Raw genomic sequence first — 288358 nt, forward strand, 5'->3', positions numbered from 1 at the left:
TACTCTAAGATTATTGTGACGATATCAGTGTTAAAGGCACATGCGCGCAATCCGACAACATTCCTAATTTAACACTAATTCGCTCATGGTTAAATGGGCAGATCCATTTCCTGATACTTATTGAGAAAAAAAATTATGCAAATATGCTGGCTACAAATTTCCCCTATCTACTCACCATCTTCCCATTCAGTACCAATTTGTAATGCCGGCTGGGTGGTGCAGTTTTTCTAATGACACGGATGAAGCTGAATGTGATTTATTCCTGTTGATGGGAGGAGATGCACAAGGCGTGTCAGTCTGTTCTGGCATCAGCGCCCAGAAAAGAAAAAAAAAAGGCATCCAAAATCTGAGCCCTATGGTGCTGCCAGCATCTGTGGATGCATGCGCATTCACACGTCCTTGCCTTCCTTGAGTCTGTATGTTACACTGATTTCTATTACATTTGATAGAAGGTGATAGAAAGATGAGGGGAAATCCCCAAACCGGAGCAATTCTTTCATTTCTCATTCCCTTGAGGTTTTAGTCGTGTAGTCTTGTCTGACTCAGTGGTTCTCAACATGGTATGAAAATAATTTTTCCATCAGTTGAAAAATATCCTGCAATATTAAATAAAATTGCACATGTGCAGATGGGGAATGCTTAGCAAATATAGCATATTAAGTCACCTGTGTGAGACAACCTCAATTCAATTCTTTCCAACAGTCCAGCAGCTGGTCTTCTCATCTCCCAGATGTTGTTTAAAAAACAACAACAACAACAACAACAATGGCCCTGCTCCAACTTTTTTGAGATATGTTACTGCCATCAAAATCAACATGAGCCAATGTTTTTCTTAACATGATAATTTTCTCCACGTTAAACATAATACTGTGAATAAAATGCAAGTTTATAAGATTTGCAAGTCAGTTCATTCTGTTTTAATTGGCATTTTGGGCAGTGAGAGTGGGAACTAGATTTATTTTATTTTGCAAAGGAATCCCTGCCCTAAAACGTTTGATGAGCCCTGGTCTTAGCATGCAAAATGTAAAATGAGAATCCACCCTTACATGAAGCTCAGGCATAACTGAACCTCCTTTTTGATTTTTGTTCTTATTTAACTAGACAGCATTTAATATATTGGACTTTTATAAGGCAACTGGAGAAACGGGTGTTAAGAATGACTGACCAAAGGTAATATAGAGATATGAATTAATCTGTGATACTAGTGAAACAGCTGTGTCAACCATCTATGTGCATGCAACATTGTTTTCTAATTGTTCTGACTTACTGTTATTATTCAGTTAGAATACGTAGTACAGGACGTTACATTCAAAGTGGGCATGATGTAACGTGATTACACCTCAGTTATAACAGACACACACAAACACACTGGTCAAATATCGTAATGAGCTGTCTTTCCTCTTTAAGCTGAGATGTAACCGCAGCTGTGTAACTCAAATACAAATGTCACAGATAACGTTCCTGCAGTGAATGTGGGTTTATCCGTCTGTGTGTGGCTCAGTCAGCCTGGAGCCTTGCCTCTCTTTTTCTTTCTTTCCTTTTGTCCTCAAAGCTGATAGAAGCTTGGAGCACCGCCACAGCAATATGGTACTCCGAAATGCATATTCTCATTTTCCAGAAAAGATTTGGATGCACTAAAAAATAAACAAAAAAAGAAAAGAAAAGTCCTCTCCCTCCTCCCTCTCTGGGTGTCAGCAGCTTGCCTCCACCCTCGCGCTCTGGTCCCTGGGATTTGCTGCCATTTTTTTTTTCTGTCGTGCTTCCAACATCCTCACACGCCAGTGTCAGTGAGTGTGATTACTGTGGAATGTAGGTTATTGTGGCGCAGGCTGGCGGCGTTAACAGGATTTGGAAGGGGAACGTGTCGGGGGAGCATGAGGATGTCTAGACAAGTTGTGACTAGGCAGCGTGAGAAACAGTGTGACAGGTATTATGCAGTTTACCCATTCAGCAATGACAGTTTAGATGTAATGATAGCTTTTTCAGAAACACCGCGGAAGCTTCTCTTTGCTACCCGTCAGTGAAGGTCAGAGGTCAAAGTGGCCCATGGCGCACTTAATCAGGGCAGGTGGTTGCCGACATGGGAGACTGAGCCTCCAATTAAAGCGAGGTCTTTTTTTTTTTTTGCTGCACTGTCACCAAAACTACAGAAACTGAAATAGCATATTGTTACAGCATTCCTCGCTAGGAAATTACCACACTAAGGCTGTTACAGTTTTAATTTCAGTCACTGCAGCACAATTACCAGTAATTAAATCTTATTGTTATCCTCTTTCAGTGTGAGAATGCAGCTCAGTTATCCAAAAGCTATGTTATATTTCCCGTGTCTGCAGCTGACAAAAGAAGAAGTCTGCAGATTTCAAAGAAAACATTAACCGTTTAACACTAAATTCTTAAATTGAAATTTTATTGTCCTAAAACTGGGCCAGACTATAAAATCGCTGGTAATTAGGGATCTTTGTTTTCAGAATGAAGCAACCTGAGGCATTCAAATTTTTGGCGGCATGAGAGTTTGCGCTTGAGATATTAAGACGTAACCACTTTTAGAGCACACACTACAAAGTAACAGAGCTCTTTGATAGGCTAATATTAAAGTGTGCATGTACAGCTCATCTTATACTCTCTATGCCAATACCATGGGAGGTGCCATTTAAAAAGCATATTTCACGTAAATAAAAATTCCCTTCACATTATAACTATTTAATCCCGATTTGCTCTTGAAAGACTTTGAGGTATTAATAGCCTCCAGTTTATCAGGGCACATAAAATCCAGACAGCAGTGAATCCACCGAGGAACATTTTCTGGCATGAAGTAATTCTGGGTCCTATTCTTGAGGATAGACAGTCAATTATATCGACTCTAATAACAGCAGAATGTGAAAACTTGAACAGCCTGTTGGTTTAGAAACTTGCTGAGATGTAAACAGACCCCAGCTGAATACCAAAATAAAATTATTTGCCCATTAAACAACAAAGATCTCATTTGCACCGAGGAGTACACCATCAACCAAGGACATAATCCTAATATATATAGGAGGGGACAGCCACACTCTTCGACTCCAAAATATTCTGAGATAATAAAAATCTATTTTCAAAAATCGAAAGCGAGGATAGAAACATTATTCACTTCCTGTCATGGTATGCAATGGTAAATGGTAAATAGCCTGTATTTGTATAGCGCTTTACTGGTCCCTAAGGACCCCAAAGCGCTTTACACATCCAGTCATCCACCCATTCACACACACATTCACACACTGGTGATGGCAAGCTACATTGTAGCCACAGCCACCTTGGGGCGCACTGACAGAGGCGAGGCTGTCGAACACTGGCACCACCGGGCCCTCTGACCACCACCAGTAGGCAAACTGTGGGGATGTTCCATGTCCTCGCTTCCTAGTGTCCGTGAACCCCGTGCTCGCTGCCCTCTTGTTTCCGCACTCTTCCTGGGGAATCTCAGAACACTTTCCATGTGGCAAGCTCACACTCACTGAATGACTAGCTGGGAAACTGATGCGAAGTCTCACGCCATGATCCAGCATTGATGGGAGCTCAGCCACACTGCTAAGTAGCTTCCCCAACGAACCTTGATCAGCTGCAGGTGTGTGATTATGCCTCCATAGCAGGAACAACCCTCCAGGCCTGGTGTCCCAGGAAAACCAGGACGGACGGACGGACACACGCACACATGCACTCACGCGCACACACACACACACACACACACACACACACACACACACACTGCTACTTTGGCCAGAAGAAGAGATCCACTTAAACAGGCCTCAGTTTTAGCTTTACCAGAGTTTAAGAACAGTAAAAAGTCGCACTTTGGGAAAAACAAAGCATCATGTCAGGAGTCATCACTGATAAACACTGACATAATGATCATAATGATCATTCCAACAAAATCTCCCAGGAAATACCAGAAAATGTCACAGCTGAGTAATGAACGAAAAGTCCCCGAGGTCATGTGAAAATTCCAGTTCATGAAATTTCTTGTTTTTGTACGTAACATACAGGAAATGCTTCTCCCTAAGCAGAATGACCCTGGGTCCCAAGACCTGGGTCCTTGACATAACACCCTCCCCCCCCCCCCCCCTCCCCCCTCTGAGGGCCGGCTCCTGATGCAAAAAAAGACCAACTAATCCAATAACAAAGTTCAACAACCCAGGGTGGATAGTGTGGGGTCCAGGACCGAGGGCCAGAAACCAATTTTCTCAAGCTAACGAAAAGAATCTCAGTTCAACATTTCAGATGCCTGGCCGCGCTTCCAGCAGTGGTAACAAAACAGATCAAGCGGTTGACCCGGTGGGTGGCAACAATAACAAATCACCTCAGGTGGCCTGCCCCGGGTCCGGCAGCAGCGAGACAGTTCTGGTGGCCCACACACACACACACACACACACACACACACACACACACACACACACACACACACACACACACACACACACACACACAAGAACAAAGGGACAGCAGCACACACACATGACCATCCAAAATAAACAAGTCCATAGCCTGCTCATGAACCCTGGGTCCCCAGACCCAGGTCCCTAATGAAAGTTAAGCTTCATTAATGTTGCCACCAGTTGTTGATGTTGAGAAAGTTAACACCATACTTCAGCCAGAGCAGGCATGAAAAAAATTGTTTTGATGGGTTTTTTTTCCTTTAAGTAAATGATATTTTCTCTTAAAGGTGTACGACAGCCATTTCTACTGTCAGTTCAGGTGAAATAGTGTTATTCAATCCATCTCCAACACAGAGCTGTCATAGTAAAGTTACCTGGAAAGTTAATAACCTGGAGATTCAGCCAGCAACTAAGAACAGGCTTATTGTAAATGTAATGTTTTCACTCTGTTTTATCTCTGAGAAATCCCACGTGTAGCCTGAATGACGTTTCAGTCATTTACTGTATGTTGCCATGCATGTATAATTTATGTAACTTGCAGAGGTCCTATAGAAGACCTATGACACTCACACTTACTGTTGACCCACTTTGACTCTGTGGTTACAGCCTTGGTACGGTATTGGCTAATTAACAGTTTATTGCTCAGAGACTCTAATGAAGAGCGAGTGACCTGACAAACCCTCATTAAACCTAAACAACACACTGGAAGTACAAAAACACACATTCCTTGAGGAGTGCGTGAACTACCAAAAAGGTGGACTTCTAGTGATAACTCCGTGTGTTCAGCCCTCAGTAATATTCAGTCTTATTACATCACAGATATTAAGACCTTGAAGAATCCCCAGTCCACCCTTGAAAACGACATTATAAATAGCTCTGGCTGTCAAATCAAATCAAAATCTGACGTAAATCAGCGGCGGCCGATTCCTGCTTCTTTGTTGCTCTAATTAAGCAAACACAAATGATTCGGCATGCCTCATTAAATAAACACAAAATTTTAAAAATCGTGTTTACATTTTATTTGATAATTCCTTTTTATTTCTCTAATGACAGCCTAATAGGATTTACCATTCACATTCTTGCATGTGCAACTGTTTTGTGTACCTTTATTTTTATTCTCAGCAACTGGACAGATTAATTAGGTGAAGTCTAATTGACGGAGCGCTGAGTGACAGTGTGGAGGGAGTGCTGTGCCACTTACAGCTATTTATAATGGATCAGAGAGGAGGTACTGGCTATAAACACTAAACGAAAATGACTGACAGACAGATACTACAGGACCCAGTGGGACACTGACATCAGAGAGAGGTAGAGAGAGGTCGATGGCAGGAGGGTGGAAGGGTTGAGAAAGGGGCAGAATGATAAGCTGCTGTAACGCATAAATCTTGAAAAATTTCTGTGGGATTTTTTTTCTTTTCCCCCGGAGGTTTCCTTCTGCCCACACTGGCTATTATCTGTGAAATAGCTAAGCTAACATTTTTAAACATGAATGTGGATATTGATATTCAAGAAAGTGTAACCACTGCAAGAAATACAGCTGCAACAAGTGAGAAAGAGTGAGATGGAGAAGAAGAAAAGAAGGGGGGTGAAGTCCACATAATGGAGATTTAATAAAGAATGTTCATTTTGAGTGTATCATTGTCAACAATGGTACCACTTCATAACAGCCTATGATTTATGGTGTAACTTCACAGCATTTACCATGTAATTCTTATGAAACAAGGGTGTAATTTTCAAATCAATTCAATATATAAATTTTATTTATATAGCTTGAAATCACAACAGCAGTTGCCCCAAGGCGCTTTATAATCTATGGTAAAGACCCTACAATAATACAGAGAAACCCCAACCATCAAATGATTGTCTTTGAGTAAGTGCTTGGAGACAGTGGGAAAGAAAAACTCCCTTTTAACAGGAAGAAACCTCCTGCAGAACCAGGCTCAGGCTCTGCCGTGAGCAGATGGGGGTGAGGGAAAGAAGAGGTTAATAATAACTCATGATGCAGAGTGGTGTGTAAGCATAAACTTACACATACTTAAGGAGAAAAACATACGACTAATAATACTACTCAAAATACTTTAGGGATATTTTAAAAGAAAGCAGACATCAACTGTAATATGTGAGCATTCTTTTTGTACCTTAAAGACATTTTAAGGAAATGTTTCTCCTTCTTAGCTTGTAATTACACATTGTTGTTGTTAAGGCTATTGTGCTGCATTAGTGTGACTTTTATGTCTTAAATTGTCAATACGCATTATTTATTAGGGCTGAGAACTGGAGCACCACGAGTGTCCAAATGAATTAAATAACTACATCATTACATAATGAATTAAACGTGTCATTCAAATTTTAAAATATCTAATTGGAAATAAGTGAGTATAGAGAATTAATTAAATATCAGTTCATTTCATTTTAAACATTTAATACATTATAAATTTGCCATTTCAATTAATTACTTAATGGTGTATTTATTTAAATAATTTGGCACTTGTGGCAACTTGTGGCCCTCCACAGTGAGACAAATCCATTATTTTATTTACAGGTGCATTTATTTCATTTGTGTTCAAAGCTCTTTAGAATTAAATTAAAAAGTTCCATGACTTAAAAACTTCTCCTATAAAACTATCAGTTATTGTTTCATTTTTCTAACTGCACCTAAAATTGACATTTTATTAGAAATGATCATTTTAGGTGCTACAAATTGCGCCTTAAATTTTAGACACAGTACTGTGCAAACGTTTTAGGCAGGTGAGGAAAAAATGCTGTAAGCAAAAACTGGAAGAGTTAATCATTTATTTTTTTCAGTCAACAAAATGCAGTGAATGACCAAAAGAGAAATATAAATCAAATCAATATTTGGTGTGTAACTACCCTTTGCCTTCAAAACAGCATCAATTCTTCTTGGTACACTTGCACACATTTTTTTGAAGGAACTCGGCTGGTTGGTTGTTCCAAACATCTGTAGGAGAACTGACCACAGACCTTCTGTGGATGTAGGCTTCCTCACAGCCTTCTGTCTCTACATGTAATCCCAGACACACTCGATGATGTTGAGATCAGTGCTCTGTGGGGCCATACCATCACTTCCAGTACTTCTTCCTTACGGTGAAGATAGTTCTTAATGACTTTGGCTGTGTGTTTGGGGTCGTTGTCCTGCTGCAGAATACATTTGAGGCCAATAAACAATCATTTATATTTCTGAAAGCATTCTTTGTTTACAGCATTTTTTCCTCACCTGCCTAAAATTTTGCACAATACTGTATTTACATGTGAAATGGAGGGAAATTACACCATAACTTGTCGGCTGCATTATGTATTATGTATGTATGTATTATGTATTATGATTACAGGTACAACTTGACAACAAAAAGAAGCCTACTCACTCAGGTCATGCAATTACATAAACCTATCCAACTATCTGAAAGTCTGAGAAAAAACGCTATATTTTTTAATATAAATGGACCAAATGCATCTAGATAAGTGGGGCAGATTCCTGTTTTAGACCGGTCTGCCATTATAGAGTGAGCAGGACGAGGCTGACAAGGTGTTGCTCAACACATGAATATTTTTCTTTTCCTTTTTCCATTTCCCCTAGATTTCTTTTTCACAGGTACAGTTCAATGGGTGAAAAGTGCTAGCTATTTATGTCTGAAAAGGATGTATTCTTTACTTTTCATTCATTTTTTTGGTTTGTATGTCAGTGGAGAAAAATATTGAAGCTGTCATTTCTACAACTGCTAATTTTTTACATGTCAGTTCAAAGTGATGGCACTGACACTAAAACAACACACAGACACACACAAATAGCAAAAAAACAAACAGAAAACAGGGATGCATTGCAGACACATGCTTTACAGCGCTGTTTGTTCTGGTTGTTCAGGACCATGGAAAGCTGCCTGCTGCACGACACTGGCAGTACCCTAAAAAAATGAACTCTCTGGCTCTGGCTTGTTAATATCATGAGTCAGTGTGCAGCCTTTAATAGCACACCACTCGTCATGGAGTCAGAATTAAGCAGAACTAATTCAAATGAGAAAATCTTATTCCCGGGTTAGTTGAGGTAATGTGGGTCAGGAACAGCTGGGTGCTGCCGCAGATCAACTCTGCTGCCGTCTGCTCTGCAACCCATTAATAGCTGCATTAATGCACACATGAACTGAATATCTAACAGTATTCTCTAAACAGGAAAGTAACGTGTCTTTCACGCAGTTTCATCTGATTGTTTGATGGGTTTGAAATGGCCTGATGTTTTGTTAACTCCTACAAAACAAAAGGCTGCTGACAGAAACTATTTTATGCTGAAAAAAGCGCAAGTGTGCAATGAGAGACGTGCTATGAACCCACATTCAAATTGAATCAGTAGAGGCAGAGAGCAGGCGTTCATTTGCGTTTCAAAAATCGCTCTGCTTGGGGGGAAGCAGTGCTGCATTTCCTGTATGTTACGCACAACAACAAGAAATTTCATGAACTGGAATTTTCACATGACTTCGGGGACTTTTCTTTCATTACTCAGCTGTAACATTTTCCCGCATTTCCTGGGAGATTTTGTTGGAATGATCATTATGAAAGCTTTGCGGTTTTGTTTTGTTTTTTTCCTCCACCCATACATGGGCTGGGAAAGTGACATCCAACACTTAAAATACTGTATCTCTAAACAGCTTAGAGACGCAGCTGGTGGGATGTTACTGCTTATCAGTGATGACTCCTGACATGATGTTTTGTTTTTCCAAAGTGCGACTTTTTACTGCTCTTAAACTCTGGTAAAGCTATAACTGAGGACTGTTTACGTGGATCTCTTCTTCTGGCCAAAGTAGAGCAGTGTGTGTGTGTGTGTGTGTGTGTGTGTGTGTGTGTGTGTGTGTGTGTGTGTGTGTGTGTGTGTGTGTGTGTGTGTGTGTGTGTGTGTGTGCGAGCGATGCAAGTAGGCTGGTCTCCATGTGGTGATGGATCAATAACCGTCTGACTCCTCATGGGAAGTCTCCTCGCTGCCTCGAGCCTCCAGGCAGAGGCCAGCGTTCTTTCTGTCGGTGTGGGTTTCCATGGGAACAGCCAGTGAAACTGTGCGCGCACTGTGCATGTGTGTGAGGATGCACAGATTGGAGAATTACTGCTCTTGTGTGCATGCGTGCATGCATATGGGTGTGTGTGTGTGTGTGTGTGTGTGTGTGTGTGTGTGTGTGTGTGTGTGTGTGTGTGACTGAAACAGAGAAAGAAAGAGAGACAGGAAAGATGAAAAGGTGAGCACGGAGGTCAGGAGAGATGACAAAAAAAGAAAGCTAAAAAAAGAGGAAACACGAGTACAGAAAAACATGAGCCCAGACTCACACACGCAGTCATGCATAGACACGCACAAAGAGAGAGACAGATAAGCATCAGACAGGAACAAAAAAAAGAAAGGGACAGTCTTAAGGTCGTCTGGCGTCCTCATTGCTTTTTTTCCCGCTCGCATACACTCTGATTGCCTGCTGCCCTCGGCCTTTTGCTTTTCCGTCGATCCATTCCACAGAGAGAGTATGAAGGGGGGGTTGTGAATGTGGTGGGGCAGGCCATAGGCTGTTTATACCCCCCCCCCCCTCAAAAACCCTACGAGATCCTGAGGAGGCCAGCAGGTGGCCACTGGCCGGCTGCTCATCTGTCCAGTTTGGAAGTGATGCAGTAGTGATGCATATTTAACACAGGGTGGAGGTGACAGAGGTGGCACAGTGTGTGTGTGTGTGTGTGTGTGTGTGTGTGTGTGTGTGTGTGTGTGTGTGTGTGTGTGTGTGTGAGAGAGAGAGAGAGAGAGAGAGAGAAAGAGAGAGAGACAGAGGGAGTGCGAGGTGAACAGGTCCTGCTATTATTCAGACAGGCAGTCAATGACAGAAGAGCCACTTGCTGGAAAAGCCCCCCTCTAACATCCTTCACACACACACACACACACACACACACACACACACACACACACACACACACACACACACACTTTACATGGCATATGGCAGCAGCTGCCCAGTGTGTGTTGCGATTGTGTGAATTAGAAGCAGAGTCGAGCACATGAATAATGAGCCTCGTCTCTTTTCGGGGACGCGCCTCTCATAATGAAAAGAAGAAAGAATGATGGGAAGGAAAGAGGTGAAAGCCTCCCGTGGAGCTTCTCCTGTGATCCATAACTGTGATTTACCAGCTGGCTACTCGTTTCTCTCTGTTCTCAGTTCATCTTTTCTCATTCTCTGCCTTGTTCCCATTCAGTTTAAATGAGCTCACTTTACTCAGTGTGGATGTAGTATCAGGTGTCCTCTCAGCCAGAAGCAATTAGGTTGCAAAACTCGTTGTCATTGCAAAAGCGGTCATCTTTTTTAACTGCTCCATAACCTTGTCAAACTAATGTTTTGTCCACTAGTTCCCAGTGTAGGCACTTATCTGCACTGGGAAAAGTAACTCTTCATATTCGTAATTACTTGCCTGTATAACAAATTAGTTTTGTCCTCTAAAAAAAATTACTCACAGTCTTATTAGATTTCTACAGAGGTGTACACTGCATATGGCACTCCTCCACACGCTGTCTGTTCAGTGATGCATTACCTGAACTGGGACTTACCTTAACATGAATCTGCTATAATAGTGTTTAATATTAATTTAATGAAGCCACCCTACAGCACACAACTTATTTTAAGTATAATCAATAATAAAAGTTTGTATTATTTAAGGCAGCACGGTGGCACGGTGGTTAGCACTGTTGCCGCACAGCAAGAAGGTCCTGAGTTCAATTCCACCATCAGGCTGGGGTCTTTCTGTGTGGAGTTTGCATGTTCTCCCCGTGTTTGCGTGGGTTCTCTCCGGGTACTCCGGCTTCCTCCCACCGTCCAAAGACATGCAGCTTGTGGGGATAGGTTAATTGGATAATCCAAATTGCCACTAGGTGTGAATGTGTGAATGAATGTGAGTGTGAATGGTTGTCTGTCCCTGTGTGTTGGCCCTGCGACAGCCTGGCGACCTGTCCAGGGTGTACCCTGCCTCTCGCCCTATAACAGCTGGGATAGGCTCCAGCCCCCCCCGCAACCCTGAAAAGGATAAGCGGAAGTGAATGGATGGATGGATGTATTATTTAAATGAAAAATCCAGTTTTTGTAATAGCTCTGCTTTGTTATCGCCCCTTTCTAACATTGCTCAATCATTTGGCAAGATCAGAGTTAAAATACAAAAGAACGCATCTATGATTGTGAGGGTTACTGTTAATATTCCATTTATAAATTCCCAGTTTCTTCTGTAATTGGCTGTAAAAATCGAACATGATCAGATGCTCCGACATCCTTTATGTTTAAATTAGCTACCATGCTAATCCATGCTAATTAAACTCCAGGCACTAGCTAACTGCTAGCTAACATTATGTCAATTTCTCTCATGTATGTTGCTATTATTTTGATGGTATGGTGTATATTCTGATATAAAACACCCTGAAATGACTTGATGGGTATGAGAGGAAAAAAATAGTTTTAATCAAACAGTTCAAGTAATAGATTTTCCACAGGCAGCATATCTCTGCAACAGACTGTGTGGTGCACCAAAGTAATAAAAAACAGTAAGGAATATCTAAAAAGCCAGACATTTTATTGTTGCTGCAGAAAAAAAACACTGAATGTACTAACAGGTGATGAGACTAAAGAAAGCTGCTCAGTTGCTGGATGTGTGAGTAGTAGTACCTTAATGTAAGTCATTCATTTGACTATGACAAACTACATTCAGGCTTAGCTGTCGCAATATTGTTTTCTGTTCCTTTTCTGCTTGTCAGAATTAATTTATTGCAGCTACTGCAACTGCATAAGTTAATTTTCTATTTCTGATTATGTGCTGTTTTTTCTCTATTTTTTTCCGAGTTTTTTTCTCGTATATGAATTTTTATTCATTTTACATATGTCATAGGTTTACACCACACTTCCTGCCTTACCTGGTCCTTTCCTCGCTTCACCCTCTCTCTGTAATTTTAATTTTCAGACATGCTTCCTTTGTTCCCATTTTCATCCTCTGTCTCTCACTCTCGCTCTTTCTTTATTACCTCTGGCGTCCAATTGGCCGCCATTGTACTGGCTCCAACCAAAAATGATGTCATTAATTATTCTGGTAGAGATTATGTGATTAAGTGTGTGTTTGTGCGCCTGTGCCTGCGCCCTTGCCTGCAACCGAATGTGTGAGTGTGTATGTGTGTTGTATCTGGCTAACAAGTTATTGGATTTAAATGAGGGTGGAGAGTCTGCATGTACGGGCATGTATGAACAATGTAACTGCTGAAAAGACGCTGAGTAAATAAAAAAATAAAGACTCAAAAAGCACTGGCATCCAAAGATCAAACCTCCAGACCACCAGCTGAGATCTTTTAGAGGGGAAAAAACAACACTACAAGAACAACAAGCACACACTCACAGAATTTCTATACACTTGTATTCAGGTCATAAAGTTTTGTTCATGAAAAGAGAGATAAGGAGAAATCTAAGGGAGTATAAGAGGAGAGGACAGAAAGACATGAAACATTGAAGTGGGGAAGAAAAGTAAGTGGAATGACAGGAGAAATGAATGCAGATTGAGGGTGTGAGGTTGAGAACACATGGCTGAACAGATAAACAAATGTGTTTCAGGACCCCGTCAGTGTCAGAGGAAGACTGTGATTCATCATCCCGTGTGTGAGAGACAGAGAGGAGGGGAGGGGACGGAAAGGAGGGTTTATAGGCCAGCTGTGTGTAGTCTTTTAGTCAGTCGGTGACCTAAATCACAGAATAAAAAGAGAGAGAGGGAATAATAGGAGACTGGGTGAGAGGGAGAGTGAGAAGAGGACAGGTTATGGATACATCAATATGGGAAAGAGGTAACTTAACAGGGAGTGAATCAAATGAAAGAAGGAGGGGAAAAAGGGATATGACATACAGGTTTTTTTAAAAAGGTGTGTTGACAGAGAAGGAAGGAAGATTTGGATGGGGGGGTGAGAATGAGAGAAGAGAGTGAGAGAGAGATGACATTTATGCGGCTGAAATTATGCAGTGTAGATATAAATATCTGGGCTTGTTATTCATTCTTTGCCTCTTTTACATTTCCAGAGCACAAAAAACTTTCTAACCAGCTCACAACACAAACACACAACTGCTCCCTGCAGCCAAAGCTCTCTGTTTCTGTCAACGCAGCATCACAACATAATATGCATAAAGAAAGAACAAATATTTAAAGCATGCCAGGCTGTAAATTGAAGCCATACAGAGAGATAATTAGTTACATTAGGATAGTAAAGTGCCCTTGACACAAAATGCCATATTAACTATTTATCACCGCGTTGCAAATTAAAGAAATTCATCTTTTTAAATAAATAAATTGCTGGGATAGTGTTGGGGCTCATTATACAGAAGCATTTGTACACATACACAACCTACACAGATGAAAAGAGACAGAATCAGTGTTTTTCTCCATGTAAATAGCGCCATGGTCGAATAATTATATTTGTGATTCAGAGCAGGGAAGCTAAGAGGAATCAGAAACAAGGGCAGAATCCATTAGCATCACTTTGAGGCTTCGTATCTTCTCGTTGCCCCACAAGCTCAATACAGCATCAGTGCCTATAGGCGCCAGTTCTCTAAGGCGATAATTCAGCTTGGGCCACGCAGAGATTTTGCTCTGATGATAGTAGAAAAAAAGAAAATGTGAATTACGTTTGTTTGACTGAGATGTACTCACACACTTGAAAGCTGGTTGGTTGTTGAGATCAGAAGTTGTCAGCTTTAATGGACTTTTAATAGCTGAATACAAGGTTATTGTATTTATATGTAGACTGTATAATTGAATTCAAAATCCTGCTCCTCACATTTAAGGTCTTAAATAATCAGCCCCATCTTATATTAATGACCTTATAATACAATATCACCCAATTAGAGCACTTCGTAGAACAGGAGGGAGAGCCTTCAGTTTTCAGGCCCCTCTTCTGTGAAACCAGCTTCCAGTTTGGATTTGGGAGACAGACACTATCTCTAAGAGTAAGATTAAGCTTAAAACTTTTCTTTTTGAAAGCATATAGTTAGGGCTGGATCAAGTAACTGAATCCTCCCTTAGTTATGCTGCAATAGACGTAGACTGCTGTGAGACTCCCATGATGCATTAAGTATTTCTTCTTCAGTCACCTTTCTCACTCACTATGTGTTAATAGACCTCTCTGCATTAAATCGTACCTGTTATTAATCTCTGTCTATCTTCCACAGCATATCTTTTATCCTGTCTTCCTTCTCTCACCCCAACCGGTCGCAGCAGATGGCCCCGCCCCTCCCCGAGCCTGGTTCTGCCAGAGGTTTCTTCCTGTTTTCTTTCCCACTCTCGTCAAAGTGCTTGCTCATAGGGGGTCATATGATTGTTGGGTTTTTCTCTGTATGTTTTATTTTAGGGTCTACCTTACCACATAAAGGATATACAGGAAATATACATGAAGTGGACTTGATCCATTAAATTCTGATATTTGCCAACTTACTTAATTTTATTTTATTGTTGGTCCCCTGCACTAAATTTAGCTATGGTAGGTTCACTTTCCAATAAACGAAAAGTGTTGTTGCATTAAAAAAAAAAAAATAAAAATAAAAATATAATAATAATAATAATAATAATAATAATAATAATAATAAAGTGAGAAACATTACTTTTATTAATGTAGTTTTTGAAAGAAGTAAGCTGCAAAATGGGGTTGTGTAAATAAAAAATAGGAATTTTTACATTATTTTCTTATTTTTGCTTTTAAGGATCATTTCTCATGTAAATTTGGTGATAGTGGACAATCAGTGAGTGTTTTATATAATTTCTCTCAAAGGAAAAAAAGTGTTCATGGTCACACGTGAGAGATGGCAGGGTGTTCTGCTTTTCATGCAGAAAAAGAGATTACAGACAACAACCTTAGTCATTCTCCACACCCACGTGTGCTGCTTTCTGCCATATTTCCAGCTGAGCATTCAGGCGCAGTCCAACGGTTTGGGGAGCAGACCAAAATCTGAGGAACCTTCTTCCCTGTTTCTGCGCTCAGGTTGGAAGAGCTTGTGAAGTCTGTGACATGTAAGGCTTCGTGTTATTAAAGTTTGATATTCATATAAAGTGTTATTAGCTTTTTCAGACAGGTCAGATGATGCAAACTTATGTCATCAGATAGATTTCAGTGCCAAGTGAGGACATGGGCAGCTTGTGTAATGTGTTAACTGGAATTAGTCCAAAACAGCCTGTAAACACAGATGGATTTTTAACAGTTCGAGCCAAATCAAATTTTCATTTAATGGCTTCACTCGTGTGATTACTCAAAGGTGAGGGGGTTCGATTGTTATAATAAAGCCTCTTTAAAACAAATGAAATCATTTGTAATTAAATGTTTTCAACAGGATCACATACAGCAGTGGCACACCTCACTTAATATTCAGCAGTAATTTGACCTCCAGGCAGTGGATGACATTTTATTGTCTAAAAAGGAGAGCAGCAGAGATCTTTTAACTTTTTCTCTTTCAAGCTAAAATCCAATAAATATTCATACTGAGACTGTTTTAAATATTTCAAATTTAAACCCCTTTTTAACCAGTACAGGTCTTTACTTTCTTTGTTCTTGCTTTTTGCACAGGTTTTAGTAATGACAGATAATGAGATGTAAAACCAACAGATTCATGTCATATTTATTTTTCCTTTCATTTCATGATGCATCAAATCTTTTGAACACATGGTCCATTTTGAGCTTATGTGGCCTAGACAAATACAACTACCCTTCTGCCAGTGTACAGAGGTTTAACTAAACATTCAAAACCCGAGATATTTTATTTTATAAAAAAAATGAAGTGTTATCTATTACCACAACTCTTTGGGCTTAAATTTTAAGAAGTGTGTAAAATTACAGAAATCTATAGCTTAATTACTTTGGTGTAGCATTAATGAGGAGGTCTTTATCAGCACAAAAACCTGTAAAACTTATGAATTACAATTAAAAAGTCCCAAATTTCTGTTCTCCTTTGCCGGCCCATTCTGGCCCCCAGGCCTTGTGTTTTACAGTGTTGCTATATATACACCCTTCAGTATTGGTGGTGCCTTTACAGATGTAAAGTTCCTAATTCCATAGGCACTAATGCACCTCCATACCTCCAAACTTTTGAGCTGAGCACTGATAACAAGCTGGATGGTTCCTCTCCTCTTTCGTCCAGATGAACGCAATGTTCATGTTTTCCAAAAAGGAATTTCCAATTTCCATTGGCCCAGAGAAGATGATGGTGTTTCTGGATTATGTTCAAACGTTGCTTCTTGTTTGTATAATAACCTGTATTTTTCGCTGTGATGGCAAACTGTGTTCACAGGCAGTGATTTCTGAGAGCGTTCCTGAGCCCATGCACTGATTTCCATGATTGAATCATGCCTGTTTTTTTAATGGAGTGCTCCCCGAGGGCCTGAACATCACAGGCATCCACTATTGATTTCACACCTTGTCCCTTGTGCAAAGAGATTTCTCCTGATTCTCAGACTTTTAGATGGAGATGAGAGATTTAAGGTGCTGGCGATTTTACATTGTGGAAGAATTTCAGAATAATGTTTCTCAATTTGCAGATGCAGGTTTTTGCTGCCCATCTTTACTTCTCAGAGGCTCAGAAATTAACCAAATTTTTAGCTGTAAAATGTTTCCCCTGTTCCCCTGTTTTTTTTTTTAGCATCACCTCCTTTCCCAGACTTTTTTCACTCCTGACCTAATTGTTTTGAGACATGTTGCTGCCAGCTAATTCAAAATGACCTAACAGTTTTCATGACATAGTAAAATGTCTCAGTTTTAACATGTGTTTTGTTTGTTTTTTTCTCTGTGATCTATTATGAATAAAATGAGGCTTTATGATATTTGCAAACATTTTTTGGTTTTATTTAACAAAGTGTCCCCATTTTGGGGGAATTGCACATCTTACCTGCAAATGCAGACTGAAGTTACCTTCCTGTCACATACTAATAATTATTGAAATAGATGCGTTTTTGTTTTTTTTTAAATCAACTTTCATCTTTTCCTATCAATAGTCTAAGCTTGACTAAAGCGGTGTCAGTATTCTCTCTGTTCTCACTGTTGGTTGATCAAGCCTGAAGTCCAATGATTCCACAAGAAACAGGGGAAGCGAGTCTTTGGAAGGAACCTGACATTTTTCCATGAAACTGGTTCCAATCTGTGAGTAGGTGGCAGGCCTCATATCCCACTGAGCAAGCGTGACATTCAGGAACCCAGACTGGTTGTAAATTAGTTACACATGGTTACAGGGACAGCGCTGTATGATGGACAGAGCAAGAGCTCTCTACAAGGAATCTATGTTTGCAAAGATTATGCATATGACAGTAATGCAATGACACTGTGCAAACAGTTTTTTTCTGAAACTAGAAAATAAAACACCTTCAGAGGATTATCTATTCAGTAGTTCATTAGTAATTACCTCTTTTATTAAATTCCAAATAAATGTAAGTCAAGAATGTATAAAAACTAAAGCTGAAATGCTTCTTCAATAAATTATATATTTTGGCTGAAAATTAACAATCAATAGTTACAACTGTATTAGAAATATAATATATACCTATTATAATCTACAACAGCAATATATAACCATTAGTTATTTTATTTCATTTCGTTTTATTTTATTCTCTGTTCCATCTCCTCCCTTTAAAGCACACAAAATAGATATGGTTTCTGCATTTCACTGGTCATTTATGGAACAATAGTCCACAAAAGCTTTCTTAAGACTGTTCTGATTTTCTCTCAATTTATTTAAAACTGCAGATCACAGGAAATCCTCTCTCTAACACATATCCCCTTTTGGATTGGTGGATAATTTCCTTACTGCTTTACTCGCTCCTGATTTCACCCAGCATTGCTTCACATCCCTCCTGCACTCAGAGAGAGAGAGAGACACTCACAGAGAGAGAGAGACACTCACATCAGACAACCAAACTGGTAATCAACCTCTAAACTAGATCTGTAATCTGAGTCTAAGTACCACTCATCACTGGATTCCATTCAATTTCAATTTGTTTCAGTCTGGACTTGAGTCAAATATCATACATATTCAGATAAGCTTAGCTTTGTGCAGCCCTGGCTCTGTTTCCATCACCCAGGCTGTCTGTTTGGCATCAGCCGAGTCGGTCTGCAGCCAGAGCTCAGATGGAAATCACACAAAATTGGATCAATAGTGAATCCAAGAGGGAGAGCTGTGTCTTATTACATCACAGTATTGGAAAGTTAGGCTCTTGATTACCTGCAACAGGATTACAGTCGTGCACAGGGGAAAGAGCTAACTACACTTTTAGCAATTTATTTTTGCTCTCATGGTTAGATACAGAGCAGTAGGTGGTATTGCACCGGACTGGATTCGATCACTATTTACTCCAGCTGCAGGAATATGTATTTTTAGCTGTAAAGAATTGGGAAGTTACTCCTCATGAGTAATAGGATTACAACATTTAAGGTTACAAAAATAGTTGAATACATGATCTTTGTATTTTTTTTTTCCAATACTGCTCTCGCTGCCTTTAAACTTGGTGTAACATCAGTGAGTCTAAGTTGTGCTTTGTCAGCAGTGATGATTTATGGAAATGTTATCATCAAAGGGTCTATGCTGGCCCTGTGCTGACTTTCATGTATCTGCCAATTTTTTGGCCACCGAGCAGCAACTGCTAATCACATATGCTTGGAAAGCCAAAATGGATGCTGATATGGAGAAGAGCCTGTGTGAAAAAAACAAAGGCTCTTATACACAGACACGCACATATGATTGAATGTAAAAGCTGTACGATGTCAGCACATAGAATATACACACTAAATCAAGGTGAGCTTGTGGTGGTGAAGCCCAACTCACTTGGCTAAGCAGGTGACGCATGTTTCAGAAGGCTGCAGATCTGATGTTGTTTCTGTGGTTTTTTATGTCTAATAAATTTGGAAAATAGACTGTGGTCACCTAGATTTATATAAGATGTTATATAGTGAATAAAGAAACTACTCAGCCACTCTATCCAATCCTTTTTGTCCATTTCAGATTTCTTTATAGAACTGTGATTTGTTGCAATGTCTTAGAAAAACACAGAAAAACACAGAAAACACATCTCTCTCTATATATATATTTGACACGTCATTTGCAACAGTTTAAATATCAGAGATCACTTTTGGGCCCAGTTCTGCCCTGGGCCATTTACTGAATGTCATTCTGTCTGCTAATAAAGACTAAAAGGGGGGGGGGTGTCTAAATTAGTGGGATAAACCATGACTTAAATCACACAACCTTGCTTTATCAGCTTTTGATGTTTTCCATGTGAAATATTTATCTTTAAAGTTTTATGGTCCTTTAAATGCCCTCTAATAGCTTACCTTCACAGCTCAGTGAGAAGTCTCTTTCTCCAAAGACAAGCTGCCATTCAGCAGAGCACTTATGAACCACCAATTCAGCATTAGCGGCTTCCAATTTTGAAAATAAAAGACACAGTAATAGACATCCCATTATACTTTTTTACAGTAGACCACTTACATATAGAATATTCCAATCATTCACTTGACAGTATAATTGAAGCCAATAGCAGTGTTCTTATTATGGCAGAACAGCAGCCCCCCCCCATAGGGATATACAAGGAATAAACTTCACTTTTTAACATGATCACTGGATGAGTGGGCATGGTTAGGCCTTGAGACATGCATTAGAGCAGAACAGAAACGAGTATTCAACAAGAGTTGGGGAACGGCTCATCATGTATTCTTTATAGGTATCCCTAGACTGCAAGGCATCACAGTGCATTTACATTTCCACATTTACATTTTAGCCCCATTACCACACACAGCAACTTAAGATAAGTGTATTCAACAGGACTTTGGTGAGACTCCAAAGATTGCTGTGTTACTGTAAAACCTTTCAGAGAAATAATTGAGGTTTTCATGCAAAAAGGGAGCTTTGCTCAAAAAAAGAAAAAATACGGGTGTAAAGTGGACTCATTTACCTGGAATTTACCATCTATCATCTCAGTGTCAGAGTTAAAGAGCCTTACCACCTCTCTGGTTATCTCCATAACAGAGGGTTGTCTTGGTAACAATATCCTTGCCATCATTTGGTCCAGCAATTCAGCACAATTTTAGTTCATTCAACCAAATAATGACAACTCAAATGGCATATGACAATCCATTTTGATCAGCTATTTCTTGAGCAAGGATGAACGTCTTGCTTCCTTGCAGTGCACTCATCTGCTTTTACGCTACGGCTGTCACAGAGTCATAGTTGACTGTCTGCAGCTTACAGACTACTTCTGTTTTAGAGGTTTCCGACAGTCCTTGTCTTACTCTTTTCTTAGCAGGAGGAGTTATTGAAAGAGCAGTCTTATGGTCACATTATAAAAGTCCAGTGTTTTTTTCCTGACATTTTGAGTTTGCATTGTCTTTTTTTTTTTTTTAAGCTGAAAAGTGTAACAGGTATTACAATTAAATAATATGAGATACGCATTAAATTATTGTCTCGACAACTTTGGACTAGTATCAGAAAGTTCTAGGTAAGACTATGGAGCCTTGAAAGGATCAGCAGAGAAGGAACCACACAATTATAGATAAGATGTGATTTGAATAGAAACTGTATTGAAAGTTGTAAATTTTACAAACCCTGCCTCTCTAAAGCCGGCGTCCTACAGTGCACAAACGCACATTAAAGGGCTCAAAAATAAAATCAAAACCAAACATCCTCTTTAAGGAAATTCTCCAAAGAGTTTCAATTAAAGAGCTCCTTGTGTGTGTTTCTGTCCACTGGTTCTAACACTACCCGGGTAGATTTTTAAAGTGTTAGTCTTATCTGTGTCAAGGAATGTAGTTATAGTCCTGAGGTTCGCTGAAGATGGATCCCACTGCTGGCCACACTCTGGTCCGTCTACAGTCACTCTCTTGGGATTGGCTCGCCACTGAACCCACAGGGTTGTAGTTGATACTAGAAAGTAATATTAAATAAATTATAACAACATCTTATCAAGCTTAAACGTGCTGCTGTTGTTTAGCGCCACGATAAACAAACGAGACGGGACTTAGGACAGCAAAGCCGATCAGCTGATCATTGATCAGTTTCATGATTGAAGTAGCAACAGGAGATGGAGGGAGAGAGAATGAGAGAAGAAGAGGCAGCTGCAGCGTAAATTTTTGCTGAAGTTCGGGACAATTCGCGTTTCTTTACACCTAAATACGGAACTTTAAAGTTCGACCTCATCGGCTGTAATTGGTCCTGCCCAGAGTCGATCATGACCAATTGGCCAATCCACCACCTTTCATTGTTTATACCGTTACAAAAAAACAAACAAACAAAAAGACGTCGGCCCATAAAAACGAAAAATCACCATTGGCCCACTGGGCAAATGCCCGGTATGCCCGATGGCCAGTCCAGCTATGGCTGGCACGTATCCTTGTGTTTTAGGAAGGTGATTTGAGGAGGTCCAATGATCATCTGAACACAGTTGCTGTGCAAGGCAACACCTGTGAGTGCATCTATGTTCACGAATCAGTGAAGGACAGATATCCTTGACATGGGTGATTTCTGTGTGTGTACATGTTTAGACATCTTTGAGAGGACAGAAAATTAGCATGCTACTATTTTTGCGGGGACCAACTGTCACTTATGGGGACAAAATGCCCGTCTCCAGGAGTTTGAAAGCATTTTGAGACCCAAAATGTGGTTTTGTGTCAGGGTTGTAATTAGGTTATGGTTAGGGTAAGCAGCTAGTGAAAGGCATTATGCCAATTACATGTCCTGGCTGAGATATGAAAACGTGTGTGTGTGTGTGTGTGTGTGTGTGTGTGTGTGTGTGTGTGTGTGTGTGTGTGTGTGTGTCACAGAGATTTACCAATGATACAAATGTTAACATTGTTTAAATCATACGGGCTTAACTGATTACTTGTACTATCCTGCTGCTGATTTTTCTACATGGCCTACATACACGTAGCCAGCGGTCAGCTGTCCTATAAATAACTGCAGAAACTAGGTGACTGTAGAGAATCTGCGCGTGTTTTTTCCAGTAAAGAGCCCCGTGTGCCTCACTGCTTGCTATAAGTGGCTGAACATATGACAAAGTGTTTACAGTTTGATTCACACTTAAGAGACAGCTCTGTGTAAATGGCTGCGTATGATCTGTGGCAGGTGTAATCAGATCCCTGTGCCCCAGTCCAAAAGAGGAAATTACTCTATGCCCTCAATAAATCTTCAGACATTAGTTGGGCTGCAATAGAAGCCAGAGGAAGGTGTGTGGAGACCGTTTTACATGCGTCAATGATAACAGTGTCCATTAGACCTGAAACCTTTTGTTGATTGGTTGATTAGTGAAGCCAGAAATGATTTACACAGTAAAATACAGCAAACGGCGAGCAGCTCCATCTGCAGATTTGCTGTTTTTGTGTTGCGTGTACTGACAAACCATTTTAATCTGTTTTCCTGTGAAGAGGATTTACAGGACTATCTGATGTTAAACTAAAAAAAAATATCACCAGATGATAACAGTGTTTGTATGCTCAAGTGTGTGTGAGAGAAAAGAGGGCAGAAGTCCATTAAATAAAACAAGGCGCGTTCAAGCTGAGTCCATGCTGAACCTGCCAGTCAAATTGTCAGGACATCAAATCTAGCACCGACTTGCCTCCACCCTGCTGTTAGAGTTGCTCTCCTGCTGTTCCTGAGTGATGTGGCCAAGACTTGAGGAAGTCCTGTCCTAACAAAACACAGTACACATTTACAAGAGGTCTCACTGACTCTGTGACTCCGGATCTTCATTTTTCATTCACCTGTCGAAATGATATCTACACCTGATTTGATTTTATTAGGTCAACACAAAGGAAATGGGTTTTTGCTGTTCTGTTGTTATTTATTACTCACACTATTTTCCCCTCTGGTTGCATCTAATAAGAAACGAGAAATGCCGTTTACATGGCAAGTTTGGGGAGAAATTGGGTTCACAGGCATGCATGCACAAGGTTTCTGGACTGATTGTTTGTGCTCTGATCTCAGGAGTTAGTTTAAATAAATAAAAAATCGATTCTTTGTGGTTAATTGAACTGTAATTATTCAATAGAGCTGATAAAAATGTAAATGAACCAGGGATCTCTTCAACTTCCCTGGTAAAATCTGGTTTAAACTTTAATGAGATTTTCTTGTACAATTCACTTTCACTGGTAAATGGCCTGTACTTGAATAGCGCTTTACTAGTCCCTAAGGACCCCAAAGTGCTTTACACATCCAGTCATCCACCCATTCACACACTGGTGATGGCAAGCTGCATTGTAGCCACAGCCGCCCTGGGGCGCACTGACAGAGGCGAGGCTGCCGAACACTGGCGCCACCGGGCCCTCTGACCACCACCAGTAGGCAACGGGTGAAGTGTCTTGCCCAAGGACACAACGACCGAGACTGTCCAAGCCAGGGCTCGAACCGGCAACCTTCCGATTACAAGGCGACCACCCAACTCTTCCGCCACGATCGCCCCCACTGCATCGACAATAAATCTAAACCAGCTGTTGCTATGCTCACACTGGAGAAAACAGTGGTTGAGACCACACTGTGACCAAAATTATTGCAATTGCAATGGTTTCTTCAAAGATGGGGTCTGGTGACTGTGATGACTCACAGTTGCCACTTTTAAAAGGACTTTGTTAAGACAGTGATAGCAATATGTAATGGCAATAAGAGGGAAAGGGTCTGTTGTCTCTGTACAGTTCACTCGGGTCAAGTTGGCAATTACATGTAATCTGTTTGTGACAATATAGTGATTAACTGTGATAAACTGCTAATCTGTTGTCATCTCTATACACAGAAACTGATATTAACTACTGACAGTCCGAGTTCATGGCTTTGCAGCAGAAATGCAAAAATTCCACAACAAACTAACACCAAAGTAACGCAGGCACCCTCTGCTTGCTTTGTATAGCAATATAACCAAAGTTCAATACATCATCAGTGCAGACTGACTCTGACTGATTGCAACATGTCTGCATTTATAAATTAATGACATTATTTGTTAAACCTTTAATCAGTCAGTCCACAACGGCAACAAAAATTTCAGTGCAGCCACTGATTATTTCTCAAGTTACAAAGAGGTTTCTGTTCGATTTTTTTTACTGACTAATGTGATACAATATTACTATTTTAACCAAAACTGCTATTTAAATTAAATATTTTACCAAAAATTATTTTTAGCAAACTGAACTGCACCATAGTACAGCCATAACCTTTAATTACTTAACCTTTGAATCTTTCGCACTCTCAATTAATCCAAATACCCTTAAACACTTCACCAATAACGATAATCATCTTACTCAGTATGTGTGTAAATAAAGTCTACTTTCTTACCTGGCTGGATCTTATTAATTATGCTGGACACAGTAACTCTGTCCTATTGAGAGCAGTCTGAAAGTGGATACTGGAGTGAAGTCTGTGTGCATGTGTGTGAGTGTGTAGAAGCCTAGTGAGAACTGTTGTATCGCACTGTTTCAGGCCAGGTTTCTGAAGCCTTCCATGCATTCACACACGCACACACAAAAACAAACTGCAGAGCACTTTAAGCTCGATGGGACTTCATTACATACTCGTGCACACCCCTCGACTCCCCACTGTTAGTTCCCAAATTGCTAAAGCTGGATATACTCTTTGATAGAGTTAGTGTGCGTGTTGTATGTGAGGGAATAGGAGCTGGAAAACCGTGTTCATTAGCATACATGCGTGCCAGTGAGCACGCGTTAGCTGGCAGGAAGCTTAGATGTTCAGTTCTAGAGACACATCATAATCAAAGGAACTGAAGAGACAAATTGAAGATGAGTTGGGACACTGAGAAAAAAAATAGGCTAAATGCAATTTCATAGCTTAATGGCATGTAATTCTAGGCTAAATGGTATTTCAAAGTCAAGGACGTCCAATAAAAGTAGTGAATTTTTAAATAAGTTGCCCCAAATTTCCCTGAAATGACCTCTTCTGTTTTTTGTTTTTTTAACTGAGTCACTGATTTCAGTGATGCTTCTCCTTGTTGTTTAGAATCAGACTTCATGTTTTCATGTGCCCAGCTTCTCTAAATGAGCTCCTTGGTGTGGAAAACAGATGTCTGTAGTTTTGCATTGGCACTTGGAAGCTTCTGCATCTGAGTGTGTGGAGTAAACTCAGTAGAAATATTAAAAGCATTACTTACAATCCAGACAGCTGTGTAGCTTACTGTGTTTTTCCTTTAGTGAGTTAGTTAGTCTGCTTCTTTCTGACTAACCGCAGATAAGGCTTGAAAAAAAGGAGGGGGGTGGGGGAGAGATGGGGAGGGCTGTTCAGGGTTGTCCATTCTGACGGACTGAGATACAAAGGAAAAACACAGTTTCTTATCTTGGAACAAGTCACAAACTCACTTTTTTTTCTTACCACACACAAAAATAATCAAAACAAATTCAAACCTGTAGTGTTACTGAGCAAAACCTTATTTACTCGTCTTAGCATAGCAGTCAAAAAATGCTATGCTGTTGGATTATCATTATAATCATTATAATCCAACAGCAGTGATAAGTAAAGCTCACTGAGCATGGATAAGCAAAGGTCAAACGTGCAATCATCTGAAATTTGTCCTGAAGCAAGACACTGAATCACCTGTAGGCCTAATCCCCATGTAGATATTTTATCAGAACATCTGCTAAACTACCACAGAAAGAAGAAAAAAAACAATACATGTTCTTGGTGTGTCGTCGTGTTTGTGTTTCCTCTTCGTTGGTAAAGAAATGTTTACTGAGGAAGATTCTCAGATGCTGGATTAGAGACTAAGATGGACAATGAATGCTACGTGACCAGTACTCTGACCTAATGTGTGTGTATGGGTGCATCCATGTTCGTGTAGCTAAACTTTGATGGGTTCGCTTATCTGTCACAGTGAACAGGTCTGGGTACAGAGGGGAGATATTGAGCCATTAAGTGGAGATGAGAGACGAGGAAGAGGGGTAGAGAGAAAGGAAGGGAGGAAGGGCAGGCGGGGAGATTGGGTCATAGACAGGTCGAGTCTGGTCTGACAGCTGGTTGTATCAAGAGTTTATCAGATTAAATCTGACCATCTCCGCTGTGGGAGGGAGGGATCCAGTTAACTGATGCCCTAAACACACAGACACCATGGTCGACACATTTTACGCTTTATACTGTGAGCTGTCCAATTGTTTAAAAAAACAAAGAGAGAGATATTTATCACATGATAAAGAGCTGAAATTACAGAAGAAAATAAGTTCCTGTCCTAGTAAATTAACAAAGGAAAGTGTGTTGCAGTCGCTCCACTGATGGGGTAAATTGTGATAAATTAAAAGTTAAGAACTGCTCAGAATTTTGTGCAGAAGAAGCTAGACGCAGCAGCGACATTAAAACTCTTTGTTGTCTCCGTCCTGCGTGATGAGATTAGTGTAGCACGTAATATCATAGTGTCAGGATATTAAAGTAAGTAAAAACGCAGACAGGTCCACTCAGGTGTACTTTTAAAGTCAAGATAACCTACATTTTGAGCATGTGGTTCTCTCACTGGTTGATTGAACATCGATACACGAACTCAGCATCATTTATTCTGCACACACAACTCCATCTCCATACTAGCACTGACGTGTGCCCTGCATGTCGTGAAGGCTAAAAAGGAGACAAATCTGTCCTGCGCCAAGTATTTCCTATTGAGGATGGCAGCTATGGATGATGATGTCACACAGGTCAGACTCTAACCCAGTTAACAGCTTTAGATGGCACAGCTGCTCTATAAACACCCCATTACACCACCACTCTCCTGGTGGTGTAATGGGGTGGGGGATATTTTCTTGTTGCACTTTGGGCCCACTTGTACATTCATTGAAACACCACAGCCTACCTGAATATTGTTTGCTGATCACGTCCATCTGTTTATGCCCATGGTGTTGCTTCCAGCAGGATAGCACACCGTGGCACAAAGCTCACACTAGTTTCTTGAACGTGAAAATGTTCACTGTACTCAAATGGCCTCCACATTCACTGGATCTCAGCCCAATGGAGCACCTTTGGGATGTGGTGGAACAGGATATTCACATCATGGAAGTGTAGCCAACAAATCTGCAGCAGCTTTGTGATGTTATCAAGTCAAAATGGACCAAAAACTCAGAACAATGTTTTCCAACAACTTGCTGAAGGCATTAAAAGAGGGTCCAACCCAGTGCTAGCAAGGTGTGGCCAAAATGTGAACGTTGGGTTCTTTTAGTATCTTTACTCAACTTATTTCAGTTCAGCTCAAATTAACGTTATTTAGATTGCACAAATGCACCAGAATCTCTCCAAAATAATTTTATGTGGTAATGCATAAAGACCCTCAGCAGTCTTCTACGACTTATCACTTGGAGAAACTTGGGTGAAAAAACGAAATTTTAATAGGAACCAATCCAGCAGAATCAGCGAGCTGAGGTGAGGGCAGAAAAAGGAATTTAATTATCATCTATTCATATTTTTAAATGAATCTCTGAGAACATGTTGAATATCAGATATTTGCTTCAGTACAACAAACTTGTTATGTTTAATGAGAAATTAACAGGAATTGTAGAAAAGTCAGGCGACTACTCAAAATGCAACCTGTCCTCCTGCCTTCGTTGGATTCTGGTCTATATTTATGACTATCAAGCGGAAATTGCTTTTATGATGGAGTTCTGCTCCATATGATTGCTAGACATCAGAGCCAAATGGCCTCTCTGGAAAGCCCTCACTGTTTAAATCTGAGGGTCAGACCTTTTTCTTTTACCAAAGTAAAAGTAATATTTCTTTTTCCAAGCACTTTACTCTTATCTGTGTAAATATGACAGCACAGCTCTGTGGGGTATTCTGCAAATCTTATGAAGTGGATTTTTCCGTTGACCCTCTTTAAACCTATAATGAATGCATGACAGGCTATTCCTTTGCCTATTGATGCCTTTAATGGAACAAACTACTGCAGAATAATTTCTCCCAAGGGCCAGTCATCGCTACCAGTGCTGGCACCCAGCCCCTGTCATGAGCCATAGCCCTAGGCAAGCAGCCACAGTTCATAGCAATTTGGTATAGCCAGAATGCTAATTTGTATGATTTAATTTAATTCAATTCTCAATTTATTCAATTACTGAAGAACAAAGTCCCTGCCTCTACAACCCTGTCTCCCCTCCTCCATTCTTGACATGACCCCCCACCCCTCCCCACAACAACCACCAATCTCATGCCTGTCGCTCACACCGCTGCTGCTGCACTTGACATGCACATTTGCGACTGTTTTGGAAATTGACTGGAGGGGCCGAGGTTCAGAAAGCGCTCCACATGTTGAATCCTGTCGAGTGCTGAGTCTCTGCTGTGGAAAGATTTAGCCACACCAGCACCCACAGGGATCTCTACAGCTTCCCATCAGTCCCTCTGTCATCCTTCTACCAAATCAGTTTAAGTGCAGAGCTGTTTCCGCTGATTCTGTGTGTGCTAGGCCTCAAATTTGTCCTTTTGAAAGGGTTATTAGGGCATGCAGGAGGTCTGTGTGTTACGCAGCACTCCTCGAACTCAGTGCTCCAGCGCTTTGCTGCCAGCCTGCAGCAAAATCAAAAGCTGCACACATGACAGTACGTCAAATGTATAACAGTTAAATATTTAAAATAGGAACACATTCATACAGATTCATAACTGAGAGAGTTAATTAGGGTGATTATCTTTCTGACACAAATGATTATTTAGAGTGGGCACTTTTTACAATATGGCAGTCAATAATTAACATGTGCTGATCTCTCATCCACTGCCCTTCTGTTGTACTGAACTCATCACCTCACCGAATGTGCACTGCTTCATGGTTTAAATCCCGAAACAAAGGCAGAGTAAATACCTGAAAATCCGTGAGAACTCCCCATCAATTTAAAGGTAACACTGCTCCTATAAAACAATCCAAAAGTACAAAAGATCAAGAACCAGTCATAATGTAAACCACTGTAAAAGTTAGGGAGTTCTTTTCACATTAATAATATTTGATGGATGGAAATATAAAAGTACAAGAAAAGAGTTTCAATCTCCTAAATCTTCATTTTGTTCATTTTCATGGTTTTATTCATTTTTGTCTTTGGCTCAAGGTGGAAAACAATTTATCATGTGAGGTGTGTGGTCCGGCCAAACCCAGTAGCAGTTGACCACCTGCCTGACTAACTGCACCAAGCTACCCACAACCCCCCCTCCCATCTCTCTCTCTAAGCTTTCCTGCTGAGTCAATAAGGAACTCTTTGGCTTACAGAGGATGGAGGCACTCAAAATAGAGCGCCTTAGCTTCTACGCCAAAAAAGATATGAGCTGCGTTCAGTCTCGAGGAGTGCATTAAATCTGTCGACGTGAATGTTTCACAAACCTTGACGAGGCGGGCGGCGCTCCCAACTGCGTGTCTCCTCGTGGGAGCAGAGGGGAGATAAATCTGCTGCCTGTTGGCTGCAGGTTGAGATCAGAGTGCGTGCACTTTAGTACACGCAGTTCTTTCTTTTATCTTGTGTCTCACTTGCTGCCGTGTGCACAGTACTGGATACACATGCACGGGAAACGGAGGATGTAGTTAAAGCACTTACAGCAGCACGGTTTGATCTTGGGATGGGTTCTGAGAGGTCTGCAGCCAAATTTGCCTTGTGAAATCTCATTATTAAAGCCAGGCCCATCATGAGACGTCATTAACGAGTACTGGTCCTCTAGCCTTCTAAATGGAGCGTAGAGAAGAAATGCGATATGCTAAACGCCACAGCAGCATTAAAAGCGAGGGGCAGAGCCCAGCGGTAGGGCCAGAGGGGAATTAGGATTGGACCACGGTCTCCCTCTGTTAATCTACCTGCTGGTTTTCTTCAATACTTTCATCCATCTTCTCTCTCTTTCGTTTTTCCTTCTTCCCAAACTTTTTCCAAACACTTCCCATCATACCACCCGTCCTCTCTTCTTTCCCTCCTTTTTTGGAAATCTGCTTCCTCTGTGTATTTGATTATCCACCCACTTACACTTGCTCTCTCACTCTTCCCTTTTTTATCTTCTACTTCCCTGCCAGCTTTTACATTCTGTCTTGCAACAGAGTTTCTCTCCTCATTTCCATGTTTCCCCCCATGTCTTATTCTTATTTAATCCCTCACTCCCGTCACCCTCAGTCCATTTCCAGCTCGTGCATTTCCTCTATCCCACCTTCTGTTTATCCCTCTTTTTTTCCCTCCCTCTTTCCCACCTCTTTATTCTCAGGGGCGTCCCTGACCCCATTCATTCATCTCTCTTCAAGACAGTGGATCCGCTTTCAGCGATTACGCTACATGCCCCACTCTCTCAACCCATCGCTGTGTTTTCCAACCACTTTTCACACACACACACACACACACATACACGCACACACAATTCCCATTCCCTTTCTCTCTACTTTCTCTTTTGTCTCGCTCCAACCTATTGCCCGAGGGGAGTGATTGACAAGCAAGCGGGGGTCTTGTAAAGGGGAGTTTCTGATTGGTGGCAAGGGAGATGAAAAGGATAAAGGCTCCTGGACCTGCCCCGTCTACACTGCAAAAAACAAAAAAAGTATTAATTGTGACTCATCTTGTGCTCAGTATGAAGGTGTTCCAACAAGCTTCTCTGGCTCACTGGAGTTTTAGCTGTCTGTGTTTGTTCAGGGAAGAACCATCCAAAATTTAGATGGAACCAAAAACCCAAAACGATAAAAAAAGGAGGGAGGCCGGCAAAAGTAAATGTAATATTTAAATGGCTTGGCACTCTCACTCTTACCCAGCGAAGTGTGCGCCAAGCTTGAAAAGATTTATGCTCTGTATGCCTCCCACCGCTTGTTAAATTACACACATTTTAACGCAAGAAGCTCAATTCATGTTGTAGCAGGACTTTTGATTTATACCATCTTCAATGCAACTCGACTGAACTGTGATGCACTCCCAACAAAAGGATCTTAAAAAGAAGGGTTGTTTGTGCTCTTTTAAGACAGATGTAGCTAATTAAAACTAATGATGTAACAGAATAAGGAAATCACCCTAAAACTGGAGGGTTTGTGGGTATACAATAACAGATGTTGAAATCGGAAAGCCAGCAATTTCTCCTGCCTTGAGAGCTGAGCGCAATAAAATGAACAATGCACATTCAGCTGCTTCTCTGGCTTTTCTTCCCATTTTGCTAGAGACACCTCACAAAATGTGTAATTTATGATTTCTCAAAACGAATCAACAGTAGTCCTTTTGACACAAAAAATGTATATGAAGTACATGTTACGCATATTATGCAGTGAAACTATATTCTCAGTTAACACTGATGGAAGTGACTAACATCATCTTCTAGGTTTTCTGTGTGTGTGTGTGTGTGTGTCTACCTTGGTTCAGTTAAAACTGTCTGAACACCGCCACCACCTGGTCAAAATGGTGTACGACAGTTTAATTACTTAATCTTCATAACTTAATGCCAGTTTGACCTATGTTGACTGTTAGGGGATATGGGGTGTGTGTGAGGTCGCGACCAAAAACAGAGTGTGCATGCAACATAAACGTAGTTTATGGTATATCCATGTATGTATAAAACAAATTTAATATCTTTAATGCATAATAAGAAATAACATAAGAAATAAAAGAAGAAAAATGCAGTTGAGTGCAGCCATCTTTAATAGAATCAGTGCATAAATATGCAACAAGAGCAAGCAAAGAGGTCTGGAAACAGCTGTGTTGTTGCACTTGCTAAGCACAGAACAGACCTCGGGAGCAGATGATTCTGCTGACGTCTTCATCCAATGACTCATACAAGTGCAAATACACACAGCAGCCCTAAACATACTCCCTTTGAGACTTAAACCCACCTGTCCCCCACTGCATGAGCCAGAGAAGTGTGTGTGTGTGTGTGTGTGTGTGTGTGTGTGTGTGTGTGTGTGTGTGTGTGTGTGTGTGTGTGTGTGTGTGTGTGTGTGTGTGTGTGTGTGTGTGTGTGTGTGTTGGTATTTGCATGGATGCAACATGACAGGGAAAATAACAATTGAGCAAAACTATTAAATGTAGTTTAGTATACATTTTTGCATAACAGCAAAGCGTGCAGAATATAAGCATAAAAAAGTTTTGTATCATTTCTATCATAGATCTATTGGATGGATAAAAAAATCCATTTTCATTTGAGCTGCAAGTCTTGCGGGCTTGAATCCTGATCAGGTTCACACTTTTGGAAATCAAACTCAATTCCAAGTCCTAAATCCACTTTTACTAAATCACACGAGGCTCGCTGAAGAAGTGCCGAATACACTGATAGCGTTTTGTGTTTAAACCAAATTCAACCTAAACTTGAACGTTTTTACGCCTACATTGGAAAAGTTTCATGATTGTAAAATATTTTACACAGCTACATAGGACAAAATGTGTTGTAAGCATGTGGGATGCATGTTAAATGCAGAGCACATCAAATGCTGAATGTGAAATCTTTCATATTCTCATTTTATTTTTGTGGCATCGATCAGTTAAAAAACAAATGATCTGACAGGACTGTCTCAGCCGCTGTGCTGAATCGCCTCCTCAGTTAAAAACAAGAGGTTTCAATTGCATGAATGGCAGCATATTCCTCAAAATCCTGAACATATTATTTGCCATTAACGGTGCCTTCACAGATGTCATATGAGTCAATCTGAGGTCTTTGTAATCAGCCCTGAAGAAAATCTATCTTCCTACATTCACTGGAAACCTGAGTGTGATCCTTACACATTAACAAAATACTTTCAAATTACCAAGAGGACCTTTAAAAAGTCACCCATGCTTTCACCCCATCATATTTGCATTACTGTAATTCCCTCTACTCCTACAGGTCTCAGCCAAAGTCCATCTCCCTCCTTTGCGTAAAGATCCCAACTGCTCAGTATTAGCGTTCGGCCTTGTCTCGTACTTGTAGCAGTTTTCCTGGACTGTCTAAATTCACACTTTTCTGGGAATTTTCCCAGACAAGTGTAATACAGCGGCTACGTGCTTGCTGCTGACTGTGACTGAACTATGTCATCTATGACAGATAGCGCTGACAACGGCTCATTACAGGAGTTTACAGACAGTTTATGGAAAGTAGGAAGCACATCATTAAATTGCTCCGTTGGCTCGCATTTATTGGCAGGCGCTCATCATTTATGGCTGCAAATATCACGCGTTTATAGCAACTTTTTTGTGGATGAGATCGTGTACTCTGTGAGGCTTTAAATGGCTCAGCACCTCAGAATGATAAACGCTGTGGCTTTTTGTGAAAGTCACTCAGTTGTTTTGTGCTGTGCCTCGACAGGAAGACGCATCGCCACTGCGAGGGCTTTGACCATCACTCGCTGTCCCTATACTGTCTTGGGAGTAATAGTGGAAAAAGCTGACAGTAACAGGAGGTAGAAGATATCTTGTCACTGGAAAAATCCATAAACCAAGTAAATGATTTTTACCCTTAAGAAACAGCGTTCTGCCTGTAAAGCTACTTATAAAAAGATGTGAATATAACCTCGACGCCCGAAAATCAGCTATCCAGAATAATTTGCAGACCCTTAATAATAATGATTCAACAAATTACGTGTTAAAGCCGGAAAATTTGTTTGTTTTTTTAAATCATTAACTCATTCGATTTTAAGTTCCAGCAATATGTTGCAAATAACACTGGGAACGAAACATATTTATAGCTTCTTTTAACAACATGTTAGCTTTCAACTCAATATCCAAAAGGTTGTAAACTGATGAAATTAATTTTAAGTTTATCTGATCATTATAATTATTTCGTTAATCTGTTGTTAAGATGAGATGATCAGGAATCATTTATGTGGTGGAATTTTTGTATTAATGCTCACTTATCTCCATGGAATTTCCCATAATTGACCGCATGGGCTCTTATCTAAGCTACACGCTAATTGCTGACCTAAGCCAATAGTGAAATTCTCCACTAATGGCATTATCATTAATGCGCTAAACCGATTTGTCGGTGCTCCCTCCATTAATTAAAACAAGACCAATTATCCAAGCCATCACCATCACTTCTTTTTACAGATATTTATTTTAATCATGCAGCTATTATATCTACTAACTCACATCCCCCACTCTTTGTTTCACTGTGAAAGCATGTTTTTTAAAAAAAACAAAAAACAAAAATACAACAGATGCAGTCATTAATAATCTATTGCTCCCACACGTGTAAGCACCACAGCTTTTAAAGTCATGACTACATTTAACAGTGAGAAGGAAAACTAATAGCAAGAGTGTGCAGTGTGCATGCACATGTGTGTGAGTAGACAAACAAATTATTTTGGGTGAGGCATTTCCAGCCAAGCAACAGTTTAATTGAGTTGCAGGCCAGCGTGCAATTGCACAGAAAATCGGATGTGACCTTCAAATTTCCTGATTCGAGTCCACATAGAGGCCATGTGATGACCGCTCCTGCAGCCACTAGATAGTCCCTAACCCCGTGTAGTTATTTCAGTTTTCATAGCCTGAGCTGGCGAAAGTGCACGCACTCTTTACGTAAGTAGAAGCACAGATACTTGTCTTACAGATGGCGGCATGTTTTAGGTCATTGTCATGCTGGAAGACCCATCCCATCCGTAACCCATCTCCAGTGTTCTGGCTGTGGGAAGGAGGCTCTTGTCCAATGTTTGCCACATGGGCACAGAACCAATCTGTGGGAGCCAAAATTCAAGCTGGGTGGGATCTAATACATCTTTCACTCAATGACATTTTTTTCCCATAGATTTTTGGTTCATATTCTGTCTCTCTGCATTAAAAATGAAACTACCATAACAATTAGAGTCTGTTTATTTCTTTCAAACTCACACATCCATTGCACATTTCTCCAACTGTATCGTGTTTCATAAAGTCACAATCACACATCTGCATCTGTATAGAATTAAAAATGACTGAATGCTCCAGTTTTTCAAACCAGTTTACTGAGCAAAACAAGGATGAGAGTTGTGTGTCATTTACAGTACACAGGTATACAGCTATACATCGACAGCAGAGATATATAAGAAGGCGCGGGGTTAAAGTCGCAAGGTATCAACAAAGCACGGGCCTTATAAAATATCAAGATGGTGTCTTATTTTTCCTGGAGCACTGCAGACTCAATAACTATTTCATAAAAGCAAGTAAAACCATAAGTTTGGCTTGAGTCAGAGTTAACGAACGCTTTTCTTCTATAAATGAGGAAATAAATGATCAGCAAAAGGGAGAGGGGGTCTACACAAGGGAAAAAGACAAATTACACATGACACTAGCGGGGTTGTATCAGTGAAGGATCACTGTTAGCAGCATACAGTGAAGTGTACATATCTGTGCAGTGAGCGAGTTATTGTTGAATCCAAGGGCAGCGGGGAGCAGAGCACGAGAGGATTTATGTATAAAACATCAGTATCAGTATCACCATCTGTCAGACACTGAAGCTCAAGACAAACATACAGTGAGAGAGTCTGTCATGCTTATTTTTAAGTCTGCAGAAGGGGAAAAACACACAAACTGCGGGTGCACAGATGTGTGTAGGCGAGAGTTTGGCAGCGTTATTTACATTCAGATGGACAAATACACTTACGGGGCAGAGGTGCAGAGATTTTCATTAGAGGGGAATTAGTAGGAGCTCGGCTGTAAATAATGCATGCAGCAAATGCAAAGCAAGGTCTCCAGATGGAATTTCACTTGGTATGATCAAAAGGTTCAACAGATGAAGTTAGTGTTTGACTGCATTCCTGACAATTCTGCAGTCATCTTTATAGCTGTCTGGTTTGCAGTCAACAAGACTTCGTGTCAATTTTTTTATGGGGAAAAATATTGTCAAAGTCCTTGGACTATTTGTGCGACTACACTGTATAATATAGCCCTGAATAAAATAACAAACAGGGCCTATAAGGAGGGAGTCGGCATAAAAGACGGAGAACAGAATGAAGGATGGGTGACCGAGGTCAGGTGTTAGGGCCTGAGGCAGCAAACATGGCAGCAAGAGAAAAATAAAGCTAATGTAAGTCAGCATCGTTCTGTTTAGACATGGTTGCAGTGCAGTAGTGTAGAGTGTAGGAGGAAAACATGACAGTCTCTCTGCAGATCCTCTGCTTTAATACTGTGGTAATTACAGCAGCAGCTAACAGGACAGCTACTAAAATAAAAACAACACATTGTAAACGTCTCATTCCCTTTTCTAAAGAAAATAAACTAACGGAAAAAGTTTGCTTTTTTAAATCATACATTTACAGGGTCAAACAACATTTCATGCAGTGAAAAGTAAATCTGTCAGATATTTGTGATCAATAACACTGGACTGTACTATCATAGAATTAAAAAAAAAAATGCTATGGCACATTTGTTGGTCACAAACAATAAAAACTGAACGATCAATGTTAGATCCTTATCATTTCACTCCCAAAATTTACAAATAGCATTTTTGGCATAAAAGTCATACATATTGTTATCATGCCATTTCATGCATGTCCTAAGATTGTGACACGATGCATTACGTTTGTCCATAACTGTCCGAAACAGCTGTTTCATAGTAACATCTGTGATTTGTCAAGCAGGATAATAATCATGTGAACACAGTGATTAAGACTCAGATGAAGAATATATATTCTGTACATTTCTCTCTATTTTTTATGACAATAAATATTTCTAAGTGTTGATAAATACAAGGTGGTAGATTTCCATGAATGGGGGCATTTAACATTTGGAGAAGACTCATAAAAGTTGATTTTCTTCCTTTAGGCAGTGACTAAACAGTTACATGTGTTCTAAAGAGGATTTAACTGTTGTTGGTGACAGTGAGTAGATGGGTAATAAGTAATAAGGCAAGTCTTAATACAGATCAGTTGAGACAAACACCTTAATTATAACTTGGCACCAAATATAAATTAAAGCTACTGGCTAGTTCAGATTTGGGGATTGTTATGTGAAAAGGACAAATACATTTAATTTATGGTTAGCAAATTCAAAAGGGCATACCAGCTCTGCCAATCTAATTTAGATCCTGACGCCTGCTGTGCTTAAGGGAAAGACATTTTCTCCATCATGTAGTAACAAAGCCAAAATTAAAAGAAACATTCTGACATTATGGGAAATGTGCTTACTTGCTTTCTCGTTGAGAGTTAAAATAAACAACAAACAAACAAACAAAAAAACCCCAACAGACTAATATCACCAGTAGCTTACTCGTGTCTCCAGGCAACTGGAGGTTTCCAGGAAACCATCCAACCCCTTCCAAATACTGAGTTTAATGCCAAGTTTTTGTACTGAAACAAACAGGTTATAATGTTCCAATTAGAACACTTTAAAAATTCATAGTGGACTTTGTTATCTTGATTTAGAGCCAGGCTCGCTCTTTTCTCACTTGTTGCGTTAAGATAATTAGCTAACTAACTAGCTGAGGAAAGCTAACTAGCTGTAGTATCTTCCAATTTCTATACATCCAAAGGGTGCCAAGCAATATGTCTTGCGTAGCATATTATGTATATCATAGTGTAGTATACTATATACCTTAAGTACTTGTTTAGTGTAGTGTAGTGTGTATTGTAAAGTGAATTTAACTGGCTAAGTCTTAAATCAAAAACGGCAAGTTATGCATTTTATGTTAAAGAACATGAACTGCTAGCAGCTATATTTTGCAATCTTCTGACCGCACATATATTGCCAAAATTTCTAATAGTAAACATGACACTGTAACAGGCATATACTCCAAGAAACAGCAAACCATGTCCATCAGAAAAAAAGCTGCCGCTGCTGGCTAGCTAGCAATTGGCATGCCATCACTGTAAATGACTGCTGGTTAGTGGCATCGCCCCTTTTTCTATGTACAGAAGACTGACACAACTGAAATGCTGACAGGTAATTATGCAGCACTTCTGTAGCTGTATTTGTAAGTGTGTGAAGAGATAGTACAAAAGCACACAGCTTGAGACAAGGAAGAATTTCTCATCAGTCAGTAAGAAAGCAAATAAGCAGCAACCCAAATGTCAAAATATTTCTTTTACAGCATACAAGCAGCTTAAATTGTCCAAGAAAATCTTTCAGCCCAGAAAAAAAAACCAGAACAGGATCCACTTTATATAATGTAGTTACACTATTCATTGAAATAACCAGACAGTTAGAATATGTCACAATACACTGACAGGGAAATGCAGAAGCGGGACAGTGGGCAAGTGAAATGTCATAATTTGTTTTAATATTGCCAAAAAAGGTATCAGCTAGACACACACAATACACATGGATGTGGTGTGTGCGTAGGGAAGGCAGGGAGGTAGAGCCAACAGTGAAGGGTGGGTGAATTATGTCGGGGCTATAGTTGCCTGATGGGGGGAAGGTTAAGGGTGTCCAGAGCGCTGTGGTAGAGCTCTCTCAATGCTCTCAGCAGATACAAACGACAAAACATTTGGTTGAAGAGATGAGGCAGTGGCTCCTGCAAGCAAGACAGACAAGAAGAAAGACTGAGAATATAGCAAGGGTATGTGAGGGAGTGAAAATACAGAGGAACAAAAATAACAATAAAACAACTGCTGGCTTCAAAATAAACTTCAGTTCTTTTCTGTCTGTTACAGATGTGGTCAGAGGTGGCTCATCATGGGCATGAATATCATGGTAATTTCAGGCTTTCTTTGACGTGTTCTTTTTCCAGAGTGTAATGAATGCACAGCATAGATCTTTAATGACTTAAAAGAAAACAGGAACAGGGTACATAAGTTTGAATTTATCTTGGATTTTCTCTAATCCTCCACACAATTACAGAAAATTAATTATTCCACCCTGGAAAAAGACCAGTTAAAAAAAAAAATCATTAAAAGCCTCAAAGTACTAGGATGTTCATGCATTAACGCAGTGGTTCCCAAAATTTTTTTGCTAGGCCCCTCTTTGTTTTACAACAAACATTTTCGCCCCCCCACCCCACGCACACTCACGCACGCACGCATGCACAAACACATCCTCCAACTACACCCACCCATATTTTGCTCCATTGCAGTTTATTTCACACCTCAGACATTTAGTAAACAATTAAGCAAATACAAGTAATCTGCAATAAATTACAGGTAGTAAGAAAATAAACTACTAACTCTTTTACGCTACGTCCACACCTACACGGTTATTTTTGAAAACGCAGCTGTTTCGTCCACACGTAAACGGCGTTTCGAATCACCGAAAATGGAGATTTTTTAAAACTCCTTTTTTGCGCTTCTGTGTGGACGAGGAATACAGAGTTCGTCACGCAACGTCAAAGGTATGTGCCTTTTTTCATGTCAGGCTGTGCACCACGTTATTGTTTACATGAGATGAAATGCAAAATAGCAGATAGAGACAAAATACTGTTAATCTGACCATCTGCAGATTTTACACGCTTACATATACACACACAGTTACTGTCCCTCCGTTTAGAAAGGCAGAGGCGTCACGGTGGGATTATTTTATGTGTAGTTGTTTTTTCCTGTGTAATAATATTCAACATTGCTATCAATACATTTTTCAAAAAAAATTGCTCTCTGTGCAAAATGGGTTTAAAAACATGAACAACTGTGGGATACTGTTTGTCCGTGATTTGAACCGGGGAAACAAATTTTGGCAGGATCAGCCTGATATTATTTGTATCCCGCTGTAACCTTACTGTATAAAGAGCTAACATCTCCAAAATGTCACCCCTAGTTAGTCATTACAACAAGTGTTTGTGAACTAAAAATCAAGAAAATTGTTTGTCCGTGATTTGAACAGCCCAGCTGCTCCCAACAAAGGGAAAACCAATTCTGCAGGGAAGACCTACCTCGGCACTTGTGCAGGTGAAGCCAAAGGGAAGATATGCTTCACTATATTTTCTAGTTTTTGGCTTAGAATGAAGTTGGTTTGGAAACATATTCAGCTATTCAGCTTCATCTCCTGCTTTGCAGACCTTCCCACGCTTTGGGAAGGTCTGCATTAACGAATGAGTCTATGCAATCTTCTGACCACAACTATATTTAAATGTAGTGTATAAGAAGAAAGGGAACACACAAACACACAAGAAAAATCACATAAACGCATAAGCAAATAGATTTTGCAGCATTCACACATAATCAGAAAACCCTACTGTAAGCATATTTGCTGTGGTAATATATAATTCAGAAAATGATTAAGTGTATGTATACAGACAAATATAAAATCTACTTCTTGTGGGACAATATGTATAATATAATCCAGTTAATTTGTACACAGTCCCCTCTGTAAGTACACACATACATATATGAGTACATCCTTACCCCCAGTACGTGGACCCGGTTGTAGTAGGAGCTAAAGTCTTTACTGAGCGACACGAGAAATTTACAGATCTGAGGAACACAAACATGTGTATGAGTTATATAAACATCTGCAACAGCGGACGTATCCACCTTTTCTGTTATTGCTCTTACCTGTTCAGTTTTTATGTTCACTCTGGCTCCACCCCCTTCGCTATCCAGAGCCTGTCCCGATTGTTCAAGCAGCTCCGAGAATGGAATGAGGTAATTGAACAGGAGAAGCCATTCACCCTGTCAGTTAAAACACAGTCACATGGTAGCGCTGTAGGATTAACACTGCATTACTAAAATTTAGAAGTTACAGTTTCTAATATAATTAAAATTAAGAAATATAATCAAATTGTAGAGAACAGCATATCATAGAAGACACTAAAGTGGCACCTCTTCTTTCAGAGCAGAGAAGTCCAGCTGGGAGTCCTCTGGGATTTCTGGGTAAAGACCTGCAGATAAAGAGTCAGGAAAACTAAATGTAGAAACATTGTGATAGATTTTACATTACATGTTCAACATTATAGACATATTGATTGAACCCAAGAGACCAAGCAATAAGCCAAGTATCCCTTCATTTAGCTGTGGATGAAAGCTTTCATTCTTTTGGACCCTGCATATCAAGGACTGTGCACTTATTTAGGTTTATTCTCATCTTTTAGAAATAACTCTCCCAGTCATCACAGGCATTTACTCTTCATCTAAAACTCATATTACCTTTGGTGTACCACAAGGATCAGTTTTAGGCCACATATAAAATTCTGTTTAAAATGATGGCACTTCAAATCATCCAATGTCAGCATCCTTATTCCCTGCTAGTTTGTTTTTAACCTTTATTCAACCAGGAAGCCAAACTCTTGAGATGGGCCCAGAACCACTGTGTTGCCAAGGTGTCACCCCTTAGAACAGCTGACCCACCTTCTTCTTCAGCAACACACCTGAAAATCATCATTGTTGTTCCCTTTTTTCAAACCACATCTTAACATGGAGTTCACATGCAGAATAGAAACAATTCCAGCACAATTTGATCCAGCTCAAAGCTTAGCCCTACCTAAGCTTTGAGCTGGATTTTCCAGATTTATCAGATGACATCACTCATATCTTGGTTTCTCATGGATTTTAAGATCTGATTGACACACGTGTGTAAAGCACTTTTTTGTCTGACTTGCTTTTTTTTCTTTGCTATTATTCTTTATGATTGTTTTTGTTCTGTTTTGTTCTGGCTTCTTAATATTCATAACAACATTTTGTGTTTTGCATGTCCTTGGATACCACCCTAAAGCAGCTAACCTTGCTTTCTTATAACTGTGACAGAAATAAAATGCTCCACATGCAACATTATCCACCCACTGAGCAATATCGATTTCTGATTTATTTATGCAACAAAACATCACAGTCCCGCTGAACTATAAATAAAACTCGTTCTGGCTTTTAATAAGTCTCTCTTTCTCTTCAGACTGGGTGAGGTTAAAGGAAGACTGCAATCATTGGCCACAATGATCTGAATTACGGGAACATTTATTTACAGAAAAGCACAGCTCTCACCTTTCTCCACTCCTCTCTCGTAGCTGTCGAACAGAGTGTGCAATCGGGCGCAGTTATACATCACAAACACTCCTCCTCTGGGCCCCTTGGTCGACACACCGCCTTCCCTCTTGACGTCCAGCGTCACCTAAACATATGGCTGTCAGTCAGTCTGACTTAGCGCGTTAGAGCATGGCTGCTTGAAAGGGAACAGTGCTGTACTGATGACTCACAGGACTAGTGTGGACAGTCGACAGCAGCTCGAATCTGACTGTAGCAGAGGTCATGACCTTGATGATGTCCTCCCACGTCTGACCTTCAAGAGGAGGAAGCACTTGTCTTCAGTTAATTCAGTTTACTTACAGTCTATATGCACAATGAGAATGCGCATAAACACACACACCTTCTACTTGATCTCCATACTTCATCTCGGAGGCCTCTTTCATCTGACCTCTTCTCAACCTGGAGGAGAGAAGGAAGAATAGAAGGCTCATTAATACAGGGAACCGAGCTAAAAATACACCACAATTACACGCAGACGAAGAAAAACATCAACAGCGTCTTATTCATCACATCTGCAACGTTACGGTGCAGGGAAGATGATGGTAAGAGTGTTATTGGTGAAAACAAACACATCTGGTGGGGATCTGGGCAGGGTGTGTGGAGGAGTAACAGAAATGACATGAGTATGTCACAAAAAGGACGAGAGAGGACAAAGGATAAAAAAAAAAAAAAAAAAAGAGGCAGCACAGACAGAGGAACTGATGTGTCTTACTGCAAGTACTGTGCAGCAGTCAGGTGTGAACCAGGAGTCTTCACAGGCCCACAAACAAGATGCCTCTGCAGAAACAGAAAGCAGAACAGGTAAAAATAGGAACCCTTCATCACTGCAGTGTGTGTGTGTGTGTGTGTGTGCAGCTACCTGTGTGTGTTTGGCTCCGCTGGCTCTCCACAGCATTGCTATCTGCTGCTGGCGGAACTCATCTTGACAGGAAGTCACATGTAACGCTGTTACCATGGCTGCCTATGAAAGAGGCAGTGACAAAATTAAAATCAGTGCTTTGTCTGCCCGTTTTATTTTGTTTTTTATTAATAATTTTATATTAAAAACAAAGACATGGAGTGTGTTTGTCTCACTGTGCAGTCAGCTGTGGATAGGTCCAGTTGTGCCAATTGGGAAACGCCGTCTCTGTTAACTAAAACAGGACAACAGTCTGTCAGCTGTTATTATACAATATACCCTGGACACAGTCTGTTTGACCTGCTCCCCTGCTCCCCTCAGTCCATTCGCACCAGAACCTCTCGCCATAAGAACAGTTTCTTCCCCTCTGCTGTTGGACACATGAACAATAACCGTATGACTGTTCCCACCACTAACACATGACCCTACGCTGTGTTCACTGCATCATTCCATGTTTGGCACTGATCACCACCTGCACTCATGTATATATCATGTATATATCTATCTATCTACTTAGCACTTTTAATTCTTATTCTCATTTTTATTTTCATGTCTATTTAAGCTTAATTTATAACAGTATTTATAACAGTATGTTTGCACTGAAGCACCGCAGCAATTTCCTAATGTTGTAAACCCGCTCAACATTTGGCAATAAAACTCTTTCTGATTCTGATTCTGATATGAAATCTCTGTTATCTCACTCATCTTTTATCTAAGCTAAGCTGCATCAATGCAGTTTTATTACTTTGGGAACTAAGCTTGCTGGCTTTCTTGGAATAAGTAGGTACCCCTCAGACACACACACACACACAGGAGAAAGTTGGCTTAGCTTAACGTAAACATAAAACAGTCTTCTAAGCTCACTAATTAAACGGGAATGTTATAATTATGAGTGCCGCAAGTTATTCTTGGCCAGGTGAGAAGCTTGCCGGAGCCTCCTGGCAACCAAACTGGAAACATGAAGTTTGAGGTCACTGGCTCAGCAAGAAGCAATTCTGGCACAAATCCTTAGATAAAAATAAAACAGAGCTTGATTTATTTGAGTGGACTGCAATTAGCTTCAGTAAAGAGAAAACTGCCAGTTTCATTTTAATTTTTTTTTTTGGACAAGCAGGAAGATGAGATATAGAGATTTCTAGACCTTGACACAAAAAGCAACAACTGATGAAAAATATTTGTCCTAGATTTGGATAAACTGATCATTCTTCATGATGAGGTGTAAATGAAGGCCTGTGGTAAGCAAGGGAACAATGGGGGAAAGCACTCAGACTCACCCGTGCAGGTGCCAAGGCTGGGGTCGTATCCCGGCAGCCCCTCCTCTTGAAAAACTTGCTTCAGGTTGATCCTGAGTGCTCCTTCGTTCTCTCCCTCCTCTGCTTTCCTCCCTCCCCCTCCGCTAGCTCTCCTGCCTCTCTCCATTTCCCTCTCTCTGTATTGAGACTTCTCTAGCGAGTCCTGAATCTTCTCCTCCCGCTCTTCATTCGTCCAATTACCCGGGGCTGTCGGCCAATCGATTCCCAGAGCTCGGAGGAAACTGATGATGTCGCTGTCTTCAGGAAGTGTTGGGCAGAAGGACACGGCATATCTAAGACAGGGAAAGGGATTAATTAACAGTTGCATCCATTGATGGTTAATTGATTAGTCTATAGATTATCAAGAAGCCAATGGTAAAATCTTTCAAATGTCCACTAATGCAAAAAAGAGAAAAATCAGCTAATTGTCACATTTGGGAAGCAGAAAACAGTTAATTTAGGGAATTTTCCAGTGTTATGATGACTGTGTTATTAATTCATTTTGAATGAGAGAAAAATTAAAACCAAGAGGACTTTAAAAGCCCGACATTTCTGTCAAGGTTTACAAGGTCCAGGTCCATTAAACCAGACTCACCCCTGTCTTCTCAGCAGTGCCCCCATGTGGTCAGCCAGAAGAACAGTCCTCAGCTGGCCTAAACTCATTGTGTCAGGACTGGGTGTGTTGGACTTAGGGTGCAGTGCGGGGCAGTTGAGCACCACACAGCCCTGCCTCTGACTCAAGGGCTTCAGGTACTCTGCAGCTCCACCCGCCAGAACGGCCCTGAATGTGGCAGCCCGATCCACCCGTACCCTTAGACCTTCACCCATCACCTCCCCACCAGCCACAGGGAGAACCCCACTACCACGAAGGGACAGCACTCTGGACATCACTGCTGGAGGGACCTGGGAGGATGTAAAAATAGATATAGGATGTCACATACAAGCAATAAGAAAAGTATAATGTATGAAGGGCGTTTTTATTGTTTTTATAAGTATTAATGGTTGTCTGATACATGACACATTCACGCAGTTATAATCACACAATCCTCCCCTAGCATTAGCATTGTATTAAAGAATATTTGCAAAGAGGTTTGCAACTTGGGGGGTATTTTATGACTCTGACCTCTAATTTGAGTCTAATGTCATGCAATCCTTCTTCATTCAGCTTAGACAGATATCAAAAATCAATTAATTCAAAATCCTGCTGACAGGCACCAGTCCTTGCAATCATTCTTTGGCTACCTGTTAGCTTTAAAAATTAATTTTAACATTTTATTCCTGGACTTTAAACCCCTACATAGTCTGTCCCCTGCCTATATCTATGAGATGTTATTTTAAATGAGTATGGCTGCTGCCCACTAACAAAGCATATTCTTGTTAGTAGTCTGTAAAGCTTGTTTAGTCACTAAAGATCGAGGCTTTGCAGTCCAGGTCTCACAACTTTGGATTTCCCTGCCTGAGCATCTCATCCAGGCTAATTTTGTAACCTCTTTTAAATCTCTTAAAGCACATGTTTATCATCCGCTTTCTATAACTGCTAATGCGGAATCTTTTTCATTTTTAAGACCCAAATGTGTATAAATGTTTGTTTTTCCTTAATCTTTTCAATTTTTAATTGTTTTTAAATTCCCACTGTAGTCATGCTTAACTCCAACTTCTCATATTTGTTGCTTTTATTATTGCTAAGCACTTTGTAACATTGTTTTGAAAAGTGCTTCATGTTTTATTTGTTCTACACACATTTTTGCAAATAAAAAAAAATGCACACCATTCTCAGTATGTCTCAGTGGAAATACCTCGGTGTTTATATCAACGAGGACCTTAATTGGAACACACATACGGACTTCCTCATCAGCAAAGGCAGACAGCGCCTCTATCATCTGAGGCGTTTAAAGAGGTTTAAGATCTCCAAGAACATCCAGAGGAGATTCTACACCGGGGTCATTGAGAGCATCCTGTGTAATAACATCACGGTGTGGTACGGGAACTGCACAGTACAGCAACAGAAAGCCCTGCAGAGGGTCGTGCGCACAGCTGAACGCACTATGGGAACATCTTTACCAACACTGCAGGACATCTACGCTGAAAGGTGCAGATCCCGGGCCATCAGGATCACTAACAACTCCAGCCATCCCACTTACAAACTGTTCAGGCCACTGAGGTCAGGGAAACGCCTCTGTAGCCTGAAAACAAGAACTGAAAGGTTCAGGAGGAGTTTTTACCCACAAACAGTGAGACTCCTCAATCAAAACACAAATCGGACAACATGATGGACAATTCCATACACAGTATATAATTTTCTTTTGAGTTTTATCCTTATTTTTATTTGTATTTTATCATTTACATCTGTATTTATGTAAATACGTACACTATAGCTCTTAACTATTACAGCGTAATATTTTGCACGATATTATACATTTTTATACTTTTATATAGATTTTTTTTTTATTATAAGTTTAGTAAGATGCACAGTCGGGGGGGGGAGTACTTGTGTTGTACTAGTTATAACTACATGTGACAAATAAATAAAGAATTGAATTGAATTGAAAAAAACATTAGATAATGGAGTCTGCTTTAGAAATCAATGCCAGTGCATCTCTACACTGTAAACAAAACGAGTGCATTGTGGAACATAACACATGCACAAGGATATAAACAAATATGTACTAATGTGTTTCTTTTTTAATCTTTGCATTGTCATATTTTATGGCTGAAGAGAACAAGCTTTAAACGGGGTCTTTTTGTGCTCTGTGTAACGCAAGTTGCAGCACAGCCAGCTTGGCCTTTCTGTCTATCTGACCTATATTGTATGTGTCAGTCATGGGTTAATAATTACTGCTGGCTGTTAGTGCCTGGTCGATGATGATGTTGGAGCAAAGTCAGCAACCTGATCAATCCACGGTACCAGGCCCTCTTAGTATCATTCAGATGTACCTACTGTTTTGTGAATTTAGGTGTTATTTATGACACCGTGTGGCATTCACGGGCAGTCGGAATCACCTGAGCACTTTAAAGCAGACAGTTCGGTCCCTCGCTCCTATTGGTCGAGTCACGTTCGAAACAGCTGAAAACACCTTTATTCGTTTTTAATATCACTGTATTACTGCGCGAAACGAACTAGCACTAACATAAACACACTAGTGCCGAGGAACTACACCGCTTAGCGGAAGAATAAAATGAAGAGCTGTTTATCTGAACTTCAATGTGTTTAAGCAGCGGTATTCCCGCTGTCTGGTGACAGCGTCCGGTTTGACTAGATTTAAGAAGCGTGTTCAGAAAGCGCATTGAGCGGCTTAGATACTATTTAGCGCTATGTTGAAATAACATAAAACAGCATGGAGTCACGCAGAGGCTAATATATCCAACAGGTATCAGTCAAACCAACCTGTCCGTCGGCGTACAGCGTGTTAAGCATCGTGGTCGGCGACAAGAAGTCCCTGTTTCGTAGATTTTTAGCGCTGCTCTCCTTAAACCAAAGCTTCTCTGGTTCAGGGAATACCCTGTCACCGTTTACACGGCTGGAACCGTGGACATCTTCACGCTTCCCCCGCAGCGCGGAGCTCAGAGCACGGACTGTAGGGGTGATGCGAAGGGGCGAGAGCTCCTCGATGTTCTCCATCATCACCACCACCACAGCACAAACAGGTGAGCTTTCTACCAGTCAGCTCATTCACCCTCTCCTCATATCTTGTGTCAAGGCGTCGTCCCGCTGCTCGCGTTGAGACGGGCGAAGATGAGCCTGATTTTGGGTTACGCTAGCCGCACGGTTGCTCGCTGGTTGATGTCAGATGTTGCGCTGCATTGCCTGTTTTCTCTGCGGAACTAGTGAAATGTAATTTGTGTTTTCCTACGACATACATTCGCGTGTCGGACCAGCATGGCGCCATCCAGTGTTAGGTGAAATAACTGCAGTAGTTGTGCCCCAAAATTTGTGCATACTGCTCTCTGTACTGAGACTCTGGAATTTTGTTAGGGTTTGAGCTCGCCACCTCTTATCCAGTGAGGGAGAAAGGTCAATCATAAGGTGAGCCCACAACTCAAAAGTTGACCCTGGTCTTAGAAACCCAACATCATGAAATCCTTCCATCAGGGGTGAAGTTTAGTTAGATCATTTTCTTATTGCTTACTTTTTTTTTTTTTTGCTAATACAACCATAAACAGCTTTGTGTGTAGAAACTAAACATGCAGCAATTTTCACATTGATCATCTAAGCAAATGTTTTTTTTAAAGATTGTAAATAAAGTTATGGGTAGCACAAAGGAAGGTCCTTACAGCAGTTCAAAGACATGCAGTTAGTGCGGTTAGGTGAACTGGTGATTCTAAATTAGCCGTAGGTGTAAATGTGAGTATGAATGGTTGTCAACCTAGCAGAGCAGCTTTTCAGTTATTAAATACAAAGCTGAGTGCAGAGAGAACCACAAACAAGTAGCAGCTGAAGACAGCTGCAGCAAAAGCCTGGCAGAATATCTCAAAGGAAAAAACACAGCATTCGGTGATGTTCGTGGGTTCCAGGCATCAGGCAGTTACTGACTGCAAAGGAATTTCATCCAAGTATTAAAAAAGTAACCCTTATATTTAAAAGTTTGTAATTTTGCCCAAGTAATGTTTGATCATTTTGATAGGTGTATAGAGGCAAAATTATCAAAAATAGTCTCTGTCAAACAAATTATGGACCTAAAGACATGGAGATCCCATTATCTCTATGATTTAAAGAGACGAACTGCAGAAAATGTGTCATTGTCCCATTAATGACACGCTGCATTTTGAACAAAGAAAAGGCAAACAACAATGATGAAGCTAGTGTCAGTGACGGTCACCTAGCTTGGAGAAAAGTCCTCCTGCAACTGCACACAGGTGCTGGAGGACATCCATCTGCAGAGGTCAATGGACCATAACAGGAAAATGCCTTATAATGTCAGCTCACAACCGTGACTGAAATAATCAGTTGATGAAACTACAAGAAAAATCATGAGATCTTGGAGTGCTACCTAGTTCCCTGCACTTTCTGCCTCATCAGACCACCGACTGTCTGACAGCTGTCAAGTGTCTCAGTCCACATTTCTTCTTATTATAAACTACTAAGGTGATATTCAAGGAACTTTAATTGTCTGAGCTGCTGTTGAGGCAGATAATGCACTGCACATTACGCTTGGAAATTTGATTTCACTCCAGAAATGACAGACAAAATGGATTTAGTAAATGTGAGCAACAAACACGACTTCGTGTTACATGGCTTAACACCTCTCGTGTGAACATGCAGCAACCTTCGGTTCACAGGAAAGAGATGAGTCAGTATAGCGCTGACGTCTGGATGTCCTGATGGTGTGCAGTTAGACGTGCAAAGTCTTGTTTTCCTGTGTCCTACAAACAAAATGAAGCTTAATGGTTTAGTGTTTGGCTAGCACTCTGGCTGCATTAATCACACTGAACTGAAATAAGGTAAAAAAAAAAAGTGTCTTCTGTTTATCCCGGCTCCCTTAAGTGCTGCTGGTCAGATAAATATGGCAAACACTTTATAGTTCTTGATGTTCTAAAGCTGCAGCAGAGAGCTTCGACACTCTCATCTGATACAGGCAACTCTAACATTTAAAGTTTGTTCAAACAAAAGAAGACTTTTTAAATGTAAAGTAGGGAAATGAGCCCATCTTCTATTAACCTCTGGCTACATTAGCCGTAGGCTCAGGGACAAAGACTGCCCTCTGTAGGATGAGTATAGCTAAGAAAAAACTACTGACTTGAATCACACACTTGGTTAGTTTAACCCTCACTGTCACTCATAACTGACCGAGAGCTCATAACTAATCTGAGAAATGAAGGGATCATTTCAGGAAAAGACTCCGTTCCCTTATCCTGAAGGTTTGTTATTTTGAAGGAATGATTTGGAACCGGGCAGTGCAGAGCGACTGCAGAAGCTGTGCTGTAATACTGCTCCCGCCTTGATTTTATTTATTTATTTTTTTGGGGGGGGGGGGCTGTCAAGTTATCTGGTTCTGCATTTGCATGATGTCCAAGCCTGTTGTCCTATATTTACTTTTTTGCCTTGGGGCAGTACCTGATCTGTTAACCGATTGGTTCACAAAGGTTCATCTACAGTACAGTGGATTACACAATACAACCCTTCACTTTATCACGAACCTGTTTTAGCCCAAGCATTGCTGTAACATAAGACTTGCCTTAAAAGCACATTAAATAACATGCCTAAACTTAAAATGCAACTATTTACACCAAGTAGGTGTGCCATGTGTTACCATACACCTGCAGACAGACCTGCTCTGATTGGATGATATATGTGCTCATCATTGTTAGGTTTTATTGAACCTTTCCAGTGTTGTTTAGACGGAGAGTTAGACTTTGACTTCTTTCATTCAGAGTCAGAGCACAATCAGAATACATATCATAAACAATATGTGATACTGGGATGTCCTTTGCTTAGCAACATAAAATCCATTAGGCGAACATGTTATAGTTAAATAAAAGTAAATTAAACTAGATGTGAAGAAATATTTTAGTTTGTGTGTTGTTGTGTGTAATATTTTTTAAATGACTTTTGAGAGCAATTAAAACTAACTGAAGCAATTTTGTGCACTACAATAATTAAATAAAGTAAAGCTGTGAAGAAAATATCCCTAGTTTTAGTATCTGTTAGTTTAGTATAAAAATAAAGTATTAAAACTTGAGTCATGAGGTGTTGAGAGACTGTTGGAGACTCTGAATGTCTACAATACTATGACACAATTTGAGTGAACCGCTTTCCAAAAGTTGTTTTTATTCTAATACCTGTACTAAGTTTCCTAACTCTAGCCTCTGACACATGCCCTCCATACAATAATAATTAGACTTAAACCAAGAGGGAAACTAATTAAACCGAAACTAAAACAAACCTTTTTTTTTAACGATAAAAACAAACATGAAATAAGGAAGCACCCTCTGCAAACTAAACATAAATTAAAGAACAATAATAGAATCCAGTAAATACGAATAAGACTACATATCTGTGATAACTTGGCTAGAAGGTGAGATTTGTAAATGACTATTTGTTTTCGCAATTTTTGGCTGTTTATCGGTGTTTTTAGTGTGTTTACTAGGGTTGAGAGTGACTGGCGTGACGTGGATGACGGTATCAGGAGTTTAAAAGGGGGGATGAGGGGGTGGGAGACAAATAATCCTCTATTTGCACGTCGTCTTCCGGCGGAGCTGTATGACGCACGGGGTGCAAAGATTAAATAAATAAATAAATGCATCTTTTTAAAACGGTGTTTGTGTGATTTTTGTTTGTTTGTTTTTGTTTTTTAGTAAGTTGAGACGTGTTGTTGGGGTAATTGAACGCAACCCCAGGATGCACAACTGGCAGGAGAACGAAATCCGAAGACTGCTAAGGATCCGCAACTTGATCGCGGGCACGGCGAGAACTCCGCGGTTTACCGGCGGATAAACAGCTGCTGGCGGAGAGGGTCGTCCGCGGGTCACTGTACCACGAGCAGAAGACCCGCTGCGGGACCGAGCGCGTCGTCTAGCTGATACGTAGACAGCGACGTGATCTTCGAAATGCCCAGGGGGGGGGAACCCGGTGAAGCGCCATCCCCAGCACCTACACCCGCCACGCCCACCTCCGCACCGAAGTGCAGTCAGGGACGAAGTGGACGACAGAGGGCTCAACAAGCACCTGGGCCCAGCGGAGGTGGATGACGACGAGGACCAGTACAGCCCACCAGAACACGTGCACACAATCAGCCCCGTGAGTTTGATTCTGTTGCAAGTTTGCAGGGGCGGTGCTAGATGCTATCAATCAAGCGCTGGTATCGGTATCAGATCGATTCTAGTGCAACAGGGTCAATACTTAGTTTCTGTCCTCGAAGTTCAGTACTTCTAAACCGAATTGTTAATTTTTATTTTTTAAGAATGGGGGGAAAAAAACTTTAAATTGCACTCTAAAAAATGTCGGAACCATTCTGTTGAATGTCTTTATTTGTAGCCTTGAGCACACTGAAACAACAAGCTTGTTTGACGTTTGAACTTCTATGGAGACCAGTGCATTTAGATTCCAGTAAAAATCACTAAAATAGTATAAATAGTATGTGAATTGGTCGTGAGGTGCAGATATCACATAGACTGGTTTAAACACACTACTGCACAGGAGGTTTTGGTCCAGTTACACTTTACTCTGTTTATATTCTCTATACAGGTCTGGCTCCACAGAGTAGCTCAAGCCTTTTACAGCAGGTAGTGAGGTCTGTGGGAGCTACATCATTTTTTCTGTGCACATTGAAAACCTACAACAAAGCCCAAGCGTTCATGGCTATTCTTCAGTTTTCAAATTATCAGCAAAGACCATGCAGAGGTGTTTATTATTATCCCATATACTTTTGATGTTGGGGTTTAGTGGAAAGGACTTTCTGAAATTGATCGGCATGCCCTTGGATGTTCTTAGTATTTAGGTGTAGGTGGGCTTCATTGTTGCACACACATTGTCTTTGAACACAAATTTTCACAGTTGGATCCACTCTGTCAGATAAGCTAGCTTTTAAAAGAATGCCATCAGATTCCTGCATGCATTTAAACTGACCTCTGGCCAGTATTTGGGTCTCCAGTTCTTTATCTAATCTGTAGGAAATCTGCATAAGGATCAGTATCACTTATTCAATATTCTGTCCTTATCAGGAGGCTGTTTTATTGCTGGAGTTTGTTCTATTCACCAGAGTAGATTTGAAGGGATGGTCAACTGTAAGACCGGTGGCCATAGTTTCACTTTGAGCAGACAGATGAAAGGGTGTCACTGTCTTCTAATTGCATGCTGCAATGTCTTTGTTTTACAGCACACGGTGATGGAGGAAGTCTCCACATCAGTGTTGGCGACGGATGCCCAGATCAGAGAGATGGACGCCTGTTTGCAGAGGTTAAAGGAGCATGAGAGGGAAATGAAGAACAGTCTCATGAGCCAGTTCATAGCCATGAATGAAAGAATAGGACGTGACACCTCAAACTTGTGAAAGACTACTGTCCAAGTTTCCTTTGCCTTTGGCTCCTTCAGGCTGCTGACTGACTCGTTCTTGTGTGAATGGCACTTGTTCACCACTTGTCCAGTGCCTCAGCCCAAATTAACCTCAACTCTGTTCAGTTGTAGCTACTACTGATCCAGGTCATGTTCACACTTTTGTTTTCTGTGAATTGATTTCAGTCGTTAGTTAACCAGTACATATTTTTAGATGCATACTGTAATTCAATTTTATCGTACTAGCAAAGTAAACGTAGAAAATGAATAGCTGGTCTTTCTGGTTCTGCCTTTGCTTTTTGATAACACAGCCTACTGTGGAAGACTAAATAGAGTGGCTTTCTTTGTGTCAAAGAGTGCTGTGTGTTTTCTTTTCTTTTAAATTTCCCTGAGCGCTCTCACCTTCTGTGTAGCTGTGTGTAACTCAGATTTTCATCTTGTCTACAAATGACTAAGCAAGAATGAAAATGCAGTAGGCATGTTTGGCTTTTCTGAAAAATTCTTTTCTATAGAAATGCGGGTGGTTTGATCTACATTCCTCTTCACTCTCAGTGCTTTTGAACCTTTTAAGCTTCACCATCATGCTTCTGGGATCTGAGTTGTGTGAGTCTGAAAATCTGCATTTGGTGGATTAATACCTGCAGCGTGAACAGAAAATAAAAGATAGCTGAGTTAGTCTAGTGTCTGACACGCGGGTGGGTGTATTCCTCCACCATCCAGGCCAGACATGTTTGAGTGAACACTGAAATGTAACACAAAGTAGGAGTGCGCTCAGCTCCAGATCTTAAACATGTATCGCGTGCCCGGTCTTGACAAATATGAAAACAAACAGAATACAGGCACCAGATGGGAAACATTCATTTTTCTTACCAAATATTGAAAGCATATTTTGGCTGAGACATCATCAGGATAGTCTGATGTATAATAAGATGAAATAATATTTTAGAATATAGTATAATAATTGTATAGAAATATGAGGTGAGGTCCAATCAACAAAGAGGACACACCGGCACGATAGAGAGCAGGCTAACCACCCAGATGAGAAAACTGCCATGAAAGAACAAAACAAAAAACATCACGTCATCATCCACAGTTAAATACTACAATAAGTTATAGCAGAATAAAAGTCTAACAGACTTGTATGAAGCTTTATCCCAATATGTTTGTCTTTATTTTGAACCGACCAAAACAGAATCTCTTATGAAGCCAAATATGTGCTCTGCTTGTTGAAAGGTTTCACCCTCTTTCACAGGGTCGGTGATGGCAGGTGTGGACTCAACACGGAACCTGCTGCTCAGTCATTTCCTGCGATCTTGTGGAACTGTCGAATTACAGGTACTCCTCTGTAGGTGATGCTGTTTGGTGTAATTGAGGGCAGTTTTTTCCTCACTCTTATAGATTAAGCAGCCTTATGGATATTAAGAAGAACACGTGTACATATTGTGTGCTGGTTTGTGGAAACAGTGGGCCACACTCATTTGTAAAAGCAGAACAAATTGCAGCTGCTGCTTTGTGATGTGTTTGGAGGAAATGGTAAAAGCTTGTAATGTGATTTGACATTTACAGGACAACATGGGTTGTCACGAGCTTTCTGAGAAAGCATTGTTGTCATACATACACCAGGTAGTAGTACCAAGAGGACGAGAAAAACCACTGTTATTTACTGTACATATGTACCACTGAAACCGTCGGTGGTAGAGCGCATCATAAGCAACGTGCCACAATGGGCACTGCAAGAAAAATAATAACTTTAACTGTCAGTTTAAAGTTTGAGGTTTATTAGAAATACCTGTTTAGCAATACAATTAGTTTTTAAAAAAAAACAACAACTACACACATTTTAAATATTGAAAGTAAAAAAATAATTTTCAGCTGCCTCCTCAGTTGCTGTTTCAGGTGTCATTCTTGGCTGACACGAAATTCCCGGTTGCGTTTCCTGCTCACAGCAATCCGGGAGAAAACGTGTCATTGAGGAAAAACACCTCTGCATTAATCAGTCGAACCACTTTTGCAGACCGGCGACAGAGTGTCACATGACCTTACAGGCGTTAGTTTCACTTTCTTCACTGATTCAACAGAAACAAAACCACAGGTCTGCCCTGCGTGGGCCGTGATGGTGAACAGCGAGACAGTAGCTGTTATCAAAATGGGTTTTCTCAGTGACTCAGCTGGGTATTTTTACCCCAGATGCTTTTATAGCGTTCTTCACTGCCACTGGTGTTTTGCTTTTACTGTTTAAACATGGTTTTTGTTCTTCGTGTGAGAGTTTTGAACTGACGTGACATGAATTCTGTCTTAAAAACATTTCAAGGTGACCTGCAGTGTTGAAGCGTAATGTCTGATGTGTGGAAGGAAGGAGGATGCCCCACCGGGCTGATGGGTCGGGGGATGTCTTGTGCGCCGTGGGATGGAAACGGACCCCATAACCAGCTGGGGCTCAGAATCACAGCTGCATTATGGGTTCCGTTACAATCCCACCCACAAACAGAGGGTTTCAGCAGGGCTGGCCTCAGGTCAACACGGCTAAAATAAAAAGAAAAAAAAGAACAAGTTAGAAACAGAAAGTAGGTGAATTTACATGATATGTTTGAGAGCAGTAATCAAACTCAGACGACCTGAAACGGAAAAACATGAGTGAGCTTTTTGATGCATTACTTCATGTTTGTTTTGCACTGACAAATGAGTAAGGCGCTTTTTAGTGATTTGAAATTGAGAATTGTGGCTTGTTTCCATTGTTGGGCTGCGCGAGCAGCTGAGGGTTTAGATGATTCAGTGGCAGTCGCAACACTAACTTCCGCTGGCTCGTTTTGTTCTGGTTTTTGGGCGCTGACACGACCTGATCTCAGACCTGCAGTGGTTCACAGTGGATCTGAATGGAAATTGTGTAACCTCCACCCTGATGTACTTTAAGTTATTTGGCTGAAATGTGAACAATTTAAAGAAAAAAAAGATGTATTTCATCAATGAACAAGTGAAAACCCACTTTGTGATACATTTCTTTTTTTTTTTTTCTTTTTTTTTTTTTTTTGATAAAGTTTGATCATTTTCAGCCATTTATTCCGACTCTCTAACTGCTGGTTTATGCTTCTGCAGAAGCAGACATTTAAGCCTATAAGGCGATCAGAGTCCAGTGTTCTTTATGCTGTAACATAAAAACAACCATTAAAATCACCCAGCCACTCAGGTCTAACTCGGTGATTTAAAAGTCCCACACAGATTCAGACCGATGCAAGGAGATTTAGTTTATCACTCCAAACACGACACACCTCCCAGTCACACAGCAGCTTGGCTCATTACAGTAGCTTAAAAAAAAATTACAGGCTCACCATTAAATTTGTAATAAAATGGACAAAGATGTTAGCGAGAGTTATGGGATACAAACTGCTTTTTACAGAAAACTCTTATTAACCAAAACTGGTTTCTGGAACTGATAATAGATGCTTTTGTAAAGTCTTCTGTTCTTTTAAGTTAGATAATTTACTGTGTTGCTGTCTGATTGAACGCTCTTAAACCAGAGTGCGTCTTAAAGAAATACTCCCCTTAAAGGTTTGGTCTGCTTGAGGGGGAAAGGTAGCAGAACAACTGTACGGCTTTCCTGAGAGGCAGGAGTCAGAAGAGGAAAAAGTCGTTTTTGTTTTGACCCAAATAAAGCATATATGTTAAAAAAACAACGTGAGGTTCAGCTTGTCAGCTTTAAATCCATATCCATATATCCAGATATTGAAAATAGACCCATCACTTACTGTAACTACAGTCATAAATAGGACTATATAGGTATTCTAGCTTGAAAAACCAGTTTTGTGTTACCAGTTGTCAGAAAGAAAAAGAAAGCAAACAACAGAGGGGGCGCGGGAGGTCAGTCTGACAAGGAAGAGCTGATAGAAACGATAAAAAGGAAGAAGAGAGCAGACGAGAAAACTTTAAGGAAGAGATTTCCATCGTGGGACTCTTCCTGTGAAGCCTGAAATATGCCTCACTCTGCCCTGTAATTAACAGCTAATCCAGGAAAACAAAAGACGAAGTCACTGAAAGAAAGATGCCTCGCAAAGGAGACAAAACAGCAGCAGCTCAAAGATACTTTCAGTTTGTCTTGTCGGCTTAAACCCCTGATTTAAACCTGACGACTTTGTAGCTCTTCTACAGTGTGTGGGAGAATTAAACAAACCCATCCGTTGCAATCAATTTAAAAAAAAAAAAAAAAGCAAACTGTGTGTGGGAGGAATGTGAGGAAAGAGTTAAAGTTAAACTGAATAAGGAGAGAGAGAGGTGGAGCCATTCAGAAGCCAAGCAAGAGAATGAAAGCAAAGTGAGTGTACACAAGGAGCTGTCAGACACACGGCTCATCATTAGATTCAGTGTTGCTGAAATTTAAAAAGCTTTTACCTAAATGTCGAGCGGCTCACCTGCGCGTCTGAGTGCTGCGTCGTCCTCTGCAGTCCCGTCTGCCAACAGCTCTGGGACTCCAAACTTCCTCTTTAAATACTCCACAGATTCATTTCACTTTCACTTCTCCTGAGGGCAAAACTCCTCCTTTCCTTCCTTTATCCACTCCCACTGCCCCAACTCGCCTCTCGCCCTCCGCACAGAGACGGCAGCTGGTTTTCTTTATTTAAAATGCATTCTAGGCAAACAAAAAACACCCACAATTGGTGTAAAAGTTCACTTTTATGTGCCTTTTCTGTTTAAAATTGTTGTACAGTAAGCACAACCTCAGTGTATTTAAACTTTAACTGATTCAAATGCTTTCATTTATCATGAAACAGCCATATGTTTTATACAATGTTTTATTGTCTGTAGTACATATAAGTGACACACGATCAGTTTTTATGACTTAAATACATTTATTTTCATTTTCATTCTCCTGTAGTGACTGTAAATTAACATATTTTTATATTTTATAAAGGATCAGATTATTCAGATTAAAAAATACAAGTTTAAGTGCATGTAGGTTTTAGTAGCTGATGTAATTTTTAAAAAGTCAGATTCATATCTTTCAAACAAATTAACTTTCTTTTCAGTGAAAACACTTCTATGGTGCTTAAAAAAAATAAAACTGGAAAAATCTGGATTATCCAGGACCAGAAGATATTCTACTTTTTACCTTTTTTTTTTTTTAATGCTGTGAGCCTACACAAGAAACGTTATTCTCTTTCACTTTGTTTTGGTGGATGGTTAAATCTCCACAACTTAAACCTACTCAGTCCTGTTTGGGTTAACAAATAGGGCATAAGAGTGTCGTAAATAAGTAAAGGTGCAAAGTTCTCATGAACTGTTGTTGTAGATCAGGTTTTAACACCACGCACAGATAATCAAACATCATTTGTAAAATAATTATTGGACTCCGTTTTTTTTTTTGTTTTTTTTTCAAATTTTATACAATAAAACAACATCTGATTGAAATTATACTCAATTGTTTCCACTGCAAGAGAATGCAGTGTGTATTATATTATATATCATTTTCACACTGAAAGTAGGGTAAGGAAATGAATCAGTCACTTTAAAAAAACCCAGTCATAATTAGAATATGAAACACAATATATGAGAGATATAGTTCTTTATGTGACTCATTTCCTTACCTTACTTAAATGATATATAGTTTAACCAGTATGTAACCATTAAACATGTCAACTGTATACCCATTTGTTTATTCCAAAGACTACATAAAATGCATTATTAGTTTTCTACAGCTATGAGTAGCCGTAGTAATGACTTAATACTCATAATAGTAGTGACAACAAAGGTGGTGTTAATTGTAACTATTAAAATGGGCTAAAATCAGTTAATTTGGAAAGTTTAATATTGCATTGTAATATCGTAACCATTGTTTTATCTGTGTATGGTTTGGGTATGTCTCACAATGTCGGTAGAATGCTGCTGAAAAGGATGTAACATGAACATACAAATAAGCTTAACCCTTTCAAACGTGTTCTCATCTGAAGGTTTCTTGTAACCAGAGTGAGCCTTTGTACCCGACGACGGTCACTCAGCATTAAAGGAGGCATTGTGGGAGTTATATCGCCTATTTTTACAATTATTTTGGAACAAATGAAAACCTTAAACAAAAAACAAAAAAAAAAACAGCCTCTGCCATAACCACTGCACCCTTACCAGAAGTAGTAGGAGAAGTCACAGAAGTGACTTGAAGTACAAATGGTGGCTTTATTTCACAGATCGGGGTTCGGTTTCACATGTAAAACCTTCATCTATCCATTGTACTAATTGAGGCATGTAAACTGACTCTTTCCTGTGTGTTAATTACAAACGTCTGCGTGCGACATGATGGATGAACCGAGGGCAGGTGTGACCAACAGAGTGTGACCGGACAACTCCCATCAGACAGTCTGCGTTTCAGCCTGGAAAGTCCGGGAGATTCAGAGGAATACCTGATGCTCTCTGGAGACCTTCAGCAGATAGGAAGATGTGGAGGTAGGCGGAGAAAGGGTGGTGGCTTTCTATGTGATGGTGGAAACCACGGTCCTCGAAGCAAGATTGGACTAAGTGGCAACAAACAGAGCTTCTCTGGAAACTCTAGGTGGGCAGATCCATCCAAATGTTAACACTATACCCGCACAGATGGAAAAGAGTATTGATCTGATACTAAGTTCACTGAATTGTGTTAAACTATTTTATTAAAAGGATTTAGTGGTCATTAAAATGTGTTCAGAATTTGCAAATTGAGGATTTCTTAAATTATGACACACTGCTCTCCCCTAAATAAGCTGTGTTTACAGGTTGAAGTATCAGTACCTGTGTTTATATCGGCAATACTGGCCCTGTATTTGATAGGTATCAGATTGATACCAGAATTTGCAGAATCACACAGGACTACTGGAAACCAAAATAAATGTCATGATGCTTTGGTGTGTGTGTGTGTGTGTGTGTGTGTGTGTGTGTGTGTGTGTGTGTGTGTGTGTGTGTGTGTGTGTGTGTGTGTGTGTGTGTTCTCCTTAACTTTACAGCATGTACAGATTGATTAATATTCTCTGTCCCGATGCAAACTGCAAAGAATTACTTTGAAAGGCTTTTAACTGTTTGATACATTAAGTTTTGAAGTTGGATGTTTAGTTCCAGTTCTTCAGTGCAACCTACTCAGGTCAGCTAAGTATATAAATGTACAAATTTTAAACAATTCTTCAAATCAGATTGAAAAAGAATATTTCGTATAGACCCCTTTGACCTCTTTATCAAACATAAAATTAGAAATTAATCTAAAACAAGCCTGTTTTTAAAGTCTGACTTAAATGGAGTAAATTGAGTGGATGATGATATAAAGTGTGTAGAAACTGGCACACAGATGGCCGTCAGCTCTCGCTACTAACGAAGTTGAAATGAATGGGTCTGCTTCACTGCTTCCCTACATTAGATGAACAGAAACTAAATGGTCGGTTTAGAACAGACAGTTTCTCATCTACAAGCTGCAGCACATCCTTTTCTTTTCTCTTCCCTCAGGTAACATGAGAACATGCAGGGCACAAGTTACTAGATAAGGATTCTTTAAAGTTTTAGAAAAGTTGTTCAATTAAACAAAAACAGACCACAGCCACTTATGAAAAACATGCTTTATTACTGGACATTTTTCATCTTGAAATGGACACAGCAGGGTTCAAATACTTTGAAACAACATGAAAAGCACTGGATATTTTCATGACACAATCACCCGTGCACTTATTGAAATGCTTTAATTCAGTCCTTCACATTTAAAACAGACTATGCATAGATGACACCGGCAGGAAGACTAATGGATCACTGGAAGAGTGGAGTTTGAGAGAGGTTGATCTTTACAGACTACTCTAATGAGAAGTGTGGGTGTGCGTCAAATACAGCTATCAGATGATCTGGCAAGTAGTGTTTTTGCATAATGTCTGTTGGAAGGATTCTCCATCAGAAGACAAGCTTCTCCTTAAAAGAGACGTTTCTCGTAACTGTGGGAGAAAGAGTATGAGAAGAAAAGATCACACGACTTATCCACGATACTCCCTGAGGTTTCCTGTTAAGACAGACACAGCAGTAGCCTGATTACAGGCGCTAAAGAGGAAGTTTAACTGAAGGCTTGTGTGGTTGTGGTAAGACATGAAACTAGGAAATTTGAAGACCATGAAATATGAAACTGAGGAAAACCCATGTCTGTGTGCGTGTGTACCTGTGCAAGCTGTGGACTCCGCCTTCTTTCTGAGCTGATGTTGTTCTCTTTTCAAATTTCAGGTCTCCAGAGTACATCATGGCTCTGGAGAAGGAAAAAAGAAAACAGCTGTTAGATGACAGCAGAAATGGTGAGAAATTAAGTACAATATAAAACTTAAGGAAATAAAAATAAAGCTGGACATCAAATTTCTGTGAAATACAAGATAATGGCCAAGCTATAGAACTTGTAATACACCTGACTGTACTTGGTCAGCCACATCACACTAATGTGATTTACAAAATGTGTCAAGTACATCAGATTCAAACTTCGTAATGAATTCCTTTCCCCCCCCTATAACTGTCAATGTATTTGTCGTCAAAAACATTTCTGCAAAAAAAAAAAAAAAAAAAAAAAAAAAATTTGTTGAGCACCACTTTGGTCCCCGATCTTCCCCCACACTCTCTCCCAGCTGCCCTGTCTACTCCCTGCTGTGCTATCTGATAAAAGCAACCAAAAAAAAAAGTTCAAAAACCTTTCTGTATGATGTACAAATGAAAGTGTTTATTTAGACAGTAAAATTCATACTGCATATCGATCATGATTTATGCTTCAAATATCACTGGACATTTAATCACTTTTTTTATTGGCTTGCTTCTGAGTATTTAAACATTCATTTTTCTTCTCGTGTGGCTGTTTGAGTTCTCTCAGAGTGCAGCGTTAACTCTGACAGGTTTGTGTTTTTACCTGAGTTGGGTTAGGCTTTTAGCTCCGATGTCCTGGCAGGAGTGCTGAATGCCAGCGAGCAGGTAAGGAACAAACTTGTGGATGGAGCCTTTGTCCTGCACAGCTCCGGAAACACCCTGAGCGACTTTAATCTTATCGTTCTCACTGGGAGGGGAGAGGAGGGAGAAAGGAGTGAGTAGTGTGGAGAGAACCCCTTGTTAGGCAACCTACTGCTCACTGATAGCATATCAACTTCAACAGCCTGTTTAGACCAGTTTGTTCAGTGAACATCTTTGTAAGCTCGTTAGAGGTTGTCTATTAGATGAAGGTTTTTTTTTTTTTTGTTTTTTTTTTTAAAGTGAAATGCCAGCGCCATACTTTTCTAGCAGGCTCATCATTCTTTACCACCACATAGCAGTACAACAGCTGTGTTCTGCAAACCACTGAAAATGAAATGAGGAAGTGTTGTCTGCTGGGGAAAACTGGCAAAGAAAGGCCCAACAACGTGACAGGCAGACTGGCTGTGTAAGGTGGACAGCCCCTTGTTGTATTACTGATACCTGAAGTATCTGGTCTGGGACCCCAGGTTTTTGTCCATGGCGTCCAGGGAGCCCATGCCACGGTATTTCTTCAGCCTGATGCCATCAGAGAAGAAATATTCACCAGGAGCTTCACTAGTAGCAGCCAGCAGAGAACCCATCATCACTGGACACACAGAAAAAGAAAGTTACTGAAACATTTAACTCTATCATATATATAAAAAAAAAGTCAAAGATAAAATTGTGCCGAGATTACAACAATGAGGTGATTGATTTTTTTAAATTTGCTCTTTCCACAGTCAGACTTTACCTTCTCACTAACTGTAGGGTGCAGTTAGTATTAGAGATAGACCGAGCCGATATTACGTATCGGTCCGTTACTGACCTAAATTACTGGATCGGATATCGGAGAGAAATAAAAAACGTAATCCGATCCGAAGTATCACAAAATCACCTCACAAAACGCGCTACTTGGCGTAACCCAGCTCGGCGCATCGGAGCAGTATGTGTCACGTGACAGAGCGGCTGTTGTCTGCGAGACCTGTCGGCGGTCTGGTGGAGTATTTGGAGCCTCGCTACATGCTTCCTAACCGCGGCATTTCATCTCGGCCAAAACTATCCCAGAGAAGTAAAGCAAGTGTGTAAGTTCATGCCTAAATGTTTGCATAGTATTTCCACGTTAAGCTTAACAACTGATATATTGAGCCACAGCTGGACTGGCGATCGGAGTTCCATACTGAGGTGAAAAGGAAGCGATTTGTCCCGTACTTCAGCTAGAATTAAAAAATCAACACTACTTCTCTCATTCACTTCCCCTCCCTCCCCTGTTATTACTTCAAGCATGAAAATGATCAATGATCAGCTGATCGGCTTTTCTGCCACAAGTCCACTCTTTCTCGTTTGTTTATCGCCCACTTTGTGCTAGAAAGAGGAGACCGGCGGATAAACAACAGCAGCACGTTTAAGCGTGATAAGCTGCTGTTAGAATGTATTTAATATTACTTTCTAGTGTCAGCTGAGGTTTTGGTGGAGCCACGGCTGTAAAAGCTGCTGGTCACGATATCGGTTTGGATATGTGGTGAGAGGGAAACATGAAGATGGAACTAGGAGATGTTCTTACTAAATCATCAGAGCTGAGCAGGGTGATGGAGAAACAGGTTTACCTTTTAGGTGACATGAATGAGTTGAAGGGAAGTTATGAACTGTTTCTGAGAGACAAATAACACCAGGATCCTTTCCTACGTAGCTGACGGCTGGTAACTGTGCAGGGGCGGGTCTAGCAAAGTTTTGTCGGGGGCCAGGGGCACAAAGAATATTTTTCTTTGTTATGTCATTTAAAAACTTTGAATAAATAATTATCTGAATCTTACAACAAAAGTGGTCATCTGATTAAATGTATAGAAATCCATTATTGTATATAGTAACTAGTAAGTCTAATATACACTTTAGTAAGTTATAGTACTTTTTCCTTTGGGAAGGTACCATCTGTGCAGTCTGCAATTCTGTTGAAGAAAGATGCTGAATCTATTTAATTATTGTAGAAAAATAAGTGATTTCTGTGCATTTGTTTTACACTTGCATTAAATTAAAGTTGATTACATCGATTAAGGGGCGGGGGGTGGTTCTCTAATATTTTTTCTGGGAGTTGGCAACCCTATTAGTTAGGTAGGCAAGTACTCTTTAAAATACCAGAATAGGGAGGATGGTGTAGGTTTAAATTTATTAGATTGATCAGTGTTGCTGAACTATAACATGTTTTGGGTGGAGTGTATTTTTTGCATACAGGTATAACAGAATAGCTTCAGTCTCTTGTTTTTTTTAAAACTTGAGTATGAACTTATACAAAATGCAGCAAGATATTTATAAAAAAAAAAAAAGAAATCCGTTATTGATTACAAAATACGCTATATCGGATTCATATCGGTATCGGCAGATATCCAAATTTATGATATCCGGTATCGGACATTAAAAAGTGGTTTCGTGCCATCTCTAGTTATTATGTTGCATCTTAAAATTCTTTAATCAGTTCTTCAGTAATAAAACAAGAAGATAAAAATCAAGTTTTTCTTTCTCGTTCGACATGGCTTCAATGCATGTTCACCTGATGATCAAATCCATACCTGTGGATGCTCCAAGTGCTAGGGCCTTTGCGGTGTGGCCAACGGTCTGGATGCCGCCGTCAGCGATGACCGGAACGCCAAAACGCCTGGCATACTCTGAAACCTTATAGACAGCTGTGGCTTGGGGTCTGCCACATGCCAGCACTGTCGAGGAGAGAGGAGGAAAAAAACAGATGAAGGTGGATTAAACAGGTACAACTGAGAAAGGTGCCCTGTAAAGAACCTCTGTACTACTGTAAATACACAACTCGAGCCAGATGCACCAACTTGTCTTGACTAAGCTTGATCCTGAGGTTTCAGCTAATATGAGCCTTTTAAAAATCTTATGCAGCTTGAAACCACCAAACCAAGCACAACTCAGCTATCCACATTAATGTATTGTGAGTAAACCTAGCAGTATGCGCCATCTTGCTAATGTGTCCTTTAGCAGCAAGCTCAGGCTGATAAAACCTTATGAAAAGTAATTTTGTCATTAAAATAAAAAACAAATTGAATTCAATTCAATCTGTAAACAATGTAGGGGATTGCTTCAGTCGGTTATTTAAAAACGCAGAATGTTGTCTTCAGTGACAGAGGCTGTGTGATGATGGCCAACATTTTTACTTTACACCTGCTCTTCACTTGTTGTATGGAGAACTAGCTTTAAGCTTAAGTGGTTGAAGTTGCTTAAAAATCAGCCGATAACACCACGGTATGACATATTTAGCTAAAGAACTGGCCTCAGTTTGGAAGATTCAGCTTTTCCATCATTTAGCCATTGTTCTTTCATATGTCTGACAGTTTGAGAAGGCAAGAGGAAAGAAATCTCCACTGACTAATAATAGGACAAACTGTTCAACGTTTAGAAAAAAGAAACAAAGTGAATGAGCAGACAAACTGGGAACATGTCTGTTATGTTTGTTAAATGTGAAAATGAGGAAGTTAAATTTGTCACATCAGCAGAGAAATACCACACTGCTCTAAGAATCAAACTCTCATAATACACGCTGCCTGTAGCTGCAGAGGACTCTTCAGTGGATTTCAAAGCCATTTTTCAAAAGATCAACTACTCTAATATTAAGCAACAGAAGTAAAGTGCCAAAACACAAATATCCCAACATTCCAATTCCTTTTATTAAACCGCTGAACTCGTCATTTCCTTCCAACTCAGGACTGCAAGGTACTTACCAGCACTAATGATTCCAGTGTTTCCCCACACAGACTTTAGTTGGGTGGGCCAGCAAGGTATATTTACTGCCAACCAGGTTTTGGTTGTTCAATCTATCCGGGTTGCCGTTGTTGCAGCCCTCGATATCAATCAGCTGCATCCCGCTACAGAGGATCTCGGACTCTATCTTGGACTGCAGCTGGCGAAGAGAGTGCTTCTGCTGCAAGCTGGAGAACCACCAAAACCACAGCCTCCAGCAGGTGAACAACTAGAAAAACTGCCAAGCTCACCAAGGCTGCGGAGCGGAAGGACTCATGTCCCCAGCTTAAGACCAAGACGAGTAAAAATCTAGTGCTCAATAAAGTGGCAGTTCTTTAATCTGATTATGTGGGGAAATACTGGATCCCTATTTATTTTCTACTCTGCTTCTATTCAGTGAAAAACACAAAAACGTTTCAGAGGGAACTGTTATCATATGCAATGGCCGTACTCTAAAACAGTGAAGCTCAATAGGTTCAAGCTACAAATCTTTACTATTCTACTCTGTTTTGACTCATGAAAAGCAGGGTCAAAGCAGAAACGAACCCACAAAGCAGGTGAGTGCAGATTAATTTTCAGCCAAAAACAGTGGCAGCGACTTCTTTAACATCTTTCCCCACATTGTAGACAAAGGTGATTAATTCTTATCATTTATATCCTTAAGCAAAGTCTGTCCCAACCAGCACACAAACATGACCACAAGTGCTGAACAGAGACACCCTGTGGTAGCTAGTCACACCATCTAGTAATCCTCTGCTTTTTATTTTGTTCCAATGTTAGGAATGTGTGTTAGACATGGATGAGACGCCTAACACAATAAGCAGTGGCCTTTGAACCCAGCCACTATCTCACCAATAGTATCTTTACATTTGTGTCTCAATCTGATGGCTTCAAACAGAAATCAAAAGGTCAGGAAAGTGGGTGGAAGAAGAGCAACATTCACTCAGCATTAGGGATGGGTATCGTTTAGGTTTTATCCGATACCAGTACCAAACCGGTACTTTTGAAACTGTGCCGGTGCTTAAAGAATGGAGAACACAAAATTGGTTCAAAAACCTCTCATGTTCAGCTGGTTTTTTTTGTAAAAAAAGATAACAATGTTAGCCTTTTCTGCAGCTATAGGGGATTTATGGTATCACTCTTGGCTGGAAGTGATACCATACTTTTTCAATGGAAAAAAAAAAAACAAACTGTCCAAAGACCTCTCGTGTTTAGCTGTTTTCCACTTTTTCTTTGGTCATTTTAGCCTTTTTGGCCAGGGTGAAGGGAGAATCTGCCATCAAACAAGAAGACAGCCGCATGTAACTACGAAGGTGTTTGCTAGTTCACCTTACATGCATTAATTCAATAACGTGGTTAGTTTACACACAGACAACATGAAGCTACTCACGCAGAGAATAACGGCTGCTGCCATCATCATCCGTCATCATTTCTGCTACACTGGCAGGGCTAGGGGCCAGGACTCTTGGGGTTTTTGGGGGATGTTGCTAACTCCGGGTCCGATAACAGGCAACCCACGTGCAGTAGATGTGCACGGTGTGAGGTCTCGCAGCAAGCTATCAAAAATGGCGCATTTCTTGGCTTTTAACAAAATGCTATATGTCGCCAGGTGTTTGATCAGATTCGAGGTGTTACCTCCTTTGCACGGTATCACCTTAAAGCACTTGTTGCAGGCTGCTGAGTTTGCATCTTTTGCTGTGAAGTACAGCCAGATGTTGACCGCTTCGCCTTGGGCATTTTTAATCTGTAGCTCTGCTCTAAAAGAACGTACGTACCTGGGCCCGCCTACTGCGCTTGCAAAGATAAAATGATTGGCTAGAATCCAAAGTGTATGACATCTCAGGAAGAAGAAAAAAAGCACCGAAATAAAGCACAGAAATGTGCGCTGCTTTTCGGTCTGGTTATTACCGTTTATGTCAGAACCAGTGCCATAATGGCATCGGATACCAGTACCCATCCCTACTCAGCATAATCGACAAATTAGTGTGGACACACGAACAAGCAAAAACCCCAAAACCCCAAAGGCCAACTTCTAAAACTCTAGTACACCTACAGATGCAAAGCTGAACCCCAATTAATGCAGCAGGCTGTGGGGGTGGGTGGGGTGGGGTGGGGGTGGGGGGGGGGGAGACACACTGTGATGATGGAGCCAAACCGAGCCTAGTGCACACCAGCAGGGGAACTTACTGGAGTATCCCGTAACAGTGGTTGGGGTTTTGGGGCTGTGGAGCTTTATAGCTGGTGGTACACTGAGGGGAGCTGACACACGCACGCACGCACCAGGATGAGAAGTAGGGGAGAGAACAGGAGGCAGACAGAAAGGAAGGCAGAAGGTAAGAAGATGGCAAGATGAAGATGATAGCAAAACAGAATACAAGCAAAAGGAAATGAACAAGAAATGCCTAATGATATCACAAGAATCATAGTCAACATAGAGACAAGTGCAGTCAGAAACAAGGAACAGAGAGAGCCTCACTACAGCAGACAAACAAAACTCATAAAAGTGACAGACTGATTCAGTTATAACATTTAAACTGAGTTTAACCCTTTAAGGCCTACCATAGAACCAAGTCCGCCAGAGCTTATATTATATTTTTACATGCTGTGGAGCCATTTTTGGGAGCATTTCAAGTTGCTATACATCAATACAACCATTATAGCCCAAACTTTAATAATATGTCTGCATTAGGTGCATAGTAATTACATAAATTGCAAAAAAGTGCAATAAACTACAAAAAAATTGAAAATCGTTTGTTTTTTTAACATATATTTCTAGTTAGAGAAATTTAAGAGGCTCATCCCTCAAAACTGTAAATACAAAAAAGTTGCACAAACTAGTTTCCCACCACAGGAAATTTATTTTGAGTGTCTTCATAGTTTTATTTTTGAAATACACCAATTTTTATACACTGCAGGAAAAACGAAAATAAATATTATAGTGCAAATTTGCAAAATAACAGCATATGCATCAAAATAAACTATTTCCAGCAGTGCAATATGAGTCCTAAGCATCCCAGAAACGACACAGAAAGTCATAAACTCAAACATAACTTTTTAAAACACAAGTATAGGCTCATAAGGCCCCGATCGTAAAAAAACTACATTTCCGCAAAATGACGTCACTTCCGGTTTCGGGCAGGTCATGCGGTCATGTGATAGTTCGCGCTGATGGACGTAGGAAGTGTTACAAACAGCTGATCGGATCGGCGAAGCGTGTTTCTGGAATATCATGTTTTTGTTGCTGCAAGTGATTTTTATGCAGTTTTTGCAAAGCTATATGTGGGAGGAAACTGTGACCTAGGACAAGCTGATGGCATAAGATGTAAGTACAACTCCTCCGGTTTCATATGCAAAAAAAATTATTGCGCTAGCTTACGTGGTTGCAGAGCTACCGGGATTTAAAAATAGTTACGCAAAATGGAGCGTGCCCGCTCCGATCGGCTGTAAAGGGTTAAACAAAAAGCTTTCCTCATTTCCAAAAGGCAAACAGTCAGGATTAGAGCTGCAGCTAGCAATTATTTTATATTCTCCATATTCTATCAATCATTCAACCAATTAATCAAATAAGTAGTTGTCTCATTAACAAAAATATTTTGTAATTATTTATTTACAAAAATAAATCATTAGAAACATAGCAATATGTATGTATGTATGTATGTATGTTTAACCTTTAAGCCTCTATAGGAGCATGTGCTGTGTGCAATGAAGAAACACGAGCACATAAAAATTCTCAGATTTTCTGAGGCCCTGTGCTTTGATACTTTTTCTGCTGCAGAAAGCAGACCTTCAGATGAGTGACGTTAATAATAATAACAATAATAACAACAACTACTTATAATTCAGTGTCCAAGCTAATAATGCCAGGTCAGTGGCTGAGAGTTTTAGTGGCTTGTATATTCTTAGTGGCCTATATATATTAAGAAAAAGCTTTCATTTGTATTCATATATATATTGGTACAATTTAAGTCGTAATTTATATTTTATATTAATCTAAATCTGCAGTATAACGTCACTTTAGTCTTGAAATAAATATGCTCTAGTACACCCCATACCCCCCTTTAGACGCACCCCTGTTGTTGCAGGTATTGCTGCCATATAAAGTAGGACAGCTGCTGTCAGCCTTCTGCAAGCTGCCTTATAAACATACCAGGTTCAGTCAGTCTGCACTCGTACGCTTTTTAACTTCTGTAGCTTTACTGTAGATTTTCATTGTAGCACCGCTGTTTGTTTTACACAAAGTTTGCATTTCTTTACATTGGAGTTTCCTGATCAGCTCGTACGTTTTTGTTTTGTTTTGTTTTTTTAAATACCAATTATAGAATTTTCTTATCTAATCTAGTTTGACATATCAGGCCCAACAAAAACAAAACAAATAAAAAGGTATAAATCAATACAGTTCAAGCCATTAACATTGTGAAGCTTTTGTGGAAACCAAATTAAACAGCTTATCCAAACCAATCCCCATCCCAAAGTCTAACCTAATATTTAAAAATAAAATAAAAATAAAATAAAAATGTGATACTCAAAATTAGCCAGGTGCAAATGTTTTCAAGGAATTAAAATAAATGATAAAAGGCTGCTGCATCTATAAAACCTCACTAGCATACCCTCTGAGTCTGAATTGGATCTTTCAGCCAAAGTGATGTAGCTGGAGGGTGAAGAGCTTTCGAGGAACACTAAATTCTATGATGTGCCAACAAAAAGTCCAGTATGATTGAAGTGTAAGGCAGACGAGTTAAATCACAGAGAGGTAATACATCTGCCGCACAGGTCGAGGTTGTCAGAATATACTTTAGATAGTCTTGATTTTGACAAATACAATCTACAGGGTGGGCCATTTATATGGATACACCGTAATAACATGGAATGGTTGGTGATATTAAAGTCCACATTAGTATATGTGAGAGGCACATTAGTATATGTGAGAGGGCAAACTCCTCAAGATGGGTGGTGACCATGGTGGCCATTTAGAAGTCGGCCATCTTGGATATAACTCTCCCCCCCAAATAGGAAGAGGGCCATGTGACACCCACCCTGTATTTACTGTCTTAAACTAAGTAAGGAAGAGTCTTGCACATGAGGATGAGGTATGAATACTATCAATTACTTTTTCCAAGTAATCTTCCCCAAATTTAAGACCCAGTTCCTTTTCTCAACTGGAAGTGATCTTTTTGGTTGAGTAATTGCCCAGTGCAGTAATGAAAGTATATATTCATGAGATAAGAGCCTTACTGTGAGACTTCAACTCATATAAGTCCTCCCACAAATGCTTGGGGGGCTGACATGGAAACTCTGGGGAAGCAGAGGATGCAGTGTGTCTTATTTGAAAACAGCTGAATAAATATGAGGGCAAATTGTACAAAAGACATATCACTAAAAACTGAGAAAACTGTTGTCTTTCCAAAAAAATAAACAAATAAATAAATAAATTATAATGAAAACATTGACTCCTTTTCTTGCACATATATGAAAGGAAGAGGGGGGCTGATTATTACAGATTGGGGTCAGAGCAGAGGCAGAGACAAAATTAAGGTGGCACTGGAATTGATACCAAATTTAAAATAAATAAATAAATTTAAAAAAAAATTTCCACGGAGGCAATTACAACAGGGTTATCACAACAAGGGATTAAACTTGATATGCACTCCTAAATACTTAAAGCCAGAAAAAGTTAGACGGAAAGGTAGCTCCGTTTTGTCTAAGCTCCTGTGTATCAAGGTTTATGGGAGAAAGAGACAAAATTTTAAAGTGATTCCATAATAGCAGATAGGGGAGTCGTTGGATTTGTAACATAATAATAATAAATCATCTGCATATATAGCAATCCTGTGCACTATGCCACAGGATTGCACTACACCACTACAAAGACGTTCTGAGAGGTGGCTGAGAGAGGCTCTACTGATAAAGTGAAAAGTAAAGGTGAGAGTGGGAAAGCCTGCCGTGTAACAAGTTTTAAGTAAAAGAATCTCAGTCTTAGTACAAAAGTGATGCTAATGGGGTGATGCTGATACTCTTCACCAAATCAATAAAAAAGGAGTGTATGAAAAGCAGGCTAGATTTAGTATCATGATTAAAGAAATAAATGAAAAATAAAACAAATACAAAAAGCTAAACAAAAACTGAGGAGTACCTCTCACCCCCACCCACTAGGCCCCATTCCCCCAAAAAAACAACAACTTCAACTTTCTAACCCAAACTCCTGCTACACAGTAATAGCAGCTCCACAGAACCATAACTTAAGTACTAAATAGATGTCCCAGTGTAAATAAAACATCTCAATGAACATTAGTTTAAAACCATAATCATGTACTGCATTGTCTAACTTAGAGGACAAGTTCACAAAGGATGACTTAAAGTCCACTAGCACTGCAGCTTTATGCCCAATTTGAGTAATCAGTGCAGAAACCATAATAATTGATTGTTATTTTCTATAATAAAATGAGGCTGCAGCATAAATGTTTCACAGCCTATGATGTACAAAGATGATCAGACATCAGATAGTAGAAAGGGTCAGAACTGTCAACAACAGTTACCCCTGAATGCAACAAATTGTCAAACTAAGCAACTGGAAATGCTCACGTTTCCATCAGGAATCTCATAAAGTACACAAAAATACAGAATTAATTGTCCTTCAATACGATATACTACACAGGGTGAAAGTTTAGGTTTCCATTCTTGGTTTGGTCCGTGCTTTAGGATTCAACAAGCAAAGCAGACTTTAAGTACTGTTTATTGCTGCAGAAGAACTTTACTGCTGCCATTTTGTAGCAGAAGCTGCTACACCATACAGATCAAAGGCTTCAGACTGGTTTAGAGCCGTTTTATAAAAGGAAGCAGGAAGTGATGTGCCTGTTGTCTGTACAGTTTTGCCTTCAGTCACTCACCTTCCTGCGTGATGCAGATGGAGCCGCTGCCCATCCCCACTCTCAGTGCATCCACTCCTGCATCAATCAGATTCTTGGCCTGAGCTGCAGTCACGACTGCCACAGACCGGGTGAGACACAGAGGAGGGGAAAAAAAAAAAACAAACAGTAATTTTCACCACAAGCAACAGATCAATGAGCAGCAAATACAATCAAAGACATGAATGTTCAACACTCAAGCCCACTGGCTGTGAACAAATGTAGGATGTGTCGCTCCCCCTTTGCACGATACGCCTTTATCATGGACCATTCTGACAAGTGCATACATAGAAAACAGCATCCATTCTATAGTGAACACTTTCTTTTTAGAAAATACTTTCTCTGAATACTTTACATATGAAAATATTAGTGTGTGTAAAGTGAAGTTACCATTGCCACCGATGACCTGCAGGTTGGGGTACTTTTCTTTAATATATTTGATCATATTGATCTGGAAGATCGAGTTGCCCTGAGAGGAGTCCTGGAGGTAGAGAGATGAAACATAACATGATCTTCCCATTCAAAGACATGAAGACTCACCCAGATTGAAGATAACCCCTTAACAACAAAAAACTGTGTATTCTAAACAATAATTGGCAGGTCTACTCTGTCCTTCATCCAAGCGACTGCTTTTTCTTTTCAGATTCCATGGTTATGCACACTGTTTCATTAAGTGGTTTTAGTTAAATATTTGTCAGTGGACCAAGGCAGGTCTCTTACTTGCATGACAAAACCAAAAATTGGTCCCAGTTTAAGCCCCGTCCCCAGTTTCAACACGACTTAATTTACCCCCAAACTCTGCACCTGAAACATTCCATGCCTTTAAAAAGCACATTAGAAGTCCTTACTAGTACAACCGCATCCACTCCGCTCTGCACCAACAGGTCCAGTCGGTACTTGTCGTCATCGTGTGTGCCGATGGCTGCACCACACAGCAGCTGTTTCCGAGAATCTTTGGAAGCTAAGGGGAAGTCTCTGTTCTTCTTCAAGTCTGTGCGAGCGATGATGGATACCAGGGACCCCTCTTCATTCACTATGGGCAATTTACCTGCAGGAGGAACCAAAGGCATGAAAGCGTGCTCATGCTGTGCACTTAGAAGCAGCTTACCCTGTTCCTTGGTACATTTTTCCCCCATCATAGGGCTTCGTGATAATAGCCAAAATTATGATCACGATTATTCAGATTTTTGCGCCAAAAACTTTTATTGCACTGTAATGTAAACAGAGCACTGCTTTAACATCAACACAACAGTGTTGTGCTACATTCCAACTAATGTACAAATCATTACAGAAAAATAAAACTGATCCTCATCAACTAAAGTCATGGCATCTCTTGGAAGAAAAATAAATCATTTTATAAACTTTACACAAAAAACAGAATACTGCTGTCACTTTTACACTGCATTATATTCCTATTAAAAATCTTTGCAAAACAATAAGACGTTTATCCATCTCACCTAAAGACAAAATAGTCTCATTCTACTCACTGTACCAGCATGACATATGTGAATAAAATTTAGCAAAGAGAGCCCAACAGATACAAGATTTTTAAGAGCAATAACAATATTTCTACTCTATATTTGGCGGTTTAAAAATCCAACATTGGCTGATTTTGTTTTTCCCCTTTCAGACACATGAAACTGATTCCCATAACAATTATTATGTGTAGTTATGATCATAGTTTATCCTTACTGAGAAAATAATGACAAAGCAGTTTAACAATGGTCTTGTTTTACTGTCACTACAAGTCATGGGTTACTCATTTACACTCTGCAAAATTCTGCTTAGATCAGCTTGTTCTTAGGTGCCCCCAACAAGGACGTTACAAAGTGCCCTCTGGTGGACAAACAGTGCAACATTAACATTAACATGGCGGAAAGTTGTTTTTTAGTTTTTACAATTTCATCTATCAGCCAGCTGATATATCGGTGGAGCTCTAGCAGAACACAGTGGCTGTGAGATCCCATTTGTTCCCCCTTCCACAGTTTGTTTACAGTGCAGCTCTATCCCACATTGAGAAAATAATTGCATGAGGGGATAACATATCTTTTGTCCCCTACACTGACTAGACAATGCAGTTGTATTGGTGATTTCAGTGAGTCTTTGTAACCCGGATAGATGTGCTGATGGACTCCTCAGGTTCACCTTTTATGGATGTCTGCACTGACACTGGATAACGTGAATCATCCAGTGTTAGCTTAGACAATGCATTTTCCCCCCCCCTCTGCCTTCATGAAGTCATTTTACCACAGTTAGTAGAGCAGGACGATATGACCAAAATTATTTATCACCATATACATGTGAAAATTTGCGATAACGATATAACTGACGATATAATTGACACTAGACAAAATACTTTACAACTCCACAACTTTATTAATGCAAAAAAAAAAATCTAATAAAAAAAATCAAAAATCAAAGAATTGATTTTAAGTGTGCCGTATTTTAAAAACAAAAAACAAAACCCAAAAACAAAAAAAACCCACAGTAATAACGACAGCCCGCTAGCATGCTCTACCAAAAATAGTGCTTTGTTGTGTATCTGACGGATGAAAGCTAAACCAATTCCACACCACTGAAGTTGCAGCATTTTTACAAACCAATTCTGGTTCATCTGTTTCATTCAACGATCTGCTTTCGCCCTTCTCATTCTCCGTCGCCGCCATGCTTTTTCCGCCATGTGCGTATGAAATCAAAGGCACTGCGCATGCACGTTTTACCCATATTCTATCGCGATATTTCATTTTCTTATCATTGCCCAACATTACACCGGTATTACCATGAACGGTATGATATTGCCCAGCCCTAACAGTTAGTGAAGTGTTTTCAGGTGGTTGAAGAAGTTAGTTTGTTGCTTTGCAGATCGCACTAAATCTAAAGTATTTCCAAACAATGGATGAAGATCTGTTTAGAATAACAACCTCTTTGCCTTTTGCTGTGCCAGACTTTTGCTATTTGTTTTGACTGTTTGATATCTGTTGTTTATCTGTCTTTGTACTGTTTCTCATTCAGAGTACATCCAGGAAACTTTAAGCTGCAGCATGCAGGAAACAGCTGTGACTGGTATGTGCTGGCACACCGTCAGGCAGTGATTTAGGGACTGCTTTGTGTTCAACCAGCAGGGCACACATTCACATTAACAGTCAATCATGTTCCTGCAATTGTGGAAAGCCAAAATTATGATCAAGGACAAAATCTGATCAACTGGCCCAACTTAATCATCATATTATCAGGTCTTACACGAAACAACCTACACACCTTTCTTACTCCTCTGGAGGATTTCATTGGCTTCTTTCAGAGTCACCCCAGCGGGGGCAACCACCAGATCATCTCGCTTTGTCATCACCTGTGAGAAAAATATTACAAAGGTTTCTAAGAAAGTGTCTCTAGAGCATTTTGAGATGTAAATTTCAAGATCAAACCAATTTTTTGCATGCCCACCTCACTCAGTGGAAGGTCGTGGTCCTCCACCTTCAGAAAATCGATGTCTCTGGATGAGATGATGCCCACCAACTTGCCGCCCATTTTGCCGTTATCTGTGACAGGGATGCCACAGAACCCATGGCGTGCCTTGGCCTGGAAGACATCCCTTACTCGCTCGTTGGGGCTCATCACCACAGGATCTGTGATGAAGCCCTGCTCATATCGCTGGAGAAGGAAGGGGAGGAAGGAAATGAGGAGGGGGAAAAAACAGGATGGGGATGTGGAAAAATAAAGATTGAGCAAAAAAAAAAAAAAAAGGAGCGGTGAAAGGAACATAAAGGAATCATTGCCTATACTCTATAAGCTGGGAAGCAGACAAATACACTGCTCTACACATGCACACAAAAAAGACACGAGTTAAGAAAGATGAAAATAAACATGCATAAAAAAGACAAGAGACAGACTGAACACAGAATCACTACCTTGACTTTGCGAACTTCATTAGCCTGGAACTCTGGAGTGCAGTTGTGGTGAATGAAGCCTATACCACCTGTTAGCTGCAAGAAGAGATAACACATGCGTGTGCCTGAGGATGGCCAGATGTGATGACAGAACAATAAATGCCTTTGGTTGTTATACTCACTGCCATAGCGATGGCCATGTTGGCTTCAGTGACAGTGTCCATAGGAGAGGAGACGAAGGGGGTCTTCATGGTGATTTGTTTGGTGAGCGCCGATGTCAGGTCCTACATACACAGAAACACTCAGTTTAACCTTTCAAGCCTCACACAGTGGGGTAAGCAGAGGTGGAAATATTTAACCAGTTTCAGTTTAATGGCTGTGACATTACAACGTCACATTTTTTTGGACATTAAAACACTTGACACTATGTATCAGTTTGTTACAACATACCAGCACAAAACATGTCATGTTTTTAGACATGTTTTTAGAGTGACACAGAGTTTTTAGACTGTGTGTGTTTAGATAGTTAAATATTTGGAGCGAAGAAAGGCAACTAAACAGATTTATGAATGGCACTGACATTTCTTTCAACTTACAGGACAATCATGTCGTCTGAGGTGTTTCACCACCATCTGACTGTTTTCCAGCTGAGAGAAGTACTTCTACTTACAGCTATGCTTCAATAGTATGTGTCAGTAGGACACAACATACTGTTTTTAATCTGAGTGACTGTGGAGTAAATTTAACATGTTCTCATGGTGACAGACAATATTTTTTTTAATCTTCTGATACAAACTATTTTTGACAAAGTGGACTAAATGCTCAGTTTCAATTAAAGCCACATGAGAGATGCAAGTGACTTTTATCCTTTTTGAAATACATTATCCATTACTTACTTTTATTTTAATAGACATTTGTGCATAACTCTTGAATTATGCCCAAAAACCTGTTTTGTGGGGTCATGTTGACCGTAGGCCTCCAAACTCTAACAGTCCTAGTAAATGCTTGCTCAGTGAAATGCAAGAGCAATGCATCAGTCACCCTAAAACTAAAAGAACATAAGGAATGCTTATACAGCATATCTCAACATGCTGAGCCACCTAAAATCACCATAGAAGAAATTCCTTCGTTACAACAGTCCAGTCCAAACATGAACACACCAAAACTAGCTGAAAAAAGAAAAAAAAGAGAAAAGAAAATAGTTCAGAGCTACTGTTTAAATGTGCATTGTAAAAAGGATGCATATTAACCAAGTTACACATATATTTGGTCAGACTGTTGCTTTCTATGTCAATAACAAAAGGAAACTGCAGCTCTGACACAAATGTGGTTATGATGTTGCATGAACTAAGTCTAAGATGAACAAGACAGACTCCAAGAGCGCAAACCTCCACCAAGGCAGCTCACTCTCTAGCCAGTATTTACTTTGGGACTAGAATTGTGTGTTCTATGTATTCATTTTTCTCCTTTGTTCTTTTTCAACGTACTGGAGTGTGTAGTACAGTAAAAACAAGTGCAAAGTGCATGCTTTTGGTTTTTGCACTGTTGAAACCCATTTTAATATACTTCACCTACTTTTGAGAATAATTGTGTTTTTATGTGACTATAGTACATCTGTAACATTCATTGTACGGTTTGGTAAAATTAGTTTAACTGTTCAATAATAAAGAGCAAATTAAAAGCTTTAGATCATGAGCTTTTGCTTAAAAAAGAAAAATGTATTCAGGAATGCTGCACATGTATTCTAATTGTTTTGTATTAAAACAGTTATAACCTGTTATTGTACTCTACAAAAAAATGAATCACTGTACTCAAAAATATCCCAAGTCGACAAAATGTTGCCTGTCATTTTATGTAGCTCTAGACCTTCAGATCAATCTATTGAGCTAGAAGGAGAAGTCAAAGGACAAATGTGACATAATTTAAATCTTTATAATGTACTTGCTATATGTTAAGAATACACACCACACTTGTAAGAATCATAGTTTCTAAGTTATAAGGCTTTTTGTCAATTTTCAACCAACAAATCATTAAGACAATGACTAAGCTAATAACATGACCCCACTCTACACCTCTGCTAAGAACTCATTCGATACTTCTACAAGTTATTGTGTTTACAGAGAGAAGGACAAAAAGTAGAAGTAATAAGATAAAAAGAAGTAGAAGTAACTTAACCACCTTAGAGAAATGGTCATTTCAATCAAACACACTATCAGATTTCCTGCCCCCCCCCGACGCCTTTAACCTTGTGAGCCACGGTGCTGTATGGGTTTATGCTGGTGCAGCCTTTGGTGACATTTCTCAGAGCACAACATTCAAGAGCAATAAACACAGGCGTTTCTCTGCTACAACCTTACTTGGTCTGGTATGACCAGCAGCTCATGAAGGCTAAAGTTAGTAAACATTAGATAGGTGTGCCCCCACCTCGGTTTGCCAGTTTTGTAGTTAGTTGGTATCCCCTGAACGTCACAGTGACAGCATTTAGAAAAAGTTACAGAGTCTCTTTAAAGTGAAAACAAACTGTGCAATTTATGGAAGCACTGTGAGATAACATTAGAGATGGGAGGCACACAGCTCATAATCCTCACTCTCACCTCATATGCTCCCACCCTGAACATTATCCAGCTTGGATTAGTATAATACTACAACATCAGCTTTAACCAGATTTTGCATGTTGGCAATTATTCGTCTGTCGACTCAACTCACCACTTGATCAGCAGTGAAGTCAATGTAGCCTGGCAGAATCAGGAAGTCACTGGGGGAGAAACAAAAACAGTTAAAGTAAAAGAAAGTTTAGATCTTTTCAGCCTACAGTTCTGAAGCTTCCTTTGAGATGTCAAACACTTTAACCCCCGATGTCTGACTAAACTGGCTTCACTCCAAGAGTTAAAAGGAATAATACACTAATTGTAATTGTAAGTATTTTTTGTAAATAGTGAACATGACAGGTTAAATATTGAGCAGGTGATTTTTAAGCTCAGAAATAGTTATGGCATTTGAGAAAAGAACACATCTTATGCAACTGCAAACTGGACATAACATGAATTTCTTGGACGGGGATCATCAGTGAGTGTCATGTTCACAAGACTGCATACATGGAGCAGAGTAGAGGCAAAGAGGCCCAGAAACAGACTAAGGGTATGAAAGCATGTTAATCCATGCGACCTGAGAAAATGTGTGTCATTAAGCCACAGCACTTTATTATGCATGAACAGCATTTAAAATCGATTAAACCTGGGGTTCCAGTGGGTCAAAGGATTCGCTGATACAGCTTTATTTTCTTACCCATTTAGGAAAAAAAGAAGAAACACTAAAACACAATTTGTTTGCTTTCCTTTTATTTTGTTTGTAATATATAACAGTTTTGAAATCTTTAATTGCTTAAAAATTGTTTTAATTCATCATTGGATTTTGGATTGCTTGGTCACTGGTTGGTTGTCAGAAATAATTACATTCAGATTTTATTTTTTATTTTTGGGGGGGGGGGGGGGGGGTAGAAAAAGCTGAAAAGTTTCAGAGTCATCTTGTGGATGATTTGATAATCAGTGAATCAGATTCTTAGTTTTCCCTGCTGAGTAAAAAGCAATTTCATTAAAGAATAAACAGTTTTGTTGTGCAGAGGACTACCGGGCCGACGTTCTAAATATAGCCAGGGTCCACAGGATCCAGCTTAACAACACAGGACTGCATGAGCCAGAGCCTAAATTTAGGGCAAGTGTGTGCACCGAAGGACTGTTCACCCCTCTAATTTCCAATAGGCTTCAACTCAGATTGGTCCAGTATTATTAGCTGTGAAGGGCACCAGTGATCCTTTGACGCACAATGCCCGATTTATGAAGTGAAAACAATTAAAATTTATAGAGACTTTCAAAACCTCACTGAACAATTTTGCTGGGATTTCCCTGCTAATACATACAGCTGCACAGTTACACAGAGGCAGTGGATTCACCGTGAAACGTTCAATCCTGCGTACAAGGCAGATTTTCAAAAGGCGCGAAATTTAAACAGCGAGTTCATATGCCACTAGATTTGCTTGAAAACAAAACAAACAACGCAAAACACAGGCACACAAAACAAATTCTTGTTCTTGAAACTGACTGCATTCTGGGAAATGTAGGATCCTCTCTTTTTTGAGGGGGCGCTATCCCCGTTGAGCTAAAAGTAAGCCCTAGCAATAATGCACCTATTATACGATAATAAATGCAACAATTAAGTAACACCCTGATTTTCGCTTCATAATATTAGTAGAATGTCTTGAGAAACATGAACCACTTACGTACAAACTTAAGTAGCCCAACTTGGCCTGCTTACCAGGGATACAGGTATAGAGATAAGGTCCTTACTTGTATGTGAGTCCGTCTCCTCCGTTGAACAGCTGCTGTCCCGTCAGCCCGTCATCGGGGACGTAACCGGTTTGCCCGCTGATCAGGTAGTCCGCCATGCTGTCCAAACAGCCTTCACCAGTCCTCTTATCAGCCTTCGACTGTAAATAAATCACCCTAACAAGCTGCCGAGGTGCGCATACAGAAACACAAAAACACTCTCTCAAGCCGCACCGGCTCAGACACCGACAACTTTCCTCTTTCGCGCCGCGAGCTGCTCTCCTCCTCGTTCAGTTACCCTTCAGTGCGTCGTCAGGCTCCTCCGTGCGCCCTCTTAGCAGCCTGAGCATGTGCTAATGAAAAGAAGAGGACCAGAAAACGGCACCGTGAGAGATATTCGCTGCTTTTTCGAGCCTCTTCAACCTCAACAGACAAGTGCTCATGTTCTCTCTGCAGCTAACTCCAGCACGTGCATCACTCCCGTCTGACAGCGTTTCCGACACTGCCGTCACATCCGGAAGATCCGCCCCCTCATATATATTATTTCATTGCTGTAGAATTTAATGAAGCTCCTCTTCAGTATTCATACAAAGTTGTATTTACTCTCATACTGGTGACTTGTAGACCCTTTGAAGATAACACACAGATTTCTGACATTTTTAGGGCTCCAATGCTGCTTAAATCCAGCTGCACTGATTTCTGTTGTGTTTCTAGTTTGTTGCCTACAGGGTACACTGGGAGATGAAACATAGTATGGCAAGGTTATCCCAACAGAAAATAATTATTTCAATTCATATTATTTAAATGTAATGGTGTCTAACAAGGCTGGAGTTTACAAGTTAACGAGTGACACATTAAATGCGGTAGCGTCTTTCCCAACCTTTTTTTTTCCCGAAGGTGTTCAAACCAAAAGAGTCCCCAGGTATTCTGAGCACCTTTTAAAAGTTCCAGGTGGCAACAAGAGTTGCTAAGGAAGGACATGTTAAAATAAATGCTTAGACTACAAGTTGTAACCTATGGTGGTTACATATTTTAAATTATTACAATAGTAACAAAATGTATTCTTTAATCTGGTAAGTTTATTCGTCAAGTTGACAGCTCATACAACGAGCTTGCTGGTCAGTTAGTAGTCTATAAATGACTGGGGTTTTAAAATTAACTTGATCTCCAAATCTTCTTATCTTACTGTAAGCTGCACTGGTATAGTGGACAAAATTGATGAATTTCATAAAGCTAAATGAATCTCAGCTAATCTGAGCTCAATCATCAGCCCCACACACTGTTGTAAAGTGAAAAATGTGCCTGCTCCAAGTAAACACTTGAGGGTGCCCTCTTCCTCCTATACAAGCTATGTTACTGTGTAAATATGAAACCAGGACACATGCAAGGTCAAGCAGAGCAGTGGGGCAGTGGATATCATCTTTGCCCACTACTACACTTATCTATTTTAGGCTGTAGCAGACGCTGTGGGCCTTGCACTTAACAAGGTGCCAATCTGATAATGTCAGAGTAGGGTTTCTGCACTGTGTCAACAATGCAGTGCCCGAAAAATTACAGTGATTGTGAATATATCATTTTAATCCTGTTTATATGTATATTTATTAACAAAACGTGTATGTCTTCATTGAAAGACTCTTTCAAAACATTTTTAATTGTCAAGTTTTATGTATCAGGACAAAAATAAAATCGTTTGAGTTAAAAACAACTTCAGCAGTGTGTGAAAGAGTGCATGCTAGGATTCAGTAGCTCATAGAAGCTTTGGCAGCCATAAACTTGAAGCATTCATTCTCTTTAAGGGTTTATTAGTCTCTCTCACATTGTTGTGGAGGAATTTTGGCCTACTTTTTTTTACAGAGTTGATTCAGTTCATTGAGAGTTGGTAGCATTAGTTCATGCATATCTCTCTGTAGGTCCAGCTACAGCAGTGCAGTCAAGAGGCTTCGGATGAGGCACCTTGATTATTTTGTCAGTCAGTCTGTTGTAGATTAGCTGCTGTGCTTGTGATCAGTCATGTTACAAGATCCTGCTACATTCTCAGCTGAAGCTTTTGTTTAGCAGCATTATTTGTTTTTGTGTTAATGGACTGAATGTTTGCTGCACTTTGTATTCTCACTGATGTGTGTCTAACCTCACATCCTACACTAGAATACTTTGGTATACAGAGGAGGCAATTGTTGACTCAATGACTGCAAGGTGTCCATGTCCTGGGGACGCCAAACTCCTTCTTACCTTCTGTATTTTTCCTAATAATTAGAAGATTAGTTTACCTGAGGTTGCATTTATCAGAATTTTTTTTTTTTAAATATACCAATACAGAAAACCTTTGAACCTTAAAAAGGTTTTTGTTGTTTTTTTTGTTTTATTACCGGTATGACTGTGTTGGAAACAAAATAATGACACACTGCAGGTGTAGGAATGACCTCTGGTAAATGGACTTGTTCTTATATAGCGCTTTTCTACTCTCTGAGCGCACTCAAAGTGCTTCATACAACACGCCTCATGCACCCGTTCATCAGCATTGTTTTTTGTATGCCTAAGTGCTTTCTATCTAACATTCTCACACACATTAATACTCTGACGGATGCATCAGAGAGCAACTTAGGGTTAGGATCTTGCCCAAGATATTTGATACGAAGACTGGAGGAGCTAGGGATTGAACCACCATTAGTCGATCAAAACTTCCTGTTAGCAGATTATCCTCTACCTTCAGAGTTACAGCCATCCCCTGCTGTGTACGAGACTCCTCTAATTCACATTGACAGCACAGTGTGAGGGAAAAAAAAATTTAGATCTTAAGTCCTATATAGATCAATCATGTCACTGAAATCACTGGCAGGTGAGGTAACATTACCTGGTTGCTGTGTCACCCCAGGGTGAGATATAATAGGCAGCAAGTGACTAGGAGGTTCCTACTGTTTTGGAAGCAGGTACTAAAACGTTCCAGGCCCACAGGAGTGCTACTGTAACACAAATAACCTTGATGATAGCTATGAGGTAAAAAGGTCAGTGGACTGGATTCATCGAACTGTTGACACGTACCCCACACATCAACATTGTGGCTGACCACAAACAAGTCTTGCTTGCAGTGTACACCCTGATGGCAGTTGCCTTCTTCCAGTAAGACACCATATGCTGGCAGTGTCTATAAAAACAAAGTGTATTTATCCATTTCAGATGTTTTATTTGTTTGTTTTTAGAAATCAGAGTGCAACTTCTTGTTAAGGATGGATCATTAACTCAATCATATTTTCTCCTTTATCCATCCATCTTCTTCCGCTTTATCTGGGGCCGGGTCACGGGGGCAGCAGCCTAAGCAAAGAGGCCCAGACCTCCCTCTCCCCAGCCACCTCCTCCAGCTTATCCGGGCGAATACCAAGATGTTCCCAGGCCAGCCGAGAGATATAATCTCTCCAGCGTGTCCTGGGTCTGCCCCGGGGCCTCCTCCCGGTGGGACATGCCTGGAACACCTCACCCAGGAGGCGCCCAGGGGGCATCCTTGTCAGATGCCCGAACCACCTCAGCTGGCTCCTTTTCGATGTGGAGGAGCAGCGGCTCTACTCTGAGCCCCTCCCGGATGGCCGAACGTCTCACCCTATCTCTAAGGGAGAGGCCAGCCACCCTTCGGAGGAAGCTCATTTCCGCCGCTTGTATCCGCGATCTCGTTCTTTCGGTCACTACCCACAGCTCGTGGCCATAGGTGAGGGCAGGGACATAGATCGACCGGTAAATTGAGAGCTGCGCTTTTACACTCAGCTCCCTCTTCACCACGACGGACCGGTGCAGCGTCCGCATCAGCGCCGCATCACTCTCCTTTCATTTAGTAAAAAACTAAAATAATTAAAATTCCTTAAAATAAAAAAACAACAACAAAACAAAACAACTTGATTTTTTGTCCTTTAAACCTTTAAGTGAAATTCTGTGTGAAGTGGTGTTTGTAATTAACACACAAGAGACAGGATCCGGTTTAAAAACTCTCTCAGTAACTCTATTTCTGTATTAATGTACAACCGTTGAAAATTACAGCTTTTTTTTGGTATTTTCTTTTTTTTCAATTTTTTTTAAAACAATCTATCTATGAAGAGCCATTTTCCAGAAGAAAAGTGAACAATGTCAGCAGGGAAAGGAAAAAGAGAAAACGAGGGCAAAAGAAAGTATAGGGGGATGATGGAAAAGAAAGAGGAGAGCATGAGATGGGACGAGGAGAAAAATTAACAGTTTGTTTTCTGCAGCGGAGTGTTTGAGCGTGAGTGTGTGGGCGTGTGCATGCCATGTCAGTGGGAGGTGCTGTAGTGTGTGTAAATGGCAGAGATTACACTCACAGCTTCATAACAACTTCATGATCTGATCAGCGGAGGTGCTAATGCTAGATTTGCAATAGAAAGGGATCACGCCGGCTTGGATCTAGATTAGCTGAGCACAACTGAGCGACAGCATCAGAATGCGGAGACCAGAACGGGACCGATTCGGTAGTTTTACTTCGGCCATAACGACTCTTTGCTGGCAGCGGTTGCTGGAGCAAAAGACAAAACAGTGGAGGGAAGGTGTGTTTACTTTAAAAAAAACTAGTGACTGAATCTAAAGAAGTGAATGTTCAAACAAGTGTTTGTTAAAGAAATGAAACCTTCCCTCCAGCATGATGCAGGTTCTTGCATCATATGAGAGGGCTGTGGCACCCATCATTGAAGATATCACTCTCCAACAGTGAGAAGATGATGCACTACAAACCCCAACAACAGAACTTCTACACTCAGTGTTTTCTTCCCCCAAAAAATATCTGGAGAGGAAACTAAATTTCAGCTTCGCATGTGCAACTACCATCAAGTGGAATCTAGCCATTATGGTCGCTGTAACACCACCCATCTGCACCTTCTGCTTAAAGAAAAAAATAAATAAAAGAAACAAAATCCTCTTCCCAGCTTTTCCTCATCTCTATCAGAACACAAGCTTCTCCATTCATGGCAGTTTGACTAGAGATTATGCCACAAAAGGTCACCAGCAAGTTTTTGCAAAAAGCAGCTCTGCTCTCTTTTCATAAGGCTTCACTCTGCTTTCAGGTGCTGGTGCCAGTGTCTCTATGTTTACTGACAAATAAAAAGCAAAGCAGCTGGCAGAAGACCTCTGAGCTTTGACCTACATGATCAGATCTGAAATGCTGAAACCAGTGTAACCGCGGTAAATGTGATGCTTTGAGGCAAAAACCTGTAAACGGGGTGGGGATGATGAAGAGGTACGGCTGATACAATCGTGCCACTCTGTGGCCCTGCAGCCTTATGGAAGTGAGGGGGAGGGAAAGATGGAAGCAAACAAGTGAGTGCAGTGAAGCAAAAGGAGGGAGGGGGTAAAGTATGACTGCACCGAGGCGTGGTCATGGAAGGAAGTAAAGGTTAGGAGGCAGGGAAGGAAGAAAGTAAAGAGGAAGATGCTGGTGCTTTGCAGTCGCGATGGAGCTTCAGGTGTCGTGGAAATCCTTCAGCAGCGTGCGTCGCCTCTGCTCAGCAATGTGCATCTGATTTTCCAGATCCTGCAAAAAGAAAGAAAAAAAAGAAAGAAAGAAAAAAAAAGAAAAAGAAATCACTCACTATTATTTAAAAAAACCAATACTTTTCTGTCAATAAAAATCATATGAAACACTGAAATCCAAAACTCATCAATGAACTGAACCATCTAATGGATCTCAGTAGGATCAGTTATTCCCTTGTGTCTGAGATCCACTGTTTATCAAATTAATGAGCCATGGACTTGCCTAAAACAAAAAGTCACCTATTTTACTTGGGAATCAACTCAACAACAAATAAATACTCCACCATGCTTCATGTGCTGTCATTACTTGGATGTAATGAAACCAGCAACAGATTCCCATGGCTCATCCTGTAGTTTTCCCTGTCTTACACACCTAATGCATTTCCCCTCCCTCCCATTGTTTAGTATACTCTCTCACCCCTCTGTCACTGGCGCTGAGCTCCCCCTCGCCTCCTCTCTCGTAGCTGTCGGCTCGCTCGACCTTCCACGACAAGTTTTCTATCTCTGCTTCCAGTTGGGCCTGCTGGTACTCAAACTACAGAGGACACATGGAGGAACACAAACGTCAGGTCAAAAGAATCACTTCCCTCACCCAAAGAGAAATCTGACTGAAGTCACAATTACATTTGTTGAACAGATACAAAGTCAGTGGTAGGACAGTAAAAGGAAGGCACTGAAATCACAGCTGATATTAGATCATTTATTGAAGCTTGTTTCTCACCAGTTTCTTGCGCGGGCCCGACTCCATGTAATAGGCGTAAGGGTAGGTATACTGCAGTGTGTAGCGACACTAGGAACAAGACAACATGCAATCACAACACTGCACAGGCTTACTTGAGTTATTTTACTTTGCACACAAAAACTCAAATTTGTAAAACCTTGATTTAAAAACTTTAAGCATCACAAAGTTAAACTTTATCACCATCTGTATATACTCAACCCAAGCAGCACATATGTTGCATGTGAGGCATTTTCATAGACATGTTACAAAGCAGATTTTCACTTTGAAATCCTTTAAAAGCAGAAAGGAACCAGTTGATCAGTGCAGTGTTAAAAGTGTATTTGCACATTTACACTGATATGCCGGGAGACCACATGCTCAGTGTGTTTGTGAATTCTAGTTAATCAAAGATGTTGAGTTATTTGCAGCTCAAACTTAATTGTAACTGTGATTCAGCCCAAAGGAAATGAATAAATAGATCACGGTTGATATTTTTTTTCCCCTATGTGCATCTGCTTCCCCATTTCTGCATTTCCACCTCTGTAACTCACTACCCATGCATGCATGCAGCCACAGTACCTTTGCCAGTAGCTTTGCAGCGTTATGCAGGTACTGCCAGTCGATCCAGGTTCCCAGATTGTTCATTACTCTCTCCTGGATCTTCTCCTGAATCCTCTGGTATGTCTGAGCTTCCAACTGCAGAGATTTGTTGTGATTCTCCCACTGGTGGGAAAAAAATTAAATATTAGTTTGTTTCTAGCAGTACGACACTTTAGATGGGGTGCAGAATCTTTTAATTTCCAATGTCCCACAAAGCTTTTATACAATGTTAAGCTCCCTCTTGTCTAAAACTGCAGGTTTGTTGACAGTGTAAGAAGCTGTCAACCCAATAAAACTTCAGAGAAAATGAAATTTAAAAAAAAAAAAAAAAAAGGTTTGTATCAGAGTGTTTGGAAACAGGACATAAAAAGTCAGGTTTGTTTAACCTGGAGCCTTTCTACGGAAAAACAGCTTACCCTCTCAAAGTAGAAGAGATATTTCTTGAGGGCCTCTCTGGCCTGAGCCTGCTGGCTCTGGTTGACTATATCAGGATTTTCTTTGTAGCGACTGCACTCGTAGTATTCACTGCCATGGGTCTTCCAGTCTCCAAGACACATCCAGCAGAAGTCTTTCACAAGAGGAAAAACAAAACAGATTTATGGACTCTCCACAGCACATGTTGACTTCACAGTACACACAAGTAAAAAAAGCCATAATTATAACTTCAGTTCTTATTTCTAGTAGTCTAAAGAGGATGATGTGATAATATATTGTTATGTCAATGAATGACAGATTGATTTAACCACATTTTTGTGTAACTGATAATTGGAGTAGCTCAGAAGAAGCCGTGTCTGCTAGTCCGCCAAACCGCAGCTTCTAACGTTTTGTTTTCAAGAACATAGTAGCAAGCCGTGACTGGAAATTTCTTGGAAATGCAATCATTATCCCAGATGGATGCAAATTGCTCCACAGAATCCTCCTCTGAATCATAGAAGAGGTGTGACATTTTGAGACAGCCAACTTACCGTGTTTGCACTTGGAGCATTGCTGAAACAAAGAAAGAAAGAAAAAAAGAGGAGGAAGTCAAATTAGTGAACCAGAAACCTGAAAACACAATTTAAGATTCACTAGGACCGTGAATCAAAGCCATTCGGCAGATCACACAAGACTAATGAACACAATGCTGTCACACATACAGCTTAGAGACTTTAATAAATGAAAAGCAAACACAAATAAGTAACATCTTTCTGGAATGATTCACGCAAGTGGCAAATGATTAGAGCTGAGGACAGCAGCTCTCAGAATGTGAATGTATTTTTAGTGTTTCCTGTGTTCTGGGAAAGTGTGAATTTCAGCTCTGACTCACCATGTGATTGCACCCTCCATTCTTCTCAATGCAGATATTGCACTTAGGACACTAGAAGACAAACAGAGCTCTTAACTTCCTACTCCGAGCTGAAAATCTGCAGTGTTTATACAAATTACATTTTCAAACTGTGCAAGATTTGTGACCAACGGAGAGTTCAAAACGAAAGTAGGTGTGCAGGCGCACAAGTGTGTGCAAGCAACAGTTACAGTACATGCGCATATCAGTGTGTTTACATGCAGATGTTCTTACATCTTTAGTGTGGGCGCTGATGTAGTTTGCAGTCTCTGAGTCGTCTGCACATTTGGTCAGCCATTTCCTAATTGTTGCACAGTCTGTGGGTGCATGATACATCTGACGGCATTTGAAACTGAGGAAAAGATAACAAACAAAGACAGTGATAAGCTTCACTGATTACAGTGACATAAAAAACAGACCGAAGTTAAAACTGAGTAAAGTTCTCAGGAAAAACAATATGAACCAATTACAGTAGCGACATAATTCCACCACATAAAGTCTGAACAAGTAACAAATTCTGCAAATAATTCACCCCATAGCTTTTGGATTCATAAAATAAAGATTTTAATAATAATTTTAAAAAAAGTCACATAAGGGGAAAAACTTCGGAGGATAATTTTTAGTTAAACCTCTGTATGTGAAACAATGATCCAATTTACTAATTCATGAAAGACTGTTAGCTCTGTGCATATCTGTAAATGTGCAAGTTTTTAATGTTTTGAGCCTCGATAAAAACATATTTAAAATCAAGTTTCAGAGTTTCAGTGAAATCTGTGAGAAAATAATAGTAATCTGTCTTGTTTTTATTTTTAGCAGCATGTTATTCTACTAACTTAGCAGGATTCATAGCCAGCACAAAAAATAAATAAATAAATAAAAAATCCAAAACAACAACACCCCCCTCCCAAACAAACAAACAACAGTATAGTAATGAGACTTTTAATTAGACAGCAAAAGAAATGAATAATCTACTTTGTGTGAAATTCTTACTGTAACTTCAATGTGTCACTTACCAGAAGACTTCACTGCAGCGGCTACACTGCACTCTACGTGCCCGTGGCTCCTGCACTTTGATGACCATGGGACAGTCTGCACCTGGACACAGCTGCAATTGGAAGTGACTCTGCAGAAAGCACAAAGAGACAATTAATGAATTCACCTCCAATGTAGGCACAAGTATCTGACATAAGACAACCTTGGTAATTAATTTCAACTGATGATGTATTTCTTTATCATCTGAGGGAATGATTGCTGGAAATGACTGTCTGATTGAGATATAAGAATTGGCATTAACAAAGATACCTAGTTGGTGAGACAGACATATATACAGGAAAGAAGTCAGATTTCACGCTGTGTGTGGAACAAATTCAAATTCAAATTTTATTTGTCACGTACACAGTCATACACAGTACGATATGTAGTGAAATGCTTGGACAACTGCTCGTGACCTAAAGAAAACAAAAAAGGAAAAGGCTATGAATAAGATAGGAAATAAATATGAAAAATTAAAAAGGGTAAATTTAACTAGGAAGGAATAAAATATAAATTAAGGTTAAAAATGAAATAACTGTACAACACAAATTAGAATGAAGGGTAAATTTAACTGGGAGAATAAGATAAAATATATAAATTAAAGTTGAAAATAAAATAACTGTACAACAAAATACACAATATAGAACTATATAAGAATGTATGAAGAAATATAAATAAATATATACACAATAACAGCAGCATATACACAATAACAGCAGCGTGATTTAAGTAATGAAGTGAAACAATGTCCAGAATGTCCAGTGTGTGTAAGAACTGTATGTGTGGGTCAGTACTGTGTGGTGGTGTGATTGAGAGACCGTATCGCCTGCGGGAAGAAGCTCCTCCTCAGTCTCTCTGTGTTGGTCTTCAGGGAGCGGAATCGCTTTCCTGACCTCAACAGAGAGAACAGTCTGTTGTTGGGATGGCTGAGGTCCTTCACGATCTTCCTGGCCTTGGTCCAGCACCGCCTGCTGTAGATTGAGTGCAGGTCAGGGAGCTCGGAGCGGATGGTGCACTCAGCTGACCGCACAACCCTCTGTAGAGCTCGTCTGTCCTGCATGGTGCTGTTCCCGAACCAGGTTAAGATGTTTCCCGTCAGGATGCTCTCTATGGTGCAGGAGTAAAAGTTCCTGAGCACCTTGGAGGGCAGTTGGAAGTCTCTCAAGCGTCTGAGGTGGTAGAGACGCTGACGGGCCTTTTTCACCACGGTGTTGATGTGACAGGACCATGACAGGTCCTGCGTGATGTGAACTCCGAGGTATTTGAAGCTGTCCACTCTCTCCACTGGGCACTCGTTGATGACAGGGGTCTGGTAGTTCCTCTCCTGCTTAGTGCTGAAATCCACTATCAGCTCCTTTGTCTTACTGACGTTTAGAAGGAGGTTGTTCCTCTGGCACCAGTTCTCCAGATTCCTAATCTCCTTCAGGTAGGCCGTCTCGTTGTTATCAGAGATCAGGCCCACCACGACGGTGTCGTCAGCAAACTTGATGATGGTGGTGGAGCTGGTAGTGGCCACACAGTCATATGTGTACAAAGAGTACAGCAGGGGGCTCAGAACACACCCCTGGGGGGCTCCAGTGCTGAGAGTGGTGGAGGCTGAGACATGTCCGCCCATCCTTACTGCCTGTGGTCTGCCAGTTAGGAAGTTGGAGATCCACAGACACATAGATGAGCTGAGTCCCAGATGCTCCAGCTTGGTGGTGAGTGTGGAGGGAATTATGGTGTTAAATGCAGAGCTGTAGTCTATGAAGAGCATTTTAACATAATTCCCCCTTCTAGTGTCCAAGTGAGTGAGTGATGTGTGGAGGAGATGAGAGATGGCATCGTCTGTGGAACGATTTGGACGGTAAGCAAACTGTAGTGGGTCCAGTGTGTTTGGTAGTGAAGAAATGTTCAAAGTACTTCATCACTACTGAGGTGAGGGCTACAGGGCGATAGTCATTGAGAGAAGCAGGGTGGGGTTTCTTCGGGACAGGAACAATGATGGACTCTTTGAAGCATGTGGGGATCACCGACTGAGATAAAGAGATGTTGAATATCTCAGTGAACACAGGAGCTAGCTGGTATGCGCAGTCTCTGAGGATACGACCTGGGATGCCGTCTGGTCCTGCTGCTTTCCTGGTGTTCACTCTCTTGAAGGCTCTCCTTACTTCATGCTCGGAGATGACGAGCACGTTTCCGGTGCTGGCAGTATCTTCCTGTCTGCAGCCGTTAGCATTGTTGGAGTCCTTAGCTGCAGCCTCGAAGCGAGCATAGAAAGTGTTCAGCTCGTCTGCCAGAGTCATGGCCGCGTTCGTCATACCGGTTGTTGGTGCTTTATAGTCCGTTATTGTCCTTAGTCCCCGCCACAGGCTCCTAGAGTCACTCTGTTGGAGTTGTGACTCTAGTTTCCTCCCGTAGCGCTGCTTCGCCTCTTTCACCGCCCTCCGCACGTTATATGACGCGGCTTTGTACGGGTCCATGTCCCCCGTCGTGAGTCCCGTGTTGTAGGCAGCGGTGCGGGATCTCAGAGCGTCGCGGATGGTTTTATCCACCCACGGCTTCTGGTTGGGAAACGTTGTGATAGTCTTTGTCTCCACGGTATCATCCGCTAGTTTCCCGATGAATCCCACAACCGCTTCCGTAAACACGTTGACGTCATCGTCGGAGCTGTTTCTGAACATGCCCCAGTCTGCGTCATCGAGTGCGTCCTGTAACGCGGCCACCGATTGATCCGTCCAGCGCGCGACCTTCCTCTGAACCGGAACTTCCTGTTTCAGCCTTTGTTTGTATTTTGGCATGAGGAAGATGGCGGCGTGATCAGATTTGCCAAACGGAGGGCGGGATTGTGCCTTGTAGCCGTCCTTGACCGTAGTGTAGCAGTGGTCCAGTGTCCTTTCACCTCTGGTGGGGCAGGAGATGTGTTGATAAAAGTTCGGCGCTGCGCGTTTGAGGTTGGCGCTATTAAAGTCCCCCGTCACAATAAGCGCAGCGTCCCGGTGTTGTGTCTGGTGCTGTGTGAGTGCCTCATGCAGCTCGCATAAGGCGGTGACCGTGTCCGCTTGTGGTGGAATATAAACGGCACTTATAATGACCGATGTAAATTCCCGAGGTAGATAAAAAGGACGACACATGATGGACAGTAGTTCCAGATTTGGTGTGCAGGAGCGTGTGAGAGGAACAACGTTCGCACTGTTGCACCAGTTGTTGTTCACCATTAAACACACGCCGCCTCCCCTTGACTTCCCCGAGTCCCGTGTCCTGTCCATGCGGTGAACCGAGAAGATCTCGGCCGGCTGGATGGCGTGGTCCGGCACCGCTGGGTTCAGCCATGTCTCGGTGAAGCAGAGGAGATTGCAGTCCCGAATGTCTCTCTGGAACTTTATCCTGGCCCTGAGGTCGTCAAGCTTGTTCTCCAGTGACTGGACGTTGGCGAGCAGGATGCTAGGCAGAGGTGTGCGGTGTGCACGAGCTCTCAGCCTGTTCCTGACGCCGGCTCGCTTCCCTCTAGGCCGCCGCCGCTTCCCTTTGTTCTCCCTCAAGATCTCACTCGGCCAGCTCGGATCCGGAGTTAAAAACTTCGAATTGTGAGTACATTGTATACCAATAGAAACAAGAGTGTCACTGTCATACCTAATGTACCCAATGGTGGTGATTTTGCCGATTTAGAAACGCTGAAAACTAACTTAAAAAACAAAGACAAAGAAAAAGTGGTCGGAGCAGTCGTGACGGCAGCCGACCTCACCGGCGCCATCTTTAAATCCATTCACTGATTCACTGATTCAAACATTCACTGATTCAACATTCACTGATTCAAAGCAAACACAAATAGGCCAACTCAGTTCTCACTGCCTCTCCAGATGCTTCTCATTCACTATACATGCAGACTTTGACACAGTATCTGAGCAAACACAGAGACTGTCACAGACCTCGACATAGTCTCTGAAGAGGTAGCGTCTGTATTTGTCCTTGAGCTCCTCTCCTGGCAGCAGTGGCAGGACAAAGTCTTCTGGCATCTGCAGGGAACAGTCCTGAGCCATACACGAGATACCTGAACACACAGACACATGCACATTTATTACAGTCCTAAATCACAGACAGCGAGACAAATAAGATGTAGACAGTGACTTCTAACACCTCTGTGTGCTTAATAGTACAAATAAACCCACTCTTTAAATTTAATTACAGCCATCCAAAAGTTCCACTGCAGCCATGTTTGGCCTAAGTAAGCTGGTTTCTTGTGTTACACTGACCTACAACTAGACGGGGGTCATCTGTCACCACAGACCCTTCCTTAGTGCAGCTGACATAGAGACACTTATCAGACTGAGAAGGACTTGGTTACATGGACTGACTTTATCAGAGAGACTGTTAAAGGCAGTACAGGGACGTGCACACAAACATCCTCACACATTTCACTGCTAAAGCATTTGCACTCCCACACACATGCAGCTACAGGGAGCCTGGTAAACTATGCACTTTATCACACATAAAATGTACAAGAGCTGAACCCAAATATTGGACTATTCTGATCATTTGGATCTCAGCTTAGGTGTCTGACCTCTCTCAGTCACAGGAGCGATCGTCAGGCTTCACTTCATCTAGTTGTTGCTAACATAGGTTTGTAACTAGATTTACCAACTTTTTGTCAGAGTGTAAGGTCTTCGTCTCGTCCTGCGGCTACACTGGTTTCTCTTTTTCGTCTGCTGAGTGAGTAACAGTGAGGAGCAGCAGTAACCGCTCATGGAAAAGAAAGGTATCTGGCACAGGTCTACAGTATAATGCTCAAAAAAAACTTAGAAACGATCAATGTACACACCCACACACCCATCTGCCATCCTGCTGACACAAGCACACTCTTTCACAGACACACACTGATAAATGAGGCTTCTGCAGGAGCATGTCTGCCTGTTTAACTCCACACCAGATGGAAATCATCAAAAGGTCACATTACACCACCTTTATCTTCCAAGTCCAAAGACATTCTTTAATTTTCCACACGTGCAGAAGCACAAATAAATATGGACATCCGGGATTTGCAGTGTTTTCTGTTAGTAAACATGGTATTGCTGGGTGGCTGATGTAGCGCAAATTAAACACCACTCTGCAAACTACGCTGGTTTGGCAGTAAAGCAAGGCAGATCAGAGGCTGAAACTGTGATGAAACCCTTAGTGGACAAATACACATACCAGCGCATAAATATACAAAGTGCAGACATACAGATTCTTGAACAGACGTTTGGGAGCTCTGATCAAACAAACTGTGACTCACTCCCACTCTAATAACCGCTCTGATGACTAGAGAGATGCTTACAAACACGCTTGCTGTGTACTCACCCACTCCCGTGCCATCTTTGACCAGTACGGTGCAGTGCTGCTCCCAGCATGCTTTACAGAAGGAGTGCTGGCAGGGCAGTGCCAGCAGAGAGTCTCTCCGTACGACCTGTAGACACACACCACACTGGAGGGACTGAGGGGCCTGAAACAGAAATCGAGATTATCAGCCTGATGAACCAGAGAGCTTGTTAGTAAGCTCAAAGTTTCTGACAAGAGCAGTCAAAGGTCATTTTTATTAATATAGTGCGTTTAAAACAACAAATACACATTAAAAGACAATAAAGAAAATAAAAATACATTGAGCTAAGAAGTTTATTGTAAGTAGAAGTTATTTTTTTAAATAAAGATTTAATAAAGACAAAATTTCACGTATTAATATAAAGCCAGAGTACTCTGATCAGCTGTGTTAGTACAAGTGGATTATCTGGTGCATTACAATCACAGTTACTTTGATGCAGATATGAGTACAGAGTTGAATCAGTGACAACAAATGATTATACCCCACTCACAGTGACTGATTTGCACGTGCTGCTGGGCTGGACCAGAGCGTCTGACAAGAGCAGAGATGAGTTGGACTTATATCTGTGGAAAGCAGAGGTCAAATGAGGAACTCAACAGCACATTAAAGTTGATCAACAAAGAAGTGGATGTTAAATGCCTGAAGAGATATCAAGTCGAATGTGTTACTAAGTATCAATGAGTACTAAAAGTAACTGTAATTTAAGTTTATTAACTTTTTTGATACCGTCTGCCATAAGTTGTTAAAAAAAATGATGGGCTTAAAAAACAACAACTACAAACAAACAAACAAAACAAACATCTAGTCTGTGCAGTTTAAACAACACAAAATGAAAAAGAAAAGAGTGTCAGAGCGAACTAAAAATGTGTGCGGGGGGGGGGGGGGGGGGGCAGTTGCAGAGTGATATTACACAGGAAGATGATGAGATAAAAACAGTGAAGAAAAGAAAGTGCAAGGGCAGAAAATAAATTTGAGAAATGGATGTGAAGAACAGACAGTGTAAAAGAAATTCTGCAAAGATGAGAAGCAGTGGAGACATACCTGTCCAATATCTGTGAAACCTGCCAGTGGAAATGCACTAGGATCAGTTTTGCTACTGACGGTACAACCTGTGGGAAAAAGAAGGGACGCAGAGATGTTGAGATGTTGCTTCGATGATGTCCAATTCTAAGAAATAAAAGATTGCTTAAACGATTGGTGCGTGACTCCCTTTGTTGAAAGACTGCTACTCGAGTTCTGTGTGTAATTCTACAAATGACTCAGATCCAAGTTTGGCTGATGTTCAAAACACTGCATTATAGGTCCTGACCTACAAAGGTTTCCTCCTTAGTAAGACCTCTGCTACATAACAAGCGACTTAGTGGCAAAAGTAGACAGTTCGTTCAAAGTAGTGAATGTCGAGATTTGATGAGCTGAGCTTACGATAAAAGAAATGCCATTACAATTTTATAATAAAGAAAAGACACTCCAAGTCTTCTTAAATGTAACACTGTCTTTGTGTTTTAAACTCTTAAAGTACCCCTTAGGACTTATTCCAGCAAAGGCACTGAGACATACTTGTTTATTTCACCTAGTGCCATCAAGAAAAACACATGCCTCAGCTCTGCTAACAGGGGACTGCAGTTGTGCTGTGCAGCTGTCAAATTTGACTGTGTGGAACTGTGAGCAAAGTAACATGTTGATGGAAAACAACCTGTCGACTTAGCAATGTTACCCAAAACAGGTGACCTGAAGGGATAAAGATTTTTAAAAAAAATCTTTTACAGATTTAAAAAGATTTACAGCCCAGACCAAAAGTGCTACAAAGTTCTCCGTTCTTTATAGCATCCCACTGACAAGTATCACAGTTTGTAAATGTTTTCACTTCTTGTTTAGGGAATTTCTGCCTGTTTTTGACTGCAAACACCATCTGAATGATTCTTGCACTTTTCAGGTCTCTCCACTGATTTTTGATCTGCAACCCTGCCCCTTTTAGACTTCGAAGTATTTTTACAACAAGAGCAGTTGAAGCCATTGTCTTTTTTTTTTTTTTTTAAACACATACTAATAATTGCTTCAAGAATTTATTGAAATACGACTGAAGTAAATCCACTGCCTCTAGTTGCAACACACGCCCAAATCCATCCCTGCACTTAACAGCAGAGGAGATGTTTTCAATTAGTCGCCCTTTTTCCTACAATCAAACCTTCACTCATTGTCAAAATGTTTTACTTTACATTCCATCAGTTCAAAAGACTGGTATTGGTGATTTTTTTTTTTTTTTTATGTTTGCCTGGAACCTTCTGACAGCAAGTTTTGTGATCTAGACTTTCAAAAAGGTCTTTTGCAGTTAACCTCCTAGGACCTGGTGTCCACATATGTGAACATCACATTTTGGGTTATTTAGACCAAAATACTAAATTTTGCTCTACAAGAGCCTGACATCCACTTACGAGAACATTATACTGCCACTGTTCTATCGAAATTTAAAGTGAATGTCCTCATATGTGGATCTAATTTTTCTCAAGAACAAAAGTCATGTTAAAAAAAAAAAAAAAAAAAAAAAATCTTATAAGTCTTTGTTTTTACATTCATCGGGCCCCAATCAGCCCAAATAGCAAAAAGAAATTAAAAATGCATGCCATGAAAGATTTTGGCTGAAAACTACATCTTAATGACATTAGGAGCAGAGTAAATGGCCCCTGAAAAACGCTGTGCCATCTATTTTCACACATGAACATGTGAAACATTGTTCTAAGGTGTGTTTTCCCACGGGTAACACATACCACAAGCTAGTCTGCATCAGCTGAATTCTAACTACTGGAAACACTGCCTTTTTCTTTTTTTTCCTTTTGTTTTTAAAGCCAAGGGGGCTGCATGAGTAAAGCATGCATGAGGAAGGATGCAAGACTGCATGCCACCGCATGCCTTCCTTGACTCTTCTGCAACATTTCCTGTTTCTCTCTTATCCACCTTTCCAATAGTTTCTGCTCCAATTGAAAAATAAATAAATAATAATTTGGTTCATTAGATAAATTTACCCAACTGCAATTTTGTTGGTGATCCATGATAACTTTGTACCTGCGATTTACTGTTTCTTATGAAACTTTGTAAACAAGAAAGAATTAGATTTGTAATATTTTCAATAACATGACATATGAGGCATGACAGATGAGGGTGACCCATACTGAATTATCTAACTTTTGGGGGGGGGGGGGGAACAAAAAAAAAAAACAACCAAAACACACTTGCACCCTGCTTTTGCCTTTCAGATTTTGATTTCACACACTAAACCAATGTTTTTGAGAAGAGTGCAGCTCCACTCACCTTCAGTGCGGCAGCCACAGTGTTAACCTCCTCCATCAGCACCCGCTGGCTCTCTTTGTAGGTCAGACAGGTGAATTGGTACTCCTCTGGATCGAAGGAGTCGGCGCCTTGTTGCTCCACGTCACTGGCCACTCCGTCGTAGTATCCTGCAATATCACCCGGATCCTCCTCTTCTCCTCCATCATCCTCATCCTCCTCTTCTGAGTTCACCCCGAAGTCTTCCTCGTTGCTATCCGACGCCTGGCTATTCATGTCCACAGACATCCAGTCGACTGATTTGATAACCCGGACAGGTAGACTACCCGCCTACCTGTCGGATCCTACTCGTCCAATGAGCTGAAATGGCTTGACTGATGCGCCACCTCCTCGTTTCTCGCTGCCCTGTTTCCACTTTCTCGTGCCACTTCACTCTACGAGACACCGTGCCTTCCTGTCTGCCTGAAGCGCATACACAGCGCGTTCAGCAGCAGCGGAAGAAGCAAAAGAAGTCACACTCCCCGTCACTCATTTGGAAGGTTTGTTTGGATAATCTGAGGAGAAAAAGACTGGAGAAAAGGGGAAAAAGAGAGTTGAATAAGGAAAATGGAAAAAAAAGAAAAAAAGAAAAAAAAAGAGAGAGAGTTAGAATGAGCAATTCTAGCTTCTTAATCCAAAACAAGCCGTTTGTCCACGCCTGCCCTCTCCCTTCAAGTTTCATTTACAAACACCATTTGTGTACATGAAAGACAATAAATACATAAGTAAATCTAGAGACGATGCCTGCATTATCACATGGTAAAATACAGTGACACAACATGTGCACTAAGCCACTCAATGTTGACTTTCTTACTTTGGTGAGAGTCTCTAATGCCATTTTCTCCATTTCAACAAAGTAAACACGTACAATGAAGTGAGCACTAGGGCTGGGCAATATCATACATTTTACGGTAATGCCGGTATAATGTTAGGCAATGATAAGAAAATGAAATATCGCGATAGAATATGGGTAAAACGTGCATGCGCAGTGCCTTTGTTTTCATATGCACATGGTGGAAAAAGCATGGCGCTGACGGAGAATGAGAAGAGCGAAAGCGGATCATTGAATGAAACGGATGAACCAGAATTGGTTGTAAAAATGCTGCAACTTCAGTGGTGTGGAACTGGTTTGGATTTCGTCCGTCAGATACACAACAAAGCACATTTTTTGGTAGAGCATGCAAGCGGGCCGTCGTTATTACCGAACCTATTTTATGTGGTACCCGGCACTCAAAAATTTGTCAAAAAATGTTTTAGTACGACTTTGCTAAACTACGAAGCCGCACCGCTTGATGCGTCGTCGGAGCGTTACGGCTACCGTAGTCAGGAGGCTCACGGAGTACTATGTACTTTGCTTCAACATAATATTACCGCATTGTGTGTGTGTGTGTATAGACTCTAAGTTTTGTGGATATTATACATTAGGGGTGGGTTTTGATTATCGATTAAAATCGATTCTGGCACTGACACTTGCAGTGTGTGAATGTGTGTGTGTGAATGGGTGGATGACTGGTTGTGGAAATAGCTTTGGGGTCCTTAGCGACTAGTAAAAGTGCTATACAAATACAGGCCATTTTACCATTTGGATAACGTGATATTGATTCATTAAAATCCTGAATCGATTTTTAAATATTTTTTTTGCCCTCAGGTTAAACCTCACAAAATTTCAACAACCACCAAACAGCTAAAACAGTAAATGAGAGCAGGTACACAGACTCTGCACAACGCGGACCCGCCGACGGATCAGAATCAGTGAGATGTCGCCTTTCTCACCCGACGGCACGGACACGGTCGGGGCTGAAAGCCAACAGCTCAATGATTCTGATGTTTCGGCGGGTCCGCGCTTTGTGTTTAGGTCCTTTTTGCGCTAGATTCTGAAGCTACAGGTTTGATCTCTCTCCAAACAATATTGACTGAACCAGCAGCAAAAGAAGATCCAAACTACGCTTCACATAAACATCGTCATGAATTCCCTCTTACTTTTCCTGTTTTGCTTCCACCACGATAAAAAAATAAATTAATTAAAAAAAAAAAAAAAAAAAAAAAAAAATCACACTTCATGCAGAGCTCGTTGTCTCTCTCAGTGTACTTCACGAACAGTTTCACATCTAAAAATCTGTTTTCTGCATTATTCGCTTGCTTATTTCGCACAAGTCTACCATTGTTTATAGCGCTGTCGGACGCTGTTTTTTTCCTTTTACTTACTTCCGACAAGAAAGTCTCATTTCTGCTGTTCAATAGGCCTGCTGAACAAATTAAAAAATTTTACAATTATGCAAAATTGCAAAACGCTTAGCTGCGTCTCTAATAAAACCTCTAACTTTGCTCTGCTTCACTTCAGCAGCATCAGGTAATGTTCATATGTTGATTAATGGTTTTCTTTCATTTTTGATCTACTGCAGAATATTTTTAAGGTCATCTGCTATTAAATCCCAGGCCAGGATTTCTGTGTTTTATCCTCAGTTACTTTGACAAAGGCATCTGCTGTGATGCTCACACCTTTGATAAAGTCTCGCAAGTGTCAGCTTTCTTTTTATAGACAAAAAATATGGAAATGTACTGATGTGTGATCAGAATTATAATATTTCTGACTGTCTGAGTCACAATTTCCCCGATTCAAATCGATTCGGGACCTTGTGAATTGGAATCGAATCGATTGTAGAAATCAGTGACGATACCCAGCCCTATTATGGTTATGCTCAGGATATGTCGGCCAATTTCCACTGGAAATGCCTTTTGGTTAAACTGTCAGTGAGGAATTTGCATTTGCACTGTTAAATGTTTATATAGCTTTAATGCACATAAAAAAAACAGCTGCTTGTTTATGTGAAAATACATTGATGGGGTTTTTTCTTTGCACTAATAAATTTGTGGAGTTGTAAAGTATTTGTCTCGCATCAATTATATCACTATGGAAAATTTTCAAATATATATTGTGATAAATATTTTTACCCATATTGCCCTGCCCTAGTGAGCACGTAAATAATCTATAGTACTGTGCAAAAGCATTCAGCCACCCATCATTTCTTTATTTTTTCATTTGAAGGAGCCGGACTTTCTTGTAATTGTTTAAAGTGCTCTCGAGCAATAGTTCTCCAGGTTTTCTGAAGATCTTTCAAAGAATGTTTTGTGGGGGTTTTTTGGCTGCTTTTTCACTTATTTTCAACCCAGTCCTTGTGCTTGACTATTTCCAGAAGATTTTTCTGTTTGTTTGTTAAGTTTCTTAACACTGACCTACAAATCATTCAAGCATTAAAGAAGGCGCCTAACTCAGGATATGAACCAGTGTTGTGTCTATACATAACAGACAACTTGGCAAAAACTAATTGTACCTGCATGCACTTTGATACTAGCATCCTGTCACAAAAACACATAATTTGTTTCCTTATATAAAAAAAAATGCTAAAGATAACACAGTTTGTCAGGCATAAAAATAATATTTTACCCCAACTAGGTGATTCCCAAAATGCTATAACCCAAAAACCTGGCATAGATTGGCAAAAACATGAGGAAATTAAACAATTTGAGGACCAACGAACAAGTGGCAGGCCGAAAAAACGATTAATGGCAGATGAAAAGTATCTGATACACAGCGGAACACTGTCAGTCATGGACCAGCCTCCCCAGAGCCCGAACCTCAACATTACTGAAACAGTGGGATCATCTTGACACAAGAGAACAAAATGAAAGGCATCCAAGATCCAAAGAAGAGCTTTGAATGTCTTCAAGGAGCCTGGAGAACTATTTCTGAAGACTACTTTAAGAAATTACAACAAAGCATGGCTAAGAGAGTTCAGACTGTGTTGACAAATAAACTTGATTTCTGCAGACTACTGTAAATAAATCCCTTCTATTTTTTTATTACTACATAATTCTGTAAACAAATTACATACTGCAAAGCTAAATTAAACAAAACAAACAAACAAAACAAACATGTATTGACAGATAAACAATGATAAAAATAAAATTAAAAAAAGCCTGAGTAATAAACTCTAGTTGGGGGAAAAAAGAAAAAGGGAGGAACCATAAAATAATAGAAATCATATTTGAAAACATAAAAGCTTATAAGCTGCAGATAAGGTTGAACAGGGCTTTCACCGCTGTCAAACATCTACTACCATGATATCTTTTCTAGGAATCTCTGAGTAATACCTTGGAACATTGGCTCACAAGGTCAAAATACAATACAATGATCAGTTATCATCCTCAATGTGGTAGAAAGCAAATGTCCCATAATCTCTAGAAAATTGTGTTCTGATAAAAAGGAAATAAATAAAACACAGATTAAAATGTTTCCCCAACAAACCAATTGATTTAAAATGATTGTTACTAAATAAATAAAAGACAAAAAAAAAAAAACAATGAAAAAATGCCTGTGCCAAAGTTTAATGACAAACTGAAGTAAACTGGAATGAACTAATGAACCACATAACCTAATCACATGTCTTCTTCCTTGGGGAACACAGATGGATGAGATAGCGATACTGGGTCAAATGAATTTGACCACCATTACTTTTGACCGTTAACAATACTGACTTTCCTAGAGTGTTGTGAACTGCATCAAGCTGGCAACAGTCTTTGTGAGATGTGATTAAATACACTTTAACTGGAAGGTAGATGGTGGATTTTAGTATTAATTTGTCTTCGTTATGTGTGGATGAAATGTTGACTTCGTGATTAAAGTCATTCTGAACAGAGGACCTGGTGGTTCACACACTGAGGAGAGCCTGCAATGACTTTTTGTGAAAATTTCTCAATAACACACTTAAATGGATTCATACCTCACAACAAGTCAGGAAGACCAATTGCTAGTTTCCAAATTTGGTTCATTTACAAGAAAATGTGGTCTAATGAGAAAATTAAATCTTGTTATAGCTGACAAGCTAGAAAACAAAAAAAAAAGGAAAATGATGTTAAGATGAATGGCTGTGACTGGATTAAATCCATGGTCCCTAACTTCAAGGGTTCATAGTTCAGTTACACTTACATGACTCAGCTTCTCACATCTTTCCCAAGGATGAACTTTCCTGATGTTTCCTGATGTTTCATTAGCATCTGTTCAGTATAGCTATGCATTTACTCTCCGTTTAGCTCTGCTGAACATCATCAGCTGTTTATGTTAGTGTTTCCAAAAATGTGTGTTGCCAACAGTGAAGTTAACAAGTCCCTTCTGGTGGTCAAAGTATGCAACGATAACACTCATAACAGAGGTGAAAGGTGTTTCATCAGTCTCTTCTTTACTTTTTACATTTTCATTTATGAGTCATAAATATGCAAGCTTGTTTGCACCACTGGGCCAGGCACAGCTAAGCCATCATTTCAGGTCATATCAGAATTTCGAGTTCTGGTATGAACTGATATGAACAACTACAAATTTTGGAGCAATGCCCCAAAGTTTCATTATCAGTGCTGGAAACAAGCTTCCATATTATAAACACCAATACGCATAGATAACTCCTACCTAATTCTAGCCACTAATATTGGACCCCCAGTATATCGGCTGGGGTCTAACACAGACAGATGCTTTATATAAACTGCATTTACTTTCTAAAACCAACGCTGCACAGAACTTTACGTTTTTTAAAAATATGGGCGAGAAGCTTGCGTTTTTTTTTTTTTACTTATGGAGAAAACGTGTGTCTTCGCCGTGTAATACAAAGTAATCCCCCACTTCTGAACGGAAAATACATTGAGGATAACTAAAACAGTGACAGCACAAAGGCCCCTCTAGTAGGCTTATTTCGACATGTGATTTGATCAACAGACACGGGATCAAAGACGACTGCTGGCACCGGTGTTCAAAATGTGACTTTGTAAATAGCCACTGGACAGAAAACAAGGTTAGCCGGGAAAGCCTGCCAGTCGGCCCCGGCAGACAGACGAACGCTCGCATTCCACCCGATCCAGGATAAAAATAGGCAGCAAACTGGGTGACACACATCTTGCTAGGCTAATGTATTACAGCGACTCAGCACAGGTTTGATAACAGGTCTTGTGGGAGGATGAGGGTAGCGGAGAGTCGAGATTAAATTACGCAAATAAGCACCCGGTCATTCCTGGACTTCAGCGTTTCGGCTCAAAGCGCCTCTGAAGTTAAATCCACACAACAGCTGGCTAACTTACCGTTAGCCGGATTAGCTCCCTGGCTAGCGTACTGGTATTTCTGTTGAGCAGAGGAAGTCACGCAATTGCAAAGCCACGACTCGGACGAGTTACGACTGTTGAACACCTTCATAACACACTTGCAAAAGTTTTCAAGCAACACTTTTAATGTATTCCCCAACAAGAATTGACAACATAAGAGCTAGCCAGGTAGCCACCCCTCCTCCTCATTCCCCTCCCGCTGTGCCTCCGCCTCTCATCCACTCTAGTCCGGGGATCGAGATGTAAACAAGGGCCTCTGGAGAAGCTCGGGAGCAAAGAGGCACATTTACACAACCGCTGCGTGAATTTCCACTGTTTAAAGTCGGTGGGGTTTACCTCTTAGTGCAGAGTCAAGTCAGCCCGCGGTGACAACCAGAGGCGAGTTTGGAGTAAGGAAATCCCAAGAGCGATTTACACGCTTTTGCTTGGCTGGTAGACGGAAGATAGACCGTTACAGGGGTACTTAACAGTGACGTCACGTCCGCGTTTCTCTCGCAGCCTTGCGCGCTCTCTCTCTCTGTAAAGAAAGATGCAGCACTTCTTGTTTTGTCCGGTAGTATCCAAGCACCAAAGATCTGCCTTGTTTTGTTCCAAACATGCATCTGGTTAAATGCATGTTTTGATCAATATAATTTGACCTTCACTATGCAGAGAGATTGATTTATTGATTTCATGCTGAAAAGAGGATTAATTCTAAATTAAAATTTCTCAGGATACTGTAGCCTATGTCCACTGTATACAGTCGATGGTTTACACACATAGAAAATTCTCTCCCGGCATATTGCTCTTATAACGTGACACCTAAATCCCATCCACGTTATAAAGATTCCATAAGTAACTGTATAGTCTGGGACTGTGTTTCCTTATGCCCGTTCAGTAATCTAAAAAATAGTTACCTTTGGAAACTTCATGTTTAACAAACGCTTACAAGATTAAAGCTCTCACACAGTGCAACATACAACCTTCGTAATATATATATATATATATATATATATATATATATATATATATATATATATGTGTGTGTGTGTATATGCATGCTATTTATCCTGATCCTCGAATGTCACTTTATGAAATTTGATCGTTTCATGCCAGTAACTGATAGTCTTTGGTATCAAATGCATCCTGGCATCATAAAGCTGCATTTCTAAATTGCTCCTGCTTTTGTTTCCATTCCTCCTAAAGCTGTAACTGCAGGCAGTCTAATGCAGCTCTTCAGCTAGACTGAAACATTAGACTTACAGTTCTTCTGCTATGAAAGTATAGGAGTGATGGCTTGATAAACTATGCATTATCCTCTGCCGTGCTTCTCAGCAGTGCCTGAGAGAAGTCGAGGGCTAAGCCCCAGAGGGAAATGGTATGGTAATAGGGTGGAATTAGAAGATGGATCTTCTAATGGAGCTGATGTTCAGTGAGCTGTTACTGCTGCAACATGACACATTTTACCTCTGCAGTTTACACTGATGTTGTCTTTACTTTTAAGGAATGCCTTACAGTCTACCTAAAAACAATCATTACCTTTTCATAAGAAAATTAGAAAAATCCAAATTTGAGAGAAAAGCAAGCCAAAGTCAGGCCCTCTTCTGGCAGTCCTTTTGTAGGTAAACACAGGCAGTTCACAGTGATCAAGACTCTGTGCCTAAATACAATTGAACCTTCAAGAACATAATTAATATGGCATTAGTAACACCTTTGTTTACTCACCATTTCAAGGTGGTTAATGGGGCAATCTTGATGATCTTTAAAAGTGTCCAATTAATAAGTATAGATAGCATAATCTATAAGAAATCTACAGCATTGTTTTTATTTCAATATATTTAAACATTTATTACAAAAATAAATTTCATACAAGAACAATTGGCAACTTTTAAATGGTTTGAAGACATGTAGTACGGAAAATCTTCCAACAATTACAAAACATTGATTACAACCCTGTAATCAATGTTTTTTCATCAATTTGTCATTGTTATGTTATTATCTCACAATTTACAGTCAGGCATCTCAAAATTTCTATTTACCAACTCAAATTTAGAAGAAAATATGATCCTAAAATTTGAACTTGAAATTTTGACTTATGGATGGTATTTTCTTTCTGTCTTTTTTTCAGTGTCGGAAACAATAATATACAGCCAAAAGTTATAAAATGGTGCCTAATATGTAAAAGAAATGAGTGTAAAAGAAATACTGAATGCAAACAATGACAAAGAGAAGAGGAGATATAAGCAAACCTCCTGCTAAACAGGCAAAGAGGACACGAAGCACTAAAGATAAATCAAAAATGAAAGAACAGTTTTAGTGATTTTCAAGTTATACACTTATTAAAAACTGTCATATAGTCTGCATATACTTTGTTAGATGAGGAGTCTATATCCATAGATCAACTTAAATGTGCACAGTGGTTGGTTCCTTACAATGGCTCTGTCAGATCTTTACCCAACATGAGTATTAAAAAAAAATCAGCTGACAAAAGTAAATAAGCGGAATGACTTTCTTTGTAAAAAAAACCCCAAAACATTTAGATTGAGCCAGTAACAGAAGCTATGCTCTTATTTGGTCAGACCTGCAGGTTGGGGAAAAAACTGCTAACATGAATGTGATAAAACAGCAGCAGCTGACAGGAGCACAGATGCTGTGTGCTTATTTTTACCATTCATTATAATTTGTAGTGTTAGCACAGGAGGTATTGTGTTTAATTGCCACGCAAGTTATCCATTCATGTCAGCATAAGCTCTAAATGCCAACATTAATGTGCCCAGCAGGTTCAAACCTGTCTGTACTGGTCAAAGTTTGAAGCACTGAATATTTAAACCTGATATCAGTGCCCAATACTCACCTAATACACATGAAGATGTAAGGACACTTCCACAGTCTCCATGACAACCTATACTGTTGCTGTACATATGCATGTTTTTTTTCCCCATGTCCATGAAGTTCTCACATAAAAATCTTACAATACAGTGTACACCAAAATGGAGCTATGAACAGTGAGGCTTTATGTCGTCACCTTCTCCTCGCTTCCCGTATTTCCTTTCCTTTCCTTCCAGCGTTACTTCCAAAGGCTCCAGGGTATTTCAGTGACCCATGCAGCATCCTGCTTTGAAGTGATGTGAACATCTTCCAAACTAAATGTTGCAAGAAGTCAGTGAAAGTGCTTCTCTAACAGCATAATGGAATCAATCTTTGCTTTACAAAAACCTGAAGGTGGTCTCCAACATCACACTTTCTCAAAGGGGAATAAATGTTGCTCTTGACCCTTCTTCTCTCGTTTTGTTACTTTCTTCTTCTTCAGTCCGCTGGCATTTCCACCATCCTCCTCTGCTTGTCTGTTCTGAGGCCAGGACATTGCTAGAGTCTCGGATGCCGTCTTAGCTCCCGGACTTTCACCCTCAGCAGCCTCCTCATCTGAGGAAAACCCTTCGGCGTCACCTCCATGAGCAAGGCTCCCCAATCCCTGGTTCTTCTTGTTGTAACGCTTTTTAAGCCTTTCTCTGATCAGGAGTCCTTTGACCAGCAGAGTCCAGTTGGAGATGGCCCTCTTCTCTTTTTTCTAGATGTTGCAAGAAAAGAAAAAAAATTAAGCCTGTCACATACAGGTTTCTACTTGAAAGTAACAGCTGATACTTTGTGTTAAAGTTCCCACCTAAACTACATAATCTGGTAATCTTACAGGGTTGTAATCAATAATTGTCAAATTAGTGATATAAAAGAAAACACACCTCTTTCTCCTTCTGTTTCTGAAGCTCTTGTTCTTCCACCCACGCAGCTCTGAGGACCTCCTCGTGCTCCTCACACGCAATGTAGCCATCAGTGCTGAAACACACACAGGTGAGCAAATATCCCCTTAGCTTTGACATGTTTGTAACAAGTGCATTTATTTCATTTCTTTCTTTAGGAGTAAAAACATCCTGATTTTGATCTTTTTATTTTAAACACTGAAATGATTCAATGCAAATGCTCACAGAGAGGGATTTTACCCAAAGCCAACTAATGAGATGAAAATAAGCTCGCTGGAAACAATACAGATAAATTTGGAAAGCAACTAATTAAGCTTTCAAAAAAAACCAAAAAAACCCAAAACAAAACCCGCAGTTGTGATTGAAATTTGAAGATACTGTTATCAGTATCTGCCTTCACAACTAAAACTTGAAAACAAACACAAACTGTTTTTTAAGAAAATATCACGATTTAATGAGTCTGTCTAGGAATCAATAATGATGTGCACGGGTCAAAAAATGCATGATTTTGTTTGAAAGTCCCTCAATATTGTGAAATTCTAACTCTCGGTGCAGTTGTTCATCCTGAGATTCTCCTGTATGACCGTATCCATCTGCTTAATTGTGTTTACACCCCACCGAAGGCTCCTCAGAGTCATCTTACACAGCGTGCGAGTATCCTCCATGGAAGTCGAAACCTGTGACTGCAGGCGCTGCGTCAATGTTCAGTTTCCTGGCCACGCGGTGCAGGTTGGGCAACCTGATATGAACACAGCCCACCGGCAACATACAGGGTTTAAACAGGTAGACATTACCGTAGTCATTACGTGGGACCTGAGGAAAACATACAAAACCACAATGACACTGACGCTTTATCCTGTTGGTTCTTATGTTGCTCATAAAACTTTGTTTCGCTTAATCTTCTGAATGTGATGCTCAATCCCACACATATACATACCTTCCCATCCACGGCTATCGGCGGCTGGTACTCTTCAGTTTGCCATTCTCCAAACAGAGCCAGGTCATTCTCATCCTTCAGCTCAGACGTCATCCTGGCCTTACGGGAACGATTAGAGAAGCCCTTCACCATCTAAAAAGGAAAAGACGTGTTTATATTGTGAGTTCATAAAGTCACCAAAGCATTTCATGTTTCCATTATCTGTGTGTCTATTCAGTATGCAGCAGCCTCAGTCTGTTATGATTCCCCCTTCCTGTCACCTTGACGATGCCATTGATCCAATTGATCCAATTAATCCAATTAAGCCAAACTAGGATTTAATAGCATCAGTGCTACAAGAAGAATTCAATACATCTGCACTCAGCAGAACATCAATGACAGGAAAGGAAAGGTTTGCAAGATTTTACACCTTATATCATTTCATAATTACATCAGTCATTCTTCAAGACAAATATATCTCTAGCAATAACAGTTTATTCATGGGGTCAGGTTTAAGATCTGGGAGCAATATTGGTAGCATTCCATCAATTCCATATTATTAGTCCTTGTCCATGTATGCTTTATTCCTGTTGCCCACTTCTCATCAGTATGTCCTGGTTCCTAAATGCCTGATGTGGACCTTGTTAAGCTGGGCAATGTCTGAGCCGGTATGGCTTTGGCTCTATATCTCTCGCTCATGTTCTGAAGTAGGCTTGGGCGGGCCTAGCTAGGGGCCCTTACTGCATGCATGCCCTTATCGAGATTTGAACCCCTGGCTTATTGTCAGACCCACAATCTGGGATAAACCATGGAGCATCGGCTAATAGATCACGAAGATGGCCCCTGAGATGAGCTGCTACAAGAACACCTCCGGCAGATGAAGACAGACGGTGATGAGGAAAAGGAAGAGTAACAAGCACGGCCCATTGACAGATGGGAGGCACATCCAAGTGATTGGGACAGTGTACTGGAACATCTGTACCACATACACAACCAAAGGTGTGTGAGAATAACAGGGATAAAGTCCAGTGGGGGTTTGAGTTCCAGATTGACAAGCAGCTAGTGGTAAACCAACCTGACATAGTGGTGATTGACAAGAAGCAGAAGACCACAGTTGTGACAGATGTGGCAATCCCAGCAAGCAGGAACATCAAGAAGAAGGGGCATGGGAAAACACAGAAGTACCAGGAGCTGAAAGAACAGCTGGAGCAGATGTGGAAGGTAAAGTCCAAAGTGGTTCAAGTGGTAGCAGTACTCAGTGCAGGCTTGATCACAGGGCTGGTTCATTTAGAAAAACTGTGTTTTCATTACCAGGATAAACTCTCCTCCTCAGTCATGAAACATGCTAATGAACACCGCTCAGCTACAACTGCCTTCAGGTCAGAGTGTGACTGAGTTAAAAACAAACTGATGTAACAGAGAAACTAACCACAAAATGTCTCCTTTTGAGGAAGGGAAGAGAAGCAAACAAAAAAGAGCTTGCCTTGTATGGCTCCTCCCCTAACCGGACAGTCCTTGCTTCTTTCAGCCACGTGTCTCTGGAGTGCAGGGTGTGCACACAGTCCCTAGAGATGGATAAAGATTTAAACAGGACATGAATGACGACAGTCCTTTTTTTCCCCTCTCACACTGAAATCCCAGTTTTCCCTTGCTTTTTGGTTTAGCGATAAGACATAACTAACTAGGTTAACACAGACTGCACAGTATAAAAAGCATTATGTGCGATGGATTTCGAGGTATACTTGAACTAAAATGCATCTGTGATGAAAGTTTAACTAGTTACCGAGAGTATACTGGCTCCCCTCTGCAGTATCCCAGCACAGTGGCTGTAGGAGGATAGATGGCCTCATATTTCAGCAGGTGTCTCTTTAAGGCATACAGCGGGTGGTTCTTATACTCCGCTACAGACACTGGCAGGGGTTTGTTCAGAAGAGTTTTCTGGAGCTGGGAGAGCAGAGCAAAGAAAGAAATTGAAGTAGGTCAAGACATTGTTTCCTTTCATGCCATTCTTGCATTGTTAACGATGGGAGTAGCTGATGGGCCACAGCAATTTCTTGACTAGGAGGAAAGAATTCAATGTTAAAAATAGAGTAAAATCCCGTGTACATTGAACATTTCCTGCTAATCCATATGATGCATACAGGACATGTGATGTGGCCACTGGTTTTGGTAAGAAGAATTGTGCAGAAAAGTAAAAAAAAAAAAAAAAAAAATCGAAAAAAAAAATCGAAGTCACCTCCTTGTCTTCCTTTATGTCTTTCTCGTCCTCGGGTCCCAAGAATGGCTCAAGCGTTTCCTCCCACCAGTCATCATCCACCCGCCTCTTCCTGGATGATGTCATCCAAGTCGGGTCATACTTCTTTCCCAGGTCTTTCACAAACCCGTCCCCGTCCACAGACACCACATATGTCACCGGTGTGGTTGCATTCCGGTAGCAGAGTTGAGGAACTCCAACACCGTGATCCACATCTACGCAAACCCAGGAAGCTGTTTTCTCCAGATACACCTCTAACCACTCGTCTGCACCTGGGCCTTCTCTCTTTGCCCCACTCCTCCTTTTTGTTCCATTGCTCGTTGTTCCTTCTCCTCCTTCTTCTTCCTCTTCTTCTTCCAAGTCTCCATCCTCCTCATCTTTTACCTGTTTTTTACCTCCACTGCTTCTTCTCTTTGGAGCTGCAGTATTTCTGCTGTGTGTGCCCTTGGCCTTCCCTTTCCCTTTATTCCCCTTTTTAGATTTAACCCCACTCTCTGAATCCTCACTGTCATCCTCACTGGTGGCTTGAAACTCATCTTCGTCACTAAGCCCTCCATCCTCCTCCCCTTCGCTGTTGCTCTCTTCCTTGTAGCTGACCTTTGAGGCAACACTGCGGCGTTTTGAGTTCTTTGGTCTCTGCCCCCCTGATACTACAACTTTCTTCTCTTCCTCCTCATCCTTTTCTTTCTTCTTTGCTTTCTTTCCTCCTACATCTCCTTTGATCGTTCTCCCTCCTGCTGGTCTCTTGGTGCCAGGAGAAATCTTTGGCTCAGGGGAGTTTGTCTTGGATGATTCCTTGCTTGTGTTGCTCTTTTCTGGGGCACCAGCAGATGTTCTAGCCCCTTTGGCCTGCAGAAATGAGATATTTCCAACAGCATGTTTGTAAGAACAGAACAACCTTAAAATCAAATGGCAGACACCACTGCATATGCAATACTGCAATGAGTTGAAATACTGTATATAGAGGCATATGTAAGTGTGATAAAATTGGTGGCTGTATCCTTTTAATAAGAACCTGACACCACAGCTTAGGCTGTACCTTTTGTATTTTCACTTATATTACAGTTTATTCATTTTTTACAGGCTAAAGTATTAGGTAAAGTGTTTCAAAAGTATTTGCTCGTCTGCCTTCACATGCATATGAACTTGAGTAAAATCCCATATGATGTTTTTTCCACTCTTTCCAGCTACAACAGCTTCAACTCTTCTGGGAAGGTTTTCCACAAGGTTTAGGAGTGTTTATGGATATTTTTGACCATTTTTTCAGAAGTACATCTGTGAGGTCAGACACTGATGTTGGACGAGAACGCCTGGCTCATAATCTCCGCCCTTACTCATCTCAAAGGTTTTCTTTTGGGTTGAGGTCAGGACTCGGTGCAGGCCAGTTCCTCCACACCAAACTTGCTCATCCATGTCTTTGCTGACCTTGCTTTGCACTTATGCATTTCCATTGTTCTAGAGTCCAGTGGTGGCGTGCTTTACACCACTGCACCCGACACTTTGCATTGTACTTGGTGATATTAAGGCTTGTATGAAACCGCTTGGCTGTGGAAACTCCTTCACTGAAGCTCTCTACACAGTGTTCTTGAGCTAATCTGAAGGCCACATGAAGTTTGGAGATGTGTAGTAACTGCAACCACCGACCCAGCTCTGTGATTTTATGAGGCTTACCACTTCACAGGCGAGTTCATAGCTGGGATTAACAATCGCCTGTGGAATATTTAGTAGAAAGTACATTTCATGACTGGACTTGTTGCACAGTTGGCATCATATCACAGCACCACACTGGAATTCACTGAGCTCCTGAGAGCGACCCATTCTTCCACAAATGTTTATACAAGCAGTCTGCATGCCTAGGTGCTTGATTTTATACACCTGTGGCCATGGGAGAGACTGGAACACCTGAATTCAATGATTTGGATGTGTGAGTGAATACTTTTGGCAAAATGGTTTATTTTTTAATAGAAGGCTTTAAAAAATGTGTTCTATACATTAAACTGCAGCAGTTATCCAAACGTGACTGTTGTAATTATACCGCAGTGTCTTCTTAAAGGAAAAACAACAAACTGTCAGTACCTTGGCTGATGGGGCTTTGAAAGGAATCGGCTGCAAAGAAAGGACCAATCGGCAGAAAAGCTGCAGAGAGCGTAGGACCAAGAGAAACAGCTGCAGGAAACACAGGTGCATAATTATTTATTTTTCATTTGTACGTCGAACTAGGGGCACTGTTTTATAGAAAATGGACCGGTTTCATGCCAAACTACTAACGTGAGTCATCTCCTCGTGGTTTCTGGCTGAGAGGCTTGCCAGTCGCCTCTCGAGGAGCCTCTGGGGGTCCGGAACCTCTTCACAGGGAAGACTGGAGTTGAGGGTAAATGTTGCTCTAAACCTGGGAAAGAAGAGAGCCGGATGGATGGAAATGGAATCATAAGATATGGCGATAATTATAGAAGGCTACCAGTGACTGATGGCTTCTGAATAGTAGCTCTATTGTCCCTATTGTACAAATTTCTTAGTTTTACACATTCTAGCATTAAAATAGTTTCAGGAACTTCACATTTATAAGTACATACCATTTAAGCAGCCCAGAGAGGTAGTTTTGGTCGATGCGCTTAGCTGCCATGGTGAAGTGGGCAGGCAGCAGCGACAGAGTGATGGCCAGCAGGTCTGGTTCACTGCACAACCTGTTGCGGAACATGGCGCTGGCAATCAGGCACATGAGGTGGACCTAAGAGACCAATCAAAGGTTCGGAACGTCAGGGATGAGCTAGAGAAGCACCATGAAAGGAAAGGTAGAACTAAACAGCGTGTTTTCACCTTGTGGGTGTCTATCAGCAGGTCCTTCTTATATCGGTTCACCATTCGCCTCAGATATGTCTCAAGTTCCGCCTGCTTTTTTTGCCTGGCCAATCAGAAATCATGATTATTGGGTTAAAACAAATATACCATTAACTGCACACCCATAGATAACGCATTTTCCACAAACTAATCACATAAACACACAATTACAGGTCCCTCTCCTGACACCTGTGGAGAAAATTCATACTAATGTACATTTGAATGAAACTCCATGACCCAAAAATGTTTTCCTGAATATAATGAGAGGATCGGGAGTTTGGAGACATCAGCTAACAATGTCTGGAGCTACATTCAGATTGTTTTGATATAAACAAAATCTAATTAAACTCAGAGCATGAACACAATGAAACTTTATTTAAATTATGCTAGTGATTCCTGAGTTTTAATAATGAGGTTGATTTGTTTTGATTGACTTTTGGATGTCTTCCTGTGTTCATTTCATTTTACAGATTAACACCTCAACTGTTTAAGAAATAATATCACAAAAAAGTCTGTTTTGCAACTCTTTTTTTAAAGAGCTATTTTATTTTCAAAAGTTTAGAATTTTATGTTGAGCATGTGCATATTCTATATTCACTTACCTCTTTCTGACTTCTGGGGTCTCGATCTCAATCTCCACAGGCTCAGAGGGCAGGACGGGTTCTAGAGGCTCAAGTGGACCCAGCGGCTCAGCTAGCTCTGATTAACACACACACACACTATTCATTTCCTTTGTTTTCCATTACTCCCTGCTTAGCATAGGAATAAAAAACAAAACAAAACAAAGTGTTATTACAAATGTTACGGATTTTACACTTACCTTCCACTTCTTCCCAATCATCCTCATCTTCCTCCTCACTGTCCTCCCCTTCTTCTTCTTCTTCTTTCTCTGGTTTCTTGGTGTTCACCTTAAGCCGTGGTGGGGAGGTCACCATATCAAAGTCATCTTCGCTATCATTCTCCTCCATAATGGGTGACTCAAAGTATTTGCTGGTATTGACAGCAGAGCTGGTGTCAGATTGGGAAGACAATTTATTTCCTGCTGCTCGCTTTGAGGGCGCGCGGGGCTTAGGGATGACCTTCCTCTCTATCTTTTCCTCTTTATCTTTGATGTCCTCACCTGGTAAAACAGATTGAAAGATGTTTTGAAGCCTCTGTGCTTGACTGAGAATAAAGGAAAACACGTCAATACAAAACAGAAGTACAACCACCCTAAAAATGTATTATATTGCGAGCCAATTTTCTGAATGAAGATGTTTTTTCTTTCTTTTTTTGCTACAGAAAATTGACAAAAGTGCCTTAATTGTCTGGAGAATCATTTTTGTGCCACTGTAGGAAGTGCAACAGCATTGTTTATCTGAATGAAAACTACAGTTTATGAATGATTTACCGCAAAGCATGAAGGGAAGTGCTGATACTGGCCTATGAGTACATAAGATGGATGACCTAAATGCCTCTAACACTGAAGAATAAAGAAATCTATATGAATTTTTGATTCTTTAATCCAACGGAGGAAAAATCAACAATAAAAATGAAAAAAAAAAATAAAATTCCAGAAAAAATATTGGTTATTTTAAACCAGATGCTTGTATTAGCCTAAAATCTGAAAATTGGTTTATCACTACTATATACACCACAGAGATAATGCTCTTATTCAAATACACGTCAGAGATCACGTCTGAGAAGCTGCAGATAAACCAGCAGGATTAAGAAGTTAACACACACACTTACACCATCTATGCACAAAATATGGTTGGTGTTTTGGTATGTGGAGCACAGATGTGCATCCGGGCCAGCAGATCCACTTCAGCAACCATGCACATCCTTAAGCAGTGCACCTGGATGCTCATACAGTGCCTTTATGGTTATGGCCATAATAGCTCGATATTATGCATTGCCTCCAATAAACCGAAGCTTTGCATTGATGTGTGACATAAATTATATTTTTGTCACGTTATAACTGCACAAAAACTGCTTCTCAGAGCAGTCAGAGGGAATGGATGACAGAGGATGTGTTTTACATTTCAATTATTTTATAATATTGTGAAGTAGTATTTTTCATTTACTACAACTAATGCTGATGTTAGTCATCTGTGTGAAACTCTTCCTCAGATGAACGTGTGTAAGTTTATTCATGAACCCAGGCTCACTGTGCACAGACCGCTTAGCTAACCTCCCCTGTACTTCACTTAATTTCCTAACTATTGGGGGCTAGAGGTTCCATTTATTTAATGACAGACACACATTTTAGGCAACTCCGACTTTTCATACCAGCATTTTTTTTCTTCGCTCTTGTTTTTGCCCCGCAGCTCTTCGCTTTCAGCACCTGCTTCAGTTTCTTTGTGTCGCCCCCCGTGTTTGCGCACTCTCTCCTCCTCGCCATGCTAGCTGCCGTCAGTGGAAGAACTTTCTTTGAATAATAATATCCAGAGCTAGACGAGCAGTAGTCCTTCAGAGCTCCACATGCTGTTGTATAAGGGCGAGGAAACAGCAGTTACCCAACACTGCCATTCAGGAGTTTTCATAATACAAGAAACTGCACCCGGTTGTTGTGGAGGCCGGACCTTGACGTCATATCCGCTCTCCTGTCTTCTTCTTCTTCTTCTTCTTCTTCTTCTTCACTAAATAGATCCAATTCAGCTCCCTATAATTACAAGTTAACACCTGGATATTTATAAGTAGGCTGACACCAACATTTGTTTATAAATGGCTTTATGGTCTTATACATATATATACATATATATATATATATATATAAAATGTGGTGTTTCAGGGAGGTGTAATACCACTTTTGGGCACTAAGGGGTGGTGTTGTGCTTTCCATAAGGTTTTCAACTTCGACAAAGGTCAGCTCCACATGCTCCTGGTAGTTAGGTTTCATATTAATACTCGTTTTTAACAGCCAGTGATCTCTTTTAGGTTATATAAGGAAGCATTTAGCCAGAAGCATGTTCAGTGTGTTCAACAGAAAAACTACAGTAGAGACACAGTATCAGAAGAACCTCTAGCTACTGTACATGTTTGATGTAATTTAGTGGTAGCTAAGCATGTTTGAAAGGGCTGATGTTCAGTGTTATCAAAGAGGCTGTAACTGAGCATGCGGTGTCAGCAGTGGAAGTCAGTGGTTGTGCTGAGAATGAGAGTGAGAGGTTGAAAAATGAAAAACACTGTTATCCACTGTGTAATGCAAACCACTCTGAGCTCCACTCAATAAAAGCAGCCAAATATGATTCATGAAAACTTTTTAAATGGTCTTCCCTTGATAAATGGATTTTTTTCCCCCCACAGACCCCAGTGTGCCCGGAAGCATGTGTTGAGACGAAGCAACAACCGGAAAGAAAACAGAAAAAAGTCAGTCACGAATTTGGATTGGACTTTAATACATTGCTGAACAGATTCTGCATGATCACCAGGGACAGGAGACCATTAACAGGCCCGTTCAGCTGTCTGTCAAAATCACCTTGTTTGCAAAGAAAAAAACAATCCTTGGCAGAAAGGTAGAGAAATAAGAAGCAGAAAAGCTGGTGTCATGTCATGTGAAGCAGAAGTAAACTGTGTTATTCTAGGTATTGTGAACAGGGATTTCCTCACAGTTATTTTCTAAAACTTTACACAAGCAGATATCAGTGGTTTTTTGGGAGGTTGTGTCAACTGTGTCACTGCAAGATGCTGTTTTTTGGGGGGATTTTTTATCCCACTGGAGCCCTGAAAAGACTTAAGTGGGTAAACGACGATGCCTGAGCGCATTCTTCATCTTGTTATTTTGCACCGGGGTCTGCGTGACTTCCTTGAAACAAGTTCTGCCTCTTGATTCTGAATCAATTTGGCTCATTTCAGTTCAATTTAATTTTCATTTAGCCCCGTTGTGATCTGTATCGATCCCATTGAGGTTCTGTGGCAGATGTGTGTGTGTTTCACTTCAGAGAGCCATCTGTCAGCTGATACAGTCAGACAGCTTCAGACTGACTCACTGCAGTATGAGCCTCCTGAAACCAGGGGGCCCTTTCCATAGGTACTGCATACACCATACATATGCATACATACTGCATGCATACGCATAAATGAATGCGTGTTTATGTGTGCAGCGCGTGTGCGTCCATACTTCTGTTAGAGGCTTTGCCTTGACCATCATGTGGATGTGTGCATGCATATGTGAGCATGCAGGCTAGGCTAAGAGTGTGCTTATACATATAGTCTTTAGCATGTGGATGGGTGAGGTGACATGGCAGGAGTCCATGGTCGTGCGCGCTTTGCTCCCAGCGCAGTGCATGGCTTCCATCCCTATATGAACCATAAGTACAGTCAGATAGGAATAAAAAGCCATACAATGCACGGGGCATTGAGAAGACTGAGTTCTATGAACAAGGACACACACACACACACTGACAAACACGCATGGAGTCGGATGATAGATGGAAAGAGATTCAATTGAAACCCCCTTGAGCGAGAAAAACTCAAAAAAGGATAAGAGCAGGTGAAGGACACAGAAACCAAGAGAGAAAAACGAGCTTATAGGAGATGACTCTGCACGGCACTCCAGGTATGCTGAAGATCACACCGAGACTAATCAGAAAACAGCCTGCAAGTCAGATGGGGAGTACATGAAGCCTCGTCAAAGGCAAGTGGTGGTGAGGTGTGGCAACAGGTCTGACATCCACAATGCGAGGACACGGGCTATTTTATGCCCACGGTGTTGTCTCCACGGCAGCTGGATCTGTATTGATGATGATCAGAGCGAGCTGTCCCGGTGTATGGTGTACAAGATTTTTATAACAACAGTAGTAGTAGTAGTAGTAGTAAACGCCATGTTCGAAAGCAAAGACCTTCTTTTTGGATTCTGAGTAACCACACGGGGTCTTTGCTTTACCTTACCCTGTATGTATCCATATATATGTATATATTACAAGGACATCCGTTTCACCCCTTAAAGCTTTCCCAAAGGCAATTCATGTGAATTTGCAACACAAGTACAGGAAAGTGTTTGAAAATTCTTACAATGCATGTTCATTTGAAATTTTTTCTTTGATTAAATGAGGCAGTTACCTTCTTGTTAACTTATATAGGTTTAAAAACATAAAAATCGACATCACCTGCTAATAGATTTTGGTCGTTTGGTGTTATGTAATTGGAGCATACGTTCTCCATATGATCTCTCTTCACACGCTCTAATCTGTGCTGCTTCTTACATGTGGATTTTTTTTTTGAGTAAGTTATAAAGGGGGCAGATTTTCTTCCATTGAGCACCTGTTGTCCGCTTGGACACTTTTGGTTTTGAAGCAGCTTGGTACTTTTTAAGTCCACTTAACACAATGTATTACTTGATAGTTTTTGAATCCCCCACTTTTTCTACCACATATGGTCATTTCTGGATTATCCCCATAAACAAATGTCTGCTAGCACATGTAAGACTGAGATCTGTCTCAGTAACAGACATATTTTTACAGTGGAGTTTATGTTTTAATGCTGAAATATCTGCTGTCTGATATATCCTCCTAAGCCCCAGGAAGGATTTAGCAAAAGGATTGAGAATTTGGCAAGAAACTGTAATAAAATTAGAATCCCTCCTTCTCCCTCTTAAAAAAATCCCTACAAGTCTGGAGTAGGTATGTTATTTTTGATTTCTAAAGAAATAAAGCCCCAGAAACCATTCCTCTCGTGCCTTAAGAGGCTTCGCAACTTCAAGGAGCGGATATGAAATAAATCCAATTACCGAGCTGTCAATCAGGCCGCTAATTAGTACGACTCCAGCACACTAAGTGGTATCAAAGCTGGAAACTCAAAATAGAGGCGACAAGAGGGAGAGACACACACACAAACACAAATTCACAAAACAAGCAATTCTTAGCTGAAAACATAACTACCGCAAATAAACCCCACATCTCAGACGCTTTCTCATACAACCTCCAGACAAGCTGCTGCTATTTCTGGATCGCCACAGACGAGCAACAGCAGCTTGAGGGAGGAGGAGGAGGAGGAGAAAGGGGAAGGTGGGGGGGTAGAAGAAGATGAAGAAGCGAGCATCCGTGCATCCGAGCCGGGACCCTGCAGGTTCTTCTTCTGACTCAGTACCCGCGTTCCCTGTGTCCTCTCGGGCTGCTGCTGCTGCTGTGGCGTCTTCTGAGCTGTGATTCGAGCAAACAGTGTCCGGCTTCAAACAGGTGGGCTCCGGGGTCGCGCTTGGGCTTCTCTTCGAGGGCCTGAAGAATTGTCCAAAAGAATAGTTGTTCCCTGCTCCCGTCCTCTCGTCCTCAAAGAGATAGGGTCAGTGATGCTGCCGCTGCCACCGGTGGATATGTGGAGTTTGACCGCCCCTTTACGCATCTGTGCGTATTTTCATTCAGCGGCAGAGGCAAACAGACGGAGAGAGAGCAGGGAGAGAGAGAGTGAGAGGGGAGGGAGGGAGGTGTGGTGGAAAAGGACAGTAGTAGGAGGAGGGGGTGAGGTAACAAAAGCCCACAAGTGAGGAGGAGCTAACAAAAAAAAGAGGGATTGTGGGGGGAAAGCGAGGAGGAGGCATCATCATACCTGAACAGGAGACCTCCCTCTGTTTATGTGTGTGTGTGTGTGCGCATGTCTGTGTGTGTGAGTGTGTCTGTCTGCAACAGAGAGGGTGCGAGGGAGGGGAGGCTTATGTCGCCTCAGTGACGCGCAGTGTTAATAAAAGCCAGGCAGAGGGGCTGAATAGGGCTCTTTTCTGTCTCATTCAAATACTGCCAGAAAGCACTTTCATTCTGCTGATAAAGTAGAGTGTGTGTGTGCGCGTGCGTGTGTGCTGGAGCAAGAGAATGTGTGAATATGTGGGTTTGCATCTCCGTGTGTTTGCCCTCTCTCTCTCCCTCTACCTCTTTCACTGCCATTTACACTGCGAACAGCCAGACAAACAGACAGATGAGTGTACAGCCCAACTGACGCCTGATAAACACAAGCCCCCCAAAGTCAGACTTCACATGGAAGATATATCTCTATCTATCTATATATATCTATATATATCTATATCTATATATCTATATCTATCTATCTGTAAGGCAAAAGATGAGGGAAGAGACACATTACTGAGCAGACAGGGAGAGACCGATCAGCAAAGAAGGAGTCCTTGGCACCTGCTTTCCTTAAATTAAGTGGGAAGCGAAAGGGAAGAAAATTAGTATGTCTACAGACGAGACACATTTAGAGAATAAAAAACAAAAAAACAGGGCAATAAAGGTCAAGAAGAAACAAAAAAGAAAGAAAAAAGAACTGGGGGAACACTGTGCGGGGATAAAGTAGAAATACTTGCTCTCGACCTCTTCCCTCCTCCTCCTCCTCCTCCTGTTCTCAGGGACTCGGCTGGAGTCGCATTCCAACGCGCCGCTCTCAATCCCTGTTACTCCCGGCAACACAGTTCCTTGATCTGGTCCCACGTCATGCCGGGCAGAGGAGGAGGAGGAGGAGGAGGAAGAGGGAGTAGGACGTGAAGGTGGGTGCCTCAGAGAGGGAGGGTAAGACAGGATGGATGAGAAAATGAGTGTACGCAATGGGAGGAAGAAAAGGAGGAAGATGAAGAAAGACACAAGAGAAAAGCAAAGAGAGGAGAAGGTAAAGGAAGAAAAGAAGGAGAAGAAGGAAACAAATGAAGGGGCTGGGGGTGTTAGGGATAGTCACAGATGAAGGAAAAGGTGTGAGGAAGCAAAAGAGGTGGCAGAGGATATGAGAAGAGAACAGAAGAAAAAAAGAAGTAGAGATAAGATCAAAAATTAAAGCGAAATGGGAGCTGGTGAGAGGAGTCAGTCGGACAGGTGAGAAAAAATAGGAGCAAGTAAAAAAGAAACATTACCACCCTCCCCATGGCATTCCTTCCTAATTCTGAAATTAAAAAGGACAATCACTGTTAAGGCTCATTTGCTCCTCTTGAGGCCATTAAAGTCAGATGGGTTTGCTCTGGGCTGCCTGCTTTATTAAGGTTCAATAAACTCGTGTTAAGGAGAAGCGAAAAGTGGAGACAAGGGTAGAGTAATAAAGAAGACGGAGCGGTGACACGAGCGCACATGGCTGACGTAACATCTGGAAAGTTGTGGCGTTAGTTTTAAAATGCTTGCACCAGCAGACAGGTGGGATCCTGCCCCATCAAAATCACACGTAAAGTTCACACGGTTCAAGGCAGCTCTAATCCTTTTATTTTTTAAACTTTTTTGGACACTGTCTGGCAGAATATTGTGCTTTGGTTGAATACCCAAGACGAAAAGATGACTTAATCGCTTTTTAAACCACTTTGAAAATGTTTTGAAGCACATAGATCACAGCACAGCTGCCCGACAGCTAAAAGCGTGCTAATATATACAGTATCATTTAATAAACGAGCTCTAGAATAGGGTTTGTGGCCACTGGACGGCAGTGGAAATAAGCTGTGCGTGCAACAGTGACAGTTAATCACTTTTTAAAAATGCGGACTCGTTGCAAACAGTTGCTGGTTGCACATCCGGCAGATGGGGAGGAACATTGTCTTTCATCCATCTCATTTACCAGGAAGGCTGGTCTAAAAAATGGGAACGCTGCAGTGCAGTTTGGCAACCCTGAAAACTAAATCCACAAAAACATGACCTAAACCAAAACAAAACAACTAGCTGAAAGACACTAAAAGTTCCACAGAGCTAAAGGGGCAGTATTTAGCCCAGTTGGACACAAGCAGTCGAGTGATTATTAATGTCAACCCATGGAGGCTCTGACCCTCTCATAGCTGTGGAGCCGTAACCTGTGAAGCAGACCAGCAAGACGCCATGCTATTACAGTGACCTGAACGTAGCAGTAACACATCAAGACATGCAACAGTTCTCTGAGAAGGGTGGGAAAGACGACTGTGAGCTAGAAAGCTCTGAAGTAAACAAAGCAAGTGTCAAAGCCTGAACCAGAAATGCACACTTTTGCTAGAGCTCAAGGATACACACCAAGGATGTGTTTTGGTGGGAGTAAAGACACCTGTTGTTTCTTTTAAGGCGGCATCTTTAAAATAACAATACAGACTGCAGCGGCTTTAAAAACAGACTTCATAGAAATGCCAATTTCCACATGGCAGTCTAAGCAGCAAGGGCTTGCTCGTAGGAGTCTATGGGCTGGCTCGCCACGCGTCACAGAGAGTTAGTCTTTTTTTATGTCCAAAGACTGCCAACAATCCTTTAAGCAGGGCAGAAGAAGCAAGCAGGAAAATCACCTACAGATGAAAATGTGAAGATTGGCGGTACGTTTGACCTGCTGTGCCCCAAACACGAAAACATATAGGTCTCTTAAAAATAGCATTACATGGAAGTAAGTCTGCTTTAATGGTTAATAATCTGGCACAAAGACATGACAACATGAAAATGTCCCCAAAGATGTGCCCTGATTACACGTTAAGCAGGAATCAAAAGCAACTAATCTCATGCATTCAGGTAGACCAGTTGTTTTTGGTGGAAGTAAATACGAGATTGTGTGAAAGTGTCCATCTGCAGTGAAACACTCTGCACATAAGTAGATGTGAACCATAATGAGACCAATTTTGGGCTGCACAATGGCCACAATGGGCAGACTATTCAGCAGTAATGGCTGCTGCGTGCTTCTTCCGAGGATCCTAAAATAGTAAACCATCTATCCAACACGCCAGGAAGGGTTATAGCAAACAGGATTATTGCAAATGGTATTATTGATCCACGGGCGTGTGTGTGTGTGTGTGTGTGTGTGTGTGTGTGTGGGGGGGGGGGGGGGGGGGGTGTGTGGATTATACAAGGGGTGGACTAAGGTTAAAGGGCAACTCATCTGGCTTTTCACTCATTTATCTTTATCGTGATTACGCCACAAACAGTGACGGGTATTCAGGCATTTGCTAGGAATCGTTTCTTTTCTCAGCTTAAAAGCTTTAAAAAAAAAGAGCAGAGAAATTACAAAAGAGTAAATCCTCAGAGAAAAAGGAGCAGAGTAAAAAAAAAAAAAACCCGGGGAAGCAGGTGTGACAGGAGAATCAGATTCCTCCTGTTGACGACAACCAGTCAGCTCCAAATGTCAAATGATGTCACTATCCAGTTCTCATTTTAAACCTCAAACACTTGCATTGGTTCGTGCATCTTAAGGAGCCGTGTAAATACCAACGTTATCTCAAATAAAATGATAACTTCAGACGTATGCAGACCTGAATTGGTGAGCACGCTTTTTAAACTTCACAGCTGCTCAGAAATATTCATGCATGCTTCACCAAGAGTGTATTCTGTATCACTGAAAGGCCACAGACAGACTTCTCTCACATTTTGACCATCTTTTCAGAGCAGTAATGGACACCTTAAAGTGGCCTCTGCTTGGATTCATCACAACAAATAGCTCAGTCGCCCCTTCATAGATCAAGTGCAAATTGAAGAAACCGTCAGAGATAAGAGATGAGGGACTATAACAGTCCACTGATATTCAGGGGAGTCCATTATGATCATTTGTAGCGTCAAACAGGCAGTTTGTAGTGATAACATTTACCGTTTTGCTACGGGCTATTCACAGCATCACTAATTTAAGCTTTCACAGCTGAAGTCCTAAGGCCTGTAGTTCAGGATACCCCAGGTATCTTTTTGTTGTCTGGCTTCACTAAGCCTAATAACTGCAATGGCTCTTGGCAGTAGATATCAACTCAATGAGTCAACTCAGGTTTTCTGAAATAACTAAGAGGGAATTCATGTGAAAAAGGGCTATGTTTGCTGCATGTGACCAATCACAAACGTGCACGTCTAGCTTTAGAGCAGCATATGTCACAAATGAAATGCATAATCCAGGCCCAAAGCAAAGAAAAAAAGGTAGGAAAAAAGTCAGGAAGTAAAGCTGTCAAAAACTGCTCCGTCACTAAGATACAAGTACATGTGAATATAATTACAGCTGTGTTTCCATTAAATTCCTGTGCTTGGATGTGTTCTGATGTCACAGTTTTTCTGATGTGGTTTTAATTTCATTCATCTTGCTGCATGCATGGTAGTGTTAGCAGGTAGAGAACAAGTATACAGTACTGTGCAAAGATCCTGACCCCTCCCTCATGTGCAAAGACAAAAACAGAGTTTGTTCAATTCTAACAAGTTTTACAGTCTATAATTGGTCAACTGAAGGGCTAGATGCTTCTCTCAGGACCTGCCACTTCTTCTTTGTCCTCAAATTTTTTGAAGACACACTGCACACCACACTGAGATATTGCTCTTTATGAATCACTTTTTTGGTGCAAAAATATAATTCTATGCTTGTTAAACTGCGTTATGTTTGGCTTTTTTTAAAATAGATTCAACAAAAGAAATGAGGAAAAAATTCGACATTTTGTAATAGGCTGTTAGTAACAAAGTGCCTGAAGACACAATTTAAAACTGATTGAGCTGCCTCTTATGTGTACACATAACATTAGTTTGTGCCTTTAGTTAATTTTATAAAAAATTATTTGAAAGACCTTCATAAAGTCTGGCGAACTGTCGCTGAAGAAGAAAAGAGGGGTCACTCACGATTTTTGCAAGGAACTCTAAAAGCACAATTTTAACCATTAGGTAAGCATCATCTTATGGTATCAACAGAAACTTTTAGCAGTTGACAAAGAAAAAGAGTCTCCTCCATCTCTCATTTTTAGACGGTAAAGAAAAGTCAAAGTATTTAAACAGCCTCAAATTTTTCCTTTGTAGTCGAGGCATCTAGTGTCCTTTGTGTGTGTGTGTGTGTGTGTGTGTGTGTGTGTGTGTGTGTGTGTGTGTGTGTGTGTGTGTGTGTGTGTGTGTGTGTGTTGTGTGAGTTTCTGGGCATTATTTTGTCATAGAAACCAAGACGGAGCAGCCTTTCCACTAACAGACTGGGTTGTTAGCAACACCAGCACATAAGTCTGACTGGGGGACGGAAAAAAAAAACAGAAACAAGGAAAATCCCAGGAAGTAGGTCACAGATACACATCACAACACAAGCTGCCTAAATCTAAAGGAGACACGTGAAAATTCTGGGGTTTAGCAGCAGTGCTAACATGAGGATGCTCAAGTGAAACTGAGGATGATGCAGGACTTGGTCACAAACCAAAGTACTACCAACAAATCATAATGCTGATCAATTATATTACTGAATCAAAAGATGATTTTACATCTGCTTAAAATTTACCGAGACATTCCACTCAAAACTAAAAACCACTCACGTATGTGATGGTCAGCAACTCAACCACTTCATGGCTGATTTGCTGTCATTTCCAATCGCTTCCACTTTGTTATAATACCACTAACAGTTGACTTTGGCATATTTAGAAGTGACGAAATTGGTGGCATCCTATCATGGCACCACTCTGGAGTTCACTGAGCTCCTGAGAGTGACTCATTCTTTTTGCATGCCTAGTTGCTCGATTTGATACACCTGAGGCCACGGAAGTAATTGGAACTCCAGAATTCAAAGATTTGGATAGATGAGTGAATATTTTTGCTAATATAATGTATATTGCATGTATATGTCTCTAAACAAAAGTTGGACACACACATCCATGAAGGAAACATAAAACATAAAAAACAACTATACTAGCCTGAGGGCTGTGTTTCATTGTTAATATGCATTTGCAGATGATGCGACAAGCAGCAACAAAACATAGCTGGGCTCTACAGCTGTGATCAAACACAAAGCCATCAACTGGGGAATTTCAGAGTTTCAGTTTCTCAGCGTCTGCAAAGGAAAACACCCTCTTGTCTTACCAGAGTTGAACAATAATATTTTATGGAGTATAGATTTTTCTCGGTAAGTAGTCCTGCAAAAGTCTTCCTAGCGAGAGTCTGCTCACCTCATTAGAAGGGTGTATTTTGAAGACGCTAACTAAGATGGTGTTATTTTAACCTTCCCCTCAATGCCCTTATCTAACAGGTGAGGTTATGAACTGAGAATAAACACCTTTAGGTGGTGAGGCTGCGTGCTTTCATATATTACTTTCACATCTACTGTTGCAAAAGATCATTAGTGGAAGAGCAGAATAATGCAAAGAAAAAAACACAGTGAAGAAAAAATAAAAGGATGCATCCTTTGATCACAGCTTTAGGCTTTTGATCCTTTGGAGAGAGAAAAAAAAGAACTTGGAGAATTAGGTTTTAACGTTCCTCACAAACTCTGGGTGCTTCTGCGTGACTGCGTGCTCTGTAATTATACACAAAACATTAGTGGGGTAAAAGAAGGTAAGGCGGAGAGGAGGAGAAGTGAGAAAAGACTGAAATAGGTAATAGAGGGGGGGGGAAACAGGACAGAAAATGAATAGTGCAAGGCAGAATTGAACACAACAGAAGAGAATAAACTGCAATAGAAAAACATGAAATATGAATAGGCCCTTGATGATATTCCCACTCTATCTGCCTGTCAGTGGGACTTCATTGATATTCAGGGGAGAGCTCCCCTTCTAGCAGCACATATCAAAAGGCAGTGTTATGATCAATAAACATGCCATGGGAATCAAAGCTTTTTTCTTTGATAGCATTGGTCATTTGCCCAGAAACTGTTTGGAAGTGGGAGCCGGCTTTGAAGGCAGTGGGGTATGAGTCATTGGTTACATTTACAAGAGAGCAGAAAATCAGATTTTTAACCTTTTGTGGGTCAGCTGAGCCGGTGATCCTCTCGTCGCTGTCTCAACAGCAGAGAATCAGATGCCAGGAAGTCTCATCTCTGCTTACACAGCCTTGAAAAGAACAGCCGTAAAAAAAGAAAGTTGGGATTGACTGTAAAAAATGTCCATAAACAGCTTCTACCCTTCGGCGTTTTGATTGATAATACTGCAGTAATAACAAATTGTGTGACATTTCTAAGTTAACCTGTGGGTTTAGGATTGATAGAATGTTTGGAACTGCATGAAAATTATGTATATAAAATCTGTGAGGAAATACTGCACAGTGGAACCATTTCCCGAACTTGTGCTGTGTCATTCCCAGGAAAAAAAATAATCATTTTTTGAAACGTTTTATCAGGATTTGGGGGTCCAAAGACTCATGAAATTAATCTCACTGACACGTAACATCACATTTTTGATTAAAGAAAGATATTGGGTTAAATGCTCAGTACGGCAAGAAAATCAACTTCCACAGACTTCCAAATGTCCTTGAGACATCACTCTGAACATGTAGCCTGTCTCGTTTTCTGTAACCCAGCGGCATCGCTCTAGGGGGTGACAATATCTGTCCGTCAGTCCACCAATGTGGTATTGACTGAAATAGCTAATGAATGCTGGATGGATGTCCTGAATGATCTAGATCTGCAATAAGATAACGGTTAGTTGTAACAACAAAGAGTGATGGGAATTTATGTGCAGCTCAGTAAAGCCACTACAGTCAGTGCAAAACTGTTATTTCCTTGCATATACGAAAAGCTAAAGACAGCGAGCAGAAGAAAGACCCTCCCTGGAGAACACACAGGGCATCAGTGACAACAGATATGACACAATTACATCAAATAAATAAGAGGAGTGGGGGTGAAAGTGGGTTGCAAAGGGCCTTGCAGCTGGGGTGTAACTGTAATAAGGCTTCAGCAGTTTCTAGATTAAATTTCTTTTTCAAATCCGTGAGCATCTGCATGGACTTTGAATGTAAGTAGTTCATGTGGATTTCTGTTAAATGTGAATTTCAGTTTACTGAAAACTGCTGACACATCCAAAGATTCAAGATTCAGAACAAATTTTTGGTTTCCACTGATTAATCGCCATATAATGACAGACAGATTGGACACAATTACCACCTTGACCTTGTTCAGACTGGTAACAGACTTTGCTCTATCCAGTTTATAAGTTGATCCAGTTTTAAAGTTGGTCTGAAGGTGACATCTGACTGTGGGTAGTTGCAGACCTATCAAATGGAACAAGATCACAAGTTCACTACACACGGTCGCAATAACTTTGGTTATGTAGTGGCCTCCGAGCACTCTTTTCTGTAGTCTTACTGTGGTATAAAAGCATAAAGGAACCTTTTGTAGCACATTTGATGACATTCCACCTTAGCAAACCAAGAGCTGACCATGAAACGGAGATCAAGGCACTAAATTACTCTCAGTGCAACTTCACAATGCTTTGTTATGCTGTTCAAGCTGCTATTATCAAGACTTTCACGCACAAAGCCGACCTGAACCTGGAGTTAGAAGAGCCAAAATCTCTCCACAGAAGAATGTGCATTAACACATTTGCTAGGCATAAAAGTTTGAGATTCATTGAAATGCTTTACATCAAAATTTGGGTTCTTAGCAGCCTACTGTTTTCTTTGATTGATGCCCAAGTCTGAGCACATTTCAGTTTGAGTGCCTTTGAGTGTCTAGCTTCACTTCAAGCTGAGTAATTTTAAATTTAACTCTGACAAGCCTGTAGAAGTTGGAGGCAGTCCTGAAAATATCGAAGATTTATAATCGGGAAAAACTCTGCAGCCACAGAGCGTGCAAAGAGAGGTCAAAACATTTACTGAGGAGGTATTCTGAGCACTTTTAGTTTATACAAAACTTCAATCATCCCCGAGGACGTCAAGTTAGAAAAGCAATGGGGCTTCCTGCAGGTTGTTTAGTATCAGTGCAGGTCTACGTGTCTGTGTGTTGGCATCAGATTGTGATTCTGAGAGTGTAATGAAATTAATTAAAACAAATGACTACCTCCAAAGTAGATCAGCACCTGTGCTTTGAGAAATTGTTGTCAGCGATGTGGTTAATACCTGACTTCTAGTTAATGAGCTAAAAGATGCAAAACCACAGGAATCACCCTGCATTACACCTACTCCATTTCCTGTCATTAACATAGACTAGGCCACAATATCAGGAAACAGAGCAAACTACTGCAGACATCCATCTCTCCAAAGAGTTTCGCCATCTTTTCCTCAAAGGATTCTCAGAGGTTCGCACATCAGATCTGATCAATAATTAAACAGTAAATGTTTCTTTTCAGTTACGCTTGTAGTTCATCATCTCATCCTTATGATCAGTTAAAGCTCAAAGTAAGTAAATAAGTAAGTCTATGGATGAGTCTGTACTGTATACACTTCACAACTCAGCTTTGTAGTCTCCTTGTACTTCTCTGCTTCTTTCATGCACAACTTTCACTCAAACAAGAAAAATCAAAGATCAAAACTACTTTTTTAAAAAAAACACTCTGCTCAGCCTTATTAAAGATGTCTTATTAAAGTCGGCTTCTGAAGAGGCGATCAGTCCCACAGTCTGCCCGCTGCTCATCACACTTCTATTACCACCGCAGCCAAATGTTGCTGCAATTACTATCGCTGTCATGGCTAACACAAGTGGCACAATCCTGGTGATTAGAGTCAGGTTTTCACACACTCTCATGGAAATGCAGATACACACACACAGTTGGTAGCAGTACTTGGCTTAGCGGACGCTCAATCGATGTGCTCCACTCAGCCACCTGCTGCTGTCTCCGTACCTTCGTTTCAGGCTGGAAGATAACAGTGCCGGAGACATTAGACATTAGTCATTAATTGAGCTTAATCGTCTCATTGTTAAATTGTCTGAAACCAACCTAATGATTATGCCAAGCTCAAGAGCACTAAACACCTGGCTGCTATAAACCTGAAGCCAAGAGTTTCTTAATCTAAGGGAGGGGACTAGAAATGGGTCACAGGCTCTCCTCTGCCTGGTCCATGTGTGGTGAGAGCAGGTAACTTTTAATGAGCCAGCGACAAGGCTGAAGTTGAATTCGCAGTTTAAAACTTTACAAACACATATTCATAGTTAATGGAAGGTTAGTGAGAGTGTGCTACGGTCCTCAAATTTGATACAGATGACACTCGTGCAAAGTTCTGGTCATTTAAACCCAGTTGAGATTTAAAACTTGAGCTCAACTTGGCTAAAATCAGAATTAGGAGTAGGATTAATGAAACTATAAAACTGCTGTAATTTTCCTCACAGCCACAGTAACACAAAGACATATGACCATGTGTGCCTGGAGCAAAACTCCAATTACTACAGCTGTGACATTGTTGCTTGGCAGGACAGTGACAGATGTCACAGATGAGAGTGTGCACATACATTAATGCATGTTTTCCCCGTGTCAGCCGGACGGCCACTGATTCTGCAAGCTGAAATGCGACCAGTGATAGTAGATTGGATGAACGGCCATGTGGATGGAGTGAGGGGGGCAATGCAAGGAGGGATGCATGTGACTGAGTGATGGTGGGGAGGGTTATGGAGGGTTATTGGGTGGACGACTGCCCACCCTTTGTGCTCCAAATCCGGGGAAATCTGCTAGCCATTGTGGCTCTCTGCTTGTTCACCAGCCAGAAAGCTGAGAGCGGGGATTTCAGCTCCACAGAGCCGATGACTAGCAGGCTTTTTTTTTTTTTTTTTTAAATCATCCTCTGTGGGTTTCTCACTTGCTCTTTTATCCTCTCTGCCCTTCTTTTTCTTTCTTTTTTTTTTTTTAACTGTCTGCCTGCTTTGTTCTGGATACAGTGCATAGTCAGCCCCAGCCAGCTAAAGTATAATCTGTGAGTGACTGAGGTTAGTGATCTGGGTTTTTCAGCGTAATTTAGGTTTTTGGTGCATTATTTGGTGATAGTTTATGCCAGGCAGTATAGTGCCATGTTTTTACATTTGCCCCTGTTTAACCAGCAACACAGAAACAGCCTGTGTGCATTTAGACCAGGCTATTTTTATTGTGTAAAAAAATCCAGGCTCATCCTCTTAGTACCTGCACAGCATTCTTCTCCCCAAAATTCAGCATGGAGAAGCCTCTAAAACACTGTGAGTGTCAGATGTAAGGCGTGTCGCAGCTCAAAACAATATAAATAAAGTTCTTAAGGGTGATCATATAGAAGAATAGAGGCCTTCGCTAAGAATATATATTATACATATGTAAATTAATTTCTAAATTCCAATTTTTATACCTCCTTAACAATATTTGAAAGCTCTGATCTTTATTTTAAAATGTCGGGGAGGGTCACAAGCTATTGCACTCCTAATGAGCCAGTTGATGGTCTGCATGATAGTCTGATATGGGAGTTGCCAGCAGCAGAAAATCACTACAGAGTGTGGTAGAGGCGGCAGAGAGCATCATTACCAAGAGCTTTCCTGCCATTAAGAATCTCCACCTCCAGCAGAGCCTGTGTAAGCCCTCCACCTGACACCTGACTGCTGCCACAACTGTTAGATTTGTCATGTACAATAATGTCACACACATCACCCTTACCCCATCTATACTGTAAATTCAAGAATATCTATTTATTAATCCCTTATCTTTATATTTCTTAGAGGATGTTTATGAATGCCCCACGTCTGTATAAATAGGAGGGTTACATCAGGGAGGGCATCTGGTGTAAATCTGTGCCAAACCAAACATGCAGATCAATCTGCTGGAGTGACCACTTGGGAAATAAAGGAGCAGCCAGAATTACCTTCTAGTTTTTAAATAACTTACCCATCTGGATTTGCTTCAGTCTACACAGCCTGTGTTTGTGGTGTTGCTGGAACTTTGGAGCAATATGTTTTGCTCCCGAGGCAAAGAAGTGCTTTAGTTTTGGTGTGTTTTAGGACTCCACATTCTCAAATCATCCACATCTTGGTTCCAAAAACATACCTGGCAGTGCCCACAATGGGTAGGAGTATCGAAAATGAGGAGTTAAAAACCAGAAGATGATGGCAAGGTGGCTACATCCATCTTTTGTATACAGTCTGTGGCTACATCCATCTATAAATTGTTTTCTTTGTAAAAAAAAAAAAAAAAAGCTGACCATAAATAACAGGTCAGATCCGACATGAAACAGTCTTTAATTCGCCTGGAGTAGGCATCATGCGGGCTCCCCCCTTCCTGCCTGCTCGGTGCAGGCAGCACCCTCACATCACCATTCAGAGTACTTTAAGAAGTCAGGAGCAGGTGACGGAGACTACCACTGCGTGCTACACGTCATACAACCTGATTTTCCACACACTTTCTATAACTCGTGTTTAAATAACTCAAGAAAAGCAAAAGTAATTTCATTATTTATCAGTCTAGATTGTACCCACTGATTTATCAAATCACTCTCACGGATTGACAACAGCCAATTGTGCAACTGCCTAATGCATCAGAAGCACATCTATATAAGCATACATACACTTTAGTCAATTGAGTAAATAATTATGCTAAAATTAGAAAAAGACTTGCGCTCAAGTCGAAAACAAGCAGATGACAAGTCTATCGTTTAGGTTCACTTCAAGTGGAGTTTAAGTTTAACACTTAAAAGCTTGTAGCTTGTGCAAAGATAATAGAGTTTGTGCAGTCAGAGGTCAAAATATTTACTCATGTGGGACTCAAAGCATTTCTGGCTCTGCATGACAGACATGTGGGGAATAATCAGTTGTTAGTAATCGAGGAAAGCATCTCCGGGGGCAACGAGTTAGAAAACAAATGGGGCTTCTCGGTGGTTTTGTCACATCGGTGCAGATGTGTGTGCTTGCGCGTGCGGGTTTGGTTCCAGTCTCGTGCTGGGCTGTCGCGTCGCTCTGCTCCATTTCCTGCCTTGCTGCTCTGCGGCCTTTCACCGGCCCAGAGGAGGGGGGATGCGGACGTGAAGGGAGGTGCGATGGATGCCCATTCTGCCTAAAAAAGTAAAAGAGACGTAAAAGTGAAGCGGTGGTTCACCATGATGAGGAGAGGGAGGGGCAATTAGTAATTGTGGAGATTAAGGTCCATGAGTGCAGTCTTTAGGTGATGTTGCAATCAATTGACAAAATAGAGGCAGTTTAAGTTTAAGTGAGCCCAGCAAGACTGAAGGAGGGAGGTAAGGACAAAAGGAGAGAAGGTGCAGAGTGAGATTAGAAATCACTTTAGCAAATTTATGTGACTGTGGGATTAGAGCAGTTCTCCAGTTTTAATGACCAAATATGTACAATAAGACCATCTATAGTATAGGGAGAGTGGGTGTTAGCAGGTGATAACATAGCTTGTTTAAAGCAGACATGCAAAACAAAGTAGGAAATAAAAGTGTGAGTATAACGCAGCAGAGAAAAGCAGCAAAGTAACAACATGAATTATCTATAAGATGTCAAAAGCATGAAAATAGTGAAGTTAATACAAATAAGGAGTGAAAAGCCCACAAGTTAGAGAGACAGAATCGATGAAATTCAATGAACAGGAAAGAAAACAGGCTGAACAAAAAAGTCTCAAACAGTGAATCTCAAAGTGAGTGTGGTAGGAATGAATTTAAAGAAAGACACTGTGAAGCAGCACGAGACGCAGAAGAAAAAAAAAATCAAGTGTAGCAGAGAGATGTGCATGCCGCTGAGGAGAGGGAGACAACAAGTGGTGATACATTACACATGGAGCTTTTAACTGGAAACCGAAGGAGCCTACGCAGCGCAGTTTAAAGAAAAAAAAGGTTAAAAATTGGAGGCATGAAAGACGCGAAGCTGAATGCGTGCATGTATGTGTGCATGTATGAGTGCATGTGTGTGTGTGAGATCCTGCATGAGCCGTGTGGAGTGTCGGCTGCATGGCTGAGCAATTTTTGTCCAGTTGACTGGTTGTGTGAGTGTGTACGGCAGGGGGTCCCAGGGAGAGCTTTGATCATTACCGAGTGTGACAGAAGTGTTCTGACAGAGAGGTAACCCCCCAACCCATCACACACACACACACACGCACGCACTACCAGTAACAGCATCACCATGACCACCACTAATGTTACTCCTATACATGAGCAGAGATGCTGCGGTGAACCTAAACTGAGTTTATCACCCTTTTCGCTGATTGTTAATCCTGCTCTTTGAAAATGCGCTCAGTTAATAAAGTACAAGCTTTTTCATTAGAACTAAAATCATTAAAGAAATGTACTAATTTTCTTTGATCTGTCTGCACAGTCAAGTGTAACAATGGCTTTGCTTTTATAGACGAAAACATTTGAACACATACTGCTTACAAACTATGAGCGACGAGATGTGACCATAAAGTTAACCTCAAAAATGTCAAACAACTTACCTGATTGGGAAAATAAGCCTTTAAAGGCAGTCTCCTTGGCCAATCCTGCAAACTTCCAGCACAGCTGCTGTTTCTAGATTGGACAGTGAGTCCCATTTTCTTCCTGTTAGACTTTCAACTTTGGTTTATCCAAACTGCAGCCCCTCATAATTAATTTTATTATAAAGTTTGCCCAGTGAACTTTAGCAAATTTTGGCTTAAAGGAGAGGGCAGTCATCCTAAAAGGTAATGATGGAGTCATTTTCACTTCTTCTCTAATTACCAACAGCCCACTAAATTGGTTTTCGGCTTTATCTAGTGCACTAATTTTGTATCCATTATCCCTGTTAAACAGAAAAGCTCCTGTGTGTGGGGCCAAGCAACATCAGCAACACTGGGGTGTAGTGCTATGGCCACACTATGTAATGCCGTAGGGCCTAAAGGGACTTTTGCTAATAGTGGGTCACTAATAAACACAGGATTGCCTTCTTCCACTTGTCCAGATCAGGGTCATAGGGTGAAACTGCAGCCTATCCCAGCTGCTACAGAGCGAGGCTTCTGTCCAATAAAAAAAAAAACTATTAATCAAATTCATGTGTGCTCTCTCTCTCTCTCTTTGGAATATAAAACACACTCAGCATAAAAACAGGCAGGTGGAGAGAGCGTCTGTGAGCATAACTCTATTTTTTCTGTTATATAATTTCAGCATGATATCCATATTTCATGCTTATACATCATTACAGTTATTATCTCTGTTAATATACTTTGTCAGATGTAATTCACAAACACACACACATGCATGAGGCTGGACAGTAACGTACCCATGTTGCACACACTTGTACAACAATACGCTATGTAAAAAACAAAATGCCCAGACTTCTCTCTTTCTAGCAACCTCCTCCAGCTCTTCTGGTTCTACCTGAGGGACTCCACCCAGTTGGACATGCCTGAAACACCTCATAGGTGTCTAGGAGGCAACCTAGTCAGATGCACCAAATTCGCTCTACTAGCCTCTTTTTAAGTGTGGAAGAGTAATAACTCTACTCTGAGTCCTTCCCAGATGACCGAGCTCTCTAACCAGTCTCTAAAGAAGAGTCCAGACACTTAAAAGGAAGCTCATTTCAGATCTTATTTGGGTAGGAACATAAATTGATCAGTAAATCGAAAGGCTTGCTTTCATACTCAGCTACAGCATCTGCAGTTCTGCAGACATCGCACGTATTGACACGTCCTTTGCTGAGAGCCTTGGCCTCGTACTTGGAGGTGCTAATTGTCATCCCAGTTGTTTCACACTCAGCTGCAAACCGCCCCATTGCATGCTGGAGGTCATCGCTCGATGAACCCAGTAAAACACAACTGATGTGTAACATGTACATTCGGATGGCACCACCAAAATCTTCATCTCTAATCACACCTATCACCACTCTGGCTTAACCGACCTTTCTTTCAACAGCTCAGAAACCCTACTCACCGCATATACAGTTTCTCATACACATATACAAGCAGATATACACATGCACATAGCTCTGCACTCTTTAATTGTACTGTAAAGAAAGGCAGAGATAGGAACTCGAGACCTAAACGAGCTCCGCATCTTGGCTGCACCTAGGTAACTGATTATGACTTAATCAGTAATAACCTGAGTTATTGTTAGCAGTACTTGCCAAGTTCTCGCTTCAGTTGGATAAGGATCGAATAGTCCTCAACAACAGACCCTATCCCCCATATTCTAAAAAAAAACTTCCAACAAGGGATGTCTGGTCTGGAAAACTCTCATGCATCCTCAAATACCCTCAAGAAGATAAAGAGCTGGTCTTGTGTTCCACAACCAAAACAAGATGAGGACGTTATTCTATTGGATCTGATGTCTGACTAATGGAGAGGATTTCCTCTCCAGTACTCCGGTGTTGACTTTCCCTGTGAAGGTGGAACACACCCTCCTGTCCTAAAAAGGTGGTCACCCCAACGTTAACACAATATTGCAGAGGTACATCATCCGGGACAGCCTCACAACAATTAAAGTCTTAAGTGACTCAGGGGCACCCCGTCCACCCCACACCAGAGCCCTGGCTATTGAAGTTTTTTTAACTACCTGCAGTGAGCTCAGCCATAGTTATGGATAAGTCCTCCCACTAGTCTTCAGACTCTGCTTCCTCCACAGAGGATGTGTCAGTGGGGTTCAGGAGACCCTCGAAGAATTCCTTCCACTGCCTGACGTTATCCTCAGCTGAGGTCAGTAGCACTCCATCCCTACTGTATACAGCATGAGCAAGGGTGGTTCTCCCGATTCACTTCACTGCTGTCCGAAATCCTTGCTTCACGGCCTCATGGAACTCCTCCCACGCCTAAGTTTTGCTTCGACTACTGCAAAAGTAGCACAAGCTGTAGCTTGTATAACTCAGAAATATTGTTAAAGTAAAAATGAAAATCAAAGTGATGGCACAATTGAGTTTAAAGTTAAGAAACTCTTAAACGAGTTAAAAAATGTTCCCGCACTGCCTGAAGTGCCAGAATAATCATTTGCACAGTGTTGTTTACAGCTTGCTGTACAGTAACAGTGTTAACTGTATTAATTTTCATAGTTCAATAAAACTGCCCTCTGAAAAGGATCAAAAGTGACGATAAAGAGGATCAAATCATCAGACTCTGTGAAAATCCCAGCCCACACATGCTTTCACTCCAATAATAGAACATTAATTTCCCAATTTATTTTGTCTCTAGTTGCCAGCCTGCCAGTCCTTCAGGTGTTTTCATTGAGGTCTATTTCTTAGACACTCTGTGAACTGGTAATTAGTTTCTCCTGGCGTTCAGTCCCATAGCTTCTGTGTGTGTGTGCACGCGCATGTGTGTGTGTGTGTGAGTCACATCCAGACAGAAATCAATTTCAGGCGGAGATCTATCAGCTTTTGTAGCCAGCGATCCAATCATCAAATAATGCATCTGATATCACGCTGTCGAGGTGGTCTGTTCAGGGAATGATTCACTCTCTCTCCCTCTCTTTTTCTTTTCTCCTTCTCTCTTGTTCACTTTCTCATTCCCTATCTCGCTGTCCAATTCTTGTCTCCGTCACCCACACACCTGCACTATCTCACACAATCTGTCTCTTTCTCTCTCTTACACACAGCAAGATGGATAGTGTTTGGAAAAATGACTTCACCTGTGTATTATCAGGGGAAAAGCCCTCCCTCAGATTCTTTTACGCTGTTAGAGATCATCAGCCTGAAATGTTTACAGCATGCCAAAAGATATTTTCACATCAGGTGTTGCGATTCATTTTCCCCCCCCTCCCTCCTAAACTTGATTTGTCTAACTGTGATTCACTTAGCAATTTTCTACATTTCACAAAAAGCAGTGACAATGCTCCCGACTGTGTTGCCAACAGGTTGAAATTGCGGAGATATTACAGAGGAAAAGCAAAAGCAAGTATGGCTTGCAGAAGTGTTTGTAATGAATGTTGGTGCTGGACTAAAAAAGCTAACGATAGCACTAATAGCTCTGTCCAGTATTCCTATCTATAAGAATAAGGTTGTGCTCAATTAGTCACTGAGATCAAACGATCAGAAATGCTTTTATTTCTCGGTTGATCTGATATCCTCGTGTTGGTGTTGTTCCCAGATCATCATACTAAATGTTGTTCCAGGATCAACATTGCAAGTGACCAATCAGGATGTTGTGACGTCATATTTTTGCGACTTCAGGAAAAACCGGCGTAAAACAAAAAACTGTACTAAAGCTGCGAGAAACCGCCTCTGTCCGCCGATCAACGGACCCTGACCCTAACCCTAACCCTTTAATAAACGCTAAGCAGAATTGATATTGTCCTTGCAACATTGGAATTTCATAAATGCACAAATGGCTTGGCGCGCAAAAGAATAACGTCACAACAATGTGATTGGTCACTTGCAATGTTGAACCTGGAACAACATTTTCATGATGGTCTGGGAACAACACCAACACGAGGATATCAGATCATCCTTTATTTCTCAATGTATACGTTTTAAACAGTCATCGTAATTTCTCTTCTTTATCAGCCATAGTAGACATGTCCAACTGGGACTTAACCCACATATGGTTGCTGGAGTCTATCCCAGCTATCACAGGGTGAGAAGCACCATACAATCTTAGCAGTTGCAGGTTTAACCATTCATGCTCACATTCACACCACATCAGTTTAGAACCACAATATAACCTATTATGTCAGCATTGAGGGCAGGCTGGGGGGTTTGTACCATTTTCTCTCCAGGAAGCTTTGGGAGGTTCCTTCTGGTGGAGCTACCTTCCTGGGCTTTCTGTTCCCTGCATCTGGAAGTAATAATTCATTAGAGACCTCCATATTTAAGGACCGGTTGTGGCCGTGATTTTCTGCCAAACTGTTATACCTACCTTCATGAATTTATGATCTACCTGCTCAACCACCAGAAGAACTCTCCTGTTTCTCTTTTTTCACTTTCCCACTCTCAACTGGCCCTGCTTCCTGCACCTTCCACATTGCTCCCCACCTCTGTGAGACTCAATATGCTCTGGACCCAAACCACCATGCTCTTTACCCTGCTCCAGAACCCAGCCTGCCCACAGACCTACCTCCTCTCTTCCTCCACTCTGGGAGCCACAAATCCTCCCAGACCCCCAGCATCCGACTCCACTCCCTTCACTACTGCACCTCTTGAAAAAATAAAATAGCTCCAACAGAAAGACTCAAACAGGGTGATGTGGCATGGAAAGCTTCCAAAGGTTGCATGAAAACTGAGTAAATTAAAATAATTTACTGCAGTTCTAACTGTAAAAAAATCATCAGTAGAAAAAACACAACTCTGCTAAGATTAACACACATCTATATAAAGCGGGAAAACATCAGTAAATCATTTTTATCTTTCAATAAGGGGATGGGAAAGTCTCACATTAGGATGCGCTAGTTACTGTTTTCTATTGAATACATTTTTAGAAATTGTGACCTGAATATTATTTTGCTGAATGTCTTTAACCGAATGACTGACTTTCCTGTCTTTTTCTTTCGTTTCTTTCCTCGCCTCAGCTCTCACACCAAAAGAAACCAATGATCATTTTATGACAGTTAAAAATAGAATAATGGTGCACACAGATTGCAACGTGATTGGAGAATAATGTGCTCAATTATTTGTGTGTGTGTGTGTTTTAAAATACATGAACACAAAAAGTGGGTAAGACACATCTTTTCTGAGAGTCTATCTTTCAAAGGTCTCTAGAAAACATCAGTGGGTACTTCTAGTGTTGGGTGGTTATCCTTCAAGTTGAGGGTATTAACTGTTAAACATTATGGTGTTAAGGTTAGGACAATGTGCTTGATTCAAGGTAAATGTATTTAATGGTTGTTGACCTCTTAGACTAAGCAATTCCCATGCTGTGTTCTGTAGAGCTTTCTCACACCTCTCCTACCAGTCGGTACAAAGACTATACTCCAAATGCAAGAGAAAAAACTGAGATGCACTGACTGTAAACAATATTTGACCAAGAATTAGTAGAATTAATCAAATCAGGCCCTAAAAAATCAGCACTATAATTTTGTGATTTAGTGCAGTGGACCATCACTTTACACAAAATACCACATTATTACTAGACAGATTAGCATAACATTTCCTACAGGTAGCTATTGCCTGAAGAAGATGAATCTTAGTGACTTTGTTGATCCCAAGACTTTATAACACAGGCAGCCTTAATTTTCAGTATTTTAGCATCTGAGAAAAGATTAGATGCCCTGAAAATTCCACTGGTATCTATTTTGTGATTAAGACAAATACACTATTCCTTTATCTCAGCATTAGTGTATGAAATTAACCCCTTAAAGCTCTTGAGCCTCTTCTTTCTTTCTTTTTTTTTTAATTAATTTTTTTGTATTTGTATTGTATTTGCTATATCTGGCTTCTTTTTCTTCTTTTTTGCAATTTATAGCTTAATAATGTATCGTACAATCCATTAAAAATTATTTATTTATGGGTGATGAGCTCATGTATCAAATGTGATACAATTATGCGGGGGGAGGGGGGTTAACAAAGCAAATATGAAAAAAAGACGTTTGCATTTCATGCCTGTTAAATGATAAGCAGAAATCTGAATATATTCAGATGCAGATCAATTGAACATTTTTTGTAATCAAACCAAACCTGAGAGCTGACATTAAACATTCCCCACACCACATCTACTTAAATAAATACAACACACAAAAACACACACACACTCATATACAGCATTACCACTCTATGATACACTTTCAGTGTACTTCAGACACTAGCATTCCTCTGAGTGTTAACAGGTTTTCTTCCACTTGAATGTGCATGCTTCATGGCTGTGTGTGTGTGTGTCTCTAACTCAGGCTGAAGGGGACTACACGTGCAGACTGGCATCATGTGTGCATTTTTATGTAAATGCATGGTGTGTGTGTTTACCATCTGTATTCAATGCCGTGTTTGTAGCAAATGTGTATGTGCGTGTACATGTGTGGCTGTTTTGAGGGTTAAACATTGATGTCATAATGCATTGAGACAGATAGCCTTTCCCACTGTGATGTCGTCATGGTTACCACATGAAGACAAATGCTGTAAATATCTCTATTTACCATCAGTTCAGCACACACACACACACACACACACACACACACACACACACACACACACACACACACACACGTGGACAAATGTTGATGTATGCAGCCACACGCACAACCCCCCTCCTTTCTTCCTCACTCTCACATTTTGCTAGTGTCACACGCGAAACATGTAACAGCACATATAAACACGTAAAGGACTTTGGCACATACACAAATTCACCGTTCGCTTCAGCAGCCATCCCAACACACTCTGTCCTACGATACACAATAATCTTTGGATCCCAGTGAATGATTATTCACTCATTTCTACACATCACTCCTTCTCTCGCTTCATTTCCCTCCTCACTGGGAGACCAGCCTGTCAGACAGAGAGAGACAGAAATGATGGAACACAATTCATGCTCAGACGACTGAATGTATAAGCGAATGAAGCGAATGACGTGCAACAGCTAAACAATGGGGAAAATGGCCCGATCTCCTCTTTCATATATTCGATTGCAAAGCATCAAAAAGTGTGCATCAGAGCCAAACCACTCTACCACACCTCCGCTAGAAAAACCTCGGGTCTGCATGCTGGTTTGTTTGTTGTTGTCGTTTTTTCACATATGCCTGAATTCGCAATTAAGTAGTTCTCACTTTTGCGTTTGTTTTGATCATGGTGAGTCATGGATATTACTTATTAAACAGGCAAACGCAAGGTGCTGCTGCACATCAACCTAATGGCTCCTGTATGAAGATGATTGGTTAAATAAAATGAACATAAAAGCAGGTTAATCAAGTAAGCATCCTGCTTGATCACAGAGGATGCGAGAGGAGATGCAATGTTTTCATCTTGCTGTAACGTTTTTTTCATTGCATGCATTAAATGCTTTTTTTTTTCCTTGAGCCTCCTCTGCTGTGGCTGTAATGGTTGTTTTTATCTTAGGCTGGTCTCTCGCTGGATCGAGTTGTTGTTTTTGAAAAACGGAAGGACAACAGAGTTGGAAATAGACTGCTGACGTTTCAGTGCTTGCGACTATACAATGGCCGCAGGTCACTTTTGGTTATTTCAGTTCATTTTCAAATTTTTCTAAGTTTATTTACATTCTTCGATCCATGTAGGGATTTTTACAAGGTTTATACATAGTTATGTGGCAGTCTGGCATTTCATATAGGACGTGAACTGGTTTAGACGGGAATGGTTTAGACATTTGAGACAAACTGGGAATCTGCTTCTTCTGTGTAATTTTTTTGTCACATCATTCAGCTTGGATGAAAGGTGTGAAGCAGTTGTTTCAAATATATTTTCCAGAAAACATCAGCTTTGGGGTGTAAAAATGACTCGCTATAGTGGTAAATTTAACTGGTGTGGTGTGTTAGTCACAGAACGAGAGCTCAGAGCATCAAGCCTTTCTATCTAGCAGTGAATGCAAAAATAAATCCCAAACAAATGCCCGGGTATAGAGTTGCCATCCTACATACAATTGTTATTAACTGCCCTTCTCATAACTGTATAGTTGCTCAGAAAAATGTGTCACTCTCTGCATCCAATATATATCTGAGCAACGATAAAGAAATACAACACAGAGGAGCTCAATTTTGATGTGATTTATATCCTTTAAAGCCAAATTTAAAGTCAAATTTTATGAAAATGGAGAGTTTACTTACGCATCTGACAAATTTGTTTAAAAAATGAATTCATTTTAATTTCCATATATGACTTTTAATTTCTATCCTATTTGCAACATCTCGCTTTTTTATTGCTTAAAAACATGTTGTGCAATTTATTAACATATTTCAGGCAGAACATCAACATCACACTGATGATGTAGAAGTCTTAAAAGCTCACAAAAACAGTATCCATCAAATATGATACACTACGCATAAAGGGGATATTTGGCACTATGAGTTCATCCCTTTCATGTGCATACGTGGAAAGGCAGAAGCAGGGAGAGAACCAGCCAGACTCCCAATAACATCATAGAACAGGCATCAGTGACAACTGGCATGACATTAATTAAGTCTGACAAATGATGTAAAGGAGGAACTGGGCTGGAGGTGGTTTGCAAAGCAGCTTGATGTAAAGCAACTCTAACTCAAATATTGTGCCCTGCAGTATGTGAGGATGGGCAAGTGGATTCAAAGCAGGGTATCAGCTGAGCTATCAGCGCTGGTAGAGACAGACTGATCTGCTGGGATTGTGGCTAAGCTTGACTTTGTGGTTCCATATCCGAGCTAATGTTCTGACGTTGGATGACTGTTAGCTGGCATTTTTTTCTTGACGTGTAGCCACAGTCAAAAATACCACGACGTACCTAGACGTCAATTCAATGTGCATCTCGAGCATCGCCTGAACATCTCTGTTAGACTTTCTAGCAAGAGAAAGTTTGTGTTCAAGGATTGCTTTTTACTATTCACTGAAGGATTGCAATAAAAGGAATCTAAAACCTTCTTGATAGAGAAAATAAAAAGCAAAACAAGCTTGCACTTCAAAAGTAACTGAAACTCACATTCTTGTGATTTGATGCTTTTGAGGGCATTCCTCAACCCTATTGAGTTGGGTTTAAGAGAGAAGAGAGGCACCGTGTTCACCTAGCAGCAAATGACACAGAATTTAAATGCATATAAAATTAAATAGCATAAAAGTGCATGTATACATATTAAACTTACGCACCCAATCCTTGTTTTGTAAAGTCACTAAAGGTGTGTGCACCCTGAAAAAAGAAGAGTTAAAGATCCGACCACAAATGTATACATAACGACCACCTGCTAACCCAATTAGTTATTTTTTAAAAGAACAACGACAGACTCATTAGGTTCCTTCGTTGCAATAATGTAGTTGATATTCTGCAAGGGACCAAAGCCAATGCTTGTCCATCTACGAGTCACTTTTTGCTGTTTTGCCATTACCAGGAAGTGATGTCAGGGTCAACCATGTTTGCTGCGATGTTGCGCCTTTGCTATTCAGGCTAATCCACTCAAACCAAAGGTTCATTATGTCCCATGCTTAACACTGTTAAAGCATTTTTAACAATTTTCATACTTACCGCATGCAAAAACTTTGATGCGTGTTAGTCCTCACTGATTTAAGGGGTGACTCATATGTGGCACTTTCCCAGCTCCATTTTAAAATCTGAGACAATCTGCTGGGTGTCACGCTGTAACTGGTAAGCACCAAAGAAAACAAAGCAGGAGAAAGCAGTGATACACCCACTAATTTTATGCAAAACAAGTTAAATGAAAGCGAGACATGTGGCACCATAGTTTTGCTTGAAAACACTTTAAAAAAGTGTCAAATAGCAAACTTTCTCTACAGAAAACCGTAGTTATCGGCTACAGTAACTACATTTTCCTCCTCCGTGTAGAGTACAATCAAAGGCTCATACAGAGAATTGACATCTGCATATTTAAGAAACCCGCAGCTTTATCAAGCATCATAATTCTCAGCTCATTCTTTTTAGCTGTTTTGGTTTATTGTGACAAATCAATCAACCAATAACCAAAAAGTTGTTGATATGAAACAAAATGAGACATTTTCATTACACTTCTCTTAACTACTGCTTTGAACGTGGAAATGCGTTTTTGTAACTGCAGGGGGTAAAAGGAAAAAGAGGCCTATAAAAGAATAATGGCACCAAAAAGCATCACCCATGGACCGAGACAGTTGTTATGCTTCACTATCACCGTGAGGTTAAAAAACATTTTCCAAGTCATATATTATCTCCACTTTAAGTTTTGTTTTCTTGCTTCTAGAAGTAATATGTGACAGCGCCTTTTAATAGGACACAAACAATCAAAAAACACTGCTGTTATCTTTTAAAGCTCAAAGCATCCTTGACTGTCCTCGACAGCGACAAGACAGATTTTTTTCCATCCTGCTTTTCTCTTTGATTTTTCACTGTCCTTGCCTTTAGTTTGGTGAGATGGTCACATAAGCAGCTCAGTGTGATTGTGAATGCAAATGACGGTGCTCTATAAACACTATTTATGTTGCGCTTTTGTGTGTGTGTGCGCGCGTGTGTGCAATCAACAAAAATCTCAAGTGTATATATATGCACAGATCATTACATTTACTCACACGGCAGGCGCGGCATAGGAGAAGAATAGAGAAAAGAATAAGACCTTGAGTCAGAGAGAGAATAAGAAAGAATAAAAAGATGAATTTTGAAGGTGGATTTGATTCCCTCAGACAACTCCAAGGAGACTGACACAGGTGGAATATGAATGAGCGACTGTGTGTAAAGGTGTGCGCACGTAAGTGTGTGCGAGGAGCGGGGAGGCAAGCAGAGCCAGTGGTGGTAGAGAGACTCAGAGAGTGAAAGGAGGAGACGCTGAGAGAGAAATGTCAGTGAGTAAGAGAGCGAGGAGAAAAAAAACATGGTGAGGGGGGAAAAAAGAGGACGAAGAGGTAAAGAGCCTGAAAGGAAAAAAACATCCTGATGGAAGTCGGGAGAGACTGCTAAGCTAATCACAGAAGACAATAAGGAAATTATAGATAAGAAGTAAAGAAAGAGTGACATTAAAGAGAAGGGAGAATTAGGAGAAAGAATTAGACGCTAAAAAAATAGACGGAATGATTAATACACCTCAAAACAACTTATTAAATTAGCAATGATGTTCTCCAACAGTGCTGGTTGTTTGGGCAGAAATCCTAAAAATAGATTGACCATAAACGGCCTTTGTAGCCTTTCTTTCACACTGGTTATGTTAAGAAGTCAAGTTTCTGTCATCTCTGAATAGAAATGTAAAATGTAAAACGGCATAATGGAGATCAAATCTGATATAATTGCATCAGATGAAGAGGATGAGCCACAGCTAAATGGAGCGGACGAAAGCAAAACCGGTCGCTTAATGGAGAAACGATGAGGGAGAAAAGGGAGAGGATGGTGAAAGGCGAGGAAAACACGAGGAGGGTCAAAAAAGAAGAGAAACGTGTGGGAAGGTGACAAGAGGACAAAACAGAAAGACGGTGTGAGAAAAGGCAGCCAGATGAGCACAAGAACAGGAGGTAGATAGAGAGAGAGAGGGAGTGAAATACTAGGCAGACAATCAGGAATAAGGCGAGACTGACAGATCGACGGGAGGGAAGATGGTCTGGGGATAAAACCGGTCTCAGAGATCATTTGACGGGAGATCAAAAAAGTAGGTGATGAGGAGCGAAACGGCGCAGATGAACAGACGGGGAAGATGAATGCAGGCGAGAAGTAAAGATGATGAGATAAAAGAAAGACGGGATGGGGGGGGGCAGCGATGGAAGACTTAAGTACCTGTGGTGTCACCTTTGTTCGTGCATGACGCCACCTCTCTGCAATAATATGATTGGAGACAGAGCAGGCTGATTCAAATCCCCAGATTTCACCTGTACTATATATAGCTGCACGATGTTTTGTTTTTAACAGCATTTCAGCTTCATTAAAAGCTCAGCTATGCCGTGCAGGACACAAAGTGAGATGCGCAAGAAAGCTTACACTACTCAGGACTGAGCGGAGGCAAAATTTTTCACCTTATATAACAAATTTATGGGCCATAAATCTGTGATAAAACTTTAAACAACTCAGTCGAAATCTTCTCAGAGACAGACAACCATCCTTGCTCACATCCTCACTCTTGCGGCCAGTTCAGGGTCGCCAATTAAATTACACTAACGTTTTGTGTCTTTGGGCCGTGGGAGGAAGCCAGAGTGCCTGGAGGGAGCCCATGCAGGCACAGGGAGAACATCTGTTTCAACCGACAGGACATTTTTTGTGTGAAGTTTGGATTACCATATCAAATGTTTGGAGGCAGAGCATCTGCATTCTGGGTACTACAGAGTAAGACTTGGCAAAACTGAAGAGAAAGAATCAAGCAGCTACCACAGAGAGTATGGCTGAGGCACCTCACTCAATCTACAACACGGCTGTTCAATTAAAATTTAAGGAGGTCTAGTTAGAGACAATGTCCTAAAAGAAAGGTCTGGAATGTCCTTGTGCAGGCTGGAGCCCATCATAGCTGTCATAGGGTGAGAGAGACATAGTGCACCCTGGACAGGTCTGTTGAAGCAGTAACACAGAGACAGAAAACCATTTGCATTCACAATTACGCTTCATTTAGAATCACCAATTAAAGTAAACCTCATTCATGTGTATGGACTGTGGCAGGAAACCGGAGAACCCACACAGACATGGGCAAACTCCACGCGGAGAGGGCGGTGCAGCCTCAGGATTCAAACCCAGAACCTTACTGTGAGGTGACAGTGCTAAACACTGCATCACAGCAGCAACCTTCTTAACTACCTATCACGTGTACGCCTCTTTTCTCTCTGCCTTTTCCCTGACTTCTTTGAAGCCCTACATCTCGACTGCTTGCTGAGTCTTCTGTTTTCACACGTGCTCTGAAAAAATGATTTGATTGGCAAAGTACAGTCACCTGGGATGAATTACAACGCAATGTGTGTTTCCTGTGGTCTGAGTCCGGATCCAGACCATGATCTGATGACTGAGGATCTACAGCAGGGATGTTTGCTTAAATGGAATAGATACAAATAAATAAAATTGGAAGTAACATTTTGGCACAATGATTACAAAATGTGACAAATATCTGCTATTACTGCCTATTTTGTCAGAAATCTAATGTTTATTTGGTCCTGTAGATACTGGATAACAATTAGTTTTACACTATTTAGCGTCCCATACTCTTTAACATATAGTAACTTGACTTAGGAATGCATGTACTCTTTGCATAATTTTGATTTTTAGGAGAAGAAAAAAATGTAACAAAGTAAGTCAGCTGGAATTACATATGCTGCGTTGACATGGCAGTGGCCGAGTCTTTGACACATTCCTTTCACACCATCGTGAAGGTGTGAAGAATATGCCAATACCAGCAGATATCAACACATGTTTGCAAAAGCTGAAAAGCCCAGGCAAAATGGATATTCACATTTATTAGGGAGCATAAATCCTCTGTGGTTCATATCTGGCTTCTGTTAATGGCAGCATTTTATACATAAATAACCAACAGGAAGTTTAGTGCTGATTAGTTTGTCTGCCTTTAGAGGAAAAAAGGGTTTCCTGTTATAAAATGTACAATTTGAGATTTTTCCGGATTTTCTTCGATCCAGAGGTTTTTCTTTTTTATGTGGTGTTTTATAGGAGGCAAGTTTTCTGACCCGGAGGCCTGCAAAATCCATTCAGTATCCTTAATAAGATTTCAAAGATCTATGGTCATCAATCTTAAAATGAGCCTGCCTTTATAAATTTTAGAAAAATTGACTTTTTGAAAGTGCAGCGAACAGCAGGTGAAGAGAGAAGGTGTTCACCTCTGCAGACACACAAAGGAGTGGTTCATCACTTTTCTTGCAGATTAAATTTAGAGGACAGCTGAGGAAAGACTTCTCTTACTTCCCATTTATTTAACATTTGCTGAGGACGATTTCTGCTGATAACTATATGATTATGAGCCACTCCTGACAGTCTGGCCTGTCTGCGCAGTAACAGACCTCCAGGACATCCTGTCTGAAGGTACTGAGTGAAGGTCACATATTACAACCCACAAAACTCGGCTCAGTCACGTTAATGTGTTGAAGCCAGGAAGTAGTGACTCAAGAAGTGCTGACAGCTGTGTGGGCGGAAGAGCTGTGTACGAGCTCAGGCAAAATAGTAACATAAATCCCCCAAATGCCCTTTAGCAGCGTGCCTGATATTTGCCGCTGACATCGAGTTAATGTTTACAGTGTTGTTTGCCTGTCAGTTATAAGGACATCTCAAAAACTTGTTTATAGATTACTGCTGGGAACTCTGGGAATGTGCCGCACAACAGTTTGCTAAGATGAAGGAATAGTTGAAGGGATTTCGTTGAGTTTTCTCATTATCTCACGAACAGCTGGATTACACAAAAATGAGCCTGTTCCTGAATAATAAAAATAATTAAAGCTGCAAGCAGCGTTATGAGGGCCCTCGCACCCCCGGCGCGTCGAGCCACGCCCAACACCTAAAACCAGCACGTCCGATCTGATGTCACATTGATGGAATTCATGCATTTAACCACCAGCCAACATTTCATCTCATTCAATCATGATTATAGTCGTCCCACTAGGTGGCGCTCTAACCATTACTGACAAATGGCATAAATAACATTTCCGAGCTCGAGTCTCATCGCGCCTGCGACCTTTGGGAGAGATTGAACGTTGTGTTTTTGAGTGACAGCAGATTACTGCTTTTTGGCGAGTGATTGAAACTCCACGTGCCGCCATGATCACCCTGTTTCCCTGAACGTAAAAAGCTTCGCAATTTAACATCACAAAGGTCTTTAGATTCCCTGCACTGGAGATCGTGTCAATCTGATGAAATCCTTTGGAGGAGTTCGTCAAAGTACGGTGCCTGAAAAGAGGGGAAAATGTCGTCAAAATTACATATTAATTTTAAAATGGCTGACTTCCTGTTGGATTTGGGATATTGCTCCAAGAGACTTTTTTGTACATCTTGATATCTTCTATAAGCTTACCAGGTTTCAGACTCATAGATAAAACACAGAGCAGGGGCTGATGTTTTGAAATTTTTTAGGGGGCGCTGTGGAGTCATTTTGCTCTATTCAATGAAAATAATCACATAACAAGAAAGTCTTCATCACATTGGAGGTGTGGGCCAAATTTCAAGACATTTTAAACTTTCCAGGCCCCTCAAAAGCTACTTCATCTTTCATGGTGAACCGCGTTGCCACCAGGGTGCGCCGTTCAGTTTAAAGTCACAAATTTTCACACTGAAGCATCACGAGGGACTGATGGTGATATTCATCGCTTTTGAGGTGGCCATGATGAACCTGTGAAAATCAGTATATCAAAGTGAAAGACATGGCATTTCCTGTTCCCACTAGGTGGCGCTGTGCTTATTCCTGACAATGGGCATATCAATCTGTTCAGGGCGGGTCTGTCATCATGCCTGTAAAGTTTCGTACTGATCAGTCTGGATTTCTTTGAGTTATACTAATTTGTTTCTTCATGGAGAGACATCAATGTTCGCCATGTTGCTGGGGTCACACCCTTTCGCGAAAAGTCACAGTTTTCACTGTAAAACAAGACCAACTCCTTAAGGCTTTCCTGGAGAAATTTGAGGTTGAAGATGTCACCCATCACAATACTGTACCCCAAAGTGTAAAACATGACATTTCCTGTTCCCACTAGGTGGCACTCTCCCTGATGTCAATTGTGGCAGTTGAAATTTGTTCAGGGCTGGAGCCTGATCATACGTGTGGTCTTTGGTTCAGGTCGGACAATGTATGACAGAATGAGAGGCAATACATTTTTTTTTTGAAATTCGTCTTGGCCCCACAGCCTCACCGTATCCCGAAAACTCAAAAGTTCCGCAATTTAACATGACCCAAGTGTGTAGTTGACACTAGCTGACACTGACCAAATATGAAGGTTATGAAATCAAAACCCAAGGAGGAGTTCGCAAAAGTTCGAGGCAATGAAATGGCAAAATTGGAGCCAAAATGTAACCTTCTCTTCTAAATTGAATGACTTTTTTGTTCGTCTTGGCATGGTACATATTTGTGCCAGATTTCATACATGTAGCTCACACGATGTGTTCGTAGGGCTGCATTTAACAACGCATAGGTGGCGCTCTAGAGCCATTTCCCAGTGCTCATATGTAAAACTATTAAAATACAAAATTTTTCACCAGACCTGGCATGTGTGCATAATTTTACAAGTTTTTGAGCATGTTTAGGCCTTCAAAAAGGCCCTTGTTTTGCCTGAATGATGATGATGATGAAGAGGAAGAAGAAGAAGAAGAGGAAGAAGAAGGAAAAGAAGAAGAAACGGAGCCGATACAATAGGGCCTTCGCACTCTCAGTGCTCGGGCCCTAAATATTGTAAAATTAGTCATGTGTTACTTTAAGTAGCAGATTAAGCTCATTAAGCACTCTTGGAAGTGGTTCGGGTTAGCTTTCAAATCTATTATAACATCCAGTAACTATTTTTCAACTACTGCTAATCGCTTCATCCGCTGCAACAGTTTATCTACTATTTCTCAAACATCCTCACTGCCTCGTCTAGCTTCAAGTCCCACGTACAAGGTGAAGTACAAAACAGGTCTGTTATTGTGCCTTTAAAATGAAAAACTGATTTAAATGTGCCCCCTATTGAGATTATATCCATAGATCTCGGTCACAGGGGCCTATAGACCAATTGGTGAGTGCCTGGCAACCAGCAGTCACGGCAGAAAAATGAGCTTTCCCAAATCAATGTCAAGCAGTTTTTAGTGGTTGTTGGCAGCTGTTAAATCAGTTATTAAAGCCCCAATCACACAGGCCTCGAGATGGGTCTGTGAGCTGCTAGTAACCACCAGTCACTAGGGAAAAATGTCTTTCCCACCTGGTTGGCCAGCAGTTGCGGTAGGTTGTTTGCTGTCTCTTGCTGAAGGTGGTTGCAAAGATGAGGATAAAGCAGCACCAAAATCTTCCATGAGATGATGCTCATGCTTTGGTTGCTCATAGTTGTAAGACCCAGCTAGTCTACAAACACTTGCTAAGTGGTGGAGAAACTGTTTAAACTGCAAATAGAGACTGGTTGCCTCTGAAGTGAAAGCCCCATAGTTTGAATCGCACTGCTTTCAGTGGTAAAGGCTTTTACTTCAAAGGTAAATGGTTTTCATTGTTTGTGTTGCATGTTTTCAACATTCAGATGACTCTGTGGTTAGCTAGTGAGTGTTTGCACGCAACTTGGCATCTTCCATGCAAACTACCGCCGCACCCGGCAGCACCCTCCTTACCTAGCGACAGTCAGCAACTGTCTGCAACCCGCAGGGTAGTATACATTTTTCCCTGGTGACCAAGGGTTTCCAGGTGGTCACCAGCTGATCTCTACACCTGTGTGCTATAACGCTTTGTGGCTCCTGCTATGTTTGGATCACTCCCAGTGGATCTCCGATCCTTTCCTTCAACTTGAGCTACATTTTTATGGACGACAACAAAGTCACGAGACAATGAGCAACGTTTATGTTAGTGTGGACAAAAAAACAGAAACCCTTTCTATGTTGTCAGTGTGCTTTGATAGTGTGCACAGTAGCATGTGCCATAGTTGTTATTTGTGCAAGATACCTTTCCTCAGATATCTGAAGATTGCGTTACTTGGGGGAGGTGGTATTAAAATATGTAACCCAGCCTTTAATGCTGTCGTCTTATTATTCAGTCAGTTTAGCCCACTCTGTAGAGAAAATTGTTTCTGCAGTCTACTGCAGCCGCTACTTGCAAGCCATGACTTTTTAAAAAAAAAATCTTTCTTTGGTATTTTTTTTTTTACACTTCTTCTACTTTGCGATGAACTCCAAAGTGGTTCAGTTTCCCATTCAAGCCAACTTTTAAGCCAATCAGCTTATTGTACGTGAAGGATTCTCTGTAACCTCCACACTGTTTGAATGCCTATAATCCTTCAGCATAGCCAAAGAGCAACAGGACCAGAAAAAAATACATAAGCATGAATTCGACTTATTCTGGAGAAAAACCTTGTCATGTAAAGCCCAGTAAATGTCTCACAAAAAAATAAAAACCTGATGAGCATGCTCCTGATCAGTTTGTGCCTCCTCCACATTGCAACAGTACACGCATTTCACTGCTTGTATCAAGAACTGCAGCTGCAAAACAGAACAGCCTGCTCACATTAATTGTCATTAAGAAGCTGTAATCTAAATGCCGTCTATGATCGGTAGCGGCGAAATGTGTTGACTCACATAAAGTGACAAAGCAGTGTTCTTAATGAAAAAGGAAGCTGCACTCATGTCAGTCTCTTTCCTTAAAGGGAGTCCCTTTGTTTTCTTTATTGCAAAGAACCGCAGACCAGCCACACAGATTAACATCAAGGTGTTGTTGTGGCTTAAAAATGTCACCTCCAGCTGTTATCTAATGCTGCCCTTTGGCGCTGCCAATGCACAGAACCCACTTTAAATTTGAACAAACTATGCAGACCACTTCCACTCATTAAAGTTTGCCAGTTTTTTCGATAACAGTGAGAAACCTGGTGGTGTGGGTGGGACTAAGATAGATCATCGTTCCCTGTAATGACAAAACACAGCACCTATTTCCGCTGTGCATTTTTAGCAATTTACCTTTTGCTAGGTGGATGAATTAATTTTAGCTGGAAGTCGGATCCCTGAAAACAAACTATTATAGTCTCAGAGTGAACTGAGCACACAAGACTCAAAGAAAAAAAGTGAAGGGACACAGATAGGAAGCAGAATGGAAGAGAGACAGGGGAAGGGGAGAAGAAAGGAGGAGAAGTGAGGGAAAGTGAGTGCTGCACAGTGTTAAAGAGCACACCTGGCTTGTGTTTTGGTGATCGACTCGTATCATTGGTGTGTGGGAACAGAAAAAAAATGAGGATGGACAGCACGGTGGGGTGGGGGTGTAGGGACCGAGGGTGGAGGGGGGGAAGCAAGAGAGGAGGGCGAGTAAAGGGAGTAACGGTCGTCTCCATGGTGAAGTACTGGTCACCATGGTTACCCACAGAGCCCGGGTCAGCGGCTCCAGGAATGTGCATGCTGTTTGCACACACACACACACACACACACACACACACACACACACACACACACACACACACACACACACACACACACACACACACACACCATTATTTTCTCCCCTTATGTCTTCTGTGTGACTTATATGTTTGCGTGTGTTCATGTGTGTGTGCATTAGTGCGTGTGTGTGTGTGTGTATGTGTGTGTGTGTGTGTGTGTGTGTGTGTGTGATGACAGATGAGTCCTGTTGTCAGAGTCACAGAGGGGTGTGAATGTCTACACTTCAGGGGGTAGGAGAGGAGGTGTGTGTTTTCAGTGTGTGCTAAAATGAGACAGGGGCGCCGAGTGTGTGTGATATTTTATCTGTTTAGCTTCCTGTTGGGGATACTGATACATGTTTGCATCCTATGTGTTGCCGTGCGTGTGGTTTGTTTGTGTAGGTGTGTGTGGCTGGGTCAGATAAGTTCATAGCAAGGAGGGGTGATGAGACTTCTTTGACTCAACTGATGCTGCCACATGCAGATGCCTGGCTATGTGTGTGTGTGTGTGTGTGTGTGTGTGAGTGTGTAACACAGCAAGGAGCGTGAGTTAACCAACGTGCACTGGTGGGCTGCCATTTCTGTATCAAAAAACATCCCCATCTTCTTGCAAGCAGAGGTTTAGCACACACAGAAACGCACACACACACACACACACACAAATGTTTCCGCCTCCAGACACGCTCACCCGAGCACAAAATCAGAAGTTCAAGCAAGAAATTCACTCACTATTTTCCCAGCGTCCTTCCACTACATTTAGGCAATGCACGCGGTTACCACGACACGCAGGCATGCCACAAACATGCTCTTACATGCTTTAATGTATTTAGATGCATGGGGCTGTTTCTGTGTCTCCTACTGGAACCAGTGTGCCACCAGTTTTAGGAAAACTAAAATATCTTCCAGCAGACTGAGTATTTGTACCTTGCTTACAGTATTTTAATGTGAGCTTGCTTGGGTTTCAGATCAAATCTTTTGATTTTCCACATTTCCACACTTCCAATTTTTTGTTTTAGAAAATGCTGCTTTTACTTCTTTTACATATAGCATGAATGATACTTTTAGGATTCATTACACAGAGACTTTCAAAAATGCTGAGTTTTAGTTTGAAAACTGCAGGATTGTGTTTAAATTCGGAGAGACAGAAACTGAGACTTTCATGCACAGAGATGTATCAGCCTTTTGTGATTTTTCTATTTCGTTATGAAGTTATTCCCTTCCCATTGGCTTTCTTTTCTCAGTTCTCCTTTAGATTAATATATATTGCTGCTTTTTCTTTGTGACAACCTTGAACTCCTTTGTGTTACTGTCTTGGTGTTTGCCATTGTACTTTTTGTAGTACTGTTGCAAGCAACATCTTCCTCTTTGTTATGGCACATTCATGTATCTGTTTACCAGCGTGTCAGCGGCCTATGGAGATGATTTCTGAAAATGTGCTAAAACACTTGTCTCTTGCAATGACAACAATCTTGCGAAATTGTTTTCAACTTGGATGTGACATTAGGTAAGAACATGGCCTTTCCTCTAACACTCAGGCTAAACCATTTTTATGATCTATAAGACTAAATTTACCATCCATGCAGCTGTTTTGTTTTGTAAGTAAGGTTTATTTATAAGGTGCTATTCAGCTGTACAAGCAAAATAACAAAAGCTAGGAATAATTTCAATGAAATATCTGTATTTGTACTGATTGTGTCCTAAAAGCCTGAGCAAGTTATCTGGGGCTAGAAGTTCTATACACATTGCATTAATTTAATTTTGTTTAAAAGCAGCAACATTAATATGTATCAATCTGTTGTACAAATAAATAACACACAATATAACAGACAAAACTCAGTTAAAACACTAAATAAAAATAGAATAAAAAATTATAATTGTTTATCCTCCTGAAAACTGAAGAGAAAAAAAAGGATTTTTTCCGTTTAACTTTTTTTTCCACTATAGAGGACACAATGCATAGGCTGAGCTAACAATTTTAGACCATTAGTCTTAGTTTCATATGAATGTCATGGTGGCAAATTAGCAGCAGTTGATTATTTTTGTAATTTCCAGTCATTACATTGAATGTTTAGCATGCATTGAGAATTAATTGCTCAGCTTAAGCATGTATGATAAAGGTTTATCAGTTGAGTGGTCAATGGACAATAGGACCGCTGGTGGAGACCCGGGGGAATCAATCAAATGAGTGCAGTGTGATGTCTTTCATGGGAACATCACTGGAACCACATTTTCTGGATAACAGTGTCCATTAAGAAATTTTTTTGAATTGAGCATTGAAAGGAAATATTTCTTTATAAAAAGTTTTGTATTTCCATAATCTGTTTCTGTGGCCTGAATATAACCTGCTAGCTGTGGAGTTTTCTCCGTCACTGCTGTTGCTGATTGAATTCTGTCTGAATTCAGTTTGAATGAATCAGCACACTGTGTGGATTTCTCCAGCTGACACAGAGGTCACACAGAGTTGACTTTGGATAACAAACGGATGACACTTCTGCTTCACTTGCTGGATGGCCAGTGGAATATTTTAACTAACTACTGCTTCAGCTCTACTGCCATGACGACAAATACAGGAAATCTTTCTTTCCTTGTGTGAGAATGCTTGCATTTATATGAGATTTTCACTTATTAACCTCCTTTAAACATTCCGTCTTTCCACTCTACTTCAGTGAAGCTATTTTGTTTTAGGTCCTAACTTTCAGAATGAGTACATTGCATCTTTAGCAGTTTTTAAACAATGTAAGGGCAGTCATGTACTGTTAAAATTCACCATATGAAGGTAAAAAGCTGCATGTTGTAGGTCTGAAAAGAAACAATGATAAGCAGTAGGATGTCGTAAGCATGCAAAAATGTTACAAAGACATCCACCCAGCTGAAGAGTGCTTGATGAGCACTTTACTGCCTCACAGAGGAGACTGTCCCTTTAATAAATGATCTTGCTATGTTCTGTCCATGCACTGAAAACTAACAAGTTTCATGACCTGGGGGGAAAGCAGACCTATTGAAAACGCTCTTTAAAAGGTCATACATTTACAGACATCAGCAGAGGGAGTGGGGCAGGTTCCCTAGTCCTGCGATAGTCTTATGTGGGTCTGAGGTATTTTGAAGGTCATTGACAATGCACAGCATGCCTCGTTGAGCCAGCCAGAGTAGTACGAGTTCTCAACCCGCTACCCTTTACCACTCTGACAGAAGATTCAGGAGGGATTTCGACTCCAGTAAGTGTTGCATTGTTCAGGCACTTTCACCCCCATTTTCACACATCAAAACCTCAGATTTATTTGAGCACTAAAATGTTTCAAAAGAAACCAAAGATAGAAAAGAAATGTGTTCCCAGTGAACAATTTAACTCCCGTTGCTTGTTTGAGGAAGAGCTAAGATTTTTTTTTCTGTTCCTGTATCTTTTCCACTTTATGTGTAGTAATAACTCTGGCTTCAATTTTGCCATTTTATTATTCAATTCATATGTTAGCTTTTCACTGTGTAAAGTCCTATATGCAGGTACCACATTGCAGAAAGGCACAGAAAACAAGAAATTGTGGAGAAAAAATTGGTGGACTTAGATTCTTTAAATTACATTTAAGCCCATAATTATTCATACCCCTGGCAAATTTTGACTTAAAGTTACTTTTATTTAAATCAGCAAGTTGTTTTGTTTTTTTTTATTGGAAATGACATAAGTGCCATAGGTGTCTCCCAAAAGATAATAAGACGATGTACGAGAGGCATTATTGTCATAATGGGCATTATTCACATTTGAGCAAAAAGTGTCACATCCAGAATTATTAATACCCTTCACAAACTGTCACAATCTCTGGGAAAATCCAAAGTGCTACATCATTCCAAATAGTCCAAGCTTTTCTAAAGCATCCTAATTACCCTGATTAATTGGGAACAGTTGTTTTAATCAACTCAACAGGTGAAAAACAGCAGCTCTCTGCAGTTGGTTTATGGACAGTCATGGCTAAGACAAAGGAGCTGAGTGAGGTCCTGCGGCTGCACATTGTGGCTGCTCACAAGACAGGAAAGGCCCTACAGTGCAAAGTATTATTCAAAAAAACAAGATGTTCTGCACTGTGGAAAATCTCAGAGGATGTGGTCGAAAGCCAAAAGTGACACCTGTGCTGGCCAGGAGGATAGTGAGAGAGGTGAAAAAGAATCCAAGGATCACCACCAAGGCCATCCTGGTGAATCCAGACAGTCCAATGGACACTGCACACTGCTGGGTTCCACGGATGCAGACCAAGGAGGACGCCATTCTCCAGATAAGGCACACAAAAGCTCACTTGGCCTTTGCAAATGCTCATCTGGATAAAGAAGAAGACTTCTGGTCTTCTGTGTTATGGTCAGATGAAACAGAAATTGAATTGTGTGGTCACAATGACGTTTCCTTCATTTGGCGTTTAAAAAAAGGAGAAGCCTTCAACCCAAAGAACACCATCCCACTGTCAAACACGGTGGCGGGAACTTAATGCTTTGGGGGTGTTTTTCAGCCAATGGACCAGGGAACCTAATCACAGTAAATGGCACCATGAAAAAAGAGCAATACATGAAGATTCTCAACACCAACATCAGGCAGTCTGCAGAGAAACTTGGCCTTGTGCACCAGTGGACATTTCAGCACGACAATGAGCCAAAACACCCCACAAAAGTGGTGAAGAAATGGTTAGCAGACAAAAACATTAACATTTTGCAGTGGCCCAGCCAGAGTCCTGACTTGAATCCAATTCAGAATCTGTAGAGGGAGCTAAAGATCAGGGTGATGGCAAGAAGATCCTCCAACCTGAAAGATTTGGAGCTCATTGCTAAAGATGAATGGGAAAAAATGCCCATGGAGACATGCAAAAAGCTCTTCTCCAATTATAGGAAGCATTTGATTGCTGTAATAGCCAATAGAGGCTTTTCTACTGATTCTGGAGAAGGGTATGAATATCTCTGGACATGACACTTTTTGCTCAAATGTACATAAAAGCTGAGAAATGTTTTTTTTCCACAATGATGCCTCTTGTACATGTTTTGGGAGATGCCTGTGTCATGTCCGGTCAGAAAAAACTTGCTGGATGAATAAAAATAACTTTATGTCAAAATTTTTCACTTGAATTCTTAGATCCGTTATTGTTTTATACTTAAAAATATATTTGACGAAATAGTTTGATCAGTTGAAAGTCAGTAAGTCCCATGAGCTACCTCAATTAATGTTGACCACAGCTCCATTAAAACATCTGAATCCTTGATTGGAAAGTTAGTGTAACTTCAGATGAGAACAGAATTTGTTCAGGTTTTTATGGAAATATACAGGGTGTACAAAAAAGAAACGTTTGATTTCAAAAGGCTATATTTTTCTAAAGTAGAAGGTTGTGGTAAATTTTAAAATACTTGACTGAATATAGGTTTTACATACAAAACTTACAATTTTCACAAGGTCTCGTTGTGTCCTCCTCTGGATGCATGGCGTATGTACGTACCATAGTCAAAGTCATCCCATACTTCTGTGAGTATTTCTGGAGTCACTGCAGCCACGGCTCTTGTTATGCTATCTAGTGGCAACCAAGTGAAACTCAGAAATGAGCTCTTTCTAAACGGCTGCAGAATTAAAGCACTTTGAAATCATATTATTCTTTTTGACTCACCCTTTATTTCACATTTACCTGAAATTGCTCAATCCTATTTCTGTTTATGTATTAAATGCATTATTAGGTAAGCTGACAGCAGTGCACATGGCACGCTTTACCTCGCTGATTATCATTTCAAACAGTAAAACTGCATCTAATTAGTTACTGTGCAGATTTACAGCACAGGGCTGCTGCTACAGAAGTTGTTTTTTTGTTTTTTTTTAAACAGCTTGTCTTGATCTTGACCTTGGCCCAGCTGTGACACGCGACTCTGTGGCCCTGCGAATGACCTTTAACCTTTTTGACATCATTCATTATAAGACTCTACCCGTTGTGCGTTTTGTGAAAGGCTTTTGAAAAGGATCTGAATGGACCTCCTACTTCACCTTTATTGTCGCTCTATTCAGTCTTGATGTGGGCTCCCAATGGTGCATCGGGCGCCATCTGTGAATACAGTAGCTCACGCTGCATGATAGACACTGGAAAGCGTTAAATACATCAACGTGGACAACAACAGTATTCCCGAAGAAGCTTCGGTGAGGGTACAATGCCACTTGAGGCCCCTTCAATTAAATCTCAGACAAGAAACTGAAATATAGTGTCTCTTGTGGCGCCAAGATGGCCCCTCTGTCAGTATTTTTTTGTTCGTGTGTGCGTGGGGGGGGGGGGGGGGGGGGTCACATTGCCTGCCTTTAATGACAGATCATATAAAGCGTTCAACAAAATTCTTTAATACCACAGAAAAGTCAGGAATTTAAGTAGCATTTCATCGATGGCCATTACCTGCTCTGAAAGAAAGAAAGAAAAAATGTCATGATTAGTTTCAGTCGATCAAAAGTTTTAATGCTTACGCCGCTCGAGGTGTCACCTTCATCTGGATTGTTTGCCTTCATGGGGGAGACGCTTTTAGCTGTATGCACAGTGGTACAAAAGAGCAAAATGGCCGTGTTAATTTAGTCTATTTATTCTCACGGTGTTTGGCTGAGCTGATGATGACAACGCTGAGTGCCCAGAGTTAGCTCTTTTCTGTTTCTGTCACACTTGGTTTGCCTTTGTTTTGACTGTAAAAAGCTGGTACAGAGTGATATATTTGATCAATGAGATTGCTTTACTTCAGCGTGTCTCACCTTTCTAAAAAAATTATACTTCAGACGAAAGAGTGTGTATTTTGATCTTTTTTTCCCCCTGTGCAGCAGCCTGCTGTGTTTGAGGTAAACAACATTCCAGTCCATTTTCAGCCCTGGGAGGAGGGCATGAAGCATTAGCTTCCAGAAGCCAGCCTGTTCCCTACTGTCTGTTGTCCTGAGAGGAGAGAGCTGGCAGGCAGGCAGGCAGGCAGGATAGCTGGCTTCCTGGTTCATTGGCTGGATGGCTGGCTGTTACACTCTGATGGGCAAAGATGCCAAAAAAGTGGGCATGAAAAAGCCTGCAGGGGCTTGAGAATAACAGATGATACAAAACAGATACAAAAAAAGAAAGAGAGAGAGAGAGAGACTACTAATTTAGATGCAATTGTGAGTTTTAGGTTTTGTGTGAAATTTAAAGCTGCATACATAAACAAGACAGAGTGAAGAGTGTCTTCAGGAAGCAATGACTCATGAATCTGAGCTCCACAAATCAACCCAAGATGCAAAGACGGTCTGAAAGCTGTGATATATGCTTTGAAAATAGCAGTGTCATTTGTATCTGCGCCTTAATGAAAACAAGATTGCGCTGTATTACAAGGCCATTTTGTTTTCTTTTTTGTCACACATCACTTATCCTTGGCTGCATTAATGTAGAGTCTCATAAATTGCACATTTTAAACAACTGGCAGAGGAAGCTTAAGATTTCAAGGTAATGCGTTGGAGAGAGGTGGGGATGAGCTGAATTTAAGCAGGCAAAGCAAGCGTGATTTTCGAGCCCGTTTATCACAGATCCAAACATTTCGTCTTGGTTTTAATTCCAATCAGAATCTTTTTCTATATGTTTTGACATTTAGCTCTACTGTTTGTTTCCCTGCTAACACAGTCACACTTTGTGAGTCGGTGATCTAATGTTTTTGGTCTCTTATTTGGAGGAATTGTGCCAGAGCACCTCTGATATTTCCAATACAACTGCAAGAGCCATTTCAGCTAAAGTACCGGGAGAATTACACCGTAGCGGAAGCACAGAGACCAATTAGCCCCTTGACCACACACAACAAACACACACTTCTGGAGTCATCCAGGTCTGATGCAGCATCCTCTCCGGACCCAGCTAGGTTTGGCTGCAGACACGCAGTATTTTGCTCCTTACTGTCTCCATTGTGTTGTCCCAGCCAGCTGGCACAGAGACGCAAGTTACCGAGCAACATGCGGGCCATAACTCGGGAGCTAAAATGGCTGCAGTGTAATGCTATAAAGGCCAAAGTGTGGGTAAATGAGTGCCACTCTGCATTCTGGCATGAAACTACTCTGTTTGTAATTACAGAATTGTGGGACTTTGTGCACTCTGGTCTAACCAGTAAAGAGCAACAAAGCATTTGAACACTGCCAAAGTCCCAGGCAGACGTTTGCTGCTTTCGCACCCCAGTGGAACTGACTCTTCTTCATGTCTGCAGTTTTTATGTTTACGTGCCAATTAAACCCATTCCAGCTGAATACGACTCCATATCTTTCCAAGTTGTTCATAAAGGGTTCTGTTTCTTAAACTTAACATTAAAATTGCCTCTCTGATATTACAAGCATCCCCTCGCTCCTGTTAAACAGCTCTGACCTGTCAGCATGGAAACACGGGACCTGTGTGGTTGAGGAGATCTAATGTGAGTTGTTCCTGTGGATGCTTGATTAGACTGGAATACGGTTAGTTTGATGTGACATATCACATCACGGATATGTAAGGATTTAATGTTTTGTAAGATGTTTCTAAGTAGTTTTTGCTGTGTGGCATGGCACATACTGTCTTTTCCCACGGGAGGCTGCAGCTGCCGGGGAGTGAAGTTCTACATCGATGTTAAATTCTCTGCTACACATGTCATGCGTGTGAATGCCTGGACTTAAGGTTTCCCAGCAAAATGTTGCATTACAGCATGTTGATCAGTTATGCGCTTAATTTTTAATATTGTGGCTGGCTGTCCACGACGGGTGAGAGTGCATCCAGGATGTATCAGTGATTCTTGGAATAACTGCAGCAGGTGATAGTACAAAACGCTTCCCTTGTGTGACCTTTTGGGTACTAAACAGAATAAAACACTGCTGTATTGTTCACAGATAAGTGCTTCCTGTCTGACAACAGAGATGGGCACTGTGGCCAAAATAGCAGATAGCAGCAGGGTAAGGTAAAGTGGCCAAACAGGCACTTTGGAGTTGAGTGCTGCTCGGGCTTCCTACTCACTGTAAGTGGAGTTTAAGATTGTTTATTCCACTGCAGAGGGAAAGACTTTCTGCTGAATATGATTACCTGCTCAAAATCACAAATTTACTGAGGCTGCCTTTAATGAAAACTCTTATCTTTAAGTTATAAGACCTACAGGAATCCACCATGCTACTTGGTATTCCTTATTATAAATTAGCTAGCAAGACAGAGAGACACAGACAATCCTCGCTACCTTTCTTTTTAAATTTGTCATCCACTCAGCATACATCAGTGTAAGAACACTTCAGCAAATTACTTAAAACCGCTGCCAGCAAATAGCATCTGTCAGAAAGTTGCGTCGTGTCTGGTTTCAGTGTGCTACTGCTGAGCCTTCTCCATCAAACACACAGATGGGGCATCACTCGCCTCCTTCTTCAAGTGCTGCTTTCTCAAAAGCTGAACTGCCGCTCTAAAGTCCCAAGGATGAGATTCTATCGAAACTGATGTTGCTCTCTTCAGAGCGTCTCATCTTCTCTCATCAAACAGCCTTTTGTGTTTGCTGTGAATAAATGACTAAGCACGGTTCATCTCACCCCAAAGTATAGATTGGACCTGCGACGTTAACGCGGGATGTTCGATCTAAAAAGTTTTTTAAAAATAATTGAAGAGTGGATTTCTTTGTTTTTTGCTCTTCTTGCAGTGCAATCACAACACAGCCAGAGAGTTTGTCATGTTTGGTCACTACAGCAACGGGTCGGGTTACTTTATTGCATTTGCCTTTGTTTATGCCCAGTTACACAATTACCAGCCAGCCAGTGTGTATTCACTGTGAAAATATTTTTCCAGTGGAGTGCTTTTCCCTCAGTGGTACACACCATTTTGCAGCAGTTTATTTGCTCCCATTCAATGGGAATGTCAAAGTAACACAGCCCATGTGAAACCCAAATGAGCAGTGGAGTATGGAAACACTACAAAGTTCCCAACAGCAACTTAAACACCAGAGACTGACCTCTGCCACCAAATGACGCCATAGGTCACTAGTGCAACCTACTACTACAACGTTTTAAGCAACCTCTAGTTGCCTTGTGGATCATATGATCAATGCTGAACATGTGTCTGTGTGTTTCCTTTAAATAGGCTGACTTGGAAAATGTAGCTTTCTAATGCATTTCTGTGCAAAAATGCTAGAACCATACCCCCATTTCTTTATGTTTTGAAATAGCTGCTGTTATTTACTGAAATGTGCATGTTGCATGCAAACTTACATGTAAGTATATAAGGGAAATAAACGAGTTTGTACAATTCTAACCATCTTGAAAGTCAATATGTGGTAGGACCACCTTTATTTTTCATCACGGTCTGAACTCTTATGCAGCTTTCCTGTCGTTTCTTTAAGTAGTCTTCAGGAATAGTTCTTCAGGCTTCTTGAAAGATGTTCAAAGCTCTTCTTTGCATGTTTTCTCCTTTTGTTCTGTTCTCTCTTGAGATGATCACATACTGGTTCAATAATGTTGAGGTCCGGGCTCTGGGGAGGCCAATCCATGAATGATAGTGCTCCACAAGTATGCTTTTACTGCATTGGCAGTGTTTGGGATCATTGTCATGCTGAAAAATGAAGCTGTATACTCTATAGAGTTTTGGATGGTGAACCAAAATCTGATCCTATTTTTCTGAGTTTGGTAATAGTAACGGAAACCATGACCAGTGTTGGGTAATGCGTTACTGTAATTAAATTACTTTCCACTGAAAAAGTAGAGTAACTGATTACTGTTCATTTTTAGGTATTTTAATTACAGTTACTTACAATGTACTTGCGTTAAATTGTAAAATAATTAAACTTGCTGAATATCATTATTTAATTTCAATAATTTATCTTCTAAAGGTAAAAGTAAACTCTGCTGCTTTAACATCGCTGTAGTGCAGGTGCACGTGATTTCGCGCCAGTTTGCTGCATAGTCGTATTCTACAGCGGAAGCTGTCGGACTCGGCTGAAGCGAGTGGCTGTTTAATGAAATGGACATATTCCCATCTTTTCACTTTTCTGAAACAAGCAGACAAGAACATTACAGTAATATGTAAGCTATGTCCTGGGGAGAAAAAACTATCGGCCGCTGTTAATAGCACGAGTAATCTACTGAAGCGCCTGACACGAGAGCATAGATGAACACTTCCGAGTGATCATTGTTCATCATCCATGGATAACACCGCGGCAACTCCTGCTAAGCAGGCAAAACGTGATTTTACTTCAGCAGCAAAGAAAGCGACTGAAGGTGAGCTTAAACAAATGATTGCGGGCTACATTGTGGAAGAGATGCTACCGCTGCGTACTGTAGAGTCTCCGTCTTTAAAAGAAAATTATTTATTATTTAAAGAGTTTAATTTCTATTGTATGTCCACTCAAGGTTTATAGGGATTTTAAGAAGTATTTAGTTAAATTACTTATTGAGTAATTAAGTTACTTTTGAGACACAGTAATTAGATAAGTATTTTAAATACAATATTGATTAAGTAATTAGTAATTAATTACTTTTTAAAAGTAACTTACCCAACACTGACCATGACAAAGCCTCCACTGTGTTTTACAGATGGCTGCAGACACTCACTGTCGTACCACCTTCCTGACCTTCTCTGTACACGTTGGCAACAGTTTGAACCAAAACTTTCCAATTTGGATTCATCACTTCATAAGACTCGTTGTCATTGATTATCAGTCCATTTGTTGTGTAATTTGACCAACCTCAGCCTTTTCTCTTTTCCATACAGAATAACTTATACACAAGATACATTTAAAAACTGGGTCATTGCTAAGTTGTCTGTTATGTGTACACACAAGACTGGTTCACTCGTTGAACGATTCCTAGGTCAGTGAAAACAGAAGTAAGCTGCTTAGAAACAAAATATAAAGAAATCAAACTGCACCATTTGAACACTGAGAGCAAAAAGAAAAAAAAGCCAAAACTTGTTTTGTTTTTTCCTATCAATCCTTACAGCTACACTTTTAACACGATCAGTTTAGGTTGCCATAACGACTGAGCCCCGCTGAACTGCTTGGCCCCCTTTATCGCCGTGTGCAGCTATATTTAAATTAATTAGTACTGACTCATAACATGGTGGTGGTTCAGGCCATATCAAAAAAAAAATCGGTGGGGAAGCATGTCACAGTATTTTATTATCCCTGAAATCAGCACTAGAGTGCATCTGTGGCGGTGACACTTTTCTTATGCTGCCACACAAACCAAAGCGAAATTCAAACAGCGTGCGCCGCGCCTGCTTTAATGAAACAAATGATGTAAACAGCCCAAACAAACCACTGCACATTCGCTCGTAACATGCTTGCTGTAACCAGCGTTAATCCTTTTGTACTTGTCCTTCTGTGTGTGTTTGCGTCTCTGTCTGCCACTTTCTCGATTCAATTTCTCAGCTTGAGTCTCCGCGTTGGCACGACTGTTAGCCAGACGAACCACCGCCAGAGTGGTTTACTAAAAGCAACATTTCTTCCAGCATTTTTCCCCCCGTTGCCGGTCCTCCCTCCTGTTTACCCCCTGCCAGCCCCCCACCACCACCCCTCCAAGCCCCCTGCCGTCCCATCTTGAAGACAGAGTTGCGTTGCAGGCTCTGTGCTCCTAAAGAGCTGAAACTGTCGACTGGGGAAGCGGTGAAATGGAAAAATTTAATCGCATTAAGAGAAAAACCTTCTCTTTTCATTTGTAAATTCCTCGGACACGCTTCCCCCCCCCCCTCCACGCTCCCCCCTTCCCCCTTACAACTACCTCTCTCCCTCTCTCGCTCCCTCTCTCTTTCTGTCCTTAGCCCGACACGGCTGCTGGGCTCAGAAAACATCCGCCTAGACTTCAACACACACACTTAAACATACACACGTATTCAGTGCATGTAGGAACACACATTCAAACACTCAAGTCCTCACTTTACTTCAGCCGAGGATTTGACAAACTAGGATGAAGGCCTATTGGATGGTTGCACAAACACACACGCACACACACACACATTGTAATTCCTTTCCTTTTTCCCCTTAAACGAGACAGAGATCAAAGACCATTTCAATGGCTCCTCCTTTACCCCTCCCTCCATCTCGCTTTCCCTCATTCAAATCATTTAATGTACTTCAGCAGTCTTTCTTTCCTGCTTTCCCTCATTCTTACTTCCTTCTGTGTACTTTTCTTTTCCTCTCCCTCCCTCCTTCTTTCTCTCTTCCAATAATCTTCCCTGAATTTTCCCTCTTTTCTTTCCATTCTTCTGCTTCCTTATTTCTTTATGTGGAGCCATGTTCCGGTTGCATGTCGTGTTCACATCCGCCTTCATTGTCATTCAGCTCCACAGCAGCCCTACCTCTGTGACACACACACACACACACACACACACACACACACACACACACACACACACACACACACACACACACACTCTCTCTTCATTCTAACGCTACCCACATTCCCCTCCTCTCCCCTCTCCGATTATTGACCTCTTTCCCCTTAACGCACACAGAAATCCACACACTGCTTCCATGGGGACGAGCCACCTGAAGAGTGCTGAGGATTAACAGACCAGTTCAAACAGTGTCAAGAGCTTTTTCTCTCTCTTAACTCCGCGGAAGAAACCCCATCACCACACAGACGCACATGCACGCACACAAACCACAGACAGCACCTTGGGAGTTTGCTTCCAAAACGAAACACGAACAAAGTGAGGTTTTTCTGTCACCGAATTATCTCCGACGGAAAATTAAACTCATCGGGGATTAAGAGTTGAAAGTGTTTGCCTCTGTGAACTATCACCTTTGAGGCTGCAATCAGGCGTGTTTTTTTTCTTCTCCCTCTTGCAATTACAGTTTAATTTAAGTTCAACTGAAAGAAAAGCTTTCTTTCCCCACTCCAAGCCATCCTTGAATTAATGAAGATTTTATTTAAAAGCATGGCAGAAGCGCCCTCAAAGCAAAATATATTCAGCAGCATGTGTCTCGTTCTGAAACGAAGCATGTTTTACGACTATCAATGCACTGGTCATTTTGTCACTTCTTGATTCTTTAGTTCGAGATAATAATACACAATGTGCCCCCCCCATCCCTCTTTTCTCTCGCTCCCTCTATTTCTCTTTGTACATTAGCTTTAAACTCTGCTGCTGGTGTCCCCGCTGAACTCGATGGTAGCTATTGTGTGTTAAAAAGACCAGTTAGCTTCACATTCCTGCTGGATAGTGTCACACTAAAAAGCACAATGGAGGTGCTTTCGCACTGCAAATCTTTTAGTTAGGAGCTGCAACGTCAGCCAATCTGTAATACCACTCACTCTGATGTGTGTGTATACATGTGTGCACCTGCTCATCTATTTGCTCCCTCTGCCTTGTTCTCTCTCTCGCTCTCTCTCTCTCTGGCCATCAGAGGGCCTCCCAGGCAATAAGATCCACAACAGTCCACCTTCAAGTCATTTAGATAACAGAAATAATCTGTTTACACTTCAAGATGTTTGCCTTTACTGTCAGATGCCTATTATATATATATAACATATGTGGATTTTGATGCTGAAGCAATAGCATTCAAAATGCCACAAATAGTGGCAGTTCAGTAATGGCTTCTATTTAATCACGAAAGGACCGTTATGGACAGAGCTGCAGCGTTGACACTGCGTGGCACCTGATGCACAAAAGCACAAAAATGCTGACAGTGTTCTGTCCTTGCTCACAGCTTACCTCAACAGTGATGTCATTGCTATATATATATATATATATATATATATATATATATATATATATATATATATATATATATATATATATATATATATATATAAAAAGTGGAAGAAGAACGGAAGTATACATAGTTTATTGTTTTCCTTGATCGTGACATTGATTGGGAATGTCGCTCTCACTGCTGATAATGAGGTTCTCAAATCATAAAGCCAATAGAACAATACAACAACAAAAGCAGTGTGTACAAACACAATGTGGATGGAGAAATGTGTTCCTGATTTGAACTGAACTGCATCAAGAGTGGTGACAAAAACATTCATTTTGTGACAATTGCATGAAAGTGGCTGAGAAAAACCTAAAACCCCACACCCAACCTGAGTAATGTTAGTGACCATGTCCATCCCTTTATGACCACAGTGCACCCACCTTTTGATGACTACTTCCAGCAGGATAACAAACCATGTCATGTGGCTGAGATCATCTCAAACTGGTGTTGTTGTCTGTAGTCGAATGGCCAATAATCACCAGATCTTGTGCCAATATCATGTCAGTATGGACCAAAATCTCTGAGAAATGTTTCCAGCCCCTTGTTGAATCTATGCCATGAAAAATGACTAATGCAATGATGTCATAGCCTCTATGACTTTTTGAAGGTGGTATTCAGGTACAAAACAATACCCAGAGAGGAGCATCTCCAAATAGGTCTACACAGTGAGAAGAACACTGAGTTTTTTATACATGGAAATGATATATTAAACTAATATGAAATAACAACACTTGGTTTTAAATTTCTTGCTGTTCTTGAGGAAATAAACACCACCTAACAGTCTGTATCATATTTTGCACAATACGAGCAGTAAAAAGCTGCACCAACATCCAATAATGGGCTAGGCGGGGAGGTCTAACAGCTCAATTCATGCCCTGCACGCACCTCTCAACTACAGTCACCACACTTGAAATGTCTGCATGTCATTGAATGCACTCACACAGCTACCACACTGAGTGCCAGTATGGAAGTGAGTGTCTGCAGTGAATAGATGTTTCAAAGAGAATCCCCACTGAGTGAAAATCCCAGTCAAACCATTCAAATTTACAACATAATTCTCAGAGCCTGCCACACAGTACATGTTTCCTGCTTTCACTAAAAGATCCAGCCTCTGATTTCTGATGTTTTTTCATATATTGTACTTTCTATGCACTATACTGTTGCCATTTTAAACAGTCTCTGCCAGTTTGAATAACCACTGAGATTTTACCAGCTGATCAGGCCCCAGGAGAACTTTGACAAGAGCAAAAAGGAAGGTTCACACATTTCAGAAGACCCTCATTAAGACAGTTTCATGCATCTGATCTTGATATCCCAGGAGCATCACTCTGTGAAATGCACTGAGACACCATTGTCCATTGTTGTTAATTTAAAAAGCAAATTAAATCCTGCACTGACTTCACGCCAGCACTGAGAAGAGAATAGTTTCTGTCTGAGCTGGTACATTCTGGAAATGACCATATTTTGCAAATGTCTAAGTAAAATGTTCCCCCTCAAAGCCATCCATGACCGTAATGGCTGCAGTACTGAACGGCACTGTGGTGCTGTGACAATAAGTATGACAGCCTTGAATGTACTGGAACATAGAAAAATGTTAAATATGTTGGACTAAAAGGTGACATGTACTGCAAGGAAGCTACCAAACTAGCAGCTGTCACCTTGTCTTTGTCTTGGTAATGATGTACACAAATACTGGACTGCACTACAACATTTTTTAACATGTGTTTTCATGATCAGGACACTGTGTGGTAACCATCTCATGATGTCATCAACTGATTTATGGACATCATCATTTTGGCCACCTTCTTTTCTTTTTATAAATAGGTATAATAAATGTTATAAAGCTATGTGGTATGTGACTTTTGTTGCCATGATGCCAGGTCTCTCTTGGAAATGAGATTTTTAATCTCAATGAGATTTTTTACCTGGATAAATAAAGGATTAATAATAATATAAACAAACGTTCATTCTGCATCCCTGAATAAGTCACAAGTTGGAAATTCTGAGTTCCCAGTCAGTTTGTGGAACGCCCACTCAATTCGGATTTCCCAATTGAAAAGCAGACCAACATGCCCCAAGTTAGCAATCCAAGATGGCGGCACTGAATGTAAACAGTTGACTGTAAACTTAAACCTGTCCTGTCAGTGTTGTGTATCACTAAATAAGCCACCCACAGAGCATTGATCAGGCTCCAAAACAAATCCTGTTTTTCCTCAGTTTTTCTGGAGCATGCTAACTCGAGTTCCCGAGTTCCAACATTTGAGATCAGAGTTATCTGGAAAACAGCATAATTACTGTGGATGCACCATATCTGAATCAGAGGGTGGAAGTCTGAGTAATCACCTAACAGTAGGATTGCACCAATCCAGATCTTTCTATTTCCTTGACTCTGGGTATCAGCGAGTAGCCTACTACTATAAGACCAAATCACATTCAAACCCATACGAGAAATAAACACTATACATCCAAGAACAAAACTTTACTGACTTGGACTTGAATACATTAACTGTATGGATGTTTTACAGAGAAACAGAAACATGAATAAAATGCAAAGTCCCTCCTATGTGCAAACCATATTATTTGCATGATAAATGCATTCAAATGCTCCAAATGGCCCCCTAACCACAAATACTGAAGAGAGTTTCATTTATTTCATTTGGACAAAGAGATGAGGAGCAGACATCTAACAGCGCAGAAAGCACCCAGCTGTTAAAAAAAACCCCACTCCACAGAGCCTTAACAACAGGTGGATTCACCTTTTTTTCTTCTAAATTGACTCCTGTCAGGTACAGCTGTTATGAAAGAGGAAATTAGCACCAGAAACAAAAATTATTTTTTTTGCACTCGGCTGTAAATGTGTTTATTTCTGCTCCATTCCTGTTCTGGGCTTCATTTTTCAGATGTTATTGCGTGCATAAAACCCTTCTAACACAATTTCCATCCCATGATTCAACATGTCTTTACAGGACCCAACCCAGCATCCCTCTCTGTTATATGGGCAGACGCTTAATGACATAAGTGTTTTATCAATGACTCCCACTGTGCAAATTAGAATTCGGGGTAGCGTCTGCATCCTGGAGATGTTCAAATACCACAGAAAGACACAAAGTGTTTTATATTATTAAATATCATTTTTAAAAATCTTTGCATTGACAAGAATCGTATCCGCTGCTTCTGACAGCCGTTGAGCTTGGGATCTTAGGGTTCTTCCAGCTGTCAAATCCCAATTTAACCCCAGCGTGCTCAGCAGTTTGAGAAACACTGGTTTAACCTTAAGGTATTGCTGGTGAACTGCACATAATCTGTGTCCTCCGAATGCTCCATCTGCTTCACTTTAGAGAGGGCTGAAGAACTCGTCACGGCAGCATAATACACAGTACAACACGCTGTACGTATAAACACGTCTACGTGCGATATACATGAAACCAGACGAGCAATGAAAGGAATCAAAAGAAGCACTGGCATAATATAATAGAGTCTAAAAACTTTATTTAAAAAACCTACACATGTGTTATGGCTGCAGGCATGCATACTGTACATATAAATTCACACCTACAGTTTAACGTCCGCACACGCAGTATCAAATAAGTAGAGCTGCAGCTATGTAGGTTGCTGCTAAAGTTTCCTTATTTCCCCCCACATGTTCATCACAGTTGGATCACTGTTTTACATCAAATACATGCGAGCTTTATCAAAACACTTCATATGTAACTAATTCAGCTATGGATATATGTGGTTTTTAGACTACTTAATGTGTACCTGAGGGACATTAGTAACTTTGACAGCCACCGAACGAGGATGGGCTCACTGATCAATAACGGAACTCATCAACTATGACAGCATGCAAAATATAATGAATAGATAAGTAGATATAAACTATAATTAATGATTTTTAAACATTATTAATGAGGAATAAAGTTTCATTAAATATAAAGTTGTTATTTATTAAATGTAGCTTACAAAGTTTTGGAATTTATTTATGATCAGTCACAAATTTAATTACCAACATTTTTTGACAAAAAACCCCACATACTGAATCAAGAAGCTAAACTCAGGATCACATGATTCCCCCACCTTCCCATTCAACCTCAGAATCAATTTCCTAAAAAACACAAAGAGTGATTTTTGAAGAGTTAAAATTAAGTGCTAATTTTGCTCAAGTTGGCCACCCCTGATTCTCAAATATGAATATTTCCAAATCAGTGCAGGGTGGTACAACGAAAACAGTAATTAATTTACTCTTAGGCTCTCGTATAAAGAATCATATTTTTGGTTAGCCTCTTGATTGGAGGTAAGGCCACTTTTCATTTTAATGTCCCCCTGCAGAGCACTGAAGACTGCACTGTAAACCCGAATAAGTTACCAGAACTCAAAAAAATTGAGGCAATCGATTGCCTCAATTTTTTTGAGTTGATCAACTCAAAAGCCAAATTTTTCCAGAACGTAAAATTTGGATTACATGGTACTTGTATCTTTTGAGAACGGTCAACTCAAATATTTGCAGTTAATATGACTTAAAGTTTCAAGTTTACAAATTCAAAGAAATAAGTTCACAGAACTTATAAAAAATAAGTACACAACTACAACATTTTTATGTTAACAAAACTCAAATGTTTATTAGTTTGTGTTGTCATTATTTTAAGTACACGTTAGTCAAATATGTTGACTACTTGATACTTAAAAACATGTAACCCAAAACTTAAAATTTTTGAGGCAATTGATTGCCTCAATTACACTGAGTATCGGTAACTTAATATGCAAAAGTCATAAACATCTGCCATTGAACAGTATCTTGCCTGCTCCCTTTTAGCACTATGTTGAAATTAAATACATTTAAAAAAAAAAATACATAAATTAAAAATAATTAACAAAAACATTTATAAATTAAAATAAGTAGACCAAAAATTGTTTAGTCAGGAAAACTGTCAGAGTAATGAAAAATAATAATTAATAATATCAAAATGTGCTTTTGGCTCTCTGGCTAATATCTGAATAAGACAACAAGGCAGCAATTTGAGTGAATTACATTGCTATTTGTTTTACATTAACCAGTATCAAACAGTGAAATTTAGGTCATCTTGCGCAGCCCACAATGTTTTGGAAATAGTATTACGAAAAACATTAAAACATACAAAACATTAGTGTTGCTTTGCATTATGTTAATGAGAACAAAGGCACGTTGTATAGTTTGGACCTATTGGCTGAACACCTGTAGAGTAATCTAATAATGTTTTGAGGCATTATTTAGATGAAAGGAGAGAACTTTGAACTAGCCTTTTATAATGCTTCACCCTGCATCCTTCTTTCAGATGAGTTCCTACATAACCAAGTCATTCTTGAGGGTCTGTAACCTGGGTGACAGTTTACCACTTTCTAGACCAAATAAAATCTTTTGAGTAAATTCTAAAGTGTTGGTCAGGCCTTTGGGGTAGCTGAGGTGAAGTGCATAGATCAGTCCAAACATTACTAGGAAGGCTTCACCAAATCTGGGGAGACTGAACACGGCATCACTTTCAATGACGACAGAGATTTTCACAGGTTGGTAGTGAACTGGACTTGTTGTGTGATGGTCACTGATGACAGTGAAGAGGGCCACTTCAACACCATCAAGCTCCAACTCATCAGATTCGTCCTGAATTAATGAAAAAGAGATACTAATCACAATCTAACCCAAGAAATACAACAGACGACATATAATTTCTCATTTTACCAACTCCCACTGAGATCCAATACCTCTTTTACAAGGGAGACCTGAGTCTCACTGTAAGAGGTGAAAAACAGAAGATCCATGTTCTGCACACATAAATCAGCTAATTCACCAGAGAATCAAGTGGTGTGAGATAGACTGAAACTAAGCTAAAGGAAATACACAGGAGTAGACTAAACAAAGTCCAAACAGTGCATCAAAATACATGTTTGTACTTTGATGCACTGTTTATATACACAGTAGTATCTGTTAGATACTTAAGGACACTCACAGTGCAGGTTCTGAAAAATCCAGAGACATCCTCATGCAGATAGACAGGAAGGGCAGGGAGAACGGTAGTGCACTTGGTGTGGATATCATGGATTTCCTATTTCCAGATAAAAACAGAATTTTATATACTGGTGAGTTTACTGAACAACAACAAAAACAACAGTCAAATCAGAACATATGTCCACAAATAACCTGTTCACATCTTTAATACAGTCAGACAAATAGCAAACACAAAGTGGAGTAATAGCAAAATTCAAAAAGCTCATTTAAATCATTGAACCTGTCCAATGTTCCACTGGTTCAACCTATGAAATGTGTAACAATCTATTATTACCTGTTCATTGTGAATTCTTAGAATTTCAACCAGGGCATCTGCTGTCTTCCCAGTTTTTGATGCCCTGGCTGAATAAGGTCATCAGTCGAGGAAGATGGCGGTCAAGTTCAGCGTAGAATGTATTGGGCAGGTTCTGATTTGTAATCCGCTGAAACTCTGCATACAACTACAGCAGAAGGACAATACAGTTCAATTTGAAGAATCTCGCACATCTTTATAAAGCAGCAAAAAGCTGCCACATGAGTAAGAATTACAATTTTCATTTTAAACAGAGCTGATCCATATTACCTCAGACTCCATTTTTAGAGCAGGCCAGAGGTCCAAGAGCTCCTTCACAACCCTAACCCTGCACATATAGTTTAAAATATAGCGTTTCTAACAAGAAAACTGCTTGAAAGCACTCTCACTGCAGACAGGCATCTCCGTTGTGTAACTGCAGGGACAACGGGCTTGTTTGGACCCAACTATTCTGAGTCATGAGAGGGGGTTTAAAAATTTAGAGAGATTAAAATACTTTGTTTCATACTAGGCGACCGGGCGCCACCTCTAGAGCAAGTAGTATCTAACTTTTTAAACAGCCTGCGACCCTCATTACAACAACTTAATGCTAGCTCTGCAAGCGCAAAGTTTCCTTCGGGGAGAGCAGCAAAGCACATAAAAAACACGGACCGACATTTCTGCTATTCTTTTCGACACGCACCCAAAATACAACTAAATATTCGTATTTTAACAATAAACTAATATCAACATTGAAAACTTACTGTAAGTCCAGTGATGCTAGTTGCTGCCGTTAGGTCCAACTTTCTCCAGTCGTCCGTGTTGCCTCTTTGGTGCTGTTCCCGCCCATATACCTTTACTTCTTCTGTGTTTCGTATTAATGCTCATTAGCGCCGCCTTCCGCTTCGGAGGGTGAATCAGAGATTAACTCGGAATAAAAATTGATTCCTGCAGCTGCTCAACACTTACGGAAAAAATTAAAAATATATATGTAGGACACAGTGATAAAACAATGAATATTAAAATAAATACATTTTGTCTTCCACTAATGCATTTAAGACAATTTGATTTTACTTATTTGGTGAAACACTTTGAGATTTTATTGTATTTTAGCATGTGCTACATAAATTAAGTTTATTATTAAATCCTACCTACTTGAAACAACAAAAATAACAGGACTTTACCATTCTTATATGTCCTAACTTAACTGTGTTACGTTGTGCTTAAGTTATTATTTTAAGTGATGCTTACTTAATATAGAAATAGTTAAATTCAATCAAATATTATTAGTTTCATTTACTCAAAAAAGAAGAACATGTTATACGAACTTGACATATTTAAGTTAACAGAACTTTTTAAAGACTTTGAGTATACACTACTTAATCTGTTTAATTACTTTGAACATTCGGGTTTACAGTGTGGCTTTGATTATTTGTTCATGCAGCTGCAGACTAAAACAATATTCCAGGCTCCCACATCACTCTGTCACACAAACCATACTCAGAATTCACTACACAGAAAATGAGTCAGTGACACTGGCTTCCTGTTAAATTTAGAGTCAATTTTAAGATCCTGGACTTGACCTACAGAGCTGTGCATGGATTGGCACCAGCCTCCATCTTTGATCTGCTACAGCCCTATGTCCCTAGCAGGTCTTTGAGGTCATCTGATCAGGGCTTACTTGCTTTAAAAAATACTAAGAGGAGGACTAAGGGTGACAGAGCTTTTGCCACTGTGGCCCTGAGACTGTGGAACTCTCTCCCCCAAACATTAAGAACTGTGGACTCAGTAGCTGTTTTTAAAAAACAACTCAAAACTCACCTTTATAAAACTGCTTTTGGTTCATTTTTTGCCCGTTTTATTTTCTCTTTTTAAATCTTTTTATGACTTGTAATCTTATGTGCAGCACTTTGTGATTCTGTCTTGAAAGGTGCTATATAAATAAAAAATTTATTTATTATTATTTAAATACTTCCCACTTCCTGTATCAGTACTGGTATGTTGATTCAACAAGTACCCAACTACTGTACTTATTTGTTCATAGACTTTTTAAAATTAAAATTAACAAAAAAGTGCGACTGACCAACAAGTCGGTCTGAATAGTGATTTTTCAACTTGGGCTATGGGTACTTAAGTAAAAGCTTAATATTATCAGCACATGAAAAGAACGACATACACAAAACAATTAGCCTAAGTTTTCTCATCCAGGTGATCCAAATAATTATCTTTATATTGAAGGATTATGAAAAGCTGCAACAATGTAAACAGGCTAAGTATGTAGTATTGCTATTTTATTTTTCTGATATGTTCACTGGTGTGGTCCCTGACTGTCACGTTTTTCAGCTTTAAGCAGTGTTTCTCTTTTCATTTTCGTCTGACAGTGAATTTCACCATAAAATTAAAATACTATTGGCGGAGAAGTAAGGAGATGCTGCATGTCTTGCCGAGATAGAGATTGTGTGAATGCAGTTTGCGCCTTTGGCACACACCCTGCAGCGAAAGAAGATGATCCATTTGAATCAGCAGGTAAAAATGACCCTCAGGCCACTGGTTCTCTGTTACACAGTGAAAGTCTGAGGAGCACAAGTTTATGTTTTAAAATATATTAAAAAAAAAACTTCAGTTTTTCAGGTGTATTTTTAACATTAATTTATTATTTCTTCTCAAATGAGGAAGTGACTTATTTCGAGCTAAGTAGTGTGTCCAAAAAGAGGCAAGCTACTGAAATTCACGAAAGGTATGATGAATATAGCACAAATATTAGGTAGCTGACATGCTGCTGTGATAGCTACCATTTCCCAGCATGCATTTAGCTTTGGGGTCATTACCTCATGTGTTATAATATTTTTTTTTAAATGAAAAAAAGTATAGATGTGAGTATGTATGTGTATTTTCAAGTGTTTTATTCAGGTTATTAATAAATAAAAAAAATTAGCATTGACAACAGCATCCCTATGAACACAGAGATTTATGTGATCTATCAGGACTGGAATGGAACAAAACCTCAGAAGCATGCAGAAGAGATACAACAACCGGAGAACTGAGAAAGTCAGAAGCACGTGACACAGATACAGCGCAGATACTGAGATAAAGATACACAGCATGGCATGTGGTGGATGCTTTTATCCTTAGCTCCCCACAGCGCGATGCGGGAATTTTTAGTGCAGAAGGCCTCAGTGGGAATTACCAAAAGAGGTTATAAGATGTAGGAGCAGCTATGTATCAGATGCTGTAAGCAATGCACTGAACTCCACAAAAGTACGCCTTCACAATCAAGATGCAGAATGAACGCTCATACATAAAAGATTATTCGATATATGGTATTTTCAGAGTTGTAACTCAGTGGTAAATTATTGATACGTTTAGAATGTGTTCATCATAAATGGAGTTGCATTTAAATTGTATGAATTATATAATAATAACAACTAAAAGACATTTAAACGGTTGAAGAATTCCCTACTAATCCAATAATTTTATAGTTGAATTATCCATATTGGCTAAACTAAGACCTAATATTTAAGGGCTACCAATTCCTATCCTATACAAATAAACAAAGAGATGAAATGAAGCAACTAAAAGAATTGCAAAAGGAAGTTTCAAATATTCTAAGAACGCTTTGTGCAGCATGAAAAGAAACAGAGCCTGGGACTACACAAATCTATAGACCAACAGCAAGAAGAAAGCGCAATTTACAGAAGGAGTACGAGAGAACAGGTGGTATTCTTTGACCAGGTTATTAGCTATTATGTGCAGTGACAGCCCTAATGGAAAAAAATGACAGGGAGCTAAAAAGAGAGAAATGGAATGTGAAAGGTATGGCGCCTAAATAAAGGGTTGGGATAGAAACATATAAGCGATAAAATGGAAAAAGAAAAAAGACAATGAAGAAAAAGATGATGGAGAGAGGACTAAACAAAGGAACGAATGTGGAAAATTGGAGGATATAAATGCACAGTTTTTTCATTTAAATGTAATCAGCCTCAAATACAAGACGGTCCACTGATGCATGATTTATCCCAAGTTAGATTAAAAGTGGCTTTTCATATGCGTTCATATAATCACGCTGCTACTATCAGTCGAGGATTAATGTTGTTGACAGGGTCTGTACATACCTGCCCACCTTGGGTACTTGAATGATGTTTATCTACTTTCTGCTCATCGTTTCACACGTGAGCACAGGAAGAAACATAGAGAAAGAGGATACAGTAGTTTATTTCTGCATCACACCAAGCCAGACAAAGCTGGTGTCTCCCTGTGAACCCTAGATAAACAGGGATCAACAGAGTCAAACGTGGAAAAATCAAGATTAGGGAGAGAGGGATTTTGGTGGGAGGTAGCGAGCTGGAGCAGAGGGATGGCTAAAGGAGGAGAGGGGAAGTTAAAAGGAAGTTAAACAAAACAAATTGTGTTTAGGGTAGGTTAGAGCACGAAAGGTGACTGAGGGGAAGAGGAAGAGGAGAAGATAGGAAGGATGAAGCGGGAGGACGAAAAGACGGAAGACAGGTGTGATCCTCCACAGCATGGGTGTTTATTCAGCCAAGAGCAGCAGCGGTAGAGCAGGGGATTATGGGATTACAGTCGGTGTCACTGGTCATGTGAGTCGACATGGACGCCACTGACCCCGCTTACTTTTAGTAAGGAAGCTTAAGTTGGCTGTGAAGGCGAGGTCAAACATGCACGCACACACACACACACATTCACACACACACTCCTGCCCACGCATCTTTCTATCTGGCGAACGCACTGTCAATGTCTAGCCTCTCTTTCTGAATTTTTTTTAACACTTTTATTTTCTTTTTTCCTTTCTGTTAGATTTTCCAACCCTCTATTTCCTCATCCTGATACATAGTCTCTCTCCTTTCAGATTTGCTGTGAAATTTTGTAATTTTGCTCCCTTCCTTGCTCTCTCCCTTCTGGATGTCAGACTTTTTTGCTGCATGTTATACATGCACAGCTCATCCATGCCATCGCAAATCCAGCGGGATTCCATGTTTTTTCTCTATGGGAGGTTAAGGAGTAAAACTGAAGACGGAGGAATCAGACATTTTAGTGCAGGAAGAAGAAACTCTCACATTGTCCAGTGTGTGAGGACTAAACACGGGAACAATGTTGGTCTTGGTAAGTTTGTTTGGTAAGTTTATTTATTTAACATAAAAAAAAGAATGATTTAAACCAAAATGCAAATACATTTAGCAAAAGCATGTATTTGAGGTGCGGGCAACAATGTTTTAGCCTCAAGTTACCATATCAACAAGTTGATGGTATCAGGTAAAAAGTTACATGTAGTTTAGCAGTAGTTGGTTTCACCGCAGTAGTGTCTTTGTAGACATTTTTTTTAAACAAAATCTGCAGACCTGAGTTACATGCCATTCACTTAGAGAATCCACGATAATGTGCATAATATTTTGTCATTTTACACACTAGAACTTTGAATAAATGTAGAGTAGTCATCATTGTTACATTAAAAAAAACTTCTGTGATGTCGTTTAAAAGTCTTTCAACAAATATGACAAATATGTAAGCACAAAAAATGTATTAAAGGTTTATAATACTGTAAACAGACAGGAGCAGATTTGGGCATTTATTAACGTATTTGAATATCAAAAGTTTTATTTAGAGACCCATAATTGAATGCTGCATATCAGTAGTCACGCTGGTAAATACTGATACAATTTAACGATGTACAAGGTCGTCACTGGGGAACTTTCAATTGTTACAGAGTATTTTAACAATAAATATCCTGATAGCTGATTAGTAACTATGTTAAAGTTTTCATTAATCTTATATTTATTTTTTTATATCCAACGTGTGTGATTCACGTGTGTGCTTTGTTATTGTATATAACAAACACACACATATATATATATATATATATATATATATATATATATATATATATATATATATATATATATATATATATATATATATATATATATATATGACTCTATACATTACTATTTGATATTGTGCCCCTGTAGTGCATGTCTAAAAATTCAGAACTGCATTGGACAGTTTGCATTTCCATAACTATAATAATAAGGGCAACGGATGTGTAATATGAAATCTCGTTTTTTTTTCCTATGAAAATATATAGATATTGCTATAAAATAAAAAAAGATGTTTTGAGGAACATTAAGTGCATAACAATCTTTTCTAAAATCTTTTTCTTATTTTGAGTGTTGTATTGCAATAATAAGTAGCATGACTCCTGAACAAAAGCCTTCTCAGTCGGTAGTCATTAGTTCAGGCAATTCTTGACTAGCTGTTAAACTTATAAAAAATGTATTAATTTAAAGGTTTTTGTTTGTTTGTTTTTAGTGCATAATAAAGCACCTTGAGCTCCAAGCGAATACATGTTATAAGTAACAGAGGTAAACCTGAGTAAACACAAAAGAACACCATTTGTCTTTTGGGGGTTTGGACACCAGGAATGCCAATGCATCTTTGGGTCACCTTCTGCTGTTTTAAATAAATGTAAATAAAAGTGACTTGACCTTTAGAATACAAATTGTATTTTTTGTACGCACAAACAAGCTGCCTCTCAACGACACCAACAAAAGCGGCAATCATTCTGAATGTTTCGCATCTACCAGGAAGGACTCACATTAGAGTGAGTCCCCACACTAAGTGGCTACCGTTAGGCAACATCCGTGGTTAATAATAAGTGGGGAAAATGCTCACCTCACCTTCTTGAGGTCGTTTCCTACTCTCTAACCTCTAATGTGGAAGTCCGGATCCATAAGCTTAGAAAGAGACCAAATTAGTATTGAGCAGAATTGAGTTCAGCTTATTAGTGCGGCTTTCCACAACATGACAACCTGTGCCCACCCACCAGGGGCCACAGGTTGTCATGTGGCCCTATGGGGAAATATATCGCCCACCCCTGCTCTTTAGATTTCCTGCCCAACGTGTGTCATTACTATCATCATATAAATAATTGAGTGCTTCATATGAATGGGTTTTTTAATTGTTACTGTGGTTTTGGCTGATTTCCTGTCCGTATTGACTAATATCAGTATTTGTCTTCATTGAGCAAAAGCACACCAGGACAGACTGGACAGTGCAGCCCCAAATTAAAGGTAAAAAGGACAGCAAGTTTCTAATATGCAGACAGTCTGTTGTACTGAACTGTAGCCAACTTGAAGTAGTCAGTACCAAAGATAGATAACAAGTTACAGTTGCCAGGCTTTCTAATGAAATCTAAATTTAATATTTTATGCTGTTATGTCTTGCTCTAATGGATTGTTTATTCATTAAGTGCATTTTTTTAATTGTATTTTTTTTTTACCTATTTGATGATGACAAGATCAAATCTGAGTCTCAGCAGGTAAAAATAACAGATTTCCTTGTGTGATTGGCACAGCATGATAGCTTTCACGGGACACGAGCAGACAAATGAAGTGTGAGATCAAAAAATCTCAAGAAACACATCAGAAAATCACTGAAAATGATGGATTTATAATAAATTCATTAACTCCATTGTGGCTGAAAGACCCAGTAAAGAAAGGAAACTTTTTATGAATAAACAGCAGTGTAAGTAAACTATAACTATCAACTAAAAGGAAATCAACCTCCCATACACACAAAGCATTAATTTTCTTTTTTTTTTCCTGTGCAAATCTTTTGTGTAATATAAAGCTGACACATTGGGGGCAAACAGTACATGTAACCCTTACAGCTGCAGTGCCCTTTACTTGCTTGTAGAGGTGGAGGGTTCAGGATCCCAGGCAGCAGAAGAGTTAACATAAACAAAGGCTTATTGACGACAGATTAGCTGGATAACACATTTACCACTCACTACTAGCAGACAGACAGGATTATATAGAGTATTATTGGATTATGGTTATGGTAAAAATAAATAAATAAATTAGAGACCAGCGTTGTAATACTAAAATACCTTGAAACAATAACATGTGATTGGGAGTTCATTCTGTAAAATATACATTACATCACTTAATGCAAATGCTTTCACTTTTTACCACTGACACATCTTTTAAAAGACCTTTGGTTGTATTTTAGAGTGCACCCCACAAATTGTTATGAAAATATTTGGAATATATGAGGTTCTAGCAAATTTTACTATAGGTGTCTGCAGTTAGAAGCTAAGATTCATCAAAAGCACAGAGTAAAGTCTTCTCTAGTACATCCCAAAGACTTTTAATGGGATTAAGATCTGGATTCTGGGTGGCCAGACCACGATGATTCATGCTCCTAAAGCACTCTTTTGCAATTTGAGACTAATGAATTCAGCTATTGTCATCTTGGATCATGCAGAAGCCATCAGGAGAGCAAAAATTCCACTGATGGACACACCTGTAGAATCGGTATTCAGAGTCAGCCAACTTACTTTTTGAGCATATATTGTTGCTGAAGCTAGACTGGAACAGGAAAAATCTGGACTCCTCAGACCACATCACCTTTTCCCGTTGCACCCTATCAAATCCGGCTGACTGTGACAAAGTGGGTGAGAACACCATTTGTCCATATTCTTAGTTAACATTCTTGTTTTGATTTAACCATATTTCACATGTAATCTGCAATAGGCAAACATGTTTATGTTTTGCACTTTTACAGATTATATAATATAACATCTTTGGTTTAAATCAATTTCTACGAGTTTGTTAAGTTGTTATTTACTTCAACTGTTAATTTGTATTGTTTAAACTTACCTACCTGTCTTCCAGAAACAAAAGGAGGAAATGTAGTTTTACTTCCTGCTTTACAGCTTCTGGGTTAATCTGAGGTCACAGGAAGAGACCAAGTGCAGAAGGGGAAGAATTCTTGTAATTTCATAAAGTTGATTTTAGAGTGTTTATGGAGAAATAGACTTATTGTTGTAATATGTATTGATTACACCATAAAGTTTATGTTGCTAGTAAAGAGTAGTAGTGGAGGTTTGAATATCGTTATGTTCATCTTACCTACTGAATGGAATAGTCCAGAGGAGAAATCGTTTGGTTAAGTGGACTATTTAAGCAGAACTCAGGTGTTTGAGGAGAGAGGACCAGGTCAGTGTAGCTGTGTGCAGTTTGACCTTAATTTCCCTTGATTTAAGTTCAGTTATGTTTATTTGAACTGAGTTAATTATAGAGTTGAGTTTCTTATTTGTTTCTTTGTAAATATTGTTTGGGTCACAAAATGGTGAATAAATCACTTGCTACACTGGACAGCATCAGTCTCCTGCACTTCTTTGACCGCTTAAGTCAAGTCCTACCACACTGACTGATAAGTGGTTTTCTTAAGGCAACACAGCTGTTAAGGTCCAATCCCTTGGTATGTTTTCCAACATGATTCTTGTTTACCACATCACTTAGGGTTAAATGATCTGTAGCCAGCCAACTTATTCATCTCAAATCCAAGTGGTGATTTCTATTTTTTTTATTTTTTGGCCACGCAGTTTAGTTTACATTAAATCAATGAAATGACTTGAATACCTTGTACTAAAGCAGGAATATGATGAATTCATATAAATGATTCATTCTGTCTGAAGTTAACCAAGCCTTCTGCTCGGCCGTAACGATTTCTGTGAAACTGTCCAAACCTTGGATCATAAAAAGGGAAATCAAAGATGGTTTAACAAAAAACATTAAAAAAATTCGATGGTTCACGATGGAATGACCATCTTGAAAGTTGAATGAAAATGGCATTTTCTTCTTTTTTGTCACAACGAAAGTATTCTATAAGCTTTATTTTACAGTATTATGTAATTTCTTTATATATCATTACAAGTTTGTCACAAATGCCACTTTAATTATGTATGCTCAAGTATTGTATGTGACTTTGAGTGCTGGATTTTTTTTATTTTTTATTTTTAATCAGGAAGGCATTGATTCATTTTGATGATAAGAAAGATAGCTGAAATGTTCAGGCTTTAACACTTTTTTGAGATATTCACATTCACTCTCCGATTTCAATGCGCAGAGGAAGGCTTGAATCTTTAAAATAATTTGATGTGAATCTAAAATTCCACAGCAATCTTTATAAATGTTAACATTTATCAACATTACATTTTTATGCAAATCTGAGATAGTTAAGCAGGAAATGTTCTCGAAACTGGCTCATCTGAGATGGGATAAGATGTTAAGTTGCTGTCTAAAAATACATTAGTGTTTTCTATGTTTTTCACAAATGCATATAGTGTAGCTTTCTATCATAGCTGTACAAACACTGTACTTTGTGTTATTTGTTCAAACGGGGGTGTGTGCAGACATTACCTGACGGACAGCCATACCTCACGCTCCAGTTTTGTTATGTTAATTTCACGTTTCTTATTGGCTAAGTCAATCAAATGTATCGACAATTAAAACCACCAGATGTATAGAAGTATTGAGGGCAGTGGATGCTGTGACATCCTTATGCATTTATTTGCAAGCAGCATATTAAATGTTGCGGGAAGCTGGTGGCATTTAAAATTCTACTTAGTCCCCAGCAGGCACTCAAATAGTGGGACATTTCCCTTTTTAATGGCTTGTTAGAGAGTATGCAGCTATCTGTGCTCCCGAGAAGAGTTGCCACTGCTAACAAGCAATTGTTAGAACATTTTTCACCAAAATGTGACAAGCACCTGGTGAACAAAAAAAAAAAAAAAGATAACGTCTGGAAAGCACAAGAATGCAACAAGCCCTTGTTAACACAGAGGAATTGGACACAATTTGATAAAGTGAAGTAAAACTGACAAACTTCCTTTAAGTTATTGCAGATTTCTCTTGTTAATTTAGATTTAAACTGTAAAAGGATGGCACTCGTTTCGAGAGGATTACCTCTTACAAAAGGCCTAACATCCAGCTAGATGACACGCTTACCTTTGTTATACATACTAATGGGCTCCTGAAGGCTTTTATGTTTGTTTAAGAGCCGTCGTACTTTTAAGATTAGAAAGATTAGCCCTATTCGTTATTATTTATGTGCACACAGTCTGTCAGGTTGCTTTGCAGTTTTTAAACTGTACAGCTGCCAGAACATGTTACTGTGTACCAGTACAATTCACTGCTCCTAAAGACCAAACAATATTTTTCTTTTATTCCAAGAGCTCCACTGGATAAATGGTTTTCTCCCTACCTTGACCACAACCTCTGGCAGAAGAGGTGCCGTATCTCAGTAGGATCAGCATAAATGCATAAAAAGAAAACAATTCTGCAGAGACATGCACTAAATGGACAAAAGGTATTGGGCCACATGTCCTAATTCTTGAATTCATGTGCTTTCAGTCTCATGGCAACAGGTTTATAAAAATCATCTAGCCATGCAGTCTGTCTTTACGAACATTTGTGTAGTAATGGTTTGTTCCTAAGTGCTACTAGATATTCCATAATCAACTGTAAGTGGTATTATTGCAAATTAGAGGCATTTAGGAATTACAGTAAGTCACCCACAAAGTGAGGGTCCATGTAAAGTGTGGGGGTCACTGAGTGCTGAGGTGCATAATGCATAAAAGTCACGAGTGCTCTGCTGACTCAATAACTGCATCGCTCATGTCCTTTGGCATTAACATCATACAAAAACTTTATAGCATGGGTTTCCACAGACAAACAGTTCCAGTATTGGAAATCTCAAGTTCCCAGTATCCATGCCCAATGCTCTGTATATATGCACTGTATATAAAAGATGAACACTGCTTCTTGGTGTGATGAGTGTGCTAATGTGCTAATGTGTAAGAAACCCCTGGCTCCAAGAAATCTATGAGGAAAAAATGGCTCCACTTCTTAATTTATTTAATACTGTAACAGCCTCAAATCTTGTTGAACACAGCATCATTTTAATTTAGTAAATTATACTCCAATTTATAGTAAAATTGACCATAAAGCAGGGTACGCTTTAGGGTATGGCTACCTTGTGTGAAGTCTCTACCTACTGAGTGGACATAGATTCACAGACAAATCCACCGCTGGCATGTCGGTCCTGGTCCAAGACGAGGGTTTGGAGGCAAAAATTTGATGATTTAAAATGTCAAAAAAAAACCCCAAAAACAACGTGTAATATATCCACTCCTTATGCTAGGGCACAGATGCAGTGATATTGTCTAAAGTCACATATCTCTGCATGCTACCAATTTAATAGACAGTTTGCCTGGCATCTTTACCCCCATTAAAAATTTATATTTTGTATTTATATCGTGAGCAGATCTTGGTGCATATCTGTGTCAGTTCACACAGATAATGATGCTATGGTGTCACAGCAGAAGTATTCCTCTGCCACTTTTAGCAATGCAGAGTCTCCCTCCATTATCAGTTTTTCTGCCTACACAAAAAAGCAACACAAGTGCTGTTTTCAGTTCTTATTAGCTCATATCTTGCGCTGCCTGCTGAACAACACTCCTTCAGAGTACAACAACAGTGTCTCTCCCTCCCAATTGGACAATTGTTTCCATGGACAGTTCTCTATTTTCTAGTTTGTGTGTGTGTGTTTTGTTTTTGTTTTAACAAGAAGCTGCAAGAGATCTTGCTCTCCCCTCCTTTTCTACAGAAATGTAAAAGGATACCCGGGCATTCATAGTTCATTATTCCTGAGCAAGCCACTCACTCACCCCAGTTTAGACTTTTAATCACTATATTCTTATAGTAATTACTCAAACAATCCAAAACTTCATGCACATTCACTGGCAGGAAGCAAAAGCAGTACCTCTTGTGCCGCTTTGAATTGTGTTAATCTAAAACAAAGCGTCCCACAACAAAAAAAAAAAATCTTTAAAGGCTGAGAGGCAAACATATGCTTAAATGTGGTCCTACACTAACTAGACTTGAATTTTCTCCTATTTTCCCCCTCAGTTTTCTCTAGCTATCTGAACTGACGGGATAATTTGGTGCATATATTAGCACTTCATTATGATCCAAATTAGCCGAGTGAGTCACACAGTGGTCACACTGAATAGAAATTAAAATGTGACTCATAAAGTTACTTTAAGGAAAAGAGTGTTAAAAATGAAAAAAAAAATTTTTTTACTCCATGTTAAAGATAGCAAAACTATTTAAAAGTGTTTATAGCATCAATGAATTTAAGGGTGAAATAAATATTTGAAACTTCTTATCTACTCTCTCAGAACCAAACACTCTTGTAACCTAACAAGATTCTCAACTACTCAGCGTAAACCACTGGTGCCATGTGTGTTTGTGTGTTGTGCACCTTCAGGATTTCAGGGGGTTAATCAGATCAATCAAAAAGAGCTGTATTAAGCTTGCAGTAGAAATATCAAAAGAGGCTATGGGTTTGATTGAGGTCTCTTTCTGAGAGCAACAGTGGGTTACAGATGTGACCTGTTGGTCTCAGGATCTTGTGCCTGCTTGTTGCAATGGTTTTTGAGGGCTCCAGCAAGCCGTGACCTCCAGCTTGCACTGGGGTGGTTTGCAGCTGAGATGAGAATTAGCACTTCCAAGTCAGAGGCCATGGATCTCAGCCAGAAAAAGGTGGAGTCCCCCCTCTGGGTTGATTGAGTTGCTGGCCCGAGTGGAAGAGTAGTACCTTGGGGTGTTGTTCACATGGGAGTAAAGAAGGTTGTGGGAGACTGATAACAGATTGGTGCAACGTCTGCAGCAGTGCTGTACTGGAAGGAACTGAATGTGAAGCGAAGTTATCCATTTACTGGTTGACCTATACGTTCCTTTCCACACCAATGAACGACAGCTCTGGGTAGTGACCAATATAATACAGACACAACCGGTGAAAATGAGGTTCTTCCTGGGTCTCCCTTGGAGGTAGGGTGAGAAGCTCAGTCATTCACGGGGACTCAAACCAATAGTAGGCAGCTGAGGTGGTCCAGACATCTGATTAAGATGCTTCCTGAGCACCTCCTTAGTGTGTGTGTTTTTGGGAATCCTACTGGCAGGAATCCCCAAGGCAGAGCCGGGAGACATGATTATGCAAACTCCTCGTTGTCGTTCCATTCAAAATGGAGTAGGTGGCAAAGGAGAGGGACATCTAGACATCTCTGCTTGGACTGCTTGAAACCCTGCAACCCAGAAAATGTATCTATGAAACAATGTATTTTACTGTGCTGTTAGTCATTGGGCATTTTGTCAGTGTAAAAGAAGAAGAGCGGGTTTTGTACAATGTGACTGATACATGAAATCTAAATTTTACCATTTAGACCTTAAAAAGCCTTTTCAGCATTTCTGACTGATAATAATCAGTACTGGTTATTAAATGCAATCAGCAAAGCTTATGTATTAACAAATAAGATCAAAGTTTCCCATCCTAACTGTTGCAACAAAATGAACACAACTGCAAAAAAAGATGGCCATCAAGCCAGTTACAGTCCTGAGAAGATGCAGTGTCAATGAGCACATCTGGTCATGGGTGGTGGGTTTCTTTCCTTCTGGACTTTCCTTGTAAAATAGAAGTTATGTTTAGTGTCTCTCACCAACATGTGGTGAGTATTCTTGAGCTCAAGCAGATGTGTAAAGTGCACCATGAGGGCATCATCAAACAAGTGGAAAGCCAATTCGAATGTTTACATACATGTTTAAGATCCACAGATATCTGGGACAGGTTATTCCCCAGTGACCATTCTTAATGTTTCAAGTTGCTCTAATGAGCTCAAATGACCTTCAACAACTAACTGACAACAAATAACTTGTTCATCACTTGCTGCATACAACTTGATGGTGACATTGTTTAGCAACTGCATCTCTTTATAGAATAAAGTTTAACTCCTGCTTTGTGTTTTCCAGGAACATGATTTGCTGTGAGGGGCTCAAGGAGACGAGAACCTGAGAGGGAACTGCTTCAATGGCGTGGACTGAGCCTCGGTCTCATCAAGACCCACAGCCAAAACCAAAACTGAAACTTTACCATCTCAGAACTCACTCTGCTTCTTTATCAGCTCTCTTTTTCCTCATGATTGCTGCCTTTGCTGGCATCTGTACAGCTGCTCCACCGCGGCCAGCCTTCCCCCCTCTCCTGTCTGGACAGCCTTTTATTATCTTCTGGGGTATCCCTGATTCTTCCTGCTCTGGTCGGCCAGATCCCGGCTCTTTCGGGATGGAACGGGACAGCCGTGTAGCTGTCTTTTATGAAGATACATTGGGGAACTACCCTTATTTTGTAGATATAGACACGCCAATAAATGGGGGACTACCACAGCACACACGGCTGGAAACTCACCTCCAGAAGATGAAGCAGGACTTAGAGGAAGCTTTACCTGCCCCAAGGTACCTTGGTCTGGGGGTACTGCGTTGGGGTGAGTGGGTCCCTCAGTGGTCGCGGAGTCGAGAGAAGCAAGCGTTATATGTGGAGGCATCAAAGAAACTGCTCAAGGGTTTTTTTCCTAACTGGACCCCTGCAGAAGTGGAGAAGTGGTCAAAGGTAAGGAAAGTCCGAGGTGGTAGAAATAAAGAGCCACTATGGCACGAAGAAAAGATGGTGAAAAGGTAAAAATGCTAAGATGAGTTCATTTTAAAGTTCAGGGCAAACTGGGAAGAAGCCAACTTTGTTTTAAGAAAAAATGTTTGATGAAAAATTCAAAAGAAATACTGCTACTAAAAGCCCCACTATGGTCTATTTTGCTTTTGGTTATCACACCAAAGTTGCATCATTAAGCAGGCAAGATTTTAAAGTAACAGTGTAATAAACTATAAAGAGAAAGACGATGAGGAAATGTGAGGAAGGAAAATGTAGAAGAAAGTCAGACTGAAAATTTGGTACTTATCTCGTGAGTGTATTTTATGTGATGACTCACTTGGACAAAGTGATCCTTGGCATCATTTTGTAGCAGAGAGATTATCATTTAAACCTCAGCCTGGCCTTAGAAAATACACAACTTGCATTAATTTAGACAATTTGTGTGAACATAAATAGGTGTAAATAAGATATTTTAACCACATATTCACACTTAGCAACTCTAAGCAGTTGTATTTATGTAATAAAACTGCTAAAGAGATTTCAGATGTATTTGGTGTACTATCAAGGCCAGCATGGTAAGAGGCATTTTAGTAAAGGCAGAGAATATTGCTAATAAAATGTCAATCAAATTATAGTATCAACTATTTGTAGTAAACTCTTAATAAATTATTTTAAGGTAATGTATTTAAATATATATATATTGATTTTGATCTGTTGTAGGTCTCTTCCTGTAACATTATAGTTCTACTGGGTAAACAGTGGCTGGTAACTGCAGCACAACCAAAACTACAATGTACATACAAAGAAATTCATATTAAACAGAAATTTACATTAACTACTTGCATTCAGTCCAGACAGAACCTCATAGATTTGAAACAGAAATTCAGAAATTCATAGTTGCTGCAGGAAAGTAATTTAAATTGCAAAATGACAGAGGCGCTCAGTGACCAAGCTTTTACACAGGAATATAAGCAACCAGCTGTGTCGAATCCCCTATTGCAAAGAAATGTGTCGCAGATGAGTTGTGTTTATCAGTGCATTCCCATATGGAAAAGATATATATAAATCTTATAAAGTTTTTATCTGTCTTGTATGAAACTTGTATGAAAAGCATACAAGAGTGAAAACACATATAAGATCCCTTGAAAAATTATATAATGAAACTTGTATGTTTTGTATTGTTACTAAAAAAATATATGAAAGTAATGAGAAAGTGGCCACTTTCATGAGTAAATCATATATGCTTTTGCTATTTCTTTTCCATATGGGTTGGCTTCTTCTGGGGAGGCTAGTCTATCAACTGTAGTGTTCCATTGTGTACTTTTCTATCCATCAAAGCTTTTACTGTATTGGCAGTGTGTTTGGAATCATTATCACACTCAAAAATAAACCTGGTGCCAATTAGATGCTGTCTAGATGATACTGTGTGGCTAAAAAAAAACCAAACCCCAAATCCTCAAATGTGTTAAGGACACACTGCACACAAGGCTAACATATACCAAGTTTTATTCCAATAACAGTTTAGGAATCACCTTGCTGGTGCAAAAGTACAACTTCATGTCTCTCAAACTGTGTTATATTTGGCATTTTTCATAGATACAACTAAGAAAATGGAAATAAATTATGTGCTTTTGTAAAAGACTACTAGTAACAAAGTGTCAAAAAAAATACTGCTGATACTGCCAAGAAGTCCTGTTCATTGAGCTGATAAGACCTGCTTGTACATTTCTGTCATCTTGTGTTGTATTTTGTTGTTTATCATCAAATAAAATGTGTCGGGATGATGACGTGCCCAAAGTCTTTTTAGACCACAAAACAGAAATTTCCCCTTAAAAGACATAAAGATCTGCTCATGTTTTCACAGGTGGACTTCGAGGCAGCAGCCCAGTCAGTAATGATGGAGACTCTACGGGAGGTCAAAAGGTTAAGACCCAAAGCATTATGGGGCTTTTCCCCTTACCCTAGCTGCTACAATAGCGACCCAACTCAAACCATGTTAGCCAATTACACCGGCCAGTGCCCCCCTGCAGAGATGGCTCTTAATGATGAGCTTTCATGGCTATGGAAACGAAGCTCTGCCCTCTACCCTCTCCTCACCCTGGAGAAGCTGCAGGTCAGTAACTTTTCCACGTGTATGTTTTAAGTGAACAGTTTTATTTGCTTGTAATTGCTATTATGTATTGCTATTATGACCCACCTTTATTTGTATGATAAAACTATGATAATAGAAAACATTGTGTTTAGGGAGCACTGAAAACCTAATCACTGTCATGTGTACTTCAGCTTGTCTGTCAGACAAGCAGAGGGAAAACTAGGGAGAAGAGAACAAGTCCCAAAAACTGTTCTCCAGCTCAGTTTCACTTCTTGGGCTGTCAAAATCTACCCGACTGTAGAAAGGCAGCTCCTAGTGTAAAACCAAAAAAAGAAGAAGGTCACGTCTGGTTTGAAACCTTTTACCTGTCAGAGTTAATGCATGCCAACATCTCTGTGAGCTCAGAGATACAGTACCGAGAAGAGCCAAAAAAAACCTGAGTGTTTTTGCATTTGACAAAGACCAACCAGTTTCAATTCTAAAACGCTGCACAGTAAACACATGTCCATGTCAAGAAGAAACCTGGAAAAGGAGCTTTGATCACCACAAGATGACACCGTTTATTTCTGTTAAAAGTGTGTGCATTATGTTTGCTTTTTTATAGAGTGGGACACCTGGAGCCAGACTTTTTTTATCCAGTCAAATAAAGGAAGCACTACGAATATCTTCTGCAAGCGGGGCAGAGTTTGACCTTCCAGTATTTCCTCTTGTTAAGAGTGTTTATGCCTCAACTAACACTTTTTTATCACAGGTAAGACATAAGATACAATGATATACACTTGTAGTGCACAGCAAACATATTTTACTTAAATAGTCAAGCAAAACATAAACAGATGAAGTGCAGAAGTTAATTCCAGTGACATATTCCAGTTTAAAATGTAATCTCAGAAAATGTGTTTTTCTGTTGCTTCACAGCTTCCTTATGGGATTATGATTCATGGCTTAATAAACAGATAGTTCCACTGTAATATACACTGAATATTACAAAGCCATTGTATTGACCTTTCATGGCTTAATTTATTGCACATTTTCTTCGTCTTTTTGTTACAGGCTGATCTGGTCAGCAGCGTAGGAGAAAGTGCTGCCATGGGAACAGCAGGAGTTGTCGTGTGGGAGAGAAGTGAGACTAAAACAGAGGTACACACTGTGCATAAAGACCACAGCATGCTCTGCACCCTCATTACTTCTGAAAAATGTGGGACACTGTGTGAAATATAAATAAACAGAAAACAGTGATTTGCAAATTTCATAAACCCATATTTTACTTCAGTAGAACATAAAAATATGTCAAACTGTGGAAATTTAAAAAAAAACATTGGCTCAGTTGTGATGGCAGGGGTGTGGGCAGCAAACGTCTAGAAAAGGGAAACATTAGGTTAATTAGGTAAACTGGCCACAGGTCAGTAACGTGATTGGGTATAAAAAGAGCATCTTAGGTCTTCTGTGGTCAGAGGAATCGAAAATCTGTGTAGAAAAAATGGCTTCTGTCCTCGGGAATGAAAATAAGCAGAACAATTCAACTTGTGATCAGCACTCAGTTCAAAAGCCTGCATCCCTGATGGTATCAAAATTCTGCTCTTGCTCTTGACGAAGGCGGTCGCACTTTTCTCCTCTCCTCCCCTCCCTTAGCTTCCCTGCTTAGCCTCTTGTGTCCTTGTCTAGTCTCGTGTTTTTTGTATTACTTTTCCCTGGAACACTCTCTCACAGTCTGTTCTCTAAAACCTACAAGAGAATTATGGATTTGATCAACTGGTCCCTGAATGCAATTGACACCCCTTTCTCAATGAGAAGTTTGGGCTTGGGTGAGCCTGAGTGCTGAAGATATCTACCTATTCGGAACCATGATAACAAGGTTCTTGCTGATCGGAGCTGGCTTGGCCCTGACTTATCGAAGAATTAAGAGAGCGGAACCGGCTGTTCAAACCCCCACAAGGCTGCCCGCTGGGACTGAAACGATGGGACGAGGCGTGAGTTTCTCAAAATGGGCTTATTGAGTCAGCACAGATAAGATCTTGGAGAAGCTTACGGCTGCCGTGAATACTCAGAATAAGACCTCTGAGTGCAAACTGGATTACATCTTGGAGGGGCTCGCTCGAAATAACACCTCTGAGCGCAAATTGGATGACATCTTGGAGAAGCTCACTGCAGTCGTGAGTTCTCAGAATCGGCTCTTTGAGCACAAGAATGACAACATCACGGAGTGTAAGTTTGATAACATCATGGAGAAGCTCGCGGCTCTCCAACGGGAGATTGAGAGACCAGTGTCGGACTGTTAGAACAGCTTTGAAATTCATGAGCTGTTCGCACTAACGTAAAAACCACCATCACTTCATACGGATACCCCTTTGGCGCCAGCTGCGGTCTCAAGGCTGGAGCTGAACAACAACACCCTGATAATGGACTGTGTTTAGACTGTTCTTCCCATTCTATGCAAGGCCACCTGAGTTGGCTGGAAGACTAATGTGGGACTAATAAAGGTATATCAAAGTATGGGGGTGCATTAGTGATTGGAGCTACAACCCTAAATCAGACACGAATAAGACAACATTCCTCTCCGGCAACTGGTCTCCTCGCCTCCCATATATTTTTATGTTTGCATTACAACTTTTGTGGTCTGCTACAACGCTTAACTTCATAAAGGAAACTTTAAGAGAGTTTCGTCCATTTTCCTGTTTACATCAAACTGCCTCTCTTTTTCCAGAGAGAGTGCCAGGAACTGGCTGAGTTTGTCCGTAAGGTCCTGGGACCCTACTCCATCAACGTTACCACAGCAGCTCGACTCTGCTCAGCCTCCCTTTGTCAAGGAAGAGGTAGATGTGTCCGTCAAAATCCAGAAAGCTCTGCCTATCTCCATCTCCCACCTCCATCCACAGTGGCTGAAAAGGTGAGAAAATACTATTTAAAGCCATTTAAACTTCAGCTTCCTGCATGTCAGGAATGAACTATGTAGTAGTCGCAGTGAAATCATGTTTGTGGAGAAGGCTGACAAACACATTGTGGTACCAGAGGCTATATAATAAAACCTAGATTTCTACAACTGATTCACAAAGTCTGCTTACTGTAGTTTACAGGGACGCAGTGATGCACGCTCCTAACCTGCTGCATGTTTGAAAAGTTGGAAACATAAAAGCTAATTTTGAAGAAGAAAAATTTAAAGTAAACCAGGTATGCTTAATCAGGGGGAATATAAACTAATCTCAGAGGGAACAAAAACAGCAGGGAGTTTGACCGCTTGAGGATATTCTGTGTTCAACAGACAAGAAGACGGCAGCTAAGATGCAAAGGAGGTGGATGCAGTGGAGTCTGATCCTCCACAGCAGGAACACCGTGTTATATTTCTGTAAATGACTAGATCAGGATTTCACAACACTCAGTACACACGGTTAGGTGCATACACCTAATGGCAATGATGCTTTTTTGTAGTTTTTCCTCTGCTCACCATAACATTGGATTTTAAATCAAACAATCAACATGTGATTGAAGTGTAGACTTTCAGCTTTAGTTCAAGGGTTTTCGAAAAATTTTGCATTAACTTCATTAATATGAAGCACAGCTGTTTTTATGTATAGCCCCCATTTTCAGAGGATCTAAATCAAAAGGTTAGACTAATGTAATTTTAAATATTATATTAATGATTTTTTTTAACACTTGGATGAAAATCAGTTGGAGTCTGAATACTAAAATCCATGTACATTACCCAGCGCTGGGATTCCTCCCTTGAGATGCTGTTATCTTTTTACTGCAGTCATCTTCCACTGCTGCTTGTTTTAGACTGTCTGTATTCAGTTTATTCCTCCGTCGCTGAAAATCACGCTCTGTTGGCTTGAGATCAGTTGACTGACCTGTTGCTTAAAGAATGTCCCATTTCTTTGCCTTTAGAAACTCTTGGGTTGATTTTGCAGGACGCTATGGGTCATTGTCTATTTGCACTATGATGCGCTGTCCGATCAGTTTCTCTCCTTCTCCACACTTTTCTCTTTCCATCATTGGGAAGAGAAAAGTGTGGAGAAGGTGTCAAGGTTTGTTGAGTAGTTCTTAAAGTGCAGAAAACTTTAGACTAATACTCCAAAAAACTGCAATATTTCCTGTGAGAGTAAATATAGTAGTGTTTGTTACTGATAACATAATTTTCTGCCATCAGTCTCAGGTGGAGGCAGCGAAAGCCACGGATCTGCCGGACACAGACACTAAGACAGCTGAACCGGATCCAGCTGAAACCTGGAAGAAAGACTTCCAGTGCCAGTGGTATAAGACAGAAGACCAGGATGTCTTAGACCTGCAGTCTCCCAAAGATGGAGTGTCTCTTGGAGGAACACTGGAAGCAAATGCTGGAGGTGTAACAGAGACTACAACAACTGCTGCAACAAAACGTGCCTCTGTGACAGAATTTAGTGGGAGTAGCACAGCTGGTACTGGAATTCCAGCACCTTCACTGGAAGCATCGACAGATAAGGGTACCAATCCCCCGAGTCCCCCAAGCATCACCGTTTTGCTGTTGCTGGTGGTTGGAAGCCTAAGCCTGGAACCTTAAATTTTGAACTGAACAGCCTTCCTCTTGGAGGACTGCATCAAAACCACACGTGTGAGCCCTTCTGAAGTGCCCTTGAGCAAAACATCCAAACCCTGCCAGGTGCAGACGATTAACCAAGTGTGTGATCTGAATGGTGCATCATTAAGAAAAGGACAAACTATGACCAGAGCTGAGGGTGAAGACCTACCACTGGTTGTGCCAACAGATTCAGGTTACACTGACTGGTTGGATTTAAAGAGAAATGACTAATAAGCCAGAAAGTCATCCAACCTCGCCACGCACTGGTAACGTTTGTAAAACTGCTTTGAGGTTTGTCCGTGCATGTGTGTATGGCCAGAGAAGGCCCAAAATACTCTGGCTCCCCTTGTATTTCAAGAAATGAGTCATGTTAAAGGGCTGGTTCAAAAATAAATGTTTTATTTTATCATGAAATAAAAGAACAGAAGAAACCACACAAGCACACACAAATGTCAGTGACTGATTTCATATGCATGTAACGAAGGCTGCTGTTAGTTACAAGTGTAGATGATCCATGGTAACGGTGCCTGGGTAATAAAACCAAACCTATTCACATCCCTGAATCATGGTCCAGGTAAGTGAAATGTCACGTTCTCTTATTTTGGGAAGCTCAACTTTGAATCTGCTTTTAACAGGGAGTTTATTTAAAGCTTGGCATGAAGAATTTAAATGCAAATTTCCTACACAATGAATGTGTGTCATCCTTGGGCTACATATTTACCATATTAACACACACACACACACACACACACACACACAAAACTCACTTAAGCTTTACATATCATAAATGTTAATACTGCTGAGATGCAGCACATATTTTCTGAGTGCTCTGGCCTCCTCTGCCTGAGTTCTGCAGGAACTACACCGCTCCACACTGGGAAACCGTCACTGTAGGAAAAGCTCAGTTGTAAACAATAAAATGAGTGAAGGCACAATTCTGGTTTGCCATTTCACTTTCAGGGTCACTGGATTTCAAATCTGGGCTCAACACCACATTTTCATGGCTTACAAAGAAAGCAGTAAACGCAGTACTCCAGACAAGCTGCAAATTCATATATATATATATAGTCTTGTGTATAAGACTGTGCTGTCCTGTGAAACTGAAGTACACTTGATGATCCAAGAGTTTGTACAACCATCTTTAGATAATCTAAAGAAATCATTTTTTGTGTGACTCTCACATTGTTGCAGAGGAATTTTGTCCCACTCTTCAATACAACCTCTCTTCAGTTCACCAATTGTTTGGTTTTATGCACAGCTCTCTCAAGGTCCTGCCAAAGCATTTCAAAATCGGCGACGCTCTCATCAATGGATGGGTTTTTCTCTTTTTTTTCAGTATTTCTTTCACAGGTTTGTTGCTGTGCTTCACATCATTGTCCGTGCACGACCCAACTCTGACATTTGACTCTAGAATACTTTGGTCTTGGATTCCATGGCTGCAAAACAAGCCCAAATCACCATCCCTCCACCACCGTGCTTGGCAGTAGGTATGGGTATGCTGTGGTTGGATTTCACCAAATGTGGTGCTGTGCATTATAGCCAAACATCTCCACTTCGATCTGGTCTATCCAAAGGACATTGTTCCAGAAGTCTGATTAGTCTTTTTCTAACTGTGGGGTCATGAACTTGAAAAATTAAGATGTTAACTAAGGCCTGTAGAGTCTGAGTCAGAACATATCACACAGTTACTTTGGTTGAATTTGCTGGGACGTCCATTCGTGGGAAGGTGAATAATCTTTCTCACTGTAGAATGATGGACTTTAAATTGTTCGCAAGTAGCTTTTTAATAGGGCTGAACGATATATCGCATTTGCGATAATATCGCGACATGATCAAGTGCAATTTTCTAACCGCAAAGGCTGCGATTATACTGCGATTATATTATACAATTCATGAGCTGCATCCTCCTGAGGCCGCATTTGTAGACCGATTACGTCACAGCGACGCGCCGAAGGCTGTCCAAATTACTACCATATCCCAGAATTCATAGCGCGGCCCAGCCAAACTCCAGTTTCCAGCAATGGCGGCCGTTACTAAGTTTTAAAATTACTCATACTAATCTTTCTGGGTCACAAAATAAACTTTTAACATATTTTCAGGCGAGAAAGTAGTTGTGTAAACATCAAATATCTGCTCGGTTTATCAAGATATCCCATATTTGCAAAAGTGCTTCGACGTTTTCAGAGGCGTCTGCTACCCACCAGCTCGACAGCTAGCCGGGAGCTCGAGGGTTACTGATGCGGCCGAGAACGGCACAACTCCCGGCACATCATTTTCAGATCACCGCGGAGTTTCGCTGCTCGAGTTAAACGTAATATATAAGTCACTTAGACAACCTAAAAATGTTATTGTTGGGCTTTTTTCAGTGTTTTGTTTGTTCGTGAGTAAATCGGTTTGGCTGAGATTAAAGTTATTAGATTAGATAAAATAAAACTTTATTAATCCCCCGGGTGGGTTCCTCCTTGGTTTTCACACAGCTGACTAAACGTCAAACAGAAAACTTATTAAACAGAAGTATGAGACAGTCGAGAATTTACACCAGTGTCTGGTTATATTTTAGATAGCAAGAAGCAGACGGCCGAGTTTATTAAACTCCACCGAGACAGCGGTGACGCTAATCAGAACTAGACCGTCCAATTTCACGCCTTTAAACTTTAAAGGCGTGTTTGTGTGTGTGTTTATACAATTGCTATTATGTTTGCACTTTATGTGTAATGTTACTGACTGCAGAGATCAGTAAGATGTGTGTATTTTTTATTTATTAGTTTTATTTATTTAATATTATTTTTTAATTGAATGACTGTCTAGTAGTTCACAGATGTCGAAAAACTGAGTGTGGTAAAGCCACTGATTTTTTTTATGTATATTTCTGCAATCTGCACATTGTACTGACTTTCATTTTAATGTTTACACCAGGGTTCCTTGTCAGCACTTTATGCTCAGATGTTTGTAAGCTAAAAATAAACTATTGTGTATGTTCAAATATACTGTTGTGATTGAAGAAGTTAAATAAAAATGTCAGTCATCAATTCATGCATCACCTCATGTCATCATGACAGAGGTCTGTCTTCCAGGAAAGAACAGTTTAAAATTAATGTAATATAGTATTGGCCATACTATATGATGTATTGCTTGTCTTTGTTTAATAATACAGAAGACAAATACCTTAAAAAATAATCGCATATCGCATCGCAATCGCAATATTGGGGCAAAAAAATCGCAATTAGATTATTTTCCATAATCGTTCAGCCCTACTTTTTAACCCTTTGCAGACTGATGGGCAGCAACAATTGCTTCTTTACTTTACTTCACTGCTGATGTCTTTCCTCCTGACTGCTACTTACACTCCTCTGGCAGCAGTAAAGATTCATTTTTAATCACAGGACTGTAACAGAATACTGGAGGTGGTATTCTGTTAAAAAAAAAGCTCCAAATGTTTGGGTTTTTTGCAGCTTCTGTAAATTTATTTTTCAATAAAATATACAGTCAAGACAAAGGTATCTAAATCATTTTAGTTACAGAAAGAGATCATATGTACACAGGTGCCTCTGATTGTAAAACAGAATTTAAAAAACAAAACAAGAAAATGACATTTCCTCTCTTACATCACAGCTCTATGATGTTTCTCTTGCCTCAAATATCTATCAAGTCTTCCAGTAACATTTTTTTTTACTTTACACTCTCCTACAAAACAGCATTTACATCTTTACACACATGTACTGGTATACGTCAGTATAACTGAGGGAACCTGGATGAATATTAACTTTACTATATACCTTGAAATTTTAATAAAATTTCCTGGCTAAAACCCTTTCCAACGAGGTTCAAGGGACGTAATTAAGAAACCAAAGAGCAGTTTTACACAAACAGCCATCATAACCAATTGAATGTATTTTTTGGTTTGATCTTTACCGCACTGATGATAACAAGTGCAGAGCGACAGAGGGGCACGTTTTGCAGAGTTAATGCGCTGCTCTGAGCTCCACATCCACATATGACACTTCGTAAAGATGTTTGAAAGTGATTTAATGGCTGAATTAAGCTTCAATATTATGTTCAAGATTAAAATGTATACTTACCTTGCTTACAGTATTGCTCAGACAACATTTTAGATTAAAAATGACTTCAGTATTTGGTTTGGATCAATCTTGAAACGCTACTGACAGAAATGTATGCAGAGTCCAGTGTAAGACAACCAAAACAAGACTCCTCATTCCAAATGACATCTATAATAAGGTTCGCTCTTAGAATGAAGATCTTCAACACATACTCTGATCTAGATTAATCCTACAAGTGCAATTACAGCAGACATTTCATTAAATTAAGAAAGGCTGGGAACAACAGCAGGGCGACGCTGCACTCACTGGCTTTATCATTGGGTAAATTAATAAATGCTTAAGTAAACCACCTTAGCTCACATCCACAGGCCGTAGCTCTTTTTTATTGTAACACTGTGTCCACTGTGCTGACATTATAAAAAGTTGCACAACAGTTTATCTGCTGTCTGAGTAATTTCTCTCCAACCCTTCGGTGCAATCAAAAGTCAGAACTGTGAATCAAAATTAATTTTTAGCATTTGATTTTCCATGTTTCAAACACATTTATTAAATGCAAAAGTACCCATCTTCACCAAAGTAAAACAGAAAGCTACAAAACCTCCAACTTGAGTCATTCACCACGTTTAGCAGCTGATTTAAGTCCAAAGCTGGCAAAGCCCTCACAATCATTCAAGAGCAGTTTAATGGATTTAAAATGTGTTTTTGAATGGAGCAAATTCTAATGCATAAATCATTTCTTTAAATTGGGTGAACAGGAACCTAACCAAACACGATACAATTAATGACACTGAGCAGTGTTTTTGTAGTTACTCGCCTGGAAATAAAAAGACTTTCAACAGCTTTAGATTTCACTGGAAATCAATCTTCGCTTTTTTTTTTCTCGTTATTCTCAGTTTTGTGTGGCTGCAGTGGTTAATTTTTCTAAGTGGTTTCAGTCAGAGCTGCATAGAGTGTAAAGTGTTTAAACCTTGGAAATAGAGTTGTCACAATGTGCACATGAATCTTGTTTTATAAAGCCACATTGAGTCACGACTATAATCATGAGGGGGACAGACTGAAAAAAAGAAGACTGCACACTGATCTGAGCCCTTGGTTTGTGTTTGATGACAAGATGAGATGTTATCTCTGGCTACAAGTTATGGAGGCACGCAAGTCATGAATTTACTTAATCCAGTCAGTCTCTTGGGTTGCTAATGTAAGCTAGCCATCTCAGCACAAACAGTGCTAACGAGAATGAGATGAGACATTCAGTCCTGCGTGTGCTCAAAGTTACAATGCTTTTATTTTTAAGTTACGCACAATTATGCTGCCCCTTGATTGTGTTTTACAATTTAGCCCATCAGATGCACTTTACTTAGTTTTACAGTTTTATAGGATGTAAGAATTTAGGTTCTCAAGATGTGATGCAGCTGAATAATGAAGAATTAAAATCAGGAGATCAACGTCAGTATCCAGCCTTATAAATGGCATCTAAAAGTCAAAGGAAATTAAATACCTGAAGCTGTTAATCTTACACGTAATATTTAAAGCCACTGCGAAGGCTGCACAACATATTTTTCCAGTTATGTACTCAACATCATCTTGGACTGCACTGACAGAGTACGGACTGTACTGGTTCCCAGTGGCACAAAGTTTCAGTGTTTTTGAACAAGCACGCATGCTGAGGAAACTGAAAACACACAAAACACGTAAGGACAAACAGACATGACACAACTGTAATTTCTCTTGCAGTGAAAGAATCTGACCCTTGTTGCATAAGATTAAAAAATAGACTTTCTGTTCCTGTGCAAAAGTCACCGCCTTCTGAGCAGTTTATTATTGCCTCTCCAGTGGCAGAGAGACGGAGAACGAAACATCACCTCCATGTGGGGAACAGAGGTTAGTGCAATCTGAACCAAGCAGGCTGGACGGAGACCAACTCACTCCTTTTAGACAGTGAAGTGAAAAAACAAAACACAAAAAAAGAGCCCATTATCCCACCTTCTTTAAAGATCTGTCCATGTGCATGTGTCCACGGTACAAGTGTCTCTAAAATTGGTTAATTTGTGAGATTTTGTTTCATGACAACTTGGATAGCGTAAATGTTGTGAAAAGGAAAAAGCTCAGCCTGAAGAGCGAAATAAGCACAGTTCATCTGAGATCTCACAACACAAACATGAGGAACGTCTAAGCCAGTCCAGAGGAACTAGGAGTGCCAATAATCCAACATGCCGAGCAGCAACAGTTCCCGGACTCCACGGGTGTCTTCGCTGCAGTATGTGTGTGTGTGCTACCTGCACATGGGTGGGTGGGTTGCACACATGCGCCTGATGCTAGACCTTTGCATCTGGGATGTTTGTTTATGGTGTTACTTGCAAATTGCCTCCAGAGTGTCAAGGGTGCGTTTGATATCGCGTATCTGCGTAGCCAGGTTGTGTATGGGCTGCATGGAACGATCCAACTCCTCGCAGCGAGCCATTAGTGTATACATGCCCTGTGGAGGCAAAAACATGGACGACAGAATTTATCAGAAAAGGAATAATTTGTACTTTAAAAAAATAATGTGAGGGGGTTTCCCACTGTGGTCCTAATTTAAGGTTTTTCCTCATTAACAGTTTCTTTTCAGGTTCACAAGTTAGGAATGCCTTATGTTAAATCATATTTCTGTAAAGTGACCTATCATGTAGCGACTACAATCCAAAATCCAAACCCATAAACAAAACTCGTGTCCAAGGAAAATCCTGCAAAATGACATAAGCTGGGCTATCACTATTATTTAGCTAATTAGGTAGTAAAGGTTCATAATGCATGCTCTGGTGGACCCAGCAAACAGCAATCTTTACTTGTCACATTATGTGAAAGGAACAGAAATTACATGTCACCTTTATACTCATATCTACAGACTCTCCCAGGCTGTCCACTGAGTCTCTGTAGGTCTGGATATACCCCACACTCAGAGCTGTCATCTGCATAAAAGAGATGGTTAAGAGAGAGATTAAAGAATAGCACAAAAACAAAAGGGGAGAAATAAAATAGTAACATAAAACATGAAGACCCTGCAATATATCTACATACACCCTCAGCAGTGCTATTACAGGGTTAGACCCCTTTTTGCCTTAAGAGCTGCATTAACTCTTAATGGCATAGATTCAACAAGGTGCTGGGAACATTGATGTCAACATGAAAGCATCACAAAGTCAGCTGCAGATTTGTTGGTTGCACATCCATGATGTGAAAGATGCTCTTTGGATTGATATCTGGTGACAACAGTGAACTTGTGATATGAGGTGTTGATGGAAGGCAGGAAGCTTTTATGTTGTTTATGCCAAATTCTGACCCTACCGTCTGAATCCAAAGCAGAAATCGAGACTCATCACCAGGCAATGCTGTTCTCAGCTGACATCTGTGACACCCATCCTCACCTTAAACTACTACGTAATACACAGACTTCAATGACGTGTACGTGTTACACTTCTGACTCAGACGACAGCATAAACAGGGTGATTTGAAGAAAGAACTACTAAGACTCACATTTTGGATGGTTCCATTGAGGCTCCGCATCATCACCTCCACACTGTGTGCCACTTCCTGGGTGTGTCTCTGAAGGTCCAAAAGGACGGTGGGATCAATGGGTGGTATATCCGCTGGTCGCCGTGTCAACCCTCGACTTCGGTAAATAGGACCCGAACAGTCCGCTAGTGAGAGTCATCATAAATTAGATATACAATATAGAATAGCTAATATAGAATATACTTTTTTATATAAGCCATTAGCAGAATTATCTATAAAGTGCAAAATTATGGACACTGGAGGAGGAGATAAGCATATGCCTTCTGAGTGAAATGCAGTGAACCAAATTCTAGTCGGACCTGTGGGGTGCAAAATTAAACTATAACTACAGTGAGGAAGGAAAAAAAAAAAAAAAAAGAAACACTGAATAAAATGAAACATTTTTATTTGACTGTTTCTCAGAAATTGAAACAAATTACACACTTAGCCAAGAGTGCCATGAGTAATTAAACCTTGGATTAAACAAACCCCAGTCAATAAATTGGAATTTAAAAACAAAAACAGTTTCAACCTCTGAAAAGTTTCTGTCGGGCTGTGGCAGGACCTTTAAGAAATCCCTTCAGTCTAAACAAGGTCTGTGCGTCATCAATCTTAATTGAATCAGCAGGTAGAGAGAATGAGCTGCCACAGAGGACATATTGACTGTGGCCCTGTGTTTAAATTGAGAGGCCAGTTTAGCTGACACTCTCATCCAGGGGGGTTTCTGAGTGAAGGGCAGGGGCTCTGTGTCTTACTCCAGCAAAATCTGACAAGACGGATGGCTGCTAATGCACAAGCTCTGCCAGGTCGACCTGCTGAACCTACATAGATGATTTAATTTCTGAGACAGCGGCACACGTGTGGGATTTTGAGGAAAATCCTGGGGTTGGGTCTCCATCATCTCCCCACAGCTCAGACTTAGGCTAATTTAATCACACAGGAAAATGGGAAGATGAGGAGAGGGGAAGAACAAAATCACCTTTTAATTATTACGCTTATAAAATCTTATGCAGAGAGGACTCTGAAGGGAAACAAGCACTGGTGGAGGGTTTCACTAACCAAAAGTGTAACTTTTAGAGATTTCCCACACTGTTCTCAATGATATGAGCATAAAGCTTAATGCAGAAACATTTCCTGAGTACGTAAGAATCACTAAGACAGGATAAACCTGATTCATACACAGTGTAGAGCAGGGGTGCTCAATCCCAGTCCTCGAGAGCTACTGTCCTGCAGCTTTTAGATGCATCCCTACTCCAACACAGCTGAATCAAATGTTTGATTACCTCTTCAGCATGCCATCAAGTTTGGAAAAGGCCTGATAACAAGCCATTCATTTGATTCAGCTGTGTCGGAACAAGGATGCATCTAAAAGCTGCAGGACAGTAGCTCTCGAGGACTGGGATTGAGCACCCCTGGTGTAGAGTATCTACCTGTTAGAATGGCTTGTTGCTTCATGTTGGCACCATCACTGACATTAGTCACGTTTTTAGCTTTGCTTTATTTCATTATTTGCTGCAGCAAGTGATGTTTCAACACTTAACTACTCTTCAACTGTAACGATCTGTATATATGGTGCACTTCCTAACTGAATAAACACATCTTTCCTTGAGTCAGTCACATGATTTTTCACTCAATCTATTGAGACAGAAAGTAAAATAAATAACTTAAAAAAATAGCGACTGCATGAATTGCTTAGCTTGTACCGCATTAACATTGTGTGATAACGACAAACCAGTCAACTGCAGCTATTGCGTGCTCGGAGGAAAAATTATACATTTACTAGAGATGCATCGATCGATAGGCCAGGGACCAGAAAAGGATGATTTTTTTTAGTCTTCTCTGCTCTGACGAGTTCCAGTTGGTGAGACTCGGGAATGTCCCATGCATGAACCGGTCTGGTTTATGCATGGGCAACACATGCACAGCGATGCACACGAACAGTCATGCGCACATTGACAGCCATATGCTACCATGTTGTGAAGCGTGGAAGCTTTTCACTGTGAGTGAAGACACAAAGTTTGCTAAAGTAAACTCTAAAGGGGGGGTGGGGATCAAACCTAACCAGACACTTATATCAACCACACCCAGCTGAACATGGGCATTATAAAGTAGCTAAGAAAGGAAAAGACACCAAAGCTAAAACTATTCAGAGCTCTGACCCAGCAACCTCGACATGAGCAACGGCTCAAACCAGTAAAACCTGTAAAAAAGATCAAATGGAATTTGTCTGACAGTTATTCTTGTTACATAAATCTGTTGCACCTGCCTTTGTTTGCCTGAGGTAAAATCTACAATCAGAGATCTAACAGCTAAATATTTTAGTGAAATCAAGCAATCATCATTATATGTAAACTTGTCTCTTTAGGTCTGAATGTTGCCCACACAGAGCTGTAAACCATACAGCTTAGAGTCCACACTCACACATATATCACCACATCTGTCTTTACCGTGGAATTCTTTTCTCAAGCAAATCTGAGTTGCACCGATCAGATTGTATGCACTTGATCAACTGTCACTGAATGACCCCACAGGCCATTAAGGGATTCAAGTAAGCCAGTTCATAATAGGATAACCAACCATGGCAATTAATTTGCTTAAATTAGTACCTCAATTCCAATTTACTTATTATGGTCTAAGCAATGCATTAATGATGACTAGTCACTGACTGGGTGTGTTTGCCTCTGCAAGGAGGAGCAGGCTGTGAATCTTAAAGAAGACAACTGTCACTGCAGTTCAGTCCCACCAGCTATACAAATACCAATAACCTGTTGAAATGCCATATTCTACAGCAGGAGTACAAGCAGTCATGAAAGAGCTCTATCTACATGTCCTCTACACCAGCACAAACTGTATACAGTCCACACATACAGTATGCATGTTTCTTCTGTTTGCACTTAGAATAAAAAACTAATAAAGAAATACAAAATGTTTTCATAATTTACAAAAAAAAAGGGAGAAAAACTGTGTTTGAATAATGTCAATTATTCCTCTGACTCTTTACTCACAGTCACTGCAGTCCAGACTAGGCTTGGAGCTCATTTTGATCTTCTGCTCGAGGTTTTTTGTGATGAAGTTAGTCAGGTCTCCATCATGACTGACTGTACCCTCTAGTTCCAAAGCCGAGGAGATGGTGGCTCTTCGGCCCTCTGACTGGCCACTTCTGCCCCCTCCTCGAGCCCCTGAACCACCTGCAACCAATATCAACAACTTGTGGTTACAAAACACTGTCGATAGTCAATAACACAGTTCAACGTGGAAGAAAAGTTAAACAATGTCACAAATTCCACTTCTTTTTACTTCACTCTGGTGCTTTACAGAAAAAGATTTTCTACATTTCTCAGTTTAGAAAAGACACGAAGAAAAAGCCAGACCACGGGAAGATGCACATCTACCTCCACACGCTTGACTAATTTCATCCAGGCTCTTGCTGTCCTGCATTCCCCGCACATTGCGAACCCAGACCTGGGCCATGATGTGAGGAGGGCAAGGGGTATCATCTGAAGAAAGAAGAGGAGGTGGAGGAGAAGAAGAGGTGGAGGTACTCGGACCAGGGGCTGAAGATGAGTAGCGTTGTGAAGACTGGAAATTTTGGAGAACAAATAAAAAATAAAAAAAGTAGAGAAAATTTACTGAACCATGTGGAGCTACACATATCTCCTGTCGTTTACAGTGGCCACGCTTTTCTTTGATAGACGGCTTCTTTTCTCACTCTTAGGTTTATTCACTCTAAAATAACGACAATCATCTTGTCAATCATTGATAGTCAGCACGCTGCACTTTATTTTAATCCTACTGAAATTTGTCTGAAAGAGGTCATGTTCTGATGACTCAGCTACATTTATTTGCGCTGGCTTTAGTTCTCATTACATCTGCTGACATCATTCTCTCTTCGGTACACACAATCTAATAAACCTGAAATGTCAGAACAATAATCCGGCACTCCACTCACTTCCACCTTTGTTCTCCTTCCGGCGCGCTGATTCTCCAACTTGTTTTCATTCTTCTCATCCTCCTCCACATCCTGTTTCTCTGTCTCTCCATCTACATCCTCCTCTTGGCTGTTGGAGCCTCCATCCGCAGTCTCTGCTTCTGTCTGCTGCCTTTCTGTGGTGACTGGGTGTCCTTGCTGATACGAGTCTTTGGACTGCCTGTGCAATGCTGAGTCCCACAGAAGAACTGCATCAGCAGGGTCCACAGTCTTAGAGGTTTCATCAGGAATGTCTTTGGATCCTAGATCTGTTTCTCCTGTGCCTGTCACCGTGGGGAGGGAGGGGTTTGCCTCCTCAGGGCTTTGTAATGATAAGCTAGAGGTTCTCTCATTCATGTCCATCTCTGTGTCCAAGTGGCCTTTCCCATGGTGAACTAGGTTTTCCATATTAGCATCAGCATGGTTCTCTGTGTGCATGTGGGACTCATCCACAGATGCCTCCCCGGTACCTGGTACTCTACTTGAACATTTCACTGAGACCGGAGCTTGAGGGCCATTCTCCAGTGCAACAGGTGTCGCTACCCCGTTTGCCGTTTCTGGCACTTCTGTGCCAATCACAGGGGAGAGACTCATCCCTCCGCCTGCTGATTACAAAGAAAGAACATTACTGGAAACCTGGAAGTGACTCTGCCTTTTAAATCTATAATTAAATTAACTGGTTTTACCATGAGCTAAAAGGGTTTTCCCACATACCAAAATAACATTTTTCATACAAACCATTTTTTAAAAACATGAACCCATCTCATCCCCTTATCCTTCCTTAATCATCAGCGCTAAACACTAAAGTACATTAGAAAATGTTTGATCAAAAAAGTCGTAAACAAAGTCAAGAGTCTGACCAAGCATTCAATGCCATTTTTTGCTACAGTATTGAGTATTCAATGGTTTGGCCAGATCGTACTTGAGAAACACGAGTCAGGGGGTCAAATATCCATCATTAGGGCCTGATGATGTGGGTAGAACCTATGAATTTTATCCAATGGATTATTTACATATACAGCAGTAAAGAGAATTTTCTAGATTTTTGAGTACATGGGATGCAACAGAAAGGCAAAGCAAACAAAAGTTTGCATACAATCATAATGGACATGAATGTCACTTTAATTTTGGGCTTTTAATGATCTCCTTGAACTGGTCTTTTACCTGAGTGGAATGATTACACAACAAACATCTTTAATAACTTCAAAAAAGAAAAATCGAGAATTGGGTGTAAAATGTTAATCTCTTTGTGATTTCTGACCACAACTGGACATTATCAAATGTAAGTAAGAATAGGTTAACTACATTTTGCCATGTAGCTGAACAATGGCAGCTGTTTATGGTTTGTCTTGATCACTTCGATGCATCAGGAACATCGTTCTCACCACTCCTAAAGCAGTTCTCAAAACAGTTAAGCCATTTCTCATAACACTGAACTGTGCAAAAGACTAAAACAAAAGTTTTTCACGCCAAACCAAGCAAAGTCAGTCGACAACGTCCAATCTGTCACCAATGAATATTGTAGGGCAGCTATTACTGTGTGTGTAACTGGCCTTGCTCTTCCCTTTATAGTTGAAAAAGCTTTAAAACTGATATAATTTAAAATACTAAATCAATACCAGACAGCATTAAGGTAAGTGATATCTGAAAATCTGACTGCCAAAAGTGTTAAAAACTGGTTTTCATGAATCAGAGTCAAATGAAAAATGCATCAACACAATGAGAAAGTGAAGTATGTGTAGAAACAACAGCAGTGCGTATAAACACAATGAGAAATGCTTAATGTGAGTAAGGAGACTTACGTTACTGCTGTAAAGAGACAACTCTAAAAGGCACAACCACAGACAAAAGGAGAGGAGTACATCCACTGAATTCACTGACTCCTCTTCAAAAGTAGAATAAGTGAATAATGTGCTTGGTCTCCTGACCTCTCATATGACGTACAAGACAATGGAAACAATTAGACTGTGAGAAGAAGGGGGCTGCTGTGAGAATTTTCGAGAGATTTAAACACGTCGGTGTTAGCTGACACACTTATGGATCATAACAATTTTTCATAAAGACTGAAATGGCGTCGTACTAAATGGTTTAGCTCAATACTAAGCTACCTTAGTGTTAATATTAGCTTATATTTCCAAATTTTAAGACAGCAACGCCCGAAAATTACTGTGTGACAAACAAAGAGGAACTAAGAAAAAAAACCCTGACAAGCATAAGTGTCTGCCAGCGCTGAGGAAGTTGTCGTAGTGCTGTCAGAGTCGCCTTGCTAGCTCCCTTTCAGCTGCCAGTGCAGTTAAATGACGTTAGCGCAGCGCGGCTAACATTAGCAGTCCAGGCCTCCAACTCCCAGAACACTCACAGCTGGCTTTTATTGTTTGACACGGCTACATCAAAACGTACATTTAGTGCTAACCTTCGCAGTTACCCACAAACAGGCTCATACAGCAGCGCTACAGAGCTCCGTTAGGCGATAAAAACACTCACCTGAGGAGTTTCTATCCTGATAGATGTAAGCAACAACCGAGTCCGATGAAAATATCCTTCCGCGTCAAGTTCCGAAAGAAATGTTCCGGCCTGCAAAAGCCATCATTAAACATATATATACATATATATATATATATATACATATATATATATATATATATATATATATATATATATATATATATATATATATATATATATATGTATATATATATATATATATATATATATATATATATATATGTATGTATGTATGTATGTATGTATGTATGTATGTATAGATAGATAGATAGATAGATAGATAGATAGATATGTTATACGAAAGAAAAAAAGTTCTGTCAGCACGACTCTTTGGGTTTAAATGTGAAAAATAATTTGTAAAATTTCATTAAAAAATGTCTCAGATTAATCTGTTATAAAACATAAAGGTTCTGTTACTTCTTTGTACTTTGTTTCTATTTAATCTGTTACTTAGTTACTTTGGTTTAGTATGAATGGCAGTGAGAGATGTCTTTATCAGCAGAATAAGCTGTAAAATGTATCAAAATACAGCAACACATTTTCCACAGATGTACAAATGGACCACAAATGTCTTTGTCAGGCAGATTCTGGCACCCTTGCTTTAAAGAAAACCGGTTGTGTTCTGAGTGTACTTATGTTTTCAGTTTATCAGCATCCTTTCGTTCCTATATGTGCTGAAACTCAGTAAACCGTTTATCCACATGATAATCCTGCATTTCTCTATTTACCCCAACAGATGGAGACAAACACCGCAGGTCTCCAGTCTGCAAAGAAACTTCCTCGACTACAAGCTACCTGTTGGTGATTTTCTTCTGCCAAATACAGATTGAGGTGGACCCTCCTTTACCTGTAGTTATAGCCTATGACCAAACCACCCCAGTGTTTTGGAGCTTTAGCAACTAAGCAAGAAGCAAGTTCACTAAAATAAACTGAACAATAGCAACAAAAACTGAAATGTTGGTTACCTTGAAGGTGCAATATGTGTTGTAATGTTCATGCCACATGGGCCAAGCGTCAGCATATACTGGTTTGGCTTTGTACTTCTCTTCAGTTACATATCTCCAAATCTAGTGTAAATAAGCAATCATAGAAAAATGTGCACCACTGCGTTTGCTCTAATTTGTTTCAGAAACACTATTTCACTAAAGCCTCATTTAAAAAACAACAACATCGGTTTGTTTTGGGTTTTGTTTTTTTTTTAGGAATATTGGACATAATTTTAGCAGATGGTGAAATAAAATTAGTAACTGAGTATAAGTACAAAGCCAAAGGGCCCCCAGTTTTGCCTGGTTGCACACTGGAAGTCAGGACAGTGTCTGTGGCTTCTTAAATCTTTAAATGTGGTCAGAAATGACAAACACTGCTGTAGAGGAGGAGAGAGGAGTCAAAACCACACAATCACCACATCTGAGGATCTCGTATAATTTCTAATCTAAGCCATCCATTCAGGCCAGCTGTGTCCTGTCTCTTGGTGAAGATTCAGCTGTTTTATCCAATTTTGTTCTTCTCCTGATGTGACAAACATCAAAGCCTGTGAAATTTACCTAAAGACTAAAAGACTTTAGAAATAAGCCAATATTCAAGGATTTCCCAGTAGAGCACTTAGTAGTCACTTTGACTGTTTCCAGGTTTTGTGTTTCTTTTTTTTTTTTAAGGCTATTAATGCCAAAGAAGCTATTTTAGCATATTAGGAACTGCCACAAGAAAGGCACCGTTTAGGAAAACGAGGAATAAAAAAAAGCAAATTGAAGGCACATGGCTCCACACACATGTGGTTTTTGCATAATGAAAGCTGGAGACTGCATGTTGCACAAATGAAAGTAAAAGCCTGTAAATCATTATCCCACAAGTCACAGATATTAATTACACCCATACTCAAGGGGCAAGACAACTGTGCTCTTCAGATGACTTGAATTAAATCTGCTCTTCTTCATGTGAGGCAATTTTTGCTCACGGCAACCAAAACTGCAGCTGAATTTATTCAGTTTTGTTCAGTTTAGACATAAACTTTAACAGGGTAACACTTTAAAACTGTAGATGAAAATTATAAATCCTCCCATCGCCCCCAACTGTTTTTTTCCTACTAACTGTTGCCAAGTGTTTGCCCCTAGGAGTTCATCTGATTGTTGGCATTTTCTCTGTATTATTGTAGGGTCTTTACCTCATAATATAAAGTGCCTTGAAGTGACTGTTTTTGTGATTTGACTCTATGCAAATAATTAAATTCATGAATTCATAGTTAATTAAACTTTTTCACAGTTTACAACGGTAAATGGGTTAGCAGTTTAATAATTAATTTGCAAACCAATGCAAACATCTGGTTATCAAGAAGCAAATGGTGCTTATAAAACTTGGTAAACTGTTAACAATAAACATGGCTGGATGGTTAATACACTTGCCATGGACACTTCATTAGGTACACCTGTTAAACTGCGTTTTAATGTCTAATCAGCCAGTCATATTGCTGCAACTTGTAGAGATGTAGAGACTTTCTCAAGTGACCATCTTGAGGGTTTCCAGAGAACGGAGAATATCTGTTCTCTGGCTGAAAATGCCTTGTTGATAACAGGGGTCAGAAGAGAATGTCCAGACTGCTTTGAGCTGATAGGAAGGCACAAAGCTCACACATTATGACCAAGGAATGCAGAAGAACATCTCTGAATGCACAACACATCAAACCTTCAAAAAGTTGGGCTACTTCAGCAGAAGACCACAGTGGGTGCCACTCTGTCAGCTAAGAACAGGAAACTGGGGCTACAGTTTGCACTTGCTTACAAAACTTGGGCAATATGAGACTGAAAACGTATGAGTCTTAATTTCAGAAACAGCATGAAAGCTTTAATCAGTCCTACCTTGTATCAGTGATGTACATGTAGTTTAGAGGTGTGTGGGGGGTAGTTTCTTAGTTACCTGAGCAGAGTTTAAATGGCACAGCCTGTCTGACTACTGTTGCTGACCATGTTCATCCTTTTATGACCACAGTCAGTGACGATAACAATAAATTCTCTGCATTCAAACACCCTCCACAGTAACCAGATTTCTATCCAACAGAGCTGTGTTGTGCACTGTGTTGGATCTGAGCCATTAAAAAAATTATAAAGCTCTGAAGACAAAAGGAGGTTCAACCCAGTACTGGCAAGATGTTGCTAACGAAGTCGCAGGTGAGTATAAGGTTATAACACTCATTGTGAAGCACACAGGTGAGATGTGGCTGGCATTTATCACTAAACTGTGAACACAGAGACCCTGTTTTGTGTTTAGTTTCTTCCACAGGTTAGTTACATTTTCCCTTGTTGTTCAATTTACCTTCGACTTGCTGTCTATCGAGATGCCAACAAACTAGTCAAAGCCGGTCAGGTTTAGGACAAAATGAGAACTGAATTAAAATATGACTAGCTTTTAGTGAGGCACTAAAGGCCAGGGATCCTATAAGGGTGTTTAGAAACCCATCACAAACATGGACATATTTAAGTACAGCTGTTACATAGGAGAGATATTGTGTTTTTGGCGAGGCAGCTTCAGAGCATTTTGGAAAGTCTGGCAGATCGGGTAAGTGCAAGACAAAGTAGAAGACATAATCAAACAGAGGCATCTGTGATAATGCCGGCGTTTCCAACAACCGTGGAGTCCTTAGAGCTCCAGTGGAGTCACTCCAGAAAACCATCAGTGGCAGTTAGCTGGAAAATTTAATCTGAAGCCTGAGCAGACAATTTTATTCAGCATGAGAACTTCACTGAATGGGATACTGTGGTGAAGTGCACAACCCCCTTATTACACCTAAAAAGACTCTTTTATGAGCGAAATGGTGAAAAGACGTCTTTCTGGTCACCAACCAATGGGAAAGCCAGACAAGTAGATGAGTCATTCTGTGTGGCAAATTCTAAAGTTTCCCCTTCTGAGAATTTTTTTTTAAAGCATGCACTAGTTTTTGGTACATTTCCCAAGCATGCTGTTTTTATTGAGCCCTTGAAGGAAACAGCAAATACCAATAAACGCAAAGCCATTTATGTCACCACATGTCTCATGTCTTGTCACCATATCGGTCACACGGGGAGTCTAATTTGCGTGTGGTGGTTAGCACTGTCGCCTCACGGCAAGAAAGCCCCCCATTCAAATCCAGTCTGGGGTCTTTCTAGATGTCGTTTGCACATCTGCAAGAGATCCTCCCACAGTTGGGCTAATTGGCGATTCTATATTAACTGTACATGAGAATCATGCATTTCCTCTGCTGGTTGTTCACTGTGGTGCACTGTGCACACTCTGCATTTGTTTAGTAAAGCTTCACAAATTCCTTATCAGCCATGTGAAACTCTAATATGGCACTCTGAGCTAAATTCTACTGACGGCATGCTGATATGCTCACATTGATAAGACATGCTGACAGTTATTGATCAGTGTTTTCCATCATCAGCAACTTATGTTTGTGCATAAGCATGCTAACCTTTTCAGCCAGCTGTCACTGAACGTTTACATTTTTAAGTGTTATACAAAGGACTAATTTTGCCATGACAAAGAAACATCAGAGGTCATTATGGGTCATCCTCTGTCTTTAACAAAAAGAATGACACTTTATCTTCTAGATCTTGACGTATTTCACTGGGTAAGTTAAAAATTGTGAAATTATGAGCATTTTCCTGGGAACCCCGTGTATAAAAGGAACTCAAAGTATGAAACTTTGAATCAAAGTGCTGGAGTAATCCAGGAAAACAACAAAGACCTTGCAGCAGGTCCGAAGACTAGACTGCAAAACAATTGAGGGATTATTATCCTAAAATTTTTAAGTTCCTAACTAAAACATCTGAAAAAATAACTCAAAATTGAAAAAAACCAACAACCTTAAGCTGTTAAAATCTTGAGACAATTTTGACTTACGAATGGCAAAAAAGGTTTTTGTTGTTCAGAAACATAAAAGAGAGCCAAACTGATATTCTGCCACACAAGAACATGAAAACTTTTGTCTAAATGTTTTGTTAGAAGATGAAGTCACATCAGAGTGAGTTTCAGCTGCTCGCATGCCAAAACAAAAAGCGTTTTCTAAAAGTTCCACTTCACAGAGTCCTTCATAGGGTTTTTTTTTGTTTTGTTTTGTTTTATAACATGACGTGAGTAAATCGACACGATGTATTCGAAAAGACTGTAATCGCTGATGAGAGCCAGATGATACCTTTTGCCTTTAATGTATAGCCTAATAAGAAACCAAATGAAATATAATTATGGAATCACAACTTTGTCATCCAGTAGAGGTTTGTAAAAACACTGGAAAGAGAATGTTTATTTCTTAACAAAACACAGGATTACAATAGACTAACTTCATATAAATGCACAGTTCTCTATTTCTATGATAGAGTTCTTGACCTCTCTGTTATCAGAAGTTTTCCAAACAGCAGAAACAAGCAAAGTCAAGGATGTTGAGCACGACTGGAACGCATCTGTCGCCAATCAGATTACTCAGCATACCAGTTGTTTATCATTTGATGAGAAAGTAGTGTATGTGGTCGCTTTGGCAGAGACAGATGGTGATTTGGTATTGAACGGTATGTTACTGTTTTGGAGTGAAACCGGTGATGGACAGAATGCATGAAAAATAGCATAGCTGTAATGAATGCCTGTAATACAACTATGCACCGCTCAGTGTCCAAAACTGCCCATATGCTTCTAAAGGACACGTGTCCTAAGAAGGCTGAAACCCCTGGGGTTTAGGACACGGTTTAAATGATTTTCCATTACTTATAATTGACCCTTGCAAACTATATAATTTACAAGTAAAAGCTTTATATTGTAAACTCTGTAAAACACATTCTAAAAAAAAATGCTGAAAAAGAAAGTGCAAAGGTGCCCGTGTTGCTGTAAATTTTGTTCATCCTGCACTAAAATGTGTGGATCGGTGTGTAGCTCAGAATATGGATATTTTTCGTATAGGCACGCTAAACCACAAGACACAAGCTCATTTGAAAGCAGACCTTTATACATATTTACAAAAAGAAAAACAAAGTCTCTGCACATGAGAGGAGATCATGTGATGACAGTTTCATTTTGTCTGCAGAGAAGTCGTTCTGGAAAATCACAAGAGACGAATGTTGGCACTCAGATGTAAATACAGCATAACAGAGTGAGGCCATTGTAATGAACGAGGAGCAGCTCTGCACCTCGTCTTACAGGAAAAGCATTAAATGTTTAAGATGGTCCTCCATAAAAATGTCTCGTTGGAGTTCTGCAGAGAACTTTCAGCAGAGATGGGATCCGACATAAAATATACACGTTACACATTCATATATATATATACACACAATATCCACAAGGCAGGGTCATTACAAGCATAGTTAGGTTTATCTTTTTAATGTTTCTGGATCTCTTGAATAGTAATTCAAATAACCCGAAGAGCAGTCGAAATTAGCAAGAAAAATAGAGTTGAAAGCTTTGCTTTGTTAGACTGAGGGTGTGTTTTCTTATTGAGTAGAATTCGAGCCTATATTTATGATCTGCATGGGTCTCTGGGGTAAAATGTCCATATAACAAACTGCAGTTTGAGAGGCTAGCTGCACTGCCACTATTTTTTAACCTTTATGCTAAGCTAAACTAGCTAGCTAGTGGCACTTGCTTCAGTTGACCTGATTATGGTTCAATTGCTCAGCTCTATTAAATGCTGTTATGTATTGTGATTTGTGATTCTATCGTAGTTTCTTTTGCAGTAATGGATAGCCATTTGGGCAGAAATCCTGCATGTTTTCTTAACAACGGGCGTGCACAACAATGGCTAATTAGAAGAGCTTTAAATCTGTGATAGAATACATAAGTGATTGTAGTGTTAGCATTCAGCAGCTTCAGCGGCAGTATGATAACTGATAAATGATACAATATTATGTGACGAGAAAGCTACAATCTCTGGCCCTCTTCTACAGCACGACTTTTATGCTGTCTTCCTTCCCTCACTCCCCCAACCGGTCGCCGCTGCCTGAGCCTGGTTCTGCCAGAGGTTTCTTCCTATTAAAAGAGTTTTTCCTTGACACAGTCACCAGGAGCTTGATCACAGAGGGTTGTCCCACTGTCGAGATTTTCTCTCTATTATTATTGAATCGTTACATTAGAATATAGAGTGCCTTGAGGCAATTGTTATGCTGATTTGGCACTTTAGCTACAACTAAATTGAAATTGAATTAATCAAAGCTTTAGTCCTGTTATGTTATGATGATTATTTACTTGCTCTGGACATATTTCAGGGAAATATTTCCAATTTTCATGAGCACAGAAAATCTGCTAGAAAACCAGCTGTGTGACCAATCAAAATAATTTAGCAGTAAGCTATTCGACTCTAAACGACTTTAAACAGCAGCTTAACAACAGGCCAAATCTTGATTTCATTTTAGATTACAGCTGCAGCGTTACACTCTCACACACACTTTCATTTTTAAGAATTGGCTGCGTGACACTTGGACAGCTGCTCAGTGTCACACGTTCCCTTATAAACTAAACTCAGAATTAGTTCAGTGCTGTGACTTCTTTCATGTGGCCCGAGCCAAGAAGCAAAGAGCCAAGACACCAAGAAGCCAAACCCATATTAATTATCTGCGGGCTCTCTGTGCTTTGTGTTGATGCTACATTCTTCTTATAGCATCAAAAAATATCTCGAATATATTGCAGAGTTCCACGTTTGGAAGATTTATTGACACAGCCCTGTCAGCTACTCTAAATCTGATCCCATTAATGTCAAACACACAAAAAGACACACAGATCCTTAACCACCTTAATGTCAAACACACAAAAAGACACACAGATCCTTACCCACATAGAGAGACGAAGCATACAGCAAAGAGACTGGGATCCAGCAGGATCATGGTATATATTACCGTCAGTAATGTGTGCTCAGTATCACCACTGCTGGATGATATTAAATAAGGGAAAACTTTGAGGCTGTTATTATTGGGCTTAACCATGCATGTAATGCTCGTTCTTCCAGTATAGCATATAAAATTCGATTAAGTTTTAATTTAGTAAGTTTTCCCTCTGTCCTTTAGCTACACCTTTCTCTCTCTATGATTTAACTAGAACTCATGCAATGTGAGCCACACACAACAGCAGTACTGTTGAGCTCAGGCTTGATGTTGGAACTTTTAGTCTGCATCCAGTGTTCTGGGAAACGTCAACAACGAGAAGACAAGCAGAAAAAATATCATATTTTAAATGCACATTTAGTTCCCACTGCCTCAGACTGAAGCAGCACTTCCTTTCGATGCCAATACGAAAGACAAGATTCAAAAAACGAAAATAAAAACATTTCCACTGGTGAATGTGGGAAGGTACATCAACTGGTAACAATTGGACGTCAGACATACGTACAAAGACAGAACAACAAAGACACTCATGTCAAAAAAGTATCACAACTCCTCAAAGAAGTAGTCTCACACCAGATTAAAATAATAAATAGCACAAAGAAGGAAGTTAAATAGAGATGGAAGTAGCTGTGTTCGTTTAACATTTTAAGAACAAATCACAATTTACTGCCTCACAAAGTCACTCAAATCCCACTGGCCAGAGTCCATTTGACGCCAGTCCTGTTTAGCACTTTCTCCAGTTCCAGCTTGGTATAATAAAGGCTTCTTTATGATCCGCTGGGCCTGCTTCATAATTTACAGTCAGATGTCATTACCAGCTGGGGCTGCAGAACCTGCAATAATGTGCTCCACTCTTCTGTGTTAGTCTAATCCACTGAAATTCACCAACAGGTTGGGAAACATGCATTTCTGTACAGAGTTTTCTTCTAGTTCGGTTTACAGTTTGATCCTCTTGTTCATGTTGTAATGAAAATCTTTTAAAATCCACTCTCAACTTCTTAAACAATAACCTAATAGATGTTGAATATATAGAAAGCTTGAAAGCGCCCTACTTCAGACCAGCGGACGACACTCAGTTCTGAATGTCAAAGCGAAGTTTCTGTTGGAGTTGATGTTCAGACGTGTCTGCACCTTTTTCCTAAATTTGTACAACGTCCACACGTGGGACTCCAGATACACTCAACCAACACTTTAAACAGCACGGAGCATTTTTTTTCCTTCTTTTGTTCACTTTGTTTCCACACCTAAACCAAACCGCTCTCTGTGTCGTGGCACAAAACCAATGGTAGCTTATGCCCGTGAGTCTTAACCGAGCCAGCAATGCAGAAGCAAACACTGAGGAGAACATAATGGAAACATCTCCTGTAGCGGGTCTGCACGGCTGCAACACAGAGCACTAATGTCCTGGGAAAGCTGATCTGTAACCTCATCAAAGCCGTCGCCATGCTTTTTCTCTGCCTTTCATCTTCATGGTCGCAGTCAGTCATCTCGTGGTCAGACCCCACCTATCTGAAGAAACCAACAAAGCCCTTACTGTAGGGAAACTGCCTGAAGGATTATATGTTATATATCCATTAAGTGAAGAAAATTAAAACTCATCAGTGCTATTTGCTGCTGCTCAAAATAAAAATAATCAAAGTTTCTGCAGAATTAAACTGTTACCTTGATCACTAACAGCTTGTTTTGGATGTTTTAGCCCTTTTCATTATGTATCACTGCCGTACATACTAAGTTTTAAGATGAACAACTCTTCACTACAGAGAACAGTTTGACAGCTTTCTTTTTTGTGCTGTTTCATTGGGTTCCAATGACATTTGAATGGTATTTGACAGCCTTTCAGCAAATACATATTTGCCCTTCTGTCAACTTCTGTTCTCTTTCCAACAACAAAGAAGCAGTTTGAAAATTTATTCCTGTATGCCAGAGGAAAGAGTGTCCTTGAAATTGAAGCGCAATAATTGTTTTGCAAAGTACTTGGGGAAAAAAGTACTTCTTCAACTTCAAGAACATGACTTTGAAAAAAAATGTCTCTCTTTCCACATCACAAAATAAATGGAAAGCAGTTTTTTGCCTGGAAGGTAGGAAATCAATCTAAAAAACATCTGCTCTGTTTTGAGGGATAGCTGTGATTCCTAATTAATGGGCAAAAACATGCAAAACCACAAGTATGGTCCTTTTCGGGACAGACGGTTTGGATGATTTTTCCAAATGCTTAAAATCGACTTCTGGAACGAGACTTGGATTTTTGTTTTTATTTTTTTTTTCTCTCTCTGTAGAGCGTCCAAATCTAAAGAATCCAATCAAATGTCCTTGTCATGACTCAGAGTCAGTCAAACTTAGGGATTTAGGCATGCCGTTTATCCTTCATTCAACATGCGATGCAACCTAAGCCTTTTCATTCATACAGTCGTTTGTCCCGGTGAAACAGTCCTCGCTGTCCAGATCCTGTACATACTTCAGTCACTCGTGTGTAGCTTAGCTTGTTTGTCTCTATAATGAAAGGACGCCATGTTTGTTTGTAGATAAGTGCATGCGCATGAAGTAGTCTCTGTACATACAGTATGTGTGTGTCTCAGTGTATAAGTTAACTGTGTATGTGTACATGGGTGCATTTGTGTGTGTGTGTGTTTGCGTGTTTGTGTAGTTGTTGAAGTCACTGAAAATCTGCCCCCCCGCTCGTGGATGCGTTCAAGCACTCCTCGGCGCCCTCTGCTGCGGCTTGCTCCTGCTCTTCCTCCCCGCTGCTCTTCCTCCGCCGCCTCCTCCTCCTCCTCTTCCCCCGCCATGCTTGTGCCTCTCTTTCTCCTTGTGTAGCTCCGCCTTTGTGTCACCATGGCGATGGTGGTTGCGTGGAGGGCGGTATCCCAGAGCCTTGCAGTGCTGGCCAAGGTTTCCGGGGTGAATCAGTGCCATCACGTTCTCGTACCACGGCTGGGTTCCGGCGCTCTGATAGGACGAGGCCGACCAGGAAGCCAGGAGGCGATTGGCAGAGGGGCTCCAAACAGCGAGGCGCACGGTGACCGCAGTCCAGTGGTAGCCGTGCTCCTCCACCTGGCAGTGGTAGACCCCGCCGTGAGACAGCTCGGCTCGACGAATCAGGACGCCCCGCTCGATCACCACCAGCTGGTCACCAGTTATCACCTGACGAGAGATTTTTGGAGAGGAAATTTATAATCTGGATAATCTCGAACAAAGTGGCTGTAAAAAGGATTTGGAACATAAATGAAAGCACAAGTGTAAAACGTGTGACTGCACCTGGTTTAGTTCAGCGCTGTTCTCTCCAGCCTGTTTGTACCAGGTCACTGCAGCATGTCTGGATCTGGGCAAACACTCCAGGTAGGTGCTGTTACCCTCTGCCACCATCATCACCCTCTGTTCTGCCTCCACCTGCAGTCCGGCTAAATTAAAGAGAGAAAAGGTGAAACAGGTTAAAGATATGGTGACCTGTCCGAGAAGCCTGCTTCTCGCCAGTCTCAGCTGGAACAGGCTTGAGCCCTCTGAAACCCTACTACACTGGTAGTGCTCCATAATGTGGCCTGAGCATAGTTCAACAGGTAAAGCAAAGACCCTGAATGGAAACAATGGAAGCTGCTCACCTCCCTGTCTGACACACTGAGTCAGTGGATCCTCATCCTCTCCTAAATGACGAGCATTCCTCCTGCAGACAAACAGAAACAACAAGCTTGTGTTAGACAGAACGGACAGCAAAGCGATGATTTTAACAAAGTGAGAGCAGCACTAGGAGAAAGGGCATGCATTTTGGGGTCACACGTATCATGCCTATATGTTGTCAACACAAACAATGCCAGTAAGAAACATAGTTTTAAATAGCTCTATATAGCATTTTTAATTTGACCTTCAGATCAATCTATTGACATGAGTTCACTGTATACTCAGAATTCATTCAAAACTTTTTGAGCCATCGTGTTTAAAGACAGAACGACACACACGCAAAACCATAACTTCCTTGGCAGAATCAATTTGCTCACTGGGGCAAAAGTCAGGATATCATCATAAACAACCTAATCATAGAAATTATGGCCAGTTGTGATACTTAGTAAAGAAACAAAATCTTAATCATGTGGAAAAAATGCCTAAAATCTAATCAGAAAAATCTGAGCTTAGGTGTAACTTGAACCACGTTTCTGACTATCAACAAATGTGATTTAAATCAAATTTGGGAAGATTGATTCCACATTGATTCTTTTCATAATAAAATAAGTTCAAGCCGTAAGGGGAAACTCAATCTGCTGTAATGTTATCAGTGCTGTCTGGATCTGCATAGAGCTGGTATGTCCTCCCTACCTGCGCACGGTCGGCATATAGGGGCTGCAAGCATGTCCGTCCCAGGTGCAGTAGGGGTCCCTGGCCAGGCAGCACTCAGCGCAGGCCTGACCGTACAGCTCACACTGGTAAAGGGCCAGCTGAGACACACCCTCCTTGGAGCCCACAAACAACCACTGCTAGAGGAGAGGGGGTGGGTGAAAGATTGAAATAGAGATGGAAGAGAAAACAACGATGGAGGGGGGAAAGCAGAGACAATGTGGGAGAGCCAGAAGAGAAAAACAAAGGGGCATCAAGTTCACTCCCCTGCAACACGGACACTTTGACAGTCACCAGGAAAAAAAAGCAGATTCATCTCCACTCTGTGAGTCACAAATCCAACTCAAGCTGTATCAATGTCAGTGGCCACGGAGAGTGTGTGTTTGCATGCGGGGTGGAAAACAGAGAAATGTGAGGATGCTTGCTTTTTATAATCTTCGTGTGTGCGAGCTGGGGTTTCGTTTTCTTTTTTCTCTCTCATGCCAAACTGTTTTAATAATGCAAGGTGCATTTGTGTGTTAGCCTCTCTTCATTACTGCTCTGACTGAGGTGAGGTAACCATGGCAACTGGTGATGAAGCCGTCCTTGGAGACGCAAGGTGGAGAGACGAGTGAGAAGTGCGATGTTACCGTGTGTGAGTGCGGCAGTTTGGAACTTTGAAAGCGAGTCTCGTCTGTTACCTTTTTCTTTGAGAGTGCCATGGCTGTCACCGGTGATTTGTGCTGTGAAGGAGACAGGAAAGGGAAACTGAGAAACACACCAGGTTTATATATATATGGATGGATGGATGGATGGATGGATGGATGGATGGATGGATGGATGGATGGATGGATGGATGGATGGATGGATGGATGGATGGATGGATAGATAGATAGATAGATAGATAGATAGATAGATAGATAGATAGATAGATAGATAGATAGATAGATAGATAGATAGATAGATAGATAGATAGATAGATAGATAGATAGATAGATAGGGTTTTACAAAGCATATACTTTAGAATACAGAGCAGGAAAAACACAGTCAGGTCTGACCACAGATATCTCAGCCACATCATTCAGGTTGAACCCAAAGTTGTTTTCCTTCATTTTGCTGTTTGAACCCAAAGCGGAGTTCATTCTGGACAAAAATGTGGATTTTGTGAACTGTGATCTTCTCTTTTTTGGTAACTATGCCCAGCTGCAGTAACTTGGTCTTGGTGCAGTGACAAGCGTTAACCCTTTAAATCCTGAACTGTGAGATAATTGAAAAAATTGAGCATTTATTGAACCTTCTGATTTAAAAATGTTTTTAACATTAATATACATAAACTAGTTTTAATTTGTATTGTATTTGTTCCATTTGAAAATTTTGTTCAGATCATTGCTTAAAAATCTGTTGTGCAATTTATTTAAGATGTATAAGTCTAAAAAAACTCATGCATCAAATATGATACACTAGACATTAAGGGGTTAAATAAAGGTATTTACTGCATTTCATGTCAATATGCGCAGTACTTTAGTGGTATAGTATGTGCATAACTATCTTTGCATTAACCAGAGCAGAATGTGTCTTTGCACGCATGCGTTTCCTTACTGTTGAGAGAATGCATGTATTTCCATTCATTTCCATATGGCATGGACAGATATGGAATTAGTCACACTGTGTCTGCATGCATTGTTGTCACGCAGGCTAATTTGAAAAGTCTGTGCTGCATTATGTTGTGACAATAATGTACATTTGGATCTAGTTTTGAGAGGTAATTGAATTTTTTTTAATGGAGGAGGAATGAATGGACGCCGCGAAGAAATCAACTCAATCTGCAAACAATGAGCTTTACTACAAAATAGACCAGCTCTTAACAAATCTGAGTTTTTTAAGGTTTCAGCCTGGTTTTCCTCACAGAAAAAGCTTGCAGTACCTGAAACACCTGCATCTGCTCCAGAGTGATCTCCTGACTCTGGCCGTGCTCCCTGTGCAGATGGATTGCTTTCATAACGAGTCCTGAGTCTAAAGACAAAAAAAATAAAAATAAACAAATCATTCACCATATTTCATTTTGAAAAAACACTTTAAAATGCCAGAAACACAACCTTCAATGTCACATGACCTACCTGTACCGATGAACAGGACGTCGTAGGTGCCATCGACAGCCTCCACTCTGTCCACCAGCAGTTTGGTGAACTTGTAATGAACACCCACCCTGACCAGGAGGGGTCGCTCTCCAAGCGGCAGGACATTTTCCTATAAAAAAGAAAAAGAAAAAGCAAGAATGCATCACATTAAATGTGAAATCTTTGACTAATAAATTTGTTCAGCCAGTCTTGCTATTCATCATTAATACAGCAAAGGTTTCATATTCCCTGTGATGAAGCAGTGCCCTGTTGGCAAGGACTGCTAATTTAATTTCCTATGTTCACTTCAGAATTTAGACAGAAATAGAGAGAAAAAAATGGCTTGACCTGCTGTAAAATGCGGCAATCTAATTAAGCTAAACTGGCTTAATTTAATAAAGTGAAATATCAGCCAAACCTGCAGCAGCGGATGAGTTCTGCTGAAGAAAATGACGTCGTCGGGATACTCTCTGGTCGAGCTATAGCTTCCATATGTACTGCTCGGACACTGACAAAGAAAGAGAGAGACAGAGACTGAGATCATAATGTTTCCAGTCTTTTGTTTTGAGCATTCTTATATGGAAATTAAGCACAATTTTGCAGAATTAAATGACCCTCCATCAAAGACAGCATATTATTGCAATGTATTACCTTGGTAAATCACGCATTTGCTTTTAGAGAAATACAAAAAGTCACCTGGAGAGATAGCGGTGGTATCTACCAGTTTTGAGTATGAACTTACTGTTCCTGGCCGTGGATAGGGCACCTTGCCTGTAAATTCTGCCCATTTATACTGAGGCCCTTCCTTATGCAGGAAGTTCCCTTTAAAGGCTCGAACCACATCCTCCATTCGGTAAACACACACCGCTGAACCGTTCAGGATATCACTAAGGAGAAGACAAAAGGAGAGCAGATTCAGACATCAGATATGTCTGAAGCAGAGCATACCTTTGATTACTTTACTTGATATACTGCAAAGGTCTTTAAGCAGTAAATGGAGTACTGTATTAGGAGCTGTGACTCATTGTGGCTTTCCAGCTTGAACGCATCAATTAAATGAATGCGCTCCAACCCAAAATCCAGCCTGGGTGAATATGCTGCTTTCAGCACATCGGTCCCCACTATAACACATCCCATCCACTGCAGTTAAGATCACACATTTCTGGAGGATTTGTGGCAAAGCACGCACGAGCTAGAGATTCCAGCAAAGCAGAAACAGAACAGATAGAAAGGCCACGTTATGATGAATCAGGGGGCTCTTAGAGAGGAAGCTTTTTTCTCTCCTCAGTGGTCAGAGGTCTCAGTCTGGTATTCAGATGCCAAATCATACAGAGTACAAAAGTGAACCGTGACGTTGTAAAAAAGCATTCATGTCAGCCTCTAAATTGTGTTTTTACAAGTTGGGGATGTCACCTTTACACTTGTAAATTCTCCTCTTTCCTATTCTGTTTTGTTTATAAGTGGCCTCCTCTGGAAGCTCACCTGCACAAACATTCCTCCACCTGAGCAGACCTCAGTCCCCTGTTGCTTTTTGCGGTTGTGCTTTAATAATTATTAGTTGTGTTGCAAGTTATTGGCAGGGCTGTTAGTTTCATGGAGTGGTTCAACTTTACCAAAGGTGTGCTACCAGGAGTTGACCTTAGGGTCTAGTTTTAGTTTGGGTCCCGGCCACTTTGCATTGCGAGAATAAATGTGACAACAAGGCTATCGGTGGGCAAAATCAATTAATCAGCTGTCTGATACATTATGAATCACAAACAATTAAAAATAAAAGCAGAGAGCAAAATAAAAGCAAAGAACTGTTAACACGCTTGCCTTCATCACAGGCATAAAAACCGGCACGTGTGCAATCGTTACTGTACCAGAGAGACAAGTCTCCTTTCAGAAGGAATGACCTTTTTGCTCTTTTCCAGTTCTGTGGTTGCGACCGCACCCTTGGTGATGCTTTGGATTTCTGTTCCCTGCTAAGATTCCACACACTTTCCAAAACCCCCAAAAACAGACCAACTCCCTGCTCTGCAATGCCAGATGCCGTCATACTTTTGCTGCTACTGTGGAGCTCTGGCATCCAGCTCAGAAACTGTGTTATTCTCTGGATATGCAACATGGTCAGTGGAGTAGAGAAAATGAGAAAACGCAGCCTTTTTCTTTTACTTTAATTAGGCTGCTTGCTGGATCATTTTTTACTCGTTTTTCAGACAGAACCTGCTTTTTTCATGTCTGTGTTTTTTCAGCAGACATCTGCGTGAGCTTTTATGAAAGCCTGTCTATTCGGACAACTGCCTTTTTTAAACTAACAGCCTTTGATGGTCTGAAAGAATATTTTTGATTCTTCTCTATTATGTCTGACATGTATGCAATTTGTACATTTCCTAGGCTTTAACATAGACTTCAACAGAAAGCATATCTCCTGTGGGCTGCTTCATAGTAGCCTTTTTATAAAGGGTATTTCTTATTCCTTTTTTCAGTCATGTAAGTTAAACATGGTCAAAAGTTTCAAATAATTAAGGCCAGCATATGTACAAGTGATCCTGCAAGCCTTACTTCTGGCTCTTTGTGACCTCATCGGGAACATATAAATTGGGAGCCAATCAGAAGAAAATTGGTTGAAAGGCCCTAAAGCATTTGTCCTCAAAAGCATTTTTTAAACTGTGAGTTATGCAAAGCTGCTTTAGAGTCTTGTTGAAAATCATCAACTCCTTATTAAAGTCACAATTCATTTTTTTGCAATTTTGTCCTCATGCACTTCTTCCAGGATCTCAAAATTGCCTTTTTGTCTATTTGTGTGTGAAAAAATACAGTAGAAGTCAAGTTGTAACCTTTCTGTAACACAAACACACACACACAGTTGGACACAGATGAAGAAACTGTGCACTGATGATGACAACTGTGAAGGCTCATATACGCTCCATGTTGTTCACATGAATGGATGTATTTCATTCATGAGTCACTGTGACATGAGACCCGGCGGGTGGTGTGTATCTCACAGCGTGTGACATCAACATCTGACACGTGGATGTGAAACATCGAGCACTCATATCCTGTCACAGACGCCCTCTTGTCATCGTGTGTCATCACAGTACAGGACGGTGCAGATGATCATTTATTCAGTATTTGAAGAAAAAAAACTTTATACTTTTATTTTCTTCATATTTTAAAACGATTACCACTAAAAAAAAAAAGCTTCTTATATCACATGTTTTAACTTGTTAAAAATGACATGTTGAGGAGTTACTGTGTGGGTCAACAGGTATTTATCGTTAAAGATCTGATGCTTCTGTCATCTGTTTTTAATTCAGTGTCTGGTTAGTGGTTTGAAATTCTCACTAAAACCTCATCAGCCTCCACTGTCGTCGGCAGTTCAATTTACAGCTGGCTTTAAACTGCTTTTAAACCTTTTATTTAAACAATTACAGCAATTCCTGCCTCTGGGGCCCCAAGAAACCCAATGCTCCATAATAAAACTGTCACCAAAAAGTATAACTATGCATACCACGGATCCTATTTCAAAATAAACTATTGACAAATCATCTAATCCTTTTCAAGAAATCGTATTTATCCTGTACACGTTGAGTACACAGTTACTCTTCTCCTCTCTTCCACTCTTTTGCACTCCATTCTTTTTTTTTTTCTTTTTTTTTTGCATGGCTTGATCAATACAGAACTAAATGCTAAGGACTAAAGTCCTTCTAAAACTAGTCCGCCCAGTGTAAAAGTGAAGGGACTCCCTCCCATCTACCACCATATACTGACATTTTCCACACATAAACAAGGGTATGCAGTTTACACACCACCCATTCAAGTTACTCAATTCCCATGATTTCTGCTTTACAGAGGCACATACCTTGAAGTGGTAAACAGGCCGTAGATGAGAGGATTCTTCTTGTCTTTCCCCTGGAGGATGAAGATGTCCTCTGAATGGAGAACATCCAGACATAATGATGAAAGGAAGGGAGGGATAAGGAGAAAGACGGGGAAGGGAAATGGAAGGAGACAAAGACATAAAAATGTTAGTCAGAAAAGATCAGAATGATGTCTGCATTACGGAGAAGTTTTGGAGAGTTGCACAGGACTGCATAAACTCTACATGTCTGTATTCATGTGAGCAATGCTCATGAGTCTGTGTAACAGTCTATTTTCTTTATTTGTGTGAGTGTGTGTTCAGTTTTAGGTACTTTGTATTCATTATGTGTATCCCCGTGTGCGTATCTGAGTGTGTGCATCTATCAGTCTGACTGTGTGACTAATAGCGTCGGGCATGCTGGCAGCATGGCTGACTGGCTGCTTGTAATGAATCTGTAGCCATTAATAACCAGCCGCAGTGGGAGAGCCGAGCGCTCCGTCCGCCACAGGAACACAGCACCTGCTGTCACACACACTAACACCACACCTCGGTCTCCACTCGTCATTTCAAACACAGCGGATCACACACACACACACATTTGATATGTTTTTCTCACTTTGGCGTCGCTCTGATAGTGATCCGCTCATGCAGCGCAATCAGGTGTAGTGCGGATTTGTTTTTTTAGCTCTTTCCATCTGTCTGCCTTCGACACCTGATAGCTCAGCGGCCATAACACCGCATTTGAATACAGCAGGTAAAACTGTGGGATCTTTTTTTTTAATGAACTTGTAGATTTAAGTTCAAATGCTAAAAGTATCCTCAGAAGTGTTAAGGAAAAAAGGAAAAGAAAAAGTGGGGCAGCTTGTGGCCCCATCTACTAATGGGAAGGTCAGCGGTTTGATCCCTAGGCTCCTCCGCTGTCCTCGTGTCAAAGTGGCCTCGGGCAAGACTGAACTGCAAATTGCCTCTGATGTTTTCATCGGAGTGTGAGTGAGTGTGTGATAGTTAGAAAGTGATTAACTGTTTTGTTTTTATCTTGTGTTCCCATCAGATTCAATGTAAGTCCGTGAAAAAGGTTACAAATACTTTGGAGGTCCAAAAAGATACTGTGTGTATGATAAAGAAATAAAGCGACTCTGTGACTACAGCTCAGGAGTGTAAGTGTAACGGGTGTATTAAAAAATAATTTATATTTCACCAAAGATCCATCCTGCAGTGTTATCTCGCTTTGTCAGTATTGGTTATGTATATGTGTTTATTTATATATGTTTATTTTCTGTATTTATATTTTGGGAGCTTTTATTTTGTTTGTGTGACCTTTGACTTCCCACGAAGTCACTTCCTGTAGCTGCGCGCTATTTTCCTCAGTCGCCTACTAGAGGCCCCGCTGAGGAGAGGTGAGCGTACGCTAGTGTTCTCAGTTACAGAGCAAATAAACACAGTTAAAGTAACTAAAAGTAATTCAAACACTGCTCGTTCCCTTTGTGCATTTTGTCTCATAGTTCTGTTTGATGTTTTAGTGTGAATTATTGTTTCTCTGTCGAGTACAGCACTTTATTGTAACATGCTAGTTAGCATGTCTCAGATGAGAGCATAGGAGCATGCACGTGGCTTCTCATGTGGTCCGCTATCCTTCTCTCTCCCTTGAAGGTGTTCATGCAGAAGTCCAGTAAAGTGAAGTTGCTGTACTGTTTTGTTTTTATTTTAAACAGGTATGTGAGCTCCCTCTTTTATTTTTGTGTCATGTGAACTGGTTATATCTTTTGTTTGTTTGTGATTCATGTTCACTGTTTCAACTTACTGTAAATATGTAAAATTGCCACTGGTAAATGAAGTCTCCCTAAAGTATAATTTTGTTGATGAGGTAATTGTCACTATATTTTCACGATGCAGTGCATTTTTGTTTGTTATATATGAATATAAATACATTTTAGCAGTATTATTTGGTAATTGGATTTGTTGTGATGTTGTACCTCAGTCGCCTAGAGGCCCCGCTGAGGAGAGGTGTTCATGCAGAAGTCCAGTAAAGTGAAGTTGCTGTACTGTTTTGTTTTTATTTTAAACAGTTCTGGGAGAATAAATCCACCCGGCTGGCAAAGTGAGAGCTGACTCCTCTGGTCATTCACACAACACAACGCAGAGAACTAACGGCAATAAGAGTTTAAGGCCAGACCGGGTACATAAGGCTGGCAGATTCCCAGCTCCTCCAGCCTGAGTATGGAAGTTTTCTTTGGAAATATGCTGAACCGTAAAAAACTGCCGTATCATCACTTTGTGTGTGACAGTAAAGGTGCTGAATGTATAGCATAAAAAGCAAATGGGTCAATACATCTTGAGTTGTGAAGCACTTTACCACAACGCTCACAACTCTGATTCATGGGGGAGTAAAATAGGAACAAACTGATGTGACATGAACTCACAATCAAATAAAACAGACTGGTAATAAAAGGCCCACAACTGTGAACACATATAGACTGACAATGGAAACATTGTGTCTCGTATGAAGCACCAGTGGTTCAATACTGACAAATTGTGATAAAACATTTAAAAAAAAAAAAAACACACATTAAAAAAATTTATTAATGTTCCTGAAAGTTGTGCACAGTTTGACTTTTTTGCCTCCCATATTTCCACTTTTGTTCATCGCTGTGTTATTCAGTTGCCTACACTTGCAGCTCACACTAGACCTTGGCTTTCACAGTTTATTTAAATCAGAATAAATCAAAGGTTTTCTGTTCTGCACTTTTGTCTCAGATAAGAGCAGGGAATGTTTTATCATCCCATCAAAATGGAGGAGAATGGAGCCCTTTGTTTTCCGTGCAACACGCTGTGATAATCTATAAATACATGACTCCTAGGGCTCCTTTCTTTTTGCTTCCTACTTTTGTGGCAAATAGCTTTAAAAGTTCCCGAAACTCTAAAAAACAGGTTCGACCCAAGGAGTACTCAATGAGTGCCCCGTATGTCTCTACTTTTATTCTTCTCCTCTCCCATGCAGAGGCAGATATGTTGTTGTGGTGCTGGAGACGACGAAGCGTATCAATGTTCCCACATTCCTGCCGTTCCTGCTGCTTCAGGTGGCCTCCGTGGAACTACGGCCCTGCAGGAAGGCTAATCTCATCTCGACACAGCTACACACACTTGCAGCTGCCACACACAGTGGCAGATTTGGGAGCACGCAAAGAGAAATAAAGGCATGTATAGCCACATTCATGCACCCACACATACCAAATTGTTAAACTGCAGGGAGCAAGGAACATTGACTCAAACTTGCATGGTACCGATAGACACACAAACACCCACACAGGCCCCTCAAAGATAGGGAACAGAAGAGCATGGGTAGTCTGCTGCCTCCAGCGTACCAATTGCTCACTCCCTCTTCCCTTTAATATATCACTTCTTTGTTATTGCATTTTATTTACTGCTTCTTTGAGCTCTTCCTGCCTTTAAATCACAATGTAGATGCCCCCATTTGTGTTATCACTCCTTTTACCTCTCTTCCTGTTTCCTATCACTCCCTAATTCTACTCATATCATCCCTCCAGCTTTCTAAACAGCCTCTTCTCTACTTTCCCATCATTTGTTCGAGCTTATCTTCTGCTCTCACATCTTCCAAAGAATGCTTTTCATTAATCAAAACCTTTATCATCTGTTGGTTTACTTTGCATCTCTATGTCTACCTGTTTTTTTTATGGCCTTCATGCATTATTACTCTGGATGATGTATATCCTGAGTACACTTTCATCTGAAGCTCCTCGAAGTTTTGTTCAAAGAAGAGATGAGTCAGACTAAAAAAGAAGGGCATTGTAAGATGCACATCTACACCCACAGAGCTCAATTTTATAGTCACACAGCCACCCTGGTGGAACCCTTCTGAGTACAGATGAAAGCCCCTTTAAAACCTAGTGGAAAAGTTTACCAGGTGATGGGATTGCAGTCAAACAGAGCAAAGAACAGATGAAACTCATCTGGAAGTGCAGCCAAGCTGGCATTGGACTTGTAGTTAGATACACCACATTTGGACAGAACAATACTTGGCCTTGTTAAAGACTAATGCACTACTGCAGGAAAAATACTTTTAATGTTGTAATCTAATGTAATTACATTAGGCTTCAGTCACACAGGTCTATTGGTCAAAAGAGGTAGACGGTGCTCCACTCAAAACCTCTGTGTGATTGGCCTGGTTGCTAGCAGATTGCCCACAGTTCAGTCGCCTATAGTTTGTACCCTGACTTGTCTGTCAGTAGTTAGCAAGTATTTTTCTAACCACTAATAAACGACACCAAACAACTATCCCCCAGCAACTTGCCAACTGGTGCGGGAATATACATTTTTCCCTAGCAACCGTAGTTACTAGGGAGTCAACCCTGTGCACTGGGGATTTAGCAATCGATTTCTCCAGCAACCACTCGCAACATTTTTCTGTAGCGACCGGTGGTTGCCAGACGATGCCCAAACTGAGCGTAAAAAGTGTAAAAAGTGAAGTATTTCAGAGTCAGTTTCAAGCCAAATAAGAATTTTTTTCCAAGCCAAGACCAGTAACTGTATAAAAGACTTACTAACATCAGCATGCTAACATGGGGTCAAGTGAGATTAGGTAGATTTGACATGCTAACATCCACTTGTTAGCACAATACCTAAACTAGTTTTGCAGGTATTGAGTGAAAAAGTGCTGGAAAAAGAAACATGACTGTTGATTGCATGACAAGAAGTTAGAGATTCATCTGAGTTGTTCAGAGGGAAGGTACGAATGGCTGCACCAGATTTCAAGGCAATAGACTGATTTCACAGAAGCCATTTTGAAATACAATATGTAAACAAATTCGGTTCACCTAAACAGGCAAGAAACTTTATTAACGTCATTAGTAACACATGTGTATACATGCTGTTTCAGGACAAACTGACTGCCGTGAAATATGCTTATTTAGGATTTGTTACTGCTCTGTATAATTAAAACCTGACATATTTCAGTGTGGATCAAAAATGATCAAAACAGCAGGTCTGGCTAGCATCCACAGAGCTGCATCTCCAAACAATGCACCAACTATTATGAATGTAAGAAAGAACAAAGGTTTCCAATTGAGGAAAAAAATCCCAATTTACTTTGTGGTATTTTAAGACAGGTAAAAATGAGGCCACACAGCACGTAAAAGTAAATACATTGTTCTGAGTAAACTTAATACAAACTCTGGTAAAACCCTGCAGGGGAAAAACTTGCCTTCTGCTCGAAAGTTAGTCTCCCTTTCTTCTTTGCACCTCAGTGTACATGCAGCTCCACATAAAAATGCAGTTCAAATTTAGAAGACGCAGCCAGCGCAACATTTTTCTTTCTTAGACACTTTGAACAAGACGTCTTAGTTATTTACGGCTCAGCTTGGCAAAACTTCACTCTTATCGCTCCGTGACGAGTTTAAACCTCGACTGATTCAGTGCTGTTCCACCTACATCCCTCGCATGTTTGATTTAGTAAACTGGAGTGGCTTCTAATGTCATTAATCTTTAATAGAGGAGGGATAACGCAACACTCAGACATGCATTAATCACAAATATAGTGCAGAAAATATGAGGTCACTCTGCTTCTATCTGCAAGACGGGCTGACCAGGTGAGAGTGTTTGACCGCTGAAGCAAGAAAGAGTGTTTATTTGGTTTCTTGCTCATGCTACAGTTAAAGACGACAGATTCATGGCTTCTTATCTTTTTTTAAGCACAGCTTCTTTACTCTTTCAGCCTCGACCACTATCTTACACTCCAAGATGTTTTCTTTTTGTCTCCTCCTGAATCATCTTCTCTCCTTTTTCTTTCCATCTCTTTATCTTTTTATTAGTTTTCTCATCCCGTGCTCCTTTCTGCTCAAATCCACCTGGATTTCCCGGAAGCCCTCTGGGTGTATCTCGTTCTCTTTGTTTCTCACTTTCGCTGTCCCTCCCAGTCTCCATCCCTCCCTCCCGCTATCTCTTCTTCCCTCTGTCCCCCCCGTCCATCTGTCTGTCTGGCCTATTTTCTCTGGAGGATTGTTCTTGTGTCTTCTTCTCTAAACAAAACGAGGTTGTTTTCCCCCTGAGGGAAGACAGTCTTGTCTAGCCCGCAGACCTGCAGACCCAGCCCCTGTCTTCTTCCTCCTCCTCCTACCCCTCATCCTAATTGTCTGGCCAGTGCGCCCTCAGGCAAACTCCCATATTCTCCTCATTTCTCCACTGTTTCTTCTTTCCCTCCCTTTTCATCCAGCCACCCCGAATACCAACACCTAGATCGTGCCTCCTTTATGCTCGTCACCTTTCTGCCAACTCCTCTTGTCTCGTCCCTCCATCTTACAGTAATTTGCCAATAATAGCCCTGCCTCCATCTTATCCGATCCTTAACCCTCTCGGCTATTGACCCTATTCCTTCTGACACTCCATATTTCTCACTGTGATACATGTTTTACCCTCTAGCAACAGCTGTTAACTCAGTTTTGCCATCCATGGCCAGACTAAGATGCCAGCTCTCCATCGGTGGTAACAAAGGACGTTTGATACCACTCTCTGTGTCATACAATGTTTTTGTTCTTTTTTTTCGCTTCAGGATGGAATTGCACACCAACAAATATACATTTGAAATCCAGTAAATTACACTGAGTTTACTACAAGACAAATATAGTGCAAATCTCTAATCTCTTTCATCTCCACCTTCAGTCTGCTTCAGCCTTCCCCATTAACCCCATTTCCCTGCTTCCGTCTCTCTCTGTCTCACTTCAGTCAACCTTCACACCCTTTTAGATTCACTTCACCTCACTCATCCAATCCTGGTCCTTAGAGGGAAAATATATTTGTGCATGGCCTGCAGCAATTCTAACTCTCTCTGACCATTATCCTTTCCCTCAGTCCTTTACATCAACTTTATTTTTCCTTTCTTCCTGACAACTTGATAGCGATGGCTGTTACACTAACCCAGGGACTTTACACTCAACACATGCTTTAATAAACTATTCTGTCATTCTTAATATAGTAAAAATGTGAAGAGGGATCAGAGAAGTGATGGCAACAATAAAAAGCTGAATGCGCGAGGGTAAATTTCTGCCTATGCTTCTTCAATTTCCACTTTAGAAGTCTTAACCTTTTGAAATGCTAAAATTGTAACTATTCCTTTCATTTCTCCACATTTTTGTTTGGCCGTAAGAAGAAAATAAAACGTTTTTCTTTCTGCGATTACCACTCCTTTCTTCATCCCCTCTCTTTTTTCTTCATATGCCCTGCCAAGAAGCCAAATTTATTTCCAATGTTCTCTTAAATCAGATATTCCCCTCTCCTGCTCCCTCCCCCTCCTTCACCTTCTCTTGCACAGTGTTGCAGTAATAACCCGTTGATGACAGCTTCCACATCCCTCCTCATCTCCCTCAGCCCATCTTTCTTTGTCCTTCTCATGTCTGGTCAACACCACGTGCTACAACCTCTGCCCTCATCCTGCCCGTCCTACTAGATCCCCCTCCTCCTACCCTTCTTTTGGCCATCAGCCCAGCTCCTCACTTTCACTCACTTTCTATCCATCTCCTCTTTTTTTTCTCCCTCTGATAAACTGGGCTTCCTTTCAAGTGTTTGCAGTCAAGCGATGATGGATTAGTAAGGTTCAACGGGGGAGTCAAATCTGCCTCAGCATCACAAAACATGTTTTCCTAACCAGTTTGAACAAATGGCGTTTGTCGACGAGGCAATTAAGCATTAAATAGTGGAAACACATTTGTCAGATTAACCTGAAAGGATTGGGAAGGCTTGGCAATATGTGCAACTGCTTAACCGTCACTTCATATACGGAGGGAGACAAATCTTTCCCTCTAGTTTATCTTCTGACCTTTTTCTCCATCTGATGAGGTCAAACAGACCCGGAGAAGATACGGCTGACCCAAAGAAAGGTTAAGGTCATTTCAAAAACGTCCAATATATAAAACATCAATCTCCCAGAAATGTCATACTTGCTGTTTCTGGGTTGTGGCTCTCATACATCACTGATGTTTTTTGGATCGCTTACAACAGCTGACTGTTCAGAAGGTCATCGTCGTCATCATCTCAAACTCATTTTAAATTATATGTGGATTTAAAAAATAATGAAATCTACATTTGAGCTTGAACAAGAGGCTTACTTGGCTGATGTGTTTCTCTGTCTCTCGTCACTGTCATGCTTTTATACCATCCACAAACTCTCCCAGTGACACTCTTCCTCCCCTGCACTTTTCCTGTCTGTGGGAAGCGTACGGGTGCTGCCTTATGTCTGAAGCACTGACTCTTACGCACGCAGACAAAAATAGACGAGGAAAATGGCTGAGAAAATCGAAGTAGCTCCAGTGTCAGGACACAGAATCCGGCCACAGAGGGTTGCCTGTCTCCAGCTCTAAAACCTCATAGCATGACTCTCCTCCACAACAACAACAACAACCACAACAACGGGGAAAACAGCACTGCACGGTCCTTTCCTGTGAGGGACTCGGCTTCCACTCGACTGTTTGATTCTTTGAATAATTATGGTTAAGTGAGGTCTGATTTTTGTTTTTCTCACACTAGTGTGGTTGACAACAAGAGCTCAGCATTAACACTTACACAAGTGAACAAAAGGCCCTAAAGCTCCAGACACAAAACAACTGAACAATAAATCCAAAGCAGTCCGGTGCTGTGAGTCAGTCCTCGTGGCAATTACAGCCCAAATGCTTTGTCCAAAACAAAGCCAACTCTGAGGGTGTTCAAAACCCTCATAGAACATCTGAGTCAATCCCGACAAAACTATGCTAAAGGAACAAGAGGTGAATCAGCAATTTGCAACAAGTGCTTTGACAAGCTTGTAGAGCAACACGTGCAGCTTTGATCTGATTCCCCTGCCTGTTGAGTGACATGACATGTGTTACAGAACTGCTATGAACACAAAAGGAAATTGATTTTCTATAGCTGGGCTAAGTTTAGATCCAAAAATGTAGTATCAGGAAAAGTTCAGAGCTCAGGTTCAAATAAATCCTTCTCAGTAAAGGTGTGGAGAACTTCATCATGGTGTTTAGAATAAAGGCGCCAAGGTTAGAGAATGATTGTGGTCAGAAATGCAAACATTTGCTTTACATTGGAAATGGTAAATGAAGAGTGGCCGCCAATCCATCCACCCCAACCTCCTCCCTGTGCTGATTTTGACACTCTGTAACAGACATGGGGCATAAAGTAAATTAAGAACTACACTCTGCATAACTCAGTGGAAATATGGTACAGGTTACAATGAATAATATGAAAAATTCTATCTATACTATATATACATATATATCAAGATGTATATAAGTCTATCTCCGGCCATTTGTCTAATCTGTTTCAACACTGCACAGGTCAGCGATGAAACAGACTGGACTGGAATTATCTTGTGAGCTAGACTGAGATCATTTGCTAGTGAAAATATTACAGCTACTAGAGGTTTAGCTTTGTCATGCTACAGTATCATTTTTCGGGTCTCTCTTTTTTAATGGAATATCTGGAATTGTGCGAACGCTTATTATTTATCTATTCATTGCCTTTACAGTGTTAAGTACTCATAGTGTTACTTAAGATGGTACTTTTATGGATTGTTTATACACTACTCTGTGTTTAATCATTGGTTATTATTAAGCTCTGGCTCTCTTCCACAGTGTGTTTTTGTCCCGGCTCCGTGCCCTCTGAGCTGCAGAAGGTTTCCTCCTAATAAAAGAGTTTTTCCTTCCCACTTTCCCAACATCTTTACCTTACAATATAAAGCACCTTGAGACAGCCGTCTCAAGGCGCCACATAAATACATTTGGATTGAACTTAATGGGTGTTTGACTGTTGTTAATATATTTCTTTTGTGCCTTACAGAATTAGCAAAAATGAAAAAAATGTTCAACAAAAAAAAAATGTATGCAAATAAAAGCACCCACACGCAGCCTGGTGTCACCCTCTGCTCTGGAGGGACCAGCAGAGCGTCGCGAGTTTATGGGATTTGTAGTGTTTCTATGTGGCAGAGCATGGCATAAACACAACATTGGCAGCATTCTTAACACGATGGGTTAATCTCCTGTATATGCAGGTCGTGGTTTTGTATGTGTGTGTGCTGCTGAAGTGTATTCACAAACAAATTTGTATGCAGCCTTATCAGATGTTTAAAACATGGCCAGAGGCATGCTGGGTAGAGATGTTTATGCTCTTGACAAGTCTGAACTCTTTTGTATACACAGACAGGCTAAGGCTTGAGTGTCTTTGTGTGTGTGTGGTAACAGCTGAAAAACAGTGTGTGTGCTTTCAGGTGTTTGTTATTGTTGAGCGTGTGTTTGTGTAATGGTTGGACTATGTGAAGGAGTGTAAAATTTACTGTATATGTTAATGTACTGTATACATTCACGCAAATGGTAACTCTCTGAGTGAGTTACTTAGTTTACTCTAAGTGTGCTCTGTTTACACAAAGAGCGGAGACGAGTAACCTAAGCAGAGACAAGTGCCAACCTCACGCTGTCCCACTGTTACCATATGTCAAACTGCGTGTCTCAGATTTACACCTTTTTTCTTTTCCTAACAAATACCTAATCCCCTAAGGGCCGAGCAGGAAACACAGTGGCTTCATAAGAAAGAGAGTCTCAGATGATCTGCTCGAAAACAGGGTGGTGCAGTGAAAGCACGCCGGGCTCGTAACTCATGGATCAAAACATTTCTTTGTTAACTGTTTGTCTTGGCAGTTGATTAGAGATTTCAAACACTCGAGGAACTCCATTAGCAATTTAGTGTTCTTTGGGTAAACTCTCCCTTCCAAGAACACCCATGAATTTCAAACTCCAAGCCTCTAATTTTTAATGCAGACTTTTCACAAAAACCTTGCAGTCTCAAGAGTATTAGGTTTGTGGGCTGAAGTCAGGGCCAAGGAGGAGCCAGTTTTCTGCAGAGGAGTGTTTCACACTCGATACAAGCCCACTTCTTTTATGATGGTGGAAATTAGATAAAGGAAGCAAGTTCTAGCTCTCATTCGGTTTCCTCAGGAATCCAAACATCTGTCCGTGGCTCAAGGATCTTCATCTGGACTGTTATTGCAGACACACCCGTGTTAGATGACATTTAATGAAGACCCAAAGCCATGTCCTCTGTAATTCATTGGCAGCAGAAATTCAAAAATATTATTTATTCAACAATTAATTTCACTTTGTTTATGCAGCACACTGCGAGGTTTATGTGTGCTAAATGTGCAGTAAAAACAAAACAATTTGCTTCATCCTCCTACGCCTTCCTTTTTTTAAAACCTCACCATGCTTTCCTCTTTCTACCATCCACCCTTTCCTTTTCATAACTTCCAATCAAAATATGAAATGACTAATTCTGAGCTGTATGGGCAGAGGCAACTTTAAAGAACATAATCCCACCCGCCCGCCACAGAGGACTAAAGGTGAAGTAGGAGTACATGAATATTAAGTTCCCTTTCAGTCGATTCACTCGGTACAACACATAAGTATGGGATATCACGCCCTCGCGTGTCCTGGCTGAAGAAACCTTTATTCACGCCTTTACGGCAGATGACGTGTGATGACACGCGCAAGGCCCCGCCCGCACATATAGCCGCTGCCATCACCGTCATCCCTCAGTTCTTACGCTCTTCACCTCGCTGAGAACACCTCTGCTGAGTTGGGCTAGCTAGCTACTGCTAGTTAGCTCCGTTGTCTGCCAACTTGAACCTAGCTTAACTGCCCCTGTTGGTGTTAGCCTCCACCGCCCAGCTGGTGCGTAGGCTGCCCGCGGAGCGCTATTTTCAAGTTTTTCTTGTGCAGCGTTTCGCTTTGCGTTTTGGGAATGGACTCCAAACCGAAGCGAGCAAAGCAGAAATCTTCTGTTCGCCCCTGTCCTCAGGGATGTGGTTTCTCTTTGCACGACAGCGACCAGCACGATGCCTGCCCTGTCTGCCTGGGGATCGTCCACGCTAGGAGAGCGTTGACGGAGCCCGAAGCTTGTGCGTTTTGTCGCCAGCTCCGACGCTCGACCCTGGAAAGACGGGTGACGTTTGTGGAAAGAGTGCTGGGACGCTCGGCTGTCGCACGGCATGACCCTCTTCTTTCCGAGTCTGGAGCCCCGGCTTCGTCCGAGTCCGAAGACGAAAATTTTCAGGTCGATGTCCCCGCGATTAGCTGGGCTGACCACATGGAATACGTTGACGGGTTAGCCGATGACGGACCGGAACCATGCAGGAGCGCTGACGGGCTTCAGCCTGGGTTGAAGCCCGCCAGCGCTCCCCAGGAAGACGATGACGTGCTGGACATCGGCCTGGACATCCATGGTTTGTCGGAGGATGAGCAGGAGAGCTCATTGTCAACCCAATATGCCGCCGCTGCTGCGCCGGTCGGCCACGATGACACCTCTCTTTTCTCCCTGTTTCGCCGTGCCGCTGAGAAGCTGCAGGTGGACTGGCCCTCTCCTCCACCAGCTCGGAAGCCGTCGCGGTTTGCGGGTTTTTTCCTTCCACCGGAGCCCGCAACGGCCAAAAACTGCCTCCCCATGTTCCCAGACTTTCTCTGCGAGCTAACAGCGTCATGGGACAAACCTCTGTCTACCCGCGTCACTGTGCCCGGCTATGGACAGTACATGGAATTGGACGGCGCCGAGGGAGCTGGTTTAGCTAACCCACCCCCTATGGAGCCGTCTCTGGCTGCTTATCTGGCCCCGTCCCATAACCATGGTGTCGGTGGCCCCGCAACTCTGCCGTCCAAGCACTGCAGATTCTCGGCCTCGCAGCTGGAGAAGATTTATCGGGCTCAGGCCGGCACCGCTCGAGCCATGAGCTCCGTCACCATGCTCCAGACGTACCAAGCAATGTGCCTGGCGGAGCTTGGATCGCTGGTTCCGGAGGACAGCCCGCTGTCACCTCTTCTTAACGAGGTTAGAGTCACCACGGATTACATCCTCCGTGCGTCTCGCTGTGCAGCGCTCTCCCTGGGCAGGGGGATGGCTTCGACAGTGGTGGCGCAGAGGCACCTGTGGCTGACCCTCTCCGACGTCCCTGATAGAGACAGAGCTGTGTATCTGGACGCACCAGTGTCTGCGGCTGGGTTATTCGGACATTCACTTGAAGCCATTCAGGCTAGATTCGATCTGAGGAAGAAGCAGACGGAAGCTCTGCGCGACATCATCCCCAGACGCCAGCCCCAGCCCAAGCCCACTGCTAGCTCTCACAGGCCCGCCGCTCCTCTGACAGCTGGCAAGAGACCGGCGCCCACTGCTGGAGTGGGAGGGCCGCCGGCGGGAGCACGTACTCCGGCCCGAGCTCCACGCCAGTCGGCCTGGGGCAAAGGCCCTCCCCCGGGCCCCCGACGGGACCCGACGCCCAGGAGGAAGAAGCCTCAGCCCTCCTAGCTGTGATTGCGAGTGGGGAAGGGATCCGGCAGCAGGGAGACGCTGCTCTTACCCCTCTGTTGCCGCACAAGAGGTGCCGCTTAAGTTCTGTTCAGGTTGTCAGCCCCAGAAGGCGCTGCACTTCCCTATCGCGGTCTCCCAAGCACATAACCCCTGCACACGGTTCAGATGTGTTGAATGTTCAAGCGACCACATCGAGTGTTCCCGCTGTTTTTCATTGTTATGCCCCGGAAAAGGTGCACCCAACAAAATGTATAAATGTACATGTTCCCATGTTGCAATCAATAAAGAGTGTGGTTTACTCTCAAACAATCTCAAATGCTCAACCTGCAGGCGAAATGAGCCAGGTCAGGCAGGGGATGCAGTCCCCTGCAGACACACTGGGGGGCGACGGCGCCCCGCCGTCAGTGCTGCAGGCCAGCCGGCTGGCTGCTCACTTCCCTCAGTGGCGCGCTTGCGCCCCCTCTCCGTGGGTGCTGCAAACCGTTGCCATGGGTTACCGGTTGCAGTTCCGGGTCAAGCCGCCTCGTTTCCAAAGAGTCGTGAACACGATTGTCAACCCCGAGGCAGCCTTGGTACTCAGAGAGGAAATACAGGCGCTATTACAGAAGAGAGCAATACGGGTGGTCCCCGCTTCGGAGACGGACAAAGGTTGGTACAGCCGTTATTTTGTCATTCCGAAGAAAGGGGGAGGGCTTCGTCCCATCCTCGACCTGCGAGTCTTGAACACGTACCTGCGAACGTACAGGTTCAAGATGCTAACACTCAGACAGCTCCTGAGTGCAGTCGGCCCGGGAGATTGGTTTGCGACAATCGATCTAACAGATGCTTATTTTCATGTCGCTATACACCCGAAACACAGGCAGTTTCTGAGGTTTGCATTCGAGGGCGTAGCCTACGAATACCTAGTGCTGCCGTTCGGGCTGTCGCTCGCTCCCCGCACCTTTACGAAATGTGCCGAGGCAGCGCTAGCGCCCCTCAGGAAGAGGGGCATCCGCATCTTGGCCTACCTGGACGACTGGGCTCTCGTGGCTTGCTCCAGAGAACAGGCGGAGACGCAGCTGTCGCGGGTTCTGTCACACATTCAGACACTGGGGTTCTCTGTGAACTTTCAGAAGAGCTCGCTAATCCCAGGTCAACAGATCGCTTTTCTCGGTCTGGAAATATGCTCTCTTTCCAGCCGCGCACGGTTGTCAGAGCACAGAGTGGCCGCGTTTCATCGCTGCCTCGCTCAATTTCAGCTGGGACGCAGACTGCGTTTCCAGACGATATTGCGCTTGTTGGGCATGATGGCATCTATGATCGCCGTAGTGCCGCTTGGGCTGTTGAAAATGAGAGCGTTTCAACGCTGGACTCTCTCTCACCGTTTGTGTGCTTCGCGTCACCTCCGGAGGAGGCTGCCGGTAACTGCGTCTTGCATGCTAGCTCTCCGTCCTTGGAGGGAGCCCGGTCTACTGCACCAGGGCTCTCGGATTGGGAGGGTGTTGTTTCGCAAGGTGGTGTCCACAGATGCTTCCCTAAGTGGGTGGGGAGCGCTGTGCGAGGGTGCGTCAGTGAGAGGGATCTGGTCCGCGGCTCAGCGCCAGCTGCACATCAACCACTTAGAGCTGTTAGCAGTGTTCTTAGCTCTAAAGCGTTTCCGTCCAGTCCTGCAGGGCCAGCATGTCTTAGTCAGGACGGACAATTCAACAGTGGTGTCTTATATAAACAGGCAGGGAGGAACACGCTCTCTTCCCCTGTTGCAGCTGTCTCGCTCTCTGCTGTTATGGTGCAGTGTTCATTTTCTGACTCTAAGAGCCACCCATGTCCCGGGCCACCTGAACCTGGGGCCGGACCTTCTCTCCAGGGGGGGTCCTCTGGTGAGAGAATGGAGGTTACACCCTTCAATAGTGGCTCAGATTTGGGATCTATTTGGCGAGGCGCAAATAGATCTTTTTGCTTCCAGGGTGAATGCTCACTGCCCCCTGTACTTCTCCATAATCGACCACGATGCACCCTTGGGCTTGGACGCGCTAGCGCACCAATGGCCAGACGTGCTCCTGTATGCATTTCCCCCAGTGGAAATGATATCTCCAATTCTGGAGAGGGTGCGTCGGCATTCCCTCTCTCTGATCCTGGTGGCCCCTTGGTGGCCCGCGAAGTCGTGGTATGCAGAAATAATCAGCCTGCTTGCAGCAAGTCCTTGGCAGCTTCCTCTCCGCGGGGATCTCCTCTCTCAGGCGGGGGGGGAAGTGTTTCATCCGCGCCCGGATCTGTGGCACCTTCATGCTTACCTGCTGAGAGGTTAAACTTGGTTGCTAAGGGTCTGCCACCTAGTGTGGTAGCGACGATTCAGAGCGCCAGGGCCTCGTCTACTAGAGGCTTGTACGCTTACAAATGGCGAGCCTTCGAGCGATGGTGCCAGGACCGCCACACTCTCCCATTTCAGTGCTCTATTGTGGATGTTTTGACATTCCTGCAGGAGCTGTTGGATAAAGGCCTTTCGTTTTCGACGATCAAGGTTTATTTAGCGGCTATATCTGCTTGTCATATCGGTTTTGACGGGGTGACACCAGGTGCGCATCCCCTCGCCGTGCGTTTTCTGAAAGGGGTTCGCCGGCTGAGGCCCGTGCTTAAGTCCAGTGTCCCTGCTTGGGACTTGTCTTTGGTGCTGGAGGCCCTTTGTGGCCCTCCGTTTGAACCCGTTGAGTCGGTAGATATGAAACTTCTTTCGTATAAGACCGCATTACTTCTCGCTTTGGCCTCGGCGAAGCGAGTGGGGGACCTTCATGCGCTGTCTGTGCATCCTGCCTGCACACAGTTTTCTCCTGATGGCCGCAAGGTCGTATTGCGTCCGAATGCCGCCTATCTTCCCAAGGTCATGCCTGCATCTTATAGTTCAATGGAGTTTGAGTTGCTGAGCTTTTGCTCCCCTCCTTTTGAATCTGAGGAGCAGGGGAGGGTGCATTCTCTTTGTCCGGTGCGTGCGCTACGCACCTACATTGAGCGCACTCGGGATGTGCGTTTGTGTGACCAGTTGTTTGTCTGCTTCGCTAATCCGAATAGAGGTAGAGCTCTGTCCAGACAGAGGCTGTCCCACTGGATTGTAGAAGCTATCTCGCTGGCATACAGCACCGGAGGTTTTGCGTTGCCCCACGGGGTGGGAGCTCATTCCACCAGGGGGATGGCGACCTCATGGGCTCTTTTTAGAGGGGTGCCTGTGGCTGATATTTGTGCAGCGGCTAATTGGGCGTCGCCGCACACTTTTGTGCGGTTTTATCGGTTGGACGTTACAGCCCCTTCGGTGGCTCATGCTGTCCTTTCTGCTGGGTCCACCACTCACTGAGGATGTGGTGGTCCCGTTCCGGTTCGGTGGCTGCTCTGCGGGGCGTGTATATAGGTCCCATACTTATGTGTTGTACCGAGTGAATCGACTGAAAGGGAACGGTTAGTTATGTCTATAACTTCTGTTCCCTGAAGGAGAGGAACGAGGTACAACACAGGGTGGCCCCACTGAGCAGTTGGCTCGGTGAAGAGCGGCTATCGAACTGAGGGATGACAGTGATGGCAGCGGCTATATGTGCGGGCGGGGCCTTGCGCGTGTCATCACACGTCATCTGCCGTAAAGGCGTGAATAAAGGTTTCTTCAGCCAGGACACGCGAGGGCGTGATATCCCATACTTATGTGTTGTACCTCGTTCCTCTCCTTCAGGGAACAGAAGTTATAGACATAACTAACCGTTTCTACTCAAATAAAATAGGGAGCTTAATTTGTAAAAGGCATCCTCTACATAGTTTCTGTACTCTCCACCACCAAATTATAATGGTAAAGATAGAGATACCCTGGTGCAAGCATCGGACCTACTGCTACATCCCCTACTGTGTGGGGAGCTAGCAGTAGCAATGAATTAACAGGCTGTATCATCAACTGCAGTTATTTACTAAAGCTTTCTACTGAGGCACAGTTACATCGATGTTGAAATGTTGATGTCTTCTATGAATAAATAAAGATTTCTGTAGTAAAATATTTAAATCGCTAATATTGTAGCTCCGATCTCAGCTAAACATAATTTCCTTAGAGAATAAAGTATTCTGATTCTGATGAATCAACCCAGTTACTGTGGTGGTGTCTTTTAATGATGTTTTAAAGCTTGCTGATTGCCCATTAACATTAATGCCACCGTTTTTTAAGAGAAACTCAGAGTTGTGCATCTGCACATCTGTGAGCGACAAATTCACAACGGCAGCGTCCAAGTTCACAAATTCAGCATCTCGCACCTCTCACAGACCTGCTGCTGCACACACCCACACTCAGAGCTGACCGGAGCACTCTGATGTGAAAATCCTCGATAACGAATAAACCCATTGCAACGAATGTTGCCGTGGTAACCAAGACTGAGGCACGAAGACAAACCCAAGGTGACCGACAGGGCTGTTGGTCACCGTGGTAACAGTGGAGCTATGAAGGCATTTACTGAGGCAGTGGTTTTTAAGTTTCCTTAAGTGTCTGCGAACTCACATGAAACACACACACACACACACACACACACACACACACACTGGCTGAGTGCCTGAACTCAATTCCTCTTTTATGAAACATTCAGGGACAGACCTTCAGCTGTACGACCAGCGGTTAAGACCTGTCGGATGTGATTTTGTTTTAGCTTTAATGTGATGCGTTTTGCCTTTTGATGCTTTCATGTGTGTACTCACGGAGCTGGTCGAAATGTGTCTGTAAGCCATCTGGTCCTGGGACTGAACAGACCATTCGAGCCTTCTGGAAAGTGCTCCACTTATTAACTAAACTCCTCTGGCCTCCGATGTCGTTCTACATGAACATTACAAAGAACTGAATTAGATCTGCTATGATTACAGAAGTAGCAAACATACAAACATTGCATATTTAAGCTGGCAAAAAAATTCATGCACACACAGTAACATTGGCATGAAGCTCGCCACGCTGCCAAGACTGCTTGCAATTATGGACAATGACTCCCACCCCCTCCATAACACACAATGTGAAGAGCAGTTTCAGCAACAGGTTCCTTTAACCTCGCTGTCTGAGGGACGTTACAGGAGGTCGTTCCTTCCCGCTGCTATCGGGCTCTTTAATTCATCCACTTGGGTCAGATCACACATGTGGAACAGAATTAATCACACCTCACCGCACCCTGTCACTTTTGTACATGATGACATATATTTGAGCACATGCTTTTCCTTTGATATTTATACCTATATCTCTATATTTATCTATTTATCTTAATATTTATCTATCAATATCTCTGTTTCTACACTCTTTTTAAACAAGTGTTTGATGTTTATTGTATATTTGCTGCTATGACAACTCAATTTCCCTCTGGGCTTTATAAAGTCTCTCTGATTCTAACAAAGCCATGAATGTGCAAACATGTCCACACAGAAAACACACACAACAGTGGAAGACGCAGTGATTGTGACAAACATAAACAGTCCCTCATACATTTCAGTGATACACAGATACACAGTTGCCTGCTCTAACACACACACTGACCAAACAGCACGTACATACCATCCCATGGAGGTAAACGTGTTTATGTAAGCTACATGCAGACGTGTTCTGATGAGTGTCCAAACTGCACAAACCCTATCTATGCCAAACAAACATGTCGCATACCTTGCACACACGTGCCACTCTGGAGTAGAGCACCTTCCCAGCAGCACCTTCCGCCTCCTGAGCGCGCTCGGTGAAGAACACGTAAACCTTATCATCTTCTGGATTATCAGTTTCAGACAACGGCGCTACCCGCACAAACTGGGCATCTGGAGGAAAGTACCACAGACACACACACACACACAGGCAAATGATAAGAAATCAACTGTAATACAGTCCTACACTGATACAAATGTAATTTGCAGCGCAAGGAATAGAGAAAGAGCAAAGGGCTGATTAGGGAGAAGTCGAGTTTCCAAACAGCAGGGAGTCAGTATATATCGCCTTGTTATCAGCAGCAGACGTCGATACACAGGAGCCTGATAAAACACCAACCGGGTGTGCAGGAGATGATTTTAGAGATGCTCAAAGATATTCAGTCTACTTCAGAAAATTCAGTTCACAAAGTACACACACTGAATGTGCTGCACACGTTAACCGTGACTTGTGATGTTTTCTTGGCGGAGAATTTGACAAAATTTTGTGTTTTAGTGATTGTGTTATCGTAAGGAGCACATTCTCAACTAACTTCTAATGTCAGACGCAGTTCTGAGTTGTTCAACACAAAGGTAGACTTCAAAAAGGAAGTGGTGCTTTTCTGCTCTTACCCTGCAGCCAGGTGGAATCGTACTGCTCAGTGCGGATGACACGACGGTTGCCAAGACTACGGAAAAAGGCAGAGTCCCGGCTCATGAAGTCTGAGGTGATGCCGGCATACAGCTCTCCATCTACACAGAATACACAACAGTATTCTCATCAGTAGTCATTGAAAGACATCCAAGTCATGGCTCTCCTGTTTTAGACATCCTCTAGAAATTATATATAACTTCCACAGTTTGATGAGTTTTATAACAGCAAAGCATCACTTTTGCTACAAACACAAACCCATTTTCCATCTAGTTTTTCTTTGATAAAACACCTAATCATGCACATTTAGATGATTCCTTTCCACCTAACGGTTATATTTTGTTGTAGAGAAAATAAAGTGCATGATGGTGCGTGTACTGTTTATTAAAGGTGAGGTTTAAAGAAACAGTCAACTTACCAACGACTGCAGAGGCCGTTTTCTGGAATGGATCGTAGGGACATTTGCCTTTCCCGCACTCTGTCTGGCCGTAGGAGAGAGTCTGATGCTCTGACTGTCAAAGAAATCACAGACGTCACTCACACAGAAAGAAGACAGATCACAAAGCTGTCCTAATTTATATTGCAATCTCAAGTAGTTTATCCACTGATGCAGCAAATCATCCAGAAGCATCATAGTGGCGGTTCAGGTGGTAGAGCGAGTCGTCAAACAATCAGAAGGTGGATTAATCCCGACCTCCACCTGTCCGTGTGTCAGAGCATCCTCAGGCAGGATACTGAACCCCGAGTTGCGCCTGATGTCACTGTCAGTTTTATTTCTACAGCACGTGTAAGCAACAAAGTAGACCAAAGTGCTTTACAAGATAAAACCACAGATCAATATAATAAATACAGCAGAATAAAACACAAAACAAACAAAATGAATAAATATAATATGAATTATTATTATGAACTAAAACAAAGACAATGCAACATAAAAAACCTACACACATGCATAAAAAGTACCAGTGCATGTAACACCATTTCAGCGAGCCCAACTACCCTGCCACACATGCACTCAGTGAGCACCTAACTGAGGGTAATCGGGCTAAGTGGAGGGATTTTAAAATGTGTGAAGCTCAATGTTAAACCAGTCAGCACCATCGGCACCTCTAAGAACCATGTCTGAACCTCTGCTCTGATCTTACATGGTCTTTCATGGGATTAACTGTTCTCTGACACACACACACACACACACACACACACACACACACACACACACACACACACACACACACACACAACTAAGTGAGATGAGTGAGAAACTTCAGAACCGGCAGCCTATTTCTGGGAAAAAACGATAACCCACATGTGTCATTATGATGAGAAATTACACACCGACAACAGCAGGCAGGTTTGACCTCTACAGTTACATTCACCATCCATTGCATTTGACATACAAATGTCAAATAACATATCTAAGGTGTCTGGTAGCCCACACAGTGCAGCATCAGTGACGAAAGGAAATTTGACATATCACAAGGTGAACCCTGGGGGATATGTGGGCATAGGGGCAGACACCACATGATATTTCAGCTGCTCGTAGGCATGCTTATGGGGGCTGGAACTCGAAGTCTGAAAACAGACATATTGGTGGGTGGTAGGAAAATCAAGGCATCCAATACATATATTTCTATTTTTTAATGCAGACAGCCCTCAAAACCTGGATAAATGAGTAGAGCATCAGTGACGAACGTTAATTTGACATATCGCAGACTGAACACTGCATCCACGGGCAGCACTGCAGTTAACATCAAAGTGCTGCTTGTATAAAATTGCAGAGAATGGCCCAACTGATTCTGATTTTGGACCAAAATGGAAAGAGTAATCTATGTGACTTTGAAAGAAGAGGTAACTGTTGTTGGGGGGCAGATGGCTTCAGCCACAAAAATTGCTCGAGTGGCTGCTGTTTCAGAAGGATAAGTGACTAAAGTGGCATAAATGTGGGAACTACATCAGCAGACAGTTTGGAAATTACAGTTGACTGCACACGTGATGACCATGATGGTTCTGCATTAGTGTGATAGGTAAAGAAAAATGTGAGGAACAAAAAGAGGAGCTTCTTCAGATTTCAAGGAGAGGGATTTGATAGCAGGGCTTCAGCGAATATCGGGTTTTGATGGTCTGCTTCATTTTTACCAGACCAGAAAGCTAGCAGTCTTTTAAACACAACCCATTCTTCAGCTTTATTATTTTTAGGAGCAGCAGATTTAAGTCTGGTAGAGCTGACGCCTCTACAGATACCATTTTTTTATCCAGCAAAGTCGCAAAAGAAAATAAAAATACATATTTTGCACCAGCATACATTACCTGTATAGTGTATGTAATTGTGTCTGTAGCATTACCTGATGGAAGACGCTGGTGGCTATGAAAGCGCAGCGGGGGTTGAAGGCCCCGGTGCCGCACACATACAGGTGAGTCTGGTTAAAAGGCTGCAGAACACGCAGGAAGTTCGCACACTCCAGCTGGACAGAGAGAAACAGGGACCATAAAGTGAGGAATAATGGATGACACACATTATTTTGCACTGATGCTTAACTGTTTTCTATTACTTGTTTGAATATCAAACAATATGACTTGCACTTATTAAACTCTGGCTCAACTGACAAATTTTCACACCTTTCATCTTGAGCTTATTGTGAAGTCAAGAAGCAAAAAAGTAGTCCTAAAACTTCAGATGTGACCGACTGTTCAGCACGCCCCACCAGACGTCTGCCAGTACTTGGATCAACTGAATCTTGATATGCCTGCCTGCATGAAAACTGTCTTGTTTGTTTACAGTTCCCAAATGAATAAGATACATTCAGCTTTAGTTCTGCCCTTGATGGTAATCTATCATCCTACTGTATTGCTTTATTGCTTCATAACTCTAGACAGTTCTTGTAAGGTATTATCAAACGGCAGTAGGGAGTAGAGAAAGGATGAAAACGGCTGATGTGGTTTGACACCGATTCATATGTAATTCTTTTCCCCGCGTTGCTTAAGTCAGGGTAACGCGGTTACTTACCCAATCTTAGCGTGTTTGCGTGTGCATCTGCGAGTGTGCGTTTGATTACCTCTGGATCCTTCCCAGCCATGAGACATTCTTGGACGCGGTCCGGACTGGCTGGCCAATACAGCTACAGAAAGAAGAGAGGGGGAGAGAAAAAAGAGAGGGACAAAGAGATTTCAGAAATGTTTTTATTGCTCACTCTACATTTCCGATAAAGGGCTTCGGGGGATTGGCAGGTGCTTTATGAGGGAGCGTGGCAGGGATAGTCAACAGAACATGACTAATCTAGAAGAAAGAAGGAAATGATTTTCATACCTCTTAACTCCAAACAGATAACAGTCAGCTTTAGGGAGGAGAAAAGAAAAAGCCAACTGGCAGCATTGCTGACTTCTGATAATGAGCCAAACTGCCAGAGCAGAGTACATGACTACAAGCATGACTAACTGACATACAATCCTGGCCATGCCTACACACTGTGAATGTGCACTGCAATGCAGCTATTATCACTCATCTAAATAACTAAATGACTCTTGATTAAAATTATACATGGCTGACAGTATTTATTCTGACTTTAAACCCTAAACATCGTGCTATTATTTGATTTGTGCAGTTATAACATGATGTTATTATGTTATCTTGCATCAACAGAACAACTGAAGCAGCCACTGTAAAGGGTCCAAGATGAACCAAACGGGATTCTGGCTCCACAATTTCCTCTCTGTTGTGGTCACAGTTAGTTTCTTCTTTAACCAGTAGTTCTTATTGGACACGACAGGCTCTAAGACAGGGAATCAAACTTTCGGTGACCGAGTTCTAATTCAGGAAGTTAATGACTTAGGCCACATTAACCTGTGTCAGCGCAGCAGTTCTCAGACTTTTTCTGAAGATCAAAAAAGCTCATGACCCATGCCCCACATTTTTTATTGATAACAATCATAAAGACTCCATGTTGGATTTTACTTAAACAAAGATGAACGTTATCAGTGCAGCAGCATCAGCAAAGCCTTTATGAAGTTCCCTAAACACCCCCCCCCCCCCCCCCCCCCAAAACAAGTCATAGTTTAGTTTAGTTTCACTTCATATTTTTCTCAGAGACCTGTAGTCTGCTAAGATGACTAAAAGAAGAATAGCTCTCATAGTCTCATCCTTTGCTGTTATATCATGATATGAACCGGAGATGAATGAAATACAGTCATGCATTCCTTTCCTGCATCGTGTGGGCTGCCATAAAGCCCACACGATGGATTTTGAAGACCCTGGCTCAGAGGAAGATATATGGTATTTACTTCACTTTGTATGTGAGCTCTTTGATAAGGGCTTCAAGAAGAAAATAAATGACATTACTCCAAAAAAAATATCTTTCCACACTGTGTAATGCACAAATGAGAGAGATCTGTGCCTTTTGTGAAGAGTCAGAGAATAATCGAGATCCACATGTCGACGTCTCTTTTTTTTCCCCGTTGTTGTTGTTTAAGCTGTGAGAATCAGTGTGGTGTAATAAACCCCTCAGGTTGCTAAGTTTTTTTCTTTGGGTCTGTTTAGGTTTGGTTGTGTGAGGTCATCCTGGGTTCAGGTAAGATGATCACACATGAAAAGGTACATTTGTAACGTGAAAAATGGATGACTTCACCATTTAACAAACTAAAGCAATCAGAGAAGTGTTTGTCTTGCACTTGTTAGCTTAATCACATTAAACCACACTGTTTGCTTCAGTGTAAACTTAATCAGCGTATAATAAAAACTCTATAATGGAGAATGCTTTCATGTAAAGCCAGTAAGGGAGGAAACAACAGAGGCTGGGATGGTGTGCAGTGAGGGAGAGAGTGCGAGAGCGAGAATGAGGTGAGCCTTAGTGTCAAATGGCTTCAACATGACTAATCTAAATATTTCCCTGAGACAGTCATTCCCCTGGAGAGCAGAACGGTGAGACCGAGATGTAATCGATACAGTAAGCGAATGTCTGCACTTGTCGCTAAGTACGTGATACACAAACTGCTGTTCAGGTGTCAGAAGTGAATTCAAGACCTCAACTTCACACTGCATTAGGAAGTAAATGTGTATATAAATTGTAACAAGTGCACTTTATTAATTAAAAAAACACATCTGTGCACTGATTGTAGTTTTTATCTCTCTTTTTTGTATTTGGGGTGAATGAAGATGTGAAGAAGTGACAGGAGATTGTAGAAAGTGATTAATGACAAATGGCGGTGGTTTCAGGAAACAATTTCTGGATGTACACTAATTGTTCCACGATGCAGTCATTCCCACAGAGGCTGGTGCGGGGCTGAGACCATCAGATTAGATTAGAGACCACAGACCCCGTTTATCTCCGAATACCACACACTGACAGGAACACGGACCACCACTAAGGGAGTCTCAACAGGTAAAGTCTGCGGTTAATGGGATTTTACCCCTCTGTGAAAAACATGCTGGTTGTCAGTTTATACGAAACAGAAGATGTAAATGTGGGTTTTTGTAAAAAGGGAACATATTTTAAAAAGTAAAAGGAACAAGGGGGGAAAAAGCTAGAAAAAAATTTAAATTTCTGTACTTTTGGAGTCGTTTTCAGAGCCGAGAGAAGATTCAAAACAGAGAAAATGAAAGGAGAGAAGAACAAATACTGTAAGCAAACAAAAAGCCGCAAACAAACATTTAAACCCCTGGTGACCCTTTGTGTTACAGCAGCTGCAAGCTGTTGACTCACACAGAAAGAATGGCCTGAGTATTTTTTTTTCCCCCCGATCAAAGAAAAATGTGATTTAAATGTTATAATAAATTATAAGATCGTCTCTCTAAGCCACACTGATTTTTATATAGCAGAAAAACCGCACGTCCACTGTGCATAAGTGTGGGTAAAGTCGGGAGGAGATAATATAAATAAAAACAGGATCCAGATTGTCTCAGGCAACATTGATAAGAAGCTCTGAGAAAATAAACAGAAATGTTGAGAACATGGCACTGAGTGATTTTAACACCGGGGGGGGGGGGACTGCACACAGGCTGGAAAGGTACAAACAGCCTATAAATACTGGATGTACAAATATGTAACTTAACAGCCCGCACAGAGCTGAGTTATGATTTGACTGTGACTATCTATCCTTATGCTGGCTGACTGCCTGACTGAGTGGGTGGCTGGCCAGTGCAACTGATGGCTGTCTGTCCGTTTCGCTGGTTGTTTTTTATTCTGCTCTTCTACCTGTTTGGCTCTCTGACAGCTTGCATGCACGTCTGACTGATGAGGGTATTGATTTGATCCGGCTGGGCAGGGTTAAGAAAGCCAGCACTGTTCTGTGTCCTTGCTGTGACCCTGAACTCTACCTGACTGGCTGTCTCGATACCGTGCTAAAGCTGCAGAATGAAACTAGATACTGTAACAAAACTTCCACATCTAACAGCCACCACGAAGGAGCGCCGCGTCTCGCAGCAAGTCTTGGGTTGGTCGGAATATTATTGTGGCACTTCCACATTCCTGTGTATTGCTTATGTGCTGGGCAGAGTCTTCGTTTGACTAAGCTTCACTTTACTGATATGTGAAAAAGCTAATCAAATCAAATATTGACCCGCTCACTAGTGTATAAAATCTAGAGATGCGCTTGTGCAGTCTTTGCAAACCAAAAATATGTTGTGCGGCTGACCTCGTGCAGTCGTTTTTCATCTAAAGTTTAGCTGTTCTCGTCTGAAGCATAATACCTCCGTATTGGTGCCAACAGAGGCAATCGTGCCTTTGAGCAGTAAATGTGGAAAGCAGAGGAAGTTAGGATGTAAGAAACGTGCATAAAATAATTGTGGCTTGAATGGAATCCATTACAGTCCTATCTGTATGTGTCTTCTTTTTTAAAGTTTTCTCCCCCCTTCTTTTTTTAAAGCGTAGCCCCTTCTTTAAGTGTACATTCCCAACTTCTGTACTTTTTCCATTTACCAATTGCTAAACTAAATAATACTAAGTGATCAGGCCAAAAAAAATCACCTTCTGCTCAAAAGGTGGAGACATTTTTATCAAATATGGACAGCTTGGCTGCCAAGGAGAAAGCTGAATAGAGGTGGAAATGTGGCACAGCCTCTTTCTGCTTTTTGAACACTGTTTCTGTCTCCATGCTAAATCGAAATGAATGGTAAGTGAATTGTTTGTTCAGCTAAGAACCACAAAACAGGGTCAGAGGAAGAAAAGCGGAGCTTTTGTGCAGCACAAGTAAGGAATTTGACAAAGATAAGAGATTAGAGGGGATATTAGAAGGGTGTGACTTTCCTCTTAAACCATCAGCAATTAGCCCTATTAAGTCTCTGACACATCAGCTATCTCATCTGCTGTCATCTGACTGTGTGTTTTATGTGTGTATTTTGTGTTACATCTCTTGAGTCTACCTTTCCTTAAATGGTAAGCAAATGTGTGCTCGCGTCCTGCGGTTCTAACCTTGCGTGGGTTTTGCGTTATGTCATCCATACTGGTAGACAGAAGGCCATCTTTCATGGCCACATAAAGGCGTCTCCTGTCTTCATCGGGCAGCAGGGAGTGCAGGTCTCCCGCCATCAGGGGTAGCGTGAGCAGCCGGCCATTCTGGATCAGCTCTGAGAAGAAGAAAAAAGAAGAGAAAAAACACAAAATAAGGGTCTCCATTCTTATCAGTTTTTAAAAATATTCAAGGGAATCTGGAACAAAAATGGCATTAAACTGAAAGAAATCTGTTGTTTGCAATAAAAATCTAATCTTTGTCTTATTCATTAGGCATTACTGTATATGAAGAAGTGTTTTCCACCATAGAAAAGGTCCAACAGCCTCCGTGCTTTTTACAGTTTTACTAATAAATGACAAATAGCTTTTAAGTTTTTGCAGACATGTCTGTAAACCGCTGATGACCAATGTGCTAGCAAACAAAGCAATCTCGAGGAGAATTTCATACAGCACTGTCTCTGCAACCATTTTCACACTAGCGACTGCCAGAAACCACTTGCAACCATTTGGGGAATATAAATTTTTTTCCTCCCAACTGGTGGTTGTTGGATGGTCACTGACAAATCTAAAGGCCAGTGTGACTGGGGCGAATAAAATATACCTTCCAGTACTTTGATACGCGGGTTTTTCCATTCGCAGTTTGGTTGCAATTGTGTAAAAATCAACAATAAATGCAGGTTTTCAAAGTAACAGACTGTGAGAATTAATAAACCTAACTATGACGCAAATTTTGTCTTAACAGATCATCACTCGGATCATCTTTGAGATAAAGTGACGTGTTGCGCAAAGACACAGACTGTCCCACGCCTGCAGCGCCAATCACAAACGGAACTGGCAGTTGTTTGTTTTGCTGCCTCATTTTTTCTTACCAGGTTGGTCACTATGTTCAAACACAGAATACTGAACTGTATCTCTCGTGAATAAACAAACGTAGACAAACAATACTTACACATCTCTAGACAGACTGGATGATAACAACCGGATCTGAAACCTCAGATAATGAGAGCACAGATTGCTTTTTTTAATGATTGCACCATGTAAACTATGAGAACTATGGTGCGGGGAGATCGACTGATTTCAGAACAAGGACAGAAACTGCATGTCTGTCTGTCTCGTGCTAACTTTCATATTTCATCTGCCACGTCTTCTTCTGTAGATCGGATTTGGCAAAACTAAAGCATAAACATATAGGCTTTACAGCAGCACCAGACATGGCTTCACACATTGGCAGCTCTACATAGCAGTGAGGGGTAGAAAGAGCTTATAAAAGTGGTTCAAACTTTAAAAACAGTAATAGCTAACTGCATACTCTTATTTATCAACCAGGCTCTCCTGCAATGCTTTAAATTGAACTGAGAAGGGATGCACAAAAGCAAATTTCCAAGCTAAATCTTCAAACCGAACCCAAAGACAGATTGGTATATATGGAAAAAGAACAATTCAACTTGCATTTGTCTCGTTGGCAGAGAGCACGACTTTATTAAAACCATCATGCATAACTTTGGATTGTTTGAGCTGTAAGCGTATATGTGGTGCAGTTGGTGAACCACAGCATTTTTTCTTTCTTCAAGCAGTTTAATCTGACCTAACATTGCGCATTGAGATGCATTATACACAACAGCTGTATTTCCACTCAAAGCAGGGGGTTTGGGGGGAGCAAAATAATAGTCGCTGTAGTGGGAAAAAAAAACTTCCTAAAAAGTTGGTAGATCCTGTGGGAAATTACCTGATGGAGGCACGGTTAATATATTGTTTCCTAGTGTGGCAGGAGTGTGAATTTGCATTCATAGTTTTGCTACCAATGTAAACTAACTTTGTACAAAGCAAATGCAGAGTTGTAACAGGAAGCTAACTGAATTTTTATTCTGTTTGTACAGACACGGTCTCGATCAGATTTCAGTGTAATCTGATAAAACTGAAACCTGTTTAACCTTTTTGTCCATTTTGCCAATTTGTGCCAATCTCAAGTTTGAGCAAGCAAGCAAACGCTGTTTTGTAGAGCTCGAAAATGAGAAGGAGGACAGAAAAAGCAAGTGACAGAAGGCAAAAATCCCCGAAACTGTCATACTGCATAAAGGACAATGCATAACATTCAAAGACAAAGAAGTGATAAGCAGCAAACTGGGGCCAAAGGTATTTGTCACAGCTGAAGTTAACACTTGTTTGTTCAGGTAACAAAAAGAGTGTTTAAATCTGGTGATACTAACTAGCCACAGTGAGCTGCTGAAAAGTTTTCGTTTAAGTTTATTTCCTCTTTGTTCAGATTGACGAGCTGCAGAAATGCAAATAGCTGAACAAAAGTCTCAGTTTGCACTATAATTCAAACAACTTCACTTTCATTAAGCAGCTCTAAAGTGCAGCTTCAAAGAAAACTTTGCATTTAGGCTAGATTTTGAAGTGGAAGAGTCCTCTACAGGTATTCTGAGCAGCTTTCAGATCAACCTTTGGTACACAAACCAGGGAAATTACATATTTAGCCTGATGTGGAAATGCCTGTGAATTTCCCAGACGGGGCCAAACAATGTGGCTGGGTGATGTCTATGCTATTTGGCCCAGCCTAATGCCAGTACTGACAGAAACACTTGGAAACACCTATTAACTGTATAATACCCTAAAACCAGCATAAATCAAATCATTTGCAATAAAACAGATAGCAAACTGTTGAGCACAGAAGGTGAAATTCCTTAAGAATGAGAGCCCCAGTGTTGCATAGAGGAAGCATTCTGTAGGGCTGACTGTAAGTGGGTGGCTCAGTTAAGGTGCCTTAAATGCTAACATTCATGCAATACAGCTGCTACTTATACTGAACATTGCAGCTCCCATAGATGTGGGTTTTCTCACTGCTGTTAAGCAGGCTTTGGAAAAGTCTTCAGAAGCACACATGTGCAGTCTGAAGTTCCTGTTCAACCATTTCTTGATGTGTTTTTAACTGCTAACAGGCAACAAAGAGTGTGCAAGTCCATCACGCTCAAGTAATTTTACAGAAACTCGAATCAGATATATTTGGGCCATGTCCAAATTCATCAAAATGGCTAACACGGCGGAATGACAGGTTCCCACAACTGTGTCCAATTAAGAAGTGTCCTGCTGTTAGCCCGTGTGACTTTTGTTCCCAGTTGGCGTGCACAGTCAACTGTCGACTTTCTTGACAAATTCAAGCAAGCAAATATTTGTTCCCTTTTTGAAACGGCGACTATTAACGGAGCTGATCAGCAAAGGATTGCACACATTTGACCTTCACTGCTATCGTGCCAGGAAAAAGTCCAAGCTGTCCAAAAAAGATCAAAACTACAGTTTGCCAAAACCAGGTCTGCTGGAAGATTTTGGTCTGAATAGATGAATCTAAGATTATCAGGCCACAGAATCAGCAGACGTTTTTTAAACAAGCATCGCACACAAATTGTAAAGTGTGTTAGAGGGGAAATATTTTTGGGATGCTTCACCGCCACCGGGACTTGGCAGCTTGCAGTCATTAATTCAGCTGTGATAACAGGATAGAATAATGTGAGGTCATCTGTCCAAAAGTTTAAACTCAATCAAAATCAGGCCTTTCAACAGAATAGGAGCACAAGCCGATCGGCCATAAAGGTTTATGGAATGGCCTCTTCAAAGCCCAGATTTGAATCATACTGACATTTTGTGGGAGGATTTAAAATCAAATTGAAAAACCTACTTGCAGCTGAAGGAATTCTGACATCAGAGTTATGCAAAACGCCACACAAGAAGTAAGCAGAAAATGCTAGCCTTTGAATCCAAAGAGTAGCACATGAGAACCCTCCAGAATACTCCAGTTGTTAATATATTTGTTGTACAAATTACTAAAAAACAGACGGCCTTGAGGTGTTCTTTCCAAATATATTTTCTATAAGTGCATCTGGCTGTTGGACAAAGAAATAAAATGTTTTTGCATAAAAAGGTATTTGTTGTAATGTTGTGTTCACTGTGTTACCACCTGAGACCTGTGACGTTCAAAGTGCAGTGAAACCCTGAAATAAAAGTGAGAGGGTAAAACAGCAAAGGTGAATGAAGTCAGAAGAAAGGAAGAGGGAGGGGAGACGGGAGAAGAGCGACAGCGAGGAGGGAAGATGAGAAAAATGACACGGCAAAGTGACAGCAAGATGAAAACGGTCTGATGGGTGGAGACAGTTCGGAAATGAAAATGAGAAAAATGTCAAAACACAACACGATGACAGACAGTTGAGAAAAGGAGGGGGCGGGATGAGGCAAAAGGGCAGGAACAGAAATCCTGGTCTGGGAAATTAACAAATACTGATGGGTAATGATGACGAGGACGGTTGATGAGAGCAGTTGAAAAAGTGTGCCTGTAAAAATAATACTGCAATGATGTGGCGGGGCAAATGATGGACGTATGGAAGGATTGAGGAAGAAGTGGAATCAGGGGAGAAAGCAGGACTGGGTGGGGGAAGAGAGAAGCCGTAAGCGTGACAGAAACTATGCAATAAAAAAGTGAAAAATGATGGATAAATAAGTAGATAGAAGGGGAGAACGGCAAAAAGGCAAGATGGGAAACAGCAACACTGCTATGATGACAAGATGAAAAATGGTGATTGGATGGATGACAGGTGGGGGAAAGAGCAGGGAAGACAGTGACTGTGGGAGAAAAGAGGAAAACAATGGCAAGAAGGATGAAAAATACAGACAAGAGAAAAAGGCAAAGAACAGGTGATGAGGAAAAAGAGAAGGAGAAGGAGGAGGTGACAGAAGGAATGCAAGAAAAATGCTGAAGACAGAAATGAGAGGAAGCACAACATGCTGACAGTCAGGCAAAAAAACACAAGAGATGGATGAGCAGAAAGGAAATTAGGGTAGAAAAAGAGAAGAAGACATGACTCAATGGAAATGGGAAGATAATGCGAAGCAGAGAGCGAGCCGCGGTAGGAGAGGAATGGCCTTGCACACTAAAGGTAGATAGCAGAAACTTATACTTGAGCTCAGTGTGAAATCTCCCCGGGTACTTTGTTAATATTCAGCAAACGGTCAGAGAGGTAAATTGTTTTGCTTCACACTGATCTGAGCTTCATTAATCCCAGAAGGAGCATCAGAAACACAAAGAGTGCAACACAATCGGGACTTTTAGTTTGGTGTGCTCAAAGTGTTTGACGTAGTTGCTGCTGACAAAAGATGCAGACGAAAGTCCTTACAAAGCCTTGACCAAGGTTATAGTAATAGCTGACTCCCACCTAACCCACCACCTCCATCTTAACAACAGATTTCAATTCAATTCAATTCAGTTTTATCTATAAAGTTCCAATTCACAACAACAGTCTCCTCATGGTGCTTCATAGTTTTCATAACTAAAAACTACAACAATCAGACAAACCCCTATGAGCAAGCCCTTGGCAAGACCGAGAAGGAAAAACTCCCTTTTAACAGGAAGAAACCTCCGGCAGAACCAGGCTTAGGGAGACAAAACACCAAGTGCATCATGGGAAGCCATCAGCAGCCCAGCCCAATTACAGCGTAACTAACAGAGGATTCAGGGTCACCTGATCCAATCCTTACTCTATGCTTTATCAAAAAGGAACGTTTTAAGAATAATCTTAAAGTAGAGTGGGTGTCTGTCTCCTGAACCCAAACTGAGAGCTGGTTCCACAGTGGAAGGGCCTGAAAGCTGAAGGTTCTGTGAAACATGATTCGTGCAAATTATACAAAAAAAAAAAAAAAAGAAAGAAAGAGAAGAAAATCTGTTCTAATCAGTGCTAATGAAAACATGCCCCTATTTTTTATACCACTCCATTCATCACTGCCATTCTGTTTTTATTCACTGGGCAAACAGTGAAGTGTTTTCCCCTTAATCAGCAAATGAATGGTGAGTAGTGCACTGCCATCAGCTTCGATTGACTTGAATTCTTCTACTGCTATTTGTCTTCTATCACAACTGACAATGATAATGACAATAGAACTGAGTAGCTCTACCCAAAAATAGCGTGCAACATTCATCAAAACACCAGAATGGAAAGATGCACATCTTGGAGAAGCTTTGCGGCACTTTCAAGTGGGGCTGTGTTTACATTTAAATGTGCTATTCGTGATGGCACTCATTTCTTGATGCATGCTCAATAAGCCAGTTGATCGTCAACTTTCTGGGATTGGCACTTGTTAATTTTCAGCTTATAGTCTCTTTTCTTTACACATTCCTAAAAGAGCTACTTTGGGCTGCTTCCTTATTCACGAGGGGTCGCCACAGTGGGTAGCGCTGCATGTTTGATTTGGCAGATTTTTCACGCCGGATGCTCTTCCTGATGCAACCCCGAAGGGATTTGTGTCTCCAACCCTACCAAATTTCAAAATAATAATGATAAGAAGACATTCACTATTTTTTAAAAGTGGTCTATTTATGTTGAATATTGAATTTGAAGCATGCGTACTCAACTTCACAGCTTATATTTAACAGAATGGTGTTTCCTCTTCAAGGCAATCAAAGCCTGGTGGATTTCATGCCTTGCTCGGCCCATTCAAGCATCCAGCACTTCATTTGAATTACAGCGTGTGCGCCTCAAGAGCAGCATGACCTTGCTTAATTCAATATGAAGGGGGGGTTTTAAAAAAAACTCAGCCTAATTGAATATGAAACCACCTCTGCAGTAAAAAATAACGGCACCATTCAGCGTCACAAGATCCTATTGGTTAAGACAGGCTGAAAAGTACAGCTCATAGCTTGGAGTTCATTAAATCAGCATTATAACAAGGAGGATGACACTCCAAGATGGGAACTGAGAGTGGATGTACCAGAACACACATGCACGCGCGTGCACACACACACACACACACACACACACACACACACATATTTATATGATTGTGTGTGTGCAAAGATGGAAAGTGGGTGCAGTGGGTGAGTCAGCAGCACATGTTTAATGCTGAAACAAATTTAGATCTTTGCATCCACACAAACACGTACTAACCCATTCTCTCAGTTTGGTTACAACTCTGTCTTTACCCTGCACATCCACCCACCCACATACACACACGCATACACACACACACCCAGGAAAACTTTGCACCATTCAGACATCGACCATCTTGACCTCACCACGATGAATGGCTCTTATTCAATATGGAGAAAAAAAACACATTCTTTCTCCACCATACACACACACACACACACACGCACGCACACGCACACCCTTGACTCAGTCATGAAGCACCAGCTGCACCCACCCCACCCTTACTCATGGGACAGTTGCCTTGGTAACGGCAACCATGCCGACATAATTTCAAAGCTGGGGGGGGGGGGGGGGTTGGGTCTGTGTTGTGTTGAGGGGTGTCTCTTGGACTCTACACCCCCCTACCACCCAGGTCTCTTATACACACACACACACACACACACACATAATAATAATCTGGTCCACACCTCTCATCAACACAGCGAAGTCTGGAATGATGGAGTGTTGTTCCAAGACATCAAGCCATTTAGGTAATGGGAGGGCAAATAAACACAGACAAGCTTTCATGCATACCACTGACCACATGCATTTACAGATATTTCACAATGCAGCAAGCATCATCTGTGACCCTGTCCGCCTGTTTGTCTGCCCCTGACAACATTCAGCAGGATGTTTACACACAGACACCCACCATCACCAGAATCTCTGGCCATTATCAGCAAAGCGCGGTGATGGAAAGTCAACCAATTTCACCTCACACCCCCATAAAGCTCCAGAATGGAGGTGTCTGAAAAGTCGCAGTCAGAGCGCAAGAGAAAGACCAAAGTTTTGTCCGTGGCAGTTTGTGAAGAGTTTATCGACCCAGATGCAATACGCTTTTCGAGACAGCGGTCTTTTCAGAAACTCGGAATTACAATTGATTTCTTTCTTCTTTTTTTGTTGTTGTTGTTGTTAAACGGATTCTCTGCTCCCTTCAAATCAAACTGAAAGCTGGAAAAACCATCTGATACCAAGATAGGGAGTTGTCATGTGGCACACAAAGACGAACAAGATGAGAAATACATCAGATGTGGATAGCAGGGCGTAAAGTGAAGGTAATTACTGTTTTCTCCCTCTCTTTAACCTTTCTTTGTAGTGACCTTTCATAATAAAAGACTTACTTACTCTTCGACCATGTTGTACTATTCTCACTAGTCTACCAAGCAAACCATTGATCACAGAAATCTGATGGATTGTAGTAGTTAAGGCACTATAGAGGGAGAGACGTGCTAAAAACTGCATTACTTCCTCAACCCTGCATACACCTGTATAGTGTTATCAAAAGCTGTCCCACTGAAGTGACGTGAGTCTTAAAGAGACAAGACAAAGCGGAGATAATTAAAAGTGTAACTCTAATATATTAAAACGGAACCAACTACTTCTGATCCATCAAAGCACTACAATCTGCTCTTTTGCCACACACTCAAACACACACAAATGCACACTTGCCAGTGCAAGCTCTTGCAGAGTTCAACCACTCTTATCAGCATCAAACTGACAGGGAGGTCAATGAGGGTCGTGACCTCTGATCGGAGCCAATTGGCCTCTGACTCCTGTCACTTGGAATCAAAGACGGAAAAGGTTAAGATGTAAAAGAACAGACACGCTAAGAAATAAGCCTACAGGTCAGTCCAGACGCACATACACAGACACACACACAGATTTTGTCTCTGCATGAATGCTTCTTTTATATTAGTGCAACAATCTGCCTGTCCTTATTCGCCTTCGGTAAGTGTTATTATTTACATACTATTCATTTTGAGGGTCTGTGTGTGTGTTTCTATGTGTGAGTGGCTGGATATTTTTGTCCATGGTGAACATTAGATTAAAGGTTGCTGGTCATGGGAGCTCTGATGGACCTTGATATGATTAGTGCAAATGTGCGGCGTGTGATCCGGCTAAGAACATTCCTGCATTGCACATATCTGACTCGCATGCACGCGCACATGATATACACGCACAAAAGATTGCATATTATGATCAAACGAACATGATTTTTTTGCTGATCAAGCTGGTTTCAAATCCAATTTAGCTCGATAGTGTTTGTTTAAGACGTTTAAGGCAGAAAATGTTCAGTATGTTTGTCGTTCTCTCTGTTTTACAAGCCCTGACGCAGCAAACTATGTGTCATTTGCTACATAATTCACAGACGACATTCATATGACACTAAATAGAGACTTCGAAATGAGTTCTAATTTACTTTCTATAAATAACTCAGCTATAGATGTCAGGACTACACTATAGGGATTGATTCAGACACAGTGCAGTGACTGGTCTGCACTCTGCAGCAGAGGCAACCTGCTGTGTACGTGTGCAGCTTACAGCAAAGAATGAAAAATCACTGAAAGTGTAAAACTTAAGTTTTCATGACACCTCCTCTTACAGAGGATGGTTACTGGTACTAGTTAGGAGCTCTGTTTGGAGCTAATTTTCTTGTGCAGAGAGTATTTGTCTTGGCATCTGTCTTCTGGAAGTACCTTTCATAACAAATTTAGTAGATGGTCAGAAGCGCTGCTTGTTACATGAGAAGAAAAAAAGGCATAACTTCAAAACTGAACTGATAAGTGGCCCGTAGAGATTTCTGTGTGGGTTTATACATCCACTTTGGCGTTCCACCCCAACAGTCACATCAGGAGCAGGAGGAAGAACAGAAGTGAAACATGGATAAAAAAGAAAATGCAGTTCCTCAAATGGTCACTTAAGGCTGGCTCCAAAAGGAAGTCATTTGTATGCCAGGGAATACAAAAGACATTTGTATTCTACAGTATGAGAGTTATTTGGTACTAATATTATAAGTTATAAGTTATTTGGTACTAATTATTTTGTACTTCTGTACAGCACTTTGGTCAGTGTTGCTGTTGTAATTAAATGTGCTATATAAATAAAACAAACTTGAACTAATTCCCCATATGCCCACACACTGTAATGCCAATCTTCAGAACTGAAATAAATTGCTGGAATTTACAGCCTGGTACAGAAAAACAACAACAATATCTATACTCTATACTATAGACAATATTTCAATTCATGACGACTTTAAGAGCTCATTTTGAATCCAGGTGGAAGCCAGCACAGGTGGCTGTTTGATTTCCTGTCTGCTAGGCCTCACCTCCACTAATGTGAGTCAGTGAAGTGCACCTCTGAACTATTTTATGGCGTCTTCTGAAGTTTGGTGGTTTGATCCTTGGATGCTTCAGTCTCCATGCCAAATAACCTTGGGCAAGTTATTGAACCCTGAGTTGCTCCTAATTCATTCATCGGAGTGTGAGTGTTAGAAAGTACAAAATTCTCTTAACACTAATTACCGCTTATGTGTGTAACACTCCTACTATTTATGGATGCAGCTTGCTAACCAAATTTGCTGGTGCCAGATGATAACTTAGCTCTCTGATCTAAATATGGGTCACTGCTGCCTCCAAAGAGACTAAGATGCAGTGCTAAAACCAAGTCTTCAGAAGGGCCTGGCCCACAAACCGATGGGTGACATCATGTTTTGTACTTACATTTCTTTCTTTCTTTCTTTTTTTAACATATTCTCTGCAGTTCTAACTTTATGACTTATTTTGTTTGATGTTTGAGATTTCCTCTTATGGACGTGACTCTGTGCTCTGAGCTCAGGTGGACTGTCAAGGTGAGGCTGGCAGCCAAGGTGCAGGGATGACACTGAGAAGCATCAATTTGACACACAGTACAGCGAATGCCAGCACAGCTTTTCCATGCCAGCATCAGAGGAACACATCATGAGTACGTGACTATGCGCACCGCTGGACAGGTGAGCTGATTTCATTAGCGAGCAGGAGGTTTCAAGAACGGAAACTTTCCCTGCTGAGTGAGGAACTTGCAAGCTATTTCAAGAAGAACAGAAGAGGTCTGCAACTCTTTCAAAAGTTGGTACTGACACGTTTGAAAAGTGAGTGGCATACAAGAGAAAATTGAAAGAAAAAGATGATGAAAGAATCAAGTTGCTATTTCAATCGTTATCTCACTCCCGGGAGTCCAGCTTTGTTATTTTCCTGGTGTCTTATTGCAATCTCTTCCACATCCAGACACTCCACTTATAGCTGCGTGCACACACAAGCGACACTTATCATTAATCTATCCAATTATTAGCTCATGGCCTAAACCATTGTCCATTTATAAGCTGCATACAGTGTGTGTGTGTGTAGTTTTGTGCGACTGCTTTTGTCTGTCTGTTCGTCTACCCGCTGAGCCCTGGGGAACTTTAGCTGTCTGGTGCGGCGTTCCCAGGGGGAGGACTTTGTTAGCTGCGCCATCGGGGAGGGGGTAGTCTTGGTAGGGGCGAGGAAACCGGGGCACATTTCCTGTGGAAATGGGGTTATCACTTCACCAATTACTGGTGCAATTACAGTGGGAGGCCTGCAGAAGCCTGGGAACAAAGCCCATAGGCACACAGATGGGCACTCGATGTGGGGACATGCACGAGCAGTATGTGCGCACACAAAATCTTTTCTAGCTCGCAATAAAATCTAATTGTCTCCTTGTTTTTTCTCCCTTTCATGCCAAGTTCTTGCTACTTTGCATCTCTCACAAAGCCCGACTGTGTTACAGAGGGTGATCGCGCCGCCTTAAGCTCCCGCTGAGTGTCAGAATCCACAATGAGCAATAATGATGAATGAAACTCTGATGTCCGACGTGAGGCGTCCCAGATGCCGAATTAATCATCTGCAAATGAACACGCAGTACACAACATGAATCTGGAATGCCGAGCACTGTTCAACCAGACTGCACATAGACTCGGCTGACATTCAGTAATCATACCTTTGTCTTTTTTGAAATACTCCATTTTTAATTTACACAGGCTCAACTCTTCTATCACATCGAAAACATATGCGCCCACACACATACACGCATACATACCAGAGCGGAATTATAGCCAAACACACAGACACGCACTATATCTGGACTGTGTCACCAAGAGACCAGACCCACGTGGATAGCTTGACCTTTGACCCTAGAGGGAACGATTATTCATCATCATCATCACTAGACTGTTCGTTTAGGTCGCTGTGCCGCTACACGCACACACTGGAGTCCATCCGCTGTTTACTTTTACTCTAATTTGTTTTTTTTTTAATTCTAATTAATGTAAATGAAGGATCACTGAGAACTCATTGTTTTCGTCTTTCGCTTCATATTCTCACAGTTATACGCAGCCTAGTGTGGGGACCTCAGTGCAGACCAATGTTCTGGGTTAACTCATTTGCTAATGGCAACAAAAACAAATGTTTTGCATTGGACAGCTGAAGTTTGTCTATTTTCCCACCCTGAGCTTCACAATCTGAAACACAAAGAACCTTAAAAGACATTTAGGACTGCTGAAGTTAGTGCTTAGCTCCTGTTTCTCAAAAAAGAACAGTTTTGTAATCCATTAATAGTGAAAACGTATAGATTATAAGCTATTTGGAGCAAATGGACAAAAATCCAAAAGGCATGTGATAATTTTTTTTCCTCCTTCAGATTCAGTTGAGTCAGTGTGACATCTGTCTGTGATTCTGCTGACTCTGAGTCTTCAAGTTCATGACTCTGCAGTGGGCTCATCCAAAGAGGAAACAATTGCCCTTAGTGGCCTGGACTGGTGACAGAGTCTTAAATAAAATCACCACTGTGTTGTTTCATAGACTGTGAGGCAACACATCACTGCTGATGAGCTTGCTCTGCAGCACAATCGTCATCCACACTGACCTGTTAATGTGAAAAATGGCTACTAGATGCGTAGCGTGCTTCATGGATATTTTTTTATATGGGCAGCCATGAAGACAAGTAGCTGTCCCCTGACGGTTGTGGACAGCCGTGATGTCTACAGCGATTTACAGGCAACTTTGAGGGTCAAACTTGTGAAGACTCTCTACTCTAAAGCCAGCCCAGATGATCAAACGCATTATCTGTTACTCTGCATCCTCTTGCTTCTTAACAGGAAAAGGAAGTCTGACTTCCAACCTTTTGTGGCACATGTCTGATCTTTCCACTGCTGCTAAAACAGAGAGAATCTTATTCTTGTGGTTTCTGCTTCTTTTGCAGAGACATGGGAACGTCAGATCGGTAACATGAGAGGTTAAAGATCGGCTGTAGTCACAAACATTTTTAAAATACTCTCAGTGAGCCTCGACCTTAGAAGTCCTTCACAGTCAGTCTAAGAACAACTGACTGAGGAAGCGTGGTCGACTGATTCTAGATGTCCTATGCTTTCGTTCAAAAGGTGAAAAATAATTAAAAATGACTGTTCATGAAAATGGGCATAGAACAGAAAGTAAAATCCTGACATAATCATAGACTATAGTCTCGATTACAGATGGATTTTAAGAGAGAAAACTTTAGTTTAAACACAAATATACATTTCCAGCCAATTCCTGTTAATATACCTCTGTATCCTCTACATTTACACTCACATCCTCCATCTCCAGCTTGGCCTAAACTACACCTAATGAGGTAAACTAACGGTCAGAGTAGATCTTAGCACTATTGATCCCATCTGTTTCTGGCTTGCAGCTGATGAAGACCTCAAGTGTGTTTTGTGGATTAAAATCCCACAATACCACAGAAATACTGCTAACGTGAAGGAAAGCTGTGAGAAATATACATCTGGACAAAGATGAAGACCAAAATCACAGAAAACAGCCCAATAAAACTTTTCCCCCTCCATTCATGACTCTGAAGCGTCAGCTCATTAAAAAATATTGAGCTTCTTTTGTTGTTTGCAGAGTTTCCCCCTGTCTGGCTTTCAGTACACAGTAGAACAAAGCTAAACTCCCTAAACAACACCTGAATAATGGGAGTAAAATTTCAGTCTCACACTGCTTGAAAAGACTTGCTGACACACAGAAAGAACCACAGAGGAATGGTTGGAAACTCAGCTCTAGCTTATTGACAGCAGGTCAGATTGGAGCAAATTAATACTTGAGGGAAATTGAAGAAATATGAAGCTTGTGGATTTTTATTTAATGACTGGCTAAAGATAGCGCTCACATATTAACACCAGAAACCTCCGGAGGGTAAATTTACAGCATGTCCACTGTTGTCATGGGTTGCTGTTGCCAAAGCAAGGGTGTAATTAGACTCTATTCACCGTCTCTGTCCAGAAACAGGAGAAACCCCTCCACCTCAGAGTCCCTTAATCAGGGTTTTTTTTTTTAAGTCTTAGCAAGTACTTAAAGTTTAGTGTAGGTCTTCCAAATATTCTGGAGGAATCATTTTAAACAGCAGAGGAGGGTGAAGTCTTTTCAAAAGCCTCGGTAGCAGCTATACTTTTCAAATTAGTCTGCAAGCAGCTAGTAAATTAAGGTCTTCTTCCAGAGAAAAGGCAGTCTTAGTTGAGTCTTTTATGAAGCGTGGGATGAGCAAACAGCTGCCGTTTGACTTCAGCAGTGACAGGCAACAACTGCGCCACCATTGGGGCCTGGTACCATTAAAATTAATAACAGAGACTATCCGGATTCTGTGCCAGATACCCATCCCAGTGAAATCCAAGTCTCAGCAACATCCTCAGCCCAGAGCCTGGAAAGCACTGGCCTAGATAGAAACAGATCTGAAAGAATAAATGAATAATGAAATATTTCTTGATTTTAATATCCCTCTGAAGGCTTTTGTGCTTTATTGGGACACGCGGAAAAGAGAAAGGTGAGGCTGGAGAGAGGAGACGAACTTTTGCACGCCAGTCAAGCGAACAAGGAACAAAACAGATTACTGTTCCTAACCTGGAATCTCAACACAGCAGTGAAATAAAAGTAAGCCGAGGTCGAGTGCTAACTGTTTATCTGCTTCTCTCGGCTGGAAAACACGCTAAGATATATTTATACTTAATGGTAATCCATTAAGCTACAGATTAAGCTAATGAGCCTGAATAGCACTAAAATCTGGGATTCCAAATATCTGTGATCTGTGAGGTGAGAACATCAAGTTTAAAACCAATAAACCGTCCTATCTTTTTGGAACAGCCTGCATTTTCTTTCTACAATCTCTCTCTACTCATTTAAGGCAAACAGTGGCCACATATGCTGACAGCTGCTGGTTTGTGTGTCTCACAGACAACACAGCTGCATAATAAATGTCCTTCTGCGTTATCAAAACCAGTCAGCTCGTGGATGGGCAATGTCAGGGCTTTAACCATCCTTAAATATCACAGAGATAAAAATGAAACTATTTAAGGATTTATCTTAACTATAGCTTTTTCTGTAGCAACATTTTCTCTTTTAGAAAACCCAGATTGAGTCCCGCGGACAAGCGCATGAGCAAACATGCATCTGGACGTTGATGAACGAATCTACTGTGTATAATAACCACGCAATTTGCATTTTAATAGCATGCAATTTAAAACAACTCATTACGTTCACATTACAATGTGGGCATTTGTCCAGAGAGAAACTGCAGGATGAGTAAAATGCCCGGATTACGCCCCATCACAAGGAATCAGCAGTTTAAAGGTGAGCCATCAAAGCCAGTGTCTCCATTCACGCCAAGCAAACTCTGACTTCATTCCAATTCACTACAGAGACTGACTGCTATTAAATGTCTATGGCAAACCAATTGATGAAGTGAATGCCACATGAATAAAACATGACTCAGCCTCTGTGTGAGTTAATAGGTTCGAATTCACTTAGATAAGCCAGCCGCAGCTCCTCTGAGGCTTTTATGAAGTTTTGCTGTGGTAATGTGGTGAGGATGATATTCTCATCCTCGCCACATCATCGTGATGCTTCCTTTAGTTTCAGAGTTGGAAGGGTGGTTGGTGATGATGCAGCTGTAAGGGACTGCATTCTTCTTTAGGAACTTGTAATGATTGTGTTTTTGTACACATACACATTTGTGTAGCTGCGTTCGGGTATACAGCGTTACTGTGTGCGTGAAGTCTCACATGCTGCATCCAGAGTAATTATTTTATAGGGTCTTCATGCAGCAATCCACCAAACAGGTTTCACATAACACATTCCCAAGCAAATGTGTACGTCTGCATGTGTGCGGGGGACACAGATCGTATCTATAACTGCCATTTTCCCTCAAGAAATGCGCACTATCACTGACTGAATGGCCGGGATAATGGACTCATTATACATAAGTGTGTCTGTGTGTGTATTGGCGAGTGAATAACTGGGATCATTTAGCCATTAAGAGATAGGTGGGGGTTAGGAGGTAATCAAGCGTGTATTTAAGTATTTAAAGCTGTTTTGTTTGTTTTTTTAATTCTGAGACACACACAAAGCTGTTTGGTCAGTTATATTTCTCAGTAAAAGGTAAAAGGACCTTTGTCATATATATATATATATATATATATATCACTGCAGTTTTCAGAGATACTGCAGGATACTACATGCCTCCAAACCCAGTGACTGAGAATTCAAGTCACATCTGTTGTGGTTCATAGCAAAGTTGATAACACAAACTGTCTCCACATATATACCCAGCCAGAGCCCCAGTGGCCTAATGGATAAGGCACTGGCCTCCTAAGCCAGGGATTGTGGGTTCGAGTCCCATCTGGGGTGAACATGGTGTTTTTTAAAGTAGCTCAGACAAGGCTTGTGGTTGTAGTTAAAAGAACAAAGTAACATTCGCTGTCAGTTGGAAATAATTATCTCACATGCTCTATCCACCACAATCTCCTCCTACACTGCCTTGGCCAACTTTATAATAACTAACATCTTTTCTTGCTGCTGTAAAATTATTACAGTGACTTTTTGGGGCATTTGCTGAATGAACCAACACAGCTTTTTCTTGAAATCTAAGAAAACACTTAGATTCCAGTCATTATTCTAGACACAGACTCGGGATTGTGAACAGCAGGCATGACTGACAGCAGAGCAAGCATGCTAGTTCAATGATCCAGGGGTCAATAAGGCTAGTGAGCGTTAGCATTGTTGTTTCATTACATCACTGCTTTTGTCCCATGGTCCCAATGTTGTACGCCCTTTCACATTCTGAACTGTCTCATCAGCAGTGCTGCTACTGAGGCACCAACTCAGTGGATACAATTTTTTTGTTTTTGTTTTTTTTTTGTCTCCTGTACCTTTTCCCTCAGTTGTCTATTTTCCTTCTATTACTTCATCATCAATTTACTGCTGCTGTACCACTCACTTGAGTCTGAAGGATGCTTTTGGTTTCTGCTTCAAAGCTCTTTGTAGTAGCCAATTTTCTCCAGTGATAGGGTGAAATACTTCACTTAAATGTCAGCCTGTACTGTTTTTTCTCTTTTAGTTAATCATCTGCTGTGCATACCAAAGGAAAAGGAAAAGCTAAATGTACAGTGTCTCTAAGCGGCCAAAAAATATTTCGAGTAATTACAGCAATTCCATGAAAAAAAAAAAAATCTCCTCCTTGTGTCTGAGGAAAACCTCTGTGGTGATGAGAAGGGAAATGACCACAGTATAGAGCTCCCACAGAGAGGCAGGAAGAGCGTGCACGCGCACACACAAACAAAAACAAATGTGTACAACAGCATGATGGTGGGCACCACAGTAAACACATCATACTTTTCTTTTTGTTCTCTTTCCAGAGACGAGCATATTGACCGCTGTAGATAGGAAACACACATACAGACACATATATACATACGCACACGCACACCTACACCGCTGCTGTTCAAGGATGCGAGGATTCGTCTCAACATAATACACAACAAAAAGTAAAATGGGCAGAGATCCTGGAAATGAAGCTGCTCTATTTAGGTACATATGCAGAAGCCTTTAAACACATGCACCAACACGCCAACACTCACACACTCCATATTCCTGTCCAAGAATATGCAGCCATATATATTCAAGGACATGCAGGCACCTATTGTATCACAATCACTCAATCAAAGCTACTCCAGATTCCATTAGAGCCAAACTCCCCCCTGGGAGAATCCAAAAGGATTCCCCTTCTCCCTCTCTCTTTACTTTCTAGGTCACAATTGGTCGACTCCAGATTTAAAGTACGGATTCTACAGCATCTTTCGGCTTATGCAAGGATGTGTAATCAGCTGGTGTCGTAATCAACGGTGGCTCCGGTAAACATGATTAAAGGGAGTTGAGTTTACCTCGCTGTAACTAAAGGCCTCAAAAATCCTTTTCATTTGAAAGGGATTCGCCAGAGCCGCGAGGGCAAACGCTGAAATCCAAATCCTGTTTTAATTACAGGATTTTGCTTTCACAAAACTTTTGACCGTCACGTTTGTTATCCTCAAACAGCAAAACCCCAAAACGGGTCAAAGCATTTAGTCCTGCCCTATTCAGTGGTGACAAGAGCATCTATAGCTACAGTGTTTGTTACGCACACATCATCCTAGAGTCCCCTTGTTTCTTCAGCGAGGCAGACCCCACCCAACTGCTGCATCCACGAGGGTAAAGTAAACAGTAAAACTGGAGCAGCTGATGCAGAACAGCACCACCTTGTAGTAGTCAAAATCAACTCCGGTTCACCAACGCATCAGCCTGTAACAGCATAGTTCATGCGACATGCTGCACAGTGATACAAGTGCATGGAGAAAGAGGAAAAAATGTGTAACGCACACAGAAGCACAATGCAGTTCTCCACCGACAAACAGCTGAAACTTCAAGTGGCTACAGCTGTCCTTTCCCTTTTTTTAAAAGGAGGTTCTGTTATGTGTGTCCTTCCACCACTGCGTGGACCTCACTACAGCGGACAGATCGGCCCGGGGCCAAGAAATAATTAATTCACTGATGATCTGAATCTGGGATTTCTGCCATGAGATAATTATTTCTTTGTTAGCCATAACTGAAACTAACAGACAAGGACACATTTCCAAATCCTGGAAGAGGGGGCGAGGTGGGGTGACGGGAGGTTTGAGGTGCTGTCATGGAGAAGGTCTTTCGAGTTTGAAACTTCATTAACGAAGTGCTTCAAAGGCGCTGGCAAAAGATTTGAGCTTGACAGGAAATTAATCTCGAGTCGATAAAGTAGGCTTTGCACATGAATTCTCCATGCTTTCGTTATGCTTTAGAAAAACTTCTCGATTGATAAGGATAACACTGTAATTGGGTATTTTTGCCAAAGAAGCAGCATGTACAGGTTTTCTCATAATGCTGTTCAAGCTGTTCAAACCAAAATACAACGGGAAGAAGAAGCAGCATGACTTTTTGTCTGGCAAAGTCCCAGTTTGGCCAAGAGAAATCAGAGACAAACACTAAAATAATTACCCAAACTGCCAGCAGCAAGCATCCTCCACACTATCCCACTTGATTGGCTGGTTCATCTTTACCTGCCGTGCCTTCTACAGTTACACTTGCACTCTATTTTCTTGTGCAATAAGAGCTTATCTGAAATACTCTTATGAGTGCTGCATTTAAATCGGTTCTTTCGTTTCTTCTTTTCTTTCCCGGACTTTTTTTTTTATGTCATTTGCCACGTCTGACATGTGGTTTTACAAAGACTCTTAACTTTCAAGAATATGCTGTTATTATTCAAAAGTGACAAAAGGACAAAAGCGCTACTTTTCACTTAAAGTGTCAGACCTCACAGTGAAAGGAGGAAGCAAGGTGGGGCTAAAGATACGGCTGTCACACTCTGAACCTGACTACTGGAGGATGATTGATTAAATACAGGTGGTTAGAGAGTTGGAGGACAATATAGGAAAGAAAAGGGCTGATGGAGACAGGTACATGAACAGAAAGGCTTTGTATAATTTATACATGAATTGCATAACAGTGTGTGGGCATTAATAGAAGGACAAAGAAAGAAAAGTGGGGAAAAATGTGAAGCGGTACATGATTCCAGCCACCTGCATGTACGTGTGGGGAACCAAGACTTGAAACACTAAAGGAAACATAAAGAGAAATGCTCAGAAATGGACGTGCTGCTTCTTACCAGGGTGTGTGAACTGCAGTCTGGGTTGAGATGCTCTCCACGCTCCTGTCAAGGTGGCACCGAGGTGGGCTAGCAGGACCACCACCAGCAATTGCATCCTTCTCCTCATCGCACACGGGGAGTCCAAGTCCAGCTTCAAATGTACTGAATTCTGGCAACAGACACACTAACTCAGTGTAGAACTCAGAGAAAGGGCTAACCTGCCTGCCAAAGTAAACTGTGAAGTCCCAGTCACAGTGTGTCAGGCTTAAGTCCAGATCCTTAAAATGATTCACAGTTTTTCACAGGAAGGTAAGAAGTAGCACTCACACTCAAACTTTACCATCTTTGTGTCCGCGATGCTATCTGTGCACGCACGCGTCAGAGATGGAGGCAAAACGTACTCCAAGAAAATGAGTGAGTCGTCTCTCTGCTGCCTCCTCGCAGCCTGACAGCTCTCTACTGTTCTGTCTCTCGTCCCAGCTCCTCTCTACATGTGCTCGCTGTCTCCCTCCCTCCCCCCCTCTCTCTCTCTCTCTCTCTCTCTCTCTCAGGAAGGAGAAGAAAAATCCGAGATCTTTGTGGCCACACATATGCAGACGTGCTCGCCTATTCACTCCGCTCCAGGAAAACCTTGTTAAAGTGGAACTGAGACGGAGGAAATCAGCTTTCATCTTTATGCACCATTCTCTTAGTCTCTCTCCCGACCTCTCCTTATTGCGCTTACTCTCTCGCTCACTCTTTTTCTTTTCTTCTGATGGCTTTATACTTATCAAAAAATAAATAGAATAAGAAAAAGTGGCTGATAAAAGATTATGGAAACTTTTTTTTAAAGCAACAGGTATAGACACATGTTTATTGTGTTAACCACTCAATGAAAATAGGTTTTGAGAATCGATTAAGAATAAATCGACTTTTTATGAGAGGCGAAAAAGGATTTTAGCGTTTCTATGAACCGCAGGTTCCAGCCTCAGGACTGCGTTCAGGTGAGACCAACTCATGAAACACAATCAGGGACCGAGCCAAGAGGTGCACTAAAAGTAAATGAGTGAGATCTTACAATCAGTTCCAAAACAACCCACGCAAAACACCAAACTCTACCCCTCAGTCTCTTTCCTTATCCTCATTATTTTCTCTTTTTCCACTCCTAACCCAAATGCAATCATTACCGAGCCCGTGCCTTCTCTCCTGCTCTGTTATTTTCATTAGATACCGACTCACTGGAGTACAGCTGCGCCGGGCTGAATTTTTCACCAGCTCAAGTTCAATCACAGGCTAGCGGGGACGATTTATTCATTCTCCTGGATAAATAATGAATTTAGGTTACGTGCAAATGAACAAGTATATGCTCCCTCTGAGGATTTCTGCTTTGTAAATGATTTATTCTCCGAGCTTGTTTGTTATTGCATAATTAGTGCAGGTTTTTCTTTAAATATGACCCAGCGGTTTAATTATGTGATTAGATGTCCTCTGTCTTGGTGTTTACACAACCTCATAAAGCTTACAGTTCGTGGAGGTCAAATCTGGTCAAACCCGGTCATTAATTAAGTTATTCAATTAGTGAAGGAGAAAAACTCTCTCTATCCATAGAGACTCCCATTGTGATGACACTATGCACTACTAAAGTGACCTTGGGCAAGACGTCACTGCAAATGCATCTCTTGGTAATTAAGTGATTCTTTCTGGGTGTGGCCAAGGAAAATAAGCATAACTGAACCTCAGATATATTCATGTGCTGTTTTGTATCACTTAGAAACAATGCATGATTATTTCTGCAGTTACAGTACAGCCAGCAGTACTACTGCTTACCTCTCATTATAGCAGTGCCAGTCCTTTTTTCACCCATGCTGAGATCACCTGCAAGTAAAACAGTGCATATAGTAGTGTTGCTTTAACACAGTCATCATGTCCCACACTAACCGCCCGGGCTAGTTTTGTGTTTTAGACAAACAGGTAACGCAGGACAGAGAGATCCTATGCAATAGATATGCAGATGTTTTATGTTTGGACGTGTTGTATCACTTGTGTTTTGGTGTTTTGATAGTTAAAAAAAATTGCATAGCACTTTATAATATTGCCCTCCAGATTTAGCATTAAATTACAAGGTCTTTTATTTTAATTTAGGTTATAATCATACCTTTAAAAAAACTTAGCAGATAGTACAATTTTTTAGAAAGGATTCAAAAAACCTTTATTTACTCTATGCACCTTTGGTAAGTGAGTAACTAACACTCTTTCAATACTACAAGTGTTGCTATAGCCTTATCCTCAAAAGGCAAGGTTAAGTGTTATAAGTGACCCTAAAAGTAATGTAAGCATACAATATACGATGGGGAGGTTAAAACCACTCCATACTTCGGCCCACGTGACTAAAAAAGTCAGTTGTGCATACAATGTAAAATGGGGAGGTTAAGCTTCTCCATTATGTCATCTGTACCCCTAAAATGTAGATGTACACCTGATGTAAGAAGGGAAGTATAAGCTATTCCATAATATGGCCATACCCCTAAAAATAAAGCATATTTACAGGTTAAAAAGGGAAATAGAGTTCCTTTGAAATACATGGAAGTTACTCACTACTTAAAATCACTTCATGTTTCTTCTTTCTGGTAAAAAACAGAATTGTTTCCCTCTTTCACTTTCACTGTACACTGTAGGTAAATAAAAATACAGCCCAATTTTTGGGGAAAATCCCACAGATATTATGTGTTTTTACTGTGGATTACTTTGATTAAGTGTTGGGGAAATGGAATTTCATGCTACAACTTTTAATATTTCCTGTCCTATTGCACCTTGAAGCTGTTTCTACGGCTTCTGTTGGTAAAGTGTTAAACGTCAAGTCAGACGTGACATTTTAGAATAACGCTACTGCGACTGAAAATGAGGAAAAATGGGATGCTGGAGTAATCATTTACACATATAAGTCTCTACTGAGTCAGCATTTGCTGTCTTTCGATGTGCATTTTGTAAACAGCTGGTTGAAATTGCGCAAGAATCTGGTAAAGCTACAGTTTCACCTGTCAGTAATGGGCCAAACAGAAATCCTCACCAGGAACTTAGCATGCTACTGATGATGCAGGTTCTTCTCCTGGTTCTGATGTTCACATTTCTAATACCTAAAGAGAAAATGTGTAAAATGACAAGCTTAAAAATATTAATGTTGCATCCATCTCTTACCGGAACCTTTTAAACCCTCAGGTCATTAAGGCAGGATAATTAGAAGCTCGTTGCTGATCCTGCCAGAGTCAGTCTGCTTGTTAATTGCAACTAATGACCTCCCAGTCAGCCTGAACAAAAAGCCTCCGATTTGTCTTTGACACGTTACGTCATTTGTCAATTAGCATGCAAACTCTGGCTGCTAAGACCAATTGTTAGTGGTCTTGGATCCCACCGCAGCTATTCTCTGCAAACCAGGCACACACAGACACGTCCATTGACTCATGCACATTCCCCGTGTTTCGTGAAGTGAGTGAGAATGCAGCAGTTAATGAGCAGCTCATTGTCGTCGTTTTCTTCTGTTTGGCTTATGGACCCCTATAAGGCAGACATAACATGAACCCTGATGACCAGTAATTGTTAATGACAGTAATGGTTCACAAACCAGTGTAAGTGATGTAAAAACAAAACGAGCATCAGCTTCATTTAAGTGGCCTTTTGATGCAAATAATCACAGACTGAGAATCAACACCAGAGCTCTGAAAGGTCAAACGTTACAAACTGTAGCCATGTTTATTTACTACACTATGGGATATAATGGGGCTGGGAGTAATTAGAGTCATAAAGTCATAATTAGCTTGAACCATTATTTCAAGCTAGGTCACTTCAAATTTTATATTACTGTTTGCTTAATTATTACTTTCAATGACAGCAGTGTTTATTTAACTCCTTTATATACAGGTTATGTGCCATATTTGTCCTATAAGAAAAGATTTAGCATGCTCGTGTGACTTTCATATTTCAATCGAAACTATAAACATCTGGAAAGAAAGAAAAGTTGGCCATAATTTAGTCAGGGTGCTAAAGTGTAACCTTGTCTGTGCCACCTATTCAGTACGGTGGTTATAGTGCACTTACATCAGAGGGGTAGGACTATGCTGCCACCTTACGTTTCTTCTTACTGTTTACCTGAATGTGATCTCGTAATCCCGCGAGACTCTGGACTAACCGTAATCTCTGGCGTTTCACCAGAACACCGAGCGACACAGTTGTAATGACGCCTTTGTACCGCTAGAGGTCAGTCTGACATTGTGTGGCCTGAACTGTTACAGCGAATATGTAAGAATATGATAATAGTCATCTCAGAGTGGAGTAAACTTACCTTGTGTTATGTTTTTAATATACTATTCAGATGTTAGAATAAAACATAGAACGGGTACATAGCTAAAAGTAATTACTGTGGTTGTATCCTCATGAATGGTTCAACTTTCATTTACGACTGCCGTTATTTGGTTTTTGGCTATTTTAAATTGGGCTAAATATATTTTTAAATTAGCCAGTTTTAAATTAGCCATATTTTTAAATTTTTAATCCCACGGTGAGGTCGGGAAAGAAATTCTTTAGCAGATGATATGGAGTATATGGCAGGGTGGAGAGTGTTTTGGAGGGAGTGGACTTGACCGTTCTCGTCCTCCGCGCTCACATCATGATGTGTTGGAACCTTTTGTGCGGGGGCGCGGCTGTCGTGAGCGCGCTTTGTTGGGGGATGAGCGGCAGCTGTTAGTGAATTAAAAGTAGATCCAAAACATTAGCATTTTTAAGAAGTAACAGCTAAGACACCCAACTGGCAGCTTTATTCTTCTTCTGTTTTTTAACTGTGTCGTGAATCGTAATTCTTGTTCTACCGGAGAAACAGACACTCACTGGTGACAGGACACCCAGCGGTTAAAAATAAAACTTTTGGAAACAAGAAGAATAGGTGGGTGTATCGATGAGTCACAATCACGGGGAAATCCTTGTCATACCCTCCGTCCAAAGTCATAACAAAAACTACACACCAGTCTCTCTCTCTCCCACACACACACACACACACAGGACCGAGCAGCCAGTCCCACCAGTCCAAAGCCACTACCGAAGATCGTCTAATTGAAAGATGACTATCGGGAAAATATAAGGGTGTGACAGGCAAATCTGGGCAGCAGCTGCCGCATGGATGGCTCTGCTAATTAAGAATAAGGAAATAGGTATTGTTACGACACAACTCCGAGTCTCGTCATTTTATGATTCACTGCAGGCTTGTTTGGATGATGTATGTGAAACCACTCAGTCAGTTTCAGCCAGTATTGGTTTTTAGAAAACCTCGTTACCTCAACACTGTTCATGAATGCTGATTAATGGGAAAATGTTCTTTTAAGAATGAAGTTGTTTTAAACAGAGATGTTTCCAGAGGTGGGCATGGGTGGCAGCAGCCCCCTTAAAGATTTTGTATATAACCACAACCCTAGCCACGCAAATATTTTACATTGTTATTACATAGTCAACACCATTTATTTAAAACCTTTAATTATTCTATGGATAAAAGTCAAATCTATTATGATAAAGATAAAGCTTCCTGGCATCATATAATTACTTAAAACTAGCTCACATCACAGTAATAAGTTTAATAAACAAAATAGTAGCTAATTCTAATAATGAATCTGCAAATTATAATCTAGTAATATGATCTAATGCATGTGATTAGAGAGGGCCACTCGACACTGGCAAATTATAAGGGCAAATATAAAATGAAGGCAGTAGCATACACAGCAAACTAATAGTACTGCAGTAGTTTAATCCATAGATGTTTATTCATTGCCGAGACAACATTGTTGTGAAAATTTAATGTTTCTGTTGTGAGTAAAAACGGTTCCAGACTGAGGGGCCAGACATTTCTGACGTCAACACTGCTGTAGTCATGTATCTTGGGTCAGAGTTAAATTGCAGTGATGCTCACATGAAATGAGATCTTTTCCTGTCAGGAAGTTGACGAGATGTTTTTTGTTTTGTTTGTTTTTTCAGTTTTATAATGAGAATCATCTTAAATTACCCTTGGCTGATCGTGTTCAGTGGATCTGGATGGATCTGGATGGAAGAGGGGGGTCAGCACTGTTGACTCACAGCGAGGAGGTCCTGGGTTTGAATCCTCTGTGGAGTTTCCCTTTGTCTATGCAGGTTATCTCAGGGTACTTCAGCTTCAGTGCAACATTTAAAGGCATTCGTGGGGTTTAGTTAATTGGAGAATATAAATTTGCCTTAAGTGTCAGTGTGAATGGTTCTCTGTGTTCAGCCTACAATAGACGGCATCCCATCCTGGGAAGGCCGTCTATTGTAGGATGGATGGATCGCAAACAAAATGTTATGGCCTACAAATTCAAGCCAGGGGCTATAGCTTGGTTTGGGGTTAGCTTTTACTGAAAGATTATCACTAACTATTTTTTTTAACATATTTAAAATAACAATTGCTAGCTAATGCTAATTTAAAACATAATGTGAAAACTTCTGCAAGGAAGGTACAAGAGGTTTAGGCAGGTTAATTGGATTTTCACACACTTCTCTTCGAAAATCTCCTCTATATAAATGGGATCAACAAAATATTTTTAAAACAATTTAAAACTATGTATTGTATCGTTATCGCTTCTAAGAAATCAAAGACAATTTTAGGTGCATAATTAGACAAAAAAATCGTTGCCTCCATGCAGATCCGCTTTGGGCTGTAGAACAGCGAGTCTGAATAATGATGAACTTCAAAAAGATCCTTTGGAAATGCAGCAAAGTGAGAGGTCTTTCCTTTTTCCTTGCTGCCTCCCTCACAAGCCGACCGTTTCACTGCAGATAACAGACTCTTGTGTAACCCGCCCCTTCTCTTTTTTCCTAGCACCTATTGGACGACTCCCTTCATCTTCCTCTTATCTTATTGGACAGGCGGACCAGGCAATGAGCTCATATTGGTTAAAAATAGTCGGGCCCGTGAGTGGCTAAAAATAGAGCGGTATATAAAGCCGGCAGTTGAGCCTCTTTGCTCGCTAGTCTTCCCCGGCTGTTAGGCGAAAGGGAAGGGAAGGGAAGGAGGGGGAGAGAGGGAAAGACTGACAGAAAGAAAGAAAGAAAGACGGGAGGGGAAGGAGCCGCACAGCAAAAGAAAGAAAGCAGCATCGGTACCCTCCCCTTCAGCTCATTCCTCTACAAGTGTTGCGCTAGAGACAGCGCGTCTTATGTCTTACATGCCACCAGTTTTGGGTGGAGTAGGCAGTGACGAACTTCCTTCCTTCCTCTTCGACTTCGTGGGTTTCGCTCTGAATGCGTCTCTAGAGAGCCCCAGTCCATTTCCTTGCCTAGCCAGCAGAGATCTCACAGTTGAGGAGGTGCTTTTTATTAAGTCGGGAATACCCTTAATATGTCTTAAGTGTCTGTCTGTATAGTCATAGCTGGTGTAGCTGTGACTACAACAAACTACAGTGGTTCTAACAATGTTGCTTCTTGTGTGCCTGTGTTGTGTTTGCCACTTTGCAAGTGTAACAGCATTTTAATACGGTTATTACAAACTTTACTGAGACTGAGGCTGTGCCCGTTTAGTGACAAACAGGAAACAGATGAGATCACGAGGGCAGAGTCGGTAAAATAAGAATAGAGTACAACACAGCTTATTGTTTCTGGATGAGGCCCTCTCCTACAAGAAGGTCCGCAGTCACGGAGGTCGGTGCTTTGCAGTCTGGCAGGCTTAAGTTGACGTGGTTCCTCTCACATCCGCCCACTGTGGCTTTTGTAGTTTACTGTTGGAGACTACCTCCTACCTGTATACTAGAGGCATATTTTCTATATCATTTAATATTACTGAGCAAAAATCTTAAAGTACCTCTCATTTTCTTATGTTTTGGAAATGGGAAACGGGTGCAGAGATTTATGGAAATGTGCATGTAAATACACGTAAATACAGTATATAAGGCAAAAATAGAGTTTGCACAACTCCAATATCAAAATCACCTTTATTTTTGAACACAGCCTGAACTCTTAGTCAAGCTTTCTTTTATTTCTTTTAAATAGTGCAGGACATTCAAAGCTCTTCTTTGGATGTTGGCTGCCTTTTGTTCTGTTCTGTCAAGATGATCCCACACTGCTTCAATCATGTTGAGATCTGGGCTCTGAGGAGGCCAATCCATGACTGATTGTGCTCCACTGGGTGTTTTACTGCATTGGCAGTATGTTTGAGATTATTCTTGTGCTGAAAAATGAAGATGTGGCCAATCAGACGCATTCTAGATAGTTTTTCATGGTGGGTCAAAGTCTACTTCCATCAGTTTTCTACAAGCACCCCAAACTTACTGGCTAAAATGCAGCACCAAACTATTAAAGAGCCTCCAGTGTGTTTTACAGATGGCTGTAGACACTCACTGTTGTACCTCTCTGCTTACTTCCTCTTTATATACTGATGACAATTTGAACCACAAATGTATACTTTGGATTCATCACTCTATTAGACCTGTTCCTGCTGATTTTCAGTCAAGTTCTTAATGTGTAACTTGTAATACATCAGCCTTTTCTCCCTGTTTTCCTTCATTAAGAATGGTTTCCTGATAGCCACCCTTCCACCGAGCCAAGTTGTTGGCTAATAGCTCATTGTTTGTGCAAGAAAACTTGTCTAAAGAAAAGCTTTGGAAGACCTTCAGAAAACTATAACTCAGAAAACTCAGAACCATAGGTCAAGACCACTTTAGAAAATGACAAGAAAGTCATGCTGCTTGGAAACAAAATAATAAAGAGACGATGGTGCCTCAAGCTTTTTGCACAGCATTGGTTTTTTTTTAAATAATAAAGTAGCCGGAGTTTCTGATATCCCCTCCTTTTGAAATGGCCTGGCATTATTATGCTACTTCTGTGAATATTAAATGAATGCTTAATTTCTGTTCCTGTGTCCTCTTGCACTCTAATGCCCGTGGCGATCATTACTCTCCAAATCATGATTTCCGTGTTCACATCAAAGTGTCTGGCAGCACAAGAAAGGAACTGACACAGGCAGATTTTTTTTTAACCAGTATTTAGTCCACGCCGTTTGACTGCTTACATGTGCTACACAGAGGTATTTTTTTCTTTTAAGTTACACAAAGGCGTATGTAGGCTCAGCTCCATGCAAGTACCATCCTGCTCATACATTTAATCCATTTTATTCCTGGATTTCCACTCCTCCACGCTGCATTACACAACCACTGCTGGACACCGAGTGGCACCACACTCCGCACACACTCGCAGATTCTCGATTACTTGCCCCACAACATCCAGCACCGTCCCACGCAGGCTGAAACTGCCTCACCTCAGCATCCCACACACTCTCTGCAGCGCAGGAACATCATCTTTGAGTGGTATGGTGTTACTTTCTGCTCCCCAGGCAGCAGTCATCCTAACGACTGGTTATTTATCAAGGTCGTAATCAAACTTCAGCGAGAATCAGCTTTTTATTTAATCTAAGCTCATTCTGACGTTTAAAGGTGCAGTGGGAATGCAATTTCATATTTTCATCCTGAGTTGAGACTTCTCAGTCTGAACTGATCTCAGACCACAAAGTATAAAATAATGACCACGTTCTGTAGCACAAATTAAGTGTGGATGACTTTAAGATTAAGAGCATGACTGAAGCTTCCTGCGAGAGACTAAATCCTAAACCCTGCTCACCTGAGCTGTATTGTGCAGCTCATTTAGATTTAGTGCATCCCCCACGTAACATTAAGTTAGTTTCTGGCTGCAGCAACCTTGAGTTGAGTCTTTGCTTCATGTTACTTTTTTTCCTGAAATGTACCTCTCGAGTAAAGGCTTAAAAAGGAAAAAAGAAAGAATTGGTTCCTTTTTAAAATGCTCTATTGCATCTCAAGTCGTTTCACTTCCCCTCAGCTGCTGTCTGGATTTTTCTCTAGATTTCCCGTGCTAGTTTTACTGTCATGTATTCAGACATAGTGTTGTAATCTTAAGACATAAAGGCACCAGTACATTAAACACTAAACCATTCATTTATATTACATGTTTATTGACTGAGCCAAAGTGCTCTTCCCCAACCCGGACGATAATGAATAGGAGTTGTGTGTTATAGAAAGTAATTTATTACACAAACCAAAGCTAGTTTACAAATAGTTTCCAGTCATGTGCGTGTGTATAGCCTAGTATGAACAAACCCACATCTTTTTTCCTATTTTTTTAATATATTTACAAACTTTGCATACAGCTTGTTTTTTTCCTGTTCCTTTGTTTAAATCACTACTTCAGCATCCAAAATAAGGACTTAAAAATACAATAAAAACTAGAAATAAAAATGATTTGTACATGAGAATAAAGTTTGCTTTCCTTTTTTGTCTTTTCAGCTAACAGTGTGTTCAAAAACAAACAAACAGAAAAAAAAAAGCCAGCACTAATTGTCCTAGCGATGCTCTAGACAGGCAGCCGAGAGGCCAGCCTTTCTCCTGACTGCCCAACAACAGCATTTGGCGGGATGATTGATTGGTTATTAAAACCAACAGTAAATCATCAGAAAGATTCAGGTAAAGCACAGAGAAGGAAAAAACAAAAACCTAAAGCAACATAAGTATTCCCTAGTCTTCCACCTCTTATTTTTTATTTTATTTTTAATTTTTTTTTAAATACTGATAGACAACATATGTTTATGACTTTTTTTTAAAGAAGTTGGAAATAAAGTATAAAAACAAACACCACGAGACTGGTTTCTAGAACAGGCTCCTCCCTGTAGACCAGGAAGAAGAACAGGAGGGCGCAACGCTTTCACAGAAGAGAGCCAGAATGTGTTAGCAAAATACACAGTAAAGTCAGGAAAGGCTGGTGACTAACCAATCCTCAGACTGGCCATGCCTACATTTTCTTTTTTCTTTATTTTAACAAAAACAAAACTATATTAGCAGCAGGTGGTTATTTCTTTGATGTGGCTCACCTGCATGTTATACGAAATCCACCTGGCTGACCAACCTGACAATTCTGGCATTTCTATGCACTGTTCTGGGATAAAAAGGTCATGTCACTTTGTTGTTTGTCTCTCTTTAACCGTTAAAGCAGATGAGAGTTACTAACAGGCAACCTGTAAAAGGGATGGTAAATCCCAGGTATCCGTTCCCTCCCCCCCCTCAAAAATTTACCTGATCTGCTTAATGTACACATGACCCTTCTACATGCTTACACAAGCACACACACGTAATATTCATAGTCATTCATCCCAAATAAGGAAATCAGTGGTGTGCATGTAAACATTACTCTCCCCTCCTTGTTCTTTGTCCTGGCCTAAAACCAGAGGAGGATGAGCACCAGCGGCCAGCTGTGGAACAGGAAGGGATGGGAGCAGAGCCATGGCAGTTTGCTCAGGTGGGTCTACGCAACACAGGAAGCTACCTTTGTCTTCCAATGGGACCACAATTCACCTGCCACTTCCACTGATTCAGTCTGAAGAACTTAAATGTTAAAGAACCCTCAGATGTGAACTAAAGTAGACAAACCAGCTGCAGTTAAGACTCCAGCATGTTTATGCTCATCTTGTCTGGCCACCAAAGGCACACTGCTGCTAACCTGGAAATAACTGAACCTGGCTGTGTTTTCTAAAACACTAAGATCATCTGAA

General features: G+C 40.9%; 8 protein-coding genes, 4 long non-coding RNA genes and 1 other non-coding gene across 25 annotated transcripts in view; 5 read left to right on the forward strand and 8 right to left on the reverse strand.

Moving 5' to 3' along the window:
- Positions 1 to 35123: 35123 nt before the first annotated feature.
- dalrd3 (DALR anticodon binding domain containing 3) lies at positions 35124 to 47997 on the reverse strand. The gene is made up of 13 exons (XM_004553999.6): positions 47761 to 47997; positions 44971 to 45278; positions 44358 to 44668; positions 43260 to 43318; positions 43045 to 43146; positions 42898 to 42962; positions 42526 to 42584; positions 42356 to 42438; positions 42144 to 42270; positions 40992 to 41050; positions 40725 to 40841; positions 40575 to 40643; positions 35124 to 38755 (listed from the first exon to the last, which is right to left on the reverse strand). Exons 1-13 carry the CDS (start codon positions 47995 to 47997, stop codon positions 38636 to 38638), a joined length of 1716 nt encoding a protein of 571 aa, XP_004554056.2. The 3' UTR covers positions 35124 to 38635.
- Positions 47880 to 60264, forward strand: LOC112436685 (uncharacterized). Its single transcript, XR_003025218.2, has 4 exons — positions 47880 to 48020; positions 51669 to 52110; positions 53189 to 54699; positions 59663 to 60264. It is a non-coding gene; the product is annotated as an uncharacterized LOC112436685 (long non-coding RNA).
- A 644-nt stretch (positions 60265 to 60908) lies between these two features.
- Positions 60909 to 81681, reverse strand: impdh2 (IMP (inosine 5'-monophosphate) dehydrogenase 2). Of its 2 annotated transcripts, XM_004553997.3 has the most exons (15): positions 81184 to 81681; positions 79547 to 79595; positions 77023 to 77124; positions 76862 to 76936; positions 76398 to 76604; positions 76215 to 76302; positions 73805 to 74004; positions 73347 to 73437; positions 72939 to 73034; positions 68242 to 68313; positions 64869 to 65012; positions 62770 to 62914; positions 62231 to 62374; positions 61505 to 61588; positions 60909 to 61286 (listed from the first exon to the last, which is right to left on the reverse strand). In XM_004553997.3, exons 1-15 carry the CDS (start codon positions 81279 to 81281, stop codon positions 61265 to 61267), a joined length of 1617 nt encoding a protein of 538 aa, XP_004554054.1. In that variant the 5' UTR covers positions 81282 to 81681; the 3' UTR covers positions 60909 to 61264. The 2 variants fall into 2 exon arrangements, with proteins under 2 accessions (XP_004554054.1, XP_004554055.1); XM_004553998.3 differs by lacking the exon at positions 68242 to 68313.
- On the forward strand, positions 61565 to 78506 carry LOC143414243 (uncharacterized). 2 transcript variants are annotated; one of them, XR_013094739.1, is made up of 3 exons: positions 61565 to 61634; positions 75969 to 76019; positions 77439 to 78506. It is a non-coding gene; the product is annotated as an uncharacterized LOC143414243 (long non-coding RNA). The 2 variants fall into 2 exon arrangements; XR_013094740.1 differs by lacking the exon at positions 61565 to 61634 and adding an exon at positions 64959 to 65060.
- A 3439-nt stretch (positions 81682 to 85120) lies between the features above and the next one.
- On the reverse strand, positions 85121 to 105653 carry arih2 (ariadne homolog 2 (Drosophila)). The gene is made up of 15 exons (XM_004553996.3): positions 105496 to 105653; positions 99001 to 99545; positions 96736 to 96803; positions 96185 to 96257; positions 95676 to 95817; positions 94268 to 94389; positions 90341 to 90450; positions 89562 to 89679; positions 89310 to 89360; positions 88969 to 88990; positions 88420 to 88571; positions 87983 to 88126; positions 87404 to 87472; positions 87101 to 87217; positions 85121 to 86683 (listed from the first exon to the last, which is right to left on the reverse strand). The coding sequence occupies exons 2-15, from the start codon at positions 99262 to 99264 to the stop codon at positions 86612 to 86614; spliced, it is 1524 nt and encodes a 507-aa protein (XP_004554053.1). The 5' UTR covers positions 99265 to 99545; positions 105496 to 105653; the 3' UTR covers positions 85121 to 86611.
- A 1301-nt stretch (positions 105654 to 106954) lies between these two features.
- Positions 106955 to 117477, reverse strand: xpc (xeroderma pigmentosum, complementation group C). Of its 2 annotated transcripts, XM_012919857.3 has the most exons (14): positions 117173 to 117477; positions 115722 to 116021; positions 115504 to 115600; positions 114881 to 114965; positions 114637 to 114791; positions 114332 to 114452; positions 114140 to 114229; positions 112046 to 112912; positions 111593 to 111753; positions 111293 to 111374; positions 109831 to 109962; positions 109537 to 109706; positions 108876 to 108969; positions 106955 to 108706 (listed from the first exon to the last, which is right to left on the reverse strand). In XM_012919857.3, exons 1-14 carry the CDS (start codon positions 117282 to 117284, stop codon positions 108374 to 108376), a joined length of 2799 nt encoding a protein of 932 aa, XP_012775311.1. In that variant the 5' UTR covers positions 117285 to 117477; the 3' UTR covers positions 106955 to 108373. The 2 variants fall into 2 exon arrangements, with proteins under 2 accessions (XP_012775311.1, XP_012775312.1); XM_012919858.3 differs by lacking the exon at positions 112046 to 112912.
- LOC143414257 (uncharacterized) lies at positions 109893 to 115679 on the forward strand. Its single transcript, XR_013094777.1, has 3 exons — positions 109893 to 109989; positions 114117 to 114244; positions 115544 to 115679. It is a non-coding gene; the product is annotated as an uncharacterized LOC143414257 (long non-coding RNA).
- A 56645-nt stretch (positions 117478 to 174122) lies between the features above and the next one.
- LOC112436450 (uncharacterized) lies at positions 174123 to 177097 on the reverse strand. The gene is made up of 4 exons (XR_013095004.1): positions 176607 to 177097; positions 175846 to 176011; positions 175513 to 175608; positions 174123 to 175166 (listed from the first exon to the last, which is right to left on the reverse strand). It is a non-coding gene; the product is annotated as an uncharacterized LOC112436450 (long non-coding RNA).
- A 3137-nt stretch (positions 177098 to 180234) lies between these two features.
- Positions 180235 to 198483, forward strand: si:dkey-72l14.3 (Glyco_hydro_56 domain-containing protein). 4 transcript variants are annotated; one of them, XM_076877942.1, is made up of 8 exons: positions 180235 to 180960; positions 182879 to 182924; positions 190509 to 191142; positions 193043 to 193291; positions 193875 to 194021; positions 194321 to 194407; positions 195972 to 196154; positions 197412 to 198483. In XM_076877942.1, exons 3-8 carry the CDS (start codon positions 190567 to 190569, stop codon positions 197799 to 197801), a joined length of 1632 nt encoding a protein of 543 aa, XP_076734057.1. In that variant the 5' UTR covers positions 180235 to 180960; positions 182879 to 182924; positions 190509 to 190566; the 3' UTR covers positions 197802 to 198483. The 4 variants fall into 4 exon arrangements, with proteins under 4 accessions (XP_076734057.1, XP_014262988.1, XP_014262987.1 ...); XM_014407502.3 differs by lacking the exon at positions 182879 to 182924 and having other exon boundaries at positions 180235 to 180973; XM_014407501.3 differs by lacking the exon at positions 182879 to 182924.
- Positions 198484 to 201261: 2778 nt separating this feature from the next.
- On the reverse strand, positions 201262 to 211947 carry borcs6 (BLOC-1 related complex subunit 6). 5 transcript variants are annotated; one of them, XM_014407540.2, is made up of 7 exons: positions 211857 to 211947; positions 209355 to 209974; positions 208798 to 208984; positions 208411 to 208593; positions 205388 to 205551; positions 204739 to 204822; positions 201262 to 204350 (listed from the first exon to the last, which is right to left on the reverse strand). In XM_014407540.2, the coding sequence occupies exons 2-7, from the start codon at positions 209964 to 209966 to the stop codon at positions 204225 to 204227; spliced, it is 1356 nt and encodes a 451-aa protein (XP_014263026.2). In that variant the 5' UTR covers positions 209967 to 209974; positions 211857 to 211947; the 3' UTR covers positions 201262 to 204224. The 5 variants fall into 5 exon arrangements, with proteins under 5 accessions (XP_014263026.2, XP_014263025.2, XP_012775374.3 ...); XM_014407539.2 differs by having other exon boundaries at positions 209355 to 209977; XM_012919920.3 differs by lacking the exon at positions 211857 to 211947 and adding an exon at positions 211786 to 211842 and having other exon boundaries at positions 209355 to 209977.
- Positions 211948 to 217821: 5874 nt separating this feature from the next.
- On the reverse strand, positions 217822 to 277234 carry sema3h (sema domain, immunoglobulin domain (Ig), short basic domain, secreted, (semaphorin) 3H). Of its 3 annotated transcripts, none has more exons than XM_076878221.1 (20): positions 277124 to 277234; positions 276802 to 276952; positions 257003 to 257157; positions 252656 to 252718; positions 251945 to 252064; positions 250021 to 250114; positions 249584 to 249703; positions 248940 to 249085; positions 248000 to 248114; positions 229970 to 230039; positions 226868 to 227012; positions 226544 to 226633; positions 226126 to 226255; positions 225933 to 226021; positions 224710 to 224751; positions 224012 to 224166; positions 223303 to 223364; positions 222962 to 223104; positions 219661 to 222847; positions 217822 to 219617 (listed from the first exon to the last, which is right to left on the reverse strand). In XM_076878221.1, exons 1-19 carry the CDS (start codon positions 277124 to 277126, stop codon positions 222395 to 222397), a joined length of 2346 nt encoding a protein of 781 aa, XP_076734336.1. In that variant the 5' UTR covers positions 277127 to 277234; the 3' UTR covers positions 217822 to 219617; positions 219661 to 222394. The 3 variants fall into 3 exon arrangements, with proteins under 3 accessions (XP_076734336.1, XP_076734335.1, XP_076734337.1); XM_076878220.1 differs by having other exon boundaries at positions 224012 to 224169; XM_076878222.1 differs by having other exon boundaries at positions 224012 to 224169; positions 277111 to 277234.
- trnar-ccu (transfer RNA arginine (anticodon CCU)) lies at positions 273410 to 273482 on the forward strand. Its single transcript has one exon. It is a non-coding gene; the product is annotated as a tRNA-Arg (tRNA).
- Positions 277235 to 286747: 9513 nt separating the features above from the next.
- rhoab (ras homolog gene family, member Ab) overlaps positions 286748 to 288358 on the reverse strand; it is a 14455-nt gene continuing 12844 nt past the window's right edge. Inside the window, exon 5 of the mRNA XM_004553993.3 lies at positions 286748 to 288358. This exon is cut by the window's right edge and continues 1273 nt beyond it. The gene's annotated coding sequence lies outside the window, so the exon portion shown is untranslated.

The sequence above is a fragment of the Maylandia zebra genome, linkage group LG20 (genome assembly GCF_041146795.1).
Source record: "Maylandia zebra isolate NMK-2024a linkage group LG20, Mzebra_GT3a, whole genome shotgun sequence".
NCBI lineage: Eukaryota > Metazoa > Chordata > Actinopteri > Cichliformes > Cichlidae > Maylandia > Maylandia zebra.

Excerpts from the sequence above, each read along its gene's own strand:
- arih2 (XM_004553996.3), bottom strand. The coding sequence starts at position 99,264 with ATGTCTGTGGACATGAATAGCCAGGCGTCGGATAGCAACGAGGAAGAC. Across the intron at positions 88,572-88,968 it reads ATGCTCCAAGTGCAAACACG|ACTTCTGCTGGATGTGTCTT; the intron begins GTAAGTTGGCTG and ends CTCTTGTGAAAG. Across the intron at positions 87,218-87,403 it reads CGGGCCCGCGCAAGAAACTG|TTTGAGTACCAGCAGGCCCA; the intron begins GTGAGAAACAAG and ends TGTCCTCTGTAG.
- sema3h (XM_076878220.1), bottom strand. Across the intron at positions 249,704-250,020 it reads AACGGCCTCTGCAGTCGTTG|ATGGAGAGCTGTATGCCGGC; the intron begins GTAAGTTGACTG and ends TATTCTGTGTAG. Across the intron at positions 249,086-249,583 it reads CGATTCCACCTGGCTGCAGG|ATGCCCAGTTTGTGCGGGTA; the intron begins GTAAGAGCAGAA and ends ACTTTCCTCCAG.
- si:dkey-72l14.3 (XM_014407502.3), top strand. The coding sequence starts at position 190,567 with ATGGCGTGGACTGAGCCTCGGTCTCATCAAGACCCACAGCCAAAACCA. Across the intron at positions 193,292-193,874 it reads TCACCCTGGAGAAGCTGCAG|AGTGGGACACCTGGAGCCAG; the intron begins GTCAGTAACTTT and ends GCTTTTTTATAG. Across the intron at positions 194,408-195,971 it reads GAAGTGAGACTAAAACAGAG|AGAGAGTGCCAGGAACTGGC; the intron begins GTACACACTGTG and ends CTCTTTTTCCAG.
- xpc (XM_012919857.3), bottom strand. The coding sequence starts at position 117,284 with ATGGCGAGGAGGAGAGAGTGCGCAAACACGGGGGGCGACACAAAGAAA. Across the intron at positions 116,022-117,172 it reads AGCGAAGAAAAAAAATGCTG|GTGAGGACATCAAAGATAAA; the intron begins GTATGAAAAGTC and ends CTGTTTTACCAG. Across the intron at positions 114,230-114,331 it reads ACCACGAGGAGATGACTCAC|CTGTTTCTCTTGGTCCTACG; the intron begins GTTAGTAGTTTG and ends TGTTTCCTGCAG.
- borcs6 (XM_012919920.3), bottom strand. The coding sequence starts at position 211,813 with ATGAGCCTGTTTGTGGGTAACTGCGAAG. Across the intron at positions 208,594-208,797 it reads AATTAGTCAAGCGTGTGGAG|GTGGTTCAGGGGCTCGAGGA; the intron begins GTAGATGTGCAT and ends TATTGGTTGCAG. Across the intron at positions 204,823-205,387 it reads TCAATGGAACCATCCAAAAT|ATGACAGCTCTGAGTGTGGG; the intron begins GTGAGTCTTAGT and ends TCTTTTATGCAG.
- impdh2 (XM_004553997.3), bottom strand. The coding sequence starts at position 81,281 with ATGGCGGACTACCTGATCAGCGGGCAAACCGGTTACGTCCCCGATGAC. Across the intron at positions 68,314-72,938 it reads CATCTGCATCACGCAGGAAG|CTCCCCTCAGTGTACCACCA; the intron begins GTGAGTGACTGA and ends TGCGTGTGTCAG. Across the intron at positions 62,915-64,868 it reads AGCACTTGGAGCATCCACAG|TGATGATGGGTTCTCTGCTG; the intron begins GTATGGATTTGA and ends CTGTGTGTCCAG.
- dalrd3 (XM_004553999.6), bottom strand. The coding sequence starts at position 47,997 with ATGATGGAGAACATCGAGGAGCTCTCGCCCCTTCGCATCACCCCTACA. Across the intron at positions 42,271-42,355 it reads CGACTGTCCACACTAGTCCT|GTGACGCTGGACGTCAAGAG; the intron begins GTGAGTCATCAG and ends CCATATGTTTAG. Across the intron at positions 41,051-42,143 it reads CGAGAGAGGAGTGGAGAAAG|GTCTTTACCCAGAAATCCCA; the intron begins GTGAGAGCTGTG and ends CTTTATCTGCAG.